Raw genomic sequence first — 288358 nt, forward strand, 5'->3', positions numbered from 1 at the left:
GCAGGGACCCCCAGAAGATCTCGTAAAATGCTGTGTACTACTCCTTTCACAGAACAGGGCAAACTGGCTCTAACCAGAATAGAAAGAGGAGTGGGAGGCCCTGGCGCACAGCTGAGCAAGAGGACAAGTACATTAGTGTCTAGTTTGAGAAACAGATGCCTCAATCCTCAACTGGCAGATTCATTAAATAGTACGCGCAAAACACCAGTCTCAACGTCAACAGTGAAGAGGCGACTCCGGGATGCTGGCCTTCTAGGCAGAATTGCAAAGAAAAAGCCATGTCTCAGACTGGCCAATAAAAATAAAAGATTAAGATGGGAAAAATAACACACTGGACAGAGGAACTCTGCCTAGAAGGCCAGCATCCCGAAGCCTTCTCTTCGCTGTTGACTTTGAGAATGGTGTTTTGTGGGTGCTATGTTCAACATTGGAGGGCCAAGCACAGGAAGTAGCTCTTTCAGTAGTTTAGTTGGAATAGGGTCCAGTATGCAGCTTGAAGGTTTAGAGGCCATAACTATTTTCATGAATGTGTGGATTTCATGAATGTGTCCATTGCAGGATAAAAAAAACTTGAGTGTCTCCAATGATCCTATGACCTGGCAGTTTTGTGCAGACTCAAGACAACTGAGCTTTGGAGAAACATGCAGATTCAAAGAGGAGTCTAATTTGCTTTCTAATGATCGTGATCTTTTAATCGAAGAAATTCATTAAGTTCACTGCTGAAGTGAAAGCCATCCCCTCTCTTGGGGAATTCTGCTTTTTAGTTAGCTTTGCGACAGTATCAAAAATACATTTAGGATTGTTCTTATCCTCAATTAGGTTGGAAAAATAGGATGATCGAGCAACAGTAAGGACTTTGATATCACACAGTACTGTCTTTCCAAGCTAGTCAGAAGACTTCCAGTTTGGTGGAGCTCCATTTCTGTTCCATTTTTACTGGAAGCTTGCTTCAGGGCTCGGGTATTTTCTATATACTAGGGAGCTAATTTCTTGTGTCCAATGTTTTTGTTTTTAGGGGTGCGACTGCATCTATGGTATTACCAGTGGCGACCCATCATTCATGGCAGGTGGGGCTTTGAACCCCACATTTGTTGCAAAAAATTATTGCCTGTTTTGCAGGTTATTTTGGCATTCATGTGTCACATATCAGTTTGCAAACAATACAAAATACAAACATGGTCTAGTTTTTGTTTTCTTGAGTAAGGCCGCTCAAATGCAGGTGTTTCAGCCTAGCTCAGTGCTTTCTGTGGTGGTGGGGCAAGCCAGCAGAAAATACTGAGCGTTGCGCGGTGGTTGGCTCATTGTTCTGTCACTCATGGGGACACTACGTAACCGCCAAGTCTAAGGGTAGACCTCACATTCTAGCCCCTTGGATGCTGCCATAGCGTTACATTGGAAGTGCCCATCCAAGAAGGCTTGAGGTCATTGGCCACAGATGCCGTCAAATCACAATATATCTACAGTAGCTTTGATTGGACTGATCATGTCAACATCATACATTCAAAATCTTATCTAGCAGTTATCTTCATGAGTCAAGTCCAACAATCTACTGGCAAATCCTTTTTAATCCTTGTCATATGAAGAGAAATTATAGATAAAATGTATCGGTGCTCGTCGGCCATTGGACATAAACATTACACAACAAGTTGGAAATCGCAAATTCACCTTTGAAGAATAATAATACTAAGTGTATGTTGTGTGGTAAGATGTTGGTAGCCCATGTGCCTCACCCTAATAATTTGGTCTATTTACCCCTCTTAATTTTTCCTACTGTTCTGACTTGGTGTTGCACATGTAGGCTATAAATCGGTTTTAGAGAAATGTAATCATTTAATATTTTAAGAGCTTTCATTGTCTGCTTATATGCCCCCTTTATTTATCTTACGGTTCTTACTTGGTGTTCAGGGAGAACACTGTAAGAACGGCCCATGTTCTGAATTCTGTCGCTGTACATTTTAAAGTGCTAAACAAATAGTTATATTGCCTATGTCCATCCTAGCTCGCCCATTGTCTTAATTGAAATTACGGATTGCCTCTTATCCGCTTGTCGTCCCATTATGACATAGTTTGTACATCTCAATTGTCAGTAGAAACCGCATTTGTTTAAGCAAGTCAGCCATATCAGCTATGTTTTTTTAAAGGCAGTAAATGAGGCTGAATTAACTATTTCACTGCCAGATAGCCAGGTGTAGCAGTGGTAAGATGTTGGGCCAGCAGTTTGTGGTTACCGTTTTTCACTGTTATAGTGCAATTAATGTACAGTGCCTTGCGAAAGTATTCGGCCCCCTTGAAATTTGCGACCTTTTGCCACATTTCAGGCTTCAAACATAAAGATATAAAACTGTATTTTTTTGTGAAGAATCAACAACAAGTGGGACACAATCATGAAGTGGAACGACATTTATTGGATATTTCAAACTTTTTTAACAAATCAAAAACTGAAAAATTGGGCGTGCAAAATTATTCAGCCCCTTTACTTTCAGTGCAGCAAACTCTCTCCAGAAGTTCAGTGAGGATCTCTGAATGATCCAATGTTGACCTAAATGACTAATGATGATAAATACAATCCACCTGTGTGTAATCAAGTCTCCGTATAAATGCACCTGCACTGTGAGTCTCAGAGGTCCGTTAAAAGCGCAGAGAGCATCATGAAGAACAAGGAACACACCAGGCAGGTCCGAGATACTGTTGTGAAGAAGTTTAAAGCCGGATTTGGATACAAAAAATTTCCCAAGCTTTAAACCTCCCAAGGAGCACTGTGCAAGCGATAATATTGAAATGGAAGGAGTATCAGACCACTGCAAATCTACCAAGACCTGGCCGTCCCTCTAAACTTTCAGCTCATACAAGGAGAAGACTGATCAGAGATGCAGCCAAGAGGCCCATGATCACTCTGGATGAACTGCAGAGATCTACAGCTGAGGTGGGAGACTCTGTCCATAGGACAACAATCAGTCGTATATTGCACAAATCTGGCCTTTATGGAAGAGTGGCAAGAAGAAAGCCATTTCTTAAAGATATCCATAAAAAGTGTTGTTTAAAGTTTGCCACAAGCCACCTGGGAGACACACCAAACATGTGGAAGAACTCTGGTCAGATGAAACCAAAATTGAACTTTTTGGCAACAATGCAAAATGTTTTGTTTGGCGTAAAAGCAACACAGCTCATCACTCTGAACACACCATCCCCACTGTCAAACATGGTGGTGGCAGCATCATGGTTTGGGCCTGCTTTTCTTCAGCAGGGACAGGGAAGATGGTTAAAATTGATGGGAAGATGGATGGAGCCAAATACAGGACCATTCTGGAAGAAAACCTGATGGAGTCTGCAAAAGACCTGAGACTGGGACAGAGATTTGTCTTCCAACAAGACAATGATCCAAAACATAAAGCAAAATCTACAATGGAATGGTTCAAAAATAAACATATCCAGGTGTTAGAATGGCCAAGTCAAAGTCCAGACGTGAATCCAATCGAATCTGTGGAAAGAACTGAAAACTGCTGTTCACAAATGCTCTCCATCCAACCTCACTGAGCTCGAGCTGTTTTGCAAGGAGGAATGGGAAAAAAATTCAGTCTCTCGATGTGCAAAACTGATAGAGACATACCCCAAGCGACTTACAGCTGTAATCGCAGCAAAAGGTGGCGCTACAAAGTATTAACTTAAGGGGGCTGAATAATTTTGCACGCCAAATTTTTCAGTTTTTGATTTGTTAAAAAAGTTTGAAATATCCAATAAATGTCGTTCCACTTCATGATTGTGTCCCACTTGTTGTTGATTCTTCACAAAAAAATACAGTTTTATATCTTTATGTTTGAAGCCTGAAATGTGGCAAAAGGTCGCAAAGTTCAAGGGGGCCGAATACTTTCGCAAGGCACTGTATGTTGCACATGGTGACCTATGACTATCATCCTAACATTGTTGGTGCCGACGTTGATTACAATATCCCTATACTCTCTACGCTTGCCAGTTTTAGCCTTAGCCAGCACCCTCTTTAGATTAACCTTTACGTTGGTAGCACTACCCCCTGGTAAACAGTGTATGATCGCTGGATAATTATTATAAGTCTAATATTGTGGGTAATGGAGTCACCAATGACTAAGGTTTTCAATTTGTCAGAGCTAATGGTGGGAGGCTTCTGTGGGTCAGACCACGTAACGGGTGAAGGAGAGACCTGAGAAGGCTCGGCCTCTGACTCTTTTCTGAATGGGGACAACCAGTTGAAAGTTTTTGTCGGCTGAATGACCAACATCGGTTGAGCATGCTGACAAGTATTACTTTCCAGAAGCCTTGAGAAAATTGTCCGGCTGCGGGTACTATGCAGGGGGATTTATATTACTATCTGTACTTACTGGTGGCACAGACTTTCATTCTTTCTCGCACTTGCATAACAATTGCATCTGAAGGTCACTCCAAAACGGGCAGTTTTGTCACAACACAATGCCACAGATGTCTCAAGATGAGGGAACGTGCAATTGGCATGCTGACTACAGGAATGTCCACCAGAGCTGTTGCCACAGAATTGAATATTGTCTCTTCCATAAGCCGCCTCCATTTTAGAGAATTTGGCAGTACGTCCAAAAGGCCTTATAACCAATGCCAGCCGAGGCCCTCCACATCCGGCTGCTTCACTTGTTGGACCCGGACAGCTGATGAAACTGTGGGGTTGCACAACCAATCAATCAAATTGATTTATGAAGCCCTTCTTACATGAGAATTTCTTCACAACCTGTCAGAAAGCGTCTCAGGGAAGCTCATCTGCATGCTCATCCTCCTCACCAGGGTCTTGACCTGATTGCAGTTAGGCATTGTAACCGACTTTAGTTGGCAAATGCTCACCTTCGATGGCCGCTGGAGAAGTGTGCTCTTCACGGATGAATACCGGTTTCAACTGTACCGGCATGTATGGGTGACAGCATGTATGGGTGAGCGTTTTTCTGATAATGTTATGAACAGAGTGCCCCATGGTGGCGGTGTGGTTACGGTATGGGGAGGCATAAGCTATGGACAACAAACACAATTGCAATTTGAATGCAGAGATACCGTGACAAAATCCAGAGGCCCATTGTCATGCCATTCACCTGCCGATATCACCTCATGTTTCAGCATGATAATGCACAGCACCATGTCCCAATGATCTGAACACTATTCCTGGAAGCTGAACATGTCCCAGTTCTTCCATGTCCTGCATGCTCAGACATGTCACCTATTGAGCAGGTTTGGGATGCTCTTGATCGTGTATGACATCGTGTTCCAGTTCCCGCCAATATCCAGCATCTTTGCACAGCCATTGAAGAAGAGTGGGACAGCATTCCACAGGCCACAATCATCAGCCTAAACAAACCCTGTGCAAAGGATGTCCAGCTGCATGAGGCAAATGGTGGTCTTGGTGGTTTTGTTCTGATCAAAACTAAGAGAAACTTCAGTCCTGGTGACCTTGTGGTCATCGTCGATGACACCGCCCCAAGGCACTCTTGGCTAATGGGGTGTGTGGTGGAGGCTTTGCCATGGGCCAATAGTCTTGTCCGGAGCATCATGGTTAAGACCAAGACCAAGACCAATAAACTCTGTCTGCTCCTTGAGGCGGAGGAGTGAGACACACACACACACACACACAGTGCTCCATCTTTGAATCATGTGCACCTCTGATTCGTTGATGTCGTACTCTTACATTTTTGGACGTCAAATGTTGACATTTTTTGGAAGTTGAACACCTGAACACTTCAACTCAGACAGATCTATGGACTCTTTTCCTCTCTTCCTTGTATATAGCTTGTATATAGCTATGAACTGTAATAGTGCTCTGGTATAGAATGTTTTGTGTATTGGCTCTACGTTTGAATATTAAGTCATTGTTGTGCATTCAGTGCAGTTAACAATTAGGGGCCGGTATGTTAGAGCCGATTTGGACATATTTGTATAAAAGACAGAACATACAGAGCTCCATGTACGTTTGTGTAAATATATTAAATATGAATGTACATTATGAAATATTAGGTACGTACCTTTAATGATTTATATTTACCTGATTGAGATATATTCATTTGTTGTTAGTTTTTGGCCCCCCCTCTTGCTCATTCATTGTACTGTGGTAAGTGTGTTAGGATAAAGGCAGGAAGTTGGGCCTTCGGGGGGAGGAGTCCTAGCTAGATGTGGGTATAGTCTTTTGACCATACAGACATACAAACAGGTCATATTATGTCTTTTCCATGTCAAGAAATCTCTGCTTTAAGTTGATTGGAGAATCATTTTTTTATTAGATGAGAATAAACCTTTTTGTTGCACCATATCCCCTGGATCTCATTGAATGTTTTGGGAGTTTGGAAACCTTGAGTGTGATCTGTATGCATACGAAACAACCCCTCTTCAGGCTAGAGCAGTGGCTATGGTAAAGAGGAAAGGAAGCCACTACACACGCCTCTACCCTTTTTCTTTTAAAGGTATCTGTGACCAACCGATGCATTACTGTATTCCCAGTCCAGAAATCTATTAGATTAGGACCTAACGAATTCATTTCAATTGACTGATTTCCTGTAGCTCTATGAAAAATCTTTGAAATTGTTGCATGTTTATTTTTGTTCCGTGTAGTTTTGCTCATATTAAGTATGAGTTTTAAATCAGTAAGGGCTTCCTGCACAACTGCAAAATCGGACTGCAGCCTTGTCACAGCCAGGTCAGCAGTTTGAGTACATAAGTATGATACGCATATAATAATTATATATATATATATATATTTTTAACAGATTGAGCAATATACATTTTATATATAGTGAAAAGAGCAGGTCCTAGTATCTACCCCTGCGGAACACCTTTATGTACTTCAAGAAATTCTGACTTAAAACCATCAATCACAATGAGTTCTGTCACTAAGATGAACAGGTGTCAGAGTTCAGGCCAATCGAGGACAACTGGTATAATAAAATGGCATGATCAACAGTACTGTAGGCCTACAGTATTCACTATGGGACCTTCAGAGACCATTTTTTCTTTCAACCTTTTTGACAGCTTCTGCTTAAGACACTCTGAACTGCCCTTACTTTGTTTCATGTTCTCTTCCACAGTTACAACACATTGCTCCTTGTTTATTCTCTTCTGCTAAACAGTCTCCATCATCATAATCTTTCCCACAGCTTGGCTTCTCCCATGTGCAGACACTCGCTACATGTCCAAACATTTTACAGCAGTTACATTGTAATGGCCTGGATATAAAGGCTCCCACAAGATAGTAGACCTATCCCAGCTCCACTCGGGTAGGGAGACACTACGCATACATTATTATTTTTTTAAACAGGAAAAACTTCATGCCATTTACCACACAATTCGTCCTTCGTGCATCAACAACTCCCGTTCGGATTTGGGAGAGGCGAAGGTCGAGAGCCATGCATCCTCCAAAAACACGACCCTGCCAAGCAGCACTGCTTCTTGACACACTGCTCATTTAACCCTGAAGCCAGTGTTGGAGGAAACACCGTACAGCTAGTGACTTCATGTCGAGACTCCAGAAATTACTGCTTTGACAGGTGCCCTGCTCCGTAGATCAAAGAAAATGCATAAATTTGGGTGAGACCCAACACACACCTTTTCTAATCCGCAGAAACACACAAAATGAAAACAAGCCCACTTCTCGTGATCTTCACCGATTTCACTTTACCCAAAGTGTTCTCCACCGTTTTAAATGCTTCTAACAGATTCACCAAGTCTGGCATACATTATAACAATTTTAAAAAACGCACTCCTACCAGATATGGAGTATGAACAGATCTTGACATTTTCCACAGCAATTTGGCTCCTTTTCCCATTTATTTTGTACAAAATTCATCCTTTTGCCACCCCCATCCGATGAACGTTCCACATCTGCTTCCGCTATACCATCCTCCCCATTGCTCCTTGCTTGCAATTAGGTTCCTTTTAAATAGAACGTAGTGTTCTGTCACAACACACAGGATCAGGGTCTGAGTGTCACGACCAGTGTAGCTGGGTTTCCAGGGCTCTAATCCTGACGCCCAATTTTACTGCTCAGATTTGACTGAGCCTCACTGCTGTAATTTCAGTCAAGTAGAGGCTTAACTGAATGAACAACAAATACTGAATGTAATATGACATTTTATTAAACAGTTTTGGGAACGGTCTCATTTCCGAGGGAAGATCCTCAGCCAGGTGATGGCATGTGGGGCTGCTGGCATCCAAACTGCCATGCTGGGTGAAAGGTTTTCCAATGACTGGCCTTAAGGTTACAGGTGGTGGGGTTGTCCAAAACGGTTGCTGATAATCAGCAAGTGAGAGAACAAAGGGTAAATTGACATACAAATACATCCCAAGATTTACTCCCATTGGTTGAGCAAGGTGAAAAATGCCAGAGTGAGCCCATAAGTTAAATAGCAAGCATGAGGAAGGAGCATTATTGTGCCGTGCTTAGGCTATAAGGTAAATAGGTGAATGACATTCCGCACATGGGTAACAGGAAAAAGAAGAAACAAGATGCTATGCTGATGATACGTTTGTATTCATTCCCACTATGCCGATAGAATAGGAAACAAAGTGAATTGTTATTCTTACTGAAGTTAAATGAGCATTCAGACCAGCCTCTCTGTTGAACTTTCGTAAACTACATTGCAGTTCAGTGTATAGCCATCTGTCTACATTGGGATTTAACAACCCATCAGTGACTGAGAACTGTTATATTACAGCATTTCATCGTGGGAGAGCCAACAGAGATACCCTGACCCAGTGATTTTTGACCCTCAAGATATACTTGTCCTAGGGAAGAGAATGATATTAACGCCCAATGACAGTGACCCGTTAGTTATTTGCAATATAATTCATTTTAAACAAGAATTTAACAAATTGTTGTTTATTTTGCAGGATAATGAAGGTGAAAAGTGAAGAGGAAGAATGTGATCAACAGAAATAGTTGTGATAGTCACACCGAGAACAATACCCCAGTGAAACAGACCCGAAGGTCACTATGATGTTTCGGTGAAATTAGAATACTCAGGACACTTGTGTCACTGAGGAATCAGAAATTCCACATCATTGTAGTGCCACAACAAGAACCTCAAACGACAAATGTGACCTAGGTATACAGGACAACAGGATAGTTAGAATCAGAGAGTCACTGTAAAACTAGAACCTCAAAGGAAGACTTGGAACTTTCAACAAATGCAGCAGGACAAAATGAGAGTAAAAGAGTGAGAAATGGTCACTGTAGTACCACTAAAACTAGAACCAGAAATGTAAGAGGAACTCCCAAGAAGTGCACGACAAAATGATAAATGATCTGGGAGAGAAATTCTTTACATTATGCAGAGATCACAGTAGCAATAGAAAATGGATGCTACTGTAAACCATTTGAATCCTGCTTATGGGCAATTTAGAACACACCAGTAGATTCCTTGTCAAAAAGTGTATGTTCTTTTGCATTATGTCCTGTAGGATCATCCGCAGATATAGTGGAGAGATGCCATACGAGTGCTCAGTGTTACAAGCGCTTCATTTGAAATTCTGACCTCATCAAGCACAGACTGGTCCACTCTGACCAACGACCATACTCCTGCCCCATCTGTGGCAAAAGCTTCAAGCTGATGTTGACAAGCATCAGGTGGTGCATGAAGACATTCTTCCCTTCGTCTGTGCCTAGTGTGATAAAGGCTTCAAGCAGGCAGCCTGCCTGACAAAGCATCAGAAATTCCACAGAAGAACCCTTCGGGTGCACCATCTGTGGGTGCAACTTTAAATGGGAGGTGTCACTAAAGGACCATTTGCATTTCCACAAGGGTGGGATGACCTTTGTCTGCCCAGAGGAGTGCTGTGGAGGGCGACTTCAGCCATCGCTCAACCTACCTGCAGCACTTTCGTACACACAAGAAGTATGAGGAGCACTCCTGACAGTTCTGCAGTGCTGAAGCATGAACGCACATACACTCAACAGCACGGGTCCGAAATCTAGTCTGGCTGATACCAAACTCGACGTCTTCCTGACTTCAGAGTCTAGAAAGGGTCCTTGATGTTATAGGCACAATGCATCTAATGAAGAGGGCTGTGCTTTTTTGCTGATTGGTTCACTTGTGTCTTTCTCACTCCGGCACCCACATGTACAGCCATGCACATTTTTACATGTTTTTTTTTTTACATTCTTTGCTTCCACAGGGAAGGGGTGGATTTTAGGGGGGGGGTTTAGGGTATAAGTGGTGGTTGGATGGAGACATGTTGGATGGGTGGGGGAATGGGAGGCTCAGGATGGAAGCTCATTTTTGTTTCCAAATTAAAATGATCAACACTTTGTATTTATGTAATCTCCTCCTCCAACAGTGTTGAGTCTGTACATATGCATGGACCTGTTGTGTAATGATCAAATATGGAGGTGTGGAGGTCATTTAAATCAGCCAGATACACTCAAACATTACCTACTTTCCCAAATTAGGGTGGTGATCTGTACTTCTAATCTACAGAGCATATCTCAGCCCTATCTTTAGAGCAGACAATTGAGAGGATTATGCCTTACTGACAGACCAATGGACACACAGGCAAAGCCCTTAATCTCTGGTGTAGTTATAAACATGTCAGGGGCTCTGTAGAGAGGCTGAATAGTGTGTGGTAGTGTTTGTTGAGTGGAGGGAGGGGGCAAGCCTGGAGTCCACCAGGAACAGGGCAAGCTGCCAAACTGAACTCGCTGACACCCCTCCAGCTCCCTGAGCTAAGGCCAACATTCGGACGGGAGCCAAAGGCAGCTTAGCCTGGCCAACTGGATAAATGTATGGATTTCTGAGATCTTTCAGTGCGTCAGATTGCGGCCCTCCTGTTAGCCACACACAGCCATGCCAATGCCTTTATTGGAGTCAAATTTCAAGTGTATCAGGCAGGAAAACTAAACATTCCTGTGGGATAGAATGAAGCTCAACAGAACCAGAAATACACAGCATACACACGGCCTATGGAATGGTATTCTGATAAGTACATGAGATTGTGCTTTCCTGGGCTTTACCAACCCGATATTGAAGACCCCCGATATTGAAGAGATAGATTTTTGTGGTAACGGAACCTCACACTAATGTAGCCTCAGTGTTCGCTCCAAGGCCAAATAGCATTGTTGCTGCACATAGAAGCTTTCTCCTGATTGATAGTCATGGACACAAACTGCAATCAAAAAACAAAGTACTGCTGCCCCCAAGAGGATTGTGAGGCAATACATCCAGTTTCACTGTTGACGTCAATACTGTACTGTCTCAATATCTCTACATGCCATGTTGCTGCTTCTTTACAATGGTATTCATATTAATCAAGGACAGGTGAGACAAGATACAATGGAGCTAAACAAATTCAGATACTATTGTTTAGTCAATAGAAAAGTCAAACGTCTGCCACAATTTCTTATCAGGCTCCAATGATTCATGTCCACAGGGCTAAATATAGGCTTCCTGGCAAATTATCATGGGGAAATCATATTTAGAAATGGGGCAGGAAACAGTACAATTATCAGTAAAACAACTGACGACCATGGGCAATTAAGGTACTAGGAAGGAGGAACAATTTAGAACCAAAGGAACTGCTATAGAAAGTAACCCCTTTCCTGTATTCAGTAAAATTTCAGGTTACGACTGAAAAGGGGTAAGGAAAATCATGATCACGAATGTTTAGAATTTGACAGTTGTAATATTTAACTCTTCCCTCAAACTCAATGTGTGGTTTGTGCGTTTCAAATGCGATACAATAAAGTGCAATAACCACCTCAGAATGACCCAAAATAAGGATTTGAAAGAATTTTATTGAAATATGTCCATTTCAGACCTAATCCCTTATGGTTTCAAAAAGCGTGCTTTGGGTTTCAGTGCCAATATCCCAGACTCTCCTCCGAAGCCATTTCTAGTCATATGAAAACCTATACAACAGGTCATTTGGCACATTCAACTCATACCATAGTGTTCTGAACTGGCAATTCATACTAAAAACAACTTAGCTCCATATCTGAGCAAATAAATGCCTTAACCATCTTTATTGATGAGAACGGCATCAAAATAGATTTGACCGCAAGAGAAATGTATACAGTAATCCTTTCAGAATGTCACTATAAAACAACTCACTCCGAGATGAAAAGTCACTTATTCAAAGGGTTCCACGGTACCGGGTGATGCTGAGAATTGATTCTGGTCACGAAACATTCAATCCAGGGGCAATCTCAAATCGGCCCCAATAATCAGCATTGTGATAAATGAATCTCTGAGCATTGGCCATGTTTGGATTTCAGGAGATACATTACATTGAAACATCTGAGCGCATGGATATCCCATTTGAAGTGAGTAAGAGCCCCCTCTCACGTCGTAACCAAAGACTTTAAATTTCATAGGGCAAATGACGTCAACTAAATCAACAATTCTTTGTCAAATGGTAAGTAGAACATAATCAAATGATTTTGCTGTTTGCTCGATTCATGGGAGAGCATTATTTTGCTATTAATGCTGGTCAGAAATAGTTACCATAGAGGTTTTATCAGGCCTGTGCTTGGATTTGTATTTCCTTAGGAAGCGGTTTTAAGTAAAGATACAAATACTGGTCATTGTAACATTCATAAAGCACGAACTCTGATGGACAAAGGGAAACGTCTCATTTGGACAAAACCCAGGTAAGAGTAACAAGATTAACTATTTATCATATTCACGTAGAAAGGTCGATCAGAAAGGCATTAGTTGACTAGACCAAAATTTACTGAACAGTGATTTTGGGAGAGCTCAGTGACAGATTCTAAAAACATTACAGCGTTCCTGATCATTTGTGAGTTCAGGACACAAGATCTGGAATACTTTAGCCTGGCAGATACAAAGATAAATCATCCACTCCATTTGGAAGATAGGCGAGGCTGGTCTTGGGTTAACAGTCTTGACAATCATGTAGATGAACAAGTACTAGATATAGGAAATAAAACCCGTGTTTAAGAGCCAATTGTTTGCATGAATTAGAGGGAAATTATACTACCAATATATTCAAGTACACTTTAAAACAGTCGCAAAGAAAACAGTTACAATGGTAAAAGCTGCTGCATGGGGTATACTAATACTGTATCTTCCAACTTGTGATTAAACAGACTACGTTAGGTCAAAGCACCGATTATTTCATCTTCCCTGTATGCATTAGTTGATAAAAATACAAGGATCCAAATTTGCCTGGTGTACATGGCAGTTGGTCTGGCAAATTGGTTAACTGCATAGGGAAAACAACCTCGACCCATTGCATACAGGCATAGCCAAGTACCATCACCGTAACCATATGAAAAACAAATCCGAGCTTGCCCTGACTGGTGGTGAAAAAACACTTTCCCAGCTTGTGTTAACCCTTTAAATTCAGTAAGCTCCTATCACCTGAGGCTGCTCTTACATGATGTCCTTCTGGTTAAGACATTTGAACAATATGTAAGAAAAGCCAAGCAGAGGCACCTATGCCTGACTGGATTTTGTATAGCATTGTCTTTATTAAATTGATGGGGATAGGTGCATCTCTTTAAAAAGGAAAGAAAATAATGAACTGCAACAGATGGACAATTTGATTGCCAAGGCAGTTTTTGCATAAAATACTGACTAACATTCAAGATGTGAAGAAAAAAACAAAAACAAGACACTGCTTTGTAGTACTGATATTGAGTGTAAAATAACAGAACTTGTTACTCCTATAGAAGAACAAAAATGAAATAATAAATAAAAAAAAAACAGTAAAAGAGTTTAGAACCTTCCATTTCAATATATGGGGAAAAATGTGATACCATAATTCATTACATTTTATCTGTTCTCAAACAAACTATTTGCATTTGGCATAAGATCTGCCGACTCCATTTCAGTGTCACCACCACGGCCCAGTCTACAAACCAGGAAAGGCTGTTTGGAGATCTCCAAAGAATGTGTTTATTCCATTTTGAGAGATCTCTGTGCACTTAGGACAGAGTATGAGAAAGAGTATGAGAAACAGCACGCAAAGCTTTTCCGGATGCAGTGTAGTTACACAGAGATCTGGCCAAACATGCCAGTGTCACATCTTCGAAAGAAAAAAACAAAAAGAAATGTGGTCTGCTTTGTCCTCACTAGTGCTTTTGGCCCCAATGAGGGGAATCATCCATCCCTTCATGGCATATTTAGGAATAATCCCTCCCTTCATGGCATCTTTAATAAGTTATTTTAGAGCTAACAGAATCCAGAGTTTCTCTTCGGTTTGCAGAGAGAAAAGAGAAAATGTCAACCAGTCCAGTTTTGAAGTTGCTGTTGATCATACTTTGCTATAAGTTTCTTTATATGTGACAGTTTGCTGTGTAGATATTCACAGCGGTTCTTCTCTTGGCTATAGTTCGGATTCGTCTGTGAAGGAAAGTTTAAAAGTTTTAAATCAGTGTTTGTTGAAAAATGACCTGAGCAGCTTTATGAGAAACAATCGTCAGATGCAAAGATTACCTTTTTTATTTTACGATACTCTTGGAGTATCTGGTTGTGGATTGTCTAAAAGAAAAGACAAAATGGCAAAACAATTAATAAACGTGTCAATCAGTGATTGTCAGAACATTAACTACAAATTAATTCTGAAGTTGAACATTGGAATAATAATAACACAACACCATATTGAATCCTGAAGTTGAACATTGGAACAATAACACCATATTGCAGCTTAGGTAGAACCGTAGACAGTATGCGTCAGTGGGCCAAAGGGGTCGTACCTTGTACTTGTCTGTGCCTTGTTGGAGCTGCTTAAGCTCAGTGTCGAGCACAGTGAACTGCCGGGTGATGCCCTCTATCCGAGCGTGGAGGCCCCGGTACTCACTATACTCAGTATTAAAGTAATTCTTGTATGTTTGACGCTGCTCGGAAGAGCCAATCACTGTATACTCCCTGTTCAGAAAGAGGAAACAGAATGCAGAACTAAGAGTGGAGTACTTCAATGAAATAGCTTTCAATTGCACAATTTCCTAATACATGTGGTTTATTAAGAGGTAGGAAGTGCTTACAATAAATAGTCTGCCATCTCAGTCGATGACAAAGGAACACTGGTGTTGTTGCACATTCCATTAAGATCTGAAAGGAAGCACAAGGTTACTTTGTAAGTGAAGTTTAACAATATCGATTCTATGACTCCAAGTAAAACTTTTTGGGCTAGGTAGTTAATATTAGCTACAGCTAGTCTACTGTACCTGTGACAAAGCTTAGGTATTTCTCCTCCTATAGTTTGTCCTCAAATATATAAAAAAAAAAATAGTGAGCCAACATGTTCAGCACTTTCACTGATCAAAACTCGTTTTATGGCCCGCTTGTTCATCTGCAGCCGACAGTGAGCAATATTTTAGGGAACATCAAATTGCTCTAAAATTGAAGAATCGAATTGCGATACATATCGTATCTGCTCCTAAGTATCGTGATAATATATTGTGAGGTCCCTCGCAATTCCCAGCCCTACTTTCTTAATTGAAGCCAATAAACTCACTGATCAATTAGGGCTTCAATTCACAAGAACGCAGAAATATACAGTACCAGTCAAAAGTATGGACACCTACTCATTCAAGGGTTCGTTACTTTTGACTATTTTCTACATTGTAGAATAACAGTGAAGACATCTAAAAACTATGAAATCATGTAGTAACCAAAAAGTGTTAAATTTAAATATTTTTTATTTGAGATTATTCAAAGTATCCACCCTTTGCCTTGACAGCTTTGCACACTTGGAATTCTCTCAAACAGCTTCACCTGGAATGTTTTTCCAACAGTCTTGGAGTTCCCGCATATGCTGAGCACTTGTTGGCTGTGTTCCCTTCACTCTGCAGTCCAACTCATCCCAAACCATCTCAATTGGGTTGAGATCGGGTGATTGTGGAGGCCAGGTCATCTGATGCAGCACTCCATCACTCTCCTTCTTGGTCAAAAAGCCCTTACATAGCCTGGAGGTGTGTTGGGTCATTGTCCTGTGGAAAAACAAATGATAGCCCCACTAAGCCATAACCAGATGGGATGGCGTATCACTGCAGAATGCTGTGGTAGCTACGCTGGTTAAGCGTGCCCTTGAATTCTAAATAAATCAGTGTCACCAGTAAAGCACCACCGCACCACCTCCATGCTTCACCTTGGGAACCACACATGCAGAGATCATCCGTTCACCTACTCTGCGTTTCACAAAGACACAGCGGCTAGAACCAGAAATCTCAAATTTGGACTCATCAGACCAAAGGACAGATTTCCACCGGTCTAACGTCTCTAACTCATATTTCTTGGCCCAAGCAAGTCTTCTTATTGATGTCCTTTAGTAATGATTTCTTTGCAAAAATTTGACCATGAAGGCCTGATTCACTCAGTCTCCTCTAAACAGCTGATGTTGCAATGTGTCTGTTTCTTGAACTCTGAAGCATTTATTTGGGGCTGCAATTTCTGGGGCTGCTAACTAATTAACTTAATCTCTGCAACAGAGGTAACCCCAGGTCTTCCTTTCTTGTGGCGATCCTCACGAGCCAGTTTCATCATAGCGCTTGATGGTTTTTGCAACTGCGCTTGAAGAAACGTTCAAATCTGTTAATTTTCCGGATTGACATGTTTTAAAGTAACGGACTGTCGTTCCTGTTGAGTGTATTGTTGAGTGTAGGGGGCAGTATTATGATGTTTGGATGAAGAACGTACCCAAAAGAAATTGCCTATTTCTCAGAATATTCATAAAATTGTCAGATTAGAAAACTCTAAAGTTTCCAAAACTGTCAAAATATTGTCTGTGAGTATAACAGATCTGATATTGCAGGCGAAAACCTGAGGAAAATCCAACCCGGAAGTGCTGTTTTTCCTGAAAGCTTTCTGTTCCATTGCCTGCCTTCGCTCCATTTAAAGGGATACCAACCAGATTAATTTTCCTATGGCTTCCACATGTTGTGAACAGTCTTTAGACAGTTTCAGGCTATTATTTTGAAAAACAAGTGAGAAAGATCACATTGCGTCGTTGGATGGCTGGGTGCCAGCAGCATTTTGCATGTGCAACAGCTTGGAGCAGACATTTTCTCTCTCTCTCCTATCAAAGAAGCTATCGTCCGGTTGAAATATTATCGATTATTTATTGTAAAAACAACCTGAGGATTGATTATAAAAACATTTGACATGTTTCTACGAACTTTACGGATACTATTTGGAATTTGTCTGCCCGGTCGTGACGGCTTCGTGCCTGTGGATTTCTGAACATAACGCGCCAACCAAATGGAGGTATGTTGGATATAAAATAATCTTTATGGAACAAAAAGGAACATTTGTGTAACTGGGAGTCTCGTGAGTGCAAACATCCTAAGATCAAAGATAAGATTCATTAAGATCAAAGATAAGCGATTCATTTTATTGCTTTTCTGACTTCCGTGACCAATCTACTTGGCTGCTAGCTGTTTGTAATGCTTTGTCTGCTGAGAGAGAGAGGTCCTTACATAAATACTTGGTATGCTTTCGCTGAAAAGCTTTTTTGAAATCTGACACGCCAGGTAGTTTAACAACAAGCTAAATTGCGTTTTGCTATATTGCACTTGTGATAACATGAAAATGAAATAATTTTAGTAATTTAATTTTGAATTTGGCGGTCTGCAATTCAGCGGATGTTGACGAAAATAATCCCGCTAACAGGATGGGTGCATGAAGAAGTTGAGAATGCCAAGAGTGTGCAAAGCTGTCAAGGCAAAGGGTGGCTACTTTGAAGAATCTCAAATATAAATATTTTGATTTGTTTAACACATGATACCATATGTGTTATTTCATAGTTGAAGTCTTCACTACTATTATACATGTAGAAAACAGTGAAAATAAAGAATGTAGGCATCCAAACTTTTGACTGGTAGTGTAGGTATAGGATTCATTCATCCATTTTATCAATTAATTTAAAATTGGGACGGATATGTTGAGTAGATGTCATCTTTCCATTTTGCAAAAGGTCTCATTTATCACCAAGGTCGAAAATTCATGAGATGGAATCATGCTTAACAGGTATCCCTTCTGCCAATCGTTTATCTAATAGTACAACGACAGACTTTTCTCTGTACATTTATAGGGAGGATGAGATCCACACCATAGCTTGTACATGTCTCACCTGTGCTGCTGTGTGGAATACTACTGCTCTTCAGGTTCTCAGGGCTGGAGGTGATGTCACAGGCTTTTCTTGGCTCAGGAACACGCTCCTCTGCTCCTTTCCTCTCCTTCTCTCTCGCTCTCCCCCTCCCTTCCCTCTCTTTGGACTTTTCCTTGTCTTTGTGTTTTTTGGATTTCTTCTTGGACTTGCCGTGCAGGGAGGGCAAGGTGCTCTTGCTCTGGGGCCCATCGAGGCCGGTGTGTCCGAGGGACGAGAGGCCCAGGGTTGGTACGGACAGCACTGCGGGCCCAGAGAAGACTGGTGGCTGGCTCAGTCTCTCTGCTACAGCGGCCTCTTGGCCCTCACAGTCCCGGCCATTGTGGCTGGAGTCGTTACTAACGTCGGAGAGTGGGTCGAAGGGCCGGTGGATGTCAAGTAGGGGGAGCTGGGAGCTGGACGTCACGCCTTCAACCGCTGGCGCCACAACCACTGCCCCACTCCCCTCCTTTCCATTGGACGAACTCGGCTTGCCATTTATTGGCACCGCTGTTTTGTTAGCCATGTGTGATATCCTGGGCTTTTTGTTGGCCAGAGGATCGATGAAATCTGAAGCAGGTCGTTTCTGGCATAAACAGAGTTTAAGGCAGAAAATTAAAAACGGAAAAATGGACTCACTTCAACTAAGGATTCGAAGAAAAAACATGAGCAGATAACTATCACTGACAGATTAAGATAAAGAATATCTACTAAAATCCTGAGTATTAACTTTAAGCTCGTGCTGGTGTGAAGCAGGTCAGAGTGAAAGGGATCTCTCAGCCACATTGGGAGTATGATGACTAGGGATGGGCATTTCACTATTCAAATAATCTCAATGACATTTCTTTCCAGATAGCAGGATAGCCCCCCCAAACACATGCTTTTCTCTTGACCAGAATTACAAATGCATATGGCAGAAGTAAACAGCAGACACTGCTTTTCTCTGTAGTTTTTCCACTAAAAGCAACAGTCAAAGAAGTCTGATTTTCACCTTGATTGGGCTTATTCAGTCACAAAAAAAGGTGTTTTGCAATGATCTGTGTCAGGTCTTGTGGAAACTGTTAGGTGTGTGTCTTTACCATTTGAAGTGGGGAAAATAGAATACCAATGTCAGGGCAGACTGGAGTAGAGGGCTAAATGCGCAGCAGGAGCTCACAGTTATAAAAACTACATTCAAAAGTTTGCTATATTAGATTAAGTATCTCAAATGTCATGGTATATCCTTGTGGGTAATATCACAAGGATAACGTAATTTCATTTATAACAAAGCTTTTTCATTGTCAAAATAGGCCTTAAAAGAAAAGATCTGCAAAAATGAACACCCTCTCAAGTAATAGAATTCTAACGTCTGTTCAGATATCTGGAAAACAATGCCCATCCCCAAGGATGACCATCCCCTTTCCACACAATGCATGGTACTGTACTACTAACAGACTACATTTGACCCAACCTACACTAACAACTTTGGAAGTGGCTGACCTAATCACAGTGGAGCAGAAAGTACTTGGTTATGAAATAACACTGGGTACAGTTTGGAGCCCCGTGGACCTTCACGGCTGCATAACCTGTTTAGTTTGGTAGAACTCCTCGAACTTCTCTCACCAAACCCAGACTGGCCACATAAACCCACCGAGGAGCAGTTGTGTATGTTTACAGCGAGTGTTCCAAAACACCCTCTTTTCAATGAACACCAGAACCAACTGTATGTGTACGGAGGAGGGTGTGTACTTGCTAATGCTTAAGAAGGGAGGAAACAAAGGACATGCAGTGTCTCAGGAAAACTCAAAGGGGAGTCTGAGTAACTACAGTAACTCCTCTTAATGGGACCAAACAGTGGAAGGCCCTATGAGGACACTCTGTAAGGAGTGGGAAGTAAGTGGTTAAGAAGGGGAGGAGCAGGGGCATGGAGATGCGAAGTAGAAGAAGAGATGGCTCACCTGCGATGGGGAGCTGCTAGCCAGCTCTTTGGGAGGGCTCACTGCAAGTGGGACCTCAGCTGGAGGAGCCACTGTGGTGGTGCTTGGAGTCTGACACTGGGCCTGACACATTTTCCTAAAAAAAACGAGTCAGAAGCTGAGTCACCACAGACATAAATAATACATTGCGTGAGACCAATTCAGACATTCATTATTTTGGAAAAACTTCCTGAGTTCAGGTTAAAGCTAGTGCACAAGTACATTCATTGAGTTGGCAAGTCTGCCATGTAACTAGTTCTGAGTCAGTGTGTTCAAAGCACCAACTCAAAGGTAAATTCTCTCTATATTTTTTTATTACCTTAGATTTGTGTGCGTTGTGAAATTGTTAGACCTTACTTACACTGCTAAAGCTATAAATACAAGCATTTCTCTACACCTGCTAAACACATGTGACCAATACAATTTGATTTGACTCACAGTTCCAATGGACCTGTGACATTGGCACATGACCATAATATGGTGGCCTTGCTCTACATTCTGTTATTTTCCTTGTCTCAGACAGAAATACACATTTAACTGACCTGGTTAAACAAGTCAGACATCATAAATAGATATCTGGCAAAGCCTTGGGTGAGATGCTAAGTATCCACTGCTAAATAAAAACACGGTATACAGAGGTTGTGTGATGTGTACATCAACAGAATATTATTTGCGTATGTTGGTAGAGCGTTGACAGTAGGGGGCAGTGGGATACAGTGGGGAATTATCCAAGTCCTGCCCCTACAGAGGGAGAAAAAAAATGCGAAAGAGTAAGAAACGCTAGAGGGGTGGGGAGAACAGCCTAGGGAAGAGGCTGGCTGCTGTGCAGTGGTCCGGTCACAGCTGAAGACTAAGGAGCCTCGACTCAAGCGTCAAGCCTGGACCTTGAACCAGTGCCACCTCACACATGGATCAGCATGTGCTGGAACAGTGTTGCATCACATGTCTTCCAATCATTTTTCTGCACTACACTTGCATGACCATAGCTGGTGTTCAAACATTGTGGGAGGGTGTTTAGCTGATAAGCTAGCCAAGGCTCAAAGTGCAGTCCAAAAAGACATACGGTAGGAATCTCTTGCTTTTGGATGAATTCCACAGAAACATTTAATCATTGAGAATGTGAAATATTCCCTGCTATATTGAGTCCAACAATTTTGGGTCAACTCAGTAAACCCAACTAAGCACGCTGCAATGCCTGTTCTATATTTAGCTGCAAGCTACATTTCCTTACTGCCCCAGATCTTGAGAAACCAGATTTTGCCACTGGCAGTTGTTGACATGTGGAACTGTACACAAAAGCACTGGTTTTAATATGGCATGCAATATAGTAATATAGCGCCACCTAGCACATACCGAACAAGGATCCTCTTCAGAAGTTGCTGGTCTCCCTCAGTGTAGCCTGGCCAGTCCTTCTGAATGTCCTTGAACAAAGAGTCCTTCAATGTGAAGGTGTTGTCTTTCACATTTAGGTTAGCCACCTATAGACAGCAATCAATACATGACATTAATGCCATGACAGTATTCTGGAGGAATGCATTTTCTAAACCTATCCTCAAGAAACGCACCATTAATACCCTGCAACACCAGCAGTGAGTTGTTTGCAGTGAGCTGGAGGGCTGGCCTGTAACCACAGGCTAAGCCCCTGGCTCTAAGGGACTTCTAATAGGTGGTTTGGGTCGTGTGACTAACTTATCTGTTGAGGACACTGGGCTCAGAAGGGCCATGGGTCTGCCAAGCTCCAGTACAACTAACCTGTTGTGAAAGACACCGTACCCAAAGAGCGTGACTGACTTGACTGACTTAACTAACCTGTTGCAGGAGGCTGTCCAGAGAGTCCTTGTCGAAGGGCAAGAGGCCATCCTTCTGCAGGCGCAGGATGAGCTCAGGCTTTCTGTAAGGCTTGAGGGCCAGCAGGTGGGTGAGGCGCTCCCTCAGGGGCCTCTGCTGCGCCGTGCTCTTCTTCGCCGCACTGCTAGAGATGATGACAGGCCGCGACGTCCGCCGCGATGGAGCGATGTCAGACAGCCCAGGTGCCGGTTTCCGGATCTGCACCTTCTTACCTGATTAGAACAGAGACATGGCTGTGTGTCAGAAAGGTTGGGCTTGTGTGACATAACCATGAGAGGTTGGCTTTGTAGTGAGAAGTTGTTCGTAATCAACCTACAGTACATCTTCAAAAAGGCACTTAAAAGCCATCAAAATGTTTAACTGAGAAAAGTACACATCGTAAATGAACCCAACTAGTCTATATAGGTCACCACAGTACAAATAGTTGAACAAGCTGCTTCCTGGCCAAACAGCTAAATTAAACATATCTGTGAACCTATGATGACGTTTCTGTGGTGAATGGGCAGTTAGGCAATTGGTTTGGTGCCAAGTCACAGGCGTGACATTGTGAAGCTCTGAGCTCCTAAACATCCTGCCAAGTCAGCCCCTTGGGCCCTACACAGGGAACCATGAGCCTGCAATTACACAAACAAAGAGCTCAGCCACTTTTCACCAGAATTAAGGTCATGTGGAGATAAGAGTGTGACTAAGACAGCTTGGGACTCAACGGAAATGACACTACACCGTTTTAACTTCCTCTCCAACAAGTAAATTGCAGTGTATCCTAAAAGCTTAATAAAAAAAACAATGCATAATAGAGATTCTGCAGTTTGATTTCTAGGTACATTTGTTTCTGTTCAGGGCTGCTATGGCCTTTACTGAACTGCAGCAGAACAAGTTTCAGTATGCAGCTCTCCTGTGACTAGTAAAAAGCCCACACAGTATGTTTGATGTTCACTTGAAGCAGCCCTGCGTGTGTGTTTTCAGTGTGGAAATGGCATCTCTACCCTGGAGGAGGCTGGATAAGAGTCTAAAATCTTTCCCACTGGACAGGGCCACACTAGGAGGTCGGAGCGCTTGACTGATGTGGAAATAACCCACATGTTCAATAAGAGCCTGGCTGATGAGCATGCTACTGCTCTGACTGCCTGGCGTGCTTCACACCCTGATATGAGACAGTTTACCAGGGAGCGGCATTCACATGAAAATGTCCCTCCCACTGAGTCAGCATTCACTCACCCTGGATGTAAACAGACATGTGGGAACATCTCAAAAAATAAACTTGATAAATCTTGTATGCATCCATCCTAGACTAGGGCTAAATTAGTAGCTCGTGTTTTTGACTGATTTGGGTGTAACCACAGCTCAGTGTAGACAATGCCTAAGGGCCTTACCCACGTATCTCCCCCCAGGCTTGATGACGATCGCACCCCTGCTGCGGGTCTCCTCCTCTGCCTGAGCCATGCTTTGCCTGGCCTTCTGGTAAGAGTCGTCCGTGGCACACACCGTGATCTTGTCCTGGATTCCACCCAGGCAGTCCAGCTGAATGCTCCCCTCACTGAGACAACACATAGGAGAAAGGGTTAAACAGACAGATCAACAGGTCAAGTAAGTGACCCCCTACCCTTGCTACCACTGAAGGAAAAAAACTAAGGTGAAACACTGTACTGCCTATAAATACTAGTGAGGAAGTACATTCAGTAAACGTTTTATGCCCAACGCTCCTAGCCGGGTTAATATTTATGACATACTGCCTTGAGGGCATTATAACTTGATACTCTATTCAACAGTGGATTCACACATTAACAAACCAACGTTGCATTAAATCCTAATCTTTCCTGGTTTTGACTTGGTTTCCTCCTTTAATTCCTCCTAACTTTGATGATGGTTTGGCAGAGGATGAAATAAAGTTGGCAGCTCTGCCTCCGGTTTATATTGGAATTAGGGGCTCATAAACATCCAGGGTGATGGGTGATCTCCAGCCAAACACATCTCATTAGAAATGGTTGAGGACATGATAGGTGTTAAAACACTAGACAGTCAGAGCCGAGACTTAGTTCCTCTCCTTACGTCAATACGCAAACATCTGACTCAATTCAATACATCTGCAACACATTGTTCTTCGATCAGACTTCAGAGGCAGATAGGCCGAAGACCACTAGAGCAGATAGTACTCTCCTAAAAAACAATCCTGTTCAGCTCTTAACCATGTTAACAAACTCCTCTGCATGGGGCCATGGTACAGAAGCTTCAATCCAAAATAGAACTTTAAAAGGGTGTTAAATGTATATATAATGTGTGAATGAGTGACGAATGTGTGCATGTGTGATATGTCAGAGGGGATGAGGCCAGTTCCTCTGTGGTCCCTCACCTGGTGATGTACTGCTGGATGCAGTCAAAGCTGCCCTGTGGGTTGTCTCTACCCACATTGGACAAGTAGAAAGTAAACAGTCGCAGCTCATTCGGATTTTCCGACCATGGTATTGAGATTTTCTGTGGACAGAGAAAATAATAAATCAAATGGTTAACATCCTTCTCTGAGAGTGCTTTTAATGATGAATATAGGAAAGGTCATCCATAATCTGTTACAATCAATACATCCACCAGCTTGTGACAGATTTAGAGAATTATTCTCACTGCCCTCCATATACAGTAAAACCACTTATGAGCCATCTTGTCTCCAATAGGGGAACCATATCAGCTTTAGAAATTAAACTACAAATATCTGCAAAGCTCTAAATGCTGGTTGACCCACTAAGCATGCCCCAGGCCCATCTGGTGTTCTGACATGTTCAGTGAATAAAGTCAAAGCATTACTTGTCCCCTGGGTGACCTCTTCAGATACAGTAAACCCACTCACCACCCCGTCACATATGAGCAAGTAACTGACAAAATAAAAGGAAACACTTTAGGAAGACCTCTTCCCATGACAGACTGACCAGGTGAAAGCTATGATCCCATAGATGTTACATAGTAAATCTAAGGCTGTCCGACTAAAAAGAACCGGTCAAAATTTTAGAACCAGTATTTTTCCATATACAGTGCCTTGCGAAAGTATTCGGCCCCCTTGAACTTTGCGACCTTTTGCCCCATTTCAGGCTTCAAACATAAAGATATAAAACTGTATTTTTTTGTGAAGAATCAACAACAAGTGGGACACAATCATGAAGTGGAACGACATTTATTGGATATTTCAAACTTTTTTAACAAATCAAAAACTGAAAAATTGGGCGTGCAAAATTATTCAGCCCCTTTACTTTCAGTGCAGCAAACTCTCACCAGAAGTTCAGTGAGGATCTCTGAATGATCCAATGTTGACCTAAATGACTAATGATGATAAATACAATCCACCTGTGTGTAATCAAGTCTCCGTATAAATGCACCTGCAATGTGATAGTCTCAGAGGTCCGTTAAAAGCGCAGAGAGCATCATGAAGAACAAGGAACACACCAGGCAGGCCCGAGATACTGTTGTGAAGAAGTTTAAAGCCGGATTTGGATACAAAAAGATTTCCCAAGCTTTAAACATCCCAAGGAGCACTGTGCAAGCGATAATATTGAAATGGAAGGAGTATCAGACCACTGCAAATCTACCAAGACCTGGCCGTCCCTCTAAACTTTCAGCTCATACAAGGAGAAGACTGATCAGAGATGCAGCCAAGAGGCCCATGATCACTCTGGATGAACTGCAGAGATCTAAAGCTGAGGTGGGAGACTGTCCATAGGACAACAATCAGTCATATATTGCACAAATCTAGCCTTTATGGAAGAGGGGCAAGAAGAAAGCCATTTCTTAAAGATATCCATAAAAAGTGTTGTTTAAAGTTTGCCACAAGCCACCTGGGAGACACACCAAACATGTGGAAGAAGGTGCTCTGGTCAGATGAAACCAAAATTGAACTTTTTGGCAACAATGCAAAACGTTATGTTTGGCGTAAAAGCAACACCCTGAACACACCATCCCCACTGTCAAACATGGTGGTGGCAGCATCATGGTTTGAGCCTGCTTTTCTTCAGCAGGGACAGGGAAGATGGTTAAAATTGATGGGAAGATGGATGGAGCCAAATACAGGACCATTCTGGAAGAAACTGAGATTTGTCTTCCAACAAGACAATGATCCAAAACAAAGCATAATCTACAATGGAATGGTTCAAAAAATAAACATATCCAGGTGTTAGAATGGCCAAGTCAAAGTCCAGACCTGAATCCAATCGAGAATCTGTGGAAAGAACTGAAAACTGCTGTTCACAAATGCTCTCCATCCAACCTCACTGAGCTCGAGCTGTTTTGCAAGGAGGAATGGGAAAAAAATTCAGTCTCTCGATGTGCAAAACTGATAGAGACATACCCCAAGCGACTTACAGCTGTAATCGCAGCAAAAGGTGGCGCTACAAAGTATTAACTTAAGGGGGCTGAATAATTTTGCACGCCCAATTTTTCATTTTTTGATTTGTTAAAAAAGTTTGAAATATCCAATAAATGTCGTTCCACTTCATGATTGTGTCCCACTTGTTGTTGATTCTTCACAAAAAAATACAGTTTTATATCTTTATGTTTGAAGCCTGAAATGTGGCAAAAGGTCGCAAAGTTCAAGGGGGCCGAATACTTTCGCAAGGCACTGTATAGACATGTTTTAATCAAATCAACTATATGTAGGCTACTGAGTTTGTCTGATGTTTTATGCATGCTGTGAATAAATAATTAAGAAAATTCATTAATTTTACCCTTATTTAACTAGGCAAGCCAGTTAAGAACAAATTATTATTTTCAATGACGGCCTAGGAACAGTGGGTTAACTCATGTTCAGGGGCAGAATTACAGATTTTTACCATGTCAGCTCGGGGATTCGATCTTGCAACTTTCCGGTTAGTGGTCCAACGCGCTAACCACTAGGGTACTTGCCAACCCAAGAGTGAGCCTGAGATCAAACTAGTCTAACCAAAAGAAGAAGAAAAAAGGTTCCCAGTGACACGCCGAGAAGACGATCAAACTTAAACTATCTAGAGGAAGTAAATGTCGTAACGTCGGTGCCCAAGACCCATAACTCATGGTACCTTGACATGAATGGGGTATGGCAGCCGACAACCATACAGAGTTCCACTTCTTTCATTAAAAAACAAGAAACTGCGATTGCAGTGGGCTAAGGAATGAAAACACTGGACACCGGAGAACTGGAAAAACATGGCTTGGTCTGAGGAATACCGGTTCCTTCTGTTTCACGCTGATGGGAGGACTAGGGTATTGAGAAATCCATAAGTACATGTATCCATCATGCCATGTGTCAACGTCGCAGGCTTTTGGTGGTGTTGGATGTGTTTTCATGGCACACATTGATAAGTGGAGCAACGTTTGAATGCCACAGTATAGCGGAACATTGCATCATGACAGCAGTGTATCCATCTGGGAATTTATTTTTTCAGCAGGGTAACCTCCCCATGCCACAAGGCTAATATTGTCAGGAATGGTTCCATGAACATGAGTGAATTCAGCTTACTGCAGTAGCCTTCCCAGTCACCAGATCTCAATCCAACTGAGCATCTGTGGGATGAGATGGAACAAGCTAGTCAGAGTAGAGATCCACTACCAGCCAACTTGACAACTGCGGAAACATTGGAGTCAACGTGGGCCAGCATGTGGAACAGTTGACACATTGTAGGGTCCATGCCCCGACGAATTGAGGCTGTTGAGGGCAAATGGGGGTTTAACTCCATATTAGCAAGGTGTTAATGTTTTGTACACTGTGTATATTTCAAGCTTCCACAAGTGTGGTTCCTAAGTTAATTAAGCAACTAACATCTCATTTTTCTTATAATCATGTATAAAAATGTCCAGTTGCCCATTATTTTGGCTGCCATGGCTAGAAGAGATCTTGGACTTCAAAAGAGTGGTTTCAAAGGAGCATAGGGGATTTCAAGTGTGTGTCTCACCAGATCGCAACCCAATTGAACACTTATGGGATACTCTGGAACAGCGCCTGAGACTGAAGGGTGTTGTATCCCTCCAGCTTTCCAGACACTTGTAGAATCTGTGCCATTGAAGCTGTGCTATTATTTTGGAAGTTGCCTGTATGTGTATTAAACAAACAAATGTGCAGTATAGGTATGCGTGTCATTCATTCCGCATGGTGGCGGTGTGAGATGAGTAACAGGGTGAGGCTTCAAGCTAATACAGGGGTGCATGGCTTCAAGCTAATACAGGGGTGCATGGCTTCAAGCTAATACAGGGGTGCATGGCTTCAAGCTAATACAGGGGTGCATGGCCGAGCTAGGTTAGCCCACGTTCCATGCTGTAACATTCTTAGTAAAAGCAAATACACAGCCAGCTAGACACAACCCAGTCTCACCCCCCACCCCACACTTAGACAATTGCTCTGCTGTGCCAACATTACAGGTGTTACTTCTAGGCAAACTTGGAAATGACTACCGCCCAGCGCTGAGGTCCAGATGCATCTAATGACAGGGGCCACAGACTTTTTTTTAAAGAGGGAAAATTATTTGTAAAATGCAAGCCGCAACAAGAAAATACCAATATTAATTTAGACAGGTGTTGCTGAGCTGTCAGACTTCAGTATCTAGGACACAAACAGCACAATCTTAGAGAAACAGTGAGTAGGCTAAACTGGCATTAACCTAGAGTCGATGTCCACGCCCCCATGGAAATTAATTAGCATAAGCAAATATCTGTTTAATCTACAGATGTTTTTGCATGGGCTGAGTCTCAAAAACAACCGCCCGCATCTGCAGTGGAAGGTGGCAGAGCTACAGTGGTGTCAGACTAGGAGACATCCCGAAAATCGGGTCGTCACGAAAACATTCTTTAGCTTCCGAAAGGTTTGGCCGACAAACTAATAGGACTCAAACAATATGAAATCCACAAGATTCGTCTGAAGTTGGTACCACCACGACCACCTTCTGTGGGTGGGTTCATAAATTCAATCTGGAGTGACTGGAGTAAATTCAGACTGTTGTCAGATTATCCATTCTTAAATTCAGAGCATTTAGAGCGCACACTGGAGTAGGGTTGATCTGAGCTTTCTGACTCACACAATGGCAGTCAAGTACCCAAGCCAACTGGCTAACGTTGACAAGCTTGATAGCTACTTCCAGACACAAAATGAGAGAACACCTCACTGACCATTTTACTTGCCCTAGCAGAGCTGGTTAGGCTGTTTTCAGGTTATCCAGACTGCGTCTGAAAATTGTATTATGCTTTTTTACCAACGTTTACTGACAGTCCATTTTCAATGGGTGTGGAGCGTTCGTAAATTAATCGATTATTCTGCAAATTTCCAAACACACCCTTAGTAGAAACCAGGCCCCTTAGACCTTAGTGGTGAATGAACAGACATAAGCGTCCCTCTTCTCCTACATAGGAACAGATAAATCAACAAATTTCCTAATTTGATCCTGGACTTATGCTTGCTGGGGTAGAGGGTAGTTGGTTGGGTATGTGAGCTAGTCTGTCTTGTCTAACAGGAGAGGAGTGAGGCAGGGCAAGGGCTGTGTTGGGGTAGTTGGCTGGCTGACAGACCCCTGGCGGCTCCCTGCAGTGTTGGAGATCAGTGATTCACTCGGTTCTGTTTACCCAAGGTCCCAACACATGTGAAGCCTGCAGGTGGCCATCTATAAATAAACAGTGTCCCCGCCTTCCTGGGAGCCAAGGGCTCTGTTACGTGAGATGCTGAGCCTCCGCTCCAGCACAACCCTGCCTTACATGCTCCACATGAAGAGATTTAGCCTTTCACAGTGCCGAGTTGTCAACGAATTGCCTTGTAAGTTTATATGAAACTCAGTGGGATTAGCCCCATTTACTAAATGTCCAGTTGAGGTAGCCTGGATATTACATTAATCTTACGTCACAAGAACAAAACAAATACAGGAAAACAGTCATGCTTCCGCACTCAAAGGTTCCGCTGAATGTTATCAACATTCACCGCTTCCTGTTAACTGAGGTGACTCTGCATGTGCACACCATACACTTACGTTGAAATCCTCAGCTGTAGGAGTATGTTACCCTCACACACAAAACATAATGGAAGTGTGTGTGTGTGTAACCCAAGATGACTAAGAGGGAATAGAACTCACGAAGGCAGAGGGGTGAGTCAGTCGGACACTACAGGATGACAGAACCGGGCCTGACTAAGACTTCGCGTAACAGATGCCCTGTTCCCATTGCAGGCATGGGGCAACCAAAGTATTGTACTGGCAGTTATCTATGTACACTGGAACTTCACGTAGACATGTTACCATCAGGTGGTGACTGACAACCCTCTTTAAAAGCCTTGTTAATCCACAAAAACCAGTGCCCCTCCATAAAACCACTGCATCCAGCCAAACCAGAAAGTTTGGAAGCAGCCATCTCCCAGAGGAAATGCTAAAACAAAATTATGCATTACCAAAACACGGAGCAAATGTTCAAATGAAAAAATGAGAGCATGGAAAGAGGGGAAGTTAATCCTCAACAAAAAGCTGAATGAACGACACACTCCAGTGTACCCTCTGGCCCAGACACAGTCCCCCACCCTACCCCACTAACATTTGAAAAGCAAGTGGATTTTAACAGCCCCTCTTATTTTGCAAACAAAACCTCCTTTCAGGCCGGGGGGGACTCGAGAGGACTGGCCCATCACAGCAGCTTCTCTGGTCTCATCCTCAGCACTATAATTAATGAAACTGCGGCAGGAGAGGCTGTGTAAAGCAGGGGGCCATCGTCGCTGGCACATACCGGTCCTCGCCAAATACAGCCAGACACACAGCCTGAGGAACACTGATACAAACAGGATGTTTACCTTTCCTGGCTGTTCTTTGAGCTGGTTCTATTACGCCACCCTGACCCTGGAAGTGGCTGTGAATGAAAGCTCTGCCAATATGAATGAATGTTAATGTTATGGGACTCACGGAGCAGCCAACATCATTTAGCAGCTTTCCCCCCTCATTACCCTCTCTCATTAGCGTTCCAGTGAACTCTAAAAAAGGTTCACACCCAGCCCAGCCATAACTCATCACGGACAAACACCATCTTTTCTAACCCTCTGATCTCTCAAGTTGATCGGACCAATTACTGATCCCTCCTCTCCCAATACAAGCATCTGAAATGAGCCAGGGAGGAAAAATGCAGGCATCTGATGGAGATATACCGCAATAAGAAGAAATCAGCTGCTCCTTCAATACTCTCTGGCTTTATCAAATATTACAGACTGAGGGTTAAAGACATTCAAGAGAGAAGTTAAAAATAACAATCCAATGGCCACAAACCTTTCTATAATCACTCACTGGATTGCTAGGACCCACCTTCCTTCTCTACATGCTACTGTTCAGGCAGCCCACCTAGCTTTAGCTTATCTAGTCCTAAACAGTACTGATTAGACATAAGGCCTACCTAGCTTATCCAAACCAATAAATTAGACACGTTAGCAAGATCTGAGGCACCGCTCAAGTTTAAGTTCTGGAGACCTCTGACATAACAAATAGATTAATCTACACAGTAAACACCACAGGGTATAAGGCAAGACATGAAAACTGTTTGAAAAGTTTTACCTCAGACATTGAGTCTGCTCCACAGTGACCCACATTAGTAAGCTTTCGTTTGGTGGAGAAACGTTGGACTAGCAGAGCTAAATGTCTTAAATGCATACAATGCTGCTCGTAATGAGAATGCAACAACGCTCACCGTAGTTTTTTCTATTTTAATGCTACTGCAGAATGTATGGGTGAATTGTACAGGCTATTGCTGCTAGAACTGGAAGAGTGATGGGCTGGTCTGGGTCCTTGTCTCTCAGATAGCTTTCCTTTCCTTTCCCTCCACACTGGGAGGGGAACCACTACTCCAGGGCTGTGAGAACAATTGTGCTCTTCCTGCTCAGTGCAGCCACCCTAAAATTACAGGAAAATCTAATCCTGCCAGTCACCTGCAGACAACAAATACAGCTCACTGCAGTGATAGAGGCAATTTAGTCAGTGCCTGGTTATACACAGGACAGTCACTGAGTTAATCATTCTTTACTGATAGGTGGTGCAAACTGAACATATCATTTGAAGACAGTGATCCCAATTTCACTCAGACAGATAGAAAATTAAAAGGTTGATAAAAACTACGAATGCACTTACCCCTTGGCTTCCAGTAAATCGTATCAGCGGTTGTGAAGACAGGCCCTGAGAGAGATGGACGAGAACAAATTAACACAGTCACATTGAAAAATGATCATACTGAACAAGTACATTTAGTGGGTAAAACTTCATAGATCCTGCTTGGTGGGGAAATGTAGTGGACTGTTCAGTAAGGCCCATTCAAGTGACAGGCACACTGCACAAAGCACTGTGCAATAGAGAAATCTAACCATCTTGAAATCACCATCGTATTACTCTTGTTATGAATCTTCAAAAAGTCTAGTCATACAAAAATATTAATCTTGATAATCTAGCTAATGTCCTTTGAACATTATGATAGAACTAATATGTCAAGCAGCAACAGGTGAGGAAGTAGTCCCTTTATTCCCCATTTGCATACTAACTCAGTGGATCACTGTCAGCATGAGCTTTTAAAAATGTCATTTTTGGATGAGGGGTAACCACGTATTTCACATCAAGCACTCAGATTAGAGTTCATTTTGGACCTGCCCCCATGCAGTGGAAATTGCCTCGCAATGCCGCGCCAAACTCTAAACGTTGAGGCCTTGCTATCGCTCAACCCATTAAACCATCCCTTTAGAGGGTGACAGGATTGAAATGCAAAGCAAGCAGCAGGCTATCAACTTCAAATCAGCAGAGCTTCCTCCTTTTCATGTGTTCACCTACATACACACACACAAGCAGACAGATACACAGGCATATTCATCAGATAATCTGTACGCATAAAAAGCAGCATGCCAGTACCTGGGCAGTCATTTGTTTTATAGCACACAGGCCGTTCATTACAACAGCCAGTCAATCAGTATAGTGTTCAAGGTGCTGACAGTTTTCAAAATATTTTTAGCTGTTAGCAGCCCCCAGATGAGGCTGATAAATGAAGTTGTGGGGTACAAACACGGTCAATAAATCCTCTAGATTTTCGCAAAGCACACCCATAAAATCAGACAAGCATTGAGCATAGCCTGATGACTATAGGCTTGGCCAGTATACCGGGGTATTTGGAACAAGCCACGGGATGGTTTTATAATACCGCCAAAACTATTTATTTTAAGCATTCAAATCTATTTGAATATTTGTAGCTACTTTAAGTAAACACCTGCAGTCAACTTGTGCAATACATTAGGAGATAAAGAACATTGCGTTCTTCATTACATCTGTCACATTACGTACAGTAGCTTACTGTAGTCCCCAGTCACTGTTTACAAGCACACAATGACAAGATACCGGTGCCTTGTGAGTCACACGGTTGTGCAGCATGCGCCAGGTGATCTAATCACAGTATGGAATTCACAACTAAAATGTTTGCCAGCTAGATATTTCATAAATATTACGTCCTAAATGCTCTGCAGTTGTACATTTGGTTTGCTAATTTAGTAGCTAGTTAAGTGGTTTGCTTCTTCCAAAAATCAAGCATTCGCTTGTTGACAGCAGAGAATCCCCTCCTGGAACAAGAGCCTTGCTGGTTAAGTAGCGTTTGAGTTAAATTGGATCGTTTAGGTCAGAAACGTACAAAATGTTGGCAATGCCCTCATTAGCATTTAGTTAGCGTTGTCTAACGATTCCTTATTACAAGTATTTCCAAAGTGGGGTACGCCGTTGGGGGGGTGGTAGAGGTCAACCGATTAAATAGGGCCAATATCAAGTTCATAACAATCGGAAATCTGTAATTTTGGACACCGATTTAATTTTTTTACACCTTTATTTAACTAGGCAAGTAAGTTAACACATTCTTATTTTCAATGACGGTCTAGGAACGGTGGGTTAACTGCCTTGTTCAGGGGCAGAATGACAATTTTTTAACCTTGTCAGCTCAGGGATTCAATCTTGCAACCTTAACTAGTCCAAAGCTCTAACCACCTGCCTCACGAGTACCCGCCTGTTACGCGAATGCAGTAAGAAGCCAAGGTAAGTTGCTAGCTAGCATTAAACTTAATCAATCATAATCACTAGTTATAACTACATGGTTGATGATATTACTAGTTTAGCATGTCCTGCGTTGCATATAATCGATGCGGTGTGCATTCGCGAAAAAGGACTGTCGTTGCTCCAACGTGTACCAAACCATAAACATCAATGCCTTTCTCAAAATCAATACACAGAAGTATATATTTTTAAACCTGCATATTTAGCTAAAAGAAAATCTAGGTTAGCAGGTAGCAGGTATTAACCAGGTGAAATTGTGTCACTTCTCTTGCGTTCATTGCACGTAGAGTCAGGGTATATGCAACCGTTTGCGCTCGTTTACGAGATGATTGTTTCCGGAGTCGACCATATTAATGACCTATGGGCCGCATTTCTGTGTGTTATGTTATAATTAAGTCTGATTTGATAGAGCAGTCTGAGTGATGGTAGGCACCAGCAGGCTAATAAGCATTCATTCAAACAGCACTTTTGTGCGTTTTGCCAACAGCTCTGCTGTTTATGACTTCAAGCCTATCAACTCCCGAGATTAGGCTGGTGTAACCGACGTGATGTGAAATGGCTAGCTAGTTAGCGGGATGCTAATAGCGTTTCAAACGTCACTCGCTCTGAGACTTGGAGTAGTTGTTCCCCTTGCTCTGCATGGGTAACGCTGCTTTGAGGGTGGCTGTTGTTGTGTTCCTGGTTCGAGCCCAGGTATGAGCGAAGAGAGGTACGGAAGCTATACTGTTACACTGGCAATACTAAAGTGCCTATAAGAACATCCAAAGGTATATGAAATACAAATGGTAGAGAGAAATGTAGTCCTATAATTCCTATAATAACTACAACCTAAAACTTCTTACCTGGGAATATTGAAGACTCCTGTTAAAAGGAACCACCATCTTTCATATGTCCTCATGTTCTGAGCAAGGAACTTAAACGTTAGCTTTCTTACATGGCACATTTTGCACTTTTACTTTCTTCTCCAACACTTTGTTTTTGCATTATTTAAACCAAATTGAACAGGTTTCATTATTTATTTGAGGCTACATTGATTTTATTGATGTATTATATTAAGGTAAAGTGTTGATTCAGTATTGTTGTAATTGTCATTATTCCAAATAAATAAAAATTGGCAGATTAATCGGTATCAGCTTTTTTTTGTCCTCCAATAATCTGTATCGGTGCTGAAAAATCATAATCGGTCAACCTCTAGAGACCCATACCAGCTCTACTGGTAGAACTGTTACTACCAGCAGTACTTCACCTGTTGATGGCAAGTTGTTCTGCCTCCACAAGCACAACCAATGCTAGCATCAGTAACTGTACATTTGTTGTTAGCCCAGCTAGCACGGACACTGACAGTTGTGAATCTGATGCAGCTGAAGAGCTACCCTCCCCTTACCCAGGAAAGCACCGAACAGACAGGACGTTGGACCATCGAAAAGGGGCAAATATTCTAAATACATTGATTTGGGGTTCACTTATATTGGGAGAAGTGCCTTTCCTTCATTGTTTGGTGCGCAAAAGTACTCAACTCAATGAAACCTTGACTCTTGCACAGACATTTTAGAAAGAAATCATGCTAATTTTAAAAATAAGCCACGGGAGTTTGAGTGAGAATTAAGACGACTTTCGAGTAGTAAGACTAAGTTGGCTGATGACAACGGGGGTAAGCCTGATCACCGACAGCGATGAGACGACCTATAGGGAGGTCAAAGAACTGGCAGTGTGGTGCCAGGACAACAACCTCTCCCTCAATGTGAGTAAGACAAAGGATCGTGGACTACAGGAAAAGACGTGCCGAACAGGCCCCCATTAACATTGACGAGGCTGTAGTGGAGCAGGTTGTGAGCTTCAAGTTCCTTGGTGTCCACATCAACAAACTATCATGGTCCAAACATACCAAGACCGTCGTGAAGAGGGCACGACAAAAAACGTATTCCCCCTCAGGAGACTGAAAAGATTTGGCATGGGTTCCCAGAACATCAAAAGGTTGTACAGCTGCACCATCAACAGCATCCTGACCGGTTGCATCACCGCCTGGTACGGCAACTACTCAGCATCTGACCGTAAGGCGTACGTCACTGGGGCCAAGCTTCCTGCCATCCTGGACCTATATAATAGGTGGTGTCAGAGGAAAGCCCATACAATTGTCAGAGACTCCAGTCACTCCAAGTTATAGAGTGTTCTCTCTGCTACCGCACAGCAAGATGCACCGGAGCGCCAAGTCTAGGACCAGAATGCTCCTAAACAGCTTCTACCCCCAAGCGATTAGGCTGATGAACAATTCATTAATTGATTTGCTAAAATAAAACATACTTTTAATAAGATTGGAGCATCATATATGGTGAGCTACTGAATGGCTTAGAGAGACAAGCCCCATACTATTGTGGAGGACTTAATTCTTCCTGCTGCCACAGATCAGGCTGGGACAATCTTGGGGGGAAAAGGCCAAACTAGAGAAAGCCTTCATCAAACACTGATTCACGACGCATCAGTGACAAGGAGATGTTTCGAAACAATTACTGCGTCTATTATAAGCTAGTGAATCCTACAGTGAATACAGCTGGATTAGTCAGACGTGGTGGGCCTGGTACAGCTCCTGGTATATGTCCGTTACGTTTATGGGTGGGTCAATTAAGGAAGACACCTTCCGCAAACCAAGACAACAAGAGAGGATATTTTGAAAGTACTGGACAATTTTGTGACATCAAATGGACTTGTGGTTAATATGTGTTGGTATCTGTACTGATGGTGCAAAAGCCATGGGCAGGGAGGCATAGTGGAGTGGTAACGTGTGTGGAAGCAGTTGCCCCTGACACCACTTGGGTACACTGCAGCATCTGAGAGGCTCTTGCTGCCAAGACAATGCCTGACAGCTTGAAAGACGTTTTGGACACGAACAAAGTAAACCATTTTCACCATTTTCACATTTTCTGTACAACGCAATGATATGGGCAGCGACCATGTAATGCTTTTACAACATACTGAAGGGCGCTGGTTATCAAGGGGCTAAGTACTGACGTTTTAAAAAATTGAGAGACGAGTTTAAAGTTCTTTACAGACCATAATTCACACGAATGGCCTATCTGGGTGATGTTTTTTCCCTCTCCTGAAGGATCTGAATCTAGGATTACAGGGAGTTTACATACACTTAGGTTGGAGTCATACCAACTCATTTTTCAACCACTCCACACATTTGTTAAACTACAGTTTTAGCAAGTCAGTTAGGACATCTACTTTGTGCATGACATGTAATTTTTCCAAAAATTGTTTACAGAGATTATTTCACTTAACCACAATTCCAGTAGGTCAGGGGTTTACATACACTAAGCTGACTGTGCCTTTAACAGCTTGGAAAATTCCAGAATATTGTACCATAGGCTAATTGACATCATTTGAGTCAATTGGAGGTGTACCTGTGGATGTATGTCAAGGCCTACAAAATTGTAGACCCCCACAAGTCTGGTTCATCCTTGGGAGCAATTCTGCCTGAAGGTACCACATTCATCTGTACAAACAATAGTACGCAAGTATAAACACCATGGGAACACGCAACTGTCATACTGCTCAGGAAGGAGACGCATTCTGTCTCCTAGAGATGAACATACTTTGGTGAGAAAAGAGCAAATCAATCCCAGAACAGCAGCAAAGGACCTTGTGAAGATGCTGGAGGAAACTGGTACAAAAGTATCTATATCCACAGTAAAATTAGTCCTATATTTACATAACCTGAAAGGCCACTCAGCAAGGAAGAAGCCACTTCTCCAAAACCGCCATAAAAAAGCCAGACTACGGTTTGCAACTGCACATGTGGACAACGATTGTACTTTTTGGAGGAATGTCCTCTGGTCTGATGAAACAAAGATCATACTTTTTGGCCATAATGATCATCTTTATGTTTGGAGGATTGCAAGCCGAAGAACAACCGTGAAGCACGGGGACGGCAGCATCATGTTGTGGGGGTGCTTTGCTGAAGGAGGGACTGGTGCCCTTCACAAAATAGACAGCATCATGAGGAAGGGAAATTTTGTGGATATATAGAAGCAACATCTCAGGACATCAGTCAGGAAGTTAAAGCTTGGTTGCAAATGGGTCTTCCAAATGGACAATGTCCCCTCTCTCCAATACAAACCAACATGGCAGAGTTATGTGCATCCTTTCAAGCACACCCTTCTCATTAACCTGTGGTGAGTTATTCACCATTTTCAATGAACAAAAGGTTTTATAAAATTATTATTTTTTGTGCCCTGTTCCTATAAGAGCTCGTTCTCACTTTACACGAGCCAGGTTGTGACAAAAGCTCACACTCATTCTTATGAATACTTAATATATCGTATAGTGTGTGTGGCAAGCTTACAATGAAGGCAAAAAACAACATTTGAGAATGTGCTGACCATGGTGCTAGAAACGGTACGCAGCTGGAGGTTGAATGTTTGAGCAAAATAACTTTGGTAAACAAGTTGTACACAATCTTCCATCCAAAGCATGTGGGGTTTTGGAGCCCCATCAGTGTTATCATCCGTTCAACCTACAAAGCCTGACCGTATCTGAATGTGTGAGAGAAAAATAAGATTGAAGAACAAGTTCCCCTTTTCACCTTTGGTTAAGCTTTAAACCTATTACACAATGGTGTACACCACTACTGCTAAAGAAGCCATGGTAGCAGCACAGCAGACAGCTGGGCATATGTCAGTGTGTAGCCTACTCTATCCAAGTCAAGCAGACATAGCCATTAACATACCACTACTGAGGAAACTTTTGGTTGCATGATGAGACTTAAGAGCATAACATGATTTTCCTGATGGCAGACAAAGCACAAAATGTAATTCCACTAAGCAGTGCCAAGCTTCTATAAGTCAGCCTGCCTATGTAATGAACAATATCCGGAGGGAAAATACTTACGACAACTGACAATAATAACGACAACTGACAAGCAAGAGGAAGTCCATCTGGTTTCCTTCCTCATTGACACGTCTGGAGCTCACATGAACCATAAAGCGAGGCTAGCCTGCCCAGAGCAGCCTTTGGAAAGAGCAGGGTCGTGCTGCCACTGAGGGGATGCTGGCAGTGCAGAACACCCAACCACTGACAGAGCCCTACAAAATGTTTTATTATGAGTCTTTCTGAGAGATATGATAAGTACATTTTTTACATGCATTTATTCCCTTATTTTAGGCACTAATCTTTATCTATGCTTAAATGTTACTGGTACCGGGAACCTTCAGACGAGTCTTGAGGCTGGTGAAGGCCCTAGAGCAAAACAGAGAACATCATCGTGTTCGTGAGAATCTCATCTTTCAAGAGTGTAGTTTGAGGGCCAAACCGTTTGGACGCTACATCCAATTTTGTGAGAAGCCCGATTTTCGGGATGTCTCATGGTTTAACAAACACCACTTTAGCTCTGCCACCTTTCACCGCAGAGGCGGTAATATAGGCGGATTGAGACGCAGCTTGAACAGACGCATTTTAATGTGGATTTAAAAAAAAAAATCATTTGATTTTACACAGGGGCGTGACCATTGTAGGCTAAGGGTTAATGCAAGTGAGCACTAGCAAGAGACCATTGGTTAGCGATGCTTCTGTAGCGCTCCTGTGATGTCCGGTCCTCTGGCAGTCTATGGGGGTGCCACAGGGTTCAATTCTCTGGCCGACTCTTTTCGCTGTATATATCAATGACGTTGCTCTTGCTGCGGGCGATTCTCTGATCCACCTCTACGCAGATGACACCATTCTGTATACTTCTGGCCCTTCCTTGGACACTGTGCTATCTAACCTCCAAACGAGCTTCAATGCTATACAACACTCCTTCCGTGGCCTCCAACTGCTCTTAAACGCTAGTAAAACCAAATGCATGCTTTTCAACCGTTCGCTGCCTGCACCCGCACGCCCGACTAACATCACCACCCTGGATGGTTCCGACCTTGAATATGTGGACATCTATAAGTACCTAGGTGTCTGGCTAGACTAAACTCTCCTTCCAGACTCATATCAAACATCTCCAATCCAAAATAAAATCGGCTTTCTATTTCGCAACAAAACCTCCTTCACTCACGCCGCCAAACTTAGCCTAGTAAAACTGACTATCCTACCGATCCTCGACTTCGGCAATGTCATCTACAAAATAGCTTCCAATACTCTACTCAGCAAACCGGATGCAGTTTATCACAGTGCCATCCGTTTTGTTACTAAAGCACCTTATACCACCCACCACTGCGACCTGTATGCTCTAGTTGGCCCTCGCTAAATATTCGTCGCCAGACCCACTGGCTCCAGGTCATCTACAAGTCCATGCTAGCTAAAGCTCCGCCTTATCTCCGTTCACTGGTCACGATGGCAACACCCACCCGTAGCACGCGCTCCAGCAGGTGTATCTCACTGATCATCCCTAAAGCCAACACCTCATTTGGCCGCCTTTCCTTCCAGTTCTCTGCTGCCTGTGACTGGAACGAATTGCAAAAATCGCTTAAGTTGGAGACTTATCTCCCTCACTAACTTCAAACATCTGCTATCTGAGCAGCTAACCGATCCCTGCAGCTGTACATAGTCTATCGGTAAATAGCCCACCCAATTTACCTACCTCATCCCCATACTGTTTTTATTTACTTTTCTGCTCTTTTGCACACCAATATCTCTTCCCGCACATGACCATCTGATCATTTATCACTCGTGTTAATCTGCTAAATTGTAATAATTTGCCTACCTCATGCCTTTTGCACACAATGTATATAGACTTTATTTTTTCCCCCCACTGTTGACTTGTTTATTGTTTACTCCATGTGTAACTCTGTGTTGTTGTCTGTTCACACTGCTATGCTTTATCTTGGCCAGGTCACAGTTGTAAATGAGAACTTGTTCTCAACTAGCCTACCTGGTTAAATAAAGGTGAAATTAAAATATAAAAATAAAACACCTGCTTAATTTGGCACGTGACATAAAATTCGATTTGCAAAACAAATGGACACTGGATTTAAATCAATAGTCATGATCTCATTCTGCCAGGTAGGCATAGGTTACTTTGAAGTTGACATTTAATTAAGAACACTTTATGAAAAGCCTTTCCAGCTACCAGAAGGTTATCATTAGCATCACTAACGGCTACACACAGGTTTCAGAAAGAGGCTAGAAAATATGAAATCACTGATGCCTTTTCTTGTCATGATTAAGTTCAATACATTTAGTTGACTTCCTACTAAGTTCCATACATTTTATATTGTCGAATTCTGTTTTAATGTCTGGATTCCGTGATTGCGTCCACGTTCTCCACAATGCAGATGTTATAGGGCCCTACTGAACACAGCAACAGAGCTCACACACTGGCAGCTGAGAACATGGCACTGAACAGTGTAGCCCCTGGCATGCGTACTTTCCCATTAGTCATATAATTATGGTTTTTCGTGTTCTCAAATCATGGGTGACTTTTGACACATCAAAAAGGGTCAGGTTCTTCCTTTGCCACATCCTTATGAGAATGAGGTGCTAACTTGAACAAACTGTGGTGAATGCAGATTCAGTGCAAATTGGGCATAAAGACAACGCACAAGGAATGTATTAAAACCAACACCCGTGGTCAGATTTGAGTGAATGATTTGGAATGTGTGATGCAATGTGAGAATTTTAATTTCACAAGTAACAATACCAAACAGTCATTGAAACGGGCACTTTATATTTCTAACCAACAGAATAGAGATCTTCTCCAATACAACCACTCCCTTTCCAGACAAGAGATCCCCTCTGGTTTTACCTAGACGTGTGTGCTCAAGTCCAACTAGCCAGCCAGACCTTTAATGGAGCCTGCACATTCAGTCCCCCCCCCACCACTGCAATGTAAAACAGAGCACCGAATTTAGCTCCCCCCTCCCCCTCCACTGACAGAGTGCAACACTCAGCCTGTTCATTTGAATGGGCTGCTGACATGTCACTATTCTCTGGGACTGGAGCCCAGAATGTTCTACAGAGCTAACCTTAGGACAGAATGTGGCCCCTGACTAGGTCTGGGGCGATCGCAGTATTGCAATACTCGTTAGTGTTGCGGCAAGGAAACAAAAAAAAAGCACATTGAACTTCTTTAGGAAAACAGCCCCAATCATGGAAACAAAGATTACATGTGACTAGATGACATTTACTTTCCAAGCTATAGCACACAATATTTGACATACAGCAGGTTTTTAAAGGACCAAAGTGTTGCCTGCTTTGTGTTTTGATTTTTGCCATGGAAAAACTATTGCAATACTGGTAAAGTCACAGCCCTAATTCTGACCGTGACTCAATGACAGGGCCATGGAAGTTCACACAACACCAGAGAATGGCCACCATCTGGTGTCATGCAACAAAGAGACAAATCTGATTGAGTATAGGCCCAAGATTTCTACTCCCCGGGGAGTACCTTCGTAAGACAAAGACTGATAACACAGGGTTAGAATAGAGAGTTGAGCGATGGTGATCCTTCAACATTCACCTTTTGTTGGCACTTGAATGAGTGGTTTGGACACAGGGAAGTTATTGACCTGCAGACTAGTTGGCGAAGTGTCAGCTGTCTGAGTCTCGTGTTACCTGCATGCGAAGAGAAGACAGATATGCGGAGAAGACATATGCACAGACCCATTCCTGCCAAAGCAAAAGCACAATGTTTTCACTGGTGCTTTCCCCTTTTAACATTAGGGGTACATTCTATTTGGATTACAGTCCTGCAATAGAAGAGACAATAATAGTTAGTCTTAATCCCCATCCACATGAACCTGCCTGTAACAAGACTAGCATGTCATGTGTCAGGTCGGTAGGAGAGCTACTCCTAAAACATTGCAGGCCTCAATGTTAACCAAATAAACATCCCAATAGATAACAGTGCAGTGGTGTATTTCCCTCATCTCACTGGGGAGATATTTGCACTACTATAAAAACACTGGTTTAAAGTTTAAACTCAATGTAACAAATGCTCTCAAATCAATGAGGGTCATTGTGTTGGCTTATTTGGAATCACGTCAAGGTGTCTGCACACTTCTTTGAAACAAAAATGTACTACTTTACATAAAACTGCTTAATGTATTAAACCACATAGGCCTAAAACAGCTTAAATTAATGATTGACAGACAAGGCCGTTTCCACATGGATAGATATGACATTTTTTCATGTACCAGTGACGTTTGAAAATAGTGACGACATAACACTATTGTTCCACTCTTTAAAACGAAATATAAAATACTACAAGGTTAGGCTAGTTTGCAACAGCTGCCTGTAGAGGAACTGAGCAATCAAATTCCTTAGAAAGAAAATTTCAGTCGGAAAGTGAAGGTGACATGTCTATGAAGCTTCTACAAACAGCAGGAATTGGAACTTGAGATACATACACCTTACTTAGAACTATAAAAAATCTCAATGCATTAAAAAGGAACTCTTTGCTGGGAGTTCCAGTTGTAGGTTGAAGTGGGGAAGACTATTCAAGATGTGACGTAACGGATTCTGCGTTTTTCTGGCAGAAAAAGGACAGACAACACAGATCTAAAATTATTCTTATTGGAAAAACTGCTCGGCGTCAGTCAGAGTTTGCTCCAAATCATGAATGTAAAAGGACTAATTTTGTGTTTCAGTTGCACTTCTCTGGGTCAGATAAATCTCTGCTTTTATCTTGATCAATCAAATTCCACCATTCACGAACAGGCTTTAATCACCATACAGCGCGCTGACTGATGTGTACACTTTTCTCTGGTACTTTTTTCCTGTGTTTCTCTCTGGTAGCAAGTTAAACTCAATGTTCAACACAATAGTCAAGTACAAAAGCATCACTAAGCTCAGGACCTTGGGACTGAACACATTCCTCTGCAAGTGGATCCTAGACTTCCTGACAGGTTGCCCCCGGCGGTGAGGGTAGTAAACACCTCAACGCTGACCCTCAACACGGGGGACCCTCAGGGTTGTGTGCTTATCAGCACAAGTCAAATTACCCACATAATACCATACAATTATGGGACATTAACTAACCTGTGACAAAGGAACTAAAAGTAATGACAGATGCTGTTATGAGGATCAGGATCCTCCTGAATTGTCAAGGACTCATCTGTGACGAGGTCAGAGGGCAGTGGAACAGAGACGTTCCCACATGGGCCAGGACCTCAGACATGGTGTTAAGATCCAACAACAGCACCAGACCAGCTGTCAGCAGGACAGGACATTATCTGGGGCAGCTCCCAACACTTGACTACTGGGTCATGTGTCTTTTACAGTGCAAAGACTAGACACGAGACGTAGCAAGAATGCAGATTAGGTCTGCTCTGTACACATTGACACCAGGCCGTCCAGTGTGACTTGCCCACGGCAGTCATATGGCTGTGGTTATGGTCTCGCTAGTGTCCCATTCGTTCTGTTCAAACTGGGGAGTCAGCATTCCTTAAATATCCATGGCACCAGGGCTGGCTGACCAGCACGAAGCAACAAAATCTAGACCCGTCGCTGTTACTTCCCATAGGGTCGGAAGCCTTCCCTGTATCATCCCAGATGGCATGAGACAAACTTTCAAAGTGCGTTCCTTGACAAATAAGAAAATGACATGAGTTTCAGACAATGCAAAATATGGACTACTGTTTAACAAATGGGCAAAAAGCAGTAAGAAAGTACATTCTATTTTGGCTTATATCAACTGACAGATTGCACGATTGGGTGGAAACATGTCTTTATGAGGCTGGAATACACAATTTCCAGTGACAGCCAATCGAAGGCCTTCACCGGAAGCAACAAACGTGCATACTAAGTGAAACAGCAGGTAGCCTAGTGGTTAGAGCGTTGGGCCAGTAACCGAAAGGTTGCAGGATTGTGTCCCCGAGCTGACAAGGCAAAAATCTGTCCTTCTGCCCACTGTACCTAGGTCATCATGGTAAATAAGAATTTGTTCTTAACTGACAACTAGTAAAAATTAAAAAGTAGGAGAGAGGACAGCTCATTAAAGCTCAATCAGTCCCTTGTCTTTAGTGTCAAGGGGAATAGTCAACCCAGAGCATTAACATCTCTCCTTGAGCCCGCCAGCAAACTAAAAGGCTTTCCAATGACAAGATGAGGCATCTCCTCTGCTAGTTTGTGAAGCTACTTGTAGCAAACATCTCTAAGCTTACGAGCAAGACTGGATCACATGTGAGAAACATGTTTTTACTCAGCTTATCAATTAAAAACTGGTTAGAAATTATAAACTTCTCTTCATCCTTTAATCATACGTAGAGCTCAATGCTGTGTAAGGAACGTAATGTGAAAATGAATTCTGCCTGCACAGAAGACAAGAATAACTTGGCCTTTACCTCATACATTGAAACCAAAACGCTTTGGGCCAAAACAGTGTCAATCATCCCACAGAGGGACACCAAAAGTTCAACTCAATTTCTATCCATTTTGCTGAAATAGCCTATTGTAGGTGCAATCTTGAAGGTTTTGGCATGATTTCATACACTGGTTGCTTTTCTAAAAAAGGTTACTGCTTTAGTAACTGGAGGCATCTGGCAGCAAAATATACTTTGATGAAAACCAGCAGCCATTTGAATAAACACTACCTATCAAAAAACAAAAGATGGAACAGTAGAATGTTCTGAAAAGGTCTTGGACGGTATTCAATTCTTTACAACCTGCACTTGTCTGACTATTGGGTAGAGGATGACTGCATCCTGTAAGAGGCCACATTAACACTTTGCAGTCCATTTATATCAAAGCGTCAAAAGGATAAAATATTAGGGCCCTAATATCACATTAGGGTTTATTTTTCCTTGTGTGTTAGGCTCCAGATTGGCAATCCCCAGAATGGAGCTCGAGTTCACTCTGTACTTCTGCTCAGATGTTCAAGCAGAGGAACGTGCTGTCGTTGGCACTGCTCAAGTCAGACATGGATAACAGTCTGCCATGCTACCTGAGGACTATTGCACAACGCACTTGGAAAGCACAATGCTCTGAATGCTGTATAATAGGATTGGGAAGTATACCGTATTCCCGGGGTATTTGGAAAATAACAGGTTTTTCAATACCGTTTAAACTATTTGCTTTTTTGTATTATAAAATTTAGTATTTGTATCTAAGTAAATACCTGCAGTCAACTTGTGCAATATGTTAGAAGATAAAGATCACATTAGTCACTTCATCGGTCACTACTTTTCTTTATGAAGCTTACCGGTAGTCCCGAGTGATGTGATGTTTGTTTACAAGCACAACGACGAGGTGATCTAGTATGGAATTCACAAATAAATATTTGCCAGCCATGTACCTTAATAGTTAAGTTAACTGTCTAAAAGGTGCTAAAAATGCACTGGTGTTGTTTTCAGTTTGCTAATTTAGTAGCTAGTTCGACATCTTGCTAAAGTGGTTAGTTTATCCAAAATCAGTCTCTGCTTGGTAACAGCAGAGAATCCTCTCCTAGATCAAAAGCCATGCTGTCTAATGTGTTTTGCGCAAGTAGCAAACAGTAGCATTTAAGTTACTTGTACAGTTTAGGTCAGAGACTGTATAAAATGTTTGCAATGTACTTGTTTGCATTCTCTGTGATTTTACATGTAGTTGTTTGCATTGCTAGCTTCCGGATTACAGCGCCTCGTGAGGATTAAAAACAGTGCCTCGTGAGGCTTGGACGGTATACCGGTGTATTTGGAAATACCATTTAAACTAGTTCAATACATTTTTATATTTGTAGCTACTTTAGTAAATACCTTCAGTCAACTTGTGCAATACATTTGCCAATATAATCCCCCAACCACCAGCTTCTAGGGCATTATCACTTAAATACCAGAACAGGAGAAAGTGGGAGCAGGGTTCCAACTGTGTATTGACAGGGGTCCCGTTCTATATTGAAAGCTAACAGTGTTTTCTGCTTCAAGAGTGATCAAGGATATACAACTATAGTTCCTTCACAGAAAATGCATTAGAGCAACATATTCAGCAGAACATTTAACTGTTATCAGATAACAGTAGTGCAACGCTATTTGGCTGGTAGCCACAGATAAATGAGCTTACTATAAAAAAGCAAATAAGTTGCACAGCCATCATATTTGTAATGTTTATCATAGAAAGATTGCAGCCAACTTCATTTCATGTTTTGCTTGAAGTTCAGCTTGCATTTTCCCGGAGAACAGTAGTTACAAAGTGCCTTCTGTCTGCTGATAGATGAGAATTTGCAAACGCATTCTGAGTGCTGAAGTGCAACTGAAGCGCAAAATTAGTCTTGATGACGAGCAGAAATTACAATAAGCATTTTAAAACGTTAGATATTTCACGCATTCTTTTTATCTTGCGTGAAAACCGTGAGCCCTAAATTTAACTTGCAACTAAGCGGCTGAATTAATAAAGTGATGCGGCATAATATGTTAGCTTTCTGCCGTGTTTGAGAAGTCAAGGCCCATTGGATGAGTTTTTGTACAGCAGCCGCTATCTTGATTTCCTTACATTTCTTCTCCGTTCTCGGCCTGTTCTCTGAGCAGAGCAGGCAGGCCCGTTGCCCTAGCGACGCCAGACTCCACAGACAGCGTGAAGCCTACACATTCTGTTCCGAGCCAGTACTAGTCTTCTTTCAGACAAGCATTTGTCAAGACTGTTCATTTGCACAATGTTTCTCATTCACATTGACAAGCAATGTCCCAACTCAACAAAAATAACATTTGGTTGCTCCTACCTATAGACTTTATGGAGCGGGATTACCTTTCTCTGAAATTTGTTTATTTTCATTTGCGCTAATTAGCATATTTAGCTAGCAGCCTCCATTGAAAACGCACCAATACTTGTGCTAATTTTGTTAGCATTCTGGTAAGGCGGACATTTTTTGGCACCCCCTTGTGTTCAATGCAGGTGTTATCGAATATCCTGGAATGGCATAAGGTCGGTATGACAATCTGTATACCGCCCAAGCCTACTGTATAATAAATACCATTCTCAGAGGAGGACCAGACCTAGAAAAGGAAATAATTTTTTATTGGATGGTGAAACAGGATGTGTTAAAACAATACTTTCTATATACCATCTTATATGTTTTCCTCCTGGTGAACATGGGGCAAGAGGCCTAAATGAACTGGTAGTGTTGAACTCTATTCCATCTACAACCAATATTTAATTTCACAAAGCAAGAAGCAATAAAAGATGAGTCATTCTGCAGTGTGTTTGGAATAGACAGAAGTCCCCAGACAGAGGAAAAACAGGACCAGCCAGACCTTGGGCACTCCCTTCACAGCTGTTGTTTTAAAATGAACTAGGCAAGTCAGTTAAGAACAAATTCTTATTTACAATGACGGCCTACACCGGCCAAACCCGGACGACGCTGGGCCAATTGTGCGCTGCTCTATGGGACTCCTAATCACAGCAGTTGTGATACAGACTGGAATCGAACCAGGGTGTCTGTAGTGACGCAGTGCTTTAGACCGCTGCACCACTCGGGAGTCCTGGGCAGATATCAAAACTGGAGCACAAGGTATTGTCATCTTAACTTCCCTCCTTTCTTTGCAGTGTCTGAGCTTTCTCAAGATGGATCTTACTTTGTCTGTGGCCAGCTGACTACAGGGCGGAGGGAAACACCCTATTAATGATGCAGGATTTACCTTTAGACCTCCCAGATTCAGATTCTAAAACACTGTGCACACTACCCAGAGGGGTCAAAAGGGTATCAATGGCTCCCTCAGACGTAAACGCTGTCGAGCTGGCAAACCTGTCACTTAAGGAATCGGCATGCTTTAGTTTGGCTCGCAGAAAACACAAACGAGTGTGCTTGCATAGGTCGCAGTTGCAAATGAGAACTTGTTCAACTAGCCTACCTGGTTAAATAAAGGTGAAATAAATTTAAGACCTTTGATACTATTTTTTTAAAGCAGATAAACTCAGTAAAGAAAGAAAAGTCCCCTTTTCAGGAACCTATCTTTCATAAAAATCCAAATAACTTCAGATCTTCATTGTAAAGGGTTTAAACAATGTTTCCCATGCTTTCATTAACACACTAACAGCTTACAGAATGTAGGCAATTAAGGTCACAGTTATGAAAACTTAGGGCACTAAAGAGGTCTTTCGACTGACTCTGAAAAACACCAAAAGAAAGATGCCCAGGGTCCCTGCTCATCTGCGTGAATGTGCCTTAGGCATGCTGCAAGGAGACATGAGGACTGCAGATGTGGCCAGGGAAATAAATTGCAATGTCCGTACTGTGAGACGCCTAAGAACGTGCTACAGGGAGGCAGGACGGACAGCTGACCGCACAAGCACAGGATGGCAACAACTGCCCAAGTTACACCAGGAACGCACAATCCCTCCATCAGTGCTCAGACTGTCCACAATAGGCCGAGAGGGGCTGGACTGAGGGCTTGTAGGCTTGTTGTAAGGCAGGTCCTCACCAGACATCACCGGCAACAACGTTGCCTATGAGCACAAACTCACCGTCGCTGGACTAGACGGGGCTGGCAAAAAGTGCTCTCCGCTGACGAGTTGCGATTGTGTCTCACCAGGGGTGATGGTCAGATTCACGTTCGTCATCGAAAGAATGAGTGTTACACTGAGGCCTGTACTCTGGAGCGATTTGGACGTGGAGGGTCCGTTGTAGTCTGGGGCGGTGTGTCACAGCATCATCGGACTGAGCTTGTCGTCATTGCAGGCATTCAGCATGACAATGCCACCAACCATAATTCTCGTTCTGTGCGTGATTTCCTGCAAGACAGGAATGTCAGTGTTCTGCCATGACCAGTGAAGAGCTCGGATCTCAATCCCATTGAGCACATCTGGGACCTGTTGGACTGGAGGGTGAGGGCTAGGGCCACTCCTCCCAGAAATGTCCGGAAACTTGCAGGTGCATTGGTGGAAGAATGGGGTAACATCTCACAGCAATAACTGACTTAATTTTGACCCCGGGCTCTGGGATTCGAACAAGCAACCGTCTGATTAATGGTCCAACGCTCTTAACCTCTACGAGAGACATTTCAAAACAATTCCCTCAGCAGTGGACAATGGAGCCTTGGGATGAAAGGCATCAAAAAAGTGATACTATTCATCAACTACAAGGCTGCATCCTCTGAAATCAGCGCCAAGCTCAGGTAGGGTAATAAATGAGAAAAGCTATCCCGCATCGCCACAGATCACAGCGGTCCAATCCCTCCAGTTTAACTACCGCACATTTCTACCAGCATGTTAAATGTGCAACCAGAGGGAAAAACTCTAGACCGCCTTTACTCCACACAGAGACGCGTACAAAGCTCTCCCTCACCTTCCGTTTGGCAATTATGACCATAATTCTGTCCTCCTGATTCCTGCTTACAAAAAAAAAAATTAAGCAGGAAGCACCAGAGACTCAGTCTATTAAAAAAAAAAGTGGTCAGCTGAAGCAGATGCTAAGCTACAGGATTGTTTTGCTAGCAGACTGGAATGTTCTGGGATTCTTCTGTACACATCAGTCACTGGGTTTATCAATAAGGGCATCGATGACATCGTCCCCAGTGACTGTACGTACATACCCCAACCAGAAGCCATTGATTACAGGCAACATCTGCACTGAGCTAAAGGCTAGAGCTGCCGCTTTCAAGAAGCGGGACTCTAACCCATAAGCTTGTAAGAAATCCCGCTACGCCCTCCGACGAACCACCAAACAGGAAAAGTGTCAATACAGGACTAGTATTGAAACCTACTACACCGGCAACAACGCTCATCGGATGTGGCAGGGCTATTGTAAACTATTACAGACTACAAAGGGAGGCAGAGCCGCATGCTGCCCAGTGACACAAGCTAAATTACTTTTATGCTCGCGTCGAGGCAAGTAACACTGAAACACGCATGAGAGCATCAACTGTTCCGGACATATGTGTGATCATGCACTCCGCAGCCGATGTGAGTAAAACCTTTAAACAGGTCAGCATTCACAAGGCTGCAGGGCCAGACAGATTACCAGGACGTGTAGTCCGAGCAGTCGCTGACCAACTGGCAAGTGTCTTCACTGACATTTTCAACCTGTCCCTGACGGAGTCTGAAATAACAAGATGTTTCAAGCAGACCGCCATAGTCCCTGTGACCAAGAACACCAAGGTAACCTGCCTAAAAGACTACTGACCCGTAGCACTCACATCTGTAGCCATGAAGTGCTTTGAAAGGCTGGCCATGGCTCACATCAACCCAGAAACTCTAACCCCCCCCCCCCAATTTGCATACCGCCCCAATCTCTATTACACCCTACACTGCCCATTCCACCTGGACAAAAGGAACACCTATGTGAGAATGCTATTCATTGACTACAGCTCAGCATTCAACACCGTAGTGTCCTCAAAGTTCATCACTAAGCTAAGGACCCTGGGACTAAACACCTCCCTCTGCAACTGGATTCTGGACTTCCTGACAGGCCATCACCAGGTGATAGGGGTAGGTAAAAACACATCCACCACGCTGATCCTCAACACAGGGGCCCCTCAGGGGTGCATGCTCAGTCCCCCCCTGTACTCCCTGTTCACTTGTGACTGCATGGCCAGGCACTACTCCAACGCCATCATCAAGTTTGCCGATGACACAAGTGGTAGGCCTGATCAACAACGATGAGACAGCATATAGGGAGCAGGTCTGCGGCCTGGCCGTGTGGTGCCAGGACAACAAACTCTCCCTCAACGTGATCAAGACAAAGGAGACCTTTGTGGACTACAGGAGGACCGAACACACCCCCATTCTCATAGACTGGGCTGTAGTGGAGCAGGTTGAGAGCTTCAAGTTCCTTGGTGTCCACATCAAACTATCATGGTCAACACACCAAGACAGTCCTGAAGAAGGCATGACAAAGCCTATTTCCCCTCAGGAGACTGAAAGGATTTGGCATGGGTCCTCAGATCCTCAAAAGGTTTTCCAGCTGCACCATCGAGAGCATGGTTGCATCACTGCCTTGTATGGCAACTGCTCGTACTGCCCAGTAAGTCACTGGGGGCAAGCTTCCTGCCATCCAGGACCTCTATACCAGGCAGTGTCAGAGGAAAGCCCTAAAAATGGTCAAAGACTCCAGCCACCCTAGTGATAGACTGTTCTCTCTGCTACAGCACAGCAAGCAGTACGGGAGCGCCAAGTCTAGGTCCAAAAGGCTTGTATAAACCGCTTCTACCCCCAAGCCATAAGACTTCTGAACAGCTAATCAAAGGGCTACCCAGACTATTTGCATTGTACTCCTTACAATGTAGCCTAGTCTTTAAAATTAATGTTTGTTTAGTGTGCAAGAAAATGCAACAGAATTATGATACTAATAGGCAACGTGCTTCAAAGACGAGCACAGCAGGATATCATCCATGTTCTTATTACCTACATCAAGGACACTGTTAAGTGTTACCAGGGTAGGTAGCTGATGTCAAATATCACTGGCTGTGTTGGGCACTTCCTCTTCCCTAACTTAATTTAAAGACCATCATGAAAACACTTGCCATTCTACCTATAAAATGTGTTTGTTATACTGTAGCTAGCTTGCATGACCAGGCTTTTCTTAGTCAAATATATAATGAGCCAGCCAGCCAGCTCACCAATTAGAATCAAGCAAGGGAGGAGTAGAATCAACGGTAGGGAGGGGACCTTTTATATTGCTAGCTAACGTAACTCGCCAAGTCCATGACTGACTATCATCACCTCAAGAACATTATTTACTAGCTTTTTAAAAATGGGAATCGCTGTAAATGAGAGGTTAAACTGACAAATGTCCTGCTCGATCTTGTAGTTTTTGGGCTACTGATGGCTAGCCTCCAAACTCACTTTTCAGGACTGCCAGAAGCAACAGAGCAAAGCAACGTAACCTAAGTATTTTTATAGCACTTTAATTGTGGATCACAATTCATGCATAACTGGCTAGGTAGCTAGCTGATGACATTGCACCCCAGAGTTTAATGTTAACTCAGCAAACTTAGTTAGCTACTAAACTTTGCCAAATGTCATCGATTGGCCAAGTTACCTGTTCAACACCACTCGTTAACGTTAGCGGTCTAGTTGGCTAAAAACAGTTGCCTACATACAATGGTTGTTGTTATAACGTTCGCCCCTAGCTCCATTACAGACCCAGAATCAAAGGTTTAACAACAAATATAGGTAACAAGTTGGTTAGTTAATGTTGGCTAGCTAGCTTACTTTGCTACCTAGCGAGTTAATTAAGTTGACCGTTAACTAATCGATTCCGACTAGTGGTGGTAACGACAAAAACTAGATAGGTAGGAATTCAGCTATGACAAGAGCACTTCGGGATAAAGCTAGCTAGTGTTATATCTGAAACGCATTGGCAGCTAACGTTACCAGCCTCGTTCGCCACTACGTTCAGGTTAAAAAAAAAGTTAACTAACCTGTATTAAAAATTACAAATAAAAATTATAGCTTAGTTGCTTAGCTTAATAGGACTAACTTTTCTGGTGAGTAATGAGATACCATCTAACTCATGTAAATAAAATAGCTAAACGTTGGCTAAGTGACTATCGAACCAAATAAGCTTGCTGGCTAGTTCTAGTTGAGCTGGCATGGTTTGGCAGCGAAGTAACGTTACCATATCCACTGCTAGCGGCTAGCTCTGTCAGCCACCCAGCAAAATAGACCCAACTTGTAGTTAAATAATGTACTTGAGTTGTTAACTTACCTTGCTGCTCTGATAACCTTCAAATGCTTTCAAGGCGCTGTCAGTGAGTTTTACGTGAAAAACGGAGACATTACTGCCATTGCTCACTCGTCCACAGGACAATCCGTAGCACTGCTCCTCCTTCAACGCCGCCATCTTGCTACCATTTCCTCCACGCTCACGCACGAACAGCACAGTGTAAACGCACAAACCTATCATTAGCTTTACAATGAATATTCATGTTACGTGCATTGCGTGATGAAGTCAAGTTAAATTGAAAATAAATTATATATATTAACATACCCACGTGACATAAAGTCGACACATGTATAAGGAGGATTAATCATAAACGGTTTATTTACTTAAATATGAGGCATTGAGAATATAATGTGAATCATTAAAAACATGAGACATGTCTAGTCAGTGGCTACCAGGGTACAGATGATACACAGAGATCTGCAAGGAAGAGGGAAACACTAGGTCACTGGACTACTCAACGTCTGACTGAATCCATAAATTGGGAATGTCCAGTCAATAACAAATTGGTAAAAAATAAAAAATTTAAATTGGACGAGGAAATGCTCTAGTTTGCTAGCTGTAAAGCCAACCAGCAAAATAGAGCCAAACTCATTCCACAGAGGGTCGCACCATTGTACTTCATTGATGAATTAAGATAGGAATTCCCCTCACCTGGCTGTATAGTGCTTAATTGGAGACAAATTGAAAGAAAAAGCACTGCCCTCAACGGAATGAATTTGACACCCCTGCTCTAAGCAAATGAGTACATGTCGTCTGACACAGATATTGTTTATATTGAAAAGGAGCATAGTGTCAAATATAAAATAAACAAACAAAATCAGTGTTTTCTACCTCCTGTAGTACTATAAATCCATTTACTTTCTTTGACAGTAACAAGCTCTCATTTGACTTAGTGTAGGCGTTGAGTCCATGTACTGTAATAACAGATGAAGTGCTCCCAACCTGTCAGAGATAGACAGTTGTACGGGTGGGTGACGAGACATCTTAAAGATTAGATACCAAAAGGTTGATTATACAAAAAAGGGTGCGGCTCATAGTACCAGAATTGACAAACTTTTATTGAAATAAATACAAAATTAACAAATAAAGGAATGTGAGAATCGCAAACAATGTCTGCAACACTTGACTGTCTTTTTACATATAGTCTGTTGTAGAGAAAACATGATACTTCTCATTTGGTGAGAAGTATCATGAATATAACACATATCATGAATATAACAAGTATCCTGAATTTAACAAAATGATAGATAATCAAATAGATGTTTTGTTAAACTGACCTAAAATTGGATTTAGAAGGTACACCCTTCAACATTTCTCAGAATTATCAAAAGTGAGGTATTCTCCATTGACTTAGAGTTTCTTCTTTCTGCCATTTAAAAGAATGTGACAGTTTCCGTCGACCAAGACTGTGTGGATCCCAGGGCCAGATAATACAGCATCTAGATTCATCTCATACCCATCATTGGCACTGTCCCAGTAAAAGAGCAAAATCAGAATGCAAATAATTGCACAATCATATGCTTTAAAAATATAGGGCCATATCACATTCGCTAATTTTAAATAACTTTGACCGATCATTCATAGAATTCTCATTTCAGAGTGCTCAATTTATATTTAGAATCATTACCATATAGGAGCAATTAACAATTTGTCTCTGGAAATAAAATGGCCATATGCACATTTAAAAAGTGGTAAGTACTTTTCATATACAAATGTTTATTGTATAGTATGTCATAATTCTCTCAAGCAGTGACAGAACAGTGTGAGAAACGTATGGACCGTCACACTAAAGGTTGTGGCAGATAAAGCCATTTCCTTCCCACTTTTTTTTTTACCAGTTCCAACAGGCACTGCCAGATATCCAGTTGCTTTTTGTGAGGTCCCACTGTGGAGGGAGCAGGCAATCACCAGAAAAAGTATTTGTCTTATCTAATTTCTGGCAGCTATGACAACTGACAAGGCGACACCTCCGATGGCTACAGCCGTAGCACCGAACAGCCATTTCCAGCTGACACCCTGGGGACAAAAGAAAACTAAATGTGAGGCTTTATGTTGACTTGGAAGACTGTTTCCTCACTTTGAAATACATTCACAAGGTAAGACATCCATGTACACCTCAAAACAGATTTTTCTGATCCCCAGCTGGGTTCAAATAACATTTTATGCTAGCATCAGTTTGTTGACATGAGCAGGTTAAGCCTCATGTGAGGACCGTCTCACCCATGATGACCTGGCCTGGTGTTTCTGCATGCCACCGCTGCCTGGGTTGCCTAGCATCTTCTTGTACATGGCCTGCTCAGCGTCTTTCTGCTCAGAGTGCTTCTTCACCAGCTTGGAGAGTTCTGAGTGGATGGTCTAAACCAGGAGACAGCAAAGTGTGAGAATAAGCTGCAGGTGTACTACTCTACCCCCTTCCCACAATCACATAGCCTGTGTATATAAAAACACATTCACTGATGACAACCCATTCCCTATGCACCATAATAGTCAGGTGTTCTGTTAACTGCAGGTGGCTTGATTATTAGCAATTGATGCTATTGTAAAATGAATATTCGTGCCAATTTTTATTTTTATTTTTTTTATTTTTTATTTTACCTTTATTTAAGGCAAGTCAGTTAAGAACAAATTCTTATTTTCAATGACGGCCTGGGAACAGTGGGTTAACTGCCTGTTCAGGGGCAGAACGACAGATTTGTACCTTGTCAGCTCGGGGGTTTGAACTCACAACCTTCCGGTTAGTCCAACGCTCTAACCACTAGGCTACCCTGCCGCCCCAATACAAATCCAGCCAACAAAAGGGTAGTAAGTTAACAGCTTCCCTGCATGAGGCAGCCCCCTCATATCAAGTCTTAGTCATTCATCTCAAGGGTTTGTGAGTGGGAAATTTAGGACATTTTCACAGTACTGGCCAAAATGTCCATTACAGCTTCCAAGGAGCCACTTACAAGCACTGTGTTGTGGACAGAGGAGGGTAGAGAGTTTGGGTAAGTCTCCGCTCTTAGGGTTTCATCTCCCACTGCTGACAAGATTAAATGGGTGCTTCACAATATCAGGTTTCTACAGGGCCCCCCTTGGCATTCCCATGTTCAAATCAGCCGATACTTCTGGTCATGTACACAATAGTAATGTTTGAGGACAGAAATTACATAACTGCTGCAGTTCTTGTCATCTTTCCCCATTTTACAAAAACTTTTGTATTGAGAAGATAAAGGCAAATTGTGTTAATTAAATTAATGAATTCAGACAAGACAACCCTAACATCCTTAAAAAATTAAAAGTAGGGAGTGGACCACAATTTTTGCATATAAATATGCAATCTTCTAATCTAGACCATTGAGATTCTACTTGTAATGGTTTACTGCTCCTAATCTAAAACACTTCAGCAAAAACACCACCATAAACATTCCCAGGCAGCCACACTTGAGATGGTGTAACCAACTCTGTGGTGTACCCTGCAGCCCAGTTCAGAATGCAAGAGCTTGTCTAATGCTAATAGAAAATGTCAACATATGAACAACTACCAGCCCAACACACTCATGCACTACATTAGTGTCCAAGAAGAAGAAAAAAAAAAATACAGTATGGGACAATTGTACAAGGCATTCTGTCAGAGCATGATTTCACATTGGTGTGTTGGACTGAAAAAATACTGAGGCGGCAGGAGTGAGTGGGGTGGTGGGTCATGAGTGTTAAGTATTAACATGCAGATGGTCCAAGTAGCAAACGCGCTGTGGTTCGCCCTGGTTCTCCCTGTGCAGGGAGCAACATGTCTAAGCAATGCTTAGATATCACCTGGGCATCGATAAACCAACCTATTTACAGCAACAACACGAAATCAGATCCACCAAAATGATGAGTCTGCAGTCCACCTGGTTTCCTTCATCACCAATATTAGAGAATGTGGCACCACCTGGTGGATGTCAGAAAGAACTGCAAAAACATGTGGTCCTGAGAATTTGTTTTCATTCCACATCTTTCTAAATAATGATTTTGTGAATGTTGAGTGCAGTACCTTGTTGCTTGGTTCCAACTTCAGGGCCATCTTCAAATTCCTTATAGCGTCAGCATATTCTCCTTGCAAGGCCAATACCTACAGATACAGAAGTCCATGGTGATGCTTTCAGACATGCACACTCAAATCCACACATTCAGTTGTGTGATACCTACCTTGCCTTTGCGGAATAGGGCTTTGATGTTGTCTGGCTGGTGGGCCAGCACTGAAACACAGGACCGTAGTGCTGCTTCGTAGTGATCCAACTTGAGCTGGGCAGCTGCCATGTTGTTTAGACACTTCACCTTAATGTCCATCAGCTCCTCCTCTTCCTCCGGGCTAATGTCCACTGAAACAGCAGTCACACACACCATCAGTTGGAGCCACGTGACGCCTAGTTTGATACGTGTCATTTCAGGTCACAACTTGCAGACTTGTTTACGGGCTGCTGTGCGTTTTGTTGCCAACCTTGCTACCTGACAACTTCACGGTTTTTACTAACCGTTTATATTTGTAGTTTTTCTCCCTCACTCGACTTTTACACTCCGGACGCTTTATCTGGACATGGTTTGTCAGGACCTCCAACAGCCGAAGCTAAGTAGTAACATTTAACATGATGCCTTCTAATTGCAGTCGCTGTACACATAATATACAAGAGAAAGATCGCCTTACGGCAAGGATAGCTGAGCTGCAAGCCCAGCTTCAGACACAATCATTAGGCAAGGGTAATTTCAGTGTAGGAAAGGTTGAAACAGCGTCTGTTCCACCAGTAAGTACAGATAATAGTATAAATCCCCGCAGCCGGACAACTTTCTCATGACTGTTTTCTGCCCCTCCCAAAAGATAGAATTTGTAGATAATTGGCCCTCTTTCTGGGACTCACCCACAAACAGGACCAAGCCTGGCCTGTTGAGGAGTGACTGACTCCATCCTAGCTGGAGGGGTGCTCTCATCTTATCTATGAACATAGACAGGGCTCTAACTCCCCTAGCTCCACAATGAAATAGGGTGCAGGCCAGGCTGTTAGCCAGCCTGCCAGCTTAGTGGAGTCTGCCACTAGCACAGTCAGTGTAGTCAGCTCAGCTATCCCCATTCAGACCGGTCTATGCATCGACCTAGGTTGGGAAAAACTAAACATGGCGGTGTTCGCCTTAGCAATCTCACTAGAATAAAGACCACCTCCATTCCTGCTATTCTTGAAAGAGACTGAACCTCAAAATAGGGCTACTTAATGTTAGATCCCTCAATTCCAAGGCAGTTATAGTCAATGAACTAATCACTGATCATAATCTTGATGTGATTGGCCTGACTGAAACATGGCTTAAGCCTGATGAATTTACTGTGTTAAATAAGGCTTCACCTCCTGGTTAGTGACCCCCGTGCATCCCGCAAAAGGTGGAGGTGTTGCTAACATTTATGATAGCGAATTTCAATTTACAAAAAAAAAAAAAAAGTTTTCTGAGCTTCTAGTCATGAAATCTATGCAGCCTAGTCAATCACTTTTTATAGCTACTGTTTACAGGCCTCCTGGGCCATATACAGCATCCCTCACTGAGTTCCCTGAATTCCTATCGGACCTTGTAGTCATGGCAGATAATATTCACATTTTTGGTGACTTTAATATTCACATGGAAAAGTCCACCGGCCCACTCCAAAAGTATTTCGGAGCCATCATCGACTCAGTGGGTTTTGTCCAACATGTCTCCGGACCTACTCACTGCCACAGTCATACTCTGGACCTAGTTTTGTCCCATGGAATACATTTTGTGGCTCTTAATGTTTCTCCAATACCCTAGACGCAGTTGCACCCCTAAAAACTAAAAACATTTGTCATAAGAAACTAGCTCCCTGGTAAACAGAAAATACCCGAGCTCTGAAGCAAGCTTCCAGAAAATTGGAACGGAAATGGTGCCACACCAAACTGGAAGTCTTTCGACTAGCTTGGAAAGACAGTACCGTGCAGTATCGAAGAGCCCTCACTGCTGGTCGATCATCCTATTTTTCCAACTTAATTTAGGAAAAAAAGAACAATCCAAAATTTATTTTTGATACTGTCGCAAAGCTAACTAAAAAACAGCATTCCCCAAGAGAGGATGGCTTTCACTTAAGCAGTAATAAATTCATTAATTTCTTTGAGGAAAAAAATCATGATCATTAGAAAATAAATAATGCACTCCTCTTTAAATCTGCGTTATTCCTCTAAAGCTCAGTTGTCCAGAGTCTGCACAACTCTGCCAGGACCAAGGGAGACACTCAAGTGTTTTAGTACTATATCTCAACACAATGAAGAAAATAATCATGGCCTCTAAACCTTCAAGCTGCATACGGGACCCTATTCCAAATAAACTACTGAAAGAGCTGCTTCCTGTGCTTGGCCCTCCTATGTTGAACATAATAAACGGCTCTCTATCCACCGGATGTGTATCAAACACACTAAAAGTGGCAGTAATAAAGCCTCTTGAAAAAGCCAAACCTTGACCCAGAAAATATAAAAAACTATCGGCCTATATCGAATCTCCCATTCCTCTCAACACTTTAAAGAAAAAGCTGTTGCGCAGCAACTCACTGCCTTCCTGAAGATAAACAATGTATACGAAATGCTTCAGTCTGGTTTTAGACCCCATCATAGCACTGATACGGCACTTGTGAAGGTGGTAAATGACCTTTTAAATGGCGTCAGACCGAGGCTCTGCATCTGTCCTCGTGCTCCTAGACCTTAGTGCTGCTTTTGATGCCATCGATCACCACATTCTTTTGCCGATATTGGAAACCCAAATTAGTCTACACGGACAAGTTCTGGCCTGGTTTAGAGCTTATCTGTTGGAAAGATATCAGTTCGTCTCTGAATGGTTTGTCCTCTGACAAATCAACTGTAAATTTCAGTGTTCCTCAAGGTTCCGTTTTAGGGCCACTATTGTTTTCACTATACATTTTACCTCTTGGGGATGTCATTCAAAAACAAAATGTTAACTTTCACTGCTATGCAGATGGCACACAGCTGTACATTTCAATGAAACATGGTGAAGCCCCAAAATTGCCCTCGCTGGAAGCATGCGTTTCAGACATAAGGAAGTGGATGGCTGCAAACTTTCTACTTTTAAACTCAGATAAAACAGAGATGCTTGTTCTAGGTCCCAAGAAACAGAGATCTTCTGTTGAATCTGACAATCTTGATGGTTGTACAGTCGTCTCAAATAAAACTGTGAAGGACCTCGGCGTTACTCTGGACCCTGATCTCTCTTTTGATGAACATATCAAGACTGTTTCAAGGACAGCTTTTTTCCATTTACGTAACATTGTAAAAATCAGAAATTTTGTCCACAGATTATGCAGAAAAATTAATCCATGCTCTTGTTACTTCTAGGTTAGACTACTGCAATGCTTTACTTTCCGGCTACCCAGATAAAGCACTAAATAAACTTCAGTTAGTGCTAAATACAGCTGCTAGAATCCTGACAAGAACCCCAAAATTTGATCATATTACTCCAGTGTTAGCCACCCTAAACTTGCTTCCTGTTAAGGCAAGGGCTGATTAGGGTTTTACTGCTAAACTAAAGCATTGGCTTGCTCCTACCCATCTTTCCGATTTGGTCCTGCCGTACATACCTACACATACGCTACGGTCACAAGACGCAGGCCTCCTAATTGTCCCTAGAATTTCTAAGCAAACCGCTGGAGGCAGGGTTTTCTCCTATATAAAACTCAATTTTTATGGAATGGTCTGCCTACCCATCTGAGAAACGCAGACTCGGTCTCAACCTTTAAGTCTTTACTGAAGACTCATTTCTTCAGTGGGTCCTATGATTGAGTGTAGTCTGTGTAATCTTTGTGGGCTATACTCAGCCTCGTCTCAGGATGGTAAGTTGGTGGTTGAAGATATCCTTCTAGTGGTGTGGGGGCTGTGCTTTGGAAAAGTGGGTTGGGTTATATCCTGCCTGTTTGGCCCTGTCTGGGGGTATCGTCGGATGGGGTCACAGTGTCTCGTGACCCCTCCTGTCTCAGCCTCCAGTATTTATGCTGCAATAGTTTGTGTCAGGGGGCTAGGGTCAGTCTGTTATATCTGGAGTATTTCTCCTGTCTTATCCGGGGTCCTGTGTGAATTTAAGTATGCTCTCTCTAGGAGGACCTGAGCCCTAAGACCATGCCTCAGGACTACCTGACCTGATGACTCGTTGTCCCCAGTCCACCTGGCCGTGCTGTTGCTCCAGTTTCAACTGTTCTGCCTGCGGCTATGGAACCCTGACCTGTTCACTGTGATTACTATTATTTGACCATGCTGGTCATTTATGAACATTTGAACATCTTGGCCATGTTCTGTTATAATCTCCACCCCGCACAGCCAGAAGAGGACTGGCCACCCCTCATAGCCTGGTTCCGCTCTAGGTTTTGGCCTTTCTAGGGAGTTTTTCCAAGCCACCGTGCTTCCAAGCCACAGCTGCACCCGTTTGGGGTTTTAGGCTGGGTTTCTGTACAGCACTTTGATATATCAGCTGATGTAAGAAGGGCTATAAAAATACATTTGATTAGTAAATTCCAGGGAGTCTTGTGCCCAGGCCCATCCAAAAACATTGCTTTCGCAAATAACAAAAAAAATCTGTCACTACGGTCACCTTTAGAGCTGGACTCGGTGATCTGCAGGGCAAAGCCATAAGAGTTTACAGCGAAGGCGTAGTCTCCTCTCTGGTAGTAGACATTCCCCCTCTCCCTCTTCTGCCCAGCAAGGGCAACCCTCTCCTGGGGGGAGAGGAGCTCAAGGTCGGGGGCCTCAGTGGCATCCAACAGCTGTACCTCCAGGGCCAGATCAGCACTGGGAAGCACCTCAGGGGCAAGGCTGCCAGTGGAGACAGTGGTGGAGGCCAGGGCAGGGAGCACACAATCAGAGAGCAAAGTCAGGTCGTGTACTATAAGCAGTGAGCTCAAGACAGCAGCATTCCACTCACAGCTCTTTCTTAAAAAAGGGAAGAGTGCTGAGGAGTTTAGCTCCCATTAAGAGGAACACAAGTTAACCCGTGTGTTGTCTTAAGTGTAAAAAAAAATGACCCACCACTGTTTAACCTTCTTGGGATAGGGGGCAGTATTTTCACTTTTGGATGAATAGCGTACCCAGACTGAACTGCCTCCTACTCTGTCCCAGATGCTAATATATGCATATTATTAGTAGTATTGGATAGAAAACACTGAAGTTTCTAAAACTGTTTGAATGATGTCTGAGTATCACAAAACTCGTATGGCAGGCAAAAACCTAAGAAATCCAAACAGGAAGTGAAATCGATATTCAAAACAGTGCCTATTGAAATCCCAGTGAGATATAAATGATGCACTTCCTAGGGATTCCACTAGATGTCATCGTCTTTAGAAACTGGTTTGAGGATTCTACAATAAAGGAGGGGCTCATAATAGCTCTTTGAGTGAGTGGTCTGGCAGAGAGACTCGGTCTCATGACGCGCGCTCCCGACAGAGTTTGCTCTCGTTCCAATGATTTTCTTCAGACAATGAAATTCTCCGGTTGGAACCCGATTGTTGATTTATGTTAAAAACATCCTAAAGATTGATTGCATACATCATTTGACTTGTTTCTATGGACTGTAACGGAACTTTGAGTTTTTGTCTGGAGGAAGTGCTCATGCATGGATTACTGGCCTGAACACGCTAACAACAAGTGGCTAAATGATGTGCTTTATGGAACAAATCAGTAATTTGTCAAACTGGGATTCCTGGGAGTGCCTTCTGATGAAGATCAAAGGTAAGTGAATATTGTGTTTTTTCTAGCTTCTGATGACGCCAAAATGGCAGATATTCCTCTGGCTGTTTTGGGTTCTGAGCACCGCTCAGATTATGCTTTTTCCGTCAAGTTTTAAAAAAAAAATCTGACACGGCGGTTGCATTAAGGAGAAGTCTATCTTTAATTCTGTGAATAACACTTGCATCTTTTATCAATGTTTATTATGAGTATTTCTGCAAAATCACCGGATGTTTTGGAATCAAAACATTACTGCACGTAACGCGCCAATGTAAACAGATTTTTGGATATAAATATGCACATTATCGAACAAAACATACATGTATTGTGTAACATGATGTCCTATGAGTGTCATCTGATGAAGATCAAAGGTTAGTGATTCATTTGATCTATATTTCTGCTTTTTGTGACTCCTACCTTTGGCTGGAAAATGGCTGTGTGTGTTTTTGTGACTTGACTCTGACCCAACATAATCATGTTGTGCTTTTGCTGTAAAGCATTTTTTAAATCGGACACAATGGGTAGATTAACAAGATGTTTATCTTTCATTTGCTGTATTGGACTTAATGCGTGAAAGTGACATTTACAAAAAAATATATTTTTGAATTTCGCACGCTGCCTTTTCAGCGGAATGTTGTCGAGCCCTAGAAAGGTTAACAGAGAAATCCCCCTAAATTATATTTTTTCAACTTGAAATTTGATCACTTTTCCTAGTGACCCCAACATTAGAAAAAGTGAAACGTTGCCTCTGTTCATGTTTCCATTAAAGATGTACACCAGGGTACAAAGATTGTCTTATGGTTATTTTTGACCCGGCAGTTCTAAAATCATTTACACCACAAAAACACACACAAAATTTTGATTGTGGTAAATCAGTAGCACACAGACAAAATTAAAACTTTGTGCAGGATCCCCCCTTCACATGATTCAAGTTCACAGACAAAATAAACATGGTTTACTAATGTGGAATGCAGTCAGAGGCTATAAAGGTGCTGCAGATGACAGCCCCCCCAGTTCTCTCTTTGCTGAAGCCATAAGTGCACAACAGGTCGTAGAGCTGATGTTTTCAGATGTCCAGGAGGAAGAAGTGAACAATGATTTAGAAGAGGTATCTGAAGAAGATGGGGAATAATACAACCCAGAGCACGATGCATCATCTTCAGATGAAGAAGAAATACCCAAGCTGAAGGAGACATTTGTCAAAGAATAGCAAAATATGCCCAGGACATTGCCTCAACATTCTACATGCTCATCACACAAGCCATCGAAAAAAAGAAATCAGTCTGGAGATTACAAATGGAGGGTTCCCGTAAATATGGAGACAACTGGAAAAGGATGGATGAGATTGACCTGCGTGCCTACATAGGGCTGCTAATCTTAGCGGGTGTGTATAGGTCCAGAGGCGAGGCTACATGTAGTCTCTGCGATCGAGAGAGTGGAAGGGCGATTTTCCGTGCCACAAAGTCTTTCACACTTTCTCAAGAATGCTACGATTTGGTAACCGTGAGTCAAGACGTGCGGGAGACAAACTGGCAGCCATAAGAGACGTTTAGGAAAAGTTGGGGGAGCGTCTGCCATACATCTACAACCCTGGGCTTGAAGTAACAGTGGATGAGCAGCTGGTTCCATTCAGAGGTACATTTTTATTTTCATATCTGTAATGCAAGTGATTTTCACTGTTAATTGTATTATGTATTGCTGTAATAGCATTGATTTATGTGATTAGTATCAGTGTCACAGAAAACAATCTATTTTGTCAAAAGGTCACTGTCCTTTCCAGCAGTATATGCCCAGCAAAGTACAGCATCAAGATATGGGTGGCCTGTGACACACAAACCAGCTACGCTTGGAAGATGCTAGTCTACACAGGGAAGCCAACCAGCTGAGGCCCGGAGAAGAACCAGGGGATGCGGGTTGTGCTTGATGTGACAGATGGACAGAGGGGGAACAATGTCACGTGTGACAATTTCATCACCTCTTATGAACTCAGCCAGCAGCTCCTGAAGAGGAAGATCACCATGGTTGGCACAGTTAGAAAGAACAAGCTTGAGCTCCCCCCTGCACTCCTCGCAACAAGGGGGAGAGAGGCCTTCTCATCAAATTTTGCCTTCACCCCCACCACCGCTCTAGTTTCTTACCTCCCAAAGAGGAACAATAATGTGGCTCCTGTGCACACTGCACAAAACGGCTGAGATCAGTGATCGTGAGGACAGGAAGCCAGCCATCATCCTGGACTACAACAAAGGAGGCGTGGACAACCTGGACAAGGTGATTGGAACTTATAGCTGCAGGGGGATGATGACTAGAGGCCAGCGGGCAATCTTTCATAACATCATTGATGTGTCCTCATACAAAGCCTTCCTGATATGGAACAAGATCAAGCTGTTCAGGAGGCTGAATATTGGCCTGAGGCTGCAGCAGGCAAGATGAGGAGATGACAATTCTGCCCCCCAAAGAAGGACTGTAAAACAAATACTATGTACTGCACATGTGAGAAATACATCTGCAAAGTCCATGCACACACACTTGCATACATGTGCTAATTAGAGTTGATTGATGTTCTTCACATTTTTGTTTTGTATCTATTACCTTATTTTATTGTTGTTGTTTATACACCTTGTAGGTCGGGGCAATGGTCCCAAAAATGGGAGAAGGCTATGTATTATGTAGTTGAATTCCTTATTGTACAGTATATAAGAATATATCATTATGTTGCAAAAAAGGTTCAAGACTTATTGTTTCCCTTAAATAAAATGCATTCAAAACTACTTTCTGCACATTTCTGCTACTTTCTTAGGCTATACAAGTGCCATCTCTTGCAAAAAATGTGTTTACACCTATGCAGTACCTTTAGCAATAATAATAAAAAACCTCTTATGACAGGTGTTGTAATAAAAACGAGTGGTGGCCACTGATTAAATGCAGTCGTTCTGCATTGTGAAGAGGGAAAACCCAGATATTCACAAAGTTTGTGATGAATGACAGGTTGTTTCTTCATGCAAAATAGATTTGGGGTTTCAAATTCAATTAAGCTGCTTTATTTGAGGGGTTTAGTGAAGGCGGGTCATTTTTTTGTCCCTTAGGAAAAAGGGGAGTATACAGAATGTTAAGACGACACAAGGGTTAATGATATCTAGTTTGACGTCATGAAGCATAGCAAGCATTTTAGAGTTATCTTTATAGGCAATTACAATCTTAGAATAGATGGCTTGTTTGGGTAACAACGAGACATGCCAGTGAAACCACAAAGAACCAGCAAGATTAAGAAACCCTCCATACCTCCCCAGGGCACCATATGCATATTTAGCGTCGGCTTGGACGAGGGCCGTCTCCCCCATTTCCATGAGCTGCACTGTGAGATCCAGAGCCTGCGAGAAAAAACACAATAGTTCAAATCTGATAAATCAAAGATCAAAGTTGGAGGCATTGCTGGTGGATAAAAGCAACACTGAACTTGAAACATACATTTGTTCCATTTACATTTCTCATATCTACTCACATCACTGCATTGTATAGAATCAGATCAGACTTGCCGTCACTTAAAATACTAAGTAGAATGTACCTGGATGACGTCACCATCTCCCAGAGTGAAAGACAGCTCCGGTTGCTCTTCTATAAGAGTCCCATCAGCCAGTGAAGTCTTCAGGTGAATCACGACATTCTGGCCTTTTGTGGGCCTGCTGTCTGGCCCATTCCCTGCCCGCAGAACTTTCTTCCTTAGCTGGCCATTACCTGCAAATAGATAAGTGAGAATAAGCTTAACCAAATGGTGACGACTGTCAATACGCGATCATTGTCCTTTGTCTTTGACCTATAGTAAATATAAGGGTCATTTTGTTACCTAGTATATCCATCCACTCATCTATTAGAGATGAAGGGCTAGCATCTTGGTCCTCTGCAGGCTCTTTTTTAGTATTCTTCCCACCCCCAGCATCTTCCAAAGGAGGAGGGTCATCATCAATTTCATCATCATCCAACATCTCAAAGTCTTCCCCACTGTCCAGCAGCGATGCTTTCCCTGACTTCTTCCCTGTTAGAATCATCTGTGGGTTATCACCTGCACCAGTCACTCCCTCTTTGTCAGTCATCTGTTGAAATGTCAATGTGATTTAGAAATACAGCAGAGAAAAGACAAGCATGTTTTGGTAAACAGCATAAACTGTGCCTTTCAAATAAAGGGGTGTTATTGGCTATACACACTGGAATTATACAGTGCATCTTGTTTAAAAATAATGGATTGCTGTGGTTTGACCAGATTAATCTATGATTCTGGGTCTGGTAACGTTAGCTCGTCACCATAACAGTGAAGACGCATTGCGTTTCTTAGAGAGAAACGTTCGAAAAGAGCCAGTTAGCTAGCTTGCTACAGTAGCTAGTTTAGTTAGTTAGCAATACATGTTCAGGATTTCAGTGGGTGTTTCGAATACTTTGAGAAGTTTGTTGTGAGTTAGCTAGCGACCAAGCTTGCCTGCTAGAAGGCTAGCTAGTTAGTTGCTATCTTATACAAAAATACCCCTCTTGAATTGGTTCCTTCATGTTTATTTTAACGATGCTACAGTGAGTACCCTTACCTTATGATATGCTTGATAAATGGACAGAATGCCTGATCGAAGAGTTTGTGACAATAGCTAGCTTTGCTTGATGCTTCTGTCATGCGATGGCAGACTCTTCCTGAGTTCACCTTGGGCCTAAACCAATAACCTAATTTAGGAGGCGTAGGAAGACTTGGCCTGACATCGTTCCTTTATTTCTATTGGCTCATCCTCTGTAAGCGATCACGCGATTGGTAGATCCAGATGACAGTCAAACAGATTAATTGGCTGTTCAAACCAATGATATAAACCCTGGATTACTGATGCTCTGCATTGACAAATGAGAGGCTTTGAAGCCACCAGTCATCATATCGAACTCCACAGTGGAGGTGTCATATTACCCGTAAAACCTAGCGGTCAAATAGGGAAATGGTTCCATAAATTTTTCCCATAGGGGATTTTTGAAACAATTTAATTAAGGGCTGTGTTTCACGTCGGCTTACCCTGGGTTTGATAACCACGTAAATCGCTTTCGGACAAGGTGACTTTTATCAATATATTCGGCTCTATTTAATTTGATTCGAAAATGTTAATTAGCGTTAAAGTAGACATCATGTAAAACTACAAATCCATGCAAGCTCCTGCACGTCAGGACACCTTTGCTAACAGGTATTGAATTGTGTCAATTAAAAACTTGCACAACACTGTTCACAGAATTGTCCATTTAAAGAAATGGTGCCAATTTATTCATTACTATGTTTAGCTAGCATTAGATAGTTAATAGTTTACCTTTACCTCGATTCAGCAGTCTCATCATGGCATTTGTAGTTCTTTATGATAGCCATATCAGCAGTTATTTACATATATATTTTCAAAATGTTTATTTAACCTTTATTTATCTAGGAAAGTCAGTTAAGAACAAATGTACATTGACAGCCTACCGGGGAACAGTGGTAGGCTTGTTCAGGGGCAGAACGACAGACCTTGTCAGCTCGGGGATTAGAGCCAGCAACCTTTCATTTACTGGTCCAATACTCTAACCACTAGGCTACCTGCCGCATTTCTTTTTTTGGCGGGGTATATACAGGTGAATATATTGATAAAAGTTACCTTGCCCTAGAGAGATTTACAGTTATCAAAACGTCACAACAGGGTAAGCCAACACGAAGAAGCAGTCCTCCATAGGAATGAATGGAATTCAACAGTATTTTAAATAAATCTAAATAAAGGACAAAATTACATGTATTTAATAATGTTTGGTGTATACCACACCCCGGGTCTTACTTATATATACCACACCTCGGGTCTTACTTATATATACACCACACCCCGGGTCTTACTTACAGTGCCTTGCGAAAGTATTCGGCCCCCTTGAACTTTGCGACCTTTTGCCACATTTCAGGCTTCAAACATAAAGATATAAAACTGTATTTTTTTGTGAAGAATCAACAACAAGTGGGACACAATCATGAAGTGGAACGACATTTATTGGATATTTCAAACTTTTTTAACAAATCAAAAAATGAAAAATTGGGCGTGCAAAATTATTCAGCCCCCTGAAGTTAATACTTTGTAGCGCCACCTTTTGCTGTGATTACAGCTGTAAGTCGCTTGGGGTATGTCTCTATCAGTTTTGCACATCGAGAGACTGACATTTTTTCCCCATTCCTCCTTGCAAAACAGCTCGAGCTCAGTGAGGTTGGATGGAGAGCATTTGTGAACAGCAGTTTTCAGTTCTTTCCACAGATTCTCGATTGGATTCAGGTCTGGACTTTGACTTGGCCATTCTAACACCTGGATATGTTTATTTTTGAACCATTCCATTGTAGATTTTGCTTTATGTTTTGGATCATTGTCTTGTTGGAAGATAATTCTCCATCCCAGTCTCAGGTCTTTTGCAGACTCCATCAGGTTTTCTTCCAGAATGGTCCTGTATTTGGCTCCATCCATCTTCCCATCAATTTTAACTATCTTCCCTGTCCCTGCTGAAGAAAAGCAGGCCCAAACCATGATGCTGCCACCACCATGTTTGACAGTGGGGATGGTGTGTTCAGCTGTGTTGCTTTTACGCCAAACATTACGTTTTGCATTGTTGCCAAAAAATTCAATTTTGGTTTCATCTGACCAGAGCACCTTCTTCCACATGTTTGGTGTGTCTCCCAGGTGGCTTGTGGCAAACTTTAAACTACACTTTTTATGGATATCTTTAAGAAATGGCTTTCTTCTTGCCACTCTTCCATAAAGGCCAGATTTGTGCAATATACGACTGATTGTTGTCCTATGGACAGAGTCTCCCACCTCAGCTGTAGATCTCTGCAGTTCATCCAGAGTGATCACGGGCCTCTTGGCTGCATCTCTGATCAGTCTTCTCCTTGTATGAGCTGAAAATTTAGAGGGACGTCCAGGTCTTGGTAGATTTGCAGTGGTCTGATACTCCTACCATTTCAATATTATCAATTGCACAGTGCTCCTTGGGATCTTTAAAGCTTGGGAAATCTTTTTGTATCCAAATCCGGCTTTAAACTTCTTCACAACAGTATCTCGGACCTGCCTGGTGTGTTCCTTGTTCTTCATGATGCTCTCTGCGCTTTTAACGGACCTCTGAGACTATCACATTGCAGGTGCATTTATGCGGAGACTTGATTACACACAGGTGGATTGTATTCATCATCATTAGTCATTTAGGTCAACATTGGATCATTCAGAGATCCTCACTGAACTTCTGGAGAGAGTTTGCTGCACTGAAAGTAAAGGGGCTGAATAATTTTGCACGCCCAATTTTTCAGTTTTTGATTTGTTAAAAAAGTTTGAAATATCCAATAAATGTCATTCCACTTCATGATTGTGTCCCACTTGTTGTTGATTCTTCACAAAACAATACAGTTTTATATCTTTATGTTTGAAGCCTGAAATGTGGCAAAAGGTCGCAAAGTTCAAGGGGGCCGAATACTTTCGCAAGGCAATGTATATATACCACACCCCGGGTCTTACTTACATATACCACACCTCGGGTCTTACTTACATATACCACACCTCGGGTCTTACTTACATGTACCACACCTCGGGTCTTACTTACATGTACCACACCTCGGGTCTTACTTACATATACCACACCCCGGGTCTTACTTACATATACCACACCCCGGGTCTTACTTACATATACCACACCCCGGGTCTTACTTACATATACCACACCTCGGGTCTTACTTACATATACCACACCCCGGGTCTTACTTACATATACCACACCTCGGGTCTTACTTACATATACCACACCTCGGGTCTTACTTACATGTACCACACCTCGGGTCTTACTTACATATACCACACCCCGGGTCTTACTTATATATACCACACCTCGGGTCTTACTTATATATACCACACCCCGGGTCTTACTTATATATACCACACCTCGGGTCTTACTTACATATACCACACCTCGGGTCTTACTTACATATACCGCACCTCGGGTCTTACTGCGTATAGCTTCCCAAAATATGTTACAATCATGGGGGAGTGCCAAGATGGAGGTGCAGCGGCTTCAAAACAGCACCCAGTAGTCATCTAGTGTATATATAAATAATTGGTTAAAAAAAAAATGACTGAATGAATTTATATGGTTGCCAAAAACACTGAAATGGGTTCAAACCACGCATTTATTTATAATTTAGTAAATTATTATTACAAGACAAGGATGTTTTGGTAAACAGCATAAACTTAGTAAATTATTATTACTGTATAAGTATGTATAAATGTATAAAAGTATAAGATACTTTGGGAGATGAATCACTTTTTATTCTCTTAATGGATACATTATTCTCAAATGAGCGGTCATATTTTATGATGTCCTTGCAAAGGTTTGAAAAGCGTCAGGCTGTGTGAAGTGTCAATTAATAAAATAAATAAATACACACTGATGATCAGATGTGCACAGAAAAAAGACTCGAACAACGAGGAAAAATCAAATTACATTTATTATTGATGCAGTTTCTTTTTTGATAAGCAAATTATCCATTTTTCTTTCAGTCTAAAGAAACTTTACAATATAAAGAAACATACAAAGGACATATTTATTACCTACACAAGACACCTAACTCCCTAAGACAAGATCTGAACTATCCTACTATGAAATACAAAGCAAACCCAAGGGACAGACTGCTTCATATAGAATACTGCCATGTCATCAGAAAGGACAATGAACGGTACAGGAGAATATTTATATCCCCTCCCCTTGACCCCTGTCCCACACAACCATCCCATCACCCGCAAATCTTCCTAATGTTACAGTATTATACATCACAATAGAAGTACAGAGATGACCAACAATTGTTATACACAGAGGACTGAGAGAGGATCAGTGAGAATCAATATATACAACACTATTTCATCAGGAGTGAATAGCAAGGACACAGTTTTCCCGCATAAGCATTACTTTTGATCTATTCTTTAATTTAAAATGACATTAAGTATGTTTTCCTTTTTAAAGTTCTTAAATTGATAAAAATCCTTCATATTAAAAACTGTAATAATAGGTGGTCACATGTTTTAATGAGACGATGGCCTTTTGAGTAGGCAATAACCATTCTTAGAAACCATTTGAGATGATTTCTATTGGTAATAGAAGACAAGGACAGAGTGAGGACGCTCCAATTGCAAGAATAAACAGCATCATTGACATCATACATCCCCTTCACCGCCCTCTCGATCCTTACAAGATAATAAAACGACGCCTCAAACCCAGCTAAATGGATGACAGTTTATTTTCACATATGTATCCCGACCAGAAATAAGCGTTTAGGGTGCAGTTACTGTATGTTCACATGTTCAAGTAAATTTACATGCATATTTCATTTTTACCACAATTTTGTTTTGGCCAATCAAAATGTCCAGCACATCGTCTCTTTATTATGAAAACATGGACAGTTCATTTATAATTGACTTTCAGCTGTATACATTGGTAGTGACTGACATATCAAAACATGTCAATGATATCAAAATGCATTATACAGTATTTACAAAAAAGGAAATTAAAAGAAAGGAGGGCTCAAGAGTGTGAGGATGGGGCTGTAGGGGGCAGGGGGGGGGGGGACAGAGGGCTGTGTGCCAGTCAGTCTGTTAGAGGAACACTGGAGTTAGTCGTTCCTCAAAACAACTTAGCCAGAAGATGTCCCTGTTCAGCTCTGAATCCAAGCTACTCCATAAAGTATCTGCCAACACTATAGCAAGGTCACTGGCAAAAGACCAATCACAGACATAAGCCAGAATGATATTAAATAAAAACAGAAATATGTAGCTTGTTGAAAAATGACTTTTTGAAATAAACGGTATCTGCCGCTTAGCACAACACACAAGAAAATCACATGAAAGTTTGACGAACAGCCTTGGGTCAATTCACTCAATAGGTGTAGACATTCTATGGCCTTTTTTGCACACAATTTCTTGAATAGACTTCATAGAAATTAAAACAAAACAAAAAAACTAGAATAAAAGACATCGTTTGACTCACAATTCAGTCCAACCAGGTGGAATTCTCTCATTTCTCAAAGTACATATTCAAGTGTGAGTAGGTGGACTAAAAGCTACTCGGTTCCATAGAGCACTCCTTTCTTGTAGCGGGAGAGCGAATTAAGCCACACCGTGCAGTCACTCCAGTCATTTCACACTCCCATCACCAGTGGTGACACCCCATACCCAGGATCTAGCAGCCCATGGACAAGCCCAGACCCAGAGGGAACAGGTGGATGGGAGCTCTGTGGAGTTGGCCCCTCTCTAAACTATGGTTGCATGTGAGAGGGGTCAGACACCGGATCATAAGGATCTGTGAGGTCAACCCTAACTGGAAGGAAGCAGATGGAGGTTTGTACACCAACAACGACATGAAAACCGATAGCAAGTGGCCTGTATGACAATCAGTAAATAAAGATTGAGCCTGGAGATTGTATGCAGGGTAACAGTCAAAGCAATGCAGGAGGAGAAGGATCCACTTTCAGGATTCACAGACAAGTTGTATATCAAAACAACAAATAAACAACCACAATAAAAGCTAAATATGTTGTATTTACAGTCAAGAGCAAATCCATAGAAGAACAGAGGGTCTGTAAAACCCTTTCCGTCTTTACTGAATTGGAAGGACACAGGTCGCAGAATAATACATGTTCAAAGCCACCTGAACTGAAAGTAGAATTAGCAATTGTCCAAATTACATTTGATCAGTCCATCTTTGCACAGTAATGCAACAAGCCTGAACAAACACTTATATACACTGACTCAACATTTTGGGAGGGGTACGTGTGACCAGACATGTAGAAGACTGACAGACTAGAGTACCAAAGGATAAAGAAGTTTCTGATATCGCCTCCATTTTCACATTGACGTTTTGGGGAACTCCAGTGATAACATGGATGGGGAGTGTCAGGAAGGATCATTCCTAGATGAGTGATGTCAAGCAGGTGAACAGCTATTCTTGTACTCCTATCGCACTCTGCTTGACTGTTTACATTTTGGTGCCATGGTTTTCTGGTAGTAAAGACATCGGCTACAAGTTCTGCGAAGAACAGAGAGGTATGCGTAGGGCGTTGAGACAAAAACAAACGAACAAGAAACATCAAATACCTAAAATCATGTAAACAGAAGTGTCATTGTGCATTTTTTGAGTGTGTGCTTATTCTGTTGTCGATGTTGTTGAGATACAATGTGCCCTTAACAGGAAATGATAACTACATCATTATAACAATATCAATTATGAAAATGATATCATTATTATTAATAAAACACAAACATATAAAGTGTTCTTGCCCTAATGCATCAGCAGTTAAGCTTTTCATTTCAAAACAAGGACACATTAACTGAATGAAGGTGAGCCTCAAACCTCACAACTGCTGCATGCAAAAACAACATTTGAACAAACAAATAATAACATGATAAAGTAGTAGAGTGGAGCCACCAGCCTTGATGCTGAGAGAACTGTTGCTGAGGAGGGTTCCTGCAGACAGCCAGAGTCCCCCACTCTCACTGTCCTGGGCCTGTGAGGAAACCAGGCGGAGAGGGAGAGTCACTGAGCTGGCTCTTCCTGTGGCTCTGAGACTGTTTCCTGCTCAGAAGCCCCACTTTGCACACACTGGGATGGGTGATCTTGATAGGAGTCCTGCGCTCCAGTGACATCCCGGGGGGCTGCAAAACACAGCACGCCATCCGGGGGAGGAGGGGGGGGGGGGGGGGGCAATGCAAGATGCAGCGTGGTGGGAGGGTAAGGGGGAGAGATAAAAAAAGAAACAAAATAAAATAGAATAAAAGATAAAATAAAAAATAAATCACACACTCATCGTCATGTTGGGTGAATACTGCAAAGAGAGAAGAAGGGAAAGGGGGAAATAGATGAGCCAATGCCATATTACTGTTCATATGATGCTAATTCAACATGCATGCAATAAGCAACTTCACTCAATGTAATTACGATTTAGTCAACGTAAAAATGTGTTAACAAGCATAACAAGCAGACTGCTTCATGAGACAGCCAGGTAATTAGGAATTTTCTACTTTGACATTATGAAACAAATGTAATTTCGACAACGTGAAGTAAAGACCGAAGGGAAAGTGTTTAGGATATAGGAGTAAGTCAGCAGTGAGATGAAAATCTGTTCACAGAAGCACGCTGCCTGATGGTTGCAGGTTAGGGAAGAGAACCACTGTGGAGAACTCACACTTTCACTTTGGAATGGGTTTAAAAAGTTGCCTGCCATCTCCCCATCATCCCGCGGAGTTCCCGGGGGGTTGTTCATGCCCGCCATGTTGTTGGGAGAATTCTACACAAACAAACAAAGAAACAAATCAAGATTTACCAGACAGGTCTTTCCACTCTCATCAGCCATTTCTCGTGACTGGATGTCATCATAAGGTGCCGTTATTGAATTTCTGGCAGCTTTGGGTCCAAACCAAATCATCAGTATTATAAGTGCTTTGGATAACCTTCACCTGATAGGTGTGTGTTGAAATTAATGTAAGTCTATCTAATATGGAGTCTTTTATAGAGGCTTACCTTTGGCAACCCATCCATGTCATTAGAGCCTGAAAACAACGAGAGAGAGATTGACATGAGAGAAAAGCTCATCACTGTAAAGCTATAATCAACATCTCTGGCTGGGGATCACATTCAACACTTAACACAGCTAATGTGCTTTAATTAAGCTATTCGTTTCAAATACAGATGAGACCCAACTTCATTGGCTTCATCGATCATGTCTCACCTGTCTACATAATCAATGTGCCCGCGTGCTGCCCACATAATCTGCTTCCACTTCAATCAATACTACTATGAAGGGAGCATTCCCTCTACCATCCACAAGAGGGCATTGTCACAATAGGAAAGTGGTACTTCTCACAGAACTCAGCTACTGATTTTCAACAACTTAAACTAGATGACCACATCAAACTTCTACGGTAGTTCTAAATTACTGCCTAATATTAACACGCAATTTTCAGAAATGTAAATTGTCCTGTTCATCAATGGTTAAACAAATTCCAGACAAAAGTTGTACATGCTGACAGAGAATAATATTCTAAATGATCGATCAGCTGATCGCTGCTGTTAAAACTCACCTAGTGATCCGTTCATATGGTGGGGCTCCATGCTTCCCATTCCACCCATTGGGCCATCAGGGCCCGGCCCCATCGGGAACTGTAAAAAAGTTACAACTTACTGAACTTTGTCATTATCATATTAAATTGTATAATGATCACCTCTACCGATTTGAAAACAGGAAACCCATGAAAAACAAAGAGCCCGCTTACATTAGGTCTGTTACCACCAGGGCCAATAGGATTCATCATTGTGTAGATGTTTTCACTGGAATTTGTGGAGTCTGGTGAGAAGGAAACAGTCAGTCCAGGCTACAGTAACTGAGCACAACTACACAGTGTTGTCCTGCATTTCCTTCAGCCACATGCATGGACAACTTTGAGATTAAACTCTACAAAACCACCAAACGTGACAATGCTCCATACAGACACATGCAGGTTATAATTCATCAAGCCACATGGATTGGGAAAGCCTAATGTCGCAAACTTTTCATATCTCATGTTTCCATGAACTTGGGGTTAAATCCCGATGACTACAGAGCCAGTGGGAAGTAAACAGGATCAGCACATCATGTTGCTCTCCTTGTGTCTCCATCCTGAATAGAATATGAGGATAGAGGTGACCTTGAGCTGACATTGCAGTGTGGTGAGAGTAGGAGATACATGTATATATCAAACTAAGTGATAGATAAGAGAGAACGGGTGAAAGAGAGAGGGGAAAAAGAGGGAGAGAGAGAAGGGGAGAAAAAGAAAGAGAGTGTGGGGTTTGATGCCTGTTTGTGGCCCTGGGTGTAGGTTGTGCAGCAGGTTGTGCATGACGGAGGGTGTGGTGGAGTGCGGGGGGGGGGGGGGGGGGGGGGCCTTGGCGACTGCAGTGGAAAACTGTGTTCCAGCTCTACGTGTAAGGAGCACTGTGCACAGGTTGCCCAGGCAACGCATCACAATAGAAGTATGTATATAAATAATGAATAGTGGACACAAAAAGAAACCGCTCCAAACCCGAACAAAAACTGCACATCCACAGGATGTTAGACCAGAGCAGTTTGTTCTGTCTGTGCTGTCCTCAACAGGAACATCAGACTGATCACAGTCAGATGATCACAGCTCAATACCCTGCCAATTTACACAGGTCCAGTATAGACGACACATAAATAGCTACGCTTGTTTAACATACAAATCACTCAATATGTCAGTGTGGCTGTGCCCACAAAGTAAATGAGCACTGGGAGTTTAATTAGAGTGGGATGAGTGAGGAGGCACATGGAGACAAATAAGTAGGACGAACCTCCTGGGCTAGGCATGATGGGAGTTCCTGGTGGGCCTCCGCCCCCTGGAGGACCCTGGGAGAAAGACGAGAGACTTAGAGGAATGATATTCCCAAAACATTTGGACATATAAAGTAGCAGTCAGATGTCAGCTATGGCCAACAATACTAGTCATTGTTTAGGCTTGAGTCTTACCACATAGTTTCCAGGAGATGAGGAGGAATAGGCTATCTATGGAGAGAACAGAAAGGGGACACAATCAGTAAACTTGTGACTTTCACAACAAAGAAATGGCTCTAAAACCAATAAGGCATTAGAGTGATTGAGAAGGTGAGTGAGCAGGACTTACTGAGTTTGCGTTGGGATTGGGCCAACCTCGACCTCCAGGACCCCTGACACAGACAGAGGGGAGAAGAGGTTGTGTGAGAGAGGCTCACTGCAGAACAAAGAGCTTGTATTCCCTCAGATTGTTACTTGTCAAATATTCTTACGCCCCATCAGTGCTATTAATAGAAATTGTATTATTTCAATTCAGATATTTGGACAAAATAAAACATCATAGTAAGTAGACGGAGGTGATGAAATGCCTTTGGAGAATGACTGTACTCACATGTTCATCCCTGGCATTCCTGGCCCCATGGAGTTGGGAGGAGGCCTCATTCCACCACCATAGTTCTACACAGAGAGAGGAACACACCTTTCATATTACAGAGGACAATACATTCCAGGGATCACACTCTCATTTGTTCTGTTTGAGCCAGGCGATTTTAATGACTCGATCCTGATTAGTAATGTATGTGTATAACGATAACAGGGGCGGACTTGTGTGTGTCTAAGTTGTGATGTGATGGCTGCACAGTGGGGGCTTGGCAGGATGGCAGCGTGGGGCAGGACACAGAGCAGCTCCACTCAGAGGTAGAGTTTTGTTCAGCAGACGATTACACTTGTCGAGCAGATGCCGCACCAGCTGCTGAATTGTTGACTGCCAAAGTCACACAGTAAGGGAGGCGGGGAGAAGGGCAGCAGGGCACAGAGGGCCACGATGCTCAAACTGACTGACTTGGTGATTGGAAACTAGACAGCGGAATTAAAAACTCAACGAGGAGAGAGTGGTACTTGAGAGGTATTATGTCAGGCTTGCTTTGAGACCGATAGAAAAAGGTTGAGACTAAATTTATGGGATAAAGTAGAGATTAATAAAACCTTGTGTGCTCAGTGTGTTGTGCTGTAAAGGGACATGGGGTTCATGGACAGAGGGGTGGAGCAGCAGACTTTAGGGGAGAGGGATAGTGCCTGGCTGTACCTGTGGGCCCATGCCGCCCATCCCTCTGGGGGGGTTCATCCGCATCGGGCCGCCCATGTTTGGATGTCCTGGAGGAGGAACGATTGAGAGAAAGTTGTCAGCGTGGGACAATTTCAGACCAAATACATTCTACAAGCACATATCCTTAAGTTATACCCTGTGGTCTGGTGGGATCCAGACTGTTTGGCAGGAGTGGTTGTGACCCTGGGACTCCCACAGGTGGCTGAAGGAAGAAGGGAGAGAGAGAGAGAAACATTAGCACAGAGCATTCAACTCCCTAAAAATGTACACCTCAGAGATAGATACCTTACCTGATTTGGCATGCGAAGTGAGGGACGAGGTCCACCTGGGTACCGTGGGGACATGAAAGGCTGTGGGGAGGAGGACAGATGTTAACGTTAGTCCTATCCATCATGTGTGTTACTTGCAGCTGTCAGCAGGGGGAGCCATTGTGCTGGAGAAAAAGCTCCAAGTTTGAAGGTGCTTTGGTGTCATTCTACACAAGGCAAAGGTTGTGTCAGGGTTCTGAAGACCAGTCCTCGGATACTGAAAACATACAGAGACAGAGAGACAGATATATAGCTGAGGGTGAACATGGTTGTGGGTGACGCAGCATGTTGAATGAGGGAACAGTAGCGGATGAGGGTACAGATGGGTGGTGGATGTGGCTGGGAGGGTGTGCAGGAGGGTAGTGAAGAATACACACACCTACATCTGTTTTTCCATATGCATCCACACACTGTACTGACCATCGTACCACAGAGAGCTACAAGAAACATTTCTACAGTGTGTTGCAACCACAGAAAATAGCTCAATGTATCTAATGAAACAATAACATTCGGAAAATAATTGAATCCATCAAGGGACAACAAACTTAAATATAATATAATCATCAAGAGTGCAACTAACCAGTGTGATTGACAGTCAATCATTACAAACACATTATCACGCTATAAGAAACGCGTACAGGCAGGCGAAACATGACACCATGACAACAAAGAAACAGGCTTTCAGAGCCAATTAAACGCAAGCTACTAGTTGGGCGAGGGGAAACGAGGCCAGCTGGAGGACAGCTTATATAATGACCAGGCCCTGAAGGGAAAGACTGCTGTTTCCCCTCCACCCCCTCTCAGGTCCCTCCCTGTCTCTCTCCCCCAATCTCAATCTCTCTCCCTCTGCCTTTGTCTTAGCCAAGTTGTGGTGAGTTTGTGTACGAGCGCTCCACAGTGTCAGGCACTGCTGCAATATTAATGGGATATTGATGGGAGATGGGATAGTGAGTGCTGGGCTTAGGAAGAGGAGAGAGTCGGCCTGCTCCTCCCCTCCTCTCCTTCCTACAGCTGGGCCAACACAGCTGAATTATTTATCCCATCTACAGCGTTATGGCCACTGTCTGTCTGTCCACAACTAGGTAGCAGGGCAGTTTGTATAGACATAGGTTGTGGGGGGTGGGAGTCAGGTTAGGAGTGGGGGTAGGGGGAGAGGGGGTGTGGGTGAGTGAGTGAATGAGTGAGTGAGACGAAGAGAGAGAGACAGATAAGGAGTGAGTGGGTGTAGAAGAGGAAGAGAGGGAGGAAGAGAACAGAGGCCTCTCTGTGTGAGTGGATAGGCAGAGGGAGATAGTGATTGAGTGAGAAAGTGGAAGAGGGACTGCCTGCCTGTGTGAGAAACACTCTTTTCACACCACAAGTTACTTTTTCATAACAGGTTAGGAGAAATTATGCAGCAGGTAGGGAGAATGTGGCAGGTTAGGAGAATTAGGTTAGGAAAGGGGTTAATGCTCTTCTAACCTGCTAAGAAAATCCCTTCTGGGCGTATCTGCATCGACGTGGCGCGAAAAAAAGGTTTGTCCCTGCCTGTGCAGCAAAAGGCAAGGGAGAGGGGGGCAGAGTGTGTGTGAGAGACCAGGGTGTGTGTGAGTGTGTCTTACCTGGCCGTGAGGTCCCATCATGGGGTTGTTGGGGTTGTGTGGGGGTGGCTGTGCGTGGGGTGACGGCTGGGAGCCAGGAGGTCCCTTTAAGAGAGAAGAGAGAGGGAGATGAGGGATACAGTGTTGCTTGGAGGACCATGGACAGAACCTGGCTGTAGCTGCTCTGTCTACCTCACAATAACAGCAGCAGCAGTATAATACACCACTATGGCTAACTGTTCATAATGTCTGTACCGTAGACCACTACCACAACACAGATGAATGTATGGATCTCCAATATAGTTATTTAAATGGATCATACATCTTTGTGTTGAATAATATGTCCAATGAAATATAATTAACACAAGGAATCTCTTAAACTTAACTTCTAACCAACAGAACATCTCTCTCAGTGTAAAAAAAAAGATGGCTGAGAGATTAAGAAAGAGCTGATCATATACAGGAACTATGTAAACATATGACATATGGAACAACTGACAACTAACCTCAGATAACCTGCTAAGCAACCACGTTCAAAACAGGACCGGTTCCAACTTTTAACAAGCCATATGTAAACCCAGAGTCATACAGTGTACAGAGAGGAGACCACACACGTTCACAGTGTTATCAACCAGTCTGTGAACCTCCATGAGACCTGAAGCACTCAACCATGCCCCCCCCCCCCCCCCCCACCCCCCCCACACACACACACCCTTGAAGCCTTCAGGTAATGTTGCAGACTGGTAATCCTGCCCTTTCAAAATCAGCAATACCAGACACACACCTGTATGAGTACCAAGCCCATCCACCGACACGTACTTCCCCATTTCCCCTGAACGTGTTTCCACGGCAGCACGTTTGCAGGTCTTTGCACCTGGCCAGGAGACAATTCTACTATTCAACGTCATCTCACTAGGAAGAGCCGACCTGTCTGATGAAACCTCGGTAAATCTCTCTTCAGTTCCAACAGACCAAGCAGCAGCAGCTGCACAGATACCAGCAGCATCTTCTCATTCTCACCCACCATGAGAAGCTCTGGCACCGGGGAGATGGTGGTGAGCTGACAGAGGAGAGCAGTGAAAACCCACTGCTTGAGCACAATAAACAAAGGAATAAAAACCTCGACTCTGATGCATTCAACTAGTATTTTATAAAAGATTCATTACAGAAACGCTTCAGCCCGAGAAGTCAAGCAGCAAGTCAAACCTGGGTGGTTGAGAGGTGTACAGGGTAAATGGGGTAGGCAGTCAGCCATTGTCCTCCTCAGCCACCTCACGTGCAGGTTCTCCATGTGAGAGCCATGTTGATAAAGGCACATAGCTGTGGATCTATGAGGAGCTCTTGAGATGAAGTGTTTGCAGCGTGGTGTATTGAATCCACATAAATTGTTGCCCAATAGAGCGTTTCACATGAAGTCTTCACAAGTATGTGTTTTGTATATAAAACCCACTTACCATAGTGGCCTTGTGCTTTCATTCCCAATTCTTACCAATATTGAGTGGAGACAAATATTACATTTTTAAATGGTAACAAATGTGACTGCATCTATTGAGAGTGGTAGCTCTGACATACTGTAAGTGTTCGAGAAATGACTGAGGTGGGTCCTGAGATCGTTTTGGGTTGTGGCTAACACCAGCTGCGCTAGCTGGCCTCAGCACGTTAGCATGGAGGGCTAGCGCTGCCGTCCTTCCGTCAGATCCCAGAGTTATTACTGTTGGGGAGTCTGTCGTAGCAGTGTGTCTAACAAGCCACCCCTGCAGAGCCAGGCAACACTAGCCCAGCTGCTGTAACCTGCAGCCCCTGCTCCTCCTCTCTCTATCTGGCCCTCTATAATACCTTATAACGGAGCTCCACTCGCTACTCTGGACTCCCTCAGTCTCCATGCTATCAGGACTGAATTTGGAAACATATGGCATTCATGAGGTTTGTGGTCCCTTCGATGTGTGCCTGCAGAGACAGTGCTTGCAGAGACAAGGGACGAGACCAATCCGCGCCTGAAAAACAACGTGGCTGGACTGCGTGTGGGTGTCTGTGTTTGTAAGAGTCTGTGTGTGAGAGAGAGGGGGGAGGGGGGGGGGGGGTAAATGAAGCAATTAATACAATCATTTTCAACCCAGCTAAGGAGATAACAGCTTGGCAGCGTACCACAAACCCATCAACAACCCCCCCCCCCCCCCCCCCCCCGACGTACTCCCAGACTCCCCCTCCTCAGATCTGCATTAGGAAGAACACAACACCTCTGCTGCTGCTATCCCTGAAGGGGTAGTAACACTGAACACAGAACGGATGGCTATACTGAGCCAGTCATGTGTATGTATGTACCGTATCTACAGTACTGCCCACCACCACAAGAGGGCAGTGTGGAACTACTGAGAGAGGCAGGCAGAGCACAAAGCCAAACTGAAACACAACAAACAAAGCCTGGATGAACAACAGCACAATACACACTCATTGTCATTCCTTTCTTACATTCCAGCGGGCAGAGGCAGCAGCTCTACAGGCTCATGGCATGGTAACATGTCAGCTCGGTGGGGAGAGACTGCCCCGAGTGTCCATCCCCCCCGAGGAGACTGGAGAACAGTGCGCTGACAGTCGTTTAGCATGTTTCTGTGAGTCACTGCCGTGTATCTATGATTCCTGCCTCAGCGGTCAGGAATGTCAGTCGATATGCTACTTCCAGACTAGGCTACAGACAGACCGTTGATAAAGTGAACAACAGAGTGGTTGGTGGTGGTAGTAGAGAGAGCGAGAGCGAGAGAAAGAGAAAGAGAAAGAGAAAGAGAAAGAGAGAAAGAGAAAGAGAGAGAGAGAGAGAGAGAAGGGTTGGCCCAGGAATGCCAACATTCCTTCTCCAGTGGTCCCATTCACTCATCACTTCTTCTTCCATTAAGTATTTTCAAACTTTTACCTCTAGGATCCAGTGTAACCTACCATAGAGACCAAGCCATCTCCAAACACAATGGGTAGTCCAACTCGACAGAGTTCAGCACCTGATTCTCAACAAGAGAGTAGCTACTATACCTAAGCTAGACAAGTCTACCTATCGGTACCTCGACTCAGACACATTCAACTGACCTCAAACTCAGTCTTGATTTAGAGTTTACACCCAGGCTACAGAACTACGATACGTTAAATTGTGATCCAACTTCAATGACAGTTAGCGACTATGGAGAGACATTCCTGTAACAGAACATATAGATTAGAAACCATCTCTGTTCCATTTATCGCCACCGTTTACTCCTTCAGTGTTTGTAATACCAATGGATTGACATTGTTTTCTTCTATCCCCACTGGGCCAACATGCTGTTAGTGTGAGCCGGCAGTTTCTCCTCGTCCTCTCCTAGTGTGAGTTGGGCCTGCCCTTCCCAGAGGGGCTGCTGCAGTGGAGTTTTGGCGTGAGGATTATTAAGCGGGCTGACCCCTGCTATACCAGGGAGAATCGCAGATCCGGGCCAGACGCCAACATGCAGGCTTTGTGGTCCTCCTTCCACACTTCTCTCTCTCCTCTCCTGCAGGAGCCTGATCTGAGTCTTGGCCTGTAAGGTACAGATTAGGGGAGTCTTGAAGCTGCGGGGGCCCCCTTCTACCCCCCCGCCCAGTCTTCACTCTCTGGGCTGCTGCTACCACGGCAGTTAATTACCCCTCTCTTCTGCATCTGGGACGGATGCTAGAAAACACACTGCCTGCTACTACTGTACACACATACACACAGCCATGCACAATCATACTGTATCCAGTACTGTACACACATACACAGCCATGCACAATCATACTGTATGCAGTACTGTACACACATACACACAGCCATGCACAATCATACTGTATGCAGTACTGTACACACATACACACAGCCATGCACACTCATACTGTATGCAGTACTGTACACACAGCCATGCACAATCATACTGTATGCAGTACTGTACACACATACACACAGCCATGCACAATCATACTGTATGCAGTACTGTACACACATACACAGCCATGCACAATCATACTGTATGCAGTACTGTACACACACACACACACACAGCCATGCACAATCATACTGTATGCAGTACTGTACACACAGCCATGCACAATCATACTGTATGCAGTACTGTACACACATACACACAGCCATGCACAATCATACTGTATGCAGTACTGTACACACACACACAGCCATGCACAATCATACTGTATGCAGTACTGTACACACACACACACAGCCATGCACAATCATACTGTATGCAGTACTGTACACATACACACACACACACAGCCATGCACAATCATACTGTATGCAGTACTGTACACATACACACAGCCATGCACAATCATACTGTATGCAGTACTGTACACACACAGCCATGCACAATCATACTGTATGCAGTACTGTACACACACACACACACACACACAGCCATGCACAATCATACTGTATGCAGTACTGTACACACACACACACACACAGCCATGCACAATCATACTGTATGCAGTACTGTACACACACACAGCCATGCACAATCATACTGTATGCAGTACTGTACACACACACACAGCCATGCACAATCATACTGTATGCAGTACTGTACACACACAGCCATGCACAATCATACTGTATGCAGTACTGTACACACACACACACAGCCATGCACAATCATACTGTATGCAGTACTGTACACACACACAGCCATGCACAATCATACTGTATGCAGTACTGTACACACACACACACAGCCATGCACAATCATACTGTATGCTGTACTGTACACACACACACAGCCATGCACAATCATACTGTATGCTGTACTGTACACACATACACACAGCCATGCACAATCATACTGTATGCAGTACTGTACACACACACAGCCATGCACAATCATACAGTATGCAGTACTGTACACACATACACAGCCATGCACAATCATACTGTATGCAGTACTGTACACACACACAGCCATACACAATCATACCGTATGCAGTACTGTACACACATACACAGCCATACACAATCATACCGTATGCAGTACTGTACACACATACACAGCCATACACAATCATACCGTATGCTGTACTGTACACCCTAGCAAGCACCTTCTGAAACGCTCTGATTTATGCACTACTTTTGAATACTTTTTCATGTACTTCCTTCCCAAACAGAAGGAGACAGACAGGTCAGGAGACATGAGGAGAGAGAAAGAGAGAAGCAGGATGTGGAAGATTGAGGAATGGTGAAAAAATAGAGGAAGGTAGTTGAATCCTGCAAAAAGGAGAGGTTAGCAGAGGAAAGAGGGGGCAGACAGAAGTTTGTGTGTGTGAGAGAGAGAAAGAGAGAGAAAGAGAGAGCGAGAGCAAGAAAGCAAAAGAGAGAGGTAGCAGGCACATGAAGGAGGGAGGAGAGGAGGAAGGTCATTAGTAAGATCTTACTGTGCATAGGCAACAACAACAGACTACATGACCGGGAGGGGCAGCCTGTCAGAGAGCTCTGTGTGTGTGTGTGTGTGTCTCTCTCTCTACAGTACACCAGTGTAAAACGATGCCAAGGGAATAACTGGTGTCATCGTTGCTCCATACTATACTACTACACACTGATCCACAGCATTGTTCCGGCCTCAGTGTCCACTTGCTGGGGGAATTTGATAGCACACATATGAAGCTCTGAAGGGAGCAGCGTGTGTGTGTGTGTGTGTTGCAGGCTCTCGTTTCACACTCCTTCCCTCCTCTCTCTCTTGCCTGACTGGCCGCTGAGCAGGGAGGGAATTACTGCAGTGGAGAACACTGGAGCAAGACTTCCTCTCCCCCCTCCTCTTATCTCTCTCCATCCCAGCCTCCTCTCTCCCTGTCTGTCTCTCTCCATCCCAGCCTCCTCTCTCCCTGTCTCTCTCTCCATCCCAGCCTCCTCTCTCCCTGTCTGTCTCTCTCCATCCCAGCCTCCTCTCTCCCTGTCTGTCTCTCTCCTTCCCAGCCTCCTCTCTCCCTGTCTGTCTCTCTCCATCCCAGCCTCCTCTCTCCCTGTCTGTCTCTCTCCATCCCAGCCTCCTCTCTCCCTGTCTGTCTCTCTCCATCCCAGCCTCCTCTCTCCCTGTCTGTCTCTCTCCATCCCAGCCTCCTCTCTCCCTGTCTGTCTCTCTCCATCCCAGCCTCCTCTCTCCCTGTCTGTCTCTCTCCATCCCAGCCTCTGTCTCTCCCTGTCTCTCTCTCCCCTCCCTGTCTGTCTCTCTCTGCCCCCCTTCTCTCTCTGTCCCTCTCTTCCTCCCTCCTTCCCTGTCTGTCTCTCTCTCTGTCCGTCCCTCCCTCCCTGTCTGTCTCTCTCTCTGCCCCCCCTTCTCTCTCTCCCTCCCTCCCTGTCTGTCTCTCTCTCTGCCCCCCCTTCTCTCTCTGTCCCTCCCTCCCTCCCTGTCTGTCTCTCTCTCTTTATCTCTCTGCCCCCCTTCTCTCTCTGTCCCTCCCTGTCTCTCTCTCTCTCTTTCTCTCTCTGCCCCCCTTCTCTCTCTGTCCCTCCCTCCCTCCCTGTCTCTCTCTGCCCCCCCTTCTCTCTCTGTCCCTCCCTCCCTCCCTCCCTCCCTCCCTCCCTCCCCCCTTCTCTCTCTGTCCCTCCCTCCCTCCCTGTCTTTCTCTCTCTCTGCCCCCCCTTCTCTCTCTGTCCCTCCCTCCCTGTCTTTCTCTCTCTCTCCCCCCCCTTCTCTCTCTGTCCCTCCCTCCCTCCCTCCCTGTCTCTCTCTGTCCCTCCCTCCCTGTCTGTCTCTCTCTCTCTCTTCCCCCCCTTCTCTCTCTGTCCCTCCCTCCCTGTCTGTCTCTCTCTCTCTCTTCCCCCCCTTCTCTCTCTGTCCCTCCCTCCCTCCCTGTCTCTCTCTCTCTGCCCCCCCTTCTCTCTCTGTCCCTCTCTCCCTCCAATGCACGCAGCAGACTATTTATGGAAAGCAATGTCACTCACGCAACACCATCAGATAGCAGCTCCCTGCTCTGATCACTCCACATACATCATTAACATTGCCTACGACCCCAGCACACACACTGTTCTCTCTCTCCCCCCTCCCTATAGAACCCCCCCACACGAGACAACGTGGAAACCATATTTGCTTCATGACATTTACAAGTGTTATTTTCAGGATATTTTTTAGCCAGGGTGTGTGTGTGTGTGTCCGCGTGCGTACGCACAGTCAGATAGGGTTTGTGCCCCCATCATCAGGTGATCTCCCTAGCCTCCCAGACAGTCATCAGAGAGTAGTGATGACAAGAGGGATTAGAGGAGCAACACAACCCAGAGAAACATCTCCCTCCCATCCCAACCTCTCTGGACACAAGGACATATGGGACAGAACGAGAAAGACGGAGTGAGAGAGAGAGAGCGAGAGAGAGAGAGCGAGAGAGCGAGAGAGCGAGAGAGTGAGAGAGAGACAGAGTGAGCGAGAGAGAGACAGAGCGAGCGAGCGAGACAGAGCGAGCGAGCAAGAAAGAGCGGACAAGCGAGAGAGTGAGCGAGAGAGAGAGAGCGAGCGAGCGAGCGAGAGAGAGAGAGCGAGCAAGAAAGAGCGGGCAAGCGAGAAAGTGAGCGAGCGAGAGAGAGCGATCGAGCAACAGAGAGAGCGAGCGACAGAGAGCGAGCGACAGAGAGAGAGCGAGCGACAGAGCGAGCGACAGAGAGAGAGCGAGCGACAGAGAGAGAGCGAGCGACAGAGAGAGAGCGAGCGACAGAGAGAGAGAGAGAGCGACAGAGAGAGAGAGAGCGACAGAGAGAGAGCGAGCGAAAGAGAGAGAGAGAGAGAGAGCGAGCGACAGAGAGCGAGACAGACAGAGAGACAGCGAGACAGAGAGAGAGAACGAGCGAGACAGAGAGAGAGAACGAGCGAGACAGAGAGAGAACGAGCGAGAGAGCGAGACAGAGAGAGCGAGCAAGACAGAGAGAGCGAGCGCGACAGAGAGAGCGAGCGCGACAGAGAGAGCGAGCGCGACAGAGAGAGCGAGCGCGACAGAGAGAGCGAGACAGAGAGCGAGCGAGACAGAGAGCGAGCGAGACAGAGAGTGAGAGAGAGACAGAGTGAGCGAGAGAGAGACAGAGCGAGCGAGCGAGACAGAGCGAGCGAGCAAGAAAGAGCGGACAAGCGAGAGAGTGAGCGAGAGAGAGAGAGCGAGCGAGCGAGCGAGAGAGAGAGAGCGAGCAAGAAAGAGCGGGCAAGCGAGAAAGTGAGCGAGCGAGAGAGAGCGATCGAGCAACAGAGAGAGCGAGCGACAGAGAGCGAGCGACAGAGAGAGAGCGAGCGACAGAGCGAGCGACAGAGAGAGAGCGAGCGACAGAGAGAGAGCGAGCGACAGAGAGAGAGCGAGCGACAGAGAGAGAGAGAGAGCGACAGAGAGAGAGAGAGCGACAGAGAGAGAGCGAGCGAAAGAGAGAGAGAGAGAGAGAGCGAGCGACAGAGAGCGAGACAGACAGAGAGACAGCGAGACAGAGAGAGAGAACGAGCGAGACAGAGAGAGAGAACGAGCGAGACAGAGAGAGAACGAGCGAGAGAGCGAGACAGAGAGAGCGAGCAAGACAGAGAGAGCGAGCGCGACAGAGAGAGCGAGCGCGACAGAGAGAGCGAGCGCGACAGAGAGAGCGAGCGCGACAGAGAGAGCGAGACAGAGAGCGAGCGAGACAGAGAGCGAGCGAGACAGAGAGAGCGAGCGAGACAGAGAGAGCGATACAGAGAGAGAGCGCGAGCGAGCGATACAGAGAGAGAGAGCGAGCGAGCTAGACAGAGAGAGAGAGCGAGCGAGCCAGACAGAGAGCGAGCGAGCCAGACAGAGAGCGAGCGAGCCAGACAGAGAGAGAGCGAGCCAGACAGAGAGAGCCAGACAGAGAGAGAGCGAGCCAGACAGAGAGAGAGCGAGCGTGCCAGACAGAGAGAGAGCGAGCCAGACAGAGAGCGAGCCAGACAGAGAGAGAGCGAGCCAGACAGAGAGAGAGCGAGCCAGACAGAGAGAGAGCGAGCCAGACAGAGAGAGAGCGAGCCAGACAGAGAGACAGCGAGCCAGACAGAGAGACAGCGAGCCAGACAGAGAGACAGCGAGCCAGACAGAGAGACAGCGAGCCAGACAGAGAGTCAGCGAGCCAGACAGAGAGACAGCGAGCCAGACAGAGAGACAGCGAGCCAGACAGAGAGACAGCGAGCCAGACAGAGAGACAGCGAGCCAGACAGAGAGACAGCGAGCCAGACAGAGACAGCGAGCCAGACAGAGAGACAGCGAGCCAGACAGAGAGACAGCGAGCCAGACAGAGAGACAGAGAGAGGGAGCGAGACAGAGAGAGAGAGCGAGCCAGAGAGCGAGCCAGAGAGATAGAGAGAGCCAGACAGAGAGCGAGCGAGCCAGACAGAGAGCGAGCGAGCCAGACAGAGAGAGAGCGAGCCAGACAGAGAGAGAGCGAGCCAGACAGAGAGAGAGCGAGCCAGACAGAGAGAGAGCGAGCCAGACAGAGAGAGAGCGAGCCAGACAGAGAGAGAGCGAGCCAGACAGAGAGAGATTGAGCCAGACAGAGAGAGAGCGAGCCAGACAGAGAGACACCGAGCCAGACATCGAGCCAGACAGAGAGAGGGAGCGAGCCAGAGAGAGAGAGCGAGCCAGAGAGCAAGCCAGAGAGAGAGCGAGACAGAGAAAGAGCGAGACAGAGAGAGAGAGAGCGAGCGAGACAGAGAGAGAGAGAGCGAGCGAGACAGAGAGAGCGAGCGAGACACAGAGAGCGAGCGAGACAGAGAGCGAGCGAGACAGAGAGCGAGCGAGACAGAGAGCGAGCGAGACAGAGAGCGAGCGAGACAGAGAGCGAGCGAGACACAGAGAGCGAGCGAGACACAGAGAGCGAGCGAGACAGAGAGAGAGAGCGAGCGAGAGAGAGAGAGCGAGCGAGACAGAGAGAGCGAGCGAGACAGAGAGAGAGAGAGTGAGCGAGACAGAGAGAGAGAGAGTGAGCGAGCGACAGAGAGAGAGAGAGTGAGCGAGAGAGAGAGAGAGTGAGCGAGCGACAGAGAGAGCGAGCGACAGAGAGCGAGCGACAGAGAGCGAGCGACAGAGAGCGAGCGAGTGACAGAGAGCAAAGGAGCGACAGAGAGAGAGAGAGCGACAGAGAGAGAGAGCGAGCGACAGAGAGAGAGAGCGAGCGACAGAGAGAGAGCGAGTGAGCGACAGAGAAAGCGGGAGCGACAGAGAGAGAGCGAGCGACAGAGAGAGAGAGAACGACAAAGAGAGAGAGAACGACAAAGAGAGAGAGAGAGCGACAGAGAGAGAGAGAGAGTGAGTGAGCGACAGAGAGAGAGAGATTGAGCGAGCGACAGAGAGAGCGAGCGACAGAGAGAGAGCGAGCGACAGAGAGAGAGCGAGCCAGACAGAGAGCGAGCGAGCCAGACAGAGAGCGAGCGAGCCAGACAGAGAGCGAGCGAGCGAGCCAGACAGAGAGCGAGCGAGCCAGACAGAGAGCGAGCGAGCCAGACAGAGAGCGAGCGAGCGAGCCAGACAGAGAGCGAGCGAGCGAGCCAGACAGAGAGAGAGCGAGCCAGACAGAGAGAGAGCGATCCAGACAGAGAGAGAGCGAGCCAGACAGAGAGAGAGCGAGCCAGACAGAGAGAGAGAGAGCGAGCCAGACAGAGAGAGAGAGAGCGAGCGAGCCAGACAGAGAGAGAGCGAGCCAGACAGAGAGAGAGCGAGCCAGACAGAGAGACAGCGAGCCAGACAGAGAGACAGCGAGCCAGACAGAGAGACAGCGAGCCAGACAGAGAGACAGCGAGCCAGACAGAGACACCGAGCCAGACAGAGACACCGAGCCAGACAGAGAGACAGCGAGCCAGACAGAGAGACAGAGAGAGGGAGCGAGACAGAGAGAGAGAGCGAGCCAGAGAGCGAGCCAGAGAGAGAGAGAGAGCCAGACAGAGAGCGAGCGAGCCAGACAGAGAGCGAGCGAGCCAGACAGAGAGAGAGCAAGCCAGACAGAGAGAGAGCGAGCCAGACAGAGAGAGAGCGAGCCAGACAGAGAGACACCGAGCCAGACAGAGAGACACCGAGCCAGACACCGAGCCAGACAGAGACAGAGAGAGGGAGCGAGCCAGAGAGAGAGAGCGAGCCAGAGAGCAAGCCAGAGAGAGAGCGAGACAGAGAAAGAGCGAGACAGAGAGAGAGAGAGAGCGAGCGAGACAGAGAGAGAGAGAGCGAGCGAGACAGAGAGAGCGAGCGAGACACATAGCGAGCGAGACAGAGAGCGAGCGAGACAGAGAGAGAGAGAGCGAGCGAGACAGAGAGAGCGAGCGAGACAGAGAGAGCGAGCGAGCGAGACAGAGAGAGTGAGCGAGACAGAGAGAGAGAGTGAGCGAGCGACAGAGAGAAAGAGTGAGCGAGAGAGAGAGTGAGCGAGCGACAGAGAGAGCGAGCGACAGAGAGCGAGCGAGTGACAGAGAGAGAGAGAGAGAGAGAGAGCGACAGAGAGAGAGAGCGAGCGACAGAGAGCAAAGGAGCGACAGAGAGAGAGAGAGAGAGAGCGACAGAGAGAGAGCGAGCGATAGAGAGAGCAAAGGAGCGACAGAGAGAGAGCGAGCGACAGAGAGAGAGCGAGCGACAGAGAGAGAGCGAGTGAGCAACAGAGAGAGCGGGAGCGACAGAGAGAGAGCGAGCGACAGAGAGAGAGAGAACGACAAAGAGAGAGAGAACGACAAAGAGAGAGAGAGAGCGACAGAGAGAGAGAGTGAGTGAGCGACAGAGAGAGAGAGAGTGAGTGAGCGACAGAGAGAGAGAGAGAGTGAGCGAGCGACAGAGAGAGAGTGAGCGAGCGAAAGAGAGAGAGTGAGCGAGCGACAGAGAGAGAGCGAGCCAGACAGAGAGACAGAGAGAGGGAGCGAGACAGAGAGAGAGAGCGAGCCAGAGAGCGAGCCAGAGAGAGAGAGAGAGCCTGACAGAGAGCGAGCGAGCCAGACAGAGAGCGAGCGAGCCAGACAGAGAGAGAGCGAGCCAGACAGAGAGACACCGAGCCAGACAGAGAGACACCGAGCCAGACACCGAGCCAGACAGAGACAGAGAGAGGGAGCGAGCCAGAGAGAGAGAGCGAGCCAGAGAGCAAGCCAGAGAGAGAGCGAGACAGAGAAAGAGCGAGACAGAGAGAGAGAGAGAGCGAGCGAGACAGAGAGAGAGAGAGCGAGCGAGACAGAGAGAGCGAGCGAGACACATAGCGAGCGAGACAGAGAGCGAGCGAGACAGAGAGAGAGAGAGCGAGCGAGACAGAGAGAGCGAGCGAGACAGAGAGAGCGAGCGAGCGAGACAGAGAGAGTGAGCGAGACAGAGAGAGAGAGTGAGCGAGCGACAGAGAGAAAGAGTGAGCGAGAGAGAGAGTGAGCGAGCGACAGAGAGAGCGAGCGACAGAGAGCGAGCGAGTGACAGAGAGAGAGAGAGAGAGAGAGAGCGACAGAGAGAGAGAGCGAGCGACAGAGAGCAAAGGAGCGACAGAGAGAGAGAGAGAGAGAGCGACAGAGAGAGAGCGAGCGATAGAGAGAGCAAAGGAGCGACAGAGAGAGAGCGAGCGACAGAGAGAGAGCGAGCGACAGAGAGAGAGCGAGTGAGCAACAGAGAGAGCGGGAGCGACAGAGAGAGAGCGAGCGACAGAGAGAGAGAGAACGACAAAGAGAGAGAGAACGACAAAGAGAGAGAGAGAGCGACAGAGAGAGAGAGTGAGTGAGCGACAGAGAGAGAGAGAGTGAGTGAGCGACAGAGAGAGAGAGAGAGTGAGCGAGCGACAGAGAGAGAGTGAGCGAGCGAAAGAGAGAGAGTGAGCGAGCGACAGAGAGAGAGCGAGCCAGACAGAGAGACAGAGAGAGAGAGAGCGAGCGAGACAGAGAGAGAGAGAGCGAGCGAGACAGAGAGAGCGAGCGAGCGAGACAGAGAGAGTGAGCGAGACAGAGAGAGAGAGTGAGCGAGCGACAGAGAGAAAGAGTGAGCGAGAGAGAGAGTGAGCGAGCGACAGAGAGAGCGAGCGACAGAGAGCGAGCGAGTGACAGAGAGAGAGAGAGAGAGAGTGAGCGAGCGACAGAGAGAGAGAGAGTGAGCGAGAGAGAGAGTGAGCGAGCGACAGAGAGAGCGAGCGACAGAGAGCGAGCGACAGAGAGCGAGCGACAGAGAGCGAGCGAGTGACAGAGAGCAAAGGAGCGACAGAGAGAGAGAGAGCGACAGAGAGAGAGAGCGAGCGACAGAGAGAGAGAGCGAGCGACAGAGAGAGAGCGAGTGAGCGACAGAGAAAGCGGGAGCGACAGAGAGAGAGCGAGCGACAGAGAGAGAGAGAACGACAAAGAGAGAGAGAACGACAAAGAGAGAGAGAGAGCGACAGAGAGAGAGAGAGAGTGAGTGAGCGACAGAGAGAGAGAGATTGAGCGAGCGACAGAGAGAGCGAGCGACAGAGAGAGAGCGAGCGACAGAGAGAGAGCGAGCCAGACAGAGAGCGAGCGAGCCAGACAGAGAGCGAGCGAGCCAGACAGAGAGCGAGCGAGCGAGCCAGACAGAGAGCGAGCGAGCGAGCCAGACAGAGAGAGAGCGAGCCAGACAGAGAGAGAGCGAGCCAGACAGAGAGAGAGCGAGCCAGACAGAGAGAGAGAGAGCGAGCCAGACAGAGAGAGAGAGAGCGAGCCAGACAGAGAGAGAGAGAGCGAGCGAGCCAGACAGAGAGAGAGCGAGCCAGACAGAGAGAGAGCGAGCCAGACAGAGAGACAGCGAGCCAGACAGAGAGACAGCGAGCCAGACAGAGAGACAGCGAGCCAGACAGAGAGACAGCGAGCCAGACAGAGAGACAGCGAGCCAGACAGAGACACCGAGCCAGACAGAGACACCGAGCCAGACAGAGAGACAGCGAGCCAGACAGAGAGACAGAGAGAGGGAGCGAGACAGAGAGAGAGAGCGAGCCAGAGAGCGAGCCAGAGAGAGAGAGAGAGCCAGACAGAGAGCGAGCGAGCCAGACAGAGAGCGAGCGAGCCAGACAGAGAGAGAGCAAGCCAGACAGAGAGAGAGCGAGCCAGACAGAGAGAGAGCGAGCCAGACAGAGAGACACCGAGCCAGACAGAGAGACACCGAGCCAGACACCGAGCCAGACAGAGACAGAGAGAGGGAGCGAGCCAGAGAGAGAGAGCGAGCCAGAGAGCAAGCCAGAGAGAGAGCGAGACAGAGAAAGAGCGAGACAGAGAGAGAGAGAGCGAGCGAGACAGAGAGAGAGAGAGCGAGCGAGACAGAGAGAGCGAGCGAGACACATAGCGAGCGAGACAGAGAGCGAGCGAGACAGAGAGAGAGAGAGCGAGCGAGACAGAGAGAGAGAGAGCGAGCGAGACAGAGAGAGCGAGCGAGCGAGACAGAGAGAGTGAGCGAGACAGAGAGAGAGAGTGAGCGAGCGACAGAGAGAAAGAGTGAGCGAGAGAGAGAGTGAGCGAGCGACAGAGAGAGCGAGCGACAGAGAGCGAGCGAGTGACAGAGAGAGAGAGAGAGAGAGAGAGAGAGCGACAGAGAGAGAGAGCGAGCGACAGAGAGCAAAGGAGCGACAGAGAGAGAGAGAGAGAGAGAGCGACAGAGAGAGAGCGAGCGACAGAGAGAGAGCGAGCGACAGAGAGAGAGCGAGTGAGCAACAGAGAGAGCGGGAGCGACAGAGAGAGAGCGAGCGACAGAGAGAGAGAGAACGACAAAGAGAGAGAGAACGACAAAGAGAGAGAGAGCGACAGAGAGAGAGAGTGAGTGAGCGACAGAGAGAGAGAGAGTGAGTGAGCGACAGAGAGAGAGAGAGTGAGTGAGCGACAGAGAGAGAGAGAGAGTGAGCGAGCGACAGAGAGAGAGTGAGCGAGCGAAAGAGAGAGAGTGAGCGAGCGACAGAGAGAGAGCGAGCCAGACAGAGAGACAGAGAGAGGGAGCGAGACAGAGAGAGAGAGCGAGCCAGAGAGCGAGCCAGAGAGAGAGAGAGAGCCTGACAGAGAGCGAGCGAGCCAGACAGAGAGCGAGCGAGCCAGACAGAGAGAGAGCGAGCCAGACAGAGAGCGAGCGAGCCAGACAGAGAGCGAGCGAGCCAGACAGAGAGCGAGCGAGCCAGACAGAGAGAGAGCGAGCCAGACAGAGAGACACCGAGCCAGACACCGAGCCAGACAGAGACAGAGAGAGGGAGCGAGCCAGAGAGAGAGAGCGAGCCAGAGAGCAAGCCAGAGAGAGAGTGAGACAGAGAAAGAGCGAGACAGAGAGAGAGAGAGCGAGCGAGACAGAGAGAGAGAGAGCGAGCGAGACAGAGAGAGCGAGCGAGACAGAGAGAGCGAGCGAGACACAGAGAGCGAGCGAGACAGAGAGCGAGCGAGACAGAGAGCGAGCGAGACACAGAGAGTGAGCGAGACACAGAGAGCGAGCGAGACAGAGAGCGAGCGAGACCGAGAGAGAGAGAGCGAGCGAGACAGAGAGAGAGAGAGCGAGCGAGACAGAGAGAGAGAGAGAGCGAGCGAGACAGAGAGAGAGAGAGTGAGCGAGACAGAGAGAGCGAGCGAGACAGAGAGAGAGAGAGTGAGCGAGCGACAGAGAGAGAGAGTGAGCGAGAGAGTGAGCGAGCGACAGAGAGAGCGAGCGACAGAGAGCAAAGGAGCGACAGAGAGAGAGAGAGAGAGCGACAGAGAGAGAGCGAGCGATAGAGAGAGCAAAGGAGCGACAGAGAGAGAGAGCGAGCGACAGAGAGAGAGGGAGCGACAGTGAGAGCGGGAGCGACAGAGAGAGAGCGAGCGACAGAGAGAGAGAGAGAACGACAAAGAGAGAGAGAACGACAAAGAGAGAGAGAGCGACAGAGAGAGAGAGAGTGAGTGAGCGACAGAGAGAGAGAGAGTGAGTGAGCGACAGAGAGAGAGAGAGAGTGAGCGAGCGACAGAGAGAGAGTGAGCGAGCGAAAGAGAGAGAGAGAGCGAGCCAGACAGAGAGAGAGCGAGCCAGACAGAGAGAGAGCGAGCCAGACAGAGAGAGAGAGAGCGAGCCAAACAGAGACAGCGAGCCAAACAGAGAGACAGCGAGCCAGACAGAGAGACAGCGAGCCAGACAGAGAGACAGCGAGCCAGACAGAGAGACAGCGAGCCAGACAGAGAGACAGCGAGCCAGACAGAGAGACAGCGAGCCAGACAGAGACACCGAGCCAGACAGAGAGACAGCGAGCCAGACAGAGAGACAGCGAGCCAGACAGAGAGACAGCGAGCCAGACAGAGAGACAGCGAGCCAGACAGAGAGACAGCGAGCCAGACAGAGAGACAGCGAGCCAGACAGAGAGACAGCGAGCCAGACAGAGAGACAGCGAGCCAGACAGAGAGACAGCGAGCCAGACAGAGAGACAGCGACAGAGAGAGAGCGAGCGACAGAGAGAGAGCGAGCGACAGAGAGAGAGCGAGCGACAGAGACAGCGAGACAGACAGAGAGAGCGATACAGAGAGAGAGCGCGAGCGATACAGAGAGAGAGAGCGAGCGAGCTAGACAGAGAGAGAGAGAGAGCAAGCCAGACAGAGAGGGAGCGAGCCAGACAGAGAGCGAGCGAGCCAGACGGAGAGAGAGCGAGCCAGACGGAGAGGGAGCGAGCCAGACAGAGAAAGAGCGAGCCAGACAGAGAGAGAGCGAGCCAGACAGAGAGAGAGCGAGCCAGACAGAGAGAGAGTGAGCCAGACAGAGAGAGAGTGAGCCAGACAGAGAGTGAGCGAGCGACCAAGAGAGCGAGCGACCAAGAGAGCGAGCGAGTGACAGAGAGAGAGAGAGAGAGAGAGAGCGACAGAGAGAGAGCGAGCGATAGAGAGAGCAAAGGAGCGACAGAGAGAGAGAGCGAGCGACAGAGAGAGAGAGCGAGCGACAGAGAGAGAGGGAGCGACAGAGAGAGCGGGAGCGACAGAGAGAGCGAGCGACAGAGAGAGAGAGAGAACGACAAAGAGAGAGAGAACGACAAAGAGAGAGAGAGCGACAGAGAGAGAGAGAGTGAGTGAGCGACAGAGAGAGAGAGAGAGAGTGAGTGAGCGACAGAGAGAGAGAGAGAGAGTGAGTGAGCGACAGAGAGAGAGTGAGTGAGCGACAGAGAGAGAGTGAGCGAGCGAAAGAGAGAGAGAGCGAGCCAGACAGAGAGAGAGCGAGCCAGACAGAGAGAGAGCGAGCCAGACAGAGAGAGAGCGAGCCAAACAGAGACAGCGAGCCAAACAGAGAGACAGCGAGCCAGACAGAGAGACAGCGAGCCAGACAGAGAGACAGCGAGCCAGACAGAGAGACAGCGATTCAGACAGAGAGACAGCGAGCCAGACAGAGAGACAGCGAGCCAGACAGAGAGACAGCGAGCCAGACAGAGACACCGAGCCAGACAGAGAGACAGCGAGCCAGACAGAGACACCGAGCCAGACAGAGAGACAGCGAGCCAGACAGAGAGACAGCGAGCCAGACAGAGAGACAGCGAGCCAGACAGAGAGACAGCGAGCCAGACAGAGAGACAGCGAGCCAGACAGAGAGACAGCGAGCCAGACAGAGAGACAGCGAGCCAGACAGAGAGACCGAGCCAGACAGAGAGACAGCGAGCCAGACAGAGAGACAGCGAGCCAGACAGAGACAGCGAGCCAGACAGAGAGACAGCGACAGAGAGAGCGAGCGACAGAGAGAGAGCGAGCGACAGAGAGAGAGCGAGCGACAGAGACAGCGAGACAGACAGAGAGAGCGATACAGAGAGAGAGCGCGAGCGATACAGAGAGAGAGAGCGAGCGAGCTAGACAGAGAGAGAGAGAGCAAGCCAGACAGAGAGGGAGCGAGCCAGACAGAGAGCGAGCGAGCCAGACAGAGAGAGAGCGAGCCAGACGGAGAGGGAGCGAGCCAGAAAGAGAAAGAGAGAGCCAGACAGAGAGAGAGCGAGCCAGACAGAGAGAGAGCGAGCCAGACAGAGAGACAGCGACAGAGAGAGAGCGAGCGACAGAGAGAGAGCGAGCGACAGAGAGAGAGCGAGCGACAGAGAGCGAGCGAGTGACAGAGAGAGAGAGAGAGAGAGAGAGAGCGACAGAGAGAGAGCGAGCGATAGAGAGAGCAAAGGAGCGACAGAGAGAGAGAGCGAGCGACAGAGAGAGAGAGCGAGCGACAGAGAGAGAGGGAGCGACAGAGAGAGCGGGAGCGACAGAGAGAGAGCGAGCGACAGAGAGAGAGAGAGAACGACAAAGAGAGAGAGAACGACAAAGAGAGAGAGAACGACAAAGAGAGAGAGAGCGACAGAGAGAGAGAGAGTGAGTGAGCGACAGAGAGAGAGAGAGTGAGTGAGCGACAGAGAGAGAGAGAGAGTGAGTGAGCGACAGAGAGAGAGTGAGCGAGCGAAAGAGAGAGAGAGAGCGAGCCAGACAGAGAGAGAGCGAGCCAGACAGAGAGAGAGCGAGCCAGACAGAGAGAGAGCGAGCCAAACAGAGACAGCGAGCCAAACAGAGAGACAGCGAGCCAGACAGAGAGACAGCGAGCCAGACAGAGAGACAGCGAGCCAGACAGAGAGACAGCGAGCCAGACAGAGAGACAGCGAGCCAGACAGAGAGACAGCGAGCCAGACAGAGACACCGAGCCAGACAGAGAGACAGCGAGCCAGACAGAGAGACAGCGAGCCAGACAGAGAGACAGCGAGCCAGACAGAGAGACAGCGAGCCAGACAGAGAGACAGCGAGCCAGACAGAGAGACAGCGAGCCAGACAGAGAGACAGCGAGCCAGACAGAGACACCGAGCCAGACAGAGAGACAGCGAGCCAGACAGAGAGACAGCGAGCCAGACAGAGAGACAGCGAGCCAGACAGAGAGACAGCGAGCCAGACAGAGAGACAGCGACAGAGAGAGAGCGAGCGACAGAGAGAGAGCGAGCGACAGAGAGAGAGCGAGCGACAGAGACAGCGAGACAGACAGAGAGAGCGATACAGAGAGAGAGCGCGAGCGATACAGAGAGAGAGAGCGAGCGAGCTAGACAGAGAGAGAGAGAGAGCAAGCCAGACAGAGAGGGAGCGAGCCAGACAGAGAGCGAGCGAGCCAGACAGAGAGAGAGCGAGCCAGACGGAGAGGGAGCGAGCCAGACAGAGAAAGACATATGACATTTGTAATGTCTTTACTGTTTTGAAACCTCTGTATGTGTAATGTTTACTGTTAATTTTTGTTGTTTTTCACTTTATATTTTCACTTTGTATGTTGTCTACCTCACTTGCTTTGGCAATGTTAACACATGTTTCCCATGCCAATAAAGCCCTTGAATTGAATTGAATTGAATTGAATTGAAAGAGCGAGCCAGACAGAGAGAGAGCGAGCCAGACAGAGAGAGAGCGAGCCAGACAGAGAGAGAGTGAGCCAGACAGAGAGAGAGTGAGCCAGACAGAGAGTGAGCGAGCGACCAAGAGAGCGAGCGACAGAGAGCGAGCGAGTGACAGAGAGAGAGAGAGAGAGCGACAGAGAGAGAAAGCGAGCGACAGAGAGCAAAGGAGCGACAGAGAGAGAGAGAGAGAGAGCGACAGAGAGAGAGCGAGCGATAGAGAGAGCAAAGGAGCGACAGAGAGAGAGAGAGCGACAGAGAGAGAGAGCGAGCGACAGAGAGAGAGCGAGTGAGCGACAGAGAGAGCGGGAGCGACAGAGAGAGAGCGACAGAGAGAGAGAGAACGACAAAGAGAGAGAGAGCGACAGAGAGAAAGAGAGTGAGTGAGCGACAGAGAGAGAGAGAGTGAGTGAGTGAGCGACAGAGAGAGAGAGAGTGAGCGAGCGAAAGAGAGAGAGTGAGCGAGCGACAGAGAGAGAGCGAGCGAGCCAGACAGAGAGAGAGCGAGCCAGACAGAGAGAGAGCGAGCCAGACAGAGAGAGAGCGAGCCAGACAGAGAGAGAGCGAGCCAGACAGAGAGAGAGCGAGCCAGACAGAGAGAGAGCAAGCCAAACAGAGACAGCGAGCCAAACAGAGAGACAGCGAGCCAGACAGAGAGACAGCGAGCCAGACAGAGAGACAGCGAGCCAGACAGAGAGCGAGCGAGCCAGACAGAGAGAGAGACAGCGAGCCAGACAGAGAGAGAGACAGCGAGCCAGACAGAGAGAGAGACAGCAAGCCAGACAGAGACACCGAGCCAGACAGAGAGAGAGCGAGTCAGACAGAGAGACAGCGAGCCAGACAGCGAGCCAGACAGAGAGACAGCGAGCCAGACAGAGAGAGAGACAGCGAGCCAGACAGAGAGAGAGCGAGCCAAACAGATAGACAGCGAGCCAGACAGAGAGACAGCGAGCCAGACAGAGAGACAGCAAGCCAGACAGAGAGACAGCGAGCCAGACAGAGAGACAGCGAGCCAGACAGAGAGACAGCGAGCCAGACAGAGAGACAGCGAGCCAGAAAAAGACACCGAGCCAGACAGAGAGACAGCGAGCCAGACAGAGAGACAGCGAGCCAGACAGAGACAGCGAGCCAGACAGAGAGCGAGCGAGCCAGACAGAGAGAGAGACAGCGAGCCAGACAGAGAAAGAGACAGCAAGCCAGACAGAGACACCGAGCCAGACAGAGAGAGAGCCAGACAGAGAGACAGCGAGTCAGACAGAGAGACAGCGAGCCAGACAGCGAGCCAGACAGAGAGACAGCGAGCCAGACAGAGATAGAGACAGCGAGCCAGACAGAGATAGAGACAGCGAGCCAGACAGAGAGAGAGCGAGCCAAACAGATAGACAGCGAGCCAGACAGAGAGACAGCGAGCCAGACAGAGAGACAGCAAGCCAGACAGAGAGACAGCGAGCCAGACAGAGAGACAGCGAGCCAGACAGAGAGACAGCGAGCCAGAAAAAGACACCGAGCCAGACAGAGAGACAGCGAGCCAGACAGAGAGACAGAGAGAGGGAGCGAGACAGAGAAAGAGAGCGAGACAGAGAGAGAGAGCGAGTCAGAGAGCGAGCCAGAGAGAGAGAGAGAGAGCCAGACAGAGAGCGAGCGAGCCAGACATAGCGAGCGAGCCAGACAGAGAGAGAGCGAGCCAGACAGAGAGAGAGCGAGCCAGACACCGAGCCAGACAGAGAGGGAGCGAGCCAGAGAGAGAGAGCGAGCCAGAGAGCAAGCCAGAGAGAGAGCGAGTCAGAGAGAGAGCGAGCGAGACAGAGAAAGAGCGAGCGAGACACAGAGCGAGCGAGACAGAGAGCGAGCGAGACAGAGAGCGAGCGAGACAGAGAGAGCGAGAGTGAGCGAGACAGAGAGAGAGAGAGTGAGCGAGCGACAGAGAGAGAGAGTGAGCGAGAGAGAGAGTGAGCGAGAGAGAGAGAGAGCGAGCGACAGAGAGCGAGCGAGTGACAGAGAGAGAAAGAGAGAGAGAGAGCGACAGAGAGAGAGAGCGAGCGACAGAGAGCAAAGGAGCGACAGAGAGCAAAGGAGCGACAGAGAGAGAGAGCAACAAAGAGAGAGCGAGCGATAGAGAGAGCAAAGAAGCGACAGAGAGAGAGAGAGCGAGCGACAGAGAGAGCGGGAGCGACAGAGAGAGAGAGAACGACAAAGAGAGAGAGAACGACAAAGAGAGAGAGAGCGACAGAGAGAGAGAGTGAGTGAGCGACAGAGAGAGAGAGAGTGAGTGAGCGACAGAGAGAGAGAGAGCGAGACAGAGAGAGCGAGCGACAGAGAGAGAGCGAGCGACAGAGAGAGAGCGAGCGACAGAGAGAGAGCGAGCGAGCGACAGAGAGAGAGCGAGCGAGCGACAGAGAGAGAGCGAGACAGAGAGAGAGCAGACGAGACAAAGAGAGAGCGAGCGATACAGAGAGAGAGCGAGCGAGCGAGACAGAGAGAGAGCGAGCGAGCGAGACAGAGAGAGAGCGAGCGAGCGAGACAGAGAGAGAGCGTGCGAGACAGAGAGAGAGCGTGCGAGACAGAGAGAGAGCGAGCGAGCTAGACAGAGAGCGAGCGAGCCAGACAGAGAGCGAGCGAGCCAGACAGAGAGCGAGCGAGCCAGACAGAGAGCGAGCGAGCCAGACAGAGAGAGAGCGAGCCAGACAGAGAGAGAGCGAGCCAGACAGAGAGAGAGCGAGCCAGACAGAGAGAGACATACATTTCAACATACCAATTAGGATTTGGCAAAAAATACTTGAATCAGTCATAGAGCCCATTGCCCTTTATGGTTGTGAGGTCTGGGGTCCGCTCACCAACCAAGACTTCACAAAATGGGACAAACGCCAAATTGAGACTCTGCACGCAGAATACTGCAAAAATATCCTCCGTGTACAACGTAGAACACCAAATAATGCATGCAGAGCAGAATTAGGCCGATACCCACTAATTATCAAAATCCAGAAAAGAGCAGTTAAATTCTATAACAACCTAAAAGGAAGTGATTCCCAAACCTTCCATAACAAAGCCATCACCTACAGAGAGATGAACCTGGAGAAGAGTCCCCTAAGCAAGCTGGTCCTGGGGCTCTGTTCACAAACACAAACACACCCTACAGAGCCCCAGGACAACAGCACAATTAGACCCAACCAAATCATGAGAAAACAAAAAGATAATTACTTGACACATTGGATAGAATTAACAAAAAAACAGAGCAAAGTAGAATGCTATTTGGCCCTACACAGAGAGTACACAGCGGCGGAATACCTGACCACTGTGACTGACCCGAAATTAAGGAAAGCTTTGACTATGTACAGACTCAGTGAGCATAGCCTTGCTATTGAGAAAGGCCGCCGTAGGCAGACATGGCTCTCAAGAGAAGACAGGCTATGTGCTCACTGCCCACAAAATGAGGTGGAAACTGAGCTGCACTTCCTAACCTCCTGCCCAATGTATGACCATATTAGAGAGACATATTTCCCTCAGATTACACAGATCCACAAAGAATTCGAAAACAAATCCAATTTTGAAAAACTCCCATATCTCCTGGGTGAAATTCCACAGTGTGCCATCACAGCAGCAAGATTTGTGACCTGTTGCCACAAGAAAGAGACAGACAGAGAGAGAGCGAGCGAGACAGAGAGAGACAGAGAGAGAGCGAGCCAGACAGAGAGAGAGCGAGCCAGACAGAGAGACAGCGAGCCAGACAGAGAGACAGCGAGCCAGACAGAGAGAGAGCAAGTGAGCCAGACAGAGAGAGAGCAAGCGAGCCAGAGAGAGAGAGAGAGCCAGACATAGAGACAGCGAGCCAGACAGAGAGACAGCGAGCCAGACAGAGAGACAGCGAGAGAGCGACAGAGAGAGAGCGTCAGAGAGAGCGAGCGAGCGACAAAGCGAGCGAGACAGAGAGAGAGAGAGCGCGACAGAGAGAGACAGAGAGAGAGAGAGCGAGCGAGACAGAGAGAGAGAGAGCTAGCGACAGAGAGCGAGCGAGCGACAGAGAGAGAGAGTGAGCGAGCGACAGAGAGCGAGCGACAGAGAGAGAGCGAGCGACAGAGAGCGAGCGAGCGACAGAGAGAGAGAGTGAGCGAGCGAGCCAGAGAACGAGTGAGGGAGCCAGAGAACGAGCGAGACAGAGAGAGAGAGCGAGCAAGCGAGACAGAGAGCGAGCGAGCGAGCCAGACAGATCGAGTGAGACAGAGAGAGAGAGCGAGCGAGACAGAGAGCGAGCGAGACAGAGAGAGAGAGCGAGCGAGAGAGAGAGCGAGAGAGAGCGAGCGAGACAGAGTGAGAGAGCGAGCGAGACAGAGTGAGACAGCGAGCGAGACAGAGTGAGAGAGCGAGCGAGACAGAGTGAGACAGAGAGAGCGAACGATACAGAGTGAGACAGAGAGAGCGAGCGATACAGAGAGAGAGCGAGCGAGACAGAGAGAGAGAGAGCGAGCGAGACAGAGAGAGAGAGAGCAAGCGACAGAGATCGAGCGACAGAGAGCTAGCGACAGAGAGCGAGCGAGCGACAGAGAGAGAGAGTGAGCGAGCGACAAAGAGAGAGAGCGAGCGAGAGAGAGAGCGAGCGACAGAGAGCGAGCGAGCGACAGAGAGAGAGAGAGTGAGCGAGCGAGCCAGAGAACGAGTGAGGGAGCCAGAGAACGAGCGAGCAAGATAGAGAGAGAGCGAGCGAGCGAGACAGAGAGCGAGCGAGCGAGCCAGACAGATCGAGCGAGACAGAGAGAGAGAGCGAGCGAGACAGAGAGCGAGCGAGACAGAGAGAGAGAGCGAGCGAGAGAGAGAGAGCGAGAGAGAGCGAGCGAGACAAAGTGAGAGAGCGAGCGAGACAGAGTGAGAGAGCGAGCGAGACAGAGTGAGACAGAGAGAGCGAGCGATACAGAGAGAGAGCGAGCGATACAGAGAGAGAGCGAGCGATACAGAGAGAGAGCGAGCGAGACAGACAGAGAGAGAGCGAGCGAGACAGACAGAGAGAGAGCGAGACAGAGAGAGACAGAGAGAGAGCGAGCCAGACAGAGAGACAGCGAGCCAGACAGAGAGACAGCGAGCCAGACAGAGAGACAGCGAGCCAGACAGAGAGACAGCGAGCCAGACAGAGAGACAGCGAGCCAGACAGAGAGACAGCGAGCCAGACAGAGAGACAGCGAGCCAGACAGAGTGACAGCGAGCCAGACAGAGACAGCAAGCCAGACAGAGCGCAATCGACAGAGAGAGAGAGCGGGTGCGACAGAGAGAGAGCGAGCGAGACAGAGTGAGAGAGCGAGCGAGACAGTGAGAGAGAGCGAGCGAGCGAGACAGAGAGAGCGAGCGAGACAGAGAGCGAGCGAGACAGAGAGAGCGAGCGAGACAGAGAGAGCGAGCGAGCGAGACAGAGAGAGCGAGCGAGCGAGACAGAGAGAGAGAGCGAGCGAGCGAGCGAGACAGAGAGAGAGAGCGAGCGAGACAGAGAGAGAGAGCGAGCGAGACAGAGAGAGAGAGCGAGCGAGACAGAGAGAGAGAGTGAGCGAGACAGAGAGAGAGAGCGAGCGAGCGAGACAAAGAGCGAGCGAGCGAGACAGAGAGCGAGCGAGCGAGACAGAGAGCGAGCGAGACAGAGAGAGAGCGAGACAGAGAGAGAGCGAGACAGAGAGAGAGCGAGACAGAGAGCGAGCGAGACAGAGAGCGAGCGAGACAGAGAGCGAGCGAGACAGAGAGAGAGAGCGAGCGAGAGAGAGAGAGAGAGCGAGCGAGAGAGAGAGAGCGAGAGAGAGCGAGCGAGACAAAGTGAGAGAGCGAGCGAGACAGAGTGAGAGAGCGAGCGAGACAGAGTGAGACAGAGAGAGCGAGCGATACAGAGAGAGAGCGAGCGATACAGAGAGAGAGCGAGCGAGACAGACAGAGAGAGAGCGAGCGAGACAGAGAGAGACAGAGAGAGAGCGAGCCAGACAGAGAGAGCGAGCCAGACAGAGAGACAGCGAGCCAGACAGAGAGACAGCGAGCCAGACAGAGAGACAGCGAGCCAGACAGAGAGACAGCGAGCCAGACAGAGAGACAGCGAGCCAGACAGAGAGACAGCGAGCCAGACAGAGAGACAGCGAGCCAGACAGAGAGACAGCGAGCCAGACAGAGAGAGAGACAGCGAGCCAGACAGAGAGAGAGACAGCGAGCCAGACAGAGATAGAGACAGCGAGCCAGACAGAGAGAGAGACAGCGAGCCAGACAGAGAGAGAGACAGCGAGCCAGACAGAGAGAGAGACAGCGAGCCAGACAGAGAGAGAGACAGCGAGCCAGACAGAGAGAGAGACAGCGAGCCAGACAGAGAGAGAGACAGCGAGCCAGACAGAGAGAGAGACAGCGAGCCAGACAGAGAGACAGCGAGCCAGACAGAGAGACAGCGAGCCAGACAGAGAGACAGCGAGCCAGACAGAGAGAGAGCGAGCCAGACAGAGAGAGAGCGAGCCAGACAGAGAGACAGCGAGCCAGACAGAGAGACAGCGAGCCACACAGAGTGACAGCGAGCCAGACAGAGACAGCAAGCCAGACAGAGAGCAATCGACAGAGAGAGAGAGCGGGTGCGACAGAGAGAGAGCGAGCGAGACAGAGTGAGAGAGCGAGCGAGACAGTGAGAGAGAGCGAGCGAGCGAGACAGAGAGAGCGAGCGAGACAGAGAGCGAGCGAGACAGAGAGAGCGAGCGAGACAGAGAGAGCGAGCGAGACAGAGAGAGCGAGCGAGCGAGACAGAGAGAGCGAGCGAGCGAGACAGAGAGAGCGAGCGAGCGAGACAGAGAGAGCGAGCGAGCGAGACAGAGAGAGAGAGCGAGCGAGACAGAGAGAGAGAGCGAGCGAGACAGAGAGAGAGAGTGAGCGAGACAGAGAGAGAGAGTGAGCGAGACAGAGAGAGAGAGTGAGCGAGACAGAGAGAGAGAGCGAGACAGAGAGCGAGCGAGACAGAGAGCGAGCGAGACAGAGAGCGAGCGAGACAGAGAGAGAGAGCGAGCGAGAGAGAGAGAGAGAGCGAGCGAGAGAGAGAGAGAGCGAGAGAGAGCGAGCGAGACAAAGTGAGAGAGCGAGCGAGACAGAGTGAGAGAGCGAGCGAGACAGAGTGAGACAGAGAGAGCGAGCGATACAGAGAGAGAGCGAGCGATACAGAGAGAGAGCGAGCGAGACAGACAGAGAGAGAGCGAGCGAGACAGAGAGAGACAGAGAGAGAGCGAGCCAGACAGAGAGAGCGAGCCAGACAGAGAGACAGCGAGCCAGACAGAGAGACAGCGAGCCAGACAGAGAGACAGCGAGCCAGACAGAGAGACAGCGAGCCAGACAGAGAGACAGCGAGCCAGACAGAGAGACAGCGAGCCAGACAGAGAGACAGCGAGCCAGACAGAGAGACAGCGAGCCAGACAGAGAGACAGCGAGCCAGACAGAGAGAGAGACAGCGAGCCAGACAGAGAGAGAGACAGCGAGCCAGACAGAGATAGAGACAGCGAGCCAGACAGAGAGAGAGACAGCGAGCCAGACAGAGAGAGAGACAGCGAGCCAGACAGAGAGAGAGACAGCGAGCCAGACAGAGAGAGAGACAGCGAGCCAGACAGAGAGAGAGACAGCGAGCCAGACAGAGAGAGAGACAGCGAGCCAGACAGAGAGAGAGACAGCGAGCCAGACAGAGAGACAGCGAGCCAGACAGAGAGACAGCGAGCCAGACAGAGAGACAGCGAGCCAGACAGAGAGAGAGCGAGCCAGACAGAGAGAGAGCGAGCCAGACAGAGAGACAGCGAGCCAGACAGAGAGACAGCGAGCCACACAGAGTGACAGCGAGCCAGACAGAGACAGCAAGCCAGACAGAGAGCAATCGACAGAGAGAGAGAGCGGGTGCGACAGAGAGAGAGCGAGCGAGACAGAGTGAGAGAGCGAGCGAGACAGTGAGAGAGAGCGAGCGAGCGAGACAGAGAGAGCGAGCGAGACAGAGAGCGAGCGAGACAGAGAGAGCGAGCGAGACAGAGAGAGCGAGCGAGACAGAGAGAGCGAGCGAGCGAGACAGAGAGAGCGAGCGAGCGAGACAGAGAGAGCGAGCGAGCGAGACAGAGAGAGAGAGCGAGCGAGACAGAGAGAGAGAGTGAGCGAGACAGAGAGAGAGAGTGAGCGAGACAGAGAGAGAGAGTGAGCGAGACAGAGAGAGAGAGCGAGCGAGCGAGACAAAGAGCGAGCGAGCGAGACAGAGAGCGAGCGAGCGAGACAGAGAGCGAGCGAGACAGAGAGAGAGCGAGACAGAGAGAGAGCGAGCCAGACAGAGAGAGAGCGAGCCAGACAGAGAGAGAGCGAGCCAGACAGAGAGAGAGCGAGCCAGACAGAGAGACAGAGAGAGAGCGACAGAGAGAGAGCGACAGAGAGAGAGCGTCAGAGAGAGAGCGAGCGACAGAGCGAGCGAGCGAGCGAGACAGAGAGAGAGACAGAGCGAGCGAGACAGAGAGAGAGAGAGACAGAGAGAGAGAGAGAGCGAGCGAGACAGAGAGAGAGAGCGAGCGAGACAGAGAGAGCGAGCGAGACAGAGAGAGAGAGCGAGCGAGACAGAGAGAGAGAGCGAGCGAGACAGAGAGAGAGACAGAGCGAGCGAGACAGAGAGAGAGAGCGAGACAGAGAGAGCGAGCGAGACACAGAGAGCGAGCGAGACAGAGAGCGAGCGAGACAGAGAGCGAGCGAGACAGAGAGCAAGCGAGACACAGAGAGTGAGCGAGACACAGAGAGCGAGCGAGACAGAGAGCGAGCGAGACAGAGAGCGAGCGAGACAGAGAGCGAGCGAGACAGAGAGCGAGCGAGACCGAGAGAGAGAGAGCGAGCGAGACAGAGAGAGAGAGAGCGAGCGAGACAGAGAGAGAGAGAGTGAGCGAGACAGAGAGAGCGAGCGAGACAGAGAGAGAGAGAGTGAGCGAGCGACAGAGAGAGAGAGAGTGAGCGAGAGAGTGAGCGAGCGACAGAGAGCGAGCGACAGAGAGCAAAGGAGCGACAGAGAGAGAGAGAGAGAGAGAGAGCAACAGAGAGAGAGCGAGCGATAGAGAGAGCAAAGGAGCGACAGAGAGAGAGCGCGAGCGACAGAGAGAGAGAGCGAGCGACAGAGAGAGAGGGAGCGACAGAGAGAGCGGGAGCAACAGAGAGAGAGCGAGCGACAGAGAGAGAGAGAGAACGACAAAGAGAGAGAGAACGACAAAGAGAGAGAGAGCGACAGAGAGAGAGAGAGTGAGTGAGCGACAGAGAGAGAGAGAGTGAGTGAGCGACAGAGAGAGAGAGAGAGTGAGCGAGCGACAGAGAGAGCGTGAGCGAGCGAAAGAGAGAGAGTGAGCGAGCGACAGAGAGCGAGCGACAGAGAGCAAAGGAGCGACAGAGAGAGAGAGAGAGAGAGAGCGACAGAGAGAGAGCGAGCGATAGAGAGAGCAAAGGAGCGACAGAGAGAGAGAGCGAGCGACAGAGAGAGAGAGCGAGCGACAGAGAGAGAGGGAGCGACAGAGAGAGCGGGAGCGACAGAGAGAGAGCGAGCGACAGAGAGAGAGAGAGAACGACAAAGAGAGAGAGAGAGAGCGACAGAGAGAGAGAGAGTGAGTGAGCGACAGAGAGAGAGAGAGAGTGAGCGAGCGACAGAGAGAGCGTGAGCGAGCGAAAGAGAGAGAGTGAGCGAGCGACAGAGAGAGAGCGAGCCAGACAGAGAGAGAGCGAGCCAGACAGAGAGAGAGCGAGCCAAACAGAGACAGCGAGCCAAACAGAGAGACAGCGAGCCAGACAGAGAGACAGCGAGCCAGACAGAGAGACAGCGAGCCAGACAGAGAGACAGCGAGCCAGACAGAGAGACAGCGAGCCAGACAGAGAGAGAGAGAGAGCGAGCGACAGAGAGAGAGCGAGCGACAGAGAGAGAGCGAGCGACAGAGACAGCGAGACAGACAGAGAGAGCGATACAGAGAGAGAGCGCGAGCGAGCGATACAGAGAGAGAGAGCGAGCGAGCTAGACAGAGAGAGAGAGCGAGCGAGCCAGACAGAGAGCGAGCGAGCCAGACAGAGAGCGAGCGAGCCAGACAGAGAGCGAGCGAGCCAGACAGAGAGCGAGCGAGCCAGACAGAGAGAGAGCGAGCCAGACAGAGAAAGAGCGAGCCAGACAGAGAAAGAGCGAGCCAGACAGAGAGAGAGCGAGCCAGACAGAGAGAGAGCGAGCCAGACAGAGAGAGAGTGAGCCAGACAGAGAGTGAGCGAGCGACAGAGAGAGAGAGAGTGAGCGAGAGAGAGAGTGAGCAAGCGACAGAGAGAGCGAGCGACAGAGAGCGAGCGAGTGACAGAGAGAGAGAGAGAGAGAGCGACAGAGAGAGAAAGCGAGCGACAGAGAGCAAAGGAGCGACAGAGAGAGAGAGAGCGACAGAGAGAGAGCGAGCGACAGAGAGAGAGGGAGCGACAGAGAGCGGGAGTGACAGAGAGAGAGCGAGCGACAGAGAGAGAGAGAGAACGACAAAGAGAGAGAGAACGACAAAGAGAGAGAGAGCGACAGAGAGAGAGAGAGTGAGTGAGCGACAGAGAGAGAGAGAGTGAGTGAGCGACAGAGAGAGAGAGAGAGTGAGCGAGCGACAGAGAGAGAGCGAGCGAGCGAAAGAGAGAGAGTGAGCGAGCGAAAGAGAGAGAGTGAGCGAGCGACAGAGAGAGAGCGAGCCAGACAGAGAGAGAGCGAGCCAGACAGAGAGAGAGCGAGCCAAACAGAGACAGCGAGCCAAACAGAGAGACAGCGAGCCAGACAGAGAGACAGCGAGCCAGACAGAGAGACAGCGAGCCAGACAGAGAGACAGCGAGCCAGACAGAGACACCGAGCCAGACAGAGAGACAGCGAGCCAGACAGAGAGACAGCGAGCCAGACAGAGAGAGAGCGAGCGAGCGACAGAGAGAGAGAGAGCGACAGAGAGAGAGCGAGCGACAGAGAGAGAGCGAGCGACAGAGAGAGAGCGAGCGACAGAGAGAGAGCGAGCGACAGAGAGAGAGCGAGCGACAGAGACAGCGAGACAGACAGAGAGAGCGAGACAGAGAGAGAGCGCGAGCGAGCGATACAGAGAGAGAGAGCGAGCGAGCTAGACAGAGAGAGAGAGCGAGCGAGCCAGACAGAGAGCGAGCGAGCCAGACAGAGAGCGAGCGAGCCAGACAGAGAGCGAGCGAGCCAGACAGAGAGCGAGCGAGCCAGACAGAGAGCGAGCGAGCCAGACAGAGAGCGAGCGAACCAGACAGAGAGCGAGCGAGCCAGACGGAGAGGGAGCGAGCCAGACAGAGAAAGAGCGAGCCAGACAGAGAGAGAGCGAGCCAGACGGAGAGAGAGCGAGCCAGACAGAGAGAGAGTGAGCCAGACAGAGAGTGAGCGAGCGACAGAGAGAGAGAGAGTGAGCGAGAGAGAGAGTGAGCAAGCGACAGAGAGAGCGAGCGACAGAGAGCGAGCGAGTGACAGAGAGAGAGAGAGAGCGACAGAGAGAGAAAGCGAGCGACAGAGAGCAAAGGAGCGACAGAGAGAGAGAGAGAGAGCGACAGAGAGAGAGCGAGCGATAGAGAGAGAGAGCGAGCGACAGAGAGAGAGCGAGTGAGCAACAGAGAGAGCGGGAGCGACAGAGAGAGAGCGAGCGACAGAGAGAAAGAGAGTGAGTGAGCGACAGAGAGAGAGAGAGTGAGCGAGCGACAGAGAGAGAGCGAGCCAGACAGAGAAAGAGCGAGCCAGACAGAGAGAGAGCGAGCCAGACAGAGAGAGAGCCCGCCAAACAGAGACAGCGAGCCAAACAGAGAGACAGCGAGCCAGACAGAGAGACAGCGAGCCAGACAGAGAGACAGCGAGCCAGACAGAGAGACAGCGAGAGGGAGCGAGACAGAGAAAGAGAGCGAGACAGAGAGAGAGAGCGAGCCAGACAGAGAGAGAGACAGCGAGCCAGACAGAGACACCGAGCCAGACAGAGACACCGAGCCAGACAGAGAGACAGCGAGTCAGACAGAGAGACAGCGAGCCAGACAGCGAGCCAGACAGAGAGACAGCGAGCCAGACAGAGAGACAGCGAGCCAGACAGAGAGACAGCAAGCCAGACAGAGAGACAGCGAGCCAGACAGAGAGACATCGAGCCAGACAGAGAGACAGCGAGCCAGAAAAAGACACCGAGCCAGACAGAGAGACAGCGAGCCAGACAGAGAGACAGCGAGCCAGACAGAGAGACAGAGAGAGGGAGCGAGACAGAGAAAGAGAGCGAGACAGAGAGAGAGAGCGAGCCAGAGAGCGAGCCAGAGAGAGAGAGAGAGAGCCAGACAGAGAGCGAGCGAGCCAGACAGAGAGCGAGCGAGCCAGACAGAGAGCGAGCGAGCCAGACAGAGAGAGAGCGAGCCAGACAGAGAGAGAGCGAGCCAGACAGAGAGAGAGCGAGCCAGACAGAGAGAGAGCGAGCCAGACAGAGAGAGAGCGAGCCAGACAGAGAGACACCGAGCCAGACACCGAGCCAGACAGAGACAGAGAGAGGGAGCGAGCCAGAGAGCAAGCCAGAGAGAGAGCGAGTCAGAGAAAGAGCGAGACAGAGAGAGAGAGAGAGAGCGAGACAGAGAAAGAGCGAGACAGAGAGAGAGAGAGAGCGAGCGAGACAGAGAGAGCGAGCGAGACAGAGAGAGAGAGAGCGAGCGAGACAGAGAGAGAGAGAGCGAGCGAGACAGAGAGAGAGAGAGCGAGCGAGCGAGACAGAGAGAGAGCGAGCGAGACACAGAGCGAGCGAGACACAGAGCGAGCGAGACAGAGAGCGAGCGAGACAGAGAGCGAGCGAGACAGAGAGAGCGAGCGAGACAGAGAGAGAGAGTGAGCGAGACAGAGAGAGTGAGCGAGACAGAGAGAGTGAGAGAGACAGAGAGAGAGAGAGAGAGACAGAGAGAGAGAGAGTGAGCGAGTGACAGAGAGAGAGAGAGAGTGAGCGAGAGAGAGAGTGAGCGAGCGACAGAGAGAGCGAGCGACAGAGAGCGAGCGAGTGACAGAGAGAGAGAGAGCGACAGAGAGAGAGCGAGCGACAGAGAGCAAAGGAGCAACAGAGAGAGAGAGAGCGACAGAGAGAGAGAGAGCGATAGAGAGAGCAAAGAAGCGACAGAGAGAGAGAGAGAGCGAGCGACAGAGAGAGAGAGCGAGCGACAGAGAGAGAGCGAGTGAGCGACAGAGAGAGCGGGAGCGACAGAGAGAGAGCGAGCGACAGAGAGAGAGAGAACGACAAAGAGAGAGAACGACAAAGAGAGAGAGAGCGACAGAGAGAGTGAGTGAGCGACAGAGAGAGAGAGAGTGAGTTTTCCAGTAATAATGAAAATACAGAAAAGATCATTAAAATTTTGGCTACATCTAAATTCAAGTCCAAATTTGAGTCTGCAATTTAAAGCACTTCAAGCCCAAGAGCTGAGCCCAGAAACGAGCCCTCTCAGTCAAATGGTGTTGGACCTCACCAACCAAGCTGACGCCAGCACTGCTTCAAAAGAAAGAATTCCAATAAGCAAAATCATGAACCAATCAAAGGAATCATATTTACAATACTGGAAAAACGAAACAAAATCCCAAAGCCGACTAAATTGCTATCTGACCCTAAACAGAGAATATGAATTGGCTGATTATCTCTACTCTGTCAGAGATACGAAGCAGAGACAGATCCTTACCAAGTACAGGCTGAGTGACCACCGATTGGCAATAGAAACCGGCAGACATAAAAAGACATGGCTACCCAAAGAGGAGCGTGTATGTGGTCACTGCATGACAGGGGAGGTAGAGACAGAGATGCACTTTCTCCTTTACTGTGATAAATATTCCTCACAAAGAGATTCATTATTCACAGAAATGACTACATATATTCCACATTTTTACAAATTGAACCCAGAGGAAAAACTAAGAATACTCATGGGCGAAGGAGCAATGGCTCCTCTTGCAGCCAAATATGTATTTTCATGCCATAGCCTGAGGGACACTGAATAATAACATCTGCATAGTAAACAGTAACTTACTTATTATTACTATTATTGTTATTACTATAATTATTAATGTTTACTGTAGACTGTTACCATTTTATTGTTATTATTTTTGTATTTAATTTTGTATTATTATTTACTACCATTTTATATTATTATTTGCTATCATTTATAATTTTGTTACAATGTATATTGTATACATTGTTGCTTTGGCAATATTGACACAATGTTTTTCATGCCAATAAAGCAGCTTGAATTTGAATTTGAATTTGAGAGAGCGAGCCAGACAGAGAGAGAGCGAGCGACAGAGCGAGCGAGCGAGACAGAGAGAGAGAGAGAGAGCAAGACAGAGAGAGAGAGAGCGAGCAAGACAGAGAGAGAGAGAGCGAGACAGAGCGAGCGAGACAGAGCGAGCGAGCCGAAGAGAGAGAGAGAGCGAGCGAGACAGAGCGAGCGAGACAGAGAGAGAGCGAGCGAGACAGAGAGAGAGCGACAGAGAGAGAGCGACAGAGAGAGAGCGTCAGAGAGAGAGCGTCAGAGAGAGAGCGAGCGACAGAGCGAGCGAGCGAGCCAGAGAGAGAGAGAGCGAGCGAGCCAGAGAGAGAGAGCGAGCGAGACAGAGAGAGAGAGACAGAGCGAGCGAGACAGAGAGAGAGCGAGACAGAGAGAGAGAGAGCGAGACAGACAGACAGAGAGACAGAGAGCGAGACAGAGAGAGAGCGAGCGAGCCAGACAGAGAGAGAGCGAGCCAGACAGAGAGCCAGAGAGAGAGCGACAGAGAGAGAGCGACAGAGAGAGAGCCACAGAGAGAGAGCGACAGAGAGAGAGCGACAGAGAGAGAGCGTCAAGAGAGAGAGAGCGAGCGACAGAGCGAGCGAGACAGAGAGAGAGAGCGAGCGAGACAGAGAGAGAGAGACAGAGCGAGCGAGACAGAGAGAGAGCGAGACAGAGAGAGAGAGAGCGAGCGAGACAGAGAGAGAGCGAGCGAGCGAGACAGAGAGAGAGCGAGCGAGCGAGACAGAGAGAGAGCGAGCGAGCGAGACAGAGAGAGCGAGCGAGCGAGACAGAGAGAGCGATCGAGCGAGACAGAGAGAGCGAGCGAGCGAGACAGAGAGAGCGAGCGAGCGAGACAGAGAGAGCGATCGAGCGAGAGAGAGAGAGCAAGCCAGACAGAGAGAGAGCGAGCGACAGAGCGAGCGAGCGAGACAGAGAGAGAGAGAGCGAGCAAGACAGAGAGAGAGAGAGCGAGCAAGACAGAGAGAGAGAGAGCGAGACAGAGCGAGCGAGACAGAGCGAGCGAGCCGAAGAGAGAGAGAGAGCGAGCGAGACAGAGTGAGCGAGACAGAGAGAGAGCGAGCGAGACAGAGAGAGAGCAACAGAGAGAGAGCGACAGAGAGAGAGCGTCAGAGAGAGAGCGTCAGAGAGAGAGCGTCAGAGAGAGAGCGTCAGAGAGAGAGCGAGCGACAGAGCGAGCGAGCGAGCCAGAGAGAGAGAGAGCGAGCGAGCCAGAGAGAGAGAGAGCGAGCGAGCGAGCCAGAGAGAGAGAGAGTGAGCGAGCCAGAGAGAGAGAGAGCGAGCGAGCCAGAGAGAGAGAGAGCGAGCGAGCCAGAGAGAGAGAGCGAGCGAGCCAGAGAGAGAGAGAGCGAGCGAGCCAGAGAGAGAGGGAGCGAGCGAGACAGAGAGAGAGGGAGCGAGCGAGACAGAGAGAGAGGGAGCGAGCGAGACAGAGAGAGAGGGAGCGAGCGAGACAGAGAGAGGGAGCGAGCGAGACAGAGAGAGAGGGAGCGAGTGAGACAGAGAGAGAGAGGGAGCAAGTGAGACAGAGAGAGTGAGCGAGACAGAGAGAGAGAGAGCGAGTGAGACAGAGAGAGAGAGAGCGAGCGAGACAGACATACAGACAGACTGAGCGAGACAGACAGACAGAGTGAGCGAGACAGACAGAGAGAGAGCGAGCGAGACAGACAGAGAGAGAGCGAGCGAGACAGACAGAGAGAGAGCAAGCGAGACAGACAGAGAGAGAGCGAGCGAGACAGACAGACAGACAGACAGACAGAGAGTGAGGCAGACAGACAGACAGAGAGAGCAAGCGAGACAGACAGACAGCGAGCGAGGCAGACAGACAGCGAGCGAGGCAGACAGACAGCGAGCGAGGCAGACAGACAGCGAGCGAGGCAGACAGAGAGAGAGCGAGACAGACAGAGAGAGTGAGAGCGAGACAGACAGAGAGAGCGAGACAGACAGAGAGAGAGCGAGACAGACAGACAGAGAGACAGAGAGCGAGACAGAGAGACAGACAGACAGACAGAGAGCGAGACAGACAGACAGAGAGACAGAGAGCGAGACAGACAGACAGAGAGACAGAGAGCAAGACTGACAGAGAGCGAGACAGACAGAGAGAGCGAGACAGACAGAGAGAGAGCGAGACAGACAGAGAGAGAGCGAGACAGACAGAGAGAGAGCGAGACAGACACAGAGAGAGCGAGACAGACAGACAGACAGACAGACAGACAGAGAGCGAGACAGACAGACAGAGAGACAGAGAGCGAGACAGACAGACAGAGAGACAGAGAGCGAGACAGACAGACAGAGAGACAGACAGAGCGAGCCAGAGCGAGACAGACACGGAGAGAGCGAGACAGACACGGAGAGAGCGAGACAGACACGGAGAGAGCGAGACAGACACGGAGAGAGCGAGACAGACAGACAGAGAGACAGACAGAGCGAGCCAGAGCGAGACAGACACGGAGAGAGCGAGACAGACACGGAGAGAGCGAGACAGACACGGAGAGAGCGAGACAGACACGGAGAGAGCGAGACCGGCACGGAGAGAGCGAGACCGACACGGAGAGAGCGAGACCGACACGGAGAGAGCGAGACCGACACGGAGAGAGCGAGACCGACACGGAGAGAGCGAGACCGACACGGAGAGAGCGAGACCGACACGGAGAGAGCGAGAGCGACACGGAGAGAGCGAGAGCGACACGGAGAGAGCGAGACCGACACGGAGAGAGCGAGACCGACACAGAGAGAGCGAGACCGACACAGAGAGAGCGAGACCGACACAGAGAGAGTGAGACCGACACAGAGAGAGAGAGATCTGGACAGGGATTAGGTCAGCTAAAGAGACTTAAAAAAGGAGGTGGAGAGGGGGATAGGCTTAGCATGTTGTGGGTTTGAGGGGATGGACAAAGAGAGAGAGAAAGAGGTTTTACTTGAAAGAAGCCCGGGGGCATTGGTCCGCCAGGCATGCCATCGTTGGGGGGCATGTTGCCCATCACCGGACTGGGGGCAGCGGCTGCACTCTGTAAAACACAAAGGAAACACACACACACACTTAGTACTCTGAAACACAGATTAAAACTCTGTATACACATACAGTACCAGTCAAAAGATACACCTACTCACTCAAGGGTTTTTATTTATTTTCTATATTTTCAACATTGTAGAATAATAGTGAGGACATGAAAACTATGAAATAACATATATGGAATCATGTAGTAACCAAAAAAGTGTTCAACAAATTAAAATATATTTTATATTTCAGATTCTTCAAAGTAGCCACCCTTTGACAGCATTGCACACTCTTGGCATTCTCTCAACAAGCTCATGAGATAGTCACCTGAAATGCATTTGTGACAAGGTAGGGATGGTATACAGAAAATAGCCCTATTTGGTAAAAGACCAAGTCTGTATTATGGCAAGAACAGCTCAAATAAGCAAAAAGAAACAACAGCCCATCATAACTTAAAGACATGAAGGTCAGTCAATACGGAACATTTCAAGAACTGAAAGTTTCTTCAAGTGCAGTTGCAAAAACCATCAGGAACTATGATGAAACTGGCTCTCATTAGGACCACCACAGGAAAGGATTACCCAGAGTAACCTCTGCTGCAGAGGATAAGTTCATTAGAGTTACCAGCCTCAGAAATTGCAGCCCAAATAAATGCTTCACAGAGTTCAAGAAACAGACATTTAAACATCAACTGTTCAGAGGAGACTGTGAATCAGGCCTTCATGGTCGAATTCCTGCAAAGAAACCACTACTAAAGGACACCAATAATAAGAAGAGACTTGCTTAGGCCAAGAAACACGAGTTATGGACATTAGACCAGTGGAAATCTGTCCTTCGGTCTGATGAGTCCAAATTTGAGATTATGGGTTCCAACCAAAGTGTCTTTGTGAGACGCAGAGTAAGAGAATAGATGGGAACCCCACATGCAGATATCAAGGTGAAGCACGGAGGAAGAGGTGTGATGGTGTGGGGGTGCTTGCTGGTGACACTGTCTGTGATTTATTTAGAATTCAAGGCACACTTAAACCTCTTAAGGTATTGGGGGCAGCATTTTCACTTTTGGATAAATAGCGTGCCCAATTTCAACTTCATGCTACTCATGCCAGGAATATATGATATGCATATGATTAGTAGATATGGATAGAAAACACTGAAGTTTCTAAAACTGTTTCAATCATGTCTGTAACTATAACAGAACTGATGTAGCAGGCAAAACCCAGAGGACTAACTGTTCAGAATTTTTATTTTTATTTTTTTGCCTCTGACCGTTCCACTCTGTTGTCTTTTCCAAGGGATATTTGATAGGAACCATTTTACAGTTCCTACCACTTCCACTGGATATCACCAGTCTTTGGAATTTGGTTGAGGTTATTCATTTGTGCAACGAAGAAAAAGCACATCCTGGAACAAGGTTACACTGTTGAGAGTTGCGCAAGACGTAAAAAGGAGCATGGTTTGTTTACTTGCTGTATTGAATACAGATTGTCTACAATTTGATGGATTATTAACGTTTAAAAATACCTAAAGGTGTATTACAAAAGTAGTTTGAAATATTTTGGCAAAGTTTATAGGCAACTTTTGAAATGTTTTGTAGTGACGTTGTGTTTTGGTAAGCTGTTTTTTTCTGGATCAAACGCGCTTTATAAATGGACATTTTGGGTATATATGGATGGAATTCATTGAAAAAAAAAGGACCAATTGTGATGTTTATGGGACATACTGGAGTGCCAACAAAAGAAGCTCGTCAAAGGTAATGCATGATTTATATTTTATTTCAGCGTTTTGTGTCGCTATGTTATTGACATTGTGCTATCATCAGATAATAGCTTCTTAATGCTTTCGCCGAAAAGCTTTTTAAAATCTGACATGTTGGCTGGATTCACAACGAGTGTAGCTTTAATTGAGGATCTTACATGTGTGATTTAATGAATGTTTGATTTTATATCATTATTTGAATTTGCCGCGCTGCATTTTCCCTGTTTTTTTTCTCAAAGTGGGACGTAATTGTCCCCTATACCATAGACAGTTCCAGCATGGCTGCCACAGCATTCTGCAGCGACACACCAACCCCAAGCATGCAAGCAGTCATCAAGGCAAAGGGTTGCTACTTTGAAGAATCTAAAATGTTTGTTTTTTAAAAATAGTTTACTACATGATTCCATGAACAACACATACGTCATACACACTCACTACTCTGAACAACACATACTGTACGTCATACACACTCACTACTCTGAACAACACATACTGTATGTCATACACACTCACTACTCTGAACAACACATACTGTACGTCATACACACTCACTACTCTGAACAACACATACTGTACGTCATACACACTCACTACTCTGAACAACACATACTGTAGGTCATACACACTCACTACTCTGAACAACACATACTGTACGTCATACACTCACTACTCTGAACAACACATACTGTAGGTCATACACACTCACTACTCTGAACAACACATTCTGTACGTCATACACTCACTACTCTGAACAACACATTCTGTACGTCATACACACTCACTACTCTGAACAACACATACTGTAGGTTATACACACTCACTACTCTGAACAACACATACTGTAGGTCATACACACTCACTACTCTGAACAACACATAAGTCATACAACACATACTGTATGTCATACACACTCACTACTCTGAACACGTACTGTACGTCATACTACACACAAAATGCATTTATAGAAGTCTAGGCTTTCACCACAAGAGTCTGAGGTGGCCTAGCTTCCACTGCTTGGTGTGTTTTTTCAACATGAGGAAGGACATTAGCGAGACATTGATTGTTTTGGGTGGTTTTGGCGTTTCCAGACAGCGGGAGGAATTGGCGGAGAATAACGACTCAGTTACAGCGTAACGTTTATCTGGAACATGAATGTCTGGCTCAGATTGGTTCTCCGTCGCCGCATTAAGGCGATATTAAAAAAAGACAAGCATCTGTCTGTCTATGAATCTGTGAACATTTATGCTGAGTGGAAATAAAAACACCGGGATGGAGTATGTGTCTGGCTCTGGTGAAATCTCACCGAAGCAGTTAAATGGGGTTTGGAGTCCCCTCCCCCAATGTATGTACTGTATGTAAGGCAGTGGCTGGGTCTGTTGTGTGTTTCCCAGGCTGTCTATTCACCAGGCAGCACCCAGTGAAGGGGATTACACAGCTGCCCAGAGCCCCCCCCCCCCTCCCCCACTGTAACCAGATCCTCCCCCCAGCCAGCCGCAGAGCAAACAGCCCCTCCATCCCTGACCCCCCTCGGCCCAGAAACTCACTAACGGGCCCTGGGACTACAAGGCACGGCACATGCACACACACAAACAATGGCTGCTACCCCTGGTGTGAGGGTGTGAAGCCGTAAGCCCCGCGGGCACCGTCAGGGACTGGGAGCAGAACACACCCAGAGGGGCCAGCCCATGACACACACACACACACACACACACACACACACACACAGCTTCTCCTCCTCAGTGTATATAAAAGACGTGTGATGAGATTGCAAGATAATGGCAGTAAAGAAGATGTTTTCATACAGTTGAACCAGGTGCCACTGAACAGAGGCTGTATACATTCTGCTTTATTCAGCAGGGAAAAGAAAAGTGACTGTATAAATGGTGGATTCTCATTTTCTCTGCCGCTTCAACAACAACAAAAAGAGAAGAGTGGGAGAAGGAAAGAGAGGAGAGAGGGGGAAGTGAGTGGGAGAGCAGAGTGAAAGGCGAGAGGGCAGAGGGGAGGGGAGTGAGTGAGCGGAGGTGGTTAACAGAGTTTGTCAGCACGTAGTTACTCAATGGCAGTGGTTAGTCCAGTACAGTGAAGCCATCATGTTGGCTGATTGGCCTCGTGTGCCATTTACACACTACTGTCATCGTGTTAAAGCTAGAAAACCCTCAGAAACAAACACGGCCGCACTCCACATGTTAAACAGGGCCGAGCCAATGGAAGAGCCATGGAGACAGACTGGACTGAACCAAAAATAGGTATGATGGCGGCACACTGGAACTGTCCTTGCAGACTATTGTCTCATCCAGACTCCAGGTAGGTCTATGTCACGTAGGGCTCTGACGGTCATGACATTTTGGATGGCGGTTATTGTTCAACCAAAACATATACCAAAATAATAGAAATACTTGAGTATAAAAGAGTATATTGAAAGCAGTTGCCTTCACACAGGTGTGGTTCCTGAGTTAATTAAGCAAATAACATCCCATCATGCATAGGGTCATGTATAAAAATGGCAGGTAGGCCATTATTTTTTGACATTATTTTGGCTACCATGGCTATTTGTATTTATTATGGATCCCCATTAGCTGCTGCCATGAGCATGAAAACTAATGTAAGCCATATTCCATGGCCGTCTCAGTCAGATCTCAACCCAAATGAACACCTATGAGAGGTTCTGGAGCGGCGCCTAAGACAGCGTTTTCACCACATTCAACAAAACACTTTTTATTTTGGCAGTTACCTGTGTGTGTACAGTTGTGGCCAAAAGCTTTGAGAATGACACACATATTCATTTTCAAAGTCTGCTGCCTCAGTTTGTATAATGGCAATTTGCATATACTCCAGAATGTTATGAAGAGTGATCAGATGAATTGCAATTAATTGCAAAGTCCCTCTTTGCCATGTAAATGGACTGAATCCCCCAAAAACATTTCCACTGCATTTCATCCCTGCCACAAAAGGACCAGCTGACATCATGTCGGGGATTCTCTCGTTAACACAGGTGTGAGTGTTGATGAGGACAAGGCTGGAGATCACTCTGTCATGCTGATTGAGTTCGAATAACAGACTGGAAGCTACAAACGGAGGGTGGTGCTTGGAATCATTGTTCTTCCTCTCAACCATGGTTGCCTGCAAGGAAACGCATGCCGTCATCATTGCTTTGCACAAAAAGCGCTTCACAGGCAAGGATATTGCTGCCAGTAAGATTGCACCTAAATCAACCATTTCTCGGATCACCAAGAACTTCAAGGAGAGCGGTTCAATTGTTGTAAAGAAGGCTTCAGGGCACCCAAGAAAGTCCAGCAAGCGCCAGGACCGACTCCTGAAGTTGATTCAGCTGCGGTATCGGGGCACCACCAGTACAGAGTTTGCTCAGGAATGGCAGCAGGCAGGTGTGAGTGCATCTGCACGCACAGTGAGGCAAATACTTTTAGAGGATGGCCTAGTGTCAAGAAGGGCAGCAAAGAAGCCACTTCTCTCCAGGAAAAACATCAGGGACAGACTGATATTCTGCAAAAGGTACAGGGATTGGACTGCTGAGGACTGGGGTAAGGTCATTTTCTCTGATGAAGGACCACAGAGTGAAGGAAAAGCAGCCAACAAGTACTCAGCATATGTGGGAACTCCTTCAAGACTGTTGGAAAAGCATTCCAGATGAGGCTGGCTGAGAGAATTCCAAGAGTGTGCAAAGCTGTCATCAAGGCAAAGGGTGGGGACTTGGAATAATCTCAAATATATTTTGATTTGTTTAACACTTTTTGGGTTATTACATTATTCCATGTGTTTTTTCATAGTTTTGATGCCTTTATTTTTATTATTTTCTACATTGTACAATAATACTGAAGTAAAACCCTTGAATGAGTAGGTGTGTCCAAACTTACACACACACACACACACACACACACACACACACACACACACACACACACACACACACACACACACACACACAGCTAAAACACACAGATGTACACAGATGGAGAAACAGAGACAGAAGTCTGTCTGAGCAGAGAGAATTACAGGTGGCCTCATCTGCATTATCTGCAGTGTGATCAGTGGCATGCTGGGTAGCTGAGCTGAGCGCAGGCGACCGGTTGGTCAGTAGAAGCGGACATGGACGGCTGGCTGGGCTGCTCAGGGTGGGGAGGAGAGATGAGGGGAGGGGGGGGGGGGGGGGGGGGGGGGGGGGGCGGTTTCACACAGCCAGCTAGTCAGCCAGCCAGCAAGGCTCCACTGCACTCTCAGGTAATGCAGCGAAAGGCCTGTTCTCCTTGTTGCCATGACAACCCCGACCTCAGCTCTTGCTCTCTAGTGCCCATTAAAACCCTCAGGCCGTCAATCATCAGCCTGGCCAGGGAGCAAGAAAGAGGAAGAGGGAGGGAAAGAGAGGGAGAGAGGGAAAGAGAGGGAGAGGGGGAAAGAGAGGGAGAGGGGGAAAGAGGGAGAGGGGGAAAGAGAGGGAGAGAGGGAAAGAGAGGGAGAGAGGGAAAGACAGGGAGAGAGGGAAAGACAGGGAGAGAGGGAGAGAGGGAAAGAGAGGGAGAGGGGAAGAGAGGGAGAGGGGAAGAGAGGGAGAAGCAGAGAGAGGGAGGGAGGGAGAGATATGGAGTTTAAAGGAGCCTGTGGCTTTTGATAGCTGGCCTGTTTGCCACCGCCAGCTCCCTCTCTCTCATGCACACAAACACATGCGCAGATACACAATACCACCACAGTATTTAACCCTTTATACACCATTGTCTCCGCTCCTTCTCTCTCCTGTATTTCTGCAGCAGTAGCACTGCGTCCTGCTTACTCTCCCTCCCCTCCCCTCTAGCCATAAATAATACAGTCAATGATGGTTCCTTCCAGTGGGTCTGTATTTATATCTCCTCCTAAGAAGAACACACAACCAACCCAAACCCATTGATTGTTCTGTGAGCACTCTGAAGTAATTAGCTACCGCTGTTTAATTATCAGTATCCATCCTGCTGCCTAGCTGGACATGAGACAGTGAGTGAGCGTTGCAATCTGCCCCATTGATCTGGACCTGGGTTCCAGGGGGTAATAGATCCAGTCTTATCTGCTCTGAGACAAGCAGGGAAACACAGATCACTTGCTGGCTGGCTGGCTGGCTGGCTGGCTGGCTGGCCACAACACAAACACAGAGCGAGAGAGAGAGAGAGAGAGACTGCTCGACTCCTGCAGACACTACTGCTATAAACACAGTCCAGGAGTGGATTTAGCCACTGTGTTAAACCTACATTATTCACCCATGCTACATCTGGTCTCTTCCTGCTACAGGAACAATATGAATATCAGAGCTGGAGATGAACAGCAGACTGGCTGAGGTCATTAATGGTAATACTAAGAAGTCCTAGTTGAGGTTTTTTGGAAGATGAGAGGATTTAGAAGAAAGAAATCTGGGGTTAATGAGTAGGTGTGAGAGGCTCCAGACAGATTGGAATAAAATCATTTCAGATAGAGGGTGCTGTGTGTGTGTGTGTGTGTGTGTGTGTAGCCATACATTGGGCCAGCGGTGAGACCATAGTAGCAGTCAGTAGAACAGAGTGTAGCTGGCAGACAGACTGCTTGGCTGTGCATCTGCATGGGTTGGGACTGGAAAGCCTCAGTCAATTTCCATGGACCAACCACTGAATTCGTGGCCACGCGACTGCTGCCTGTCATCACCTCCCTTCCTCCTCCTCTCTGCTCCTCCCTCTCCCACTCTGCTCCTCTCTTCAGTCCCAGTGTCAATGCTCCAATCTTTCTGTCACTGAAGTCAACTCCTTAAAGATTAGCTGGAGAGGCTGCTGGCTGACAGATGTGCCTTTTAATCAATGGGAGAGCGGGAGCTGCGTTGTGCAGGAACTCAGGAACCTGACTCCAGACTTGGCTACACAGGAAAGCCCTCCATGACAAGTGGAGAGGGGAGGCCGGCTCAGCACACCGCTTGCTTTCATCCCACTGCTCCAGCAGCTGTTGTGTCAATCAGGTAAATTAATTACCAGTAAACAAATCTGCCAGGGAGGGAAGAGGGAACCCCCTCGCCCCTCTCGTCCAACCCAATCCCCAGACCCCTCCCCACACCTCTGCCTCGTCAGAATCCCACATCAGGGCCCCTGGAGTCTCCAGCTGCCTCCCAGGCAGCCCTGTGAGCGGTCTGGGGAACTGTCGCCACCCATCTTGCCCTGGAGCACCTGCTTTGGCTCCTGCTGCTTTGCAGTCTCCCCATCACAGACACACTGATGCAGATATAATAACTGGCTGACACTTGTGCTGAGAGCAGACAAACACATACAATAACCATCAATGTGCCAGCGTGCATCTGTCAGTGTCTGGCTAATTTATGTGCGGTAGTGGTAGAGCAGCCCAACAGGCAGTTAGTAATGAATGAGATGATAGTGTGTGTGTGAATGTTCTTGGTAGGGTTAACATGTGACAGACTCTCTGGGGATGTGTGTGGTACATTACAGGTGTAAAAACAACAAACACACCTCTCTCCAGTCTCGTTGCGTTGGCGTTTAGGAGCAGCTACCTCTCCCAGCCTGCGTGTGTGTCAGGGTTAAATTACACCTAAGTGAAACTGACATAAACACGCGTGAGTGGGGTGCAACACGTGTCCGGATTCTGCTTGGCCTTGTCACACACACACACACACACACACACACACACACACACACACACACACACACACACACACACACACACACACACACACACACACACACACACACACACACACACACACACACACACACACACACACACACACACACACACACACACACACACACACGGCTGTGGAGGCCTTTATTGGCAGTGTCAGATGTTAATGACCAGTGGTGAGGATGTCCTGCTGTTCATTCCACTGACCGCCTTCCACAGGTCCCCCCGCTGGCCCTGCTCTTTAATTACTAAGGGGTGAGGACAGCAAACCCTGCGCAAAACCCCCCCCCCCCACCCCATAGTGTGAAGAACGGTGAGCACTCCTCCTCTTCCTCCCCTCATTAGGCCAGTGTCAGCCACTAGAGGAAGTTGCCATGATGGAGCTCCAGTCTAAACAAGGACAAGGCTCCTTCCTGTCTTCTGACTGCCACCAGCCACACACACACGACTAATTGAAGATTATTAATGCCACTAATTAGGGAATAGGGTGGCTGGCGCTAGGAGACTCCATTGTGTGTGTAGCTCAGCAAGTGTCTGATGTTGATCTCCACCTCTCCTTTACATCCTTTACAGCTGCTTTCACACAGGTGTTACCACCGATCCGGGCTGCTCTGATAGGGACTCTAGAAACACACTGAGTATCGACTGAGGAACATACAGACAGAAAGACTTCAGTCTGAATGGCAGTATATTGCTTGAATGGTACGTGTATGGTTTTTCAAAATTAAGTCATGACGCAATTCGAAACCCCGGTAACAATCAAACAATAAACAATATAAATTAAAACACCATCTCCAACAAGTACAGCATCCCAGCATTGAATACCACACACACAGACACACACATCAGTTAGTGTAGCCTGAATGAACTGTATAATCCTTGTCTGTCAATGAGATCATCACAGCAGTTCTGATTCACTGTTCCTTACCTGCAGGCTGCCTGATCAAAGAGCTCATTTTATAGGCCTCACTCAGACATACTGCCTCTCTCTCCAACACTTAAAGGGCCAGCGTAGCACCAAACCGGGATCCCAGTACCCATCTTGGCCAGAAGGTTTTCATAATATAATACATTTTATGGGCAAGACCTCCTATGGGACTTATTAAAAATGAAAAGACTTTCTGGCAGCCTGGTTACCAATATCTCCAACACCCCGCCCCCTCTCTCGCTCTTTTTCTCTTACTATCCCTGTACAACTGCATTTTATTTTAGCGGGAGGGAGGGAAGGAAGGCTTAGAGAGAGGGAAAAAGAGGGAAAAAAGAAAGAGAAAGAAAGAGCAGGAAAGTTAGAGAGGTGCACACATTCCACGACGCCAAAGGCGACATGGTTGGACCGTAAAAGCCTAAACGAGACGTCTATTGCTCGCAACAATAAAATAATTACCATATATTATTCCTGCTAATGTGGTAAAATAGTCAAATGAGCTTTGTCAATATAGAATACAGAGAGAGGTAAGGGGAAGAGGCGAGAGCAGTCCTCTCAACCGTGTGGTTTCTGAGAGCTACTTTCGGAGGCGGCGGTGTTAGTATCACTTGCATGTTGTGGCCATTTTCAGCAACTCGGGCCTGTTGACTGTGCTATCTGAGAATGCTAATACAGTACTCCTCTCCAACTGCACAAAGCCACACATACACAAATTGGGAGGGAGATAGATTGGGGTTGAGGGGCGTGTTTAAGGCTGAGACATTTAAAACGGTCCCAGTTAGTCCAGTCTGATCCAGTTCCAGTCTAGACACCCTATTTCAGATGGGGAGTATTACGGGCCTAACTGGCAGGAAGGGCATTCCCTGGGGACCAGGCCACCCCTCCAAATCCAGAGGGGCGGGGGCCAACCTTTCACTCAGGAGCACCAGTTCCCCCCCAACAGAGGCACCAGTCCTTTGTTGACTAACCCTCAGCTCATATACATAATAGTACACCTGTGAGGATGTGTTAGTACGTGGGGAACATCTATTGTGAGGACAGTGGGGGCGCTAGCTGTATTGACCGTCTCACGTCAGTGTTACTATGACATCTGTACTAGGGACGCACTTCAGAGTCTTCCACCTTTAACCTTACAAAGCCATTTTCGAACACAAAAAAAGGCCTAGGTATTCATTTTCTTGTGCTCAACCACAATGCACATGCATTTTAGAAAGCTATTGTCCCAAGTGGAAATGACCTAGTAGGTGTGTGAACATATACTTTAAGGACCAACAGAGCTAGAGAGAACAGGATTGAGACAAGGAGTTCATGAGAAAAAGGCAAACGTGGGACCTTCTAATAAACAGCAGCTGTCTTTTCAGCGCACTAAGACAAAGGTTGCAGCGCCAACATGTCCCGCTGTACACCCCACACACCTCCCTCTCCAGGTCTCTGTGCTGTTTCTCAGGTCAGAGTCAGTAACCTTGTGGCCACCAGGACCCAGGAGCACAGCACCCAGAGCTGCTGTCGGAGAGGGGGGGGGGGGGGGGGGGGGCAGCAACCGCATTCCCAAGACAATGGAGGGTCTGTGGAGCTGCCTGAACCTTTGAGGGCCTGGGGCAAAGAGAGAATGAACGAGGGAGGAGAGATAGAAAGATAGGAGAGAAAAGAGAGAAAGGAAGCAGAGAGAGAAAAAGAGCAGAGAGCTACAGAACAGAGGGCGAGTGAGGGAGCAAGAACGACTGCAGGAGAGTGTGGACACATAGGGGACGAAGTGTAAGAGTGAGGGAATGCTGGCACGGCTGTAGTTTGGAACTGATAAGGATAAGATGGGATAAAGGGAGATAGGAGGGTAAAAAATTGAGTGAATTCGTTTTCAGGAATACAGGGGAGGAGAGCTGAGAAACAGAACAGCTTTCTCCCTCTCGCTCTGTCACATCACCTGCCTGCGTAGCCATTACAGAACTCAAGGAATTCAAACTGTTCTGTGTGCCGCACCACCAGGCACACACACGCACTGTCATAAAATGTCTCTGTCACCAGCAACCACAGAGCACTATTTGAGTAAAAGGCAGGAGTTATTTGTGTTGGTCATAAACCACGTCTCTGTCCACCCACCCTGGCCAGCATCCCCCGGACCACAGGTTGGAGAGAGACAAACAGCCGCAGCATACTCACTCTACCTAGTAGAGTTCACTGGGCTGGTGGTGGGGCTGGACTAGAATACACAACACAGAGACATGCAGGAAAACACCACACACACACACACACACATACACACACACACACACCAAACAGCCAGCACCCAACACTTCCTGGGCTTGACCAACTGCCGTTTGGACACTATCGGGTAAATATTTACCTTGCAGGATGATCGTATTGAAGGAAGGGGGACGAGAGGAAAAGAGGAGGAGAGAGGGGGCAGTGATAAGGTTTCCCGTGGTAATGTTTCTCACTTTCATTAACATGTAAGCGGGCTAACTCACACCAGCATCGCCATAAATAAATATATCCACTAGCCTCACCCCACATAAGTGAGACTAGAGGGGCTCCCGAGTTAAGGGCTCCAGAATGACGCAGCGGCCTAAGGCACTACATCTCAGTATTGGAGACTTCACTACAGACCCTGGTTCGATTCCAGGCGCACAATTCGCTCAGCGTCGCCGGGGTTTGGCCAGGGTAGGCCGTCATTGTAAATAAGAATTTGTTCTTAACTGGCCTGCCAGGTTAAATAAAGGATTAAAAAAAGAGAGAATACCACTATCATGCTCCCTCAGAGAGAAAGAGAGATCCCTCCTTTTGATGTGAGAGGGGCTCCAGGAGTTGGCTAAGAAGCCTAATAGACTCCTTAGTGGAGAGTATTCATTGCAGGAGTGAAACATGCTTACGGTTCACTCCTGTTTGGTTTGTTCTCTGAGCTGTTTCCTCAGTGTTTTACCCCCTCTACCAGCACCCCTCCCCCACCAGGCACCCTCCCTCCCCTGGGCCTCCCAACCCCCACAGGCTGTGCTGAAGCAGTGCTGCGACCCCCTCTCTGTGCCTCCTCTCCTCAATCACTGCGCCTTTTTTTTTTCAACTTCTGGTTTTGATGATTCAGTATCAACCGCCCTTTTGCCCTCTCTACAATTCCCCCACTCACTCAATCTCTCTGTGACACTGTGCATTGCTGCCTACTGGAAATGGATACGTTAACACGTGTGCATGCACTGCTAAAGATGTTTATTCCTTCTAGTGCGTTTGGACACATACCAACAGAGATCCAACACAACACCCAGGATTATATTCATGGAGACATGCTCCCCCTCCTCAATTAATAGTCTAAATACAGTGGGGCAAAAAAAGTATTTACTCAGCCACCAATTGTGCAAGTTCTCCCACTTAAAAAGATTAGAGAGGCCTGTAACTTTCATCATCGGTACGCTTCAACTATGACAGACAAAATGAGAAAAAAAATCCAGAAAATCACATTGTGGGATTTTTAATGAATTTATTTGCAAATTATGGTGGAAAATAAGTATTTGGTCACCTACAAAGAAGCAAGATTTCTGGCTCTCACAGACCTGTAACTTCTTCTTTAAGAGGCTCCTCTGTCCTCCATTCCTTACCTGTATTAATGGCACCTGTTTGAACTTGTTATCAGTATAAAAGACACCTGTCCACAACCTCAAACAGTCACACTCCAAACTCCACTATGGCCAAGACCAAAGAGCTGGCAAAGGACACCAGAAAACAAATTGTAGACCTGTACCAGGCTGGGAAGACTGAATCTGCAATAGGTAAGCAGCTTGGTTTGAAGAAATCAACTGTGGGAGCAATTGTTAGGAAATGGAAGACATACAAGACCACTGATAATCTCCCTCAATCTGGGGCTCCACGCAAGATCTCACCCCGTGGGGTCAAAATGATCACAAGAACGGTGAGCAAAAATCCCAGAACCACACGGGGGGACCTAGTGAATGACCTGCAGAGAGCTGGGACCAAAGTAACAAAGCCTACCATCAGTAACACACTACGCCGCCAGGGACTCAAATCCTGCAGTGCCAGACGTGTCCCCCTGCTTAAGCTAGTATATGTCCAAGCCCGTCTGAAGTTTGCTAGAGAGCATTTGGATGATCCAGAAGAAGATTGGGAGAATGTCATATGGTCAGATGAAACCAAAATATAACTTTTTGGTAAAAACTCAACTCGTCGTGTTTGGAGGACAAAGAATGCGGAGTTGCATCCAAAGAACACCATACCTACTGTGAAGCATGGGGGTGGAAACATCATGCTTTGGGGCTGTTTTTCTGCAAAGGGACCAGGACGACTGATCCGTGCAAAGGAAAGAATGAATGGGGCCATGTATCGTGAGATTTTGAGCGAAAACCTCCTTCCATCAGCAAGGGCATTGAAGATGAAACGTGGCTGGGTCTTTCAGCATGACAATGATCCCAAACACACCGCCCGGGCAACGAAGGAGTGGCTTCGTAAGAAGCATTTCAAGGTCCTGGAGTGGCCTAGCCAGTCTCCAGATCTCAACCCCATAGAAAATATTTGGAGGGAGTTGAAAGTCCGTGTTTCCCAGCAACAGCCCCAAAACATCACTGCTCTAGAGGAGATATGCATGGAGGAATGGGCCAAAATACCAGCAACAGTGTGTGAAAACCTTGTGAAGACTTACAGAAAACGTTTGACCTCTGTCATTGCCAACAAAGGGTATATAACAAAGTATTGAGATAAACTTTTGTTATTGACCAAATACTTATTTTCCACGATAATTTGCAAATAAATTCATTCAAAATCCTACAATCTCATTTTGTCTGTCATAGTTGAAGTGTACCTATGATGAAAATTACAGGCCTCTCATATTTTTAAGTGGGAGAACTTGCACAATTGGTGGCTGACTAAATACTTTTTTGCCCCACTGTATGTCAGTGATCACAGGGAGGCAGCCCATCCAGCCAATGAGACCCTCCCCCTCTCTTCCAGTCACTCTCCCTCACTCTAAGAGCCTCTTCCTCTCCTCTCCACTTCCTCCCCCTCTCTTCCAGTCACTCTGAGTGCCTCTTCCTCTCCTCTCCACTTCCTCCCCCTCTTCTCACTCTCCCCCCCCCCCTCCCGCAGAGTTTACTAGCCATGTTCACTTAGAGCCGAGGCGGCAGCCTGCCAAACTACACATAAACATGGTGCATTGCATATCACAGCCTTTCTGCAGGTAACGCAAACACTGGAAAGATTTCAGCCACATCAGCAAGCACTGTATGGTTGTTATGAAAATGATGTGCACGCACCGATGGTGCAGGAAGCAGTGCTTTGTTATGATTCTGAATGGTCAGATACAGTGCTTTCATAAAGTCTTCATACCCCTCGACTTATTCCATATATTGTTGTGTTCCAGCCTGAATTCAAAATGGATTAAATATATTTTAAAATCTCACTCATCGACCCACAATACCCCATAATGACAAAGTGCAATACATTTTAACAAATGTATTGAAAATGAAATACAGAAATATCTAAATTTACATAAGTAAACACACCCCTGAGTCAATACATGTTAGAATCACATGTGGCAGCGATTACAGCTGTGAGTCTTTCTGGGTAAGTCTTTAAGAGCTTTGCACACCTGAATTGTACACTATTTGCCCATTATTCTTCTAAAACTTCTTCAAGCTCTGTCAAGTTTTCAAGTTGCTATAGATTTTCTATTCGATTTAAGTCAAAACTGTAACGAGGTCACTCAGGAACATTCAATGTTGTTTTGGTAAGATACTCCAGTGTATATTTGGCCAAGTGCTTTAGGCTATTGTCCTGCTGAAAGGTGAATTTGTCTCCCAGTGTCTATTGGAAAGACTGAACAAGGTTTTCCTCTAGGATTTTGCCTGTGGTTTGCTCCATTACGTTTATTATTATCCTAAAAAAAATCCCTAGTCCTTACCGATGACAAGCATACCCATAACATGATGCAGCCACCACCATGCTTGAAAACATAAAGAGGGGTGCTCAGTTATGTGTTGGATTTGCCCCAAACATAATGCTTTATATTCAGGACATAAAGTAAATTTCTTTGCCAAATGTTTTGCAGTTTTGGAATATTTTTCATTCTGTACAGGCGTCCTTCTTTTCACTCTGTGAATTAGGTTCGTATTGTGGAGTAACTACAATGTTGATCCATCCCCAGTTCTCTCCTATCACAGCCATTCAACTGTAACTGTTTTAAAGTCACAATTGGCCTCATGGTGAAATTCCTGAGCGGGTTCCTTCCTCTCCAGCAACTGAGTTAGGAAGGACGTCTGTATCTCCCAAGTGGCCCAGCAGCCTAAGGCCCTGCATCTCAGTGCTTGAGGCGTCACTACAGACACCCTGGTTCGAATCCAGGCTAAATCACAACTGGTCGTGATTGGGAGTTCCATAGGGCAGCCTTGTCAGGGTTTGGCCGGGGTAGGCAGTCATTGTAAATAAGAATTTGTTCTTAACTGACTTTTTATTTTTTTAAATAAATCTTTGTAGTGACTAGGTGTATTGATACACCATCCATCTAATAACTTCAACATGCTGAAAGGGATATTCAATGTCTGCTTTTTTATCTTTACCCATGTACAGTGCCTTGCGAAAGTATTCGGACCCCTTGAACTTTGCGACCTTTTGCCATATTTCAGGCTTCAAACATAAAGATATAAAACTGTATTTTTTTTGTGAAGAATCAACAACAAGTGGGACACAATCATGAAGTGGAACGACATTTATTGGATATTTCAAACTTTTTTAACAAAGCAAAAACTGAAAAATTCGGCGTGCAAAATTATTCAGCCCCTTTACTTTCAGTGCAGCAAACTCTCTCCAGAAGTTCAGTGAGGATCTCTGAATGATCCAATGTTGACCTAAATGACTAATGATGATAAATACAATCCACCTGTGTGTAATCAAGTCTCCGTATAAATGCACCTGCACTGTGATAGTCTCAGAGGTCCGTTAAAAGCGCAGAGAGCATCATGAAGAACAAGGAACACACCAGGCAGGTCCGAGATACTGTTGTGAAGAAGTTTAAAGCCGGATTTGGATACAAAAAGATTTCCCAAGCTTTAAACATCCCAAGGAGCACTGTGCAAGCGATAATATTGAAATGGAAGGAGTATCAGACCACTGCAAATTTACCAAGACCTGGCCGTCCCTCTAAACTTTCAGCTCATACAAGGAGAAGACTGATCAGAGATGCAGCCAAGAGGCCCATGATCACTCTGGATGAACTGCAGAGATCTACAGCTGAGGTGGGAGACTCTGTCCATAGGACAACAATCAGTCGTATATTGCACAAATCTGGCCTTTATGGAAGAGTGGCAAGAAGAAAGCCATTTCTTAAAGATATCCATAAAAAGTGTTGTTTAAAGTTTGCCACAAGCCACCTGGGAGACACACCAAACATGTGGAAGAAGGTGCTCTGGTCAGATGAAACCAAAATTGAACTTTTTGGCAACAATGCAAAACGTTATGTTTGGCGTAAAAGCAACACAGCTCATCACCCTGAACACACCATACCCACTGTCAAACATGGTGGTGGCAGCATCATGGTTTGGGCCTGCTTTTCTTCAGCAGGGACAGGGAAGATGGTTAAAATTGATGGGAAGATGGATGGAGCCAAATACAGGACCATTCTGGAAGAAAACCTGATGGAGTCTGCAAAAGACCTGAGACTGGGACGGAGATTTGTCTTCCAACAAGACAATGATCCAAAACATAAAGCAAAATCTACAATGGAATGGTTCAAAAATAAACATATCCAGGTGTTAGAATGGCCAAGTCAAAGTCCAGACCTGAATCCAATCGAGAATCTGTGGAAAGAACTGAAAACTGCTGTTCACAAATGCTCTCCATCCAACCTCACTGAGCTCGAGCTGTTTTGCAAGGAGGAATGGGAAAAAATGTCAGTCTCTCGATGTGCAAAACTGATAGAGACATACCCCAAGCGACTTACAGCTGTAATCGCAGCAAAAGGTGGCGCTACAAAGTATTAACTTAAGGGGGCTGAATAATTTTGCACGCCCAATTTTTCAGTTTTTGATTTGTTAAAAAAGTTTGAAATATCCAATAAATGTCGTTCCACTTCATGATTGTGTCCCACTTGTTGTTGATTCTTCACAAAAAAAATACAGTTTTATATCTTTATGTTTGAAGCCTGAAATGTAGCAAAAGGTCGCAAAGTTCAAGGGGGCCGAATACTTTCGCAAGGCACTGTATCAATAGGTGCCCTTTGGAAAACCTCCCTGGTCTTTGTGGTTGAATTGGTATTTGAAATTCACTGCTTGACCGAGGGGCTTTATAGGTAATTGTTTGTGTGGGGGTACAGAGATATGATTTTATTTTATTTTTATTTAACCTTTCACTAGGCATGTCAGTTAAGAACAAATTCTTATTTACAATGACGGCCTTTCCCCCGGCCAGAACCTAACCCGGACGACGCTGGGTCAATTGTGCGCCACCCTATGGGACTTCCAATCACGGCCAGATGTGATGCAACCTGGATCACATCCGGAGATGAGTTGGTCACTTGGGCTCCCGAGTGGCACAGCGGTCTAAGGCACTGCATCTCAGTGCTAGAAGTGTCACGAGACACCCTGGTTCAAATCCAGGCTCTATCACGACCAGTCGTGATTGGGAGTCCCATAGGGTGGCGCACAATTGTCCCAGCATCGTCCGGGTAAGGTTTGGCCGGGGTAGGCCGTCAACTGACTTGTTAAATAAAGGTTACATAAAATGTTTAAAAAAAAAAAAACATGTTAAACACTATTATTGTACACAGAGTGAGTCCATGCAACTTGTGACGTGTCAAACACATTTTTTAAATTCTGAACCTATCTAGGCTTGCCATAACAAAGGGGTTGAATACTTACTGATTCAAGACATTTCAGCTGTTCATTTTTTATTAATTTGTAAACATTTGTAAAAACATAATTCTACTTTGACATTATGCGGTATTGTGTGTAGGCCAGTGACAAAATCTAAATTGAATCCATTTTAAGTTCAGGCTGTAGAACAACAATGTGGAAAAAGTCAAGCAGTGTGAATACTTTCTGAAGGCCCTGTAGCAACAATGACAAGAAGCTGCCATGTGGGGAATTGTGGGTGGTTCCAGCTAGTTTTATATCTTGTTCTTGACACCATGCCTTGTGTTGAAGTGTTTTGACTGATTTCTTGTCAATGCTAAATGTGCCAAATTGCTAGCTAGCTCACCAACAACTGTATATTTGAGGGGTAACACGTGCTCATTGTGCAAATCTTTGTGCAAATCTTTTCAAACATTTGGAGAGGAAATATAGTTTACATGTCAACAATCTAAGTTTGTCCCATAGTTGCACGCGTGTCAGTTTTGTTGCTAAACAACCAACCCATCTAGATCATTTGGAATCATTGGCGTTATTTGCTTTCAGTTTAATCTTGCTAGATCGATTAGAATGTTTTCATGAACATGTGTTCATTTATAGCACAACATAATATAATTGAAGAAGTGTTCATTTCTAGATTAAATTCAAAACGGTGAAATGTAAAACTAGGGCTGGGTAGTAAATTGGAAAAAAATATACACTGGTATTCATTCATGGACCAGTTGGGATTTTTACTTTAACTTCTAGTATTTGAATGTTTGATTTGCTACATTAAATAATTCAGTAATGACTTGAAAAAATGATGGCAATCAGTTTTTTTTATCGGCAGTAGGAAACAGCTGAGAACTGCGAGCTTTGAGGGCAATCTTGCCAAATAAAGATCCCCCGGGAATTGGTCAACTACACCTAGTGGTGAAAATAAGCCAAAAATGCACAGTCAAAGAAGAAAATAATTATTCTGCCAAGAAAAATATTTTGGGATGAAATATAGGCATAGTAAGACAAAAGAAAAGTGATACTGCGCGTAGCTAACAAATTAGTGCAGGAAATTAAGACATTTATTCAAATGCTGGAAGTGAATTCTGGAATTAAACAATTACCAATTCAAATGGCAACCATTGGTTGAGTACCAGAGTTAGAGGCTACAAAATAGGATTTAGATTCCTATGCAATGTTCTACAAATGACTACTTCACTGTCAGTTTTGTCCTATCATTTGTGGTTTGAGTTTGGTTAAATCAGTATGAAGCAATCAGAATGGAGAAAGCCCATTAAAACCACTTAGAATTCATTTGTTGCCATCCTAGGGTCATGCCCTACCCATAAAGCATATTTAGAACTTTTATTATTCAGAAACATCAAATACCATTGAATAACGTCAAAAATGAGCAAAACACTGTGATATTACATTTTGGCCATATCGCCCAGCCCTGATGGAAACAACCCTAATGATTTTAATTCAAGAATGCCCACATTCAAGGGCTACAGAAGTTAGTTTCCTATAAGCTCTGTCGAACCAGAGACATTCCTTGGTTTGTGGTCACATATCACGTCAAAATCATGGTGATGTTTCAGAAGTCAAGGCTTCCATCTTTTCTTCATCAATGAAAGAGATCTTTCAGCCCAAGCAGAATTGGCAGACACAGCACATATAACCAAGGTAACGCAAAACCATCACCCAGAACATTGGGTCTTTTACTTTGAAAAGGAAGAGACAGTAAGCATGAAACGCACTGAGAATCTCACTGCCGATAGGTACTTATCACAGTGGGAGGCCGTTCCTTCCCTTGCTAAAACAAAAGCGGTACCTGCTGCGTGCCGACCCAATAGCGACAAACCTGCCGTTTCTACTTATTGAATCGCAACGCTCTTCAGTGGCCAACAACTTGGCTTCTAGCCAACCAGAGAGCACGAACCACCACATGGGGGAACCAACAGGAGTGACAAAAATGTTTTATTTTTTAAATTGCAGATTTTTCCGTACATCCACGGTTAAATGTCATGAGCCAGTCACGCATTTGGGGCGGCAGGGTAGCCTAGTGGTTAGAGCGTTGGACTAGTAACAGGAAGGTTGCAAGTTCAAACCCCTGAGCTGACAAGGTACAAATCTGTTGTTCTGCCCCTGAACAGGCAGTTAACCCACTGTTCCTAGGCCGTCATTGACAATAACAATTTGTTCTTAACTGACTTGCCTAGTTAAATAAAGGTTTTAAAAAAAAATATATATATATATATATATATATATATATATATGCAATGTAGGATGGTAGCCAGCTGAGTGCACAGACGCAATGCACACAACACTAAATACAAGCTAGCTAACCACGGTTTCTAGAATTGACATGATTATTAAATCACTATGGATTAGTTAGTGCAATGTCTTTAGCTAGCTATGTTGTGCTGGATAGCGTATATGTTAACCTCAGCTAAACATTTGGCTATGGACTGGCAGTATGGGATTACGTAGAGTGAAGTTAAATTGTTTCTTCGTCATCTTGCTAGTTAGTTATCTGTGGCCATCTGGCTAGAATCAGTAAGGGCTTTCTACAAAATAGCAACATTAGCGCAGCTAGCTAGCAGCTAGCTAACATTGGAATCTAGACAAACTAAGCAATACATGTGGAAATGCATTGCCAAACAACACTACTGTCACTTTCTGGATTAGAGTATTTTAACAAGGCTGGGTGGCTGACGACTTCAAGGTCTTTGCGGTGTGAACACGCAAAGACCTTGTTCTCACTGCCGACACCGTATAGGTGCTAAGTACTGTTGGCAGGCAGACGGTCGGCAATCCTACCGGTGTGTCTCTAAACTAGAACAGTGTATGATGCGTTCCCCCGTAATCCAGTAAATTTAGATCTGATCCCAGATACTTCTCCAAAAAGGATGTGTGAGAGGGATGAGGAGGAAGGCTGATCTGAGGGGACTAGAGCAGGTAGTTTTGCACGATAAACTGAAACTTCATTACTTTTTTGATACTATAATAATGAAAAACGGTTTGGTAATAGAATGTGTTACTTCCGGTACTTCTACCAAATGTGTCTCACGTCGTATACTGATGGAGAGAGGATCAAGTCTGTCTATCAGCGCAGCCAGTGTCCCCTTCTAGTGCAAGCACACCGTTCATTTCTCTTGCCTGCTCCACACATTGCTAGAGCTAGCTTTCTAGCCTGACTGACAAGGAACCACTTGCACTGGGAGTCTGGACTGTATCATGTTTAGCTCCCCACTCATGCTGCACAGAAGTTCACACTTGAATAATGAAATACGGAATGTAGAAATATGTTAAAACTTAATTACTGTTCGCAAAACAATGTCCATAAAAGCTGGAACACTTTACAATGCAAGAAGTTACAGGTAGCGTCCAGCTTTGTAGGTTTTCATTACCAGCTTACAGCTGAAGCCAACATCAATTTACAACCCTAGTACTTTGTATGTGGCCATAATGCAAAATATGCAGATTTTCACAACTTTATTCATTCACTTAACCATCTCCCTCACTCATCTCTGCCTCACGTCCCATGTGGCTCAGTTGCTAGAGCATGGCGCTTGCAACGACAGGGTTGTGGGTTCGATTCCCAAGGGGGACCAGTATGAAAAAAATGTACGCACTCACTACATTAAGTCACTCTGGAGAAGAAAGAGTGCGTACTAAAATGTAAATGTCTCCTCCTTCACTTAAACAACTGAGTCCGTGTGCAAAGCCTGTGAATGATGCCATTACTGGGTTAGAGACACTTTTATAAAATAAGATATTGCTACTTCTATGCAAATGTTGATCAGTACGATAAAATAAGTCCCAATTGTAAGGGAAACAGATTGTTTGGCATCTGTAGCCCCATGAAATCAGCCAAAACAAACTCAATGCCTGCACACACAATATGCATTCAAATGTATTGTGAATTTACCCAGTTTATCAAGAGATGTACTTTTCAAATAAATGATTATCATTATGTTGTGATGTAGTTAGATTGGTAAAAACAAAGTCAAATTGATATGATGGTATAATTGATTCATTAATGCATACATGGATGTCTCAGAAATATTTACAAAAAGTGTAACGTAATGATATTGAAATGTAATGATATTGAACTCAAAAGATGCCCAACGATTGAACAGCAGTAGCTGAGTATATCGGTCTGGATTAAGTGCGCAGTATCGTTTTGGTATCGAGTATTTTGATACTAAACCTGGTATCGGTAGTGAAGTAAAAATTCTGCTAAGAGAAGGGAAGACTCCTCATTAACAAGCTATTGTTAATGAGGAGGCCAACTAATGCGGTGGGCCAACTAATGCTGTGGAGACCACTTGTTTTACAGTTGATGGGGGTCAGTTAGTGAACAAACATACGGTTTTGGACGCACAAGCATGCACACACGTGCAGAACAGTTTGCGCTTACAAGGCACTAAGAGCACCATTTTACAGTACAGTGAAACCGATTTATGATTCACTATGCCTACATGAAAATACAACATACCATGAGTTTTAAAATGACACTGCAGGCTTCTGGGGTTCAGTCTGGCCAAGAACAGGCACTAAGACCCAGGGGAGATCCCTCATACATGTTCCCCCATACCCTTTAACACACAGTACCCAGGCTGCCTCCTGTTTTCCCTCCTCCCTCTCTCTATGCTAATTTTGCATGTGAACATGAGCAGGCCGCAGAGTCCCTGGAGGAGAAATAGGGTCGTCTGCCTCCGCTCTTCTCCTTCTCCCTCCTCCTCCTGCCCCAACACCCCTCAGCCAATAGAGTCTGGGTGTCAGGCAGCTCACAGAAGCCGTTGTCATGGTGACAGGTCCTGTCTGTGCTCTGTCCCTGAGGCATCCCAGATCGAGAAAGCATCGTGTTTATGAGAGAGAGAGCGAGAGAGAGAGAGTGAGATGAGGGCAGACAGAGAGAGAGAAAAACAGAGCTAGAGATAGACGTGAGGGACTGAGAGGGGGAGGAGAAGGAGGGACAAAACTGCCCTACTTTGACCAGCTATTGTTCTGCTTATGTGGGGTTGGGGATGGCAGAGCACAGGGAGTGGTGAGGGCGGTGTGTGGGCCAGGTCGGGCAGGCCTCCCCGCTGCGGGGCTCACATGGCCTGCAGACACCCAGGCATCTCACACCCCTATTCCTGGCACCTCCACCCAATCTCTGACCTTTCCTCAACTCCAGCAGACAGGGCTGACCCAGTCACAGGGCCAGTCCCACATTTATTCCTCCCTCTTTGAGGGTCGCACATGGACTCCCCCTGCAGATTCGCTCCGGATCATGTAACAAGCCAGAAACACCCTGCACCTGGTGTTGCCTAAAATAAGGTCCCCAGCCGCTGATCCGTGGCATGACGACAGGCTGCTCAGTGGGGCAGTGTCAACGAAAGGGCCAGGGCTCCATCAGTCCTCCTCACCCACAGACTGACACTACAGAACATCACAGACACAGCATCATGAAGAGGAATACAACACACACACAAGGCACTAACATATGGCAGCAACACCATAGCCTAACCATGCCAAAGCCTTCATAGAACATCTAGGCAAGCCAGATATGAACTAATAGCTGCTTGGCCATTCTCCTGGTTTCTCTATTATTGTAAGCTATGGTAATGGTGATATTATTGCACCGGTGACAGGGAACAGGGCTCCACCATACAGTGAAACCAGGGAACATTATTTCCCAAAATTCACACTGCTTGTTAATCATCCACTGCTACAGTATGGCTGCCATCATCACATAGTAAGAGCATATGAGGAACACAGAGCAGATGATAGCACCAGTGTCAACATTTCAACAAAGATACCCAGTGATCTGGCCATTAGTGTGGACCCCATTGCCAGAGAGCAGGTGGCGGCAACGGGGCGAGCCATGCTACCCCTCCCCACAGGACTCAACCTAGTCACCACCCTCTCTGTGTTAGTACTATACCTTTTGCAATAGGCTAATAAATAATAACCTAACGTTTCCTAAATGAAGTGAGTGTAACGCATATTGTGTACACTTGACTCTCCTTGGCGAGGCCTTTCCGTGGCATTCATTTCAAGGTAAACAACTGAAGAGGCACATTACTCCCACAGGAGCTTCTGAGGCTGGAGGTTAGTTAAGCCCCTTTTCATCAAAATCAGAACAAGTACCAGTTGGAAGCTAATCCCGTTTGGCGACCGGACCCCTCCACTGAAATGGCACAGCAGGGTGCGCTGATGAAAGAGGGAGTGATATGAGGCACATGAAAGGCTGAAGAGGCTGGGGCACAGCCACCGTTTAGCCAGCATTGTGTTGCACCACTGTACAATAAGCTAGTTAGATCTTTAAAATGGAAAAATATGGTTCGAGTCATTTAGTTATTCGGAGAAGGGCAGCCGTCCAACACATCCCTGGATACGAGGCTCTGCTGTGAACGTTTAAAGCCACCTGATGCAGCTATTAAGACAGACCTCTCTATAGGAACCAATATTCTACTGTTGGTCATTGCTGTTACCACCTAAATGTCCAAAATAAATAGCTCCAACCTTGATTCCAGTCATTATAAATTATTTGGAAAAACCAAAATTGAAAAAACATATTTGACTGATGTGGAATTGGAATGATTCGGACAAGAAAGACAATTTTTTATATTGATGTGTACAAATCTAATGGACTATTTAAAAACTGAGGTAGGTATTCATATCTATCAAATCAAAGTTAATTGGTCACGTACAGCGAAACGCTTGTGTTTCTAGCTCCAAAAAGGGCAGTCGTGTTTATGAGAGTTAGCAAAAAAAAATTATAATGAATAAAATCCTCAAATGTCTAAAATAAATATCAGAACAAGCAATGTCAGAAACCAGAATATAAATATATATACACTATATGTATATAAATATTTATAAACTGGGTGGAATGCCCAGAAAGCTGATTGGTAACAGCAATGGTATATCAGACCGTCTTTTTACTGCTCTAATTACATTGGTAACCAGTTTATAATAGCAATAAGGCAACTCAGGGGTTTGTGGTATATGGCCAATATACCACAGCTAAGGGCTGTGTCCAGGCACTCCGCGTTGCGTCATGAATAAGAACCGTCCCTAACTGTGGTATATTGGCGATATACCACACCTCCACACGTCTTATTGCTTAAATATATACCGAAGAAAAATATAAAAATGCCACATGGAACAATTCAAAATATTTTACTGAGTTACAGTTCATATAAGACAATCAGTCAATTGAAATAAATTCACTAGGCCCTAATCTATGAATTTCACATAACTGGGCAGGGGTGCAGAGGAGCCACGAGGAGCCAAGCCCAGCCAATCAGAATGAGTGGGTAAACTGGGTAAAACAGTATGCAAACATTTGAAATTCCGGGTTTAATTATGGGTGTTGTTGTAATATCTGAGCAATGTCGAACCACAGACGGAACGTAGAACCACAAGTTGATAACAGATGGATACAAATTAGTGACAAAGTAGCATTAATATTCCATCTCTTAAACCACCCCCAACACCCACCACTCCCCCAGCTCGCCTGCCAGCCAGCCACCCCCAACACCCACCACTCCCCCAGCTCGCCTGCCAGCCACCCCCCCCCCCCAACACCCACCACTCCCCCAACACCCACCACTCCCCCAGCTCGCCTGCCAGCCAGCCACCCCCAACACCGCCCACTCCCCCAGCTCGCCAGCCAGCCAGCCAGCCATCCCCAACACCCACCACTCCCCCAACTCGCCTGCCAGCCAGCCACCCCCAACGCCCACCACTCCCCCAGCTCGCCTGCCAGCCAGCCAGCCAGCCGGCCAGCCACCCCCAACACCCACCACTCCCCCAGCTCGCCTGCCAGCCAGCTAGCCAGCCACCCCCAACACCCACCACTCCCCCAGCTCGCCTGCCAGCCAGCCAGCCAGCAAGCCACCCCCAACACCCATCACTCCCCCAGCTCGCCTGCCAGCCAGCCAGCCACCCCCAACGCCCACCACTCCCCCAGCTCGCCTGCCTGCCAGCCAGCCACCCCCAACGCCCACCACTCCCCCAGCTCGCCTGCCAGCCAGCCAGCCACACCCAACGCCCACCACTCCCCCAGCTCGCCTGCCAGCCAGCCAGCCACCCCCAACGCCCAGCACTCCCCCAGCTCGCCTGCCTGCCAGCCAGCCACCCCCAACGCCCACCACTCCCCCAGCTCGCCTGCCTGCCTGCCTGCCAGCCAGCCACCCCCACCACTCCCCCAGCTCGCCTGCCTGCCAGCCAGCCACCCCCAACGCCCACCACTCCCCCAGCTCGCCTGCCAGCCAGCCACCCCCAACGCCCACCACTCCCCCAGCTCGCCTGCCAGCCAGCCAGCCACCCCCAACGCCCACCACTCCCCCAGCTCGCCTGCCAGCCAGCCACCCCCAACGCCCACCACTCCCCCAGCTCGCCTACCTGCCAGCCAGCCACCCCCAACGCCCACCACTCCCCCAGCTCGCCTGCCAGCCAGCCAGCCACCCCCAGCACTCCCCCAGCTCGCCTGCCTACCAGCCAGCCACCCCCAACGCCCACCACTCCCCCAGCTCGCCTGCCAGCCAGCCAGCCACCCCCAACACCCCCCACTCCCCCAGCTCGCCTGCCAGCCACCCCCAACACCCACCACTCCCCCAGCTCGCCTGCCAGCCAGCCACCCCCAACACCCACCACTCCCCCAGCTCGCCTGCCAGCCAGCCACCCCCAACGCCCACCACTCCCCCAGCTCGCCTGCCAGCCAGCCAGCCACCCCCAATGCCCACCACTCCCCCAGCTCGCTCGCCTGCCAGCCAGCCACCCCCAACGCCCACCACTCCCCCAGCTCGCCTGCCAGCCAGCCACCCCCAACGCCCACCACTCCCCCAGCTTGCCTGCCAGCCAGCCAGCCAGCCAGCCAGCCCCAACGCCCACCACTCCCCCAGCTCGCCTGCCTGCCTGCCAGCCAGCCACCCCCAACGCCCACCACTCCCCCAGCTCGCCTGCCAGCCAGCCAGCCACCCCCAACGCCCACCACTCCCCCAGCTCGCTCGCCTGCCAGCCAGCCAGCCACCCCCAACGCCCACCACTCCCCCAGCTCGCCTGCCAGCCAGCCACCCCCAACGCCCACCACTCCCCCAGCTCGCCAGCCAGCCAGCCAGCCAGCCAGCCCCCACCACTCCCCCAGCTCGCCTGCCTGCCAGCCAGCCACCCCCAACGCCCACAACTCCCCCAGCTCGCCTGCCAGCCAGCCAGCCACCCCCAATGCCCACCACTCCCCCAGCTCGCCTGCCAGCCAGCCAGCCACCACCAACGCCCACCACTCCCCCAGCTCGCCTGCCAGCCAGCCACCCCCAACGCCCACCACTCCCCCAGCTCGCCTGCCAGCCAGCCACCCCCAACTCCCACCACTCCCCCAGCTCGCCTGCCAGCCAGCCAGCCAGCCACCCCCAACGCCCACCACTCCCCCAGCTCGCCTGCCAGCCAGCCAGCCAGCCACCCCCAACACCCAGCACTCCCCCAGCTCGCCTGCCTGCCAGCCAGCCACCCCCAACGCCCACCACTCCCCCAGCTCGCCTGCCAGCCAGCCCCCCCCCCTCAACACCCCCCACTCCCCCAGCTCGCCTGCCTGCCAGCCAGCCAGCCAGCCACCCCCAACACCCACCACTCCCCCAGCTCGCCTGCCAGCCAGCCAGCCAGCCACCCCCAACACCCCCCACTCCCCCAGCTCGCCTGCCTGCCTGCCTGCCTGCCAGCCAGCCACCCCCAACGCCCACCACTCCCCCAGCTCGCCTGCCTGCCAGCCAGCCACCCCCAACGCCCACCACTCCCCCAGCTCGCCTGCCTGCCAGCCAGCCACCCCCAGCACTCCCCCAGCTCGCCTGCCTGCCAGCCAGCCACCCCCAACGCCCACCACTCCCCCAGCTCGCCTGCCAGCCAGCCAGCCACCCCCAGCACTCCCCCAGCTCGCCTGCCTGCCAGCCAGCCACCCCCAACGCCCACCACTCCCCCAGCTCGCCTGCCAGCCAGCCAGCCACCCCCAACACCGCCCACTCCCCCAGCTCGCCTGCCAGCCAGCCAGCCAGCCACCCCCAACACCCACCACTCCCCCAGCTCGCCTGCCAGCCAGCCAGCCAGCCACCCCCAACACCCACCACTCCCCCAGCTCGCCTGCCAGCCAGCCACCCCCAACACCCACCACTCCCCCAGCTCGCCTGCCAGCCAGCCACCAACGCCCACCACTCCCCCAGCTCGCCTGCCAGCCAGCCACCCCCAACACCCACCACTCCCCCAGCTCGCCTGCCAGCCACCCCCAACGCCCACCACTCCCCCAGCTCGCCTGCCAGCCACCCCCAACACCCCCCACTCCCCCAGCTCGCCTGCCAGCCAGCCACCCCCAACACCCACCACTCCCCCAGCTCGCCTGCCAGCCAGCCAGCCAGCCAGCCACCCCCAACCACTCCCCCAGCTCGCCTGCCAGCCAGCCACCCCCAACACCCACCACTCCCCCAGCTCGCCTGCCTGCCAGCCAGCCACCCCCAACGCCCACCACTCCCCCAGCTCGCCTGCCAGCCAGCCACCCCCAACACCCACCACTCCCCCAGCTCGCCTGCCAGCCAGCCACCCCCAACACCCACCACTCCCCCAGCTCGCCTGCCAGCCAGCCACCAACGCCCACCACTCCCCCAGCTCGCCTGCCAGCCAGCCACCAACGCCCACCACTCACCCAGCTCGCCTGCCAGCCAGCCAGCCAGCCACCCCCAACACCCAGCACTCCCCCAGCTCGCCTGCCTGCCAGCCAGCCACCCCCAACGCCCACCACTCCCCCAGCTCAGCTGCCTGCCAGCCAGCCACCCCCAACGCCCACCACTCCCCCAGCTCGCCTGCCTGCCTGCCAGCCAGCCACCCCCAACGCCCACCACTCCCCCAGCTCGCCTGCCAGCCAGCCAGCCAGCCAGCCAGCCACCCCCAACACCCACCACTCCCCCAGCCAGCCAGCGTTGGGGCTGGCTGGCTGGCTGACACCCACCACTCCCCCAGCTCGCCTGCCTGCCTGCCTGCCAGCCAGCCACCCCCAACGCCCACCACTCCCCCAGCTCGCCTGCCTGCCTGCCAGCCAGCCACCCCCAGCTCGCCTGCCTGCCAGCCAGCCACCCCCAACGCCCACCACTCCCCCAGCTCGCCTGCCAGCCAGCCAGCCACCCACCCCCAACACCCCCCACTCCCCCAGCTCGCCTGCCAGCCAGCCAGCCAGCCACCCCCAATACCCACCACTCCCCCAGCTCGCCTGCCAGCCAGCCACCCCCAACACCCACCACTCCCCCAGCTCGCCTGCCTGCCAGCCAGCCACCCCCAACGCCCACCACTCCCCCAGCTCGCCTGCCTGCCAGCCAGCCACCCCCAGCACTCCCCCAGCTCGCCTGCCTGCCAGCCAGCCACCCCCAACGCCCACCACTCCCCCAGCTCGCCTGCCAGCCAGCCAGCCACCCCCAGCACTCCCCCAGCTCGCCTGCCTGCCAGCCAGCCACCCCCAACGCCCACCACTCCCCCAGCTCGCCTGCCAGCCAGCCAGCCACCCCCAACACCCCCCACTCGCCTGCCAGCCAGCCAGCCAGCCAGCCACCACTCCCCCAGCTCGCCTGCCAGCCAGCCAGCCAGCCACCCCCAACACCCACCACTCCCCCAACACCCACCACTCCCCCAGCTCGCCAGCCAGCCAGCCACCAACGCCCACCACTCCCCCAGCTCGCCTGCCAGCCAGCCAGCCAGCCACCCCCAACACCCACCACTCCCCCAGCTCGCCTGCCAGCCACCCCCAACGCCCACCACTCCCCCAGCTCGCCTGCCAGCCACCCCCAACACCCACCACTCCCCCAGCTCGCCTGCCAGCCAGCCAGCCAGCCAGCCACCCCCAACACCCACCACTCCCCCAGCTCGCCTGCCAGCCAGCCACCCCCAACACCCACCACTCCCCCAGCTCGCCTGCCTGCCAGCCAGCCACCCCCAACGCCCACCACTCCCCCAGCTCGCCTGCCAGCCAGCCACCCCCAACACCCACCACTCCCCCAGCTCGCCTGCCAGCCAGCCACCCCCAACACCCACCACTCCCCCAGCTCGCCTGCCAGCCAGCCACCCCCAACACCCACCACTCCCCCAGCTCGCCTGCCAGCCAGCCACCAACGCCCACCACTCCCCCAGCTCGCCTGCCAGCCAGCCAGCCAGCCACCCCCAACACCCAGCACTCCCCCAGCTCGCCTGCCTGCCAGCCAGCCAGCCACCCCCAACGCCCACCACTCCCCCAGCTCAGCTGCCTGCCAGCCAGCCACCCCCAACGCCCACCACACCCCCAGCTCAGCTGCCTGCCAGCCAGCCACCCCCAACGCCCACCACTCCCCCAGCTCGCCTGCCTGCCTGCCAGCCAGCCACCCCCAACGCCCACCACTCCCCCAGCTCGCCTGCCTGCCTGCCTGCCAGCCAGCCAGCCAGCCAGCCAGCCAGCCAGCCAGCCACCCCCAACACCCACCACTCCCCCAGCCAGCCAGCGTTGGGGCTGGCTGGCTGGCTGGCTGGCTGGCTGGCTGGCTGACACCCACCACTCCCCCAGCTCGCCTGCCTGCCAGCCAGCCACCCCCAACACCCACCACTCCCCCAGCTCGCCTGCCTGCCAGCCAGCCAGCCACCCCCAGCACTCCCCCAGCTCGCCTGCCTGCCAGCCAGCCACCCCCAACGCCCACCACTCCCCCAGCTCGCCTGCCTGCCAGCCAGCCACCCCCAACGCCCACCACTCCCCCAGCTCGCCTGCCAGCCAGCCAGCCACCCACCCCCAACACCCCCCACTCCCCCAGCTCGCATGCCAGCCAGCCAACAAGCAAGCCACCCCCAATACCCACCACTCCCCCAGCTCGCCTGCCAGCCAGCCACCCCCAACACCCACCACTCCCCCAGCTCGCCTGCCAGCCAGCCACCCCCAACACCCACCACTCCCCCAGCTCGCCTGCCAGCCAGCCACCCCCAACACCCACCACTCCCCCAGCTCGCCTGCCAGCCAGCCACCCCCCACCACTCCCCCAGCTCGCCTGCCAGCCAGCCACCCCCCACCACCACTCCCCCAGCTCGCCTGCCTCCCTGGCCCTTCCCGGTGTGCGTTGCGGCTCTCCGCCCTGGCCCAAACAGGAAGAATACTCCAAACACAGCCCCTCCCCCAGTAGCCCTGTAGCCTCACAGTAAAGTAGAGAGAAATCCCTTGGTGGGTCGGCCAGATTAAACTGCCACTGTAATCCGCTTGGCTTTCACCTCCTTGTCCTCAACCGAAGAGAGAGAGAGAGAGGGATGGGGGAGAGGGTAGAGAGAGAAAGCAGGAGGAAAAGGGAAGAGGGGGGAAGAAAAAGAGGATGGAGACAAGGAAGGGGGAGGTAAAAGACAACAAGGGCAAAGAAAAAAAAGATGCAATAATGAAGGGAATTGAAGAGGACTGGTTAAAATACTGAATGCTATAGAAAAGAGATATGAAGGACAGAGATAAGTAGTGAAGCAAGAAGAACGCTGGAAATGGAGGACACATAACAGTTGTGGACCATGTAACAGAGTGTTCAAGCATCCAAGAGATGAAATACTGTATATCCATGGCTGGATTGAAACCTGACATCCGTCCTTAGCAAGGAGTGTATAGATTGATACAGCACTGCTTACAATAAAACTAGTGCCAGTCAATAAACAGGTCTACTCTAGCCCCTCTCAACCAGCCATAAGACCCCTTGTTCACAGTCATCATTTACAACAATGATGAACTGCATAGAAGGGCCCAGGTGGAACCAAAATAGACTTTCAATAAAAACTAGAGAACTAAGGCTGCTCCTTCCTACTAGCGTAGCCCAGACATCTCACCCAGACATCCTCTGTGTGTGGGAGCGTGTCCGCAGGGTATTTGGGAAGAGTGCTAAAGTGTGGAGAAGAAATAGAGTTAACAGGTATTCCCCTCAGCCCCCACCCCTCCATACCTCTATCCCGCCTGGGCTTAACAAGAGAGAGCGCAGGGGATAGGGGGAGAGAGAGCGAGAGAGAGGAGAAAGAAAGTGAGAGAGAAAGACAGAGAGCCCTGGGAGAGTCAGACAGGAAGTAGGAGGATATCCTGTGAGAAAAAGGTCTGTGATATACGAGCAGGGCTGCTTCAAAACAGGCAGAGAGAGGGGGATACTCCTTCACACCAATAAAACCAGGGGTGGTGGAGCTAGGAGAGGAGGAGGGGAGGAGAGGAGGAGGGGAGGGGAGGAGAGGAGGCCTTTTATGTTGAAATGAGGCACATCAGGTGACCCAGTATTTTGAATGTCAATTTCAAATCAGAGTGCTGGAAACACACCACAGCACATAAGGGCACACAGATGTGCAGGGTAGCTTCTCCCTGTTGTGTGGATAAGGGCTGGTGTGTTGAGGGGTTCTCTCTACCCCTTCTAGGCTGTAGAACACACACAGCGGTCAGTGATTGATGGGTTCAGGAAAGGGCTCTTCAGCTCAGGAAGTCCAGTCTGGGTCGGTCACAGTCCACAGAGCCCAGCCTCGGCACCATCTGCACGTGCTCAGAGGGCCTCTACCTCATCCACACACACCTCACAGCACTCATAAGACTCAAAACACACACACCACTTTTCTCATCTGTTAAACTACATTTCCACCAGAAAGCATAGACTTATCATTCCATGGCTGACACACACACTACTTTGCTGACATGTGTGTGTGTAACAGGCAGGCATTATTGGTCGATACAGGGCAGAGTAGAAACCTCTAAGGCAGTTGTATAAGGAAAGGGGTGAGGAGGGGTGCACACAGCACACACATTCCAGTGTGGGTAGGAGGGTGGGTCTGTGTCAGGGCTTCATGATGTCGTTTCTGACGGAAGCCATTACTGTGAATAATTGACTGCCAAATGAAGACAAATGATATGATTGCACTGCGAGCACAGTAGTCAATCCTCTATCTTGGAGGTTCCCATTCAAACGCATTGATCAGCTTTGCAGCCTAAGTAGCTGGCCAGGAAACTAAATGGTGGCGATCAATACCATTTAACAGATTATTGACTGTTGACTGGTTCTTCCAGGGATCAAATAAAAAGGAATGGAGAGAAATAAGCAAATCAAATAATGGAATGAAAACAAATGAAATTGGAATTTGTTCCTTTGGATCGCTGATGATGAACGGGATAGGAAAACACTGAGGCAGGACAGAAAATAACTAAGTGTCTGTGTGCGCTCCTGTGTTTCCCTCTGTGTGCGCTCGAGAGACCCCAAATTTTGCAGGTTGACAAATACCAATTAGATTAGAAGTTAGGTCCTGTTCTTGAATCAGCATCTACACACTATACCCCATGTGGAGTGATAGAGAACAAGTGTGCTGGTTCAATAGTGTTTAAAGACTCGTACTAATCACAGTATAGCTGATGTAGATAGGGAGTCCAACATTGAAGACCACCTTGCCAACACAGCTTTATACCTCCTGGGATCTCATCCCGACACATACTGTACTAACATACAGCCTCAGTGGCTGTGGATCATTTCAACTCCTTATCATGGGGGCGTTGCTTAGAAAGTGCTCCTTTGTGTTATGGAACCTAACAGAGAGAAGGGGGAGAAGAGAGGCTGCTGAGGAATGAGAGGGGTGTGTGTGTGTGTGTGTGTGTGTGTAAGGGGGGGTTAACACCCTCCACCGATCCCAAAGCACTGTAGTGTTTTACATACCCAGCACAGTGTTACCATGGTGACTAGGCCCAGTTCTGGGGCCTGACCCATGAGGCAGTGCCTCCCTGTGTGCATGTATGTTACTGTGATCTGAGCATGTGCATGTATACTAGTCAGTACACTCAGACTCGCAAATGTAGGAATCATTAGGTAATTCAGGGGATCTATGTGAACGTATTAGTCTTCAGGTTTACTACAACTCATCTATAAACATGTGTATATGTGCGTGATTACATATAAAATTGGAGAAAGAATATCAATGTGTACATTTAACTTCTGGATAAATAATATGTGAATATAAATTGTATTGAGCATTCAAGCATCAGTAAGAGTCAGTTTGTATGTGCATATGGGAATGTGAATTTGGATATGTAGGAGATTGCATGTACGTGTGCACGTACTGGTCTTTAAATGCTGTGTGTGTGTGTGTGTGCGTGTGTGGCTTGCCATTTCTCAGTTCAGCAGAACCTCATTAATTCAGAAATGGAAATCATTTCTGCATGGAGTGCACAGGAGACGAGAGAGATGGAGAGGAAGGGCGCACAAGAGAAAGAGGAGAGGGAGGGGGGGGGTGATAGAAGGAGTGTAATCAATCTACATTTTTGTATAATACTTTGGTATAATATAAAAGTATTGTGGGGAAAGATATTTACAAGATAGATGTCGTCTGTAACGTGCAGAGTATAGGATATATTACCAATTCGTATGCCAATTTCTGGAATGACTTTAGATTGCATTGTGATTACTATAGTCATTAAAATGGTCATATTCTAAAAACTAAGCAATGAATTATTCCGTTATTCAGAGGTTACAGACATATGAACATCTAACCTCGAGAGTATGAGGTTTGAATGACTTTCACATGTCTAGTGTGACACATATTGTACATCAAAGGTATAATGGTGGCCATAAAAATGCAGCATCACCTTTGTCATTGAAATGCACAGAAGTGAATGTTTTACTGTGGCTTTATTAGTGTGCCAGTCACAGTCGGTGAACAACTACATGTTAACACTGTTTATATTTGGATGAACCTTCAATCACCATCACACTTACTTTACATCCACTACTATTGATTGGCGCAAACGATGGAGAATGTCAAGGCAATGTACAATGTCATGGAACCACTGAATATGGGACCAGGGGGGTAACCTAAATTCTCATACTATAGGCCATATAGTCTATTTGATTTTTTGGAATATTTGACGTGAAGTCAACATGTGCATTAGGGTTAGGCAGTACGCAGATTTTCATATTGTGATATCGTCCTTTGCACACGACGATATTTACAGGCTTAGTGCACAAGGGGGCGCCAAAACAAAATCAAGAAACTGTAAAAAACAATTGGCCGTCTATTACCAGAATGCTAACAAAACTACGTAAATAAACTAATTGCAAAGACAGGCGATCCAGCTCATAAAGTTATACATGTATAGGTAGGAGCTACCGAATGTCATTTTTGGCGAGTTTGCAAGGGTTTTTACAAGCGTATTTACAAGCAAATGTGAACGTGAGACATTATGCAAATGAACAGTTTAGAACAACAGTGCTGGCTCTGGAGCAGCATGTGTACACGCTGTGTCTGTGTGGAGTCTGGAGTCGCTAGGACAACATGCCTGACTGCTCTGCTCGGAGAAGAGGGTGGAGTAGCAGACTGGCCGAGAATGGAGAGGAGAAAAAACACAAGGAAATCAAGATACAGATAATTCATCAAAAGGGCTTCGACTTCTCAAACACCACAGAAAGCTAACAATATGATGCCCTGTCACCTTAATAATTAAGCCACTTACATAGATAACTAGCAAGTTAAGTTTAAGGGTTGCGTTAACGCATCTGACAAATCTTGTGATTCAGTTGCACTTCTCCACTCAGATGAGAATACACAAACGGGCATTCTATCAGTAGGCAGTGCCCTGACTGAAGTGTGGCTACTTTTCTCAGTGTAGCCAACCTACTTTCCTCCAGTAAAATGCAAAAAATAAATGTAGCTAGCTACATTCTTTCTATACTGAACTAAAATATAAAACGCAACAAGCAACAATTTCATTGATTTTACTGAGTTACAGGTCATATGAGGAAATCAGTCATTTGAAATAAATTCATTAGGCACTAATCTATGAATTTCACATGACTGGGAATACAGATATGCATGTTGGTCACAAATACCTTGGGCCTCACAATGGCTCTCAGGATTTCGTCATAGTATTTTTGTGCATTAACATTGCCATCGATAAAATACAATTGTGTTTGTTGTCCGTAGCTTATGCCTGCCCATACCATAACCACACCATGGGGCACTCTGTTGACATCACAACGTTGACGTCAACAAACTGCTTGCCAACACGACGCCATACACAGTCTGCAGTTGAGGCCGGTTGGACATGCTGCCAAATTCTCTAAAACGACGTTGGAGGCGGCATATGGTCAAGAAATTAAGATAAAATTCTCTGGCAACAGCTCTGGTGGACATTCCTGCAGTCAGCATGCCAATTACACGCTCCCTCAAAACTTGAGACATCTATGGTATTGTGTTGTGTGAACAAACAGTACACTTTATAGTGGCCTTTTATTGTCCCCAGCATAAGGTGCACCTGTGTAATGATCATGCTGTTTAATCAGCTTCTTGATATGCCTACACCTGTCAGGTGGATGGATTATCTTGGCAAATGAGAAATGCTCACTAACAGGTATGTAAACAAATTTGGGCACAATATTTTAGAGAAATAAGCTTTTTGTGCATATGGAACATTTCTGGGATCTTTTATTTCAGCTCATGAAACATGGGACCAACACTTTACATGTTGCATTTATATTTTTGGTCAGTGTATGATAAACATTAGACATAGGATGGCCATGCATCATTTTTTCAAAAAGACCTTGCTTTTTCATTGTAAGCTCATTTACTTGTGTGGCTACCAGCCAAATAGTGTTGCACTTCTGTTGTCATCTGAAGAAAATTAAGCTTCTTTTCTGCTGAATGTGTTGCACTAATGCCTTTTTCTGTGAAGGAAAACTATTAGTTGCATATACCTGATCACTATTGAAGCAAAAAAAAAACATTTGGCTTTAATCTTGAAACTCTAGGGGCAGTATTTCATTTTTGGATGAAAAACGTTCCCGTTTTAAACAAGATATTTTGTCACGAAAAGATGCTCGACTATGCATATAATTGACAGCTTTGGAAAGAAAACACCCTGACGTTTCCAAATCTGCAAAGATATTATCTGTGAGTGCCACAGAACTGATGCTACAGGCGAAACCAAGATGAAATTTCAAACAGGAAGTACCCCAGATTTTGGAGGCGCTGTGTTCCAATGTCTCCTTATATGGCTGTGAATGCGCAAGGAATGAGCCTACACTTTCTGTCGTTTCCCCAAGGTGTTTGCAGCATTGTGACGTATTTGTAGGCATATCATTGGAAAATTGACCATAAGAGACTACATTTACCAGGTGCAATTGACGGTGCCTGGTGTCCTCCGTGGAAACTATTGCGTAATCTCCAGGTGCGTGCATGTTTCCATTTTGAAGAGAGGAGAAACTGAACTGCCACGAGTGACTTATCATTGAATAGATATGTGAAAAACACCTTGAGGATTGATTCTAAACAACGTTTGCCATGTTTCTGTCGATATTATGGAGTTAATTTGGAAAAAAGTTCGCATTTTAATGACAGAATTTTCTTCTTTTTTTTCTCTGCCAAACGTGATGAACAAAACGGAGCGATTTCTCCTACAAAAATAATATTTTTGGAAAAACTGAACATTTGCTATCTAACTGAGAGTCTCCTCATTGAAAACATCAGAAGTTCTTCAAAGGTAAATGATTTTATTTGAATGCTTTTCTTGTTTTTGTGAAAATGTTGCCTGCTGAATGCTAGGCTTAATGCTATGCTAGCTATCAATATTCTTACACAAATGCTTGTTTTGCTATGGTTGAAAAGCATATTTTGAAAATCTGAGATGACAGTGTTGTTAACAAAAGGCTAAGCTTGAGAGCCAATATATTTATTTCATTTCATTTGCGATTTTCATGAATAGTTAACGTTGCGTTATGCTAATGAGCTTGAGGCTATACTTAAGATCCCGGATACGGGATTGCTCGTCGCTAGAGGTTAATATAAAACACGACCCCTGTCAATACACAGCTGGACTCACCTGCTCCCGCTTTCTCCTGTTGTGCTATTTACAAGAAAAACACGTGACTGGCTCAACTGTTCTGGGGAACTACGGTAAGCTTCGTTATGAGCATTCAAGCATCAGTAAAAGTCTGTTTGCATGTGTAGATGGGAATGTGGATATGTAGGAGGTTGCATAGTGTGACAGGTGAAATGAGGAACGCCCTCTGCTTTATCTCCTATTGCATTGCACAAGTTGACTGCAGGTATTTACTAAAAAATTGCTACAAATATTAAAATGTACTGAAACTTCAAAATAAGTAGTTAACAGTATTGGAGGTATTGAAAGAAAAAAAATCCCTTGGTTATTTCCAAATACCCCGGTATATATGATATACCGCCCAAGCCTAATGTGCATAAATAAACAAAAAAATAAATAAATAAATACATACAAATAAAGAACTGGTTAGCAGGATAAATAAATAAAGAGCCATCTTCCCTGGCAGAGGGCAGATCCGTGCTGAGCCTTTTAGAGCAGCCTCCTCCCGCCCCCAGACAATATGGAGAAGAAAGTAATCTGGCCATGCACTGAGGGGATTAGAGCCTCCACAGCACAGCACAGCAGTGTAGAACAGTGCAGTGTAGAACAGCGCAGCACAGAGTAGAACAGCACAGTATAGAACAACGCAGTGTAGAACAGCGCAGCACAGAGTAGAACAGCACAGTATAGAACAGCACAGTATAGAACGCAGTGTAGAACAGCGCAACGCAGTGTAGAACAGCGCAGCACAGAGTAGAACAGCACAGTATAGAACGCAGTGTAGAACAGCGCAGCAGAGTAGAACAGCAGTGTAGAGTAGAACAGCACAGCGCAGAGTAGAACAGCACAGAGTAGAACAGAACAGCACAGCACAGAGTAGAACAGCACAGCACAGCGTAGAACAGAACAGCACAGCAGAGTAGAACAGAACAGCACAGTGTAGAACAGCACAGTGTAAAGTAGAACAGCACAGTGTAGAGTAGAACAGCACAGTACAGAGTAGAACAGCACAGCACAGAGTAGAGTAGAGTAGAACAGCACATCGCAGAGTAGAACAGCACAGCGCAGAGTAGAACAGCACAGCGCAGAGTAGAACAGAACAGCACAGAGTAGAACAGAACAGCACAGAGTAGAACAGCACAGCGCAGAGTAGAACAGAACAGCGCAGAGTAGAACAGAACAGCGCAGAGTAGAACAGAACAGCGCAGAGTAGAACAGCACAGCGCAGAGTAGAACAGCACAGCGCAGAGTAGAACAGAACAGAACAGAGTAGAACAGAACAGCACAGCACAGAGTAGAACAGAGTAGAACAGCGCAGTGTAGAACAGCACAGCGTAGAGTAGAACAGCACAGCGCAGAGTAGGACAGCAGAGCGCAGAGTAGAACAGCACAGCGCAGAGTAGAACAGCACAGCGCAGAGTAGAACAGCACAGCACAGCGCAGAGTAGAACAGCACAGTGCAGAGTAGAACAGCACAGCGCAGTGTAGAACAGAACAGCGCAGTGTAGCACAGCACAGCGTAGCACAGTGTAGCACAGCACAGTGTAGCACAGCACAGTGTAGCACAGCACAGTGTAGAACAGCACAGCACAGTGTAGCACAGCACAGTGTAGAACAGCACAGTGCAGCCCCACAAACCAGGCAAGACCAGCCTGGCCTGGTCCGGAAATCAGGCTGGTCCCAGCATAGCACAGAGACGAACAGATCAGCATCAGTCCGACAGGCCATAACACACATACAAAACTTAGTCATGCAAAGGCTCAGTCAATAACATGCAAGAATGCCATGTTCTCAGGACTCTAAATTAACACATTCCATTGGTAGCACTGGTGCTCCTAACTTATATAAAAATCTATCAGAAAATCTGCTTCAGTTGTTTGAGATACAGCCTACATTGGGCCTATATGAATTCAAGCTACTTTTGAAGCACACGGTGTGCCTTAGAAACTAACATTAACACTGTAATGATTTTGAAACAAATACCCGTCATTGAAATTACAAAGTCATTTGTGGAATATTAGTTAAAGCAACGTGTGATTTGAATTTTGGATTCCAGTCCTTCCAGAATTAGAATAATTAAGATGAACAGGACAGCTCTGCATTGACCCCTAGATAACCCCTGGCCTGCCAGCCTGATGACAACACAACAGCAGTCAACACCACACAACAGCAGTCAACACCACATGAAAAATAAAAACACACACACACACACACACACACACACACACACACACACACACACACACACACACACACACACACACACACAGGGACTGACTACACCAAATGACAGATGACTCTTTACACAGTGCAACAGTGCTATGGAAGTACTTCAGTACAGTACACACTATCATAAACACCACCAAGTGAGATAAACACAGAGTTTTGTATTAATAATACTGTATATATCTAGTAAAAAAAATATAGATTCCATCACACAGAATGTCACTGAAGAGAGAGAGCAAGTGAAAGAGATAGGTCTGTGCTGTGTTGTGCTATGCCACCAGGAGATGAGCCTCCTGTCTGTAGTCAGCAGCATTAGAACAGTGGAACAGGGAACAGTACACAGTGCTTTCAGCACAGAAGGAGAGTACAAATAAGTACCATGCTGGTGAGAGACTGCTGGGGTAGTGCTCTCATTCGGTGTGTGTGCTCATGTGTGTGTTCGCGTGCATCTCCTGCCAGTCTCACATAAGCCCAGCCCATAGAGCGATTCTATGTGAACTGCAGTCTGGGGGGAGGGGGGTGCAGAGAGAGACCCTCTGTGCTGTGTCAGATGTGTCCCTCTCATCTCCTACACATCTGTACAGGCTCCAGGTTAACCACGCGTCAACTACAGGCCAGAGAAAAGGACTCCGCATGGCTGTGTCACATCACACAGATGAAAACACACTGCTATGTGGGTAATGAGTACCAATTCTTACTGAAAAAGGGGATTTAATAAAGAAAATCAAAACATTGCATGTTTTTGGTGCTATTTCAGCTGACCTGGCATGAATTTGAGCCAAAGATCCTCAAAAAAGGTGCTTGCTTGCACACACACACACAGCCCGGTGGCTCCCACAGGCTGTATGTCTGCGTGGGGACAAGGGACTGTGCTGATGAAAGCTCTGCCCCGGCACGCATGTGTTCCTTTACTGCCATCCTGGGCATATTTACAGACAGTGACTGTAATGCACAGTAATGATTATTTTTATACCATATACTTCCCCAGCCTTTCACTGAGCGTGTAATGGCTCCCTACTGACCCAGTGATTACCTCTGTGGCTCCCCCTGGCTTCCCCTTTACCTACTGGAGAGATGCCTCGCCAACACCCCCAGGTTCTCCTCAAGGGTGTGTGTGTGTGTGTGTGTGTGTGTGTGTGTGTGTGTACTAGCATTTTTGGTGAATGGCGTGTGATGCTGTAAACATGAGTGATGAGGTCCTCACTTCTCATCCTGATTCTTTACCTTTTTTCCATCATTTTGGCAAAACCCTTCAACAAGGAACACTGTTTTCCAAATATAGAAAAACCTAAAAGCACAACCGTTATTCGGTACAACTTCTACGTGTTAATAAAGCTAAAAGAAATCCAGACAGACTTGAATCTCTGCGTTTATTCTGCCTGTTTTTAAAAAAGGGGGGATTAAGTCTGCATTTAGGGAGAATTTAAATTGCAAATAAGACTAATTGTTTTTGTCTTTAATCCTAGCAGGGAGGGCGGCAGTGTAATGCAGAGTTGAGACAGTTGCACGTCTCAGCCATTCATTCTCAGGAGGAGTGGGTTTGTCTCACCACTTGACTCAATGAGCATGGTGTCCAACTGACTGACTGACTGACTCACACACACATTAAAAGAGGCAGGTTTATTTTCATTACGAATTGGGGTGCCCAGCTGGTACTTGAGACTGGTACAATGGCAGGCCTTGGGTGACAGAGCCCAGCCAATGCAGGCAGCACTAGCAGCAGAGCAGACACACAGCCTGCCAGCAGCACAGCCTGCCAGCAGCACAGCCTGCCAGCAGCACAGCCTGCCAGCAGCACAGCCTGCCAGCAGCACAGCCTGCCCACTGACTCATCTCAGAGAGAGAAAGAAGAGAAAAAGAGATTGCACAAGAATGATGAGCAGAGAACAATGAACACAGTGAGGTTGAAACAGAAGAAAAACCAAGGATGTCGAGGTCAGAATGGGAAAATTAGGTGACTCAAAAAGCTAATATCAAAGACGCTTGTTAGCTCGTTTACTATCAGCAGCAAACCACTACTTCATACACCTATATATTCCCCTGCTCATCATTTGAAAACACACACCTAGCTGGATTGTGATGTGTACTCTAGGACCATAAAAAGCCCAAGCAATCAAACGTGTGTTATATTAACCGAGGCAGTAGCTCAAACGTGTGTTATATTAACCGAGGCAGTAGCTCAAACGTGTGTTATAATAACCGAGGCAGTAGCTCAAACGTGTGTTATATTAACCGAGGCAGTAGCTCAAACGTGTGTTATATTAACCGAGGCAGTAGCTCAAACGTGTGTTATATTAACCGAGGCAGTAGCTCAAACGTGTGTTATATTAACCGAGGCAGTAGCTCAAACGTGTGTTATATTAACCGAGGCAGTAGCTCAAACGTGTGTTATATTAACCGAGGCAGTAGCTCAAACGTGTGTTATATTAACCGAGGCAGTAGCTCAAACGTGTGTTATATTAACCGAGGCAGTAGCTCAAACGTGTGTTATATTAACCGAGGCAGTAGCTCAAACGTGTGTTATATTAACCGAGGCAGTAGCTCAAACGTGTGTTATATTAACCGAGGCAGTAGCTCAAACGTGTGTTATATTAACCGAGGCAGTAGCTCAAACGTGTGTTATATTAACCGAGGCAGTAGCTCAAACGTGTGTTATAATAACCGAGGCAGTAGCTCAAACGTGTGTTATATTAACCGAGGCAGTAGCTCAAACGTGTGTTATATTAACCGAAGCAGTAGCTCAAACGTGTGTTATAATAACCGAGGCAGTAGCTCAAACGTGTGTTATAATAACCGAGGCAGTAGCTCAAACGTGTGTTATATTAACCGAGGCAGTAGCTCAAACGTGAGTAGATTCGATTGGGGATCTGTGTGGGAGAAAATAAGGCCTCCCTCTACAACTCCCAACAGCAATAACAAATGTGAACGTCTGGAGATCAATTTCAGTCCCGTGGAATTAACTGACAAGCCATATCACCATCAGTGTTAGCTCTCTAATGAGCCTCGCTGTAAGAGGAACAAGCTCTACAGGTGTTGGCGAGAATATATAGCATGACCAGGTTGACCACGGGTCTTCTACCTAAGAGCTGGGAGTGGACACTCAACACTATCCTAAAACAGGTTGCCCTCGCTTCGCATCTCCCTCCTCAGCGGGTAGTGCACCGTAATAAAAACAGCCGGCCTGGGTCGGAACATCGCCTAGGGAAATGTGAGGCTTCCCAAAAGCAGACGCTGCAGCATTATTTGTGTAATGTCAGTAATTTATGCCAATTTCTGCAGGCAGGGTATTTTTCAGAACGGTGTGTGTGGAAGTGTGGATGTGGTTGGAGTGTGGCCAGCCCCCAGACTTCAAAGCATTGTGTGACTGTAGATCAAACAGGGGCAGGAGAGGAGTGGAGCTGTGACTGGGCTGCTCCAGACAGGACGGCACGGCTACATGCACACCTCTGACTAAGGGGCAAACCTGACCCTCGCCAGCCTGTGCCCTCACCCTCCCAGGGCACTGTGGTAGCTTCCTCCTATAGAATCAACTCCACACCATATCAACAGTCCTACAGAAAATTCACACACGTACGCTAGTAGACTTCCAACAGCATGCCCACATACAGTTTGAGTAACAACTAAACTCCCCCAAAAGGGGACACCAATCATTTAGGGATGCATCTGTGCAGCTTCTTAGAGGACTATTGAGACCAAGCTGATAATGACCCAAATAAGTCATTGTGTGGCATGTATTAAAAATGTGTAATCTGCAGAGTGAAAACCTAATTCAGCACCTCTCCACCTACACCCCTCCCTCTTAGAACTATTGAGATGAAATACCACCAGCCAAGCGCATGGTTACTCGCGCGCAGAATCATCCTGTGAGGAAGCAAATGATAAACAAAAAGGATCCATAATTCTGTCACTCCCAGACCCGCAGTCGACCATACAGCTCGGGGGCAGAGATTTCAACCCTTTGTTCTGAGGTTCAGCTAGGAAACGTCTACACAGAGATGCATACAGACGTGAGATGTGGACTGGCCCTTTCATTCCAGGCAGAGAGAAGAGAAGATGGGAGACAACAACAGTAAACACGGAGCAGAAAGACAGCCCCGCTCAGTCACGGGTGTCAGCCCCGCAGCCAAGAGCCACAAACGCTCTGATAGCTAGAGAAAACAGTGGAGAGGAGAAAACCTGCCAGAGAGAGGGAGAGGGAATGAGAGCGGGAGAGATGGAGGGAATGAGTAAGAGAGGGACAGAGCTGGCAGGAGGGAGGGAGAGAGAGATGGGGCATGCCTTTACAGTGTGTACATATCACCACAATATGAATAAGATATGGCGGTGCCAATCCTGCCTCTATTACACCTCATCTCTGCCTGTCCCCCTCCCCCGTCTCCTCTCTCCATCCATACATCGTCTCCCTATATGGTATTATAATTCCTCCATGTCGTCATTCCGCCCCCGCTTCTCTCCTTCCCCTGAGCAGAGCGGGCACCGCTGGCACACAGCCAGATTACCCAATCAATCTCCTCAGAGAGAGAGGGAGGGAGACAAGAGGAGAGGGGGAGGAATAAGAAAGAGGGGGGTAGAGACGAGGAGGAGAGAGAGGAGGGGGTGTTAGTGTGAGGGGAGGACTGTGCACCAGACCTAAGAGAAATCGAGGCAAGAGAAAGGCGTAGGATGAGATGGAGATATTTCTTTTAAAAGGACAGAAGGTGAGACGAAGGGAAAGGCTGAGGCAAAGCAAAAGGTTTATTGAACCGACTCATTGAAATGGGGAAAGTGAGCACCTGTTCTCAATGAGAGAAACGCACACAGTCAGACAAAGTACACACAAAGGATGGCTTCTCAATGGTTGTTGTTTACAGAGAAGCGCTCCAGCCCCGTGCCACCTGTTTCAGTCCTGCTGGACACTCCAGTCTGCCACAGCTTTGCTACCTCTCAAATGACACCCTATTCCCTATTGAGTGCACTTCTGACGACCCACTGTAAAAGAGAATAGACGAGTGTCATTCGAGACATCCCACACCATTTCACTCTCCTGACACAAGGCAACCCCTACATTATACCATCAGCTCTATTGACTCCCTCTATTCGCCTGACAAGAGGTTATGACACTTAAGTATTCAAGTCAGCGCAGGTGTCAAAGTGATATTTTACAATAGAAAATCATGTCACACAGACCCAACATCCTGAATGTCATTGTACCTGATGCAAATCGGACCTTTTCAGGCTCACAGCAAACAAAGGAAGAGTTCTGGAGTTCTTTGTGTAGCTGGGAAGGAGTCCTGGTCATTACCAAAAGGTTCAGGGAGAGGCCAAATCAAAGCTTACAAATGGAAATGGGTATTCATAAGCAGACAGGCCAGTTCAGTTTTCAAACAATCAGTGGTTGCTATTTTTCAGAACATGTTGAACAAAAACTAAACAAGAAGCTGACTTTTAGATGAGCATCTGCCTTTACGTGTCCCCACTTCCACTGACAGGAGAGTCTCCATCATAGCTGTCTGAATGAGAAGTCAATCCAAACAAATCATAACAACAAGCGCCAAGCTCATCCAGAGAGTATTAAAGACACGGCTTTGTGAATGACGCACTTCTGTCACTAAATCAGTGACACTCCGGAGGCGCTGATGTCACAGTGGCAAGAATCGCAGATGTGTGGGGTCACGACCTCTAGCTTGTGCTAAGAACAAAGGGTGTGTTCGTAAATTCAATCTGGAGTGCTCAGTGCACACTTGATGCTCTGGCTGAGGAGCAGGATTGATCCAAGCGTTCTGACCTCACGACGGCAGTCAAGCTTACTGGCTAACGTGGGCTAGCTTGCTAGCTACTTCCAGACACAAATTAAGGAACAGCTCACTCTGAGCATTTGACTCGCCCTAGCAGAGCTGGTTAGGCGGTCTTCATATTATCCAGAGCGTTGGTGATTATAATTGTGCTGCTGGCAACAACTTATGCTTTTTTGCAGACGTTTACAGACACCGGCCATATTCAACCGGTGTTGAGCGTTCGTAAATTCATCAATTATTCTGCGCTCTGGCACACTTAGGCGAGAGTGCTCTGAAATCGGAGTAGATAGCCAGAGCGAATTTACAAACGCACCCAAAGTCTAACGATGGAGCATTATTACTTCCTGAAAGGGTTTGTTTGTGTATGTTTGCAGCAGCATCATGCCCATAGGGAGCACAGGAGCACGCACCCCCCCAGATTTGTCCTGTTTTTTTTTTGTCGTTTCTCTATAATACTACTAGCCTCAAAGCAATTTTATGAAATTCCTAAGTAGCTACCTCATAACTAGCTACCAAGAAGTCATTTCAGTCGAGTAGCTAGCTTATCTGTCTTATCTGGTATGCCTGCTGGCAAGTTTGGTAGCAATTACTAAATAATCACCAGTCAGGACAGACAGCTCAAGAGGTATGAGATATGCAACAAACAAACAAATATTATTATTTATTATTATTTTTTCTTCTTCTTTTTACATAGAATTAAGCATAATGCTTATGGATGTAGATTGCAGGAAAAAGCCATTTCAGGTGTTGCTAAATTCTCCAACTTCACCCTTCAGCCATTCTTACGTACTTTGTGACCCCTAAGATTTTTGTGGTGCATTACACCCCTGTGCTTCTGTGTGTGTGTGTGTGTGTGTGTGCGCGCATTTCTGACTTTCTTAATCCTTCATGCCGCTATTCCTTTCATCATTCATTCTGAATTACCAAAAGAAGTCTCATGTTTGGAAAAACAAAACATTTCCTCACTCTAAGCACTCTTGAGGAACATTCAAATTGAAGTAGGAAAGAGAATTATGAATGTGCATTTCTCTCAGTAAGTAAACATGATTTGAAGACAAAATTGGAATCAATGAAACGGATTCAACAATAAGGAATAAAGGGAAATTCCTCTTAAACATTTATAAAGGCTGTGTTTTTCCGTTCCATGCATCTCCAGTGTGGTGTGTTTCGGGTGTGTGTTTATGAAGGTTTGTACCACGTTGGATCTGCCATCCAGGGGTGCAGAGTCTTTCAGTTCCGGGAGCCCAGCCAGAGTCAGAATCCCACCAAAATCCAGTGATTAGCCATGAACCATCCCCCAGATTTGAGGATTAGCACATTATATTCCCCAATCTGGAGGGCTATAAAGTCTACCTCCTAGGCCCCAGGAGAAGGAAACAGGAAAGGGTTTGGGTCATGGTGGATTCCTTCAAACCCAGCCAGGGCCACCATCATGTCCTTGGACAGTTGACACAGTAACAAAACACAACCAGTCAGTAAGAGATGGCATCTAAAATGTGTGGACCCATACAAACTCAGAGTCTACTGTTCCCCCTGGGAGTCGTGTTATTTTTCTCCCTGTGATCCTGGGAGACATGGCGGGGGAAACAGGGCTGTTATCAGCCGGGCCGCGGCAGCGACTTGATCAGACCACTGGTCCACAGGGATCGGAGCGGCTGGAGTTAATCAGACAGAGACAGGCCCGAGGGATTCACGCCTCCACCCCCACCCTGGTCCCCCCCGCCACAGCCCAAGGTAAGGTTCTTCACGGAACATTAACCCTGTGTCCTGTCTGTCTGTAACCCCAAACACACACAGACACGCCGGGTACACCAGCAACACAGACAGAGTTGTGGAAATGAACATGACTGAGAGATGGGAAGATTTGACTATAGACAAACTTATTGAAAAGTTTCAGGGTTATGCATTTTCATACAGTTCAACCAATCTGCTCAATCCATCCAGTAGATATATACAGATAAATGTTGAATAATAACATACTCTCATGCCACCAACAACAATTTCTTGTCAAAATGATATTGGTGATCAGTGATATCGATGTACTTCTTGTGAGGAAGACAAAAGTCCACTTCACAAAGCCCCTTCTCACACACAGAACCCGGATGAGCAGATATACTTTTACCCTTTGAACTTCAACCAGGTCAGGGGTCAAGGAAAACTGGCCATTAATCCTTGAATTAGAACAACAACAAAAAAAGAGCAGGACATCTGAGCCCCTGTGGCAGTCCCCAGAGCCCCACAGCGTCCACACTGAGTGACCACACTGGGCTAACCACTGAGTAGGACAGATCCCCTCAGAGGACCTTCATCTGGAGCCCCACATCTGGACACTGGAGCTAAGGACATAATGTATCTTTAGGTGTGTGGGTTAGGTGCCTTACGAAGACCATGTCGGTTTTGAAACGTGTGTGCATGTCACGAAACGATTCTGAGCAGACATTGCTTTATTTCTTTGTTCAGGTCCTATATCACATTTAGATGTAGGTATGTACTCTTTTCTTGGAAGTCCTAACCACTAGACCTGCCACCAACTCACTGAATGGGTTGTCAGAGTTAGCATGGAGGGTAGCTGACGGCTGAGACAGGTAGCTAGCTACCTCGAGAGTAGTGCTGAGGGATAATGATTTTTTAAACTAATTGACCTACATTGGTTCAATTATTTGAATTCCATTTCGTTCAGTTCTTTCTGAGCTCAATGCACATATTGCACTGTTTCTATAGAGATAAATCAGATCCAGCCTGAACTGTGCAATGTAGTAGGGAGTTGTAGTTTCCAACAGGCCAATATTCTATGAGGTTTGGTAATTAACTACAATGACCATAATCCATTTCACATCTACTTGTCAGGTCGGTGCTTCTTTTACACCCGCTACGGAATAGACAGAATAATTAGTAACGGGAAGTCCCGCTCTGACTCGTACAGTCAAAATAAAAAATATTGACTCACTTCGTTCATTTGAGTCAGTAATGCCCTGAGCACGCAGGACCCCCCTACTGGCGAACTAAAAACTTGAAATAATCATGATTCTACAAGCCTCTTGTTCCTCCGTAATCTGTGATTGCTAGGCATAAAAATACAATTATTTATTTATTGATACCTTTGAAAACGAGGTCTATTTGCGGCCACAACCAGTCTAGATTGTGAACGGAATGACTGCCGCGAGGGAGATATGCCCAACAGGCTACGAACTGTAGCAGCCACCCAAACAATTTGTTCACGAGTTTGACTGTTGAGCAGCAGAGGAAGGCTGTGCATGTTTTTGTTCTACAAAGTGGTGTCCATCAATAATATTCAATAATCAAATTGATTGCATTCATTCTTGCACCATACTGTCATTTATCAGTTCTAAATATGTCTTTTCCTTCTCTGTGCTGCCTGCAGCATGATCTATTTTTCTGCACACACGACAGTTCGTTGTTGGAGCACATCTCCGGAGCCGCTGAGCCGGAGGAGCGCATATTAATCCTGCTGTAGAATTCATCGACGCCAGCAGGTCTAATGAACATCTAAAATGAACAAATCACTCGGAAAACCAAAATCATGACTCTCAAGTCATTAAAAAAAAGAGTAGTTCAAAAAGAGCGAATCGTTGGCGAACTACACGTCACTAAGAATAATGCACAATCATGAGGGGATTTAGAGAGCAGCTGTTGCTTCGTGAAGTACCTCTACCTGAAAATGCATGATCTAAGTGATTGACGGTTGGTATTCAACAGTCATGAAAGTATGCCTTATTTACTTTGAACTACAGAATAGAGATTTTAGGCAGCAGCTCTATAGAGATGACTTGGAATAAAAAAATGGATTAATCAAATAAAACAAACGTAATACACAACAACAAATATTTTATTTGAATAAATGACGGTTATTAAGTGATTTGAAGTAAGCTGTTGAGGGCAAAAGTGTGTGTGTGTGTGTGGGGGGGGGGGGGGTGCAACTCAATATTAGGAAGGTGTCCTTAATATTTTGTACACTCAGTGTGGATTAATTGGGGACACATGTCAGCTTTAATTAAGCATGGGGTTTAATTAACCACGTAATTAACCCTTTAGACCCCAATAGAATTCTAGAATGCTGCTGTAAATTACTGAGCATTTTCAAGATAAAGCTAATTTTTTCACATTTCAAACAAACAGACATGGCTCAAAAACAAAGAATAAATGACAATTACAAGTTAACTTAGTTTTAAAGAAAACGACCTCTTCTTTAATATGACACCAAATTCATGTCAATAGGAACAACCCACATTTCTCCATTGTGTAAAGACACTCACTATCAAAAAATGATTAACACACAACACAACAAAAAACTAGAGTACTAGACACTAGAGTTTTTAAATTGTAGTAAATGACTAAATTACTCACGCAAAATGTACCAAGTATGATATATTATACTTAAGTATTTACATATAAATAAATAATCCAAAATGTGACCAGAGGACAATATTCAGAAAGTATTTCAAAACGAATTGATTAACAACGATTCATACTTCTGTAACAATGTAAAAATGCAAACACCTATTCAGAGACGATTTCAAAATGTAGGTAACCTCTGGCAATAAGATTTAGTACAGACCAGGCCTGACACTAAGAGATAGTAGTCTACTTTGACAACAATTCAGTGAATGCAAAAAGTATGAGATCGAGTCAGATAAAGAGAGAAGATACAAAATACAACAACTGTTCAGTGACAATAAAAGATTTGTAGGACAAATTCATATTTCACACTATAGCACAACACCATCCTGCAAAATGGCTCAGAACACAGAGCTTCCCAAAGGAGGTTTCTACACAGCTCCCACTCTTTGCCCTGCGTCCACTCCGGATGCACACCACACTTGTGCCCTTCAAACTTCCCCTACTTTCCAATGAGTTACAACTCGGTCCACACGCCCTGGTGCCACACACTTGGCTCCCCTTCCTGCCGCTATAGCCATATCAAAGAGAATACACAAGCTGCATTTTGAATGCCTTCAGGGCCCAGCGCCTGTGGTTTCTGGGAAGGGGCCTTTGCAGGGTCCCCCACACAATGTATGCATCCCCCAAAACACATACTACCACCATTTTCTGCCTGTGCGTCCAACATTGCAATAGCTCCTCAGTTGGTCAAGATGGTCAACCCCCCCATTGTCTTGTTGTAATCCCTAACAAGCTCTGGAACAGATACAAATTCCTACAAAACCCCTGCTACGGTCACTTTAGGTCCAAGTGGTGTGGCACAAGGGTGAATGGTGGGACTTGGGGCAGACACACACCATGGAAACGTAGGCTCCCCTCTCAGGTATGCTCTCCCTCTGCTTCGTCATCTCCCTCCTCCTCTTCCTTTCCCTCCTCCATGTTCCTCTCCCTCCACCTCTCTCCCTCCAATCATCTCTATCCCTCCAATCATCTCTACTCCCTCTACATCTCTATCTCTATCTCTACTCAACTCCTCTTCCTCCCTGCCTTTTGCTGCTGAGCCCTGACTCTCCACATCACTCCCTTCTCTTTCACTGACCTAAAGGAACAGAGTAACACAGGGAGAGGAGCAACAACCAGGATACGATTATAGGAACATAATCTCTCCCTCCCTGTGTCTCGCTCTTTTTTCCTCTCTTTTTCTCAACCATGCACACACACCACACACACACATCTTTCTAATTTACCTCAGTACCAGTACCCCCTGTATACAGCCTCGGTATTGTCATTTTATTGTGTTTAGTTTATTTACTAAATATTTTCTTAACTCTTGATTTCTTGCCTGACAGACTAACTACAGAGTTTGCCAATGTTAGCTGATTAGTTACAAAGCTGGGACAGTTTCCAAATGAATTGCATCAGTAGAAAGAGGACAAAACAAGCAACTTGTTAGATGGTTACGTAAACAAATATCCAACTCATCATATGAGCTCCAGTGTGCGGGCCTCAACCCTAACATGACAGTTAAGCTGTCAAATAATAGAACAACAAGGCAATGTATAGCCTAAGAATATCTGCACCTAGCAAACATGACAAACCATGACCTAAGCCCACCAGAACACAAGTCGGTGGCTAGTTAGCTGGTTATCTGCATGGCTAGCTAGTGAGATTGACGCTTCGTGAGCGCAGCCCAAATGTAATGCTACACACAACTTTTCTTGCCTGACAGATTAACTAGCTAACTATAGCAAGCAGCTTGGGCCGTTTCCATTTGAATTACATCAGTAGAAACGAGACAAAACAACCAACTAGTTTGCGGACTATATACACAGCTAAACACCAACTACTTCCATGAGACAGAGCAATCAATCATTCGAGCTCCACCGCTGATGTGCTCGCCTGTACCAACCAAGTTATCATGAATGACTTGCTAATCTGTCAGCTATTCCCCAAGTTTCACAGCATCGAACGTCGACAACACCAAACATATACCTGCTGTTTACTCATTTCACTCACCTGGACATTCTCGCTTTTCAAAGTGCAAGGACGTGTGCAAATCCATATCACCAACCAACATAGATAAAACCTCTATCACAGTGAAAAGCTGCGTCGGCCTCGGCACGGTCATTGAGTAATGAAGTTAAAAAAAATCACTTTGAAAAGTCCAATGAAAGCATACCCCGTTTCCGGTTTCTCATTGATGACAACAGAAATGCGAATACGATAACAGGCTGCTCGCAAGTTATTTTTGGAAATTGACACAGATATTGTTGTTAGAAGAACAAGGCTGTTCGCAGCAGCTATTGTAACTTAAGGCTGTCGACGGCCGCTCTGGGTTCTAAAAGGGTGAATCTTGTGCAATACACACTCACGACAAATGAGTCTGTTCTGATGGAGGTCTGGTCTGTTCATACTTGTCAGACTAAATGAGAGTATGGAACTGCACAGAACTGGGAAACCTGCAGGAATAGAACCATCATGATCCATTTCTAGAGCTCCTTCCTTAACTGGCCAGGTGAACAACAAACTGGTAGTAATACAGTCTGACCAACATAACCGATTAGCTGCACAAGCCTTACTTTAAACATTTTAAAAGGTATGTCATACCACTGTTTAGCATAGCCAAAACATGACCAAAAAGGAGAATTCTGCACTATGGTATGGCGGCGATAACAAATAAAACGCATTTGCCTTGAGTGAGGCAGATGAAGTCCAAGGGGACTGCAGCTTAACCTTCAAATCATCAGTCCCGCCAATGAGCTAGAGGTCACAATCAGTGGGCACATTATCATGGCCATTTGCAGTCCGAGATTGGCGTCAACAAATGTTCACAAGTTCAGGCAGCACATAAATTCCAGCACCAGGGAACATCCAGCTCTTCTGCAGATGAGAGGGTCAGGGAAGGCAAGCACCCATGACCCCTACGCCACCCCCAATTGGGCCCCATGCATCGGCCCCAGCACTGAACTTAATCCAGGTCAACAGCTCACCAAGTTGCTTTATTTGCTCCCACCCTTATTGAAACCATTTGAAGGCCAATAAAAACCTTGCAGAGGCCTGACATTTCACCTTCAGCAGACAGTTTAGGTAAGGCTCTGAGGTCAGGGGTCACATGGAAGTAGTGAGAGGGGTAGCCAGGAAACTGTTTCACTAAACTTGGGAGGATATAACCTATTGCAGTAAGAAACCAAGCAACACTACATTCATATCATGACCAAAACCACCAAAACAATCATGCACGCAAATGTCTCAATTTGATGTTGCAAAATTAACATTGATAACAGTTAGACATTCAGTAGCCCACACAACCACGTGACAATGGCCACTGTGCCTCTGACACAACAACAATGACAGGTTGACTCACATAGTCGTGGAAAGCCTTGGCCTCGCTGGAATGTTCGCATGTCTCTCTCCGGTCCGGAGCAGCGCAGTACAGATCCCAGAATACACTGTGGGGAGAGAGAGAGAACATGGTTGGACATGGTTTCAGTTTACACTAACAGCCAGATTTTGTTCACATGAGTGAGTTGGTTGGAGCATGGTGCTGGCCACATCATGCAGTTGTGGGTTTGATTCCCTCATGCATGAATGTGTACACAGTATGTGGATGTGAAGTGTAAGCTAAATTAGCATCTATCCATGGAGACCACATCTATGACAAAGTGAAACATGATCAAGCTAAAAAGTTAGTTGTCCGAGGTGTCTTCACTTATACCCTTTATAACCAGGGTTTAAATGAAGAACTTTGTCAGTTTATTTTCCTAAAATATTCTAATCCAACCTGTAGTCCACCTCAGAGCTACAGCAAAGCAGTGTCATCGAATCGAACCATCTCATGTACAGTGGCTCTCATTCTGCTGGGCCAGAGATGCTGGTTACTGATCAATTACTTATGAAATTTGTTAATTAAGGAAAATCCAGTCCTTAAGGGTTGAAGAGGGCACCAGGTTCCAATCCAAATGCTCTCAATTACTTAATTGAAATTAATTACCTGTTTAACTAGTCCCCATTAAATTGTGCTTGCGCCTAAGATATTGATTTAATGGATAGCACATAAAAGCTGCTGATCTGACTGGGGCTCAAGAGAAACATTACGCTTTTTCCAAAACATTCGAAGGCGAATACTCCACAATATGCATTCTTTCTGCTGAGGCGGCAAAACCAGACTTCTAACGTGAGAAACGCCTGACACTTGATATGACAGACTGCAAAATGGAGTAGAAAATATGAGCTGATGACCCATAACTGTGCGTGTATCAGATAATCATTCATCGCCTCAGTTTGAAAACATACAGTACCAGTTAAAAGTTTGGACACCTACTCATTCAAGGATTTTATTTTTTGCTATTTTCTACATTGTAGAATAATAGTGAAGACATCAAAACTATGATGTAACACACATGGAATCATGTAGTTACCAAAAAGTGTTAAACAAATCAAAATATACTTTATATTTGAGATTCTTCAAAGTAGCCACCCTTTGCCTTGATGACAGCTTTGCACACTCGTGGCATTCACTCAACCAGCTTCATGAGGTGGTCACCTGGAATGCATTTCAAATTAGTTCATTTGTTTAATTTCTTTCCTTCTTAATGCATTTGAGCCAATCAGGTGTGTTGTGAAAGGTAGGAGTGATATACAGAAGACAGCACTATTTGGTAAAAGACCAAGTCCATATTAGCTTAAATACACAAAGAAAAACAACAGTCCATCATTACTTTAAGACATGAAGGTCAGTCAATGTGGAACATTTCAAGAACTTTTAACATTTCTTCAAGTGTGGTCGCAACAAACCATCAAGTGCTATGATGGAGCTGGCTCTCGTGAGGACCACCGAAGTTTAGAGTTACCAGCCTCAGAAATTGCATCCCAAAAAAATGCTTCACAGGGTTCAAGTTTTTTTTAAATATTATTTTATTTAACTAGGCAAGACAGTTAAGAACAAATACTTATTTACAATGACGGCCTACATCGGCCAAACCCTAACCCGGATGACGCTGGGCAAATTGTGTGCCGCCTTTATGGCAGCCTGATTCACAAATCAGGCCTTCAGGGTCGAATTGCTGCAAAGAAACCACTACTAAAAGAACACCAGTTAGAAGAGACTTGCTTGGGCCCAAAAAGACGAGCAACGGACATTAGACCGGTGGAAATCTGTCCTTTGGTCTGATTTGTCCAAATTTGAGATTTTTGGTTCCAACCGTCATTCCTTTGTGAGACGCAGAGTAGGGGAACAGATGATCTATGCATGTGTGGTTCCCATCCTTGAAGCATGGAGGTGGTGTGATGGTGCTTTGCTGGTGACACTCAGTGGTTTATTTCGAATTCAAGGCACACTTAAGCAGCATGGCTACAACAGCATTCTGCAGGGATACACCATCCCATCTGGTTTGCGCTTAGTGGGACTACCATTTGTTTTTCAACAGGACAATGACCCAACACACCTCCAGGCTGTGTAAGGGCTAATTGACCAAGAAGGAGAGCGATGGAATGCTGCATCAGATGACCTGGCCTCCAATCACCCGACCTCATTCCAATTGAGATGGTTTGGGATGAGTTGGACGAAAAGGAAAAGCAGCCAACAAGTGCTCAGCATGTGGGAACTCCTTCAAGACGAATGGAAAAGCATTCCAGGTGAAGCTGGTTGAGAGAATGCCAGTGTGCAAAGCTGTCAAGGCAAAAAAGGGTGGCTACTTTGAAGAATCTCAAATATAAACTCAGAAAAAAAAGAAACGTCCCTTTCTAGGACCCTGTCTGTCAAAGATAATTTGTAAAAATCCCAAAATCTTCACAGATCTTCATTGTAAAGGGTTTAAAAACTGGTTATCATGCTTGTTCAACGAACCATAAACAATTAATGAACATGCACCTGTGGAACGGTCATTAAGACACTAACAGCTTACAGACGGTAGGCAATTAAAGTCACAGTTATGAAAACTTAGGATACTAGAGAGGCCTTTCTACTGACTCTGAAAAACACCAAAAGAAAGATGCCCAGGGTCCCTGCTCATCTGCGTGAACGTGCCTTAGGCATGCTGCAAGGAGGCATGAGGACTGCAGATGTGGCCAGGGCAATAAATTGCAATATCCGTACTGTGAGAAGCCTAAGACAGCGCTACAGGGAGACAGCACGGACAGCTGATCATCCTCACAGTGGCAGACCACGTGTAACACCTGCACAGGATCAGTACATCCAAACATCACACCTGCGGGACAGGTACAGGATGGCAACAACAACTGCCCAAGTTGCACCAGGAACGCACAATCCATCACGCACAATAGGCTGGACTGAGGGCTTGTAGACCTGTTGTAAGGCAGGTCCTCACCAGACATCACCGGCAACAACATCACCTATGGGCACAAACCCACCGTCGCTGGACCAGACAGGACTGGCAAAAGTGCTCTTCACTGACGAGTCGAGTTGTCTCACCAAGGGTGATGGTTGGATTCGCGTTTATCGTCAAAGGAATGAGCGTTACACCGAGGCCTGTACTCTGGATGCCTGATCGATTTGGAGGTGGATCGTCCGTCATGGTCTAGGGCAGTGTGTCCCAGCATCATCGGACTGAGCTTGTCATTGTAGGCAATCTCAACGCTGTGCTTTACAGGGAAAACATCCTCCTCCCTCATGTGGTACCCTTCCTGCGGGCTCATCCTGGCATGACAAAGCCACCAGCCATATTTCTCGTTCTGAGCGTGATTTCCTGTAAGACAGGAATGTCAGTCTTCTGCCATGGCCATTGAAGAGCCCGGATCTCAATCCCATTGAAAATGTCTGGGACCTGTTGGATCGGAGGGTGAGTGCTAGGGCCATTCCCCCCAGAAATGTCTGGGAACTTGCAGGTGCCTTGGTGGAAGAGTGGGGTAACATCTCACAGCAAGAACTGGCAAATCTGGTGAAGCTGGTGGCCACACCAGATACTGAATGTTACTTTTGATTTTGACCCCTCCCCTTTGTTCACAGACACATTATTTCATTTGTTAGTCACATGTCTGTGGAACTTGTTCAGTTTACGTCTCAGTTGTTGAATCTTGTTATGTTCATACAAATATTTACCAAATGTTATGTTTGCTGAAAATAAAACACAGTTGACAGTGAGAGGACGTTTCTTTTTTTTGCTGAGTTTATTTTATATGTTTAACATTGTTTTGGTTACTACATGATTCCATATGTGTTACTTCATAGTTTTGATGTCTTCAGTATTATTCTTCAAATGTAGAAAAAAGTACAAAATTAAAGAAAAACCCTTGAATGAGTAGATTAGCATCATGGCGCCGGGGAGGATGGCTGACGTTTTACGTGCACCTAACCAACTGTTTTATTGTAAAACATTTTGCATTGTTTGTAACTTACTTTTTTAACTAATTTTTTACATAATGTTGCTGCTACTGTCTCTTATGACCAAAAATAACTTCTGGACATCAAAACAGCGATTACTCACCACGAACTGTCAGAAGCTTTTTTTTCCTCACTTTAACGAGTCTGACGAGCCCGAAGTGAAGGACATACTGCTTTCCTGGGAACAGGCCCAAATCCCTGTCATTTGCGTGAAGAGAAGATGGAGAAAAAGAGGATGGAGGTCGGGCTGTCTTCTGAGAATTCATAGGCGATCGAATAAACCCCCACTGCCTTTGGTTGTACTAGCTAACATGCAATAAAAAGTGACAACCTATGAAGAAGATTATACTACCAACTTGACATTCAAAAATGTAAAATCTTATGCTTCATGGAGTCGTGGCTGAACGACGACATTATCAACATACAGCTGGCTGGTTGCACGCTGCATCGGCAGGATAGAACAGCGGCGTCTGGTAAGACAAGGGGGGCATGTACAGTGCCTTGCGAAAGTATTCGGCCCCCTTGAACTTTGCGACCTTTTGCCACATTTCAGGCTTCAAAACATAAAGATATAAAACTGTATTTTTTTGTGAAGATTCAACAAAAAGTGGTACACAATCATGAAGTGGAACGACATTTATTGGATATTTCAAACTTTTTTAACAAATCAAAAACTGAAAAATTGGGCGTGCAAAATTATTCAGCCCCCTTAAGTTAATACTTTGTAGCGCCACCTTTTGCTGCGATTACAGCTGTAAGTCGCTTGGGGTATGTCTCTATCAGTTTTGCACATCGAGAGACTGACATTTTTTCCCATTCCTCCTTGCAAAACAGCTCGAGCTCAGTGAGGTTGGATGGAGAGCATTTGTGAACAGCAGTTTTCAGTTCTTTCCACAGATTCTCGATTGGATTCAGGTCTGGACTTTGACTTGGCCATTCTAACACCTGGATATGTTTATTTTTGAACCATTCCATTGTAGATTTTGCTTTATGTTTTGGATCATTGTCTTGTTGGAAGACAAATCTCCGTCCCAGTCTCAGGTCTTTTGCAGACTCCATCAGGTTTTTTTCCAGAATGGTCCTGTATTTGGCTCCATCCATCTTCCCATCAATTTTAACCATCTTCCCTGTCCCTGCTGAGGAAAAGCAGGCCCAAACCATGATGCTGCCACCACCATGTTTGACAGTGGGGATGGTGTATTCAGTGTGATGAGCTGTGTTGCTTTTACGCCAAACATAACATTTTGCATTGTTGCCAAAAAGTTCAATTTTGGTTTCATCTGACCAGAGCACCTTCTTCCACATGTTTGGTGTGTCTCCCAGGTGGCTTGTGGCAAACTTTAAACGACACTTTTTATGGATATCTTTAAGAAATGGCTTTCTTCTTGCCACTCTTCCATAAAGGCCAGATTTGTGCAATATACGACTGATTGTTGTCCTATGGACAGAGTCTCCCACCTCAGCTGTAGATCTCTGCAGTTCATCCAGAGTGATCATGGGCCTCTTGGCTGCATCTCTGATCAGTCTTCTCCTTGTATGAGCTGAAAGTTTAGAGGGACGGCCAGGTCTTGGTAGATTTGCAGTGGTCTGATACTCCTTCCATTTCAATATTATCGCTTGCACAGTGCTCCTTGGGATGTTTAAAGCTTGGGAAATCTTTTTGTATCCAAATCCGGCTTTAAACTTCTTCACAACAGTATCTCGGACCTGCCTGGTGTGTTCCTTGTTCTTCATGATGCTCTCTGCGCTTTTAACGGACCTCTGAGACTATCACAGTGCAGGTGCATTTATACGGAGACTTGATTACACACAGGTGGATTGTATTTATCATCATTAGTCATTTAGGTCAACATTGGATCATTCAGAGATCCTCACTGAACTTCTGGAGAGAGTTTGCTGCACTGAAAGTAAAAGGGGCTGAATAATTTTGCACGCCCAATTTTTCAGTTTTTGATTTGTTAAAAAAGTTTTAAATATCCAATAAATGTCGTTCCACTTCATGATTGTGTCCCACTTGTTGTTGATTCTTCACAAAAAAATACAGTTTTATATCTTTATGTTTGAAGCCTGAAATGTGGCAAAAGGTCGCAAAGTTCAAGGGGGCCGAATACTTTCGCAAGGCACTGTATATATGTAAACAACAGCTGGTGCACGATATCTAAGGAAGTCTGGAGCTATTGCTTGCCTGAGGTAGAGTATGACAAGTTGTAGACCACACGATCTACCTAGAGTTTATCTGTATTTTTCGTAGCGGTCTACATACCACCACAGACCAATGCTAGCAATAAGACCACACTCAATGAGCTGTATTCCGCCTTAAGACAAACAGGAAAACACTCATCTAGAGGCGGGGCTCCTAGTGGCCTGGAACATTAATGCAGGGAAAAAAATGTGTTTTACCAAATTTATATCAGCATGTTAAATGTGCAACCAGAGGGAGAAAATAAAAAACAAATATTAGAGACCACCTATACTCCACACACAGCGATGCATACAATGCTCTCCCTCAACCTCCATTTGGCAAATCTGACCATAATTCTATCCTCCTGATTCCTTTTCCTGACAAGCAAAAATTCAATCAGGAAGCACCAGGGACTCAGTCTATAAAAAAGCGGTCAGATGAAGCAGATGCTAAGCTACAGGACTGTTTTGCTAGCACAGACTGGAATATGTTCCGCGATTCCTCCGATGGCATTGAGTACACCACATCAGCCATTGGCTTCATCAATAAGTGCATCGATGACGTCGTCCCCACAATGACTGTACGTACACACCCCGACCAGAGGCCATGGATAACAAACAACATCCGTACTGAGCTAAAAGCTAGAGCTGCCACTTTCAAGGAGTGGGACTCTAACCCAGAAGCTTATAAGAAATCCTGCTATGCCCTCCATCAAACAGGCAAAGAGTCAATACAGGACTAAGATCGAATCGTACTACACCGGCTCCAAAGCTCGTCGGATTTGGCAGGGCTTGCAAACCATTAGACTACAAAAGGGAGGCACAGCCGAGAGCTGCCCAGTGACACGAGCCTACCAGACAAGCTAATCAACTTCTATGCTCGCTTCGAGGCATATAACACTGAAACATGCATGAGAGCATCAGCTGTTCCGGATGACTGTGTGATCACTCTCTTCACAGCCGATGTGAGTAAGACCTTTAAACAGGTCAACATTCACAAAGCCACAGGGCAAGACAGATTACCAGGACGTGTACTGCGAGCATGCACTGACCAATTGGCAAGTGTCGTCACTGACATTTTCAACATCTCCCTGTCCGAGTCTGTAATACCAATATGTTTTAAGCAGACCACCATAGTGGGCTGGTCATGGCTCCAATTTGCATACCGCCCTTACAGATCTACAGATGACGCAATCTCTATTGCACTCCACACTGCCCTTTCCCACCAGGACAAAAAGGGACACCTATGTGAGAATGCTATTCATTGACTACAGCTCAGCATTTAACACCAAAGTGCCCTAAAAGCTCATCAATAAGCTAAGGACCCTGGGACTAAACACCTCCCTCTGCAACTGGATCTTGGACTTCCTGACTAGCCACCCTCAGGTGGTAAGGGTAGGTAACAACACATCCGCCACGCCGATCCTCAACACGGGGGCCCCTCAGGGGTGCATGCTCAGTGTCCTCCTGTACTCCCGGTTCACTCATGACTGCACGGCCAGGCACGACTCCAACACCATCATTAAGTTTGCAGATGACAGTGGTAGGCCTGATCACCGACAACAACGAGACCGCCTATAGGGAGGTCAGAGACCTAGCCGTGCGGTGCCAGGACAACAACAACCTCAATGTGATCAAGACAAAAGGAATTGATTGTGGACTACAGGAAAAGGAGGACCGAGCACACCCCCATTAACATCAACAGGGCTGTAGAGGAGCAGGTTGAGAGCATCAAGTTCCTTGGTGTCCACATCACCAAGACAGTCGTGAAGAGGGTACAACAAAACCTATTCCCCTCAGGAGACTTGATTTGGCATGGGTCCTCAGATCCATCGAGAGCATCCTGGCTGGTTGCATCACTGCCTGGTATCACAACTGCTCAGCCTCCGACGGCAAGGCACTAGAGGGTAGTGCGTACGGCCCAGTACATCACTGGGGCCAAGCTTCCTGCCATCCAGGACCTCTATACCAGGCGGTGTCAGAGGAAGGCCCTAAAAATTGTCAAAGCCCCCCCAGTCATAGACTGTTCTCTCTGCTACCGCATGGCAAGTGGTACCGGAGCGCCAAATCTAGGTTCAAGAGGCTTCTAAACAGCTTCTACCCCAAATCTAGGTCCAAGAGGCTTCTAAACAGCTTCTACCCCCAAGCCATAAGATTAATTGTTCAGCAATCAAAATGGCCACCCAGACTATTTGAATTGCCTACCCACCCCCTCTTTTACACTGCTGCTACTCTCTTATTATCTATGCATAGTCTACCTACATGTACATATTACCTCAATTACCTTAACTAACCCTGCACATTGACTCTGTACACAGGGGGTACCGGTACAGACTCGCTAATGAATTATTCTGATTCTTTAAACTGTATTATTGGTTGGGGGCTTGTAAGTAAGCAATTCACTGTTGTATTCGACACATGTGACTAATACAATTTTGATTTGTGCCCAAACTTATGACTGGTACTGTATATTGTCACACTTTTATAGGTGGTAAAACTCTATTTATTGTACAAGGTAGGTACATTCATATGTACGGTCTTATTACAGTGTAAGCACAGTGAAGTATAGCAAAGATACAACTACCTCTATTTTTATATAATAACACATTTGACTTTCTACTGCTCTCTGCTCTCAGGTGTGCACTGTCTGGGTCAGCTGTCCTCCTGTACTCCCTGATGAATAGCACAGAGAAACAGAGTAGAGAAAGCTGGAGAACAGAGAAGTGTGTGTATGCGGGTTCATGCGTGTGGATCTATGCATGTGCGAGCGTTTATGCCCGAGAGTGTGTGTGTGTGTGTGTGTGTGTGTGTGTGTGTGTGTGTGTGTGTGTGTGTGTGTGTGTGTGTGTTGAGGGGGCCCATGAAGCCTGCCCTTCAGTCACTTGACAATAAAGCCAGGCTGCATTATCATATCTATCAGCTGCCGTTAAAGAGATTGCAGCTTTGTCAGAGCTGCGCCTGCCGAAGGGAGACAGAGGGACCATCTCAAATCCAATCAGCTCTCTGGGAAATGAAATAAGACGCGTGTTATAGTTTGTTACTGGAAAGCTGCAACTAGGTGCAAACCAGGGGATGGGGACTGGGGAGCAGGGTTATCGTAACCTGACACCCTCCAAAGTTTGAAATAGCAAAGTTGATTTGTCTCAGTGAGACTGTACATGCAACACTGGTGCATGTCTGAAGGTAGCCAAGCCTAGTTTAAACTAGCTAACTATCGGTTGAAAAGCTGGAAATATTCATACTGTGGATGCATTCTCACCTTAAAGAATGTCAAACTTTTGTATAATTTCAGCCAGTCGTTTTTGAATGTAGTGCTCACAAGAATGGTCCACCACCCAAAGGACATCCAATCAACTTGACACAACAACTGTGGGAAGCATTGGAGTCAACATGGGCCAGCATCCCCGTGAAACGTTTGACACCTTGTCGAGTCCATACCCGAGAATTGAGGCCGTTCCGAGGGCAAGAGGGTGCATCTCAATATTAGGAAGGTGTTCCTAATGTTTTGTACACTCAGTGTATGTGCAGATATGTGCACCATGTCATCGCTCTCACTTGAACTCTGCTGTGTCCAACGAGCCATTATGCCCACCCTGCAAACTCATTGGATAATGCTGGGCAAGCCTTTTGCTAGCTGTCACTCAAATAGCAACGGGCTGAAGCTCATTGGCTGAAACTCAAATTACTAGGGGGCTGGCACACGTGGGGGAACATGGCGCTGCACAGTTTCCAGAAAACAGTAGCTTTTAAAACTACGGATTTCGTGGCTAATCAAGGTAAAACCGTAATTCTGCTCATGGATTATATGCATGTATGAACTACATACACATTGACACATCCAGCCCAGAGCGGGAGGTTTAAAAAATAAATAAACGTACTAGTCGCCAAAGAACCGCTCAATCTCTTTAAATAAATTAACTTGGCTGTGTGGAATCCCTAAGATTAGTCGGTGTGAGATTCATACTCCAGTTTAAGAGGGCAAATTCTGCCATATCCAAATGAACTGCCAGTCAAAACAATGTGGAAATGTGGACTGGCAGCATAAACAGGCCACACACACACTTTCCACAGCATCAACATTCATAAGACAATTACAAAAATGAAATGCCATTGTGATAATTACTGCAATTAACTGTTCTCTGACAAAGCCTGGTGGTAACAATGTGCCTTCTGCCATTACGGGCAGAGTAAACACAGACAAGTGGTTGGAAGGGCCTGGGCATTAAATCAACAGTGATGTGGCTGGGGCGACAGAGCAGCCAGGCTAAGGAGAGGATCGGACAGGAGAAGAGAGGAGACATGTTGACTATGGCTGCTACTACTATTATCAGCCTGAGCTGCTCTTAAATGGGACAAAACCTGTAATCAAAAAAACAAAACTGTTCGGTCTTTATTACCCTACTGAGGTTTGCTATTCTCCTGGTACCAATGTGAGGCCACAAGAGAAACAGGCACTCCATCTCCTAAAACAGCACACCATGTAAATCTGTTCTAGAATTCCACAGGAGCCCTCCCCTCGGATTAATAACTAATAAATTCAACATCTGAAAATGGGCGAAGAGAATAAAGGAAAAATGTGTGCGCATCTTGTTAAAGATGAGAGGAACAGATTACTCCTTTATTTATTTAACCAGGGGAAAGCTCTGGCCAGATGATCTAGTGTCTTTCTGGGTCAGGTATAGCAGCTCTACTCTGCCTGACACAGACAGGCTGAAAGGAACCACAAAGCCCCAGGTTCCTGCCTGATACCTGCTTTTATACAGAATAACCAGGAGAGCTAGCATGGGGCAAGTCTGTTTTGCTGGAGTGTTTTCTTTGCCCCTCGCAAGGAGGAATTTCAGCTGGAAGCAATTTGAGGGATGATCCGTGTACATAGTATTGTGGTGAGGTTCTCAGAGGGTGACAGAGTGTATGTCCAGTGAAAACTGGCTAAAACAATTGATTTGGCAGACCAATGCAGAGAGCTAATGACACAATCAACACCTGCACCCCTCTCGGAGCCCTGGCTTTATCTCTGCGTCCATAACAACAGATGTGGATGACTGACCCCCTCCCTCAACCCATTCAGCCCTGCGCGGCCCAACAGGAAACTGTTTGAGACAGAAGCAGGGAAGAAAACCCAGGGTGGGGGATTTGGCTGTTTAACACAAAGGAGACTGGAATGTAAGGAGTTAATCCGTTTGGGGTCTCTTCCGCAAACAAAGGACAGGCCTTCAGACAAAGGTTGAGGGAGGGGGAGTGGTTGGCTTTCCCTTACCATCTGGACCTTTTGTTTGGGGGAGGGGGTTGACGTAGGAGGGGGAGGCCCCCCAGTGAGCCTCCCCGTCCACATGCTGCAGCCCCAGACAGACACCCTTCCACTGGGTCACACCACACTGGGGCCCTGTTCAGCTAATAATCTCTCTCCTCTGCAACTGCTCACACACACACACAGGGGGCTCCCTCAAACTGTGCCTCAGCAATCGGAGACTTTAAAACTTTGAGGGTTAGGCAACGTGAAAGTAAACTTGTTCAAAAACTGTATGTTTGTGTATGTCAATCTGTCTGTGCTTCTGGTAGATTTAAGTGAAATCTGTCAGACGGAGGGAACACCGGCTGTCTTAAGGACCATTATGAGCTGTGTAAACATGATTCACAATTAAAACAGGTCAGCGATTCAGGGGGCAGAATGCCGCTAAAAATGCCCCTGTTCAGCGGTGGAGGGTAGAGGGGATTTTCAGGATGAGGAGCACAGGACAGAGGGCAAACAAAAACTGCCTGTGAACCCACTCCCTCTCTCCCAGTCTCGCTCTTTCCTTTATCTCTCGCTCTCTCTACATTTCCCTCCGTCAGCTGGAGGGGAGCCCAGGCATGGGTGTTTCCTTCTCATCCTGTGAGAAATACATGTCAGCCTGTCAGTTCAGAGGCGACTGCATCCAGGTCGTGAATACACTGAAGTATTTATTTGGTATCAAAACGTCTGACAAGTCCGCTACAAGAGGAAGAATACAACCGAAGCTGGTTCTACAAATACCATAGATAGAGACCATAACGGGTTAGGTGTTTTCAACTCCGACAAACAGAAAGTATAAAACGTATTTACAGTACCAGGTACACATGCTGTAATCATAGCTTAACCTTTAAAAGAAATACAGACTCTGTTCAAGTTTGAAAGCAGACACTTATCCAGAGCGAGTAGTCAGTTAATACATTCTCTCACTGGTCCCCCGCGGGAATCGAACCCACATGCTCTACCAACTGAGCCACATGGGATCAGGACAATTGTTGCTCGTCACCCAGTGAAGAGAGTAGTGCACACACACATCAGAAGACGTACCTGTCGTTACCAGCAATTACCTCCCCACTCCTACACATGTCGTGAATGGCACTGTGTGTGTGTGTGTGTGTGTGTGTGTGTAAACTGTGGTGTTTAAATGAGAATCTACATAAAAGAAAATGTACGTACCACCACCATGAGTGTAGGAATCCAGGGGGCTCCCCCAGTGTAATGTTCTTCTCCCATCGGATCTGAGAGAGAGACAGAGCGAGTTAAGACTGCCACATGTGCATCCATAATGCATACCCCCCCGTCTCACTCCACTTCACCTCAGACAGACATGCAGTAAGAATGGAGTGCAAAGAGTGTGGATCTGACACTAAAAACATCTCAGTAGCAGCTCCTCACACTTCATACACCTCTACTCCCCATATCTGGCCACTGAGATAAGATCAACCCAGAGATAGCTAGCTACCACACTCTGCCCTTTTAGTGCTAACTCCAACTGCCACTGTCTGTGGCCGCTGTGTGAGCTACAGAACATTGCAGGCACTGTAGGTATCCTGGCTTGCATGCCAAACTTTCTGGGTTTCTCCTGGTATGACTAGTACCCAGGATTTTGCTGACTGACTTGACCAGGAACAATTATGTAACTATGGCCAGGACTTTTTCTTGGTCAGGTCAAATCAAATGTTATTGGTCACATACACGTGATTAGCAGATGTATAGCGAAATGCTTGTGCTTCTGGCTCTGACAGTGCAGTAATATCTAAAAAGTAATAGCTAACAAATTACACCAAAAACACACAAATCTAAGTAGGAATGAGTTAAGACTATATACACATATGGACGAGCGATGTCCAAGCAGAACGGACTAAGACACAGTAGAATAGTATAGAACACAGTATATACACGAGATGAGTAATGCCAGATATGTAAACATTAAAGTGACTAGTGTTGCATTCCTTAAAGTGGCCAGTAATTCCTAGTCTATGCGTAAAAGGCAGCCGCCGCTAATGTGCTACTGATGGCTATTTAACAGTCTGATGGCCTTGAGATAGAAGCTGTTTTTTAGTCTCTCGGTCCCAGCTTTGATGCACCTGTACTGACCTCGCCTTCCGGATGATAGCGGGGTGAACAGGCAGTGGCTCGGGTGGTTGATGTCCTTGATGATCTTTTTGGCCTTCCTGTGACATCAGGTGCTGTAGGTGTTCTGGAGGGCAGGTAGTTTGCCCCAGGCAATGTGTTGGGCAGACCACACCACTCTATGCAGAGCCTTGCGGTTGCGGGGGTAGTTGCCGTAGCAGGATGCTTTCAATTGTGCATCTGTAAAAATTTGTGAGGGTTTTAGGTAACAAGCCAAATGTCTTTAGCCTCCTGAGGTTGAAGAGGCTCTGTTGGGCCTCCATCACACTGTGTGTGGGTTGTCCATTTCAGTTTGTCAGTGATGTCTATACCAAGGAACTTGAAGCTTTCCACCTTCTCCACTGCGGTCCAGTCGATGTAGATAGCAGAGGGTACACCCCCCTGTTTCCTGAAGTCCACGATCATCTCCTTTGTTTTGTTGACGTTGAGGGAGGTTGTTTTCCAGGCACCACACCTCTTCCCTGTAGGCTGTCTCGTCATCGTTGGTAATCAAGCCTACTACTATCGTGTCGTCTGCAAACGTGATTGAGTTGGAGGCGTGCCTGGCCACACAGTCATGGGTGAACAGGGGGTACAGGAGGGGGCTGAGCACGCACCCTTGTGGGGCACCAGTGGTGAGGATCAGTGGAGTGGAGGTGATGTTTCCTACCTTCACCACCTGGGGGCGGCCCGTCAGGAAGTCCAGGACCCAGTTGCACAGGGCGGGGTTCAGACACAGGGCCTCGAGCTTAATGATGAGCTTGGAGTGTACTATAGTGTTGAATGCTGAGCTATAGTCAATAAACAGCATTTTCACATATGTATTCCTTGTCCAGATGGAATATGGCAGTGGGCAGAGTGATGGCGATTGCATCGTCTGTGGACCTATTGGGGTGGTAAGCAAATTGAAGTGGGTCTAGGGTGGCAGGTAATGTAGAGGTGATATGATCCTTGACTAGTCTCTCAAAGCTACGGGGTTATAGTCATTTAGTTCCGTTACCTTTGCAGGAACAATGGTGGACATCTTGAAGCATGTGGGGACAGCAGACTGGAATAGGGAGAGATTGAAGATGTCCACAAACACTGCAACCAGATGGTCTGCGCATGCTCTGAGGACGCGGCTAGGGATGCCGTCTAGACCGGCAGCCCTGCGAGGGTTAACGCGTTTAAATGTTTTACCCAAGTCGGCCACGGAGAAGGAGAGCCCACAGTCCTTGGTAGTGGGCTGCATCGGTGGCAAAGAATGTGTTTAGCCTGTCCGGAAGGAAGACAGTCTCGGCGACGTGGCTGGTTTTTCCCTTTTGATTTTCTGTAGTCTTTGCCACATACGTCTCGTGTCTGAGCCGTTAAATTGCGACTTCACTTTCTCTATACTGATGTTTAGCTTGTTTGATTGCCTTGCGGAGTGAATAACTATACCGTTTATATTCTGCCATATTACCAGTCCCTTGCTATTGTTAAAATGTGGTAGTTTTCAGTTTCGCACGAATGCTACCATCTATCCACGGTTTCTGGGTAGGGTAGGTTTTTATATAGTCAGTGGGTACTACATCTCCTATTTACTTCCTTATGAACTCAGTCACCATATCCGTATATGAGTCTAGATTATTTTTGCACACTACCTGGACCATATCCCAGTCCACGTGATCAAAACAATCCTGAAGCGTGGATTCCGATTGGTCAGACCAGCGGTGAATAGTACAGAGAACGGGCACTTCCTGTTTAAGTTTCTGCCTATAGCACAGGAGGAGCAAGATGGAGTCGTGGTCAGATTTGCCAAAAGGAGGGCAGGGGAGGGCCTTGTAAGCATCCCGGAAGTTGAAATAGCAATAGTCGAGAGTCTTAGTAGCGCGATTAGGACAGTCAATATGTTGATAGAATTTTGGCAGCCTAGTCCTCAGATTTGATTTGTTAAAATCCCCAGCTACAATAAAATGCAGCCTCAGGATGTGGTTTCCAGTTTGCAAAGTCCAGTGAAATTCTTTGAGGGCTTGAGGTGGGATGTAAATGGCCATGGCGATGACGGAGAATTCTATTGGTTGAATAATACGGTCAGCATTTAATTGGGAGGTATTCTAGGTCAGGTGAACAAAATGACTTGAGTTCCTGTAAGTTTCTAGAATTACACCATGAGTCCTACAGGCCCTAGAGGTGAGCCTTGAAACGTGGCATGTACAGTGCCTTGCGAAAGTATTCGGCCCCCTTGAACTTTGCGACCTTTTGCCACATTTCAGGCTTCAAACATAAAGATATAAGAATCAACAACAAGTGGGACACAATCATGAAGTGGAACGACATTTATTGGATATTTCAAACTTTTTTAACAAATCAAAAACTGAAAAATTGGGCGTGCAAAATTATTCAGCCCCCTTAAGTTAATACTTTGTAGCGCCACCTTTTGCTGCGATTACAGCTGTAAGTCGCTTGGGGTATGTTTCTATCAGTTTTGCACATCGAGAGACTGAAATTTTTTCCCATTCCTCCTTGCAAAACAGCTCGAGCTCAGTGAGGTTGGATGGAGAGCATTTGTGAACAGCAGTTTTCAGTTCTTTCCACAGATTCTCGATTGGATTCAGGTCTGGACTTTGACTTGGCCATTCTAACACCTAGATATGTTTATTTTTGAACCATTCCATTGTAGATTTTGCTTTATGTTTTGGATCATTGTCTTGTTGGAAGACAATTCTCCGTCCCAGTCTCAGGTCTTTTGCAGACTCCATCAGGTTTTCTTCCAGAATGGTCCTGTATTTGGCTCCATCCATCTCCCCATCAATTTTAACCATCTTCCCTGTCCCTGCTGAAGAAAAGCAGGCCCAAACCATGATGCTGCCACCACCATGTTTGACAGTGGGGATGGTGTGTTCAGGGTGTTGCTTTTACGCCAAACATAACATTTTGCATTGTTGCCAAAAAGTTCAATTTTGGTTTCATCTGACCAGAGCACCTTCTTCCACATGTTTGGTGTGTCTCCCAGGTGGCTTGTGGCAAACTTTAAACAACACTTTTTATGGATATCTTTAAGAAATGGCTTTCTTCTTGCCACTCTTCCATAAAAGCCCAGATTTGTGCAATATACGACTGATTGTTGTCCTGTGGACAGTCTCCCACCTCAGCAGTAGATCTCTGCAGTTCATCCAGAGTGATCATGGGCCTCTTGGCTGCATCTCTGATCAGTCTTCTCCTTGTATGAGCTGAAAGTTTAGAGGGACGGCCAGGCCTTGGTAGATTTGCAGTGGTCTGATACTCCTTCCATTTCAATAGTATCGCTTGCACAGTGCTCCTTGGGATGTTTAAAGCTTGGGAAATCTTTTTGTATCCAAATCCGGCTTTAAACTTCTTCACAACAGTATCTCGGACCTGCCTGGTGTGTTCCTTGTTCTTCATGATGCTCTCTGCACTTTTAACGGACCTCTGAGACTATCACAGTGCAGGTGCATTTATACGGAGACTTGATTACACACAGGTGGATTGTATTTATCATCATTAGTCATTTAGGTCAACATTGGATCATTCAGAGATCCTCACTGAACTTCTGGAGAGAGTTTGCTGCACTGAAAGTAAAGGGGCTGAATAATTTTGCACGCCCAATTTTTCAGTTTTTGATTTGTTAAAAAAGTTTGAAATATCCAATAAATGTCGTTCCACTTCATGATTGTGTCCCACTTGTTGTTGATTCTTCACAAAAAAATACAGTTTTATATCTTTATGTTTGAAGCCTGAAATGTGGCAAAAGGTCGCAAAGTTCAAGGGAGCCGAATACTTTCGCAAGGCACTGTAATAGAGGCCAAATGCGATGCACTGTAGTTGTAAGGCACGTGGCTGGTGATGAGGACTATATTGTTGGTGTGACTGTTGCCAGTTTTATAGGCTCTCCTACAAACAGCTGATGGATGAGACTAACTTACGTGTGGGCCAGTGGAGGCTGTTCAAGGGATCTGCTGTGCATGGGAGCAGGGAGTGACTGTTCCCCGAGGAGATGGGCGAGTATGCAGGGGTAGGACGAGGGGTTAATTGAGAGGCAGGAGAGAGGCCAGGTGATAGCTCTCTCATTAGGTGGCATCGAGCAGGTGTGTTTTGCTTCAGCGTATCTGGAGGGACCAAATTCCCTTATCTGTTCAGGTGGGAGACGGGAGGGCTGGAAAGGGCCGAACATGCTTTGGAGAGGTCCTGAGATTTTAGCATAGTAATTATATTGGCGTGATGTGGCTGACTGTAGAAAAGTATATGTGATGAAAAGAGACCAACCGTGAACAGAGAAACTTAAGACCTTTGTGGCTAAAGTTAGTTAGGATTATTGTTGAGAGTATGGGAGCTATAAAGGCATTTTGAATACTGTGTACTCACTCTGCTATCATAAAATATGAAGGGCAAGAAGAGTACCAGAAAGCAGGGAAAAATGGTTTGAAAACATCACTGATAAGTATCTCGGCATTATACTGTGTATGTGATTTCATATATTTAAAACTACTAAAGTACAAGCAAATTACCTGGAAAAAGGCCTCTGCATGCCTCATGGAAATAGATTGTGTGAGGAGCAGGGCTTCTCCCTCCTGTTGCCTGTGATCCATAACTTAACCCCTATCCAGCAGCACACCAATAACACTCCATCTCAGGGAGGAGATTCACCCAGGAGGGTTCTGCAATCAGCAAGCCTCACTACTTAATCTCTCCGAGCTGGTCCCAGATCTGTGCTTAATATTTTAGTCTAGTTCTGTGCCTTGGTGGCAGTTAGTCGAACACTGCTGCCTGCACTGAACCGTTTAGGGCAGAGAGAGGGAAAAACTTTTGGGCAGGTTAGGTGATTGACGTTTTGATTTATCAGCATTGTAATAGACTAGGTTACTGTATGACTTTGTTGTGTCAACCTAGACAGGTTGTGGCTTGATTTAGCCTCGCAAACACACCTTGAGATAGAATAAACATTAGACATTGTATAGCCTGATATCCTCCCTTTTAAATGATAATTTCCATGTGTGACATTATCTCAGTCACATTTAAGGCTGCTCTCTCATTACAGGTTAGTTATATTTTTGATAAGACATTCAGTGCATTCGGAAAGTATTCAGACCCCTTGACTTTTTCCACTTTGATACATTACAGCCTTATTCTAAAATGGATGAAATAAAAAAATACATCTACACACAATAGCCCATAATGACAAAGCATAAAGTGTTTTTGTAGAAAATTTAGAAAATGTATATTCAACAAAAATAATTGATACCTTATTTACACATGTATTCAGACCCTTTGCTATGAGACTCAAAATTGAGCTCAATTTGATCATCACTGAGATGTTTCTACAACTTGGAGTCCACCTGTGGTAAATTCAATTGATTGGACATAAGGTCCCACATTTGACAGTGCATGTCAGAGCATAAACCAAACCATGAGGTTGAAGGAATTGTCTGTAGAGCTTCGAGGCAGGATTGTGTCGAGTCACAGATCTGGGTAAGGTTACCAAACAATGTCTGTAGAGCTTCGAGACAGGATTGTGTCGAGTCACAGATCTGGGTAAGGTTACCAAACAATGTCTGTAGAGCTTCGAGACAGGATTGTGTCGAGTCACAGATCTGGGGAAGGTTACCAAACAATGTCTGTACAGCTTCGAGACAGGATTGTGTCGAGTCACAGATCTGGGGAAGGTTACCAAACAATGTCTGTACAGCTTCGAGACAGGATTGTGTCGAGTCACAGATCTAGTGAAGGTTACCAAACAATTTCTGTAGCATTGAAGGTCCAAGAACAAAGTGTCCTCCATTATTCTTACATGGAACAAATTTGGATCCAGCAAGACTCTTCCTAGAGCTGGCAGCACTGCCAAACTGAGCAATCAGGGGAGAAGAGCCTTGGTCAGGGAGGTGGTGACCCAATGCTCACTGACAGAGCTCCTCTGTGGAGATGGGAGAACCTTCCAGAAGGACCACCATCTCTGCAGCACTCCACCTGTCAGGCCTTTACGGTAGAGTGGCCAGACGGTAGCCACTCCTCAGTGAAAAGGCACATGACAGCCAGCCTGGATTTGCCAAAAGGCACCTCAAGGACTCTCCGACCATGAGAAATAAGAGTCTCTGGTCTGATGAAACCAAGACTTAACTCTTTGGCCTGAATGTCAAGAGTCACATCTGAAAGAAACCTGGCACCATCCCTACGGTGAACCATGGTGGTGGCAGCATCATGCTGTGGGAATGTTTTTCAGCAGCAAGGACTAGGAGACCAGTCAGAGAAAGATGAAAGGAGCAATGTACAGAGAGATCCTTGACAAAAACCTGCTCCAGAGTGCTCAGAACCTCAGACTGGGGCAAAAGTTCACCTTCCAACAGGACAACGACCCTAAGCACACAGCCAAGACAACGCAGGAGTGGCTTCAGGACAAGTCTCTGAATGTCCTTGTGTGGACCAGCCAGAGCCCAGACTTTTCTAGAGACCTGAAAATACCTGAGTAAAGGGTGTGAATACTTATGTAAATTCTAAAAACCTGTTTCTGCTTTGCAATTATGGGGTATTGTGTGTAGATTAATGATAAGGCTGTAACGTAACAAAATGTTAATGGGTCTGAATACTTTCTGGATGCACTGTAAATGGCAGGGAACATATGGAATGTGTGATTCATTGTGAAAGATAAAGAGCAACATTTTAGTTTAAGACTCAGGAGAAAATAAATATAGCCTGTGTATAATAGTATGCTGTTAACTTATTGAGTGTAGAGGGCAGGATTTTCATTTTTGGTAAAAAAATAAATAAATGTACCCATTTGAAACTGCCTATTTCTCAGGCCCAGAAACTAGAATATGCATATAATTGTCAGATTAGGATAGAAAACTCTAAAGTTTCCAAAACTGTCAAAATATTGTCTGAGGGTATAACAGAACTGATATTGCAGGCAAAAACCTGAGGAAAATCCAACAAGGAAGTGCTGTTTTCCCTGAAAGCTCTCTGTTCCATTGGATGCATTGCCTCCATTTAAAGGGATATCAACCAGATTCCTCAAGGTGTCAGTTTTTAGACATAGTTTCAGGCTTTTATTTTGAAAAATGAGCGAGAAAGATCACGTCGCGTCAGTGGATAGCTGGGTGTTCACAGAGTTTTACTTGCGCAACAGAGTGGGGCAGCCATTGTCTCTCCCTCTCCTAATGAAAAAACTACAGTCCCGGTTGATGTATTATCGATTATATATTTTAAAAACAACCTGGGGATTGATTATAAAAAAAACGTTTGACATGTTTCTGTGGACATTACGGATACTATTTGGAATTTTCGTCTGCGATGTCGTGACCGCTCGAGCCTGTGGATTTCTGAACACAACGCGCCAAACAAATGGAGGTATTTTTTTATATAAAAATAATCTTTATGGAACAAAAGGAACATTTATTGTGTAACAGAGTCTTGTGAGTGCAAACATCCAAAGATCATCAAGGGTAAGCGATTTAATTTATTGGTCACGAAAGTCAGAAAAGCAATCTATTTGGCTGCTAGCTGTTTGTAATATTTTGTCTACTGAGAGAGATGTTCTTACATAAACGCTTGTTATGCTTTCGCCAAAATGCTGTATTGAAATCTGACACACCAGGTGGATTAACAACAAGCTAAGCTGTGTTTTGCTATATTGCACTTGTGATTTCATGAAAATGTAATATTTTTAGTAATTTAATTTGGCGGTCTGCAATTCAGCGGGTGTTGATGAAAATGATCCCGCTAACAGGATGGGTGCGTCAAGAAGTTAACTCCAGGTCATGACCGTATCTCTAAGGAAATTAGGCTGCTTTAGAAAACTGCCATCTAACGTTCCTTTTCCTGTGTGGTTGATAAGGGACACCCAGCTGAGGCAAAAAAAAAACTAACATGCGCCTGTATCTTTCAAAACAACACGTAGGCCTGGGCCATGCGTCAGACATTTCTGAGCGCAGTGACACAGGTACAGTCATGAACAGTGGTGAACCATCAACGCTGTAATACATGATAACAGCTGAACAGATTATAATACAGGAGGGGAAGTGCTGTGATGTAAGCTGGGTGAATCACACCACTGAAATAGTTCTGCGCTTGAACAGGGGCCAGAGTTTTTTATTTTTTATATGAAATAAATCATGAGGAAAAAATCACAACCTTTCATTGCACTTGAAAAAATTTCACTTTAGCAGGTCCGGGGGTTAAGAACATTATTATTAACCAATTGTACACATTCATCCATCTAAATGAACATATTAAATCTGACTTCTAACACATGGGAGTGTTAAAGAGCAGTTATGAACCAAATGAGCATATACACCACTCCAAAGGTGTGAGTAGAGCCCTCACTGCTGGTTAAATGAATGATAAATAATCTAGGAGTTAAATAGACTAGTATGAGCATCCAGGCTATTACAGAGAGGATATTGGAGTTTAACCCAACTTTTTCAGAAGGCACACAGAGCAGTATAAGTAGGGCCAGGAATTTGTCCTGAAGAAGTAACCTGGGAAGGAAATTCATGGCCCTAGTTATGGCTTCCGGCACCAGTTAAGTGGTCAGAGAAAACCTCCTGACCCTAGGGAAAAGGCACAGCTGATACATAATATAAATAATATTGGTCTTTACCATATAGTCCATTATTTGCGTGCCAGAAAAGTTATTCCACAGCCATAATGGTACAATATTTAGTCAGCAGTATAAAAAGGGGTTTACACATTAAAGAGACAGTAGATACGGAGCATAGCGCAGTAGTTGCAATGTCGTTTTTCCAGTCACAAAAAGGGCGGGAGCATTCTACACACTTTTGTGCAACTTGAAAATTGAGACGTGCCATATAATTCCTTACGGCGCCGTGGGGGCAGTGTTGTCACTTGGTTCCTTGATCTGATCTATAGGCTATGCATCAAAGTAGCATATTCTGCATTGATAACCAAATACAGTCTCAACGACTGTTCAAACAACAGACCAAACATTGTAGCCTTATTAGAATCCCCCCACAAAACATGTCTTTTTGTTGAGAAGTAACTACTTCTAGACAGGGAAAAAAATAAAAATAAACTGGTAGCCATATATATACCTTTTCTCCGTGATATGAAGACATAGGATGTTTTGCTGACACTGGAGCGAATACACTGAATCAGCATATCAAATTGGGATTATGTTATACGTTACATTGGTGAGTAGGCTATAAGAATATTTATATATACTAGCAGTCGATGTTAATCAAACCTAAACTTTCAGAACATGACGGCTTAGCTATTAATTAAATATGCAGTTGGTTCTCTTTCAAATTAGCTTAGTGGTGAAGTTCAACACGATTTCTCTTTGTCTACCTCAAAAGGGGAGGACTTCAGAAAAATCTGTCATTGCCCCCTTATGAACGCTGCTATTTGGGAGTCTAGAAATGCATGGACCTGCACATAGAGCTATGCAAGTGAAGCTTGTAGCAAGCTTAACGCGTGAAGGTGTTAAGAGAGGCGAAGGCCTGAATACTAGGCCACTATGGAGGAAGGATGTCCATTAAGGAAGAGGATGCACCACATTACATGGGCTTTACCTCATTGACAGTTCAGGGGCTATCAGACTAATAGAGAAAGGAGCATGGCCTAGGTGTTGATATGGAACGCAAATAGAACAGACAACATTTTTTATTGTCCTTATAGAAATCTTAAGACTAATACTGCTGTTATTCATCAACTTATAGCTTAGTCTAGACCCACTACATCCATATCATTGTATACAAAAAAACTTTGTAATCCAATTACTTGTGTAACAAAGCAGAGACGACCAGATTGGTTCTTGACCCCAGGGCTACCGCTAATGTAAATTCCATCCCTCGCTATACAATGGAGAGGAATCCCATTCATCCGTTCACCTCAGGAAGTTCTTCTAAAGCCATTTCTTACCTCTGACAGGAAGGTCTGTGCTGATTTCTGTGCGCCGACGTGCAGCAAATACTCGTACACATATAAAGCTAACCTGGAAAACAAAAGAGAAAAAGGTCAATGTCGAGGGTCCATCTCGCACCTCCTCCATCCCCTCCTCCTCGCTCTGGAGAATCTCTCACCCTCTTCAGGGCTAGCAGGCAGACTATCCAACTGGCGCACAGGTGAAAAATGAATTTGTACTGGATCTCTCCTTACAGACCAGTGGGGTTAACCAGGAGAACGCAGGCTTTGTCGTAATAAAATACAATTGTGTTTTTGGTCAGACCTGTTGTATTTACACAGTATTAACATTTACAGTAGGAGCCAGAGACTTTCACAATGACAGCCAGATAACATGCAGACTCTAAGGAGAAGCCATTGGGAGGCTCTAGAAAATAAAAAGAGCATCTGTGGTTCACGGAGCTCCTCCTTTAACATGGATGCTGAGGAAAACAAGAGGAAAGCAGAGACAGCCAAGCGTGGGTCGGTGTCACACTATCTGACAACCCACACTACCTTGTGCATTTTTGCTATCATTATGACTGTCATTTAGCCGCCTGTGCTGGCAATTACTGTGCTCCCTGTGCTCCTGGACTAGTGATGATCCCACACTCTACTAAGAGGGAAAGGGCCTCCCGAGTGGTGCAGCGGTCTAAGACACTGCAGAGCTTGAGGTGTCACTAAAGATCCAGGTTCGATCTCAGGCTGTGTCGCAGCCGGGAGACCCATGAGGCGACGCACAATTGGCCCAGCGTCGTCCGGGTTAGTGGAGGGTTTGGCCAGCTGGGTTGTCCTTGTCCCATCGTGCTCTAGCGCAACCTGTGGCAGGCTGGGCGCATGCACGCTGACACGATCGCCAGTTGTACAGTGTTTCCTCCGACACATTGGTGCGATTGGCTTCCGGTTTAAGCGAGCAGTGGTTTAAGCGAGCAGTGTGTCAATAAGAAGTGTGTCAAGAAGCAGTGCAGCTTGACAGGGTCGTTTTTTGGGGGATGCAAAGTCTCTTGACCTACGCCTCTCCCAAGTCCGTAGAAGTCCGTAAAGAAAAAGTCAATTTGGTCACATTAGGTTAAGTCTACTGTTGGGAGCAGAGTCTCAAAAACACTTGTGCTGGATGTTGAACCAAGCACAAGGGACATCGTCTCAAAGTAATCATTCATTTGATATGCCAGCTTTAAACAAGGGAAACATTTCTTCCACGGACTGCAAAAAAAGAGTTCTGACTAACATTAGACATTAGTTAAAGGGGACACCTATCTTCTTAATTATTTCTCAGTGTTACATCAGACGTATTCATTTCACTGCTCATTTCAGTCATCTAGTGTAAACAAATGGTTCTGGACACAACGAACACAATCATGGCCACAGTGTTTTATCTGGTCTGTCTGTTTTATGGTTGTGGATTTGTTATGCTGGAGTGACTACTTACCGCAGGGGTGTCGAGGTCCGGAGTCACACTTAATTATAAATCCTCTATCCACAGCTTTGTACATTTTCTTTTACACTTTATTTGGGTAGTCCTTCTATAGATGCTCTACACAGACTATCGCTAACATTTCAACTAAACTTAACCGTTGCCCTAACCTTAACCCGTACCCGTACCCTAACCCCTACTCTAAACCTAACCGTAACCTTAGCAAGCAGTTGCTTATCAACAGATAGTTTGTTATTAGTATGACCATCTGTAGAGCATCTATCTGTTGATAAGCAACTGCTTGCTAAGGTTACGGTTAGGTTTAGAGTAAGGGTTAGGGTTAGGGTACGGGTTAAGGTTAGGGCAACGGTTAAGTTTAGTTGAAATGTTAGCGATAGTCTGTGTAGAGCATCGGATCCGGCCCAAAGGCCGTATGTTTGACACCCCTGGCTTAGAGGGTAGGTCAAGGGTGACGGTAGAAGAGAAGGATGGGCAGAACAACAGGTTATGGGTAATGGCATGATATTCAAATGAATGACACTGGCTGGAATATTTCCATACTCATCTCATCATAGAGGGGAGTGTCACCACATGACACTACCTGGTAACACTGAAAATGCTTGGTGGCGTTTGTAATCAGGTCTCAACTGAGTTTAATTCAAACCAGCCAATTAGAACTGAGCTCTGGGAATGTGCTCTGAATGAGTCAAAAAACGAGGCGCTCCTTTAACCAGGAAGTACCTGTACTCTCCCAGTCTGAAAACTTGTCAGGTTCCTGGTACAGAGGGGAGGCGGCTGGTGTAAAATGTAAGAAGACTCCCTCGTGGCGGTTTGTAATACCCAGCGGCATGCGTGGGCTTCTATAAGCTGGTCCACACTGAACTGGATCCAACAGAAATTCCCATGAGTGCCCTGATGAAATTTTCATGGCTACACTGGTATGATCTGAGGGGTTCTGTGCCCTGGTGATGGGCACCTGCCCCTGTTCTAATGCATTATTTAAAAACACTCATTCAATCCTGGCTTCGGGGGGACACCTTTTGTTGCACTGTCAGTAGCACTGAGTAACTCCGCCAAGGAAAGAGGGTTGTGGAGACTCTCCCTGAGCAGGTAGAGATGGCGTCAGTAGAGGGAAGGAGATCGAGAGAGGGAACTTGCTAGGCGTTAAGACAACTGTGTGATGGTGTGATGGGAGAAGGGAGATCTACAGGATAACGACCATAGTGGAGACCCTAGGGCCACACATGACAGGAGACAGACAGAGCACTGACACCAAGCACAAGGCATACGTTCATACAAAAACCTTCTCTGAAATGAGACTCCTTCTGACACACACAAGCTCCATGTCCTCTGACCTCCCAAAGGGAACATCTCCATAATAATATATTCACAACCCCTGAGTAGCAAGAGTGGTGCTGGGTCATCTTCTGTCATTTTTAGTGATGTCTCAGGTGCCTAAAGAAAAATCTCAACATCCTAATCCATTGCTCTGCTGGTCCAGTCCACCCCTCTAACCCACTGCTCTCTTCCGTGCCAGACTCCAGCTAAAGAGCTCTGAGGCCACTGAAACCCCATCATCATGGATAATGGTCATACAAATTACATGCTGTGGAAAGGTTAGGAGACAAGAGACCAGTAGACTTCTCTCAGTTAGAGAACTACTGTTGAGTGGGTGGTTTAGTTTGAACCTCTCTGTAGTAACTAACGTTAGAGGCAGGGCCAGGGAGGCAGGCAGCAGCCCCTGCTCCACAGTCAGCAGCCCCTGCTCCACAGTCAGCAGCCCCTGCTCCACAGTCAGCAGCCCCTGCTCCACAGTCAGCAGCCCCTGCTCCACAGTCAGCCGCCCCTGCTCCACAGTCAGCCGCCCCTGCTCCACAGTCAGCCGCCCCTGCTCCACAGTCAGCCGCCCCTGCTCCACAGTCAGCAGCCCCTGCTCCACAGTCAGCAGCCCCTGCTCCACAGTCAGCAGCCCCTGCTCCACAGTCAGCAGCCCCTGCTCCACAGTCAGCAGCCCCTGCTCCACAGTCAGCAGCCCCTGCTCCACAGTCAGCCCAGAGTTTTACACTGTGTCCACACTTCAAGGGGAGATCTTCCACCTCATCCAAGGTACACTCCTGACATCCCACCCCAGGCTATCAGACTACGCTCCTGCAAGACATGAAAGCACCTCTGCCAAGTTTAGCCAGCTAAAGCACAGACAGTTAGCAAATTAACTTTCCTGTCTTGATGTAAATAATTCAGCAGCGAGAGCATGGGCTTGTTTAGATAAGGTATGCATGGGCTTGGTTAGATAAGGTATGCAGAGGCTTGTTTAGATAAGGTATGCATGGGCTTGTTTAGATAAGGTATGCATGAGCTTGTTTAGATAAGGTATGCATGAGCTTGGTTAGATAAGGTATGCATGAGCTTGGTTAGATAAGGTATGCATGAGCTTGGTTAGATAAGGTATGCATGGGCTTGGTTAGATAAGGTATGCATGGGCTTGGTTAGATAAGGTATGCATGAGCTTGGTTAGATAAGGTATGCATGAGCTTGGTTAGATAAGGTATGCATGAGCTTGGTTAGATAAGGTATGCATGAGCTTGGTTAGATAAGGTATGCATGAGCTTGGTTAGATAAGGTATGCATGAGCTTGGTTAGATAAGGTATGCATGAGCTTGGTTAGATAAGGTATGCATGAGCTTGGTTAGATAAGGTATGCATGGGCTTGGTTAGATAAGGTATGCATGAGCTTGGTTAGATAAGGTATGCATGAGCTTGGTTAGATAAGGTATGCATGAGCTTGGTTAGATAAGGTATGCATGGGCTTGGTTAGATAAGGTATGCATGAGCTTGGTTAGATAAGGTATGCATGAGCTTGGTTAGATAAGGTATGCATGGGCTTGGTTAGATAAGGTATGCATGAGAAGTGATGGAGAAGGGAGTTGGGGTGAATGCAAGATAGTAATTGTATCAGTTTTCATAATGCCCTTTTAGTTTTTCCCTTGTTTCACAAAAGCCTAGGCCTAGAGGAATTAAGATCATGATCGCAAGTTGATGACTACTGACATGTCTTGTAAGCAAAGAAGGATGCATAGATTAAAAGGACACCTCTGGAAGCATTTCATTCTCCAAGTGTTAGGCTACCGGTTTATGAGATGAAACTAAGATTAAATGAACATTTTTACACTGACGACCATTTGTTGCAGACACAAAACAGTAACAAAAGACTGTACCCACGCATGGCTTAAACCAGCCATGGGTTAATCCACACACACACACACCTCAACTTAATAAACTTAAAAATGGATTCCCATTGCCAAAGTCATCTGTCTCTTTACCAGGAGCTAGCCTCGAGCTAAATTGACTCCACAATTATGGACATGCTCCGCTTGAAAGGACGCCATTGTATTCTAACCCGAGAGTCTTCATTTTGGGGAAATTGATTCATTTCAACAAAAGTTTGATTCTATGAGAAAGATAGAAAACCATCAGGAAACCAAGCAGACATGGTTTATAAATGGAATAAGCAGGGACTAGATATTGTTATCAGGTAATAATGAATATGTACTACTAGTGTACTGAAATAACAGTGATTTGGACTACTCCACATGGTCTATACTTAATAAATCAGCGACATAAGACTTAAAAGGTATCAGGTCGCTATAACATTTATATAATGTGTGGGCCAGTGCAATCAACAGAATACACTTAGACTTCATGAGTTTGTCTGTGCCGTGACCAACCGGAATACTGACTTCACGCACGTAGCCTCAATATTTATACTGTCTCACTTATTTCAAAAGTGAGAAAGCTAACAAATATGTGCGGATGCATCAGTGCACCAAATTAATTGACTGTTGACACCTCTGAATAGGAGCATATTCATTCAAAGCAAACCAGAGAAAATAAGAGGTTCATCACAAAATAGTGGCATGTTTTTGCATTCGTTGAGTACATGGTTCTTAAGTGTTGTTCTCAAAAGTACAAAATGCATATGGCAGGGCCATCTGTGTGATATCAAAACTGTGCATTCAGACCTCAAGACCTCTATTAAACTCCATGCGAATATAGGGGAGGGTGTGGATGTAAAGAAACACATTCAAAGCAAACACTTTATTCAAGATATTCAATTATCCTCTGAATATTATAGAAATGTCTTATAGGCCTAACCTATATGTATAGAGTATGCATTGCCTTAAATTAAAGGCTACAAAGTGTGACAGGGTCACGCACATCCGACTACTGTAACATGATGAGAAACATTGTATTTGATGAATTCCATAGAAGGGCCCTGTGATAGCAGGTTCCTCAGCCCATTTCAATGATGTTGTAATTAACAAACAATAAGGTCATATTAATGTTGGAGCCTCTGTTTCAACCCTGTGGAAATCAAATTAAATTGTGTGCAGAAAGAGTGAGTGTGATGGAATTAATTATTCTCGTCACAAGGGCACGAGTTCTTGTTCTAAATTTTTCCACAGGCATCTGACGCCTCTCCTCAAGGACAGGTAAACAAACAAACATCTCTTCCATTCTTTACATCTCTCTTGAACTCTAGGTCAAGCACTTCCTTGAATGACACCGTCATCAGTCATCAGATTCAAATCTTAGTGATTTTGTAGAATTTGTAGGGGAAAAAAAGTTACCAAACTCAGGTTCAGTCTTTATTCTTCTAGATTCCTCCAAGGTTTTGATAAGCCATTATACCCTACCATTCTTGGTGCACTTTTGATAACTTCCATCTGGTCCATCAGTGTTTCTGTACTAAACACCTATATTCTACGGTCTCCCCTCTGCTGTACCTAAACCAGAAAGCATTCTAAACATGTTGGTGAGAAATGGACGACCTCCACCAGCACAGAGAGAGACCATATAGGTCTTTCATTTCAATTTCCAAATAAAGTAAGAGTTAATCTAACAAGACTTCAGACAACAATGGGTAGCGTCCTGACTAACCATAGTGTAAAGAGAAACACGCATTTGGCTCATGGCAGAGTCATTAGTTAGGTGAGAAGGTAAGTGCATCCTCACTCTGGCCATCACCTGCTTACCGGACTCTAAGAACACACAGAGACAGAACACACACATGCAGAGGACGGTGCCAGGGGGTTCACTGCTTAATCAATCAAATAACTTCATTTTTCTTGTGAGTGAAACTTCTTGTGTGGGATGGTACATACAACAAGACAAAGGACATACGGGACAACTGTATCTTCATTTAACTTCAAGGTAAAACTTAAAGGGATGGGGTGGAGGGAATATTGTTCTACTGTATGTCTCTGTATTACTAAGTGAGGATATATTCTGTCAACACTCCATTTTAAGAGCATTTGTGTCTAATGGATCTGCCTTTGATTGTAAACAAATAAGATGCATATGTAGGACTCCACAAGTTTTTAAAAGGATTCCATATAATAAAATCAGGGAATATCTGGGCATCACATGCCCATTCAAAATTCGTTATTCTTTCTGTATTGGTACATGAACCACATGGAATTGTTTTCAGGTAGGATTCATACTCCCTCAGCACACAATGCTGCCGCCGTTTGTCAATACACAGGAAAGATTTTCCTCTAACGGAGATTGTCTGCCATTTACGTCACACATTCAAATTTGGGTGAAATTAAGACACAGACCTGAAGCCTACAAGTAATACTCATCATGAGGATCCCCACACAGTCAGCAATAGGATGAATGAAACTTAGGCAAGTAAGTTTCAATATTTTTCAATGAACACTAACTACATAATATAATTCTAACATCTGGCTGAGCAGCAAATGCCCCAAAAGTTTGAAAAGAGGTTATTTTTAAGAAGTATTTATTCATTCATGAGAAGAAAAAAGCAACATGCGATAGCTTAGCTATCCAGCCACCTTGATCTAACCGTATTCCACAGAAACTCTGTTCATAATTGTGTGTCAGTCATCGGTTACACCGTCTGTGAAGGGTAAATATGTAACAAAGTGTTTCTCATATCACAACCTTCTTGGAATCATGCTGTGCCATGAAGGAAGCGGTGCTACTCTTATCAGAGTCCCTACACAATAGTTTGTGTAGCATGGAAAGCAACAAAGTACATAAGATGTAGCCTTCGTGTAAAGCACTGGTAAAGCACTGGTTTAAAGCAGTCTTCATTCATGATCAAAATCGCTCATCTGACATTTTAAAAGTTGTGGCAGTATCTCTGCTTACCCCTAAAGAGGATAAAATATTCGTTTGAATTCTGATATAGCAGTTATTAATATTCAAAGCATCATAGTGACACAAAATATTTAATTAAAAGGACTGAGATTATATAATATATATATATATATATTATTAAATTATCTAAACATGTTAGAGTAACACGTCAACATAGATGACACATTGCTTAAAACAAGTTTACGTATGTATAAACTTCCTTTACCATGGAGTAGAGTTTAGTCCGCTAATGTAGGTATAACTAGACAGGTACAGGTTTCATTTAACAGACAAGACAAAGTCCTCGTCATTTGCTCATGTGGGATGTCCTGCACAAGTCCTTAATAAACACGAATATGGTAAGAAAACATGTCGCATAGAAGATATCTAGTAGACCTTCTGTACGGGTCGATTGCATTTTGAAAAGTCCCTCGTAACATGTCTCAAAAACTTTACACATTCAAACAATGTGAGAGTCCGCGTCAATGCAACTCCATCTAGAAAGGCATCACAGACATATTCCATATTTTAAAATAGAATCTCAAGAAGAAAATGTTTTTTCGCAGTAGCAATTCTGCGCTACATTATATCTTTAAATTCCTGAAAGCGACACATTTGGAACCCCAAATGAAACATAGCTACAAAAGACAGAACAACTCTTCCGTGCGTTGCGTTCACAACGTGCGAGAATTTTGTAAGAAATATAATCTAAAAGAACGAGAAAGTGCAACTAACAGGACAAAAAGTTAAAGAGACGTGCCACGGCAGGGGTAAACAACACTCAGGAGAGCGAGCGAGTACTGTACACACCTTTAAATTATGGTAGCTATAGTTTAGAAAGTTGGAGCTTCCTTTTAACCATGTAAAACTCTTAAATGGTGCATAATTCACTTACTTTTCTCTCGCTTGACTATCGGAAGGGACGACAGCTCCTTTACCTTTGGCGTACATGCTGGATTCTGTTTTAAGACTTTTACCCCTCTCAACACCTGTCAAAGAAAGCAGCCAGGAAAACGTTCTATCTCCATAGCTACCCCTTTAGTGTTTTTCCTCCCCCCTCCTTTTTTTTTTTTTTTTTTTTTTTACATCTCCAACATTGGCCACAAATCAGGCACAGTTTCTATTGGGGGGACTTGAAACAGACCGCTGGTGGATTTTTTTCCCCCTCTTAACCGCTGTTCGAGAATGTATTCTTACTCCCTCCGCTATGGAATGGTAGGGGCTTCTTAAAGGGGAACACACACTCTTCTTGTTTACTGACCTCAGAAACATGTAAGAGATTGAGATGTGAAAAACAGACTAACTGAAGCCCTCAGCTTAAGGCCTTCGTACTTGTTTGAATATAAATGTTCAAAATGGCAATTTTGTCTGACCATGATACAAAAAGTATTTACTTTATAGATGTCTCTTTTTTTCTACCAGGTTACAATGAATGGACTGAACTGAATAATGTATCCATTAGAGAGCTCTCAGCATTCTAATTCTGACTGGGAAAAAATGAGACTACTATGGGTAACATACGTAAGACATGTATCATCATAATCAATACAAACAAATGTCTAGGTTTCGCGATGAATAACTACGATTCAGAAAAGAACGTGTCTGAGAAAACTGGGTAGACTATAGCAAGCTTTATCTTGAGAGGTCACTCACTCAGACCTATGCAGACTTCTTAAATGTTCAGTCCCTGAAAGAGAAACAAATGGATTGTGCTCACTAACTGGGAGAGTACATGAACTTTGTGTACTACATTTCACTGTCAGCTGATGGTTTACATTTCTCAGATCATACATTCAAAAGGGGTCTACTGGATTGACCAAAGGCTCAAGCCCATTTTCGCTGCACTCCAACGTTGACTTAATTTACTGAGCAGTCCTAGGGAGGTGAGGGGCTGGACAAATACATTTCACGGTAGCTAATTGAATTATACAAATAGCCAAACTGACCATTGTGTGAAAGGCTACAGCCAGCATTAAAACGTATGAAAATAACGAGTCAGTCTCCACAAAATGTATCAGTTTAAGTATTGTGCATCACAACTGAGTCACAGATTTGTAATATCTTTACTGAGGATGTAAATATGCCTGTTGTTGGGCATATTAGGTTTCTCCATTGTGTAAAAGCATTATTTTCCTATTGAGATGCATTACATAGAATATTGTAAACTGCCTCTTTAAGAACATCACGTGTATGATGACATGCAAGAGATCAGACATTCATTAATTGCTATGATCATTGAGGAAGCTATTCCTTTTCCTTTCTTTCTGTGCCCCCAAATGTTCGGATATAGACTACTAGCAAAGATTGTATGAAGATGCCTAGAAATTGCTTCTCCAAAATAAATCCCTGATCACGCTTGTAGGCAATGTCATGGCGACGTTGGTTAGCTAAGCTCATGCCAGAAACATGTCATCGGTCTCTAGATCGTCTCGCGCCGAACTGCGCATGTGTAGGCCATCAAATCAAAGGCACTTCTTCGAAATAAAGTTGTTTTTGACGAAAATGAAAACGTGTCAGTTTGTTACTTTCACCAAGTTGGAGTAATAACATGTACAGCTACTTTAGGCATTGACTCAAATCTAGATGTGCCTTTAAATCTTGAGAAAATTAACAACCAAGGAAGAATTTTTCACTTCTCCCATTGACTTCCCAAACCTCTGTCTGGTCTGTCGAGTCTGCTTCGAGAAGCATTCCCGGAAGTGTCGAGCTGTTGGTATTCTGGGTTTAGAAACTCTATACTTCTAGTAAAGTTAGCAGGTTGTTGTTAGCTAGCTAGGTAACATGACTGAACAAAAAGTAAAAAATGGCCCGCAAGTTGTTTTAAAACAGCCCTTTTAAACAGGTTAATACTCGCAAGGCCGCGTGACCGGGCAGAATACCCAGACGCATCCTCAGAGCATGCGCAGACCAGCTGGCAAGCATCTTCATTTACATTTTCAACCGCTCCTTGTCCCAGTCTGCAATCACAACATGTTTCAAGCTGACCGCACTTGTTCATTTCCCCAAGAACTCTAAGGTAACCTGCCTAAATGACAATAGCCCTATAGCATCCACATCTGAAATTATGAAGTGCAATTGAACGTCATGGTTAAGGGCATGTAAGTAAGCATTTCACAGTAAGGTCTACCTACACCTGTTGTATTCGGTTCATGTGACAAATACAATTTGATTTGATTTGACATCAACAACATCAACCCAGATACCCTGGACCCACTCTAATTTGGATACTGCCTTGAATAGGAACCCTGGGACTGAACACCTCCCTCTGCAACTGAGTCCTGGACTTCCTAATGGACCGATCCCAGGTGGTGAACGTCGGCAACAGCACCAGCTGACCCTCAACAAGGGGGCCCCCCCAGGGGTGTGTGCTTAGTCCCCTCCTTTACGCCCTGTTCACCCATGACTGTGTGGCCACGCACGACTCCAACACCATCAAGTTTGCTGATGACACAACGTTGGTAGGCCTGAACACCGACAGCGATGAGACAATCTACAAGGAGGAGGTCAGAGATCTGTCAGTGTGATGCCGGGACAACAATCTCTTCCTCAATGTCAGAAAGACCAAGGAGCTGATCGTGGACTACAGGAAACAGGGTGTGGGGTGGGGTGGGGGGGAGGGGAGGGGCACGAACCCTGAAGAGATTTGGCATGGGCCCTCAGATCCTCACCAATCCATCACAGCCTGGTATGGCAACTGCACCGCCCTCGACTGCAAGAGTGTTGTGCGGATGGCCCAGTGCATCATTTAGAGCCGAGTTCCCAGCCGTCCAGGACATTTATACCAGGTGGTGTCTGAGGAAGGCCTGGAATATTGCCAAAGACTTCAGCCACACCAGCCGTGGACTGTTCTCTCTGTATGTGGTTGTGTGACGCCACACACAATCACACATACACACACACACACAATCACATATACAGTAAATGCTGCTGCTACAATTATTATTATTATTATCAATCCTGCTGCTTAGTCACTTTTACCCTTTCCCACATGCACATACAGTGGCTTTTCGAAAATATTCACCCCCCTTGGCATTTTCTTTATTTTGTTGCCTTTATTTTGTTGCCAACCTGGAATTAAAATGGATTTTTGGAGGGTTTGTATCACTTGATTTACACAAATGTCTACCACTTTGAAGATGCAAAATATTTTTTATTGTGAAACAAACAAGAAATAAGTAATTTAAAAAAACTGAGCGTGCATAACTATTCAGCCCCCCAAAGTCAATACTTTGTAGAGCCACCTTTTGCAGCAATTACAGCTGAAAGTCTCTTGGGGTATGTCTCTATAAGCTTGGCACATCTAGCCACTGGGATTTTTGCCCATTCTTCAAGGCAAAACTGCTCCAGCTCCTTCAAGTTGGATGGGTTCCGCTGGTGTACAGCAATATTTAAGTCATACCACAGATTCTCAATTGGATTGAGGTCTGGGCTTTGACAAGGCCATTCCTTGACATTTAAATGTTTCCCCTTTAACCACTTGAGTGTTGCTTTAGCAGTACGCTTAGGGTCATTGTCCTGCTGGACTGTGAACCTCCGTCACAGTCTCAAATCTCTGGAAGAAACAGGTTTCCATGTATTTAGCGCCATCCATCATTCCTTCAATTCTGACCAGTTTCCCAGTCCCTGCCGTTGAAAAACATCCCCACATCATGATGCTGCCACCACCATGCTTCACTGTGGGGATGGTGTTCTCAGGATGATGAGAGGTGTTGGGTTTGCACCAAACATAGGGTTTTTCTTGATGGCCAAAAAGCTCAATTCTAGTCTCATCTGACCAGAGTACCTTCTTCCATATGTTTCGGGAGTCTCCCACGTGCCTTTTGGCGAACACCAAACGAGTTTGCTTTTTTTCCCTTTAAGCAATGTCTTTTTTCTGGCCACTCTTCTGTAAAGCCCAGCTCTGTGGAGTGTACGGCATAAAGTGGTCCTATGGATATATACTCCAATCTCTGCTGAGGAGCTTTGCAGCTCCTTCAGGGTTATCTTTGGTCTCTTTGTTGGCTCTGATTAATGCCCTCCTTGCCTGATCTGTGAGTTTTGGTGGGCGTCCCTCTCTTGGCAGGTTTGTTGTGATGCCATATTCTTTCCATTTTTTTATAATGGATTTAATGGTGCTCCGTGGAATGTTCAAAGTTGTGGATATTTTTTTATAACTCAACCCTGATCTGTACTTCTCCACAACTTTGTCCCTGACCTGTTTGGAGAGCTTCTTGGTCTTCTTGTGCCACTTGCTTGGTGGTGCCCCTTGCTTAGTGGTGTTGCAGAACAGGTGTCAATATACTGCGATCATGTGACACTTAGATTGCACACAGGTGGACTTTATTTAACTAATTATGTGACTTCTGAAGGTAATTGGTTACACCAGATCTTATTTAGGGGCTTTATAGCAAAGGGGGTAAATACATATGCGCGCACCAATTTTGACATTTTTAAGCATTTTTTTGAAACAAGTCATTTTTTAAATTTCACTTCACCAAATTTGACCATTTTGTGTATGTCCATTACATGAAATCCAAATAAAAATCAATTTAAATTACAGGTTGAAATGCAAGAAAATAGGAAAAATGCCAAGGGGGATGAATACTTTTACAAGGCACTATATCTACCCCTTCTCCCACTGTATCCCTGCACATTGATGATACTGGTTCTGACCTTGTATAAAGTGTACATTGTCTACCACAGTACGAGTCATAATACCCATTAACCTAGCGGTCAAACACGGAAATGGTGCCGATCGATTTTCCACTATTCATTTCTTCCATAGGGGAATTTAGAGACACTTAAAATAAGGGCTGTGTTTCGTGTAGGCTTAGCCTGGCGTGATGTTTTGATAACTGTGTAAATGTCTCTCGGACAAGGTGACTTTAATCAACATATTTGCTTGTATTTACCCCCCAAAAATGAAATGCTAATGTGGCTATCATAAAGAACAACAAATGTCTGTCTCAAGCTTCCCGTCACTCCTCAGAGCCATGATGATTTGGACGACACTGCCGAATCGAGGCAAAGGTAAGAATCTCAGGATTAACTATCTACTGTTCCCCGGGCACCGAAGACGTGGATGTCGATTTGAGGCAGGTTGGTTTGAATCCAGGCTGCATCACATCCGGCCGTGATTGGAAGTCCCATAGTGCAGCACACAATTGGCCTGGGGTAGGCTGTCACTGTAAGGACTTGCCTAGTTAAATACAATGAAAATTGTTTGTGGGTGAGGGGTGGGTTGCCTACTTCATGTACTACTTGACTTGTAGCTCCCCTAGCTAGGTGTATTATTTCAGTCTGGCTTTTTGAGAGGTTTCAGAGATGGACTGATTATCATCCTCTCTTGAGTGAACAGTGTGCTTAGTTTACTGCAGGAAAACATTGTTTGCTGTTACCCTCTGGACAGCAGATCATTAGTATAACTAGTAGGCAGGTTTATGTAACCTTATTTAGGTCAACCTGCTATGGTGGGGTTTAAATGAATTGGTATTCACACGTTTGTTTTTGAGGTAAAATTAAGGGGGTATTGATAAATAACGTGTGTGCCACTCAAGTTGAAGTTGTTGACTGATGCCATGGCGGCGGCTGCTAAGTAGAAGGGAGCTTCTGCAAACCAGAAGTCTGCAGTCAAGGCAGCACTGGTCCACACCTGCCTTGTGTCTGGTGATTGGTACAGTATGTACCTTCAGGTTCCTTTCCAAGTGTAGGCTATTGTACTGCCCTATGTGGTACAGTCTTTCATACCGTACAATTGAAGTCAAAAGATTACATGCATCTTAGCCAAATACATTTAAACTCAGTTTTTCACAATTCCTGACTTTTAATCCTGGTAAAAATTCCCTTTCTTAGGTCAGTTAAGATCACCACTTTATTTTAAGAATGTGAAATGTCAGAATAATAGTAGAGGGAATTATTTATTTCAGCTTTTATTTCTTTCATCACATTCCCAGTGGGCCAGAAGTTTACATACACTCAATTAGTATTTGGTAGCGTTGCCTTTAAATTGTTTAACTTGGGTCAAACGTTTTGGGTAGCCTTCCACAAGCTTCCCACAATAAGTTGGGTGAATTTTGGCCATTCCTTCTGACATAGCTGGTGTAACTGAGTCAGGTTTGTAGGCCTCCTTGGTTCTGAGTCAGGGCTTTGTGATGGCCACTCCAATACATTGACTTTGTTGTCCTTAAGCCATCTTGCCACAACTTTGGAAGTATTGTTGGTGTCATTGTCCATTTGGAAGACCCATTTGCGACCAAGCTTTAACTTCCTGACTGATGTCTGGAGATGTTGCTTCAATGTATCAACATAATTCCCCCCCCCCCCCCCCCAATATGATGCTGCCACCCCTGTGCCTCACGGTTGGGATGGTGTTCTTCGGCTTGCAAGCCGCCTCCTTTTTCCTCCAAACATAATGATGGTCATTATGGCCAAACAGTTATATTTTTGTTTCATCAGACCAGAGGACATTTCTCCAAAAAGTACGATCTTTGTCCCCATGTGCAGTTGCAAACCGTAGTCTGGCTTTTTTATTGCGGTTTTGGAGCAATGGCTTCTTCCTTGCTGAGCGGCCTTTCAGGTTATGTCAACATAGGACGCGTTTTTCTGTGGATATAGATACTTTTGTACCTGTTTCCTCCAGCATCTTCACAAGGTCCTTTGCTGTTGTTCTGGGATTGATTTGCACTTTTCGCACCAAAGTACTTTCATTGTGATACAGTGAATTATAAGTGAGATAATCTGTCTGTAAACAATTGTTGGAAAAATGACTTGTGTCATGCACAAAGTAGATGTCCTAACCGACTTGCCAAAACTATAGTTTGTTAACAAGAAATTTGTGGAGTGGTTGAAAAACAAGTCTTCTTGACTCCAACCTAAGTGTATGTAAACTTCCGACTTCATCTGTAATTGTAGTAGCTTGTTGCATTGTATTGCTTAGTTTATCAATCGTGTCAACTTGAATTCAATCAAAAGCCACAGACTGTTAACTTCCTCCATTTTGTACTTGGCCTTCATAGATGCATTCAAGCAGCACTTTGAGAGAAAGCATCCCACGTCTCCAACGGTCCCAGTACTGGTTGATGTTCAGGCCTAAGGGACACCACACACTCAAATGGGCCTACAACCAGGGTAAGATTCTTCCATCATTCACACACAGTAGACATAGTGTAAACCACCATTTTGTCAACGAAATGTTGTCCTCAATGCTTAAATTGTATTGTTTATGGCTCAGTTTGTGGAAATGCTGTCTTTAATGTTGGGATTCATAGACACACCATAATGACCACGATTTCAATGATGCAACTGAGACGGAATGACGTGAGGGACCCTGAGTATGACTGGACATGGACCGGATATTTGTGACAACGACTTAGAAGGGGTGCAGAAACATTATGTTTAAACCATAGCTAAGCATCTCTCTAGGTACCCCTTATTCCACACTGTCTTTTATAGTCCCTCAACTTTGGACACTTTGGAACTCTCCATCTTAGCTCTGAAAACCCTCCTTACCTTCACCCATTTTCCATATGCTGCTTCCTTCACTTGTTCTTCTCCTGATTGGATAACATCTAGACTCAGGAACGCATTTAAAAATGTTGTGTTGTACTGTTCATGCTACCTTTTTTTCACCTGTGTAATGCAGTCCTTTTACATTAAACCTACGTTACACATCCAGTTGTTTCTCCATTTGTAACTCACCCACCAAAAATCCCAATATGCTGTTTTACATTTTGTGTTATTTGTTCTGGTCTAATTCCTATAATGAAAAAGCAGAAGAATCTGTGCGCTCTCGGATAGTAATAATATTTCACATGGTGCTCTTCAATGTCCCACGTTTATGGCATTGATGAATAAATCATTTTATGTTTACCTATATTCAGATGTGTATATGTTATATATACAGTGCCTTGCGAAAGTATTCGGCCCCCTTGAACTTTGCGACCTTTTGCCACATTTCAGGCTTCAAACATAAAGATATAAAACTGTATTTTTTTGTGAAGAATCAACAACAAGTGGGACACAATCATGAAGTGGAACGACATTTATTGGATATTTCAAACTTTTTTAACAAATCAAAAACTGAAAAATTGGGCGTGCAATATTATTCAGCCCCCTTAAGTTAATACTTTGTAGCGCCACCTTTTGCTGTGATTACAGCTGTAAGTCGCTTGGGGTATGTCTCTATCAGTTTTGCACATCGAGAGACTGAAATGTTTTCCCATTCCTCCTTGCAAAACAGCTCGAGCTTAGTGAGGTTGGATGGAGAGCATTTGTGAACAGCAGTTTTCAGTTCTTTCCACAGATTCTCGATTGGATTCAGGTCTGGACTTTGACTTGGCCATTCTAACACCTGGATATGTTTATTTTTGAACCATTCCATTGTAGATTTTGCGTTATGTTTTGGATCATTGTCTTGTTGGAAGACAAATCTCCATCCCAGTCTCAGGTCTTTTGCAGACTCCATCAGGTTTTCTTCCAGAATGGTCCTGTATTTGGCTCCATCCATCTTCCCATCAATTTTAACCATCTTCCCTGTCCCTGCTGAAGAAAAGCAGGCCCAAACCATGATGCTGCCACCACCATGTTTGACAGTGGGGGATGGTGTGTTCAGCTGTGTTGCTTTTACGTCAAACATAACGTTTTGCATTGTTGCCAAAAAGTTCAATTTTGGTTTCATCTGACCAGAGCACCTTCTTCCACATGTTTGGTGTGTCTCCCAGGTGGCTTGTGGCAAACTTTAAACTACACTTTTTATGGATATCTTTAAGAAATGGCTTTCTTTTTGCCACTCTTCCATAAAGGCCAGATTTGTGCAATATACGACTGATTGTTGTCCTATGGACAGAGTCTCCCACCTCAGCAGTAGATCTCTGCAGTTCATCCAGAGTGATCATGGGCCTCTTGGCTGCATCTCTGATCAGTCTTCTCCTTGTATGAGCTGAAAGTTTAGAGGGACGGCCAGTTCTTGGTAGATTTGCAGTGGTCTGATACTCCTTCCATTTCAATATTATCGCTTGCACAGTGCTCCTTGGGATGTTTAAAGCTTGGGAAATCTTTTTGTATCCAAATCCGGCTTTAAACTTCTTCACAACAGTATCTCGGACCTGCCTGGTGTGTTCCTTTTTCTTCATGATGCTCTCTGCGCTTTTAATGGACCTCTGAGACTATCACAGTGCAGGTGCATTTATACGGAGACTTGATTACACACAGGTGGATTGTATTTATCATCATTAGTCATTTAGGTCAACATTGGATCATTCAGAGATCCTCACTGAACTTCTGGAGAGAGTTTGCTGCACTGAAAGTAAAGGGGCTGAATAATTTAGCACGCCCAATTTTTCAGTTTTTGATTTGTTCAAAAAGTTTGAAATATCCAATAAATGTCGTTCCACTTCATGATTGTGTCCCACTTGTTGTTGATTCTTCACAAAAAAATACAGTTTTATATCTTTATGTTTGAAGCCTGAAATGTGGCAAAAGGTCGCAAAGTTCAAGGGGGCCGAATACTTTCACAAGGCACTGTAAAAGGCATATGTACACATTTTTTACTATTGATTTATTTAAAACAATGTAATTGTTAGAGTTCAGGTGTTTGACGTGATTGATGGGTGACTAGGTGCATTCATGTCAAATAAATCTGCCTATTCGTTCCTGGTTTTGGATACATTGTATAATGAGTTCATCTGGCTTTGAACAGAATATGTCAACAAGTTAGTTCTGAATTGTTTAATACAGCACTGCATTCTGACACCATGCATTGAAATAGATTTCACCTTGTCATATAGTTGGCAGAAATTATAAGGGATTAAATAAAGACCTCTATCAGCTGCAGCAGAAGAGGATCTGGTAAAAATAAGGGTTGGCTGCTAGTATCATCTAGGTAGGTAGTTAGCTATATAGCTTCTTTGCAAAAACCTGCCTAGTATTCATGGCACATTATACATATCTGACTGCTACTAGGATAGTATTCTGTACAAGACCAAATGCACAAATAAGACATATTAGTTACATTAAATATGGAACTATCAGGTATGAAGGTAAGACCCAGATGCAGACAATGTCAAATGAACAATGGTTTAATAATCCAACAGGGGCAGGCAATAGACAGGTCAAGGCAGGCAGGGGTCAGTAAAACAGAGGTGGGGCAATGGTACCGGACGGCAGGCAGGCTCAGGGTAGGCAGAGGTCAATAATCCAGAGGTGGGGCAAAGGTACAGGTCAGCAGGCAGAGTTGTCAGGCAGGCGGGCTCAGAGTCAAAACCAGGAGGGTGAGAAAAAGAGAGACACAAAAACGCTGGTTGATTTGACAAACAAGACGAACTGGCAACAAACAGAGAACACAGGTATAAATACACAGGGGAAGATGGGCTATGCCTGGAGGAGGGTGGAGACAACCACAAAGACAGGTGAAACAGATCAGGGTGTGACAGTACCCCCCCCCCCCCCCAGCTTCCTACCTGGGCGCATACCTGGTTGACCGGGGAGCCGGCAGTGGAAGTTGGCGATGAGGGCTGGGTCCAGGATGTCTCTAGCAGGGACTCAGCACCTCTCCTCCTGGCCGTAACCCTCCCAGTCAACCAGATACTGGAAACCCCTGCCCCATAGTCAAACACTCAGGAGGCATCTCACCGTGTACGCCGGATGGCCATCGATGACATGGGGAGGAGGGTTGGGCCTGGAAACAGAAGATAAAGGGCTGTGAGACACAGGCTTAATCCTAGACACATGGAAAGTAGGGTGAATATGGAGGTTACGAAGTAACAAAAGACAAACAGCAGTGGGGCTAATGACTCTAGAGATGGGGATCGGGCCGATGGAACGGGGGAAAGTTTACGGGATTCCACCCAGAGGGTAGTGATAGTGTGGAGCAGAGGTCCGGTGGCGATCCGTTTGTCGCCTATACCTGGAAGTGATCTTCAACCGAGCGGCCCGGGCTCTCTTCCAGGTACGGCGACACCGGCGGATGAACATCTGGGCAGAGGGATTGCAGACTTCCTCCTCTTGCTCGGGGAAGAGCGGAGGCTGATATCCCAAGGAACACTGGAAGGGCAAGAGACCAAGGAAGGGTGTTGCGAGCGTACTCAACCCATACCAGTTGCTGATTCCAGGTGGTAGGGTTGTCGGAGACTAGGCAGCGAAGAGTCGTCTCTAAGTCCTGGTTGGCTTGCTTCGACTGGCCGTTGGACTGGGGGTGGAATCAGGAGGACATGCTGGCCGACGACAGTAAATTAAAATGTTCAATATTTGTTTTGGATCGAAGCTAGTAGCTAGTTAGCTGACAGAAAAGGTGTCAGCCAGACATGATGTGCAGGAGTAAAGAAATGTTTACTCTTGCATGATGTCTACTTTGATGCTAATTAGAATGTTCAAACCTGAGATTAAATCGAGCCGAATATATTGATTAAAGTCACCTTGTCTGAGAGAGATTTACACGATTATCAAAACGTCACCGCCAGGGTTAAGCCTACACGAAACACACCCCTTATTTTAAGTGTTTATGAAATCCACAATGGATTAAATGGATGGTGGAAAAATGATTGGAACCATTTCTGTGTTTGACCGCTAGGTTTCATGGGTATTATAACATGTCCACTGTGGGGCTCTATTCTCTATTCTCATGTGTTTGTATATATCTGACCTAATATTGATTCTGTGCTCTTTAAGATCCTATTCTTGTGACGATCGTCGTAATGAGCGGACCAAGGCGCAGCGTGATTGAAGTTCCACATATTTAGTACGGTGAAACTTTAAACAAAAACAATAAACCAATAACGAACCGTGAAAGTAGTGGTGCACAAACACAAAACAGTATCCCACAAACACAGGTGGGAAAATGGCTACCTAAATATGATCCCCAATTAGAGGCAACGATTACCAGCTGCCTCTAATTGGGAACCATACAAAACACCAACATAGAAATATTGAGCTAGAACACCCCTTAGTCACGCCCTGACCTACAACACCATAGAGAGCCATTGGTTCAGGGTGTGAGAATTCTGGATATTCTATTTTCTTACCTTTAACATTAAACACTGCATTGTTGAGGAAGAGCTTGTAAGGTGCATGCAACAAATAAACCTACATTTTATTTGACATGGTTTATAGATGTAAAATGCAGGCCGCCAATCCACCACAGCAAGAAAAATAATTGCGCCAGTAATATGGGTCACAGCTTTCATAGAACCATTTGGGCTAGAAGCAAGCCATTTTCACTGTAGTAAAGGTACAACCATGATGCTAACTAATGTGCATTCACTTTATTCTCTAGGGCACTTGGAAACAACAGTAGAGCAATGCCTAATCATTACAACAGTTATTATCTGGGTAATTGTTTTCTAGCCGCACTCGTGCTCCGAAATAAACATTCCAGGTAGCACAGCAAAATATTTAGCAGCATATGCAGCCAAAATGGTTTAACTTTAGAGCCCTGGCTGAGGCTGATGTTGGGAGGACGTCAAAAGGGGAGTGAAGAGAAAGTACGTAATGTGGCGAGTTGTACCCTTGCATGTTGAGCAACCTCAACTGAAACCTAAAATGTTAACTGCCCCCCCCCCCCCCTCCCCCCATTGACAGTTTCATCTAATGATCTAATTGAATACCTAAATTCTGACTCCATCGTTAAGAAGTGGCTGGGGGTGGAACTACTCATGCTCAATTATTTATTGTCTTGATGTAGTAACAATAACCTTCATAGACCACGACCCTGCACAGAGCAACCTTCCTCTGTAGTAAACATGTTATATCTTTGTTATACAATGTCAATAGAAACAAAATGGATACGTGTAGTGTAGCAACCATTTCAACAGTGCAGTGTGTCCTTGTGGTGTGCGAAGGTGCACTATTGGAAATTATTTGTATTCCCAAATTCCTAAAAAAACAATAGCTTGCCGTCCAGCAGAGGAATTCCCCCAGCTCCTGCCATTGTGGGGCCAAATGATAATTAATCACAGGTTGAATAATTTAATGCAGAGCCAATGAATGCTTTTCTCCCGATTCTCAGCACCTGCCTTAGGAGTGTCCCTGGGGCCGATGAGGGGGGTGTGTGTGTGTGTATGTATGTTTGGTGCTGCGGCCTCTTTTGGGGCCAGAAAGAGGGAGAACAGAACCCAAAACAACCAAACACAGGGCAGTACTGAAACCTCCGCCCTGCTATCCTCTGACTCAGCCCTGACTCATAAATGGCGCCGTGATCCTTCTCTCTCCTTCACTTAGGAGACTCTGATTCCTTTTTGTGCTTGTAAAACTACAAACCTAAGGCCTTAAATGATGGAATCCGCAGAAGGGGGAAACAGTCCCACTGGCTGCTCCCCCACCATTGTTATTGTTTCTGTTGCCGAGTTGAGGATCGTTGCGCAGCTTGGTAAAAACAATTGCAGTTTATACTGTACTGTGCAGTACTATCCCGCATGCAATGATGTCCGAGGGGTAGAAACGGTGTTGGTTATTTGCAGTAACTTCTTTGTTGTTGTAATATCTTAAATGGACGTGGATGTTTCACCATTTAGGATTCAAGCTTTAAACAGCATATTCAGGCATACTGTCAGACATGCTCAAGGTTATGTAGACTATACTTTAAAAAGATCAGTGCACATACTTGGTGACATACTCAAGATTCCCAGGATTCATTGAATCAAGTGCCGATCAAGTACAACAACACTTGGGGTAACAGTGCATGTAAAAAAGTATTAATTACCCTTCTGTTAACAACATATGATGACAGACTAAAAAAATCTATCAATTGTGGATTCAGCCACACAGACACAGTACAATAGGAGCCAGATTGGGCTGAATTATCTCTGGACTGATATTCTCTTGCTGATTGGATTAAGAAGTCAGAAGATCCCTCTCACATGTTGATAGGACCATTTCACCACAGATGTCACTACCGATCTACAGTATACAGTAAGTACATTGCTACCTAAGACTTAAATACCAACCCTGGCCCCATCTACTGTATGTAACCAGGAAAATATCTGACAATAGGCTATCTGTAAATATACTGTTTCTTTAAGTGGTGTTTAATGCCCTAAGCATGTCTTATATAATACCATGGTGCAGCCTATAAACCCAGATGTGGACCAGTCTTCCCCTCCTCTTGGGTTGATTTGATTTGATTATCTGGTTTGTCTTGGTCACCAAGTTCATCTGTGGTACCTCACTCTAAACATCGCCCGTCCATCCGCCCCCTCCATGTGAAAGCCATTGGCACTGTGGTGTCTTGAACAGGAGGCCTGGGAGCTGCTTGGCACACTGTGTACTGCGTGCTGTGGTACAGAGTGCTGGGTGTCACGGTAGCTCCTCCACTTGCTCGCCAAGCGGCCGCCTGTTCCTTTAAGAGGCAAAGAGAGCCGGACCGGGGAGAGGCGCAGAGAGGCAGCCGCAGCAGTGGTAATGTTCTCATGTGTTTTCTTTCTGTGGGAAGTGCCACAGCCCCACCACAGCACACACACACACTTGCATACATGCATGCACAAACACATATACACACACGCAGGCATGCATGCACGCACGCACGCACACACGCACGCACGCTCACACACACACACACACACACACACACACACACAGAAACACAGACATGCACACACACACACACACACACACACACACACAGAAACACAGACATGCACACACAAACACGCATGCACAAAGACATACACACACACACAGACGTGCATGCACACAGACACACACAGACGCTGTGTGTGTTAGTGAGAGGTTCTACCCTCTCACAGTCTGAGGAAGGAGGTTCATGTTATTGATGACTGTATTCCACTGCCGTTTTCCAATCAGTTTACTATAGGAGTATGGAGAAGGAGAGGAGAGCAGAGGAAAGGAGAGATGGGGTTTGGGAGAGATAGTTTGGTTTGTTTGTTGGAGAGAGTGAATAACACCATATGGACTGCTACTTTGGCTGCTCTCAGGAAACATTGCAGTAATGATGCCAAAAGACCCTTGTTATTTTCTGTGATATTTGGGAGGAAGAATTTCCAGTGTTTTCCATTGTGGCTTCCTGCCCCTGTGTTAGATGAGGACTGCAAACCGACTTCCTGCTCCATACAGTGAACATGTCCTATGCCTGCTCAAAAGCCATTAACCATTAGACTATTCCAGGCTGTTCCCCCAAGTATATTGGCATTTCTTCTCTCAGACAGAGTGGAATTACCATCTCAATACTCACAGAAAGCAGACCACAATAGCAGCTCTGAATGTGGCAGCGTTTGTGGCTTTGCCTGTTCCTTCAATAAGCTTTGTGCTGCCGAAATGCTCAGACGCACATAAGCCGGACCTGGAGGGCCATGGCAAACCGCCGTCAGAGTCTGATAAGGAGCGTTGGTAAAACATGTAGCATGGTAGGCACAGAGGCATGGTAAATTGCATCACTGGCAAAAAGGCAACCAGCATCCAAAATGCCTCTGTAGAACCCACAAGATGTGAATGGTGCCAAGTTTCCCCCTTCTTTCTCTCTCTGCACCCCCCCCCCCCTCTTTTTCTTCCTCCCCCCCTGCCTCTTTCTCTGTTTCTGACCCTCTCTCTTCCAAAACATACACATGACCACACTTGCCAGCACACGTGCCCACACAGGCGCGTGCATACATTCCCCACCACCATGGCTGTCTCTACTGCTTGTCTCCCATGCGCCCTATACACCACTGCCAGCATAGAGTGCTATGACCTCCCAGTGCCCGGAAGGGTGAGTGTGTATGTGTGTGAAGGGGGAAGGGTTTCCAGATTCCGGTTTTTAGCAGACGGATAATGGGGGTTGTCACACCAGGGAGTCAAGGATAGACTCTTGTCTGTTACTACTGTCCTACAGAGAGCACTGGTATTAAATTGGCACTCTGCCTTTGCCATTCATCCTCACTGTTCACCAGTATATACTGTAACCCATCCATCCCATACAAACAGACAGGGGTCATTCTCAGCTTCAAACAAGTCTGTATGGTATTATATTCATGTTTTTATGTTATTGCATGGACCAGGAACATGTCCTAAATACGTCCTTACACAGCTTATTACAGTACACATACAATAATAGCACATACTCTACATTGCCTAGGTGGATATTTTGGAAACTTTTGAATGGTAGATTCTGTACACACATGACCAACATTGAATTTTTTTCTTAATGACATGTTTGTGTATGAAAACAGTAGTGAAGACAATGGGAAGAGATGGCTGCTGTTTGGTGTACAGAAGTCATCCTCTGCTTGTACTGGACTAACTTGACTAAAGTGCGTGTGATGCTAAGCGGGGGTCAACAAAAGGACGGTATGAAAGGCTGGGAGGGAAGCAAGCAACATTATTATCCAGCCAGAGCTCTGATATGACTAATGCTCTTTAAAGTAAATAGCCATTTTTTTACAAACACCTACACAACCGGATGACAATTGCGCTTTGTGATCCAGACTGTGGAGACTGTGGAGGGTTTAAAAAAAAGAAGATTAAACAAAATACATCCATAAATAGAATTCAAGGATAAGACCAGCATCTTACACAGACCATTGCATGGATATACAATATAAATACAAAATTATGTGGACACCCCTTCAAATTTGTGGATTTGGCTATTTCAGCCACACCCATTGCTGACAGGTGTATAAAATCGAGCACACAGCCATGCAATCTCCAGAGACAAACATTGACAGTAGAATGGCCTTACTGCAGAGCTTAGTGACTTTCAACGTGACACCATCATAGGATGCCACTTTTGAAACAAGTCAGTTCGTCAAATTTCTGCCCTGCTAGAGCTGCTCCGGTCAACTGTAAGTGCTGTCATTGGGTTTCCATGGCTGAGCAGCTGCACACAAGTCTAAGATCACCATGCGCAATGCCAAGCATCGGCTGGAGTGGTCTAAATCTCGCCGCCATTGGACTCTAGAGCAGTGGAAATGCGTTCTCTGGAGCGATGAATCACACTTCACCATCTGACACTCTGACGGACAAATTAGGGTTTGGTGGATGCCAGGAGAACGCTTCCTGCCCGAATGCATGGTGCCAACTGTAAAGTTTGGTGGATGAGGAATAATGGTCTGGGGCTGTTTTTCATGGTTCGGGCCCCTTAGCTCCAGTGAAGGGAAATCTTAATGATACAGCATACAATACATTTTTTGACGATTTTGTGCTTCCAACTCTGTGGCAACAGTTTGGGGAAGGCCCTTTCCTGTTTCAGCATGACAATGCCCCCATGCACAAAGCGAGGCCCATACAGAAATGGTATGTCGAGATCGGTGTGAAAGAACTTGACTGGCAGCACAGAGCCCTGACCTCAACCCCATCAAACACATTTGGAATGAATTGGAATGCTGACTGCGAGCCAGGCCTAATCACCCAACATCAGTGCCCGACCGCACTAATGCTCTTGTGGCTGAATGGAAGCTTGTCCCCGCAGCAATGTTCCAACATCTAGTGGAAGCCTTCCCAGAAGAGTGGAGGCTGTTATAGTAGCAGAGGGGAGACCAACTCCATATTAATGCCCATGATTTTGGAATGAGATGTTCGATGAGCAGGTGACCACATACTTTGGTCATGTAGTGTACTTTATCTGTGCTCGGTGCTCAAATTACAAAAGCAGCTTCTGTATCTACAGTAGTTACTCTGCAGGAAACAACCTTTCATATGAACCCTTTCCTCTTACAGACACATTCATAACATAAATCAGGGAGGTAAAAGTAGGGGTATGGGAATATGCTCTCGTCTCATTGCGAGGATTTGAAAAGTAAAAAGTGAAAGCTGAGATAACACCATGGGAAGCCGTGGGACCAGCAACACTGGGCCCCACGCTGGGGTGGAGGCTTCACAAGAGTGTTTTTTTTGCTCTGTGTGAAAGCATCCTGGTGTGTGCCAAAGGTACTCATTGCTCCAGCATCAGTGGAACTGGTGCAAACTAAAAATGGGTATCTGAGGAAGCAAGGGAATAAGGAGAGGTTTTAGGGGCTTGCGTCTGACTGTGTGTGTGTGTGTACTTGTGTGTACGTGTGTTTGTGTGTGTGTGTGTCAGAGGAGGCTGGTGGGAGGAGCTATAGGAGGACGAGCTCATTGTAATGGCTGGAATGGAATTAATGGAACAGAGTCAGACATGTGGATTGATGTGTTTGATACAGTTCCATTCTAGCCAATACAATGAGCCCATCCTCCTATAGCTCCTCTCACCAGCCGCCTCTGGTGTGTGTGTACTTGCATGTGTACGTGTGTGTGCTTGTTCGTGTGATTGTGCGGAGTGTGCACTAGTATGTGTGTGTGTGTGTATCTGTGTGCATGTGTGTGTGTGTGCGCGCGCGCGCGCGCGTGCGCGCACGTGTGTGTGTGTGTGTGTGTGTGTGTGTGTGTGTGTGTGTGTGTGAGTGTGTGTGTATGTGTACTGTATCTGTGTTATGTAGAGGAGGAGGAGGAGGGGGGTGGAAGCCTTGTGGAAAATAGGTTGATGTGACCTACATATCCACATGGCTGCTCATTAGCATACACACATAATTCTGAGGCAGATAATAACCAGTGACTTGTGTCACAAAGACGGGCAAGAAGAAGGCCATTTACATTATTTGCATTGTGCCCTTTGTTTGCCTTTAACCGTGTCACCTCCAGGCCAGATGGCAAGTACTCAAATGAACCTCACCCGCCCATAGTGACATGCTGAATGGACAAATGAAACTGACTGACTGGAGAGCGCTCCGTTTTGGGAATTGCATGACAGAAATGTACACGATGACAGTAATATTATAATGGCGGAGGTTGATAACCAGTTTATACTCTAGGTGATTACAAGTCTATACCCAGAAAACCATTCATGTACTCAGAATATGAAATTAAGTTGTGGGAAAGGTGTAAGAACATTCCCCTTAAAACACAAAATCTTTCAAGTTGTTTTGATGATTATACAATGTTGGTATTAGGGTGGAGAAAACATTCATCTGATGTTGCAAGAATGTTAAATGAACATATTTTTTATGTTCTTTTAACATTCCCAAAACATTTCATTATCTTGTGAATAACCGTGTAGGGACATTACAATAGATAGGTTCCCAGGTGTGAGGACATTCTTCCAATGTTTGTATCGTGGTGCACAAAACATTCCCTCAATGTTCTTAGAGTGTTATTCCTGTGTTCCTAGAATTACACAATTACATTTTGAGCAGTCCATTGATTTTTTTTCATGTGTCAGTACTATCTTACTGTTGAGTAATTTGCTTGTAGAACAATTCATGTCAAAACACACATCAAGTATTTGTAATCACTTGCCAGTTTATTAGGCATTGATTGTACATAGTTATACTGCATTTTGTTAATAGTCGCAAGCAGGGATCAAACCTGGGAGCTTTGGAGTGTCATCAATGGAATTAATCCACTGCACCACTGGCACGGGAATTGCATACATGAAAAGCTGTTCACACCTCTACTCTGACTTCCAGGTTGTGGTCTTTGTCTTTGCAGAGAGAGGATAACTACATTTAGAAAAAGAAGAAGAATCCTCTATTATTTCTTATTCTACCAATCCTCTCTATATACTGTAACGTTATTTTCCCTACGAACATGATTTCAGATATTATGTTAAATGATTGCTTGACAGATTGTGGTGAGGTGTACATATTGGTGCATATGTACTAAGACATATAGCCATAGCTTGAATCATAATTGAAGGATTTCAGAGCAAAAGGAAATCCACTACAAACATAATCATTCTGGTGCCGCAGCAGACTAAGTAGCACTATGTTCTATGAGTATTACAGGAACCTTGTGCTATTACATCCCCTGGCAACGTAATGAGAACCTTATGGGAATGTTCTGTGGTAGTTATTACAGATGTTGTGTAATAACAGTTTAGTGAATGTCCAAGGATATTTCAGTTGAAACATTTTCGAGAAAGAATGTTTGGTGATCATTCTTTTTTTTTCAATTTCAATTTCAATTTTTACCCCTAATTGGTAGTAGTTACAGTCTTGTCTCATCGCTGCAACTGCAACGGAGGCGAAGGTCGAGAGCCATGTGTCCTCCGAAACACAACCCAACCTAGCCACACTGCTTCTTGACACGATGCACATCCAACCCAGAAGCCAGTCGCACCAATGTGTCGGAGGAAACACCGTACACCTGGCGACCTGGTCAGCATGCAGTGCGCCCGGCCCGCCACAGGAGTCGCTAGTGCATGATGAGACAAGGATATCCCTGACGGCCAAACCCTCCCTAACCCGGACGACGCTGGGCTAATTGTGCGTCGCCCCATGGACCTCCCAGTCGCGGGCAGCTGCAACAGAGCCTGGGCTCGAACCCAGAATCTCTGGTGGCACAGCCATAGACCACTGCACCACCCGGGAGGCCTTGGTGATCATTCTTTGAATGTTAGTTGGACGTTATCATCCTGGGAATGTTCCCGGTTTGTTGTAGATCAAATCTAGCATGAATAATTCTATATCAATTTAGACCACATAAACATAGCACTAAAAATGTATCTATCAGATGTCGTCCCTCAATGTTTTGTTACTCTAAAAACACACCAAAAAAGGAAAAGAAAGAAGGGTCAAATATAAACCATAATGGCCCTGTACGTAAATGTGAAATGGGGGAATCTCTGTTTAACAATAGTGAGTCACATAATCCCTTACAACTTTGAATTCCAATATCTTATAAACACACAAATACCACAGAGCCACAGGACACATTGAGAGATGCCTTTGCCTAATGTTCCCAGCCCCCTGACCGTGGAGGTTATTTGCTGTTGTCTATCTTTTTGCCTGGCTCTCTGTGGCTGGAGTTTGCAGCAGTCATCCCCAGGACAGCTATTAATCACAGACTGAAATGATAGATGTTCTGCACACCAGCAATGCAATCTATTTTGCCTAAGTACAGACAGTAGATGTGCCATGCATATTTATCACTAGTTGTGGCACGAGAACACGCACACGGTGCGTGCGCACACACATACACACACACACCTATTCTTCACCTCTGCCTGTAAACAGCATCAGCACCACAATGACACTGTGTTCAGAATGAAATATAACAATTACTGCTCCTGTGTAATGGCACATTGCTGACTCTCAAGAGCCATTTTGATTAGGCGCTGGAGGAATACTGGTCAGTCTTTGGCATGGGGTCTCTAAATTACTTTTCTACAGGCTTTTGTGACTCAGAGGACCAGTGGATTCCAATGAATATGAATATAGGATCGTTAACCCAGCACTCCCTGTTCTCTACTAATGACAAATCACTGGGTGCTGAACACATCAGACCACATACCTTTAATATTTTATAAACATGTAGGTGGCTTTATGCAACATCTTTCATACAGTACTGTATGACGTGTCTTTGGTCGCTGTTAACTAAATTAGTTAGATCAGTGAGTATATTCACAGAGGTGATCACTAAGTCTAGCCCCCCCCCCCCCATGCATGATGCACTCCATGGCTTGGTTTGATGATTTAATTGCCCCTCAGTAACTGAACTGCCCCTCAGTAACCAAACTGCCTTGTTAGCTGGGGTTGGAGGGTGGAGGATGGGGGCTGGATGGTGGAGGATGGGGGCTGGATGGTGGGGGCTGGAGGCTGGATGGTGGAGGATGGGGGCTGGATGGTGGGGGCTGGAGGCTGGATGGTGGAGGGTGGGGGCTGGAGGGTGGGGGCTGGATGGTGGAGGATGGGGGCTGGAGGGTGGGGGCTGGATGGTGGAGGATGGGGGCTGGATGGTGGAAGGTGGGGGCTGGAGAGTGGAGGATGGGGGCAGGATGGTGGAGGATGGGGGATGGAGGGTGGGGGCTGGATGGTGGAGGATGAGGGATGGATGGTGGAAGGTGGGGGCTGGAGAGTGGAGGATGGGGGCAGGATGGTGGAGGATGGGGGCTGGAAAGTGGAGGATGGAGGGTGGGGGCTGGATGATGGAGAGTGGGGGCTGGAGAGTGGAGGGTGGGGGCTAGAGGGTGGAGGATCGAGGATGGGTTGTGGGGGCTGAATGGTGGAGGGTGTGGGTTGGAGGGTGGGGGCTGGAGGGTGGAGGATGGAGGATGGGGGATGGAGGATGGGGTCTGGGAGCTGGCAGAGATGATGATGAGGAATTAGCTGGAACAAAGAGGCACATCGAAACCACAGTGGTAGAGGCATGGATGCAGACGCCAACGCCTCAGCAGCCATCTCCTGAAAACGCTTGGGTACAATGTGGTTTTCAGTGTACAACATCAAAAATCACACATGCTCCCTGTACTGAAGGAGCTGTGTCAACTTACTGCTGATGTGGGGTATGGAGGGAGAGAGAGGGTGGGTGAGAGAGAGTGCAAGAGAGTGCAAGAGAGAGAGAGAGAGAGAGTGCAAGAGAGAGAGAGAGAGAGAGAGAGAGAGAGAGAGAGAGAGAGGGGGGGGGGGAAGGAAGGAAGGAAGGAAGGAAGGAAGGAAGGAAGGGGGGGGGGAAGGAAGGAAGGAAGGAAGGAAGGAAGGAAGGAAGGAAGGAAGGAAGGAAGGAAGGAAGGAGATAGGGAGAGCGAGAGAGAGAGATTTTGACCCATGGAGAACTGGTGGCTTACACTACATTAAAAGTGAGAGGCCATGAATAGTTAAGGGGCATTCCTGTGAGATCACACACACAAACTCAGTCTCCCCTTCATACCCACCCAGACCAAGCTTCCACTGTTTCTAATGATGGAGACTTACAGTATTCAGGTTATAGCCTCAGAAATTGCAACCCAAATAAATGCTTCAGAGTTCAGGTAACAGACATATCTCAATGTCAACTGTTCAGAGGAGATTGCGTGAATCAGTCCTTCATGGTGGAATTGCTGCAATGAACCACTTCTAAAGGACACCAATAAGACGAAGAGACTTGCTAGGGCCAGGAAACACGAGGAACGGACATTATACCGGTGGAAATCTGTCCTTTAGTCTGATTTGAGAACATTATTTTTTAGATTTTTGGTTCCAACCATCGTGTTTTTGTGAGATGCAGAGTAGGTGAACGGATGATTTCTGCATGTGTGGTTCCCACCGTGAAGCATGGAGGACGATGTGGGATGGTGTGGTGGTGCTTCGCTGGTGACACTGTCTGTGATTTATTTAGAATTCAAGGCACACTTAACCAGCATGGCTGCCACAGCATTCTGCAGCGATTTGCAATCCCATCTGGTTTGTGCTTCATGGGACTATCATTTGTTTTTCAACAGGACAATGACCCAACATACCTCCAGGCTGTGTAAGGGCTATTTAACCAAGAAGCAGAGTGATGGAGTGCTGCATCAGATGACCTGGCCTCCACAATCACCCGACCTCAACCCAATTGAGATGGTTTGGTATGAGTTGGACCACAGAGTGAAGGAAAAGCTGCTGACAAGTGCTCCGCATATGTGGGAACTCCTTCAAGACTGTTGGAAAATCATTCCAGGTAAGGCTGGTTGAGAGAATGCCAAACGTGTGCAAAGCTGTCATCAAGGCAAAGGGTGACTACTTTGAAGAATCTCAAATCTAAAAGATATTTTGATTTGTTTAACACTTTTTTGGTTACTTCATGATTCCAAATGTGTTATATCATAGTTGTGATGTCTTCGCTATTGTTCTACAATGTAGAAAATAGTACAAATAAAGAAAAAACATTGAATGAGTAGGTGTGTCCAAACTTTTGACTGGTACTGTATATATATTTTTTAAAATGTGCATATATTTGTTTACATCCCTGTTAGTGAGCATTTTTCCTTTGCAAAGATAATCCAGCCACCTGACAGGTGTGTCATATAAAGATGCTGCAAACAGCATGATCATTACACAGGTGCACCTTGTGCTGGGGAGAATAAAATGCCACTCTAAAATGTGACATTTTTGAGGGAGTGTGCAATTTCCGTGATGACTGCAGGAATGTCCACCAGAGCTGTTGCCAGATAATTTAATGTTAATTTCTCTATCATAAGATACCTGGAACGTCGTTTTAGAGAATTTGGCAGTACATCCAACCGGCCTCACACGCAGACCACGGGTCACCACTCCAGCCCAGGACATCCACATCCAGCTTCTTCACCGGCGAGATCATCTGAGACCCGCCACCTGGACAGCTGATGAAACTGTTGGTTTGCACAACTGAAGAATTTCAGCACAAACTGTCAGGAACCGTCTAAGGGAAGCTCATCTGCATGCTTGTCGTCCTCAGCAGGGTCTTGACCTGATTGTAGTTCGGCGTCGTAACCGACTTCAGTGGGAAAATGCTCACTGGCCACTGGCATGCTGGAGAAGTATGCTCTTCACAGATGAATCCCAGCTTCAGCTGTACTGAGCAGATGGCAGGTGGTTTTGCTGATGTCAACGTTGTGAATAGAATGCCCCATGGTGGCAGTGGGGTTATGGTATGGGCAGGCATAAGCTATGGACAACGAACACAATTGCATTTTATCGATGGCAATTTGAATGCACAGAGATACCGTGATGAGATCCAGAGACCCATTGTCCTGCCATTCATCCGCCGCCATCACCTCATGTTTCAGCATGATAATGCATGGCCCAATGTTGCAAGGATCTGTACACAATTGCTGGAAGCTGAAAATGTCCCAGTTCTTCCATGGCGTGCGTTCTCACCAGACATGTCACCAATTGTGCATGTTTGGGATGCTCTGGATTGACGTGTACGACAGCGTGTTCAGTTTTCGTCAATATCCAGCAACTTCACACAGCCACTGAAAAGGAATGGGACAACATTCCACAGGCCACACTCAACAGCCTGATCAACTCTATGTGATGGAGATGTGTCACGATGCATGAGGCAAATGGTGGTCACAACAGATGCTGACTGGTTTTATGATCCACACCCCTACCTTTCTTTTAAAGGTATCTGTGACCAACAGGTGCATATTTGTATTCCCAGTCATGTGAAATCCATAGATTAGGGCCTAACAAATTGACTGATTTCTTTATATGAACTGTAACTCAGTAAAATCGTTGAAATTGTTGCATGTTGCGCTTACATTTTTGTTCAGTGTAGATTAGTGTAGTAACAATAATGAGGACACAAACCTCCTGGGCCTCGAGCGAAGAAGTCTGGGCCACGAGCGACAAAATCAACTCAGTATGTCTGGAAGTGTCCAAGTAAATAAATCAAAAATAATTGCATGGTTCCCCTACATTCCCCAAACTGAGTGGCAATGAAAAGCCACAACCGGACAGGATTAGACATCAGTCACTTCTCTGCCTTCACGGGTCACTGCCTAAAACAATATGAATCCAACCATAATTGTTTACCATATTTTGGGGGGGGTTGTAGTTTTTAAACTTCATATCAAGATCATTTAGTCAATTTTGGATCGCGGCTAGAATATGGGCTATACATTTTTTTTAAATAATTCAGTTCTCTCTCACAAGGCTTTCTGAAATGATTGTCAAAAGCGAGTGGGGCTTAGTAAGTTTTTTTTGTGATGCATGCACTATTGAATTGTCATACTATTATGCATTCATCACGTCACCCCTACCTACATGTACAAATTACCTCAACTTACCTGTACCCCAGCACACTGACTCAGAACCGGTACCCCCTGTATATAGCCTCGTTATTTATATTTTATTGTGTTACTTTTATTATTTTTTACTTAGTTTATTTGGTAAATATTTTCTTGAACTGCACTGTTGGTTAAGGGCTTGGAAGTAAGCATTTCACGGTAAGGTCTACAATTGTATTTGGCTCGTGTGACAAATAAAGTTTGATTTGATTTGATTCACATCATCCTGAACAGTTTTAAACTGAGCTGGATCCAGAATAAACCCTGGTAGGACACAACAGCAATGCCATAACGGCAGCACTTCCTCACTTTGTGTTGTGGGGAACGTCAGCCTATATATTTCCATTCAGGTAGACACTATTTAGATCTGCACAAAATGCACGACCACAGGAAGAACTATAACCAAAAAGAGATGGGGTTGAAAGACGGGGATAAATGGTGTGTGGAGGTCTGAAATGGGGTGAATCATTGATGACACAGTGCTGCCTCAATGCCCTCGGCCGATGGGATTGTTTTCCTGGGCTTCAGCAGATCTGTCTGTGTTCACAGTGGAGGAGGAACATCCAGACACTGATCCCCTGGCAGACCTGGATGGTCACAGGTTCTCATTCACATAACCTGTGGAGCTTTTTTGTCCCTATACAACACATCCATAAATATCTTGCACACACAGCTTATTGAGTATCTAGCTGTAACCGTTAGCAAATCAGCGGCAACATAGTTCTGCATGTAAATGTGAAGTTAGACAACCCTAATCACTACAAAGTCCACCCATCCTCATACATTAGTGCATGTACTGTATGTTCACTTTACGGTTTCACTTGACATTACAGTGTCCTTATTACTGTGTAATTGTGTACAGTGTAACAAGTATTGTAGGGTTGAGCCTAGGGTTAGGGTGAAACTGGGACATGGACATGAAGCTAGGGTTAGGGTTAAGAGTACAGTGTCAGTACTGTGTAACAAAGAGTAATAAAAAATACTTGTACTTTCTCAGAATAATTACACATTAATAAGGGCACTGTAATGTTACCAACGTTACTGTACTGTACATCTATTACTGGAGTAGTGAAAAGCTATTAGATAATCAAGCAACTAGCCTTGGCTGCAGTATTGATGCTCCGAGCACAACTAGTCCAGCCTGTTCTGGTTGAACTAGTTGACAACTACGGAGCTTTCTGATTTTAGCATATTATCAGTACTTTTACACCATGTCAGACCCTGCAGAATTCCATGCCACACTCATAAAAAAAGTACTGATAATTGTATTAGCCGTAGGCCACTTAAACTGGTACAACACTTCTACTCACAGGTGGCGAATTGAAAGTTACACCCCTACTAAGCCACACCTCCAATATATGTGTGATTATTGTACATCTATATTAAAATTATTGGGTACAAAAATGTGTCATTATACTTGATTATCCGAATATGTACCCCCAAAAGGTACCTAACAGTACCATATGAGATCCTATGTATACCTCTGAAGGTGCATTATGCTACAAACCATGTTACTGTACACTTTCACTAGTTTCATAAGATATAGGAACAAAACCAATTTTAGATTTGGTTGGTCACAAACGCAATAGCAGATAGAAATGAGGCCCTACAACCATGAATCTTATTAAACCTGCAAGAATATGCAGCCTCAGATGCAAAAGGAGACCAAGACACTCAGCGGAGAGCAGGGATGAACCTGGAGAACTACAAGTTGGACCAAAGCAGAGTCATACTCTGCTTTGTCATACATTGCCTAAATGTCCCGACAGTCCCGGTGTAAAAATCCAATCAGTTTGTCCTCAGCCAGGAAGAGGTGTTCTTCTCTCTACTTCTAAAAGAACACCTTTGTTTATTCAGGATATTCCTCCTGTAAATTACTTTTTTTGGGCACTGAATGTCTGAGGGCGAGAGGCCTTCTCTGCAGACTGACTCCATAGACGTCAATGTAAAGTAGCAATGCTCGGCCCAATAGTGCTCCAGCCGACGGGCCTGTGCAGTGGTGTGGCCTACCTCTGGCTACTCGTTAGCACTGTGCTAGCTAATTAACACTGCCAAAGGGGGCAGAATTTGAGGGGCGTAGCCAGGGTAATTAGGGATTAAACAGAGGTTGTTATGTTGTTTCCTTTTGATGGGATTATTTACATGCCGCTCACTGCTGCTTTAATGACTCCCATCCTGATGTCATTGAAAACGTAACCTCTAACCACTGTCTGCTGCCCAGAGTGGTGGCTCTGGGCTGGATGGATGGAGCGCTCCACTCTGACACCACGGCACTGGTAAATTAACTGTACACACACTGCTGCACTGAGCTTTTCATTGTCTGGACGTCACAGAGTCAAAGTCCATTTAAGGATCAAATACACCTGGTGTTCATTTGAATGTATACCCACTTGTGTGGAGTTTTGTGATTGTTTGGAGCTGGGCAGTCTAAATAGTGAATTGACCCTCAACAACGTCTACCTGAACTCCACGACATTGAGGTCTACCCAACCAATGAGACCAGCCCAGTTGTTGCCCTGCAGTGACATTAGGCTGTGGTGCCATGGCAACCATGGAGTACCGCATATAGCTCCTCCCCATCACGCCCTCCCAGCCTCCCTGGCCGTGTGCCTCACCTGCCTGCCCAACCTGTCTCCAGATGCCACTGTTTGTCAATATTTGCATTAGTAATGTCTCCTCTTTTCTCTCCCCTGGCATGTATCACGTGTCAATGACAAGCTAATCCGGGGAGTAAATTTGCCTCCTTGTTTTGTTTGGTGGCTCTAATTTCGCTGCCGTTGGAAAATTACACATAATTGCAGCCTGTAAATGCTTATGCTCCTTTCTCTCCTCTCCAGCGACTATCCTCCCCCTCCCCCTCCACCCTCCGCCCTCCGCCCCCCTCCACTTCCCCACCCCCCTACTCATCTGGGCTCTACTCTACTCTCTGCAGCTTTAGTAAGATGGCTTCTGCTGGAGGATATGGCACAGTGTTTATCCATGTTCACTGAGACACACACAAACAGGAGCATGTCCACACACACTTCCATGCTCGCACACACACACACTTAGAACTACAGGCCTGGGGTTGATAATGTGGCTGGGTGAAGCTTATTTGGTTTTATCATACATTTTAATTGCTTTAAATATGGTCTTAATTTCTGAGAATTTGTTCACTAACATGATTTGGTTCAGATGTCAATGCAGTTTCCTTTTGACCTCAAGGTTTTAAAAATATCATGTCACAGGGCTAGCCGTGCCCTATAGAGAAAGATTAGGCCTACCAAAGCAGTTACACACACACCTGAGTCAAATTCTTCATGTCTATCTCAGTAACATCATTATGGCACACATAAATCAAATCAAATCAAATCCAATTTTATTGGTCACATACACATGGTTAGCAGATGTTAATGCGAGTGTAGCGAAATGCTTGTGCTTCTAGTTCCGACTCTGCAGTAAAATCTAACAAGTAATCTAACAAATTCACATCAACTACCTTATACACACAAATACACACAATGTAAAGGGATGAATAAGAATATGTATATATAAATATATGGATGAGCGATGGCATAGGCAGATGCAGTAGATGGTGTAGAATACAGGACATACATATGAGATGAGTAATGTAGGATATGTAAACATTATTAAAGTGGCATTATTTATAGTGACTAGTGATATCTTTATTAAGTCTGTTTATTTAAGTGGCAAGAGATTTGAGTCTGTATGTTAGCAGCAGCCTCTTTATGTTAGTGATGGCTGTTTAACAGTCGGATGGCCTTGAGATAGAAGCTGTTTTTCAGTCTCTCGGTCCCAGCTTTGATGCACCTGTACTGACCTCGCCTTCGGGATGATAGCGGGGTGAACAGGCAGTGAGTGGCTCAAGGTGGTTGTTGTCCTTGATGGTCTTTTTGGCCTTGCTGTGACATCGGGTGCTGTAGGTGTCCTGGAGGGCAGGTAGTTTGCCCCCGGTGATGCTTTGTGCAGACCGCACTACCCTCTGGAGAGCCTGCGGTTGAGGGCGGTGCCATTGGGTTGTTCCGTGGCGAAGATCTTTGTGGGCTATACTCGACCTTGTCTCTGGATGGTAAGTTGGTGGTTGAAGATATCCCTCTAGTGGTGTGGGGGCTGTGTTTTGGCAAAGTGGGTGGGGTTATATCCTGCCTGTTTGGCCCTGTCCTGGGGTATCGTCGGATGGGGCCACAGTGTCTCCTGACCCCTCCTGTCTCAGCCTCCAGTATTTATGCAGCAGTAGTTTATGTGTCGAGGGGCTAGGGTTAGTTTGTTATATCTGGAGTACTTCTCCTGTCTTATCCGGTGTCCTGTGTGAATTTAAGTATGCTCTCTCTAATTCTTTCTTTCTTTCTCTCTCTCTCGGAGGACCTGAGCCCTACGACCATGGCTCAGGACTACCTGGCCTGATGACTCCTTGCTGTCACCAGTCCACCTGGCCATGCTACTTCTCCAGTTTCAACTGTTCTGCCTGCGGCTATAGAATCCTGACCTGTTCACTGGACATGCTACCTGTCCCAGACCTGCTGTTTTCAACTCTCTAGAGACAGCAGGAGCGGTAGAGGTACTCTGAATGATCGGCTATGAAAAGCCAACTGACATTTACTCCTGAGGTGCTGACCTGTTGCACCCTCGACAACCACTGTGATTATTATTATTTGACCCTGCTGGTCATCTATGAACATTTGAACATCTTGGCCATGCTCTGTTACAATATCCACCCGGCACAGACAGAAGAAGACTGGCCACCCCTCATAGCCTGGTTCATCTCTAGGTTTCTTCCTAGGTTCTGGCCTTTCTAGGGAGTTTTTCCTAGCCACCGTGCTTCTACACCTGCATTGCTTGAGGTTTGGGGTTTTAGGCTGGGTTTCTGCACAGCACTTTGAGATATCAGCTGATCTAAGAAGAGATTTATAAATACATTTGATTTTAATTGCCGTACTAGGTGAGGATTCAGCCCGACAGGATGCTCTCGATTGTGCATCTGTAAAAGTTTGTGAGTGTTTTAGATGGCAAGACAAATTTCTTCAGCCTCCTGAGGTTGAAGAGGCGCTGTTGCGCCTTCTTCACCACACTGTCTGTGTGGGTGGACCCTTTCAGTTTGTCCGTGATGTGTACGCCGAGGAACTTAAAACTTTCCACCTTCTCCACTACTGTCCCATCGATGTGGATGGGGGGTGCTCCCTCTGCTGTTTCCTGAAGTCAACGATCATCTCCTTTGTTTTGTTGATGTTGAGTGAGAGGTTATTTTCCTGACACCACACTCTGAGGGTCCTCACCTCCTCCATGTAGGCTGTCTCGTCGTTGTTGGTAATCAGGCCTACCACTGTAGTGTCGTCTTCAAACTTGATGATTGAGTTGGAGGCGTGCATGGCCACACAGTCATGGGTGAACAGGGAGTACAGGAGAGGGCTGAGAACGCACCCTTGTGGGGCACCAGTGTCTAGGATCAGCGGGGTGGAGATGTTGTTTCCTACCTTCACCACCTGGGGGCGGCCCGTCAGAAAGTCCAGGACCCAGTTGCACGGGGCGGGGTCGAGACCCAGGGTCTCAAGCTTCATGACGAGTTTGGAGGGTACTATGGTGTTAAATTCTGAGCTGTAGTCAATGAACAGCATTCTTACATGGGTATTCCTCTTGTCCAGATGGGATAGGGCAGTGTGCAGTGTGATGGTGATTGCATCGTCAGTGGACTTATTGGGGTGGTAAGCAAATTGGAGTGGGTCTAGGATATCAGGTAGGGTGGTGGCGATATGGTCCTTGACTAGTCTCTCAATGCACTTCATGATGACAGAAGTGAGTGCTATGGGGCGATAGTCATTTAGTTCAGTTACCTTAGCTTTCTTGGGAACAGGAACAATGGTGGCCATCTTGAAGCATGTGGGGACAACAGACTGGGATTGGCTAGGGATGCCGTCTGGGCCAGCAGCCTTGCGAGGGTCAACACGTTTAAATGTTTTATTCACGTTGGCCACGGAGAAGGAGAGCCCACAGGCTTTGGTAGTGGGCCGTGTCAGTGGCACTATATTGTCCTCAAAGTGTGCAAAGAAGTTGTTTAATTTGTCTGGGAGCAGGATGTCGGTGTCCGTGACGGGGCTGGTTTTCTTTTTGTAATCTGTGATTGACTGTAGACCCTACCACATATTATATGTCTCGTGTTTGAGCAGTTGAATTGCCACTCTACTTTGTCTCTATTCTGAGCTTTACTTGTTTGATTGTCTTGCGGAGGGAATAGCTGCACTGTTTGGAATTCGGTCATGTTTCCGATCGCCTTGCCATGATTAAAAGTGATGGTTTGCGCTTTCAGTTTTGCGCGAATGCTGCCATCAATCCACGGTTTCTGGAAGATTTTAATGGTCACAGAGGGTACGACATCTCCGATGCACTTGCTAATAAAATTGCTCACCGAGTCAGCGTATACATCAATGTTATTGTCTGAGGCTATCTGGAACATATCCCAGTCCACGTGATCGAAGCAATCTTGAAGCGTGGAATCCGATTGGTCAGACCAGCGTTGTGTTGACCTGAGGAAAGACGTATTCCTGGTCAGAATGATGGTAAGTTCACATCGCTTTTATAACCAACAGTTCTTCCCGGCTTTTCGTAATAACACTTGAGATTTTCTGGGCTAACAATGTAAGAAATAATACATAAAAAAAAATACTGCATCGTTTTCTAAGGAGCTGAAGCGAGGCGACCATCTCTGTCGTCGCCATCTTGATCCACATAAGATAACATGTTGGAGAAAATACATGTGTAGTGTAGCACTTCTCACATAATCCATGAATCCAAGCTCTTTATTCCATGGCCATATTGTAACGTTTGATTGTAGTCGGGAAAAACCTACTGGCATGCATTCATTGTGGTGAGTGCATGCTCACGCAGATTGTTTGTTGTTATAACTTAGAGAATCAAAGTTTATTGGTCGCGTACACAGGTTTGCAAGTGTAATAGCTGCTTGTGTTACTAGCTCCAACATTACAGTAGAATGTCTTGTGTTACTAGCTCCAACAGTACAGTAGAATGTCTTGTGTTACTAGCACCAACAGTACAGTAGAATGTATTGTGTTACTAGCTCCAACAGTACAGTAGAATGTCTTGTGTTACTAGCTCCAACAGTACAGTAGAATGTATTGTGTTACTAGCTCCAACAGTGCAGTAGAATGTCTTGTGTTACTAGCTCCAACAGTACAGTAGAATGTCTTGTGTTACTAGCACCAACAGTACAGTAGAATGTATTGTGTTACTAGCTCCAACAGTGCAGTAGAATGTCTTGTGTTACTAGCCTCAACAGTACAGTAGAATGTCTTGTGTTACTAGCTCCAACAGTACAGTAGAATGTATTGTTACTAGCGCCAACAGTACAGTAGAATGTATTGTGTTACTAGCTCCAACAGTGCAGTATAATGTATTGTGTTACTAGCCTCAACAGTACATTAGAATGTATTGTTACTAGCTCCAACAGTACAGTAGAATGTATTGTTACTAGCGCCAACAGTACAGTAGAATGTATTGTGTTACTAGCTCCAACAGTACAGTAGAATGTATTGTGTTACTAGCTCCAACAGTGCAGTAGAATGTCTTGTGTTACTAGCTCCAACAGTACAGTAGAATGTATTGTGTTACTAGCTCCAACAGTGCAGTAGAATGTCTTGTGTTACTAGCTCCAACAGTACAGTAGATTGTCTTGTGTTACTAGCTCCAACAGTACAGTAGAATGTCTTGTGTTACTAGCACCAACAGTACAGTATAATGTATTGTGTTACTGGCTCCAACAGTACAGTAGAATGTATTGTGTTACTAGCTCCAACAGTACAGTAGAATGTCTTGTGTTACTAGCTCCAACAGTACAGTAGAATGTCTTGTGTTACTAGCTCCAACAGTACAGTAGAATGTATTGTTACTAGCGCCAACAGTACAGTATAATGTATTGTGTTACTAGCTCCAACAGTGCAGTAGAATGTCTTGTGTTACTAGCTCCAACAGTACAGTAGAATGTATTGTGTTACTAGCTCCAACAGTGCAGTAGAATGTCTTGTGTTACTAGCTCCAACAGTACAGTAGAATGTATTGTGTTACTAGCACCAACAGTACAGTAGAATGTATTGTGTTACTAGCTCCAACAGTGCAGTAGAATGTCTTGTGTTACTAGCCTCAACAGTACAGTAGAATGTCTTGTTACTAGCTCCAACAGTACAGTAGAATGTATTGTTACTAGCGCCAACAGTACAGTAGAATGTATTGTGTTACTAGCTCCAACAGTACAGTAGAATGTATTGTGTTACTAGCTCCAACAGTGCAGTATAATGTATTGTGTTACTAGCCTCAACAGTACATTAGAATGTCTTGTTACTATCTCCAACAGTACAGTATAATGTATTGTTACTAGCGCCAACAGTACAGTAGAATGTATTGTGATACTAGCTCCAACAGTACAGTAGAATGTATTGTGTTACTAGCTCCAACAGTGCAGTAGAATGTCTTGTGTTACTAGCTCCAACAGTACAGTAGAATGTATTGTGTTCCTAGCTCCAAAAGTGCAGTAGAATGTCTTGTGTTACTAGCTCTAACAGTACAGTAGATTGTCTTGTGTTACTAGCTCCAACAGTACAGTATAATGTCTTGTGTTACTAGCTCAAACAGTACAGTAGAATGTCTTGTGTTACTAGCACCAACAGTACAGTAGAATGTATTGTGTTACTGGCTCCAACAGTACAGTAGAATGTATTGTGTTACTAGCTCCAACAGTACAGTAGAATGTCTTGTGTTACTAGCTCCAACAGTACAGTAGAATGTCTTGTGTTACTAGCTCCAACAGTACAGTAGAATGTCTTGTGTTACTAGCTCAAACAGTACAGTAGAATGTATTGTGTTACCAGCTCCAACAGTACAGTAGAATGTGTTGTGTTACTAGCTCCAACAGAGCAGCATAATGTATTGTGTTACTAGCTCCAACAGTACATTAGAATGTCTTGTGTTACTAGCACCAACAGTACAGTAGAATGTATTGTGTTACTGGCTCCAACAGTACAGTAGAATGTATTGTGTTACTAGCTCCAACAGTGCAGTAGAATGTCTTGTGTTACTAGCCTCAACAGTACAGTAGAATGTCTTGTTACTATCTCCAACAGTACAGTATAATGTATTGTTACTAGCGCCAACAGTACAGTAGAATGTATTGTGTTACTAGCTCCAACAGTACAGTAGAATGTATTGTGTTACTAGCTCCAACAGTGCAGTAGAATGTCTTGTGTTACTAGCTCCAACAGTACAGTAGAATGTATTGTGTTACTAGCTCCAACAGTACAGTATAATGTCTTGTGTTACTAGCTCAAACAGTACAGTAGAATGTCTTGTGTTACTAGCACCAACAGTACAGTAGAATGTATTGTGTTACTGGCTCCAACAGTACAGTAGAATGTATTGTGTTACTAGCTCCAACAGTACAGTAGAATGTCTTGTGTTACTAGCTCCAACAGTACAGTAGAATGTCTTGTGTTACTAGCTCCAACAGTACAGTAGAATGTCTTGTGTTACTAGCTCAAACAGTACAGTAGAATGTATTGTGTTACCAGCTCCAACAGTACAGTAGAATGTGTTGTGTTACTAGCTCCAACAGAGCAGCATAATGTATTGTGTTACTAGCTCCAACAGTACATTAGAATGTCTTGTGTTACTAGCACCAACAGTACAGTAGAATGTATTGTGTTACTGGCTCCAACAGTACAGTAGAATGTATTGTGTTACTAGCTCCAACAGTGCAGTAGAATGTCTTGTGTTACTAGCCTCAACAGTACAGTAGAATGTCTTGTTACTAGCTCCAACAGAACAGTAGAATGTCTTGTGTTACTAGCACCAACAGTACAGTAGAATGTATTGTGTTTCTAGCTCCAAAAGTACAGTATAATGTATTGTGTAACTAGCTCCAACAGTGCAGTAGAATGTCTTGTGTTACTAGCCTCAACAGTACAGTAGAATGTCTTGTTACTAGCTCCAACAGTACAGTAGAATGTATTGTGTTACTAGCTCCAACAGTACAGTAGAATGTATTGTGTTACTAGCTCCAACAGTACAGTAGAATGTATTGTGTTACTAGCTCCAACAGTACAGTAGAATGTATTGTGTTACTAGCTCCAACAGTGCAGTAGAATGTCTTGTGTTACTAGCCTCAACAGTACAGTAGAATGTCTTGTTACTAGCTCCAACAGTACAGTAGAATGTATTGTTACTAGCGCCAACAGTACAGTAGAATGTATTGTGTTACTAGCTCCAACAGTACAGTAGAATGTATTGTGTTACTAGCTCCAACAGTGCAGTAGAATGTATTGTGTTACTAGCCTCAACAGTACATTAGAATGTCTTGTTACTATCTCCAACAGTACAGTATAATGTATTGTTACTAGCGCCAACAGTACAGTAGAATGTATTGTGTTACTAGCTCCAACAGTACAGTAGAATGTATTGTGTTACTAGCTCCAACAGTGCAGTAGAATGTCTTGTGTTACTAGCTCTATTAGTACAGTAGATTGTCTTGTGTTACTAGCTCCAACAGTACAGTATAATGTCTTGTGTTACTAGCTCAAACAGTACAGTAGAATGTCTTGTGTTACTAGCACCAACAGTACAGTAGAATGTATTGTGTTACTGGCTCCAACAGTACAGTAGAATGTATTGTGTTACTAGCTCCAACAGTACAGTAGAATGTCTTGTGTTACTAGCTCCAACAGTACAGTAGAATGTCTTGTGTTACTAGCTCCAACAGTACAGTAGAATGTCTTGTGTTACTAGCTCAAACAGTACAGTAGAATGTATTGTGTTACCAGCTCCAACAGTACAGTATAATGTGTTGTGTTACTAGCTCCAACAGAGCAGCATAATGTATTGTGTTACTAGCTCCAACAGTACATTAGAATGTCTTGTGTTACTAGCACCAACAGTACAGTAGAATGTATTGTGTTACTGGCTCCAACAGTACAGTAGAATGTATTGTGTTACTAGCTCCAACAGTGCAGTAGAATGTCTTGTGTTTCTAGCCTCAACAGTACAGTAGAATGTCTTGTTACTAGCTCCAACAGTACAGTAGAATGTCTTGTGTTACTAGCACCAACAGTACAGTAGAATGTCTTGTGTTACTAGCTCCAACAGTACAGTAGAATGTCTTGTGTTACCAGCTCCAACAGTACAGTAGAATGTCTTGTGTTACCAGCTCCAACAGTACAGTAGAATGTCTTGTGTTACTAGCTCCAACAGAGCAGTATAATGTATTGTGTTACTAGCTCCAACAGCGCAGTAGAATGTCTTGTGTTACTAGCTCCAACAGCGCAGTAGAATGTATTGTGTTACTAGCTCCAACAGTACAGTAGAATGTATTGTGTTACTAGCTCCAACAGTACATTAGAATGTCTTGTGTTACTAGCTCAAACAGTACAGTAGAATGTCTTGTGTTACTAGCTCCAACAGTACAGTAGAATGTCTTGTGTTACTAGCTCCAACAGAACAGTAGAATGTCTTGTGTTACTAGCTCCAACAGCGCAGTAGAATGTCTTGTGTTACTAGCTCCAACAGTGCAGTAGAATGTATTGTGTTACTAGCTCCAACAGTGCAGTAGAATGTTATTAGCTCCAACAGTACAGTAGAATGTCTTGTGTTACTAGCTCCAACAGTACAGTAGAATGTCTTGTGTTACTAGCTCCAACAGTACAGTAGAATGTATTGTGTTACTAGCTCCAACAGTACAGTAGAATGTATTGTGTTACTAGCTCCAACAGTACATTAGAATGTCTTGTGTTACTAGCTCAAACAGTACAGTAGAATGTCTTGTGTTACTAGCTCCAACAGTACAGTAGAATGTCTTGTGTTACTAGCTCCAACAGAACAGTAGAATGTCTTGTGTTACTAGCTCCAACAGCGCAGTAGAATGTCTTGTGTTACTAGCTCCAACAGTGCAGTATAATGTATTGTGTTACTAGCTCCAACAGGGCAGTATAATGTCTTGTGTTACTAGCTCCAACAGTACAGTAGAATGTCTTGTGTTACTAGCTCAAACAGTACAGTAGAATGTCTTGTGTTACTAGCTCCAACAGTGCAGTAGAATGTATTGTGTTACTAGCTCCAACAGTACAGTAGAATGTATTGTGTTACTAGCTCCAACAGTGCAGTAGAATGTCTTGTGTTACTAGCCTCAACAGTACAGTAGAATGTCTTGTTACTAGCTCCAACAGTACAGTAGAATGTATTGTTACTAGCGCCAACAGTACAGTAGAATGTATTGTGTTACTAGCTCCAACAGTGCAGTAGAATGTCTTGTGTTACTAGCCTCAGCAGTACAGTAGAATGTCTTGTTACTAGCTCCAACAGTACAGTAGAATGTATTGTTACTAGCGCCAACAGTACAGTATAATGTATTGTGTTACTAGCTCCAACAGTACAGTAGAATGTATTGTGTTACTAGCTCCAACAGTACAGTAGAATGTATTGTGTAACTAGCTCCAACAGTGCAGTAGAATGTCTTGTGTTACTAGCCTCAACAGTACAGTAGAATGTCTTGTTACTAGCTCCAACAGTACAGTAGAATGTATTGTTACTAGCGCCAACAGTACAGTAGAATGTATTGTGTTACTAGCTCCAACAGTACAGTAGAATGTATTGTGTTACTAGCTCCAACAGTACAGTAGAATGTCTTGTGTTACTAGCTCCAACAGTACAGTAGAATGTCTTGTGTTACTAGCTCCAACAGTACAGTAGAATGTATTGTGTTACTAGCTCCAACAGTACAGTAGAATGTATTGTGTTACTAGCTCCTACAGTACAGTAGAATGTATTGTGTTACTAGCTCCAACAGTACAGTAGAATGTATTGTGTTACTAGCTCCAACAGTACAGTAGAATGTCTTGTGTTACTAGCTCCAACAGTACAGTAGAATGTCTTGTGTTACCAGCTCCAACAGTACAGTAGAATGTCTTGTGTTACCAGCTCACACAGTACAGTAGAATGTCTTGTGTTACTAGCTCCAACAGAGCAGTATAATGTATTGTGTTACTAGCTCCAACAGCGCAGTAGAATGTCTTGTGTTACTAGCTCCAACAGCGCAGTAGAATGTCTTGTGTTACTAGCTCCAACAGTGCAGTAGAATGTATTGTGTTACTAGCTCCAACAGTGCAGTAGAATGTATTGTGTTATTAGCTCCAACAGTACAGTAGAATGTCTTGTGTTAATAGCTCCAACAGTACAGTAGAATGTCTTGTGTTACTAGCTCCAACAGTACAGTAGAATGTATTGTGTTACTAGCTCCAACAGTACAGTAGAATGTATTGTGTTACTAGCTCCAACAGTACATTAGAATGTCTTGTGTTACTAGCTCAAACAGTACAGTAGAATGTCTTGTGTTACTAGCTCCAACAGTACAGTAGAATGTCTTGTGTTACTAGCACCAACAGAACAGTAGAATGTCTTGTGTTACTAGCTCCAACAGTACAGTAGAATGTATTGTGTTACTAGCTCCAACAGTACAGTAGAATGTATTGTGTTACTAGCTCCTACAGTACAGTAGAATGTATTGTGTTACTAGCTCCAACAGTACAGTAGAATGTATTGTGTTACTAGCTCCAACAGTGCAGTAGAATGTCTTGTGTTACTAGCTCCAACAGTACAGTAGAATGTCTTGTGTTACTAGCTCCAACAGTACAGTAGAATGTCTTGTGTTACCAGCTCCAACAGTACAGTAGAATGTCTTGTGTTACCAGCTCACACAGTACAGTAGAATGTCTTGTGTTACTAGCTCCAACAGAGCAGTATAATGTATTTTGTTACTAGCTCCAACAGCGCAGTAGAATGTCTTGTGTTACTAGCTCCAACAGCGCAGTAGAATGTCTTGTGTTACTAGCTCCAACAGTGCAGTAGAATGTATTGTGTTACTAGCTCCAACAGTGCAGTAGAATGTATTGTGTTATTAGCTCCAACAGTACAGTAGAATGTCTTGTGTTAATAGCTCCAACAGTACAGTAGAATGTCTTGTGTTACTAGCTCCAACAGTACAGTAGAATGTATTGTGTTACTAGCTCCAACAGTACAGTAGAATGTATTGTGTTACTAGCTCCAACAGTACATTAGAATGTCTTGTGTTACTAGCTCAAACAGTACAGTAGAATGTCTTGTGTTACTAGCTCCAACAGTACAGTAGAATGTCTTGTGTTACTAGCACCAACAGAACAGTAGAATGTCTTGTGTTACTAGCTCCAACAGCGCAGTAGAATGTCTTGTGTTACTAGCTCCAACAGTGCAGTATAATGTATTGTGTTACTAGCTCCAACAGGGCAGTATAATGTCTTGTGTTACTAGCTCCAACAGTACAGTAGAATGTATTGTGTTACTAGCTCAAACAGTACAGTAGAATGTCTTGTGTTACTAGCACCAACAGTACAGTAGAATGTATTGTGTTACTGGCTCCAACAGTACAGTAGAATGTATTGTGTTACTAGCTCCAACAGTACAGTAGAATGTCTTGTGTTACCAGCTCCAACAGTACAGTAGAATGTCTTGTGTTACCAGCTCCAACAGTACAGTAGAATGTCTTGTGTTACTAGCTCCAACAGAGCAGTATAATGTATTGTGTTACTAGCTCCAACAGCGCAGTAGAATGTCTTGTGTTACTAGCTCCAACAGTACAGTAGAATGTCTTGTGTTACCAGCTCCAACAGTACAGTATAATGTCTTGTGTTACTAGCTCCAACAGTACAGTAGAATGTATTGTTACTAGCGCCAACAGTACAGTAGAATGTATTGTGTTACTAGCTCCAACAGTACAGTAGAATGTATTGTGTTACTAGCTCCAACAGTACAGTAGAATGTCTTGTGTTACTAGCTCCAACAGTACAGTAGAATGTCTTGTGTTACTAGCTCCAACAGTACAGTAGAATGTATTGTGTTACTAGCTCCAACAGTACAGTAGAATGTATTGTGTTACTAGCTCCTACAGTACAGTAGAATGTATTGTGTTACTAGCTCCAACAGTACAGTAGAATGTATTGTGTTACTAGCTCCAACAGTGCAGTAGAATGTCTTGTGTTACTAGCTCCAACAGTACAGTAGAATGTCTTGTGTTACTAGCTCCAACAGTACAGTAGAATGTCTTGTGTTACTAGCTCAAACAGTACAGTAGAATGTCTTGTGTTACTAGCTCCAACAGTACAGTAGAATGTCTTGTGTTACTAGCACCAACAGAACAGTAGAATGTCTTGTGTTACTAGCTCCAACAGCGCAGTAGAATGTCTTGTGTTACTAGCTCCAACAGTGCAGTATAATGTATTGTGTTACTAGCTCCAACAGGGCAGTATAATGTCTTGTGTTACTAGCTCCAACAGTACAGTAGAATGTATTGTGTTACTAGCTCAAACAGTACAGTAGAATGTCTTGTGTTACTAGCACCAACAGTACAGTAGAATGTATTGTGTTACTGGCTCCAACAGTACAGTAGAATGTATTGTGTTACTAGCTCCAACAGTACAGTAGAATGTCTTGTGTTACCAGCTCCAACAGTACAGTAGAATGTCTTGTGTTACCAGCTCCAACAGTACAGTAGAATGTCTTGTGTTACTAGCTCCAACAGAGCAGTATAATGTATTGTGTTACTAGCTCCAACAGCGCAGTAGAATGTCTTGTGTTACTAGCTCCAACAGTACAGTAGAATGTCTTGTGTTACCAGCTCCAACAGTACAGTATAATGTCTTGTGTTACTAGCTCCAACAGTACAGTAGAATGTATTGTTACTAGCGCCAACAGTACAGTAGAATGTATTGTGTTACTAGCTCCAACAGTACAGTAGAATGTATTGTGTTACTAGCTCCAACAGTACAGTAGAATGTCTTGTGTTACTAGCTCCAACAGTACAGTAGAATGTCTTGTGTTACTAGCTCCAACAGTACAGTAGAATGTATTGTGTTACTAGCTCCAACAGTACAGTAGAATGTATTGTGTTACTAGCTCCTACAGTACAGTAGAATGTATTGTGTTACTAGCTCCAACAGTACAGTAGAATGTATTGTGTTACTAGCTCCAACAGTGCAGTAGAATGTCTTGTGTTACTAGCTCCAACAGTACAGTAGAATGTCTTGTGTTACTAGCTCCAACAGTACAGTAGAATGTCTTGTGTTACCAGCTCCAACAGTACAGTAGAATGTCTTGTGTTACCAGCTCCAACAGTACAGTAGAATGTCTTGTGTTACTAGCTCCAACAGAGCAGTATAATGTATTGTGTTACTAGCTCCAACAGCGCAGTAGAATGTCTTGTGTTACTAGCTCCAACAGCGCAGTAGAATGTCTTGTGTTACTAGCTCCAACAGTGCAGTAGAATGTATTGTGTTACTAGCTCCAACAGTGCAGTAGAATGTATTGTGTTATTAGCTCCAACAGTACAGTAGAATGTCTTGTGTTACTAGCTCCAACAGTACAGTAGAATGTCTTATGTTACTAGCTCCAACAGTACAGTAGAATGTATTGTGTTACTAGCTCCAACAGTACAGTAGAATGTATTGTGTTAATAGCTCCAACAGTACATTAGAATGTCTTGTGTTACTAGCTCAAACAGTACAGTAGAATGTCTTGTGTTACTAGCTCCAACAGTACAGTAGAATGTCTTGTGTTACTAGCTCCAACAGAACAGTAGAATGTCTTGTGTTACTAGCTCCAACAGCGCAGTAGAATGTCTTGTGTTACTAGCTCCAACAGTGCAGTATAATGTATTGTGTTACTAGCTCCAACAGGGCAGTATAATGTCTTGTGTTACTAGCTCCAACAGTACAGTAGAATGTATTGTGTTACTAGCTCAAACAGTACAGTAGAATGTCTTGTGTTACTAGCACCAACAGTACAGTAGAATGTATTGTGTTACTGGCTCCAACAGTACAGTAGAATGTATTGTGTTACTAGCTCCAACAGTACAGTAGAATGTCTTGTGTTACTAGCTCCAACAGAGCAGTATAATGTATTGTGTTACTAGCTCCAACAGCGCAGTAGAATGTCTTGTGTTACTAGCTCCAACAGCGCAGTAGAATGTATTGTGTTACTAGCTCCAACAGTACAGTAGAATGTATTGTGTTACTAGCTCCAACAGTACATTAGAATGTCTTGTGTTACTAGCTCAAACAGTACAGTAGAATGTCTTGTGTTACTAGCTCCAACAGTACAGTAGAATGTCTTGTGTTACTAGCTCCAACAGAACAGTAGAATGTCTTGTGTTACTAGCTCCAACAGCGCAGTAGAATGTCTTGTGTTACTAGCTCCAACAGTGCAGTAGAATGTATTGTGTTACTAGCTCCAACAGTGCAGTAGAATGTTATTAGCTCCAACAGTACAGTAGAATGTCTTGTGTTACTAGCTCCAACAGTACAGTAGAATGTCTTGTGTTACTAGCTCCAACAGTACAGTAGAATGTATTGTGTTACTAGCTCCAACAGTACAGTAGAATGTATTGTGTTACTAGCTCCAACAGTACATTAGAATGTCTTGTGTTACTAGCTCAAACAGTACAGTAGAATGTCTTGTGTTACTAGCTCCAACAGTACAGTAGAATGTCTTGTGTTACTAGCTCCAACAGAACAGTAGAATGTCTTGTGTTACTAGCTCCAACAGCGCAGTAGAATGTCTTGTGTTACTAGCTCCAACAGTGCAGTATAATGTATTGTGTTACTAGCTCCAACAGGGCAGTATAATGTCTTGTGTTACTAGCTCCAACAGTACAGTAGAATGTCTTGTGTTACTAGCTCAAACAGTACAGTAGAATGTCTTGTGTTACTAGCTCCAACAGTGCAGTAGAATGTATTGTGTTACTAGCTCCAACAGTACAGTAGAATGTATTGTGTTACTAGCTCCAACAGTGCAGTAGAATGTCTTGTGTTACTAGCCTCAACAGTACAGTAGAATGTCTTGTTACTAGCTCCAACAGTACAGTAGAATGTATTGTTACTAGCGCCAACAGTACAGTAGAATGTATTGTGTTACTAGCTCCAACAGTGCAGTAGAATGTCTTGTGTTACTAGCCTCAGCAGTACAGTAGAATGTCTTGTTACTAGCTCCAACAGTACAGTAGAATGTATTGTTACTAGCGCCAACAGTACAGTATAATGTATTGTGTTACTAGCTCCAACAGTACAGTAGAATGTATTGTGTTACTAGCTCCAACAGTACAGTAGAATGTATTGTGTAACTAGCTCCAACAGTGCAGTAGAATGTCTTGTGTTACTAGCCTCAACAGTACAGTAGAATGTCTTGTTACTAGCTCCAACAGTACAGTAGAATGTATTGTTACTAGCGCCAACAGTACAGTAGAATGTATTGTGTTACTAGCTCCAACAGTACAGTAGAATGTATTGTGTTACTAGCTCCAACAGTACAGTAGAATGTCTTGTGTTACTAGCTCCAACAGTACAGTAGAATGTCTTGTGTTACTAGCTCCAACAGTACAGTAGAATGTATTGTGTTACTAGCTCCAACAGTACAGTAGAATGTATTGTGTTACTAGCTCCTACAGTACAGTAGAATGTATTGTGTTACTAGCTCCAACAGTACAGTAGAATGTATTGTGTTACTAGCTCCAACAGTACAGTAGAATGTCTTGTGTTACTAGCTCCAACAGTACAGTAGAATGTCTTGTGTTACCAGCTCCAACAGTACAGTAGAATGTCTTGTGTTACCAGCTCACACAGTACAGTAGAATGTCTTGTGTTACTAGCTCCAACAGAGCAGTATAATGTATTGTGTTACTAGCTCCAACAGCGCAGTAGAATGTCTTGTGTTACTAGCTCCAACAGCGCAGTAGAATGTCTTGTGTTACTAGCTCCAACAGTGCAGTAGAATGTATTGTGTTACTAGCTCCAACAGTGCAGTAGAATGTATTGTGTTATTAGCTCCAACAGTACAGTAGAATGTCTTGTGTTAATAGCTCCAACAGTACAGTAGAATGTCTTGTGTTACTAGCTCCAACAGTACAGTAGAATGTATTGTGTTACTAGCTCCAACAGTACAGTAGAATGTATTGTGTTACTAGCTCCAACAGTACATTAGAATGTCTTGTGTTACTAGCTCAAACAGTACAGTAGAATGTCTTGTGTTACTAGCTCCAACAGTACAGTAGAATGTCTTGTGTTACTAGCACCAACAGAACAGTAGAATGTCTCGTGTTACTAGCTCCAACAGTACAGTAGAATGTATTGTGTTACTAGCTCCTACAGTACAGTAGAATGTATTGTGTTACTAGCTCCTACAGTACAGTAGAATGTATTGTGTTACTAGCTCCAACAGTACAGTAGAATGTATTGTGTTACTAGCTCCAACAGTACAGTAGAATGTCTTGTGTTACTAGCTCCAACAGTACAGTAGAATGTCTTGTGTTACCAGCTCCAACAGTACAGTAGAATGTCTTGTGTTACCAGCTCACACAGTACAGTAGAATGTCTTGTGTTACTAGCTCCAACAGAGCAGTATAATGTATTGTGTTACTAGCTCCAACAGCGCAGTAGAATGTCTTGTGTTACTAGCTCCAACAGCGCAGTAGAATGTCTTGTGTTACTAGCTCCAACAGTGCAGTAGAATGTATTGTGTTACTAGCTCCAACAGTGCAGTAGAATGTATTGTGTTATTAGCTCCAACAGTACAGTAGAATGTCTTGTGTTAATAGCTCCAACAGTACAGTAGAATGTCTTGTGTTACTAGCTCCAACAGTACAGTAGAATGTATTGTGTTACTAGCTCCAACAGTACAGTAGAATGTATTGTGTTACTAGCTCCAACAGTACATTAGAATGTCTTGTGTTACTAGCTCAAACAGTACAGTAGAATGTCTTGTGTTACTAGCTCCAACAGTACAGTAGAATGTCTTGTGTTACTAGCACCAACAGAACAGTAGAATGTCTCGTGTTACTAGCTCCAACAGTACAGTAGAATGTATTGTGTTACTAGCTCCAACAGTACAGTAGAATGTATTGTGTTACTAGCTCCTACAGTACAGTAGAATGTATTGTGTTACTAGCTCCAACAGTACAGTAGAATGTATTGTGTTACTAGCTCCAACAGTGCAGTAGAATGTCTTGTGTTACTAGCTCCAACAGTACAGTAGAATGTCTTGTGTTACTAGCTCCAACAGTACAGTAGAATGTCTTGTGTTACCAGCTCCAACAGTACAGTAGAATGTCTTGTGTTACCAGCTCACACAGTACAGTAGAATGTCTTGTGTTACTAGCTCCAACAGAGCAGTATAATGTATTGTGTTACTAGCTCCAACAGCGCAGTAGAATGTCTTGTGTTACTAGCTCCAACAGCGCAGTAGAATGTCTTGTGTTACTAGCTCCAACAGTGCAGTAGAATGTATTGTGTTACTATCTCCAACAGTGCAGTAGAATGTATTGTGTTATTAGCTCCAACAGTACAGTAGAATGTCTTGTGTTAATAGCTCCAACAGTACAGTAGAATGTCTTGTGTTACTAGCTCCAACAGTACAGTAGAATGTATTGTGTTACTAGCTCCAACAGTACAGTAGAATGTATTGTGTTACTAGCTCCAACAGTACATTAGAATGTCTTGTGTTACTAGCTCAAACAGTACAGTAGAATGTCTTGTGTTACTAGCTCCAACAGTACAGTAGAATGTCTTGTGTTACTAGCACCAACAGAACAGTAGAATGTCTTGTGTTACTAGCTCCAACAGCGCAGTAGAATGTCTTGTGTTACTAGCTCCAACAGTGCAGTATAATGTATTGTGTTACTAGCTCCAACAGGGCAGTATAATGTCTTGTGTTACTAGCTCCAACAGTACAGTAGAATGTATTGTGTTACTAGCTCAAACAGTACAGTAGAATGTCTTGTGTTACTAGCACCAACAGTACAGTAGAATGTATTGTGTTACTGGCTCCAACAGTACAGTAGAATGTATTGTGTTACTAGCTCCAACAGTACAGTAGAATGTCTTGTGTTACCAGCTCCAACAGTACAGTAGAATGTCTTGTGTTACCAGCTCCAACAGTACAGTAGAATGTCTTGTGTTACTAGCTCCAACAGAGCAGTATAATGTATTGTGTTACTAGCTCCAACAGCGCAGTAGAATGTCTTGTGTTACTAGCTCCAACAGTACAGTAGAATGTCTTGTGTTACCAGCTCCAACAGTACAGTATAATGTCTTGTGTTACTAGCTCCAACAGTACAGTAGAATGTATTGTTACTAGCGCCAACAGTACAGTAGAATGTATTGTGTTACTAGCTCCAACAGTACAGTAGAATGTATTGTGTTACTAGCTCCAACAGTACAGTAGAATGTCTTGTGTTACTAGCTCCAACAGTACAGTAGAATGTCTTGTGTTACTAGCTCCAACAGTACAGTAGAATGTATTGTGTTACTAGCTCCAACAGTACAGTAGAATGTATTGTGTTACTAGCTCCTACAGTACAGTAGAATGTATTGTGTTACTAGCTCCAACAGTACAGTAGAATGTATTGTGTTACTAGCTCCAACAGTGCAGTAGAATGTCTTGTGTTACTAGCTCCAACAGTACAGTAGAATGTCTTGTGTTACTAGCTCCAACAGTACAGTAGAATGTCTTGTGTTACCAGCTCCAACAGTACAGTAGAATGTCTTGTGTTACCAGCTCCAACAGTACAGTAGAATGTCTTGTGTTACTAGCTCCAACAGAGCAGTATAATGTATTGTGTTACTAGCTCCAACAGCGCAGTAGAATGTCTTGTGTTACTAGCTCCAACAGCGCAGTAGAATGTCTTGTGTTACTAGCTCCAACAGTGCAGTAGAATGTATTGTGTTACTAGCTCCAACAGTGCAGTAGAATGTATTGTGTTATTAGCTCCAACAGTACAGTAGAATGTCTTGTGTTACTAGCTCCAACAGTACAGTAGAATGTCTTATGTTACTAGCTCCAACAGTACAGTAGAATGTATTGTGTTACTAGCTCCAACAGTACAGTAGAATGTATTGTGTTAATAGCTCCAACAGTACATTAGAATGTCTTGTGTTACTAGCTCAAACAGTACAGTAGAATGTCTTGTGTTACTAGCTCCAACAGTACAGTAGAATGTCTTGTGTTACTAGCTCCAACAGAACAGTAGAATGTCTTGTGTTACTAGCTCCAACAGCGCAGTAGAATGTCTTGTGTTACTAGCTCCAACAGTGCAGTATAATGTATTGTGTTACTAGCTCCAACAGGGCAGTATAATGTCTTGTGTTACTAGCTCCAACAGTACAGTAGAATGTATTGTGTTACTAGCTCAAACAGTACAGTAGAATGTCTTGTGTTACTAGCACCAACAGTACAGTAGAATGTATTGTTACTAGCGCCAACAGTACAGTAGAATGTATTGTGTTACTAGCTCCAACAGTACAGTAGAATGTATTGTGTTACTAGCTCCAACAGTACAGTAGAATGTCTTGTGTTACTAGCTCCAACAGTACAGTAGAATGTCTTGTGTTACTAGCTCCAACAGTACAGTAGAATGTATTGTGTTACTAGCTCCAACAGTACAGTAGAATGTATTGTGTTACTAGCTCCTACAGTACAGTAGAATGTATTGTGTTACTAGCTCCAACAGTACAGTAGAATGTATTGTGTTACTAGCTCCAACAGTACAGTAGAATGTATTGTGTTACTAGCTCCTACAGTACAGTAGAATGTATTGTGTTACTAGCTCCAACAGTACAGTAGAATGTATTGTGTTACTAGCTCCAACAGTGCAGTAGAATGTCTTGTGTTACTAGCTCCAACAGTACAGTAGAATGTCTTGTGTTACTAGCTCCAACAGTACAGTAGAATGTCTTGTGTTACCAGCTCCAACAGAGCAGTATAATGTATTGTGTTACTAGCTCCAACAGCGCAGTAGAATGTCTTGTGTTACTAGCTCCAACAGCGCAGTAGAATGTCTTGTGTTACTAGCTCCAACAGTGCAGTAGAATGTATTGTGTTACTAGCTCCAACAGTGCAGTAGAATGTATTGTGTTATTAGCTCCAACAGTACAGTAGAATGTCTTGTGTTACTAGCTCCAACAGTACAGTAGAATGTCTTATGTTACTAGCTCCAACAGTACAGTAGAATGTATTGTGTTACTAGCTCCAACAGTACAGTAGAATGTATTGTGTTAATAGCTCCAACAGTACATTAGAATGTCTTGTGTTACTAGCTCAAACAGTACAGTAGAATGTCTTGTGTTACTAGCTCCAACAGTACAGTAGAATGTCTTGTGTTACTAGCTCCAACAGAACAGTAGAATGTCTTGTGTTACTAGCTCCAACAGCGCAGTAGAATGTCTTGTGTTACTAGCTCCAACAGTGCAGTATAATGTATTGTGTTACTAGCTCCAACAGGGCAGTATAATGTCTTGTGTTACTAGCTCCAACAGTACAGTAGAATGTATTGTGTTACTAGCTCAAACAGTACAGTAGAATGTCTTGTGTTACTAGCACCAACAGTACAGTAGAATGTATTGTGTTACTGGCTCCAACAGTACAGTAGAATGTATTGTGTTACTAGCTCCAACAGTACAGTAGAATGTCTTGTGTTACCAGCTCCAACAGTACAGTAGAATGTCTTGTGTTACCAGCTCCAACAGTACAGTAGAATGTCTTGTGTTACTAGCTCCAACAGAGCAGTATAATGTATTGTGTTACTAGCTCCAACAGCGCAGTAGAATGTCTTGTGTTACTAGCTCCAACAGCGCAGTAGAATGTCTTGTGTTACTAGCTCCAACAGTACAGTAGAATGTCTTGTGTTACTAGCTCCAACAGTACAGTAGAATGTCTTGTGTTACTAGCTCCAACAGTACAGTAGAATGTATTGTGTTACTAGCTCCAACAGTACAGTAGAATGTATTGTGTTACTAGCTCCAACAGTACATTAGAATGTCTTGTGTTACTAGCTCAAACAGTACAGTAGAATGTCTTGTGTTACTAGCTCCAACAGTACAGTAGAATGTCTTGTGTTACTAGCACCAACAGAACAGTAGAATGTCTTGTGTTACTAGCTCCAACAGCGCAGTAGAATGTCTTGTGTTACTAGCTCCAACAGTGCAGTATAATGTATTGTGTTACTAGCTCCAACAGGGCAGTATAATGTCTTGTGTTACTAGCTCCAACAGTACAGTATAATGTCTTGTGTTACTAGCTCCAACAGTACAGTAGAATGTATTGTGTTACTAGCTCAAACAGTACAGTAGAATGTCTTGTGTTACTAGCACCAACAGTACAGTAGAATGTATTGTGTTACTGGCTCCAACAGTACAGTAGAATGTATTGTGTTACTAGCTCCAACAGTACAGTAGAATGTCTTGTGTTACCAGCTCCAACAGTACAGTAGAATGTCTTGTGTTACCAGCTCCAACAGTACAGTAGAATGTCTTGTGTTACTAGCTCCAACAGAGCAGTATAATGTATTGTGTTACTAGCTCCAACAGCGCAGTAGAATGTCTTGTGTTACTAGCTCCAACAGTACAGTAGAATGTCTTGTGTTACCAGCTCCAACAGTACAGTAGAATGTATTGTTACTAGCGCCAACAGTACAGTAGAATGTATTGTGTTACTAGCTCCAACAGTACAGTAGAATGTATTGTGTTACTAGCTCCAACAGTACAGTAGAATGTCTTGTGTTACTAGCTCCAACAGTACAGTAGAATGTCTTGTGTTACTAGCTCCAACAGTACAGTAGAATGTATTGTGTTACTAGCTCCAACAGTACAGTAGAATGTATTGTGTTACTAGCTCCTACAGTACAGTAGAATGTATTGTGTTACTAGCTCCAACAGTACAGTAGAATGTATTGTGTTACTAGCTCCAACAGTGCAGTAGAATGTCTTGTGTTACTAGCTCCAACAGTACAGTAGAATGTCTTGTGTTACTAGCTCCAACAGTACAGTAGAATGTCTTGTGTTACCAGCTCCAACAGTACAGTAGAATGTCTTGTGTTACCAGCTCCAACAGTACAGTAGAATGTCTTGTGTTACTAGCTCCAACAGAGCAGTATAATGTATTGTGTTACTAGCTCCAACAGCGCAGTAGAATGTCTTGTGTTACTAGCTCCAACAGCGCAGTAGAATGTCTTGTGTTACTAGCTCCAACAGTGCAGTAGAATGTATTGTGTTACTAGCTCCAACAGTGCAGTAGAATGTATTGTGTTATTAGCTCCAACAGTACAGTAGAATGTCTTGTGTTACTAGCTCCAACAGTACAGTAGAATGTCTTATGTTACTAGCTCCAACAGTACAGTAGAATGTATTGTGTTACTAGCTCCAACAGTACAGTAGAATGTATTGTGTTACTAGCTCCAACAGTACATTAGAATGTCTTGTGTTACTAGCTCAAACAGTACAGTAGAATGTCTTGTGTTACTAGCTCCAACAGTACAGTAGAATGTCTTGTGTTACTAGCTCCAACAGAACAGTAGAATGTCTTGTGTTACTAGCACCAACAGTACAGTAGAATGTATTGTGTTACTGGCTCCAACAGTACAGTAGAATGTATTGTGTTACTAGCTCCAACAGTACAGTAGAATGTCTTGTGTTACCAGCTCCAACAGTACAGTAGAATGTCTTGTGTTAATAGCTCCAACAGTACAGTAGAATGTCTTGTGTTACTAGCTCCAACAGTGCAGTATAATGTATTGTGTTACTAGCTCCAACAGTACAGTAGAATGTATTGTGTTACTAGCTCCAACAGTACATTAGAATGTCTTGTGTTACTAGCTCAAACAGTACAGTAGAATGTCTTGTGTTACTAGCTCCAACAGTACAGTAGAATGTCTTGTGTTACTAGCTCCAACAGAACAGTAGAATGTCTTGTGTTACTAGCTCCAACAGCGCAGTAGAATGTCTTGTGTTACTAGCTCCAACAGTGCAGTAGAATGTATTGTGTTACTAGCTCCAACAGTGCAGTAGAATGTTATTAGCTCCAACAGTACAGTAGAATGTCTTGTGTTACTAGCTCCAACAGTACAGTAGAATGTCTTGTGTTACTAGCTCCAACAGTACAGTAGAATGTATTGTGTTACTAGCTCCAACAGTACAGTAGAATGTATTGTGTTACTAGCTCCAACAGTACATTAGAATGTCTTGTGTTACTAGCTCAAACAGTACAGTAGAATGTCTTGTGTTACTAGCTCCAACAGTACAGTAGAATGTCTTGTGTTACTAGCTCCAACAGAACAGTAGAATGTCTTGTGTTACTAGCTCCAACAGCGCAGTAGAATGTCTTGTGTTACTAGCTCCAACAGTGCAGTATAATGTATTGTGTTACTAGCTCCAACAGGGCAGTATAATGTCTTGTGTTACTAGCTCCAACAGTACAGTAGAATGTCTTGTGTTACTAGCTCAAACAGTACAGTAGAATGTCTTGTGTTACTAGCTCCAACAGTGCAGTAGAATGTATTGTGTTACTAGCTCCAACAGTACAGTAGAATGTATTGTGTTACTAGCTCCAACAGTGCAGTAGAATGTCTTGTGTTACTAGCCTCAACAGTACAGTAGAATGTCTTGTTACTAGCTCCAACAGTACAGTAGAATGTATTGTTACTAGCGCCAACAGTACAGTAGAATGTATTGTGTTACTAGCTCCAACAGTGCAGTAGAATGTCTTGTGTTACTAGCCTCAGCAGTACAGTAGAATGTCTTGTTACTAGCTCCAACAGTACAGTAGAATGTATTGTTACTAGCGCCAACAGTACAGTATAATGTATTGTGTTACTAGCTCCAACAGTACAGTAGAATGTATTGTGTTACTAGCTCCAACAGTACAGTAGAATGTATTGTGTAACTAGCTCCAACAGTGCAGTAGAATGTCTTGTGTTACTAGCCTCAACAGTACAGTAGAATGTCTTGTTACTAGCTCCAACAGTACAGTAGAATGTATTGTTACTAGCGCCAACAGTACAGTAGAATGTATTGTGTTACTAGCTCCAACAGTACAGTAGAATGTATTGTGTTACTAGCTCCAACAGTACAGTAGAATGTCTTGTGTTACTAGCTCCAACAGTACAGTAGAATGTCTTGTGTTACTAGCTCCAACAGTACAGTAGAATGTATTGTGTTACTAGCTCCAACAGTACAGTAGAATGTATTGTGTTACTAGCTCCTACAGTACAGTAGAATGTATTGTGTTACTAGCTCCAACAGTACAGTAGAATGTATTGTGTTACTAGCTCCAACAGTACAGTAGAATGTCTTGTGTTACTAGCTCCAACAGTACAGTAGAATGTCTTGTGTTACCAGCTCCAACAGTACAGTAGAATGTCTTGTGTTACCAGCTCACACAGTACAGTAGAATGTCTTGTGTTACTAGCTCCAACAGAGCAGTATAATGTATTGTGTTACTAGCTCCAACAGCGCAGTAGAATGTCTTGTGTTACTAGCTCCAACAGCGCAGTAGAATGTCTTGTGTTACTAGCTCCAACAGTGCAGTAGAATGTATTGTGTTACTAGCTCCAACAGTGCAGTAGAATGTATTGTGTTATTAGCTCCAACAGTACAGTAGAATGTCTTGTGTTAATAGCTCCAACAGTACAGTAGAATGTCTTGTGTTACTAGCTCCAACAGTACAGTAGAATGTATTGTGTTACTAGCTCCAACAGTACAGTAGAATGTATTGTGTTACTAGCTCCAACAGTACATTAGAATGTCTTGTGTTACTAGCTCAAACAGTACAGTAGAATGTCTTGTGTTACTAGCTCCAACAGTACAGTAGAATGTCTTGTGTTACTAGCACCAACAAAACAGTAGAATGTCTCGTGTTACTAGCTCCAACAGTACAGTAGAATGTATTGTGTTACTAGCTCCAACAGTACAGTAGAATGTATTGTGTTACTAGCTCCTACAGTACAGTAGAATGTATTGTGTTACTAGCTCCAACAGTACAGTAGAATGTATTGTGTTACTAGCTCCAACAGTGCAGTAGAATGTCTTGTGTTACTAGCTCCAACAGTACAGTAGAATGTCTTGTGTTACTAGCTCCAACAGTACAGTAGAATGTCTTGTGTTACCAGCTTCAACAGTACAGTAGAATGTCTTGTGTTACCAGCTCACACAGTACAGTAGAATGTCTTGTGTTACTAGCTCCAACAGAGCAGTATAATGTATTGTGTTACTAGCTCCAACAGCGCAGTAGAATGTCTTGTGTTACTAGCTCCAACAGCGCAGTAGAATGTCTTGTGTTACTAGCTCCAACAGTGCAGTAGAATGTATTGTGTTACTAGCTCCAACAGTGCAGTAGAATGTATTGTGTTATTAGCTCCAACAGTACAGTAGAATGTCTTGTGTTAATAGCTCCAACAGTACAGTAGAATGTCTTGTGTTACTAGCTCCAACAGTACAGTAGAATGTATTGTGTTACTAGCTCCAACAGTACAGTAGAATGTATTGTGTTACTAGCTCCAACAGTACATTAGAATGTCTTGTGTTACTAGCTCAAACAGTACAGTAGAATGTCTTGTGTTACTAGCTCCAACAGTACAGTAGAATGTCTTGTGTTACTAGCACCAACAGAACAGTAGAATGTCTTGTGTTACTAGCTCCAACAGCGCAGTAGAATGTCTTGTGTTACTAGCTCCAACAGTGCAGTATAATGTATTGTGTTACTAGCTCCAACAGGGCAGTATAATGTCTTGTGTTACTAGCTCCAACAGTACAGTAGAATGTATTGTGTTACTAGCTCAAACAGTACAGTAGAATGTCTTGTGTTACTAGCACCAACAGTACAGTAGAATGTATTGTGTTACTGGCTCCAACAGTACAGTAGAATGTATTGTGTTACTAGCTCCAACAGTACAGTAGAATGTCTTGTGTTACCAGCTCCAACAGTACAGTAGAATGTCTTGTGTTACCAGCTCCAACAGTACAGTAGAATGTCTTGTGTTACTAGCTCCAACAGAGCAGTATAATGTATTGTGTTACTAGCTCCAACAGCGCAGTAGAATGTCTTGTGTTACTAGCTCCAACAGTACAGTAGAATGTCTTGTGTTACCAGCTCCAACAGTACAGTATAATGTCTTGTGTTACTAGCTCCAACAGTACAGTAGAATGTATTGTTACTAGCGCCAACAGTACAGTAGAATGTATTGTGTTACTAGCTCCAACAGTACAGTAGAATGTATTGTGTTACTAGCTCCAACAGTACAGTAGAATGTCTTGTGTTACTAGCTCCAACAGTACAGTAGAATGTCTTGTGTTACTAGCTCCAACAGTACAGTAGAATGTATTGTGTTACTAGCTCCAACAGTACAGTAGAATGTATTGTGTTACTAGCTCCTACAGTACAGTAGAATGTATTGTGTTACTAGCTCCAACAGTACAGTAGAATGTATTGTGTTACTAGCTCCAACAGTGCAGTAGAATGTCTTGTGTTACTAGCTCCAACAGTACAGTAGAATGTCTTGTGTTACTAGCTCCAACAGTACAGTAGAATGTCTTGTGTTACCAGCTCCAACAGTACAGTAGAATGTCTTGTGTTACCAGCTCCAACAGTACAGTAGAATGTCTTGTGTTACTAGCTCCAACAGAGCAGTATAATGTATTGTGTTACTAGCTCCAACAGCGCAGTAGAATGTCTTGTGTTACTAGCTCCAACAGCGCAGTAGAATGTCTTGTGTTACTAGCTCCAACAGTGCAGTAGAATGTATTGTGTTACTAGCTCCAACAGTGCAGTAGAATGTATTGTGTTATTAGCTCCAACAGTACAGTAGAATGTCTTGTGTTACTAGCTCCAACAGTACAGTAGAATGTCTTATGTTACTAGCTCCAACAGTACAGTAGAATGTATTGTGTTACTAGCTCCAACAGTACAGTAGAATGTATTGTGTTAATAGCTCCAACAGTACATTAGAATGTCTTGTGTTACTAGCTCAAACAGTATAGTAGAATGTCTTGTGTTACTAGCTCCAACAGTACAGTAGAATGTCTTGTGTTACTAGCTCCAACAGAACAGTAGAATGTCTTGTGTTACTAGCTCCAACAGCGCAGTAGAATGTCTTGTGTTACTAGCTCCAACAGTGCAGTATAATGTATTGTGTTACTAGCTCCAACAGGGCAGTATAATGTCTTGTGTTACTAGCTCCAACAGTACAGTAGAATGTATTGTGTTACTAGCTCAAACAGTACAGTAGAATGTCTTGTGTTACTAGCACCAACAGTACAGTAGAATGTATTGTGTTACTGGCTCCAACAGTACAGTAGAATGTATTGTGTTACTAGCTCCAACAGTACAGTAGAATGTCTTGTGTTACTAGCTCCAACAGTACAGTAGAATGTCTTGTGTTACCAGCTCCAACAGTACAGTAGAATGTCTTGTGTTACTAGCTCCAACAGAGCAGTATAATGTATTGTGTTACTAGCTCCAACAGCGCAGTAGAATGTCTTGTGTTACTAGCTCCAACAGCGCAGTAGAATGTCTTGTGTTACTAGCTCCAACAGTACAGTAGAATGTCTTGTGTTACTAGCTCCAACAGTACAGTAGAATGTCTTGTGTTACTAGCTCCAACAGTACAGTAGAATGTATTGTGTTACTAGCTCCAACAGTACAGTAGAATGTATTGTGTTACTAGCTCCAACAGTACATTAGAATGTCTTGTGTTACTAGCTCAAACAGTACAGTAGAATGTCTTGTGTTACTAGCTCCAACAGTACAGTAGAATGTCTTGTGTTACTAGCACCAACAGAACAGTAGAATGTCTTGTGTTACTAGCTCCAACAGCGCAGTAGAATGTCTTGTGTTACTAGCTCCAACAGTGCAGTATAATGTATTGTGTTACTAGCTCCAACAGGGCAGTATAATGTCTTGTGTTACTAGCTCCAACAGTACAGTATAATGTCTTGTGTTACTAGCTCCAACAGTACAGTAGAATGTATTGTGTTACTAGCTCAAACAGTACAGTAGAATGTCTTGTGTTACTAGCACCAACAGTACAGTAGAATGTATTGTGTTACTGGCTCCAACAGTACAGTAGAATGTATTGTGTTACTAGCTCCAACAGTACAGTAGAATGTCTTGTGTTACCAGCTCCAACAGTACAGTAGAATGTCTTGTGTTACCAGCTCCAACAGTACAGTAGAATGTCTTGTGTTACTAGCTCCAACAGAGCAGTATAATGTATTGTGTTACTAGCTCCAACAGCGCAGTAGAATGTCTTGTGTTACTAGCTCCAACAGTACAGTAGAATGTCTTGTGTTACCAGCTCCAACAGTACAGTAGAATGTCTTGTGTTACTAGCTCCAACAGTACAGTAGAATGTATTGTTACTAGCGCCAACAGTACAGTAGAATGTATTGTGTTACTAGCTCCAACAGTACAGTAGAATGTATTGTGTTACTAGCTCCAACAGTACAGTAGAATGTCTTGTGTTACTAGCTCCAACAGTACAGTAGAATGTCTTGTGTTACTAGCTCCAACAGTACAGTAGAATGTATTGTGTTACTAGCTCCAACAGTACAGTAGAATGTATTGTGTTACTAGCTCCTACAGTACAGTAGAATGTATTGTGTTACTAGCTCCAACAGTACAGTAGAATGTATTGTGTTACTAGCTCCAACAGTGCAGTAGAATGTCTTGTGTTACTAGCTCCAACAGTACAGTAGAATGTCTTGTGTTACTAGCTCCAACAGTACAGTAGAATGTCTTGTGTTACCAGCTCCAACAGTACAGTAGAATGTCTTGTGTTACCAGCTCCAACAGTACAGTAGAATGTCTTGTGTTACTAGCTCCAACAGAGCAGTATAATGTATTGTGTTACTAGCTCCAACAGCGCAGTAGAATGTCTTGTGTTACTAGCTCCAACAGCGCAGTAGAATGTCTTGTGTTACTAGCTCCAACAGTGCAGTAGAATGTATTGTGTTACTAGCTCCAACAGTGCAGTAGAATGTATTGTGTTATTAGCTCCAACAGTACAGTAGAATGTCTTGTGTTACTAGCTCCAACAGTACAGTAGAATGTCTTATGTTACTAGCTCCAACAGTACAGTAGAATGTATTGTGTTACTAGCTCCAACAGTACAGTAGAATGTATTGTGTTACTAGCTCCAACAGTACATTAGAATGTCTTGTGTTACTAGCTCAAACAGTACAGTAGAATGTCTTGTGTTACTAGCTCCAACAGTACAGTAGAATGTCTTGTGTTACTAGCTCCAACAGAACAGTAGAATGTCTTGTGTTACTAGCACCAACAGTACAGTAGAATGTATTGTGTTACTGGCTCCAACAGTACAGTAGAATGTATTGTGTTACTAGCTCCAACAGTACAGTAGAATGTCTTGTGTTACCAGCTCCAACAGTACAGTAGAATGTCTTGTGTTACCAGCTCCAACAGTACAGTAGAATGTCTTGTGTTACTAGCTCCAACAGAGCAGTATAATGTATTGTGTTACTAGCTCCAACAGCGCAGTAGAATGTCTTGTGTTACTAGCTCCAACAGCGCAGTAGAATGTCTTGTGTTACTAGCTCCAACAGTACAGTAGAATGTCTTGTGTTACTAGCTCCAACAGCGCAGTAGAATGTCTTGTGTAACTAGCTCCAACAGTGCAGTAGAATGTATTGTGTTACTAGCTCCAACAGGGCAGTATAATGTCTTGTGTTACTAGCTCCAACAGTACAGTAGAATGTATTGTGTTACTAGCTCAAACAGTACAGTAGAATGTATTGTGTTACTGGCTCCAACAGTACAGTAGAATGTATTGTGTTACTAGCTCCAACAGTACAGTAGAATGTCTTGTGTTACCAGCTTCAACAGTACAGTAGAATGTCTTGTGTTACCAGCTCCAACAGTACAGTAGAATGTATTGTGTTACTAGCTCCAACAGAGCAGTATAATGTATTGTGTTACTAGCTCCAACAGCGCAGTAGAATGTCTTGTGTTACTAGCTCCAACAGCGCAGTAGAATGTCTTGTGTTACTAGCTCCAACAGTGCAGTAGAATGTATTGTGTTACTAGCTCCAACAGTGCAGTAGAATGTATTGTGTTACTAGCTCAAACAGTACAGTAGAATGTCTTGTGTTACTAGCTCAAACAGTACAGTAGAATGTCTTGTGTTACTAGCTCCAACAGTGCAGTAGAATGTCTTGTGTTACTAGCTCCAACAGTGCAGTAGAATGTCTTGTGTTACTAGCACCAACAGTACAGTAGAATGTATTGTGTTACTAGCTCCAACAGTGCAGTAGAATGTATTGTGTTACTAGCTCAAACAGTACAGTAGAATGTCTTGTGTTACTAGCTCAAACAGTACAGTAGAATGTATTGTGTTACCAGCTCCAACAGTACAGTAGAATGTGTTGTGTTACTAGCTCCAACAGAGCAGCATAATGTATTGTGTTACTAGCTCCAACAGTACATTAGAATGTCTTGTGTTACTAGCACCAACAGTACAGTAGAATGTATTGTGTTACTGGCTCCAACAGTACAGTAGAATGTATTGTGTTACTAGCTCCAACAGTGCAGTAGAATGTCTTGTGTTACTAGCCTCAACAGTACAGTAGAATGTCTTGTTACTATCTCCAACAGTACAGTATAATGTATTGTTACTAGCGCCAACAGTACAGTAGAATGTATTGTGTTACTAGCTCCAACAGTACAGTAGAATGTATTGTGTTACTAGCTCCAACAGTGCAGTAGAATGTCTTGTGTTACTAGCTCCAACAGTACAGTAGAATGTATTGTGTTACTAGCTCCAACAGTACAGTATAATGTCTTGTGTTACTAGCTCAAACAGTACAGTAGAATGTCTTGTGTTACTAGCACCAACAGTACAGTAGAATGTATTGTGTTACTGGCTCCAACAGTACAGTAGAATGTATTGTGTTACTAGCTCCAACAGTACAGTAGAATGTCTTGTGTTACTAGCTCCAACAGTACAGTAGAATGTCTTGTGTTACTAGCTCCAACAGTACAGTAGAATGTCTTGTGTTACTAGCTCAAACAGTACAGTAGAATGTATTGTGTTACCAGCTCCAACAGTACAGTAGAATGTGTTGTGTTACTAGCTCCAACAGAGCAGCATAATGTATTGTGTTACTAGCTCCAACAGTACATTAGAATGTCTTGTGTTACTAGCACCAACAGTACAGTAGAATGTATTGTGTTACTGGCTCCAACAGTACAGTAGAATGTATTGTGTTACTAGCTCCAACAGTGCAGTAGAATGTCTTGTGTTACTAGCCTCAACAGTACAGTAGAATGTCTTGTTACTAGCTCCAACAGAACAGTAGAATGTCTTGTGTTACTAGCACCAACAGTACAGTAGAATGTATTGTGTTTCTAGCTCCAAAAGTACAGTATAATGTATTGTGTAACTAGCTCCAACAGTGCAGTAGAATGTCTTGTGTTACTAGCCTCAACAGTACAGTAGAATGTCTTGTTACTAGCTCCAACAGTACAGTAGAATGTATTGTGTTACTAGCTCCAACAGTACAGTAGAATGTATTGTGTTACTAGCTCCAACAGTACAGTAGAATGTATTGTGTTACTAGCTCCAACAGTACAGTAGAATGTATTGTGTTACTAGCTCCAACAGTGCAGTAGAATGTCTTGTGTTACTAGCCTCAACAGTACAGTAGAATGTCTTGTTACTAGCTCCAACAGTACAGTAGAATGTATTGTTACTAGCGCCAACAGTACAGTAGAATGTATTGTGTTACTAGCTCCAACAGTACAGTAGAATGTATTGTGTTACTAGCTCCAACAGTGCAGTAGAATGTCTTGTGTTACTAGCTCTATTAGTACAGTAGATTGTCTTGTGTTACTAGCTCCAACAGTACAGTATAATGTCTTGTGTTACTAGCTCAAACAGTACAGTAGAATGTCTTGTGTTACTAGCACCAACAGTACAGTAGAATGTATTGTGTTACTGGCTCCAACAGTACAGTAGAATGTATTGTGTTACTAGCTCCAACAGTACAGTAGAATGTCTTGTGTTACTAGCTCCAACAGTACAGTAGAATGTCTTGTGTTACTAGCTCCAACAGTACAGTAGAATGTCTTGTGTTACTAGCTCAAACAGTACAGTAGAATGTATTGTGTTACCAGCTCCAACAGTACAGTATAATGTGTTGTGTTACTAGATCCAACAGAGCAGCATAATGTATTGTGTTACTAGCTCCAACAGTACATTAGAATGTCTTGTGTTACTAGCACCAACAGTACAGTAGAATGTATTGTGTTACTGGCTCCAACAGTACAGTAGAATGTATTGTGTTACTAGCTCCAACAGTGCAGTAGAATGTCTTGTGTTTCTAGCCTCAACAGTACAGTAGAATGTCTTGTTACTAGCTCCAACAGTACAGTAGAATGTCTTGTGTTAGTAGCACCAACAGTACAGTAGAATGTCTTGTGTTACTAGCTCCAACAGTACAGTAGAATGTCTTGTGTTACCAGCTCCAACAGTACAGTAGAATGTCTTGTGTTACCAGCTCCAACAGTACAGTAGAATGTCTTGTGTTACTAGCTCCAACAGAGCAGTATAATGTATTGTGTTACTAGCTCCAACAGCGCAGTAGAATGTCTTGTGTTACTAGCTCCAACAGCGCAGTAGAATGTCTTGTGTTACTAGCTCCAACAGTGCAGTAGAATGTATTGTGTTACTAGCTCCAACAGTGCAGTAGAATGTATTGTGTTATTAGCTCCAACAGTACAGTAGAATGTCTTGTGTTACTAGCTCCAACAGTACAGTAGAATGTCTTGTGTTACTAGCTCCAACAGTACAGTAGAATGTATTGTGTTACTAGCTCCAACAGTACAGTAGAATGTATTGTGTTACTAGCTCCAACAGTACATTAGAATGTCTTGTGTTACTAGCTCAAACAGTACAGTAGAATGTCTTGTGTTACTAGCTCCAACAGTACAGTAGAATGTCTTGTGTTACTAGCTCCAACAGAACAGTAGAATGTCTTGTGTTACTAGCTCCAACAGCGCAGTAGAATGTCTTGTGTTACTAGCTCCAACAGTGCAGTATAATGTATTGTGTTACTAGCTCCAACAGGGCAGTATAATGTCTTGTGTTACTAGCTCCAACAGTACAGTAGAATGTCTTGTGTTACTAGCTCAAACAGTACAGTAGAATGTCTTGTGTTACTAGCTCCAACAGTGCAGTAGAATGTATTGTGTTACTAGCTCCAACAGTACAGTAGAATGTATTGTGTTACTAGCTCCAACAGTGCAGTAGAATGTCTTGTGTTACTAGCCTCAACAGTACAGTAGAATGTCTTGTTACTAGCTCCAACAGTACAGTAGAATGTATTGTTACTAGCGCCAACAGTACAGTAGAATGTATTGTGTTACTAGCTCCAACAGTGCAGTAGAATGTCTTGTGTTACTAGCCTCAGCAGTACAGTATAATGTCTTGTTACTAGCTCCAACAGTACAGTAGAATGTATTGTTACTAGCGCCAACAGTACAGTATAATGTATTGTGTTACTAGCTCCAACAGTACAGTAGAATGTATTGTGTTACTAGCTCTAACAGTACAGTAGAATGTATTGTGTAACTAGCTCCAACAGTGCAGTAGAATGTCTTGTGTTACTAGCCTCAACAGTACAGTAGAATGTCTTGTTACTAGCTCCAACAGTACAGTAGAATGTATTGTTACTAGCGCCAACAGTACAGTAGAATGTATTGTGTTACTAGCTCCAACAGTACAGTAGAATGTATTGTGTTACTAGCTCCAACAGTACAGTAGAATGTCTTGTGTTACTAGCTCCAACAGTACAGTAGAATGTCTTGTGTTACTAGCTCCAACAGTACAGTAGAATGTATTGTGTTACTAGCTCCAACAGTACAGTAGAATGTATTGTGTTACTAGCTCCTACAGTACAGTAGAATGTATTGTGTTACTAGCTCCAACAGTACAGTAGAATGTATTGTGTTACTAGCTCCAACAGTACAGTAGAATGTCTTGTGTTACTAGCTCCAACAGTACAGTAGAATGTCTTGTGTTACCAGCTCCAACAGTACAGTAGAATGTCTTGTGTTACCAGCTCACACAGTACAGTAGAATGTCTTGTGTTACTAGCTCCAACAGAGCAGTATAATGTATTGTGTTACTAGCTCCAACAGCGCAGTAGAATGTCTTGTGTTACTAGCTCCAACAGCGCAGTAGAATGTCTTGTGTTACTAGCTCCAACAGTGCAGTAGAATGTATTGTGTTACTAGCTCCAACAGTGCAGTAGAATGTATTGTGTTATTAGCTCCAACAGTACAGTAGAATGTCTTGTGTTAATAGCTCCAACAGTACAGTAGAATGTCTTGTGTTACTAGCTCCAACAGTACAGTAGAATGTATTGTGTTACTAGCTCCAACAGTACAGTAGAATGTATTGTGTTACTAGCTCCAACAGTACATTAGAATGTCTTGTGTTACTAGCTCAAACAGTACAGTAGAATGTCTTGTGTTACTAGCTCCAACAGTACAGTAGAATGTCTTGTGTTACTAGCACCAACAGAACAGTAGAATGTCTTGTGTTACTAGCTCCAACAGTACAGTAGAATGTATTGTGTTACTAGCTCCAACAGTACAGTAGAATGTATTGTGTTACTAGCTCCTACAGTACAGTAGAATGTATTGTGTTACTAGCTCCAACAGTACAGTAGAATGTATTGTGTTACTAGCTCCAACAGTGCAGTAGAATGTCTTGTGTTACTAGCTCCAACAGTACAGTAGAATGTCTTGTGTTACTAGCTCCAACAGTACAGTAGAATGTCTTGTGTTACCAGCTCCAACAGTACAGTAGAATGTCTTGTGTTACCAGCTCACACAGTACAGTAGAATGTCTTGTGTTACTAGCTCCAACAGAGCAGTATAATGTATTGTGTTACTAGCTCCAACAGCGCAGTAGAATGTCTTGTGTTACTAGCTCCAACAGTGCAGTAGAATGTATTGTGTTACTAGCTCCAACAGTGCAGTAGAATGTATTGTGTTATTAGCTCCAACAGTACAGTAGAATGTCTTGTGTTAATAGCTCCAACAGTACAGTAGAATGTCTTGTGTTACTAGCTCCAACAGTACAGTAGAATGTATTGTGTTACTAGCTCCAACAGTACAGTAGAATGTATTGTGTTACTAGCTCCAACAGTACATTAGAATGTCTTGTGTTACTAGCTCAAACAGTACAGTAGAATGTCTTGTGTTACTAGCTCCAACAGTACAGTAGAATGTCTTGTGTTACTAGCACCAACAGAACAGTAGATTGTCTTGTGTTACTAGCTCCAACAGCGCAGTAGAATGTCTTGTGTTACTAGCTCCAACAGTGCAGTATAATGTATTGTGTTACTAGCTCCAACAGTACAGTAGAATGTCTTGTGTTAATAGCTCCAACAGTACAGTAGAATGTCTTGTGTTACTAGCTCCAACAGTACAGTAGAATGTATTGTGTTACTAGCTCCAACAGTACAGTAGAATGTATTGTGTTACTAGCTCCAACAGTACATTAGAATGTCTTGTGTTACTAGCTCAAACAGTACAGTAGAATGTCTTGTGTTACTAGCTCCAACAGTACAGTAGAATGTCTTGTGTTACTAGCACCAACAGAACAGTAGAATGTCTTGTGTTACTAGCTCCAACAGCGCAGTAGAATGTCTTGTGTTACTAGCTCCAACAGTGCAGTATAATGTATTGTGTTACTAGCTCCAACAGGGCAGTATAATGTCTTGTGTTACTAGCTCCAACAGTACAGTAGAATGTATTGTGTTACTAGCTCAAACAGTACAGTAGAATGTCTTGTGTTACTAGCACCAACAGTACAGTAGAATGTATTGTGTTACTGGCTCCAACAGTACAGTAGAATGTATTGTGTTACTAGCTCCAACAGTACAGTAGAATGTCTTGTGTTACCAGCTCCAACAGTACAGTAGAATGTCTTGTGTTACCAGCTCCAACAGTACAGTAGAATGTCTTGTGTTACTAGCTCCAACAGAGCAGTATAATGTATTGTGTTACTAGCTCCAACAGCGCAGTAGAATGTCTTGTGTTACTAGCTCCAACAGTACAGTAGAATGTCTTGTGTTACCAGCTCCAACAGTACAGTAGAATGTCTTGTGTTACTAGCTCCAACAGTACAGTAGAATGTATTGTTACTAGCGCCAACAGTACAGTAGAATGTATTGTGTTACTAGCTCCAACAGTACAGTAGAATGTATTGTGTTACTAGCTCCAACAGTACAGTAGAATGTCTTGTGTTACTAGCTCCAACAGTACAGTAGAATGTCTTGTGTTACTAGCTCCAACAGTACAGTAGAATGTATTGTGTTACTAGCTCCAACAGTACAGTAGAATGTATTGTGTTACTAGCTCCTACAGTACAGTAGAATGTATTGTGTTACTAGCTCCAACAGTACAGTATAATGTATTGTGTTACTAGCTCCAACAGTGCAGTAGAATGTCTTGTGTTACTAGCTCCAACAGTACAGTAGAATGTCTTGTGTTACTAGCTCCAACAGTACAGTAGAATGTCTTGTGTTACCAGCTCCAACAGTACAGTAGAATGTCTTGTGTTACCAGCTCCAACAGTACAGTAGAATGTCTTGTGTTACTAGCTCCAACAGAGCAGTATAATGTATTGTGTTACTAGCTCCAACAGCGCAGTAGAATGTCTTGTGTTACTAGCTCCAACAGCGCAGTAGAATGTCTTGTGTTACTAGCTCCAACAGTGCAGTAGAATGTATTGTGTTACTAGCTCCAACAGTGCAGTAGAATGTATTGTGTTATTAGCTCCAACAGTACAGTAGAATGTCTTGTGTTACTAGCTCCAACAGTACAGTAGAATGTCTTATGTTACTAGCTCCAACAGTACAGTAGAATGTATTGTGTTACTAGCTCCAACAGTACAGTAGAATGTATTGTGTTACTAGCTCCAACAGTACATTAGAATGTCTTATGTTACTAGCTCCAACAGTACAGTAGAATGTATTGTGTTACTAGCTCCAACAGTACAGTAGAATGTATTGTGTTACTAGCTCCAACAGTACAGTAGAATGTCTTGTGTTACCAGCTCCAACAGTACAGTAGAATGTCTTGTGTTACCAGCTCACACAGTACAGTAGAATGTCTTGTGTTACTAGCTCCAACAGAGCAGTATAATGTATTGTGTTACTAGCTCCAACAGCGCAGTAGAATGTCTTGTGTTACTAGCTCCAACAGCGCAGTACAATGTCTTGTGTTACTAGCTCCAACAGTGCAGTAGAATGTATTGTGTTACTAGCTCCAACAGTGCAGTAGAATGTATTGTGTTATTAGCTCCAACAGTACAGTAGAATGTCTTGTGTTAATAGCTCCAACAGTACAGTAGAATGTCTTGTGTTACTAGCTCCAACAGTACAGTAGAATGTATTGTGTTACTAGCTCCAACAGTACAGTAGAATGTATTGTGTTACTAGCTCCAACAGTACATTAGAATGTCTTGTGTTACTAGCTCAAACAGTACAGTAGAATGTCTTGTGTTACTAGCTCCAACAGTACAGTAGAATGTCTTGTGTTACTAGCACCAACAGAACAGTAGAATGTCTTGTGTTACTAGCTCCAACAGTACAGTAGAATGTATTGTGTTACTAGCTCCAACAGTACAGTAGAATGTATTGTGTTACTAGCTCCTACAGTACAGTAGAATGTATTGTGTTACTAGCTCCAACAGTACAGTAGAATGTATTGTGTTACTAGCTCCAACAGTGCAGTAGAATGTCTTGTGTTACTAGCTCCAACAGTACAGTAGAATGTCTTGTGTTACTAGCTCCAACAGTACAGTAGAATGTCTTGTGTTACCAGCTCCAACAGTACAGTAGAATGTCTTGTGTTACCAGCTCACACAGTACAGTAGAATGTCTTGTGTTACTAGCTCCAACAGAGCAGTATAATGTATTGTGTTACTAGCTCCAACAGCGCAGTAGAATGTCTTGTGTTACTAGCTCCAACAGCGCAGTAGAATGTCTTGTGTTACTAGCTCCAACAGTGCAGTAGAATGTATTGTGTTACTAGCTCCAACAGTGCAGTAGAATGTATTGTGTTATTAGCTCCAACAGTACAGTAGAATGTCTTGTGTTAATAGCTCCAACAGTACAGTAGAATGTCTTGTGTTACTAGCTCCAACAGTACAGTAGAATGTATTGTGTTACTAGCTCCAACAGTACAGTAGAATGTATTGTGTTACTAGCTCCAACAGTACATTAGAATGTCTTGTGTTACTAGCTCAAACAGTACAGTAGAATGTCTTGTGTTACTAGCTCCAACAGTACAGTAGAATGTCTTGTGTTACTAGCACCAACAGAACAGTAGAATGTCTTGTGTTACTAGCTCCAACAGCGCAGTAGAATGTCTTGTGTTACTAGCTCCAACAGTGCAGTATAATGTATTGTGTTACTAGCTCCAACAGGGCAGTATAATGTCTTGTGTTACTAGCTCCAACAGTACAGTAGAATGTATTGTGTTACTAGCTCAAACAGTACAGTAGAATGTCTTGTGTTACTAGCACCAACAGTACAGTAGAATGTATTGTGTTACTGGCTCCAACAGTACAGTAGAATGTATTGTGTTACTAGCTCCAACAGTACAGTAGAATGTCTTGTGTTACCAGCTCCAACAGTACAGTAGAATGTCTTGTGTTACCAGCTCCAACAGTACAGTAGAATGTCTTGTGTTACTAGCTCCAACAGAGCAGTATAATGTATTGTGTTACTAGCTCCAACAGCGCAGTAGAATGTCTTGTGTTACTAGCTCCAACAGTACAGTAGAATGTCTTGTGTTACCAGCTCCAACAGTACAGTAGAATGTCTTGTGTTACTAGCTCCAACAGTACAGTAGAATGTATTGTTACTAGCGCCAACAGTACAGTAGAATGTATTGTGTTACTAGCTCCAACAGTACAGTAGAATGTATTGTGTTACTAGCTCCAACAGTACAGTAGAATGTCTTGTGTTACTAGCTCCAACAGTACAGTAGAATGTCTTGTGTTACTAGCTCCAACAGTACAGTAGAATGTATTGTGTTACTAGCTCCAACAGTACAGTAGAATGTATTGTGTTACTAGCTCCTACAGTACAGTAGAATGTATTGTGTTACTAGCTCCAACAGTACAGTATAATGTATTGTGTTACTAGCTCCAACAGTGCAGTAGAATGTCTTGTGTTACTAGCTCCAACAGTACAGTAGAATGTCTTGTGTTACTAGCTCCAACAGTACAGTAGAATGTCTTGTGTTACCAGCTCCAACAGTACAGTAGAATGTCTTGTGTTACCAGCTCCAACAGTACAGTAGAATGTCTTGTGTTACTAGCTCCAACAGAGCAGTATAATGTATTGTGTTACTAGCTCCAACAGCGCAGTAGAATGTCTTGTGTTACTAGCTCCAACAGCGCAGTAGAATGTCTTGTGTTACTAGCTCCAACAGTGCAGTAGAATGTATTGTGTTACTAGCTCCAACAGTGCAGTAGAATGTATTGTGTTATTAGCTCCAACAGTACAGTAGAATGTCTTGTGTTACTAGCTCCAACAGTACAGTAGAATGTCTTATGTTACTAGCTCCAACAGTACAGTAGAATGTATTGTGTTACTAGCTCCAACAGTACAGTAGAATGTATTGTGTTACTAGCTCCAACAGTACATTAGAATGTCTTGTGTTACTAGCTCAAACAGTACAGTAGAATGTCTTGTGTTACTAGCTCCAACAGTACAGTAGAATGTCTTGTGTTACTAGCTCCAACAGAACAGTAGAATGTCTTGTGTTACTAGCTCCAACAGCGCAGTAGAATGTCTTGTGTTACTAGCTCCAACAGTGCAGTATAATGTATTGTGTTACTAGCTCCAACAGGGCAGTATAATGTCTTGTGTTACTAGCTCCAACAGTACAGTAGAATGTATTGTGTTACTAGCTCAAACAGTACAGTAGAATGTCTTGTGTTACTAGCACCAACAGTACAGTAGAATGTATTGTGTTACTGGCTCCAACAGTACAGTAGAATGTATTGTGTTACTAGCTCCAACAGTACAGTAGAATGTCTTGTGTTACCAGCTCCAACAGTACAGTAGAATGTCTTGTGTTACCAGCTCCAACAGTACAGTAGAATGTCTTGTGTTACTAGCTCCAACAGAGCAGTATAATGTATTGTGTTACTAGCTCCAACAGCGCAGTAGAATGTCTTGTGTTACTAGCTCCAACAGCGCAGTAGAATGTCTTGTGTTACTAGCTCCAACAGTACAGTAGAATGTCTTGTGTTACTAGCTCCAACAGTACAGTAGAATGTCTTGTGTTACTAGCTCCAACAGTACAGTAGAATGTATTGTGTTACTAGCTCCAACAGTACAGTAGAATGTCTTGTGTTACTAGCTCCAACAGTACATTAGAATGTCTTGTGTTACTAGCTCAAACAGTACAGTAGAATGTCTTGTGTTACTAGCTCCAACAGTACAGTAGAATGTCTTGTGTTACTAGCACCAACAGAACAGTAGAATGTCTTGTGTTACTAGCTCCAACAGCGCAGTAGAATGTCTTGTGTTACTAGCTCCAACAGTGCAGTATAATGTATTGTGTTACTAGCTCCAACAGGGCAGTATAATGTCTTGTGTTACTAGCTCCAACAGTACAGTAGAATGTATTGTGTTACTAGCTCAAACAGTACAGTAGAATGTCTTGTGTTACTAGCACCAACAGTACAGTAGAATGTATTGTGTTACTGGCTCCAACAGTACAGTAGAATGTATTGTGTTACTAGCTCCAACAGTACAGTAGAATGTCTTGTGTTACCAGCTCCAACAGTACAGTAGAATGTCTTGTGTTACCAGCTCCAACAGTACAGTAGAATGTCTTGTGTTACTAGCTCCAACAGAGCAGTATAATGTATTGTGTTACTAGCTCCAACAGCGCAGTAGAATGTCTTGTGTTACTAGCTCCAACAGTACAGTAGAATGTCTTGTGTTACCAGCTCCAACAGTACAGTAGAATGTCTTGTGTTACTAGCTCCAACAGTACAGTAGAATGTATTGTTACTAGCGCCAACAGTACAGTAGAATGTATTGTGTTACTAGCTCCAACAGTACAGTAGAATGTATTGTGTTACTAGCTCCAACAGTACAGTAGAATGTCTTGTGTTACTAGCTCCAACAGTACAGTAGAATGTCTTGTGTTACTAGCTCCAACAGTACAGTAGAATGTATTGTGTTACTAGCTCCAACAGTACAGTAGAATGTATTGTGTTACTAGCTCCTACAGTACAGTAGAATGTATTGTGTTACTAGCTCCAACAGTACAGTAGAATGTATTGTGTTACTAGCTCCAACAGTGCAGTAGAATGTCTTGTGTTACTAGCTCCAACAGTACAGTAGAATGTCTTGTGTTACTAGCTCCAACAGTACAGTAGAATGTCTTGTGTTACCAGCTCCAACAGTACAGTAGAATGTCTTGTGTTACCAGCTCCAACAGTACAGTAGAATGTCTTGTGTTACTAGCTCCAACAGAGCAGTATAATGTATTGTGTTACTAGCTCCAACAGCGCAGTAGAATGTCTTGTGTTACTAGCTCCAACAGCGCAGTAGAATGTCTTGTGTTACTAGCTCCAACAGTGCAGTAGAATGTATTGTGTTACTAGCTCCAACAGTGCAGTAGAATGTATTGTGTTATTAGCTCCAACAGTACAGTAGAATGTCTTGTGTTACTAGCTCCAACAGTACAGTAGAATGTCTTATGTTACTAGCTCCAACAGTACAGTAGAATGTATTGTGTTACTAGCTCCAACAGTACAGTAGAATGTATTGTGTTACTAGCTCCAACAGTACATTAGAATGTCTTGTGTTACTAGCTCAAACAGTACAGTAGAATGTCTTGTGTTACTAGCTCCAACAGTACAGTAGAATGTCTTGTGTTACTAGCTCCAACAGAACAGTAGAATGTCTTGTGTTACTAGCTCCAACAGCGCAGTAGAATGTCTTGTGTTACTAGCTCCAACAGTGCAGTATAATGTATTGTGTTACTAGCTCCAACAGGGCAGTATAATGTCTTGTGTTACTAGCTCCAACAGTACAGTAGAATGTATTGTGTTACTAGCTCAAACAGTACAGTAGAATGTCTTGTGTTACTAGCACCAACAGTACAGTAGAATGTATTGTGTTACTGGCTCCAACAGTACAGTAGAATGTATTGTGTTACTAGCTCCAACAGTACAGTAGAATGTCTTGTGTTACCAGCTCCAACAGTACAGTAGAATGTCTTGTGTTACCAGCTCCAACAGTACAGTAGAATGTCTTGTGTTACTAGCTCCAACAGAGCAGTATAATGTATTGTGTTACTAGCTCCAACAGCGCAGTAGAATGTCTTGTGTTACTAGCTCCAACAGCGCAGTAGAATGTCTTGTGTTACTAGCTCCAACAGTACAGTAGAATGTCTTGTGTTACTAGCTCCAACAGCGCAGTAGAATGTCTTGTGTAACTAGCTCCAACAGTGCAGTAGAATGTATTGTGTTACTAGCTCCAACAGGGCAGTATAATGTCTTGTGTTACTAGCTCCAACAGTACAGTAGAATGTATTGTGTTACTAGCTCAAACAGTACAGTAGAATGTATTGTGTTACTGGCTCCAACAGTACAGTAGAATGTATTGTGTTACTAGCTCCAACAGTACAGTAGAATGTCTTGTGTTACCAGCTTCAACAGTACAGTAGAATGTCTTGTGTTACCAGCTCCAACAGTACAGTAGAATGTATTGTGTTACTAGCTCCAACAGAGCAGTATAATGTATTGTGTTACTAGCTCCAACAGCGCAGTAGAATGTCTTGTGTTACTAGCTCCAACAGCGCAGTAGAATGTCTTGTGTTACTAGCTCCAACAGTGCAGTAGAATGTATTGTGTTACTAGCTCCAACAGTGCAGTAGAATGTATTGTGTTACTAGCTCAAACAGTACAGTAGAATGTCTTGTGTTACTAGCTCAAACAGTACAGTAGAATGTCTTGTGTTACTAGCTCCAACAGTGCAGTAGAATGTCTTGTGTTACTAGCTCCAACAGTGCAGTAGAATGTCTTGTGTTACTAGCACCAACAGTACAGTAGAATGTATTGTGTTACTAGCTCCAACAGTGCAGTAGAATGTCTTGTGTTACTAGCCTCAACAGTACAGTAGAATGTCTTGTTACTAGCTCCAACAGTACAGTAGAATGTATTGTTACTAGCGCCAACAGTACAGTAGAATGTATTGTGTTACTAGCTCCAACAGTACAGTAGAATGTATTGTCTTACTAGCTCCAACAGTGCAGTAGAATGTCTTGTGTTACTAGCCCCAACAGTACAGTAGAATGTCTTTTTACTAGCTCCAACAGTACAGTAGAATGTATTGTTACTAGCGCCAACAGTACAGTAGAATGTATTGTGTTACTAGCTCCAACAGTGCAGTAGAATGTCTGGTGTTACTAGCTCCAACAGCGCAGTAGAATGTCTTGTGTTACTAGCTCCAACAGTACAGTAGAATGTATTGTGTTACTAGCTCCAACAGGGCAGTATAATGTCTTGTGTTTCTAGCTCCAACAGCGCAGTAGAATGTCTTGTGTTACTAGCTCCAACAGTGCAGTAGAATGTCTTGTGTTACTAGCTCCAACAGTACAGTAGAATGTCTTGTGTTACTAGCTCCAACAGTACAGTAGAATGTCTTGTGTTACTAGCTCCAACAGTACAGTAGAATGTCTTGTGTTACTAGCTCCAACAGTACAGTAGAATGTCTTGTGTTACCAGCTCCAACAGTACCGTAGAATGTCTTGTGTTACTAGCTCCAACAGTACAGTATAATGTATTGTGTTACTAGCTCCAACAGTACAGTAGAATGTCTTGTGTTACTAGCTCCAACAGAGCAGTAGAATGTCTTGTGTTACTAGCTCCAACAGTACAGTAGAATGTCTTGTGTTACTAGCTCCAACAGAACAGTAGAATGTCTTGTGTTACTAGCTCCAACAGCGCAGTAGAATGTATTGTGTTACTAGCTCCAACAGTACAGTAGAATGTATTGTGTTACTAGCTCCAACAGGGCAGTATAATGTCTTGTGTTTCTAGCTCCAACAGCGCAGTAGAATGTCTTGTGTTACTAGCTCCAACAGCGCAGTAGAATGTCTTGTGTTACTAGCTCCAACAGTACAGTAGAATGTCTTGTGTTACTAGCTCCAACAGTACAGTAGAATGTCTTGTGTTACTAGCTCCAACAGTACAGTAGAATGTCTTGTGTTACTAGCTCCAACAATACAGTAGAATGTATTGTGTTACTAGCTCCAACAGTACAGTAGAATGTCTTGTGTTACTAGCTCAAACAGTACAGTAGAATGTCTTGTGTCACTAGCACCAACAGTACAGTAGAATGTATTGTGTTACTGGCTCAAACAGTACAGTAGAATGTCTTGTGTTACTAGCTCCAACAGTACAGTAGAATGTCTTGTGTTACTAGTTCCAACAGTACAGTAGAATGTCTTGTGTTACTAGCTCCAACAGTACAGTAGAATGTCTTGTGTTACTAGCTCCAACAGTACAGTAGAATGTCTTGTGTTACTAGCTCCAATAGTGCAGTAGAATGTCTTGTAAATACAATAGAAATACACAAATAATCCAGAAATCTAAACAAGAATTGAAGAAATGACAGAAAGGGTCAAATTAACAATCTTGAGTAGATATAGAGTGAGCATGTGTCAGCATCCAGAATATTAATATGGTGTGTACATAGACAGTATATGTTCAGGAAATAAAATGGTATTTATAGTAGTAGGTATATTAGGATGGGCTAGTTCGAGAATACAGTATATACAGTACTTACACAGTGAGTAAACAACAATATAGAAACAGAACATGAGGTGACCAGCATTCAATTACTCTATATACATGGGGCATTAGTCTCAAGGTGCAGGTCAGAGTACCGAGCAGGTAGCCAGCTACTCTGATGACCTGGAGATAGAAGCGCTTTTCAGTCTCTTGGTCCCGACTTTGATGAACCTATACCGTCTCTGTCTGCTAGAAGGTAGTAGAGTGAACAGACCGTGGCTCGGGTGTCTGATCTTCTTGGCCTTCACTTGACACAGGGTGCTGTAAATGTCCAGGAGTTCAGGCAGCGTGCATCAATGTGGTTGAGGGCGGTGTAGTTTCCATACCAGGCGGTGATGCAGCCCAACAGAATGCTCTCAATTGTGCATCTGTAGAAGTTTGTGAGGGTCTTAGGGGCCATACCACATTTCTTCAGCCGCCTGAAGTTGAAGAGGCGCTATTACACCTTCTTCACCAGGGTGTAGGTATGGTGGGACCATTTCAGGTTCTCAGTGATGTGCACGCCAAGGAACTTGAAGCTTTTGACCCTCTCCACTGCAGCCTCGTCGATGTGGATGGAGGCGTGCTCCCTCTTCTGTCTCCTGTAGTCCACGATCAGCTACTTCGTTTTTTTTTACATTGAGGTAGAGGTTATTTTCCTGGCACTAGGGCTCTAACCTCCCCCCTGTAGGCTGTCTCAGGCCTACCACTGTCGTGTTGTCAGCACACTTGATAGTTGAGTTGGAGTCATGCATAGTCACGCAGTCATGGGTGAACAGGGAGTACAGGAGGGGGTTGAGCACACACCCCTGGGGGGCACCCGTGTTGACAATCAGTGTGGAGGAGGTGTTGTTGGTATCCTCACCACCTGGTGTCGGCTCGTCAGGAAGTCTAAGACCCAGTTGTACATGGAGGAGTTTAGACCCAGGGCCCCGAGCTTAGTGACAAGCTTGGAGGGCACTATGGTGTTGAAAGCAGAGCTGTAGTTGATGATCAACATTCTCACACAGGTATTCAACCTGCCTAGGTGGGATCGGGCGATGTTTATAAGAAAGACACTGATACTTTTTATATTCTGAAACATGATGAGGTGTATTGTAAAACATTGAAATCAAAATTGTTTGTTGTCACCATTGAAACTCACTTGACACTTGTCCTTGTTGTTATGACTTCTATGAATGGTGGGTGGAGGAGTCAAGCGCAGAGAGCAGGTAGTTCCGTACTTGGATCTTTTATTCCAATGACAGCGGAAAAACTGACATGCAAAACACAAGGGACAAAGAAACAGGACTAAAACTGTCCGGAAAAATAGAGATCACAATAATCAACCAACACCATATAACAGAGAACAAGCCCGCGCAATAACCAGCAGGCCTAGTGCCCTTAAATAGCCTACAAACAAAACTAAACTCAAAACAGGTGTAACCAATTAGACCCAACTAACAGAAACAAAAGGAAAGGGAATCGTTGGCAGCTAGTAGGCCGGCGACGACGACCGCCGAGCGCCGCCCGAACAGGAAGAGGCACCATCTTCGGCGGAATTCGTGACACTTGTCTGTTCAAATAGGACATGGCTAATCTGAGTTGAGAGAGTCCAAGAGAAATTGTATATACATAGACTTGGAATCACTGACCACTTTAATAATGGAACACTAGTCACTTTAATAATTTTTAAATAATGTTTACATACTGCTTTACTCTTATCATATGTATATACTGTATTCTACTGTTATGGTGAGTGAATGAGGACCCAAAAGCGAACTAACTTAAACAGAGCTTCTTTAATAACCAAACGTAGGTAGGCTCAGATAGACCGGCAGATTCCGACAGGACAGGACAAGGTTACAGCAAACAGGACGATAGTCAGGTTCAGGCATGAAACACAACAAACAAGAATCCGACAAGGACAGGAACAAAAACAGAGAGAGATATAGGGACCTAATCAGAGGGAAAAAGGGAACAGGTGGGAAACGGGGTGAATGGGTAGTTAGGAGGAGACAAGGCACAGCTGGGGGAAAGAGGGGGAGAAAAGGTAACCTAACAACGACCAGCAGAGGGAGACAGGGTGAAGGGAAAGGACAGAAACACACAACATGACAATACATGACAGTACCCCCCCACTCACCGAGCGCCTCCTGGCGCACTCGAGGAGGAAACCTGGCGGCAACGGAGGAAATCCTCGATCAGCGCACGGTCCAGCACGTCCCGAGAGGGAACCCAACTCCTCTCCTCAGGACCGTACCCCTCCCAATCAACGAGGTACTGGTGACCACGGCCCCGAGGACGCATGTCCAAAATCCTGCGGACCCTGTAGATGGGTGCGCCCTCGACAAGGATGGGGGGGGGGGGGGAAGACGAGCGGGGGCGCGAAGAACGGGCTTAATACAGGAGACATGGAAGACCGGGTGGACGCGACGAAGGTATCGCGGAAGAAGAAGTCGAACTGCGACAGGATTAATGACCCGAGAAATACGGAACGGACCAATGAACCGCGGGGTCAACTTGCGAGAAGCCGTCTTAAGGGGAAGGTTCTGAGTGGAGAGCCAAACTCTCTGACCGCGACAATATCTAGGACTCTTAGTTCTACGCTTATTAGCAGCCCTCACAGTCTGCGTCCTATAACGGCAAAGTGCAGACCTGACCCTCTTCCAGGTGCGCTCGCAACGTTGGACAAAAGCCTGAGCGGAGGGGACGCTGGACTCGGCGAACTGAGATGAGAACAGCGGAGGCTGGTACCCGAGGCTACTCTGAAAAGGAGATAGCCCGGTCGCAGACGAAGGAAGCGAGTTGTGGGCGTATTCTGCCCAGGGGAGCTGTTCTGACCAAGACGCAGGGTTGCGAAAAGAAAGACTGCGTAAGATGCGACCAATAGTCTGATTGGCCCGTTCTGCTTGACCGTTAGACTGGGGGTGAAAGCCGGAAGAGAGACTGACGGAAGCCCCAATCAAACGGCAAAACTCCCTCCAAAATTGAGACGTGAATTGCGGACCTCTGTCCGAAACGACGTCTGACGGAAGGCCATGAATTCTGAAAACATTCTCGATGATGATTTGTGCCGTCTCTTTAGCAGAAGGAAGCTTAGCAAGGGGAATGAAATGAGCCGCCTTAGAGAACCTATCGACAACCGTAAGAATAACAGTCTTCCCCGCTGACGAAGGCAGTCCGGTGACAAAATCTAAGGCGATGTGAGACCACGGTCGAGAGGGAATGGGAAGCGGCCTGAGACGGCCGGCAGGAGGGGAGTTACCGGACTTAGTCTGCGCGCAGACCGAACAAGCAGCCACGAAACGACGCGTGTCATGCTCCCGGGTGGGCCACCAAAAACGCTGGCGAATGGAAGCAAGCGTACCCCGAACGCCAGGGTGGCCGGCTAACTTGGCAGAGTGAGCCCACTGAAGAACGGCCAGACGAGTAGGAACGGGAACGAAAAGAAGGTTCCTAGGACAAGCGCGCGGCGACGGAGTGTGAGTGAGCGCTTGCTTTACCTGCCTCTCAATTCCCCAGACAGTCAACCCGACAACACGCCCCTCAGGGAGAATCCCCTCGGGGTCAGTGGAGGCTACTGAAGAACTGAAGAGACGAGATAAAGCATCAGGCTTGGTGTTCTTAGAACCCGGACGATAAGAAATCACGAACTCGAAACGAGCGAAAAACAGCGCCCAACGCGCCTGACGCGCATTAAGTCGTTTGGCAGAACGGATGTACTCAAGGTTCCTATGGTCAGTCCAAACGACAAAAGGAACGGTCGCCCCCTCCAACCACTGTCGCCATTCGCCTAGGGCTAACCGGATGGCGAGCAGTTCGCGGTTTCCCACATCATAGTTACGTTCCGACGGGGACAGGCGATGAGAAAAATATGCGCATGGGTGGACCTTGTCGTCAGAGAGGGAGCGCTGAGAAAGAATGGCTCCCACGCCCACCTCTGACGCGTCAACCTCGACAACGAACTGTCTAGAGACGTCAGGTGTAACAAGGATAGGAGCGGATGTAAAACGATTCTTGAGGAGATCAAAAGCTCCCTGGGCGGAAACGGACCACTTAAAGCACGTCTTGACAGAAGTAAGGGCTGTGAGAGGAGCTGCCACCTGACCGAAATTACGGATGAAACGACGATAGAAGTTCGCGAAGCCGAGAAAGCGCTGCAGCTCGACGCGTGACTTAGGGGCGGGCCAATCAATGACAGCTTGGACCTTAGCGGGATCCATCTTAATGCCTTCAGCGGAAATAACAGAACCGAGAAATGTGACGGAGGAGGCATGAAAAGTGCACTTCTCAGCCTTCACAAAAAGACAATTCTCTAAAAGGCGCTGGAGGACACGTCGAACGTGCTGAAGATGAATCTGGAGTGACGGTGAAAAAATCAGGATATCGTCAAGGTAAACGAAAACAAAGATGTTCAGCATGTCTCTCAGGACATCATTGACTAATGCCTGAAAGACAGCTGGAGCGTTAGCGAGGCCGAAAGGAAGAACCCGGTATTCAAAGTGCCCTAACGGAGTGTTAAACGCCGTCTTCCACTCGTCCCCCTCCCTGATGCGCACGAGATGGTAAGCGTTACGAAGGTCCAACTTAGTGAAAAACCTGGCTCCCTGCAGGATCTCGAAGGCTGAGGACATAAGAGGAAGCGGATAACGATTCTTAACTGTTATGTCATTCAGCCCTCGATAATCTATGCAGGGGCGCAGAGACCCGTCCTTCTTCTTGACAAAAAAAACCCCCGCTCCGGCGGGAGAGGAGGAGGGGACTATGGTACCGGCGTCAAGAGCTACAGACAAATAATCCTCGAGAGCCTTACGTTCGGGAGCCGACAGAGAGTATAGTCTACCCCGGGGGGGAGTGGTTCCCGGAAGGAGATCAATACTACAATCATACGACCGGTGTGGAGGAAGAGAGGTGGCCCTGGACCGACTGAACACCGTGCGCAGATCGTGATATTCCTCCGGCACCCCTGTCAAATCACCAGGCTCCTCCTGTGAAGAAGAGACAGAGGAAACAGGAGGGATAGCAGACATTAAACATTTCACATGACAAGAGACGTTCCAGGAGAGGATAGAATTACTAGACCAATTAATGGAAGGATTATGACAAACTAGCCAGGGATGGCCCAAAACAACAGGTGTAAAAGGTGAACGAAAAATCAAAAAAGAAATGGTTTCGCTATGATTACCAGAAACAGTGAGGGTTAAGGGTAGCGTCTCACGCTGAATCCTGGGGAGAGGACTACCATCCAGGGCGAACAAGGCCGTGGACTCCCTTAACTGTCTGAGAGGAATGTCATGTTCCCGAGCCCAGGTCTCGTCCATAAAACAGCCCTCGGCCCCAGAGTCTATTAAGGCACTGCAGGAAGCTGACGAACCGGTCCAGCGTAGATGGACCGACAAGGTAGTGCAGGATCTTGAAGGAGAGACAGGAGTAGTAGCGCTCACCAGTAGCCCTCCGCTTACTGATGAGCTCTGGCTTTTACTGGACATGAAGTGACAAAATGGCCAGCAGAACCGCAATAGAGACAGAGGCGGTTGGTGATTCTCCGTTCCATCTCCTTAGTCGAGATGCGGATACCTCCCAGCTGCATAGGCTCAGCTCCCGAGCCGGCAGAGGAAGATGGTAGTGATGCGGAGAGGGGGGCAACGGAGAACGCGAGCTCCTTTCCACGAGCTCGGTGACGAAGATCAACCCGTCGCTCAATGCGAATAGCGAGTTCAATCAAGGAATCCACGCTGGAAGGAACCTCCCGGGAGAGAATCTCATCCTTTACCTCTGCGCGGAGACCCTCCAGAAGACGAGCGAGCAAAGCCGGCTCGTTCCAGCCACTGGAGGCAGCAAGAGTGCGAAACTCAATAGAGTAGTCAGTTATGGATCGATTGCCTTGACATAGGGAAGACAGGGCCCTGGAAGCCTCCTCCCCAAAAACAGATCGATCAAAAACCCGTATCATCTCCTCCTTAAAGTCCTGATACTGGTTAGTACACTCAGCCCTTGCCTCCCAGATTGCCGTGCCCCACTCACGAGCCCGTCCAGTAAGGAGAGATATGACGTAGGCGACACGAGCAGTGCTCCTGGCGTAAGTGTTGGGCTGGAGAGAAAACACAATATCACACTGGGTGAGGAACGAGCGGCATTCAGTGGGCTCCCCAGAGTAACACGGCGGGTTATTGATTCTGGGCTCCGGAGATTCGAAAGCCCTGGAAGTGGCCGGTGGATCGAGGCGGAGATGGTGAACCTGTTCTGTGAGGTTGGAGACTTGGGTGGCCAGGGTCTCAACGGCATGTCGAGCAGCAGACAATTCCTGCTCGTGTCTGCCTAGCATCGCTCCCTGGATCTCGACGGCTGAGTGGAGAGGATCCGAAGTCGCTGGGTCCATTCTTGGTCGGATTCTTCTGTTATGGTGAGTGAATGAGGACCCAAAAGCGAACTAACTTAAACAGAGCTTCTTTAATAACCAAACGTAGGTAGGCTCAGATAGACCGGCAGATTCCGACAGGACAGGACAAGGTTACAGCAAACAGGACGATAGTCAGGTTCAGGCATGAAACACAACAAACAAGAATCCGACAAGGACAGGAACAAAAACAGAGAGAGATATAGGGACCTAATCAGAGGGAAAAAGGGAACAGGTGGGAAACGGGGTGAATGGGTAGTTAGGAGGAGACAAGGCACAGCTGGGGGAAAGAGGGGGAGAAAAGGTAACCTAACAACGACCAGCAGAGGGAGACAGGGTGAAGGGAAAGGACAGAAACACACAACATGACAATACATGACATCTACTGTATTTTTAGTCAATGCCACTCCGACATTGCTCTAATCTAATATTGACATATATCATAATTCCATTATTTTACTTTTAGATTTGTGTGTATTGTTGTGAATTGTTTTTAGATACTACTGAACTATTAGATACTACTGCACTGTTGGAGCTAGGAACACAAGCATTTCACTATAACATCTGCTAAATATGTGTATGTGCGCAATACAATTTGATTTGCTTTGATTTGATTAGAGAGGTTCCCGGGGTTCAAACCAAGAGTGGTAAAGTAGCCTGGAAGGAAGGGGGGGATTTATGAATAGTTTGGAATTTATCCTATTTTACTGTATTAGTACCCTTAAGTTTAATTGTTTTCATTATCATTTACAGACATTTGTAGACTTTACCATTTGCCAATTATTTTAAAATGGTGTTGTTTATTACACATGCGCACTTCACAGAGTAGGCGTTCCCTAATGGAAATATGCAAATATATACTAGAGCGCACCAATAGGATCTCACTAGCTCGTGCTTGGCTCTGCCCACCTCCTTGCTTGTTCTGCCCACTATGATTAATTTGCTCCTGTTGGAAACAACAGTCTCTGGTCTAGATAAAATCATCTTTGGGCAGACCATGGGAAAGCATTGATGAGGAATGATGCAACTTTTAGGGACGAAGCCAAATGGACATGGCCTAGACCCATAATATCTACTAGGCTAACATATGGAATTGTTTTAAGATGGTCATAAAATGTATAATTTATCCATTTGATTTGGAATTTTAGGACCTCTGTAAGTATAAAAATATATATATTAAAACATTATTTGTTGAAACATTGAATTTGGCATTTACTACTAAAGCCCATAGAAACACATTGAATATCACATTTGTACATGGCAAAACAGACCGTCCTATATGTTAAAGATATAAGGAAATTTAGGCCTATGTTTGGTCACGTTTTTTGTGGAAAAGGCTTCTGGATGTTGTGAGAGGCTCATCGTTCGATGGTGGTGACTTATTAGTTTGTAGCTTACACGGATTGGGTTATACAGACAATTGTGTGATGACTTTCTGGTCCGGATCCTCTCATGTATAGAAAAGGGCTGCTTTCGCAAGCCCCTGTATGGAATAGGCGCAAACTTTCTATCGGCGGAAAGAGGAGATTGAGCTGCAGCCACTACAAAATCTAATTTATTATTGGTTGCATACACATATTTTGCAGATGTTATCACGGGTGTAGCGAACTGCTTATGTTCCTAGTGCCAACAGTGCAGTAATACCTAACAATACAAAACAAATCAAATCCAATTTTATTTGTCACGTGCGCTGAAATGCTTACTTACAAGCCCTTAACCAACAATGCAGTTTTAAGAAAAATAAGTGTTAAGTAAAAAATAAGTAAAATAACAGTAGTGAGGCTATATACAGGGGGTACCGGTACAGAGTCAATGTGTGGGGGCACCAGTTAGTCGAGGTAATTGAGGTAATATGTACATGTAGGTAGAGTTAAAGTGACTATGCATAGATAACAACAGAGAATAACAGCAGCGTAACAGATGAGGGGGAGGGGACAATGCAAATAGTCTGGGTAGCCATTTGATTAGCTGTCTTATGGCTTCCGGGTAGAAGCTGTTAAGAAGTATTTTGGACCTAGACTTGTTGCTCCGGTACCATTTGTTGTGTGGTAGCAGAAGAACAGTCTATCTCTAGGATGGCTTGAGTCTTTGACAATTTATAGGGCCTTCCTCTGACACTGCCTGGTATAGAGGTCCTGGATGGCAGGAAGCTTGGCCCCAGTGATGTACTGGGCCATACGCAATACCCTCTGTAGTGCCTTGCTGTCGGAGGCAGAGCAGTTTCATGGCCGGCAGTGATGCAGGCAGTCAGGATGCTCTCAATGGTGCAGCTGTCGATCTTTTTGAGGATCTGAGGACCCATGCCAAATCTTTTCAGTCTCCTTAGGGGGAATAGGCTTTGTCTTACCCTCTTCTCGACTGTCTTGGTGTGTTTGGACCATGATAGTTTGTTGGTGATGTGGACACCAAGGAGCTCTCAACCTGCTACACTGTAGCCCCGTCGATGAGAATGGGTGGGTGTTCAGTCCTCCTTTTCCTGTAGTCCACAATCATCTCCTTTGTCTTGATCACATTGAGGGAGAGATTGTTATCCTAGCACCACACGGCCAGGTCTCTGACCTCCTCCCCATGCAGTCGATCTCATCATTGTTGGTGATCAGACACTGTTGTGTCGTCAGCAAACTTAATGATGGTGTTGGAGTCATGCCTGGCCATGCAGTCATGAGTGAACAGGGAGTACAGGAGGGGACCGAGCATGCACCCCTGAGGGGCCCCCGTGTTGAGGATCAGAATGGCAGATGTGTTGTTACCTACCCTTACCACCTGGAGTGGATCTAGGGTTTCTGGGATAATTGTGTTGATGTGAGACATGGCCAGCCTTTCCAAGCACTTCATCGCAACAGACGTGAGTGTCAGTAGTCATTACGCAGGTTACCTTAGTGTTCTTGGGCACAGGGACTATGGTGGTCTGTTAGAAACATGTTGGTATTACAGGCTCAGTCAGGGACAGGTTGAAAATGTCAGTGAAGATACTTGCCAGTTGGTCAGCACATGCTCTGAGTACACGTCCTGGTCTTGCCCTGCAGCCTTGTGTATGTTGACCTGTTTAAAGATCTTACTCCAATCGGAGAGTGTGATCACACAGTCGCCCGGAACAGCTGATGCTCTCATTTATGCTTCAGTGTTGCTTGCCTCGAAGCGAGCATAAAAGTAATTTAGCTCGTCTGGTAGGCTTGTGTCACTGGGCAGCTCGCGGCTGTGCTTCCCTTTGTAGTCTGTAATAGTTTGCAAGCCCTGCCACATCTGACAAGCGTCAGAGCCGGTGTAGTATGATTCAATCTGAGCCCTGTATTGACGCTTTGCCTGTTTGATGGTTTGTCTGAGGGCATAGCGGGATTTCTTACAAGTGTCCGGGTTAGAGTCCCGCTCCTTGAAATCGGTGGCTCTGCCCTTTAACTCTGTGCGGATGTTGCCTGTAATACATGGCTTCTGGTTGGGGTATGTATCTACAGTCACTGTGGGGGCAACATCATCGATGCACTTACTGATGAAGCCAGTGATTGATGTTGTGTTCTCCTCAATGCCATCAGAGGAATCCCAGAACATATTCCAGTCTGTGCTAGCAAAACAGTCCTGTAGCTTAGCATCTGTGTCATCTGACCACTTTTTTATTGACAGGGTCACTGGTGCTTCCTGCTTTAGTTTTTGCTTGTAAGCAGGAATCAGGAGGATATAATTATTTGCCAAATGGAGGGCGAGGGAGAGATTTGTATGCGTCTCTGTGTGTGGAGTAATGGTTGTCTAGAGTTTTTTTCCCCTGGTTGCACATTTAACATGCTGGTAGAAATGAGGTAAAACGGATTTAAGTTTCCCAGCATTAAAGTACCTGGCCACTAGGAGTGCCGGTTCAGGATGAGCGTTTTCCTGTTTGCTTATGACCTTATAGCTAATTGAGTGTGATTTTAGTGCCACCATTTATTTGTGGTGGTAAATAGACAGCTACAAAAAATATAGATGAAAACTCTCTTGGTAAATTTTGTGGTCTACTTATCATGAGAGACTCTATCTCGCAAAACCTCGAGACTTCCTTAATATTAGATGTTGTGCATCAGCTGTTGTTTACAAATATACACAGACCGCCCCCTCTTGTCTTAGCAGTGTTCTATCTTGTAGATGCGGCATAAACCCCGCCAGCTGTATGTTATTCATGTCATCGTTCAGTCACGACTCGGCGAAACATAAGATATTACAGTTTTTAATGTCCCGTTGGTAGTATATTCATGATCTTAGCTCGTCTATTTTGTTATCCAATGATTGTACGTTGACTAACAGGACTGATGATAGAGGAAGATTTCCCACTCGCCGTCGGATCCTTACAAGGCATCCCAATACGAGGTGAGTAATCGCTGTCCTGATATCTAGAAACTCTTTTCGGTCATAAGAGATGGTGGCAGAAGTGTTATGTACAAAATAAGTTACAAATAACGCGAAAAAACACAATAGCACATTTGGTTAGAAGACTTAAAACGACAGCCATCTCCTCCGGCGCCATTCTGTCTTTCCGCAAATCCCCAAAATAAGTCTGGAATATAAATATATACGGTGTATATATGATAGTGTGCCTAGACATTATAGACAGTATGCAGGAAACGATAAGCATAAACACATGTGGACCTATTCAATATTCAAAATGACGTCACAGTGTGACGCACAGGTGTGTCAATCGACTCTAGGGGGTTAAGGGCTAGATTCAATCTAGACCACAGAAGATCGTGTTATAATTTATAGCGCGCCTGACATTTGAATGTAATTTCCGATTGAGCCGACATATGCAGCATGGTGTCTCCATACCGCTGCCTCTGCTCTAATGCTTCCAAGCCTCCTATTTCTGGGCCAACCCTTACACATCCCTTCACAGGCACATAGAATATGACCTAGATATCATAAAGGAGATCGCACTGCCGAGTGTAGTTGTAAAATGCCAATAACCCTGACTAGATCATATTTTGAACTGTCTTCATTAGAAGCTCACGTCTATAGGTTCATTTCTATGGTCTTATTCTTCTTTCTGTCGATCACAGACAAGAGGTATTTAATTCATTCTGAGTAACAAATTAGGCCTGCAGCAGAACAGAAACCCAGTGCCACTCTGGGCCACCACTTCTAATCTGGACTGGGACTGCTGTGGCCTACAGGGAGAGAACGGGCTCAGCTAGAGATGGAGGAAAAGAAGAAAGACAGAAGAAATACAGGGAGCCTTGTAAAGGAGCGTGGGGACACTATATAACGTCTGAACTGTGTGAAGAGAGAGGGAGCGCGGAGAGAAGAGAAGGAGAAGAGAGAGAAGAGAGGTAGAGAGCGAGTAAAGAGGTCATGAAGTGGTTATGAAACCAGCTCTGACCTAATCTGGCGTGTTTATGGCTTTTTTCAGGCACAGAGATGCAGGCTGGATTTAGAATGGGTGGTGGCTTAGGATCAGAACAGAGAGAGAAGAGGGAGAGAGAGAGAGAGAGAGAGAGGGAGTGAGAGAGAGGGAGAGATGGAGTAGAGTGAGGAGAGGGGGGTTGCAAGAGAATTCATTCAGATGCACGTTGTTGCACCTCAGAAGAGTTGTCCCCTTTTACTAGCTGCAGAGAGAGAGAGAGAGAGGCAAGAGGCATCTCAATGGCAAAAAACACCATTCATCATTAAAAGGGTTCTTCAACCATTCGAACAGTCAAAAAGTATATTTCAAAGATCATATGATTAAATGTAATTGTCATGCGCTGTTCTTTGCCATGTACCATTCTCTGGGCTTTTGCATTGCTCTTATCTGATACCGAAGTGCAGATTTCCCCTGAATTATAGATGTGATATCATA

At 45.2% G+C, this 288358-nt stretch overlaps 3 protein-coding genes across 11 annotated transcripts; all 3 read right to left on the bottom strand.

The window, feature by feature from the left end:
* Window positions 1-11741: 11741 nt before the first annotated feature.
* Window positions 11742-53643, bottom strand: ell (elongation factor for RNA polymerase II). Of its 4 annotated transcripts, none has more exons than XR_016496229.1 (13): window positions 53445-53619; window positions 42348-42442; window positions 31964-32008; window positions 24229-24350; window positions 23252-23415; window positions 21840-22090; window positions 21384-21508; window positions 20013-20127; window positions 18061-18661; window positions 14975-15922; window positions 14687-14858; window positions 14427-14471; window positions 11742-14333 (listed from the first exon to the last, which is right to left on the bottom strand). XR_016496229.1 is itself a non-coding variant. In XM_090235549.1 (13 exons), exons 5-13 carry the CDS (start codon window positions 23319-23321, stop codon window positions 14214-14216), a joined length of 1566 nt encoding a protein of 521 aa, XP_090091675.1. In that variant the 5' UTR covers window positions 23322-23415; window positions 24229-24350; window positions 31964-32008; window positions 42348-42442; window positions 53445-53624; the 3' UTR covers window positions 11742-14213. The 4 variants fall into 4 exon arrangements, 2 of the variants coding, with proteins under 2 accessions (XP_090091675.1, XP_021459509.3); XM_090235549.1 differs by having other exon boundaries at window positions 14975-15041; window positions 53445-53624; XR_016496228.1 differs by lacking the exon at window positions 42348-42442 and having other exon boundaries at window positions 53445-53643.
* Window positions 53644-54499: 856 nt separating this feature from the next.
* Window positions 54500-68063, bottom strand: fkbp8 (FKBP prolyl isomerase 8). Of its 5 annotated transcripts, none has more exons than XR_016496230.1 (10): window positions 67765-67918; window positions 67035-67281; window positions 66756-66925; window positions 66473-66561; window positions 62064-62284; window positions 57630-57802; window positions 57475-57552; window positions 57275-57372; window positions 55683-55817; window positions 54500-55478 (listed from the first exon to the last, which is right to left on the bottom strand). XR_016496230.1 is itself a non-coding variant. In XM_021603835.3 (9 exons), exons 2-9 carry the CDS (start codon window positions 67279-67281, stop codon window positions 55392-55394), a joined length of 1200 nt encoding a protein of 399 aa, XP_021459510.3. In that variant the 5' UTR covers window positions 67765-68063; the 3' UTR covers window positions 54500-55391. The 5 variants fall into 5 exon arrangements, 3 of the variants coding, with proteins under 3 accessions (XP_021459510.3, XP_090091676.1, XP_090091678.1); XR_016496231.1 differs by having other exon boundaries at window positions 57275-57392; XM_021603835.3 differs by lacking the exon at window positions 57275-57372 and having other exon boundaries at window positions 67765-68063.
* Window positions 68064-71681: 3618 nt separating this feature from the next.
* On the bottom strand, window positions 71682-203150 carry ssbp4 (single stranded DNA binding protein 4). 2 transcript variants are annotated; one of them, XM_021603840.3, is made up of 18 exons: window positions 202919-203150; window positions 194427-194499; window positions 183639-183700; window positions 171038-171122; window positions 117224-117313; window positions 80798-80881; window positions 79179-79238; window positions 79024-79090; window positions 78868-78935; window positions 78175-78239; window positions 77914-77956; window positions 77760-77795; window positions 77585-77639; window positions 76513-76583; window positions 76321-76399; window positions 75761-75789; window positions 75426-75527; window positions 71682-74895 (listed from the first exon to the last, which is right to left on the bottom strand). In XM_021603840.3, the coding sequence occupies exons 1-18, from the start codon at window positions 202972-202974 to the stop codon at window positions 74734-74736; spliced, it is 1287 nt and encodes a 428-aa protein (XP_021459515.3). In that variant the 5' UTR covers window positions 202975-203150; the 3' UTR covers window positions 71682-74733. The 2 variants fall into 2 exon arrangements, with proteins under 2 accessions (XP_021459515.3, XP_036833950.2); XM_036978055.2 differs by having other exon boundaries at window positions 71682-75065.
* Window positions 203151-288358: the final 85208 nt, after the last annotated feature.

Source organism: Oncorhynchus mykiss, chromosome 5, assembly GCF_057628025.1.
Source record: "Oncorhynchus mykiss isolate SJ-2025 chromosome 5, ASM5762802v1, whole genome shotgun sequence".
Taxonomy (NCBI): domain Eukaryota; kingdom Metazoa; phylum Chordata; class Actinopteri; order Salmoniformes; family Salmonidae; genus Oncorhynchus; species Oncorhynchus mykiss.

Excerpts from the sequence above, each read along its gene's own strand:
- fkbp8 (XM_021603835.3), bottom strand. The coding sequence starts at position 67,281 with ATGACTGACAAAGAGGGAGTGACTGGTGCAGGTGATAACCCACAGATG. Across the intron at positions 66,926-67,034 it reads TGAGTGGATGGATATACTAG|GTAATGGCCAGCTAAGGAAG; the intron begins GTAACAAAATGA and ends ATCTATTTGCAG. Across the intron at positions 55,818-57,474 it reads AGTTGGAACCAAGCAACAAG|ACCATCCACTCAGAACTCTC; the intron begins GTACTGCACTCA and ends CTCCTGGTTTAG.
- ell (XM_021603834.3), bottom strand. The coding sequence starts at position 53,579 with ATGGCGGCGTTGAAGGAGGAGCAGTGCTACGGATTGTCCTGTGGACGA. Across the intron at positions 18,662-20,012 it reads CTAGCAGCTCCCCATCGCAG|AAACGACCTGCTTCAGATTT; the intron begins GTGAGCCATCTC and ends TGTTTATGCCAG. Across the intron at positions 14,334-14,426 it reads AGTATCGTAAAATAAAAAAG|ACGAATCCGAACTATAGCCA; the intron begins GTAATCTTTGCA and ends TTTCCTTCACAG.
- ssbp4 (XM_021603840.3), bottom strand. The coding sequence starts at position 202,974 with ATGTACGCCAAAGGTAAAGGAGCTGTCGTCCCTTCCGATAGTCAAGCG. Across the intron at positions 194,500-202,918 it reads GATAGTCAAGCGAGAGAAAA|GTTAGCTTTATATGTGTACG; the intron begins GTAAGTGAATTA and ends TTTGTTTTCCAG. Across the intron at positions 76,400-76,512 it reads CTGGTGGTAACAGACCTAAT|TTCCCGATGGGGCCGGGCCC; the intron begins GTAAGCGGGCTC and ends ACTTTTTTACAG.